This window comes from Meriones unguiculatus, chromosome 3, assembly GCF_030254825.1.
Source record: "Meriones unguiculatus strain TT.TT164.6M chromosome 3, Bangor_MerUng_6.1, whole genome shotgun sequence".
Taxonomy (NCBI): Eukaryota; Metazoa; Chordata; class Mammalia; order Rodentia; family Muridae; genus Meriones; species Meriones unguiculatus.
In genome coordinates this window covers 135,566,271-135,793,327 of record NC_083351.1, presented here as the reverse complement: position 1 = coordinate 135,793,327, position 227,057 = coordinate 135,566,271, and the positions used below count along the sequence as shown (strand labels likewise).

Genomic DNA, 227,057 nt, shown 5'->3' with positions numbered 1-227,057 from the left:
TATCCGTGGTTCTGCTTAAAGTTCCTGCCCTGGCTCCCCTCCATAACAGACTGTAGCCTATAAGATGAACTAAACCCTTTCCTCCCTCCATTTTGTATATGCCTGTGCTTTATCACAGCAACAAAAACAAATTAGGACACAACTGCTCTACTTCCATGGTAACCCATCTCAGATATTTCATTGTAGTAGAATAATGGACTAGTACCTCATGGCAAGGTCACTGTGGGAAGTAGGTGTTTGCCCTTTCTGTTCTGGGTCCACAGCCTAGGGCTGTGTTGATGTTTTCAATTGTTCACTTCACTTCACAGAACCTAAAGAAAGAACAAAGGAAAGACAGACAGACAGAAAGGAAAGAAAAATAAAGAGAAAAAAAAGCAGATAGAAAGAAAGCAGGACCCTAACCTTAATGTAACTGAATCCCAAAAAGGGGTTCTCCTGTTCGCTTTGTGTTCTAAACAAGGACTTAATTGAAAGTGGTAATGAGAGAGAAAAGCTGGCAATTACAAACCAAGGGCCATGGGCAGTTCAGGCTCTGGGCAGCGGGTCAGAGGCGGCTCCCTAAAGCCAAGCAAGATGCCCATAGATTTGGAAAATAATTGCCCGGGGATCCAAGCTGCTGGCAGGGTCTGAACTGCTCTGCAGCTCCATCGCTGCACCCGGGAAGCAGCAGGTGTGTCAAGCCTTGGGAAAACCCTCTGGTTTTAGGACATTCCTGAAACCTAAGGACGTCCCTCTGGGATGGACACTCAGCTGGGAGGAGAGGGGAAGGTCATGTGAAGATGCCATAGCCAGGTATCACTTTACATTTTTGTCGGCTCCTGTCCCGTGGGGATGGGTCTACTGAGTCAGTCCATTAGTTCTGTTTCCCAGCTTCCAACCTTGCTTTGTTTGAGCACTGGGTGAGACAGACGATTTACTGTGGAATGTTTTGTGAATGAACTCAGACATTTTTTTTTCTAACCATGTCCGGCCACCTAGACCCAATACACATTCTGCCCACAATAGTCTTGCATCGTGCCGATAGACACAGACTAGGGAGGTGGAGAAGTGGGAGTTTTAAACATTTTCGACACAATCTGAGTTCTAACCCGTGGAGACTGCATTTCCAGCGGACCCCACAATCACATTGCATCAGGGGCTCACTGTAGGGATGCTCAGCCATCTGAAGGGCCAAGGAGGGGTGTAAATGGTACCTCCAGCGAGCCTTCCATCTTTACATCTTCACAATTGCTGGTGCCCCTGATATGGGAGGCTGTAGAGGGCACGTTGTGTGCCCTGAGGAATGTGTGTGCTGGAGAAGGGGTATGGACTCTCTACTCAGAAAACTAAAAAGATGCCGCGCTCCTTCGTAAAGGAGAAAGAAGTGCTTGGTATGGGAGCTCCCCAGCTCTCTCTCTGCCCTCCTCTCTCCTGCTTCTGCCGGTCTCTTGAGGTTTCTTAAAACAATAATTTAAAAAAAAAAAAAAAAAAGAAAACTAAATCCTCCCCCCGCCCCCGTTAGCTTTATTTATTTATTTATTTATTTATTTATTTATTTATTGTGGGACATTCTGTCTAACATCACATGCAGAAGTCCACGGCCAGGGCAGGAACGGAGTTTTCTCTGTGTCTAAAGATGCCCCTTAGCAATAGACAACCCAACACCAGCGGGCAACTGAGGGGTTCAGCTCCCGCCGGTAGGAATGGAATCTGGCTCAACCTTTTTAGTGTTGGCAGGATTTCTCAAAACTGAAGATGCACCCGTCCCTTAGCTCACATCTCCCCTCTGTCCCGTGGGGGCTTGCACATGCTTGCATGGAGGCACAGGTACAAAAACAAGCCTGTTCTTCACGTCATGCCAGCGATGGGGAGGACCAGAGACAGCGTGCGGGAGCTCAGCCCGAGCCACACAGACGCACGCATGCTCACTGTGTCAACTCCGGAAAAGCAGCACCAAGCAAGACGGAGGCAAAAGCGCCTGGTTGGAGCTGTTTAATGGCACACCGAGGTAGGGTATAGAGTACTTGGAGGAGAAAAGCTGCAGATATATGTTTAGAGGAAAATACCGCAAAAAGTTACGTGGAGTGAATTTGGGGGAGGGACCGTAGAGGATGCTTAGAAACAGGATCTGCACGGATAGACACGAACTGTTCATTGCTGCCATCTAGGTAGAGGGCTAATGAAGTCAGCAGGGCTCTTGCGCGTTCTGCACTATCTGCTCCTATGATAAACATAGATTCGCTTAGAGTTTTGGTTCTTGCTCTTGTTCATGTTTTGTTTTAGTTTTTTGAGACAGGGTTTCCCCTTGTAGCCCTGACTGCCTGGAACTTGCTCCGTAGACCAGGCTGGCCTCGAACTCACAGAATCCCTCCTGCATGTGGCCTAATTTAAAGTTTTAAATTTAAAAACCAGGAAGAACAATTAAGGACGAACACATGAACAAAACTGAGCAAATAGCCCTGTGTGGCACATACGCACTCTGCAGGCTGTACAGACGGGCTGATTTATGCTCTTCGGCAGAATCTTTGGTGGGCAGTAGGCATGTTTTGCCAGGACACAAGCAGCCGAAGGGTCTGTTTTTGATGAGGACTACAGCGCCAAGTACTGGCATGTTCTGCGTTGCTCAGTGATATATGAGTTCTGAGCAGAGTGCAGTGAAGCAAGCATCTAGATGCAGGACCAGCCCCTGCCTGTCTCTTCCCATGGATCTCTGGGCCAAGCCTGGCTCTTGTTTGTGAACGGATGTGGGTCAGGGCCAACAGGAAGAGGGGCTTCCATAGGAGCCCATCTCTCACCCAGGCCAGTTACTCTGGACATTCCCTGGCTTCCGAGAGAAGCTTTCATGCTTTTTTTTTTTTGGGGGGGGGGAGTACAGAAAAACTCTTGAGCCACGGCCCAACTTGTGGGCACTGATCCTGAGCCTGGCAGTTGAGTGCCATGACCTAAGCCCTGCCCCCACCCCCAAGAGGCACCACTTCTTCATAACACTTTGGAGTGGGGGCCGGAGGCAGTATGTGGCCTTTGAGGGGTGCAAACATTCTCCCCACAGCAGCTGGCTCTCGGGGATGGATGGGCCGCAGCTGCAGAGCCTGGAAGCACAGCGCCTCAGAGGCCGCTGAGTCACCTGGACTCGTGAGAAGAGTGGGAACTGTTGGTTTCCTAATTCTAACTAAACTGAGAATGTCTGCCAACTGCAAACTGCAGTGCTGTGTCTGAAGGAAGGCTCTAGCAACTGGCAAGTGCACTCTGCGGTGTCTGTCTCTCTGTCTTTGTGAGTGTGTACGTCTGTCTGTCTTTGGTTTCTGACATACAGACGATTCACTGGGTATCAGGTGGCACATTTCTTTGTATTTGGAAAGCTACCTTACACAGCTGGGCCTGGTAGAGCACACCTTTAACCCCAGCATTCAACTCAGGAGGCAGGGGCAGGCAGATAATGTTGAGTTCGAGGCCAGACTGGTTTACGAAGTGAGTCCAGGACTGCGCTGTTGCACAGAGAAAACAAACAAACAAACAAACAGAAAACAAAACAAAAAAACTCACAACTAATCCTTGAACTCCAGAATAGATGCATCCTTGTCAACCATGAGCATGCATTATGAGGAAGAGGTGCTATTTTTCCCACTGTGAGGGTTGTTTTCCTACCTAGTGAAGGAAGTAGCAGCAGGCCATGATGGGCACTGATGGAGTGATGCTCGCTCCCAGCACCACACAGGAGTGCAGCCTTCATGAGGGCTGGGACCCCAGCTGCTGACAGTCACATGACAAATACCTGGCCAGGGCTGTGCAGAGGGTGTTCACTGCATATTTTCTTTTCAAACAGGATAATAAGGAAAGAAGGAAGGAAACTAGAGCTCTGTGTCGTCCTGGGCCAATACACATCCCATTACAGAGAAGTGAAAATGCTTCATAGGGTGTTTCCTAGGACTCTCAGAATTCTTTTCTTCCCCATAAGTTCAGGCTAACCTTTTTTATCACCTAAAAAGCCAGATCCTCTGCACGATTCTCAGAGCCGATAGCCACACAGTAGGGCATTAAAATCTGGGGTTTGGATTCTGACAGTTGACTCAAAATAACTTTTAAAAAAATGTGACTTTGATCAGGGTGTGGTGGTACACCCCTATAATACCAACTACTCCAGACATGAAGACACCAGAACCTGAGTTTGTGGAAAAGCTGGGCTACACAGTGAGACCTTGGCTAAACAAGAAAATCTTAAGGGTCACCTCAGGCTGCTGTTGCTCGCAACCTCAGTTAGCTCACCAACATTGGGTAACAACAAAATACTCAACAGTTCATTCAAATTCTAGCTAAAAGTTCTGTATTGTCTGCTTGTCTCATGGATTCTTTTGAAGCTTTCCGCCACCCCTGAGCTGCTGGTCTTGAGCTTGGCAGCTACTTCCATTGATTGCCAGAAAGGCAAGGGTTAGTTAGTGACAGGGACTATGGCTGTCACTCACAGACAAACATTTTAGGAGTGCTACGCATATTCAAAAGTCCTTTATAGACCGCACAGTCAAGAGCAAAGGCCGTCATGGTAGAAAGTCACGTAAAGCCAGGCTAATGGAGCATGTTCCTCTATGAGGGAAGGTGCTGGAGATACTGTCGGCATGGGGACCCATCCTTGGACTCAGCTCCACAGCTGCCAAGCAGGGAGAGGTGGACAGCCATGGCCTTTGTAAGCACATCAGGGAGGGGGAACCCTCCTGCATAGTAGCAGTCTGTTAGGATCAGGGGGCCTGCTTGGAGAATGGAGCTTCCAGGAAGGAGAGAGCTCTGAGCCCCAGTTCTCAGCATTCGGTTTCTGCTCTCACGCTCTGTGTTCAAGGCTCAGGGTGGTTAGTGGAGACCTAGCACTGTGTGTTCCCTCCTGACCTGTCCCCTGGGAAAGGTCCCTGGAAGCTCTGGGGTGCTCTGTGATGGGAGCCTGTTCATCTCATTCTAGACACATCTACTGTTACCCACTCAGTGGCAAGCCCGGTGTTAGATTTGAGGGATGCCGTGAGCAGCAGAGAACCTCATTAGTCGACTTGCTCAGCAAACGTTGGCTGGCTAGTTGGACTCGGATTCCACTTTATGGGCACCAATCACGAGCGCACCTTGAGAAGACCAGATTGGTATCAACGGGGGACACATTCAAAAGGTCAGGGAGGGATGAAGGAGAAGTTGTGGACTTCTAGGCAGATGCCGGTGCTGGGGGTGGGGCAGCAAGGGAGATGGAGAGACGGGCATACAGGTGAGAAGGAAGATGACGAGGAAGAGAAAAGAATCATGACCATAAACACTACTACTCCCACCCATGCACATGTATGTATATATACATACATCTCATGTATGCACATGTACACACACACAATCTCTGCTCATCTTACTTGGAACAGAGAGAGGGGAGCTTATCCAGGTTAGAGAATTCTTCACAGAGCTGGGCCCCTTTCTTTATTAACTAGTTAGTCCTAGTCAATAAAGAAACAGTGGGGTTGGCTCAAGTGCCTGCTAGTTAAGAAACAATGAAACTTAGGATGAGAGCCTGAAAAAGCACACTCAAAGTGTACAGTGGACAGTCATGCTCAGTCTTTGTCATTTCCACTGGCCAGACTGTCTGGTTCAATACTGTGCATATTTTGTCCCAGACTCTCTCACTGTCTTCCTTCCTCAGGAAACCCTGAGGCTGCTGGACACAGCTCAGGCTCCCACACCTTTCCCCTCTTCAACCCAAAGAATGTTGACTCAAAGCATTGAGCTCCCATCTCTGCCAAATAACCCAACCCTCTGTCACTTTCACAGACCCCAAGTCCTCCCCTGGCAGTGACGCTGAAACCCCCACCCCATTCCCACATGCCCTGAACTCTTGGCTATCAGGAGGAGTCCTCCTCCTGTGTTTCCTTACACTCAGGCCTCACCTTCCTCCTCTCCCTTCTCCTTGGCTGGATGAATCCATCACTCCGGCCATTTTATTTTGTCTTGGGTCAAACCCAGAGCTTCTCTTGACAGATTCCATAGGCTGCATACGTGGGAAGAGAATGAGAAAGAATCAAGACACTCAGCCTCTGGGAAGAGGAGCAGTGGGCCCCACTGCCCAGCCCTGGCTCTGTCCCCTTCTCCTCACTCCCCCGTCTCTAACCTCCCATTAGGAGCAATAGCTGAGAGCTTTTTGATCTAAAGAGCTGAACAGAGATGGAGGCTTAACTGGCTGCCAGGATTGGAAGCTTGCAGTAGTGAGTTCCACTTCAAAACAAGCGAGCCTTCTCCTAGGCAGGCAGCCTTCTCAACCCCAAGGACATTTCCTAGTCACTTCCACTGCAGGTGTGTGATGCCAGGTCCTGGGTGCCAGGTGTGTGTGTGTGTGTGTGTGTGTAAATGCTGAGACTGAGTCAGGTTCAGTGGAAAGTTTAGGAAGGTAAAATAAAATGAAAAAATTCCCGTTATAGGGCTGGAAAGATGGCTCAGAGGTTAAGAGCCCTGGCTGCTCTCCCAAAGGTCCTCAGTTCATTTCCCAGAAACCACGTGGTGGCTCACAGCCATCTATAATGACATCTGGTGCCCTCTTCTGGCGTGCAGGCACACGTGTAGGCAGAATACTGTATAACATAGTAAATAAATAAATCTTTTTTAAATTTTCTTTATAAGAGATCCTTAGATTTGGGGAGTAATCATAAACTCTGAAAACAGGTAAAGGGTCCTCTCAATAAAAAACATTATTTACATATGTAAAAGTGTACCTAGCTTGGTGTGTCATTTCAGGTCTCCACTGTGGGAGGGCCAGATTTTGACTCCAAGTGGCAGGCAGGTATGTACCTAAGCCTTTCTCCATGCCAGAAGGTGAGAGAATCCTGGTCTTGTCCTTCATACAGTACAGTCTCAGGGCCCAGCCTGGGGAAGGCTCAGACCATGGAGGATATTTTCTGCCTTTCCCCCAGGCAGTCCCATCAAGCAGGAGCCCTTTCTCACTCTTTGAAGTTGAACTCTCTGGGATTTCCCTCCAGGCCACGGGTGAGTAACTGCTGTTCACAGCATTGCCCAAGGGAAAAGTTTCTCCCAGCTCCAGCTCCCATGGGCTGACTCCTCACCCAGCAACCTTCCCAAGTCATCCTCAGGAGTTCCTTTAGGGCACTGTGGATCGCTTCCCAGGAAAGACACCAAGGGTCAGCTTATCTCGACTCCATCCAGCCATATTGAAACACTGACCTGAGTTCAATAACTAAAGCCCCCATGACTGAAATAAAAAGCAAACAAACAAATCGGTGTGCTGTAAGTAGGAACAGATTGTGTGGGAGTGGGGTTAGTTCAGGGCATATCATTTAGCATGCGTGGTTAACTCATACAGTCCTCACCCTGGGCACAGAAGCTGCTGTGCTGTGTGTGAACTTTGGAGGTGTTCTCCCGGACTTTGCCTTCAAGGTTATTCTTTCCAAAGGCTGAAAACGGCCACATGTGCCTCCCTGGAGGCCTCCCTCCATCTGCCTGCCCTGTTCCTCTCTCCTGTCATCCATGCTCTGTTCCCCAGTGGGTGTGCAAGTAGGGGGTCACAGCCCAGCAGAGGAGCTTTGTAAGAATTCAGGAAGGTCGTCTGGGTGATCGGGAGGTGACATGGGGGTCTTGAGAGGGCTCTGAGTAGAAGTCCACAGGTAAGATAGTGGTGTTTCCCTGAAAGGTTGGAATGCGCTTTATTTTTAAGTAACCCTACCTTCCTGCCACCTCCCCCTCTGTCACCACTTTCTCTGGCACCTCCTCCTCACGGTGGAAGTAACTCCCTAAGGCCCAGAAAGATTTGGTGACCACAGCTGACACATGGTTCAACTGGGACAATTCTGAAACCCTCCAATGGCCCCCCAAGCCCTGACTGACTTACCCTGCCCACTTTGCAAGCTTCCTTGCCCTGCTTTCTCCTGCTAGACACCGTGAATTTCCTTTGGTTTCTCATAGTCACCACCGTGCTCGGTCATGTTGCTGGGGTCTTTGTCCATAGTGAGCACTCTGCTTAGAAGGCTCCTTCCTACGCCATTCAAACAACCTCCTTACTTAATTTACTCTCATTCATTTCTGCTCTTCCCCTTGACCAGAGGGGCCTACCTGCCCCTGGCCCTGTCACATCATTGTCCTAGGCTCTTTTTTATATGGTGTGGCTATTTGGTCATTGCCTCTTTCCTCCAACTGGGTTAGACAGTCTACTGGAGCAGGTCTAGCATCACTTGTCACTGTGTCTGGCACATCACAGTACCACATAGTAGAGTATGGACAAAAGTATGTCCGGTATGTAGATCATAAGTCCGTGCGTGTCCTGTGTGGGGAAAGCTGTCTTTATGAAGCAGATCCCTGGACTTGGTGTGCTGCTCTGGCATTGGTGAGGTTCATGGTGTCTGCCATGCTCACAGCTACCTCGTCAGCAAAATGACCCGAACCACTTCTTTTCTGCATCAGGGGTCGGCTCGAGCCATGTGACTGAAACAGAAGCACCTCTGGCCACAGCCTCCCAAGTGAGGAGCTGATGTGTTCCATCTGCCAAACTGCAGGTGACGGAGGGTGGCAGAGGCCACTTCTGTCTTGAGATGCTTGGCATGAACTTCTACCAAATAGAGAGCTTCATTTTGGGTGGTAATGGGCTATGGAGTTTCTCTTTAGAGCTCTAACTACCAAGAAATCTACAGATAAAAGAACGGGAAGGCCATTTGGGGGCTGTCATTGTTCTAGAAGCCTGGTGGCAATGTCAACCCAGGGACCAGAAGGACTTCATACCCAAGCAAGCTCACATATTGGCACATCGCACGCCCAGATATCCTTATGGTATACCTCATTTGCTACTAGAAGCTCATACTTTCCCTTCTCTCTTAGTCTTAAGGAGTAAAAAGAGTCTAGTGTGAAAGCAAAAGATGTTTTCTATTGATGTTGCCTCAAAGCTTCTCTGAGTCTCTAAATGTAGCATGCAGGAGCCATTCAGCTTGCAAGTCTGCATATAGAAACTGCTCTCACTGTTTGTTCAGCTGGAGAGTATCAGCTTCCCAATGAAATGGTTCACGATGAGCTCGTGGGCCCCGCACTGCTGGTGTTCTCAAGTCGAAACATCATATCATTGTGAATATGTGACTTGTTTGTTGGTGATGCCAATTCTCACCCATGCTAAGTACATAGGAAGTCAATGAATGTGTGTGTGTGTGTGTGTGTGTGTGTGTGCACTTCTAGTTATCCCAGTGTATCTGTTTGTTAGCTCAGTTATGATGAGATGAGTAGAGAGAAGGGGAAAATTCTATATTTGAAAAGTTTCATACAGCCAAAGATGATCAGAATAAGCGGGGTGTTGGGGGGGGTTGGGAAGAACTAGATGTAGAAAGATTGGCATCTGCTTTTCGTTGGAGTCTGTGCTAATGGGGCTCCTGATTATCTTGTTTTCTAAGCCATTCCAAGCGTCCAGCCTAGAACCTGGTAATTGGTGAATGTTTTAGAGGGAATAAGTGAATCAGAAAGGAAGTTGCAATACTACAGATCAGAATAGAATCTTATCCAGCAATCATAACTAAATAAAGTGAGCATTTTATGATTTGTGAGAAACACTTTTTCTCCTGTGGTCCTGAAGGCAGAAGCAGACCTGGGTTGGCTTTTGTCCTGACTTTAGGGAGATTAGAGCCAGGACCATGTTGATCTTCTGAATTCACACAGATTCTTCATTCTGACAAAACAACTTGGCAGGGGATTCTTCTACTCCATCACAGCACATAGGAGTAGAGACATTTTATGGCCTTCTTACTTTGTTTTGTGTTGTGGATATAAACATGTTTTTGCGTTGGTCCCAGGTGTGGGATGTGGGACTGATTCAGATGGTCCACAGAGCCTCATGCTGGCTCTGAGAGGAGCTCTTTGCCAGCTGCAGATAGTTTGAATCCAAGAACTTTGGAGAGAGAATAAACGCTGGAGCACAGAGACTATGGAGTTGGGAGAAAGAACAAAGCTGCTCCTGCTTCCCTATGCTGCTCCTGGTTGCTGTTGTGAGACAAGAACTTGGAGATCTCCTGAAATGAGGATTAGACTGGCTCCAAGGAACTGGAATGACCCTAAAAAAGAACTGTGCCCCCTCTCCCACTAGCCCTTTCTCTCTCCTACCTGGTAATGGGGTGTTGGAAGGGATTGGGGTGTCGAGGGGAGAAAAAGATATATGGAACATAAATGAAAGTTTTGTTTTGTTTTTTAAGTACACCAACAGATTTTCAATCAGTGGCAGCGCTGTGTAGAGTTGAGTCTGTGGAAGCCACACAGACCACAGCCTGGCCTGAGCCTGCATGTGGCCCCTCTTTGCTATGGAGATGTTATACCACCCACCGCCTGTGAGTCAAGGAGCCAGGGCTAACTTTGAAGAGTTTCCCTGATTTGATTCATCAGTCCAAACCACCTCTCATGTGGCTTGATAGTAACACCCTCATGTTGTCGATGACACACTCACAGAGCATTAGCCGCTGAGCAAAGAGAATGAATAGCTTTCACTCTCCCTCCAGATAAACGTGTTGGAACATGAACTCCATTCAGTTAGGGCCTTTAAAGCTTGTTCTGAGCCCTTGCCTGGCTGTTAGAATGAAGTTTTATGGCCTACTTGCTCTGTATGACTTTGTCACCACCAAATGACATGGATTCTGGTTACAAATTGCAATGATGTGCACTAACACATTTATTTATTTATTCTTTTGCCTAGTAACCTATTATTTTCCCAGGTCAGTTTGCAGAGTATTGTGACTCCCTAACATTTGTCATTCCACGCATAAATAGCATTTGCTGGAGTGGAAAGTTGAGTATGGTTCTGTGTTTCATTGAGCCAAAAGGGTAGACAGTGTTGTGAAGTGGTTAGGCTCAATGGAACGTGGATTCTCACTCCATTGCTGACTGCCCGGATAATCTGGAGAACTGGCTTTGCTGAGCTCCCATTTCTGTGCCTATGAAATGGCCCTGTCATCCCTCACTGCCTTACACGTCATGCTTCTTTATCTTCTTGTTTCCAAGAACGCCCAGTACCCAGAAAAAGATTTCTAAAAACCAATTTGTCCTCCCAGAGAAGGAAGAGAAATATAAGACCAGGAATGAAATAGGTCAAGAGACAGGACAGGCGTCGAGTCCCCTGGTACTCCAGTTACTGGCAGTTGTGAGACTTAAGTCTTCTGGCAGAGGAGAGTGCTCTTCACCCCTGAGAAATCGCTCCAGCCCTGAAAAGACATCCTGTGAGGCAGGGCCAAACACACCCTGTGGAGCTCTGAACCTACACAGAAATGTGCTGACACTGGCAGTTTCTTAATGGTTTGTGCTATAGTTTCTTAATTCCAAAAAATAAAGATGATAATGTTAGTAATTGTAAGTGAGCTGTCAGTTTCCTGTGGTGGTTTGTGAAGAGTGACAGGTAGGAAGGGGATGCTCTGCTCAGTCAGTGTGGGTTATCACTCACACATGCAGAGCACATGGCTGCGAGGGATGCTGCTTTATCTGTTAGCCATAGCTAGTTTTCTTCACAGGAATTCAAGTAATCGTACCTTTTCCTGTGATTTAAAGTTTCCAGTTCATATACATTCATCTAAATAAATACTAAACTACTAAACTGTAAATTTGGGGTGATTGTTGTCTTTCTTCCTTTCTTTTTTCTTTCCTTCCTTCCTCCTTCCTTTCCTTCTTTCTTCCTTTCCTTCCTTCCTTCCTTTCCTTTTTCCTTTCTTCCTTTCCTTTTTCCTTCCTTTCCTTTTCTTCTTTCCTTTCCTTCCTTCCTTCCTTCCTTCCTTCCTTCCTTCCTTCTTTCTTTCTTTCTTTCTTTCTTTCTTTCTTTCTTTCTTCCTTTCTTTCCAGGGTTGCCTTATGAACCAAGACTGGCTTTGAACTCATGGATCTCCTGTTTCTGCCTCTAGAATTACAAGTTTGCAGCATCACACCAGGTCCTGAAGTCCTCTTTTTAAAAACCTGTATTTGAGGAAGCATCGTCTACAGTAAATCTGCTGATACTTAGCTTTCAAATGACTAAGTAGTTTCATGGTTGAGGGTTAAAGTCTTCACCTCAGGAAAAGTTTATTACTTCCCATTTTCACCACTGAATGGTCCATATTCATAGCCAATCTTTGCCAAACAAGGAGCTTCAGAAAAATCCAATGCTCCTTAATGGCACCTCTGCCACAGTGAGCAGGTGGGTTGGCAGATTTCCTCATTTCTAGCTCTTATGTGAAATATTTGAGAAATCTGAAGCTAAAACACAAGCAAGCACACCCAGGAGGCCGGCAACTGAGAGCATCACCAGGGCTAGAAAAGCACCTCATGTTCCACACCTCAGCACAATCCCCATTGCTTAACACAAGGCCTGGCACAAGGGAGGCACTGCCTGTGTGAGTGAGTGAGTGAGTGTGTGTGTGTGTGTGTGTGTGTGTGTGTGTGCGCGCATCAGCATTGCTGTATGTCCACATATGGGAAGGAGTGGAGGGTGGAAGCTGATGTGGGGTATCTGTCTTCCTTAATCACTCTCCACCTTCTTTCTTTCTTTCTTTCTTTCTTTCTTTCTTTCTTTCTTTCTTTCTTTCTTTCGAGTTGAGGTCGCTCACTGAGCATGCAGCTCCTGATTCTGTTAGAGTGCCTGGCCGGAAAGCCTGAGGGATCTTCCTGTCTTAGTGCTCGGATGCCAGGCATGAACGGATATGCCTCCCTCTTTACGTGGGTGCTGGGTCTTAATGATTGTGTGGAAAGTACATTATGGACCAGGCCATCTCTCTAGCCCCCAAGCGTTTGTACTTTTATATTGCATGAAGGAGTGAAGGAGTGAACAAATGAAAGCGAAGTCTAAAGGTTGAATTTCCGTCACAGGAAGAAGGGCGTCACTCCTTAGTACATAGTAATTGAGGGCCTGCGTTCAGTTGTGAACTGCAACTTAATTACAGTGGGGTATGCAGGCTTTGATCAAGTCTTGACCTGTGAGATGTGAATCCTGGCACGGCCAGAACTGCATGTTCCCTGGGTACGGAAGAGAGAGCCCCAGCCTGTGAGTGGTAGATAGGGAGGGAAGGAACGCACGTCTGGCAGAGAAAGGCCTTTGTAAGAAATACACATTTCAGCTGAGATGAGTAACAAGACAGTTTCGTAGTACTAGGTACAGCGATCCAGAAGTTTCCGAGGTGGAGAGACGGAGGATCACGTGCTCAAAGGCTCTGATTTGCATACGCGCTGGTGGCACCTGAGGGTGTTAGAAACGGTGAGATGGTGCCCCTCTGGTGGGCTGTGGGGGCGGTGTCTGGATTTGATCTTAAATGCAGTGAGAAGGCCACGAAGGGCTGACGTTCTCAGTTAAATTTTCAGCACTGGAAGCAGCAGACAGTCCAGGAGGTTCAGGATAGTGACATGGGCTTGGGGCTGGTGCTGATTGTCTGTGACAGCTGACCTCACAACAGCCACAGCACTCTGTGTCGCTGCGCTTCTCTCCCGGCCTCCCTCTGAGGCTCTGCTTTCCTGCCTCTTATTACATCTTAACACTTATACCTCCTTTCCTATTAAAAAAAATAATAACCTGGAGATGGCTAATGGGTTAGAGTTCTTCCTGCTCTTCCCACTACCCATACTGGGCAACTCACAACCTCCTGCAACTCTACTGTGCATCTAGCCTCTTTGGGCAACTATACTTAAGTGCACAAAACCATCCACCCCACCGCAATTGTTAAAAAACAATAATTCATCTTTACATGTGACCTATTTACAGCCGAATAGCTTAGATTTTATCTAATAGTTTATCCTTGATGCCTAAAGCATGCTTGATACCTGGTAGGTGTTTAGTAAATGTTTATCATCTTGCTGAATTTATGAACAAATAAATAAGTAAACAAACAAAGGCAGAAGGCTTGGCTGCCACCACCACAGGGCAAACCGCAGCCTCTGTGCCGTAGAACAAGACACTGATGTTGCCCATAGGAGGGTCTGTGACTCCGCCTGTGCTGCATTGAGTGGCTCTGCACAAGGAGCTGTGGGAATCACCCACCACTCTGGGTTTTGTTTGAAGTCAGGGCCTAATGATGGGGCCCAGGCTGGCCTCAAACCTGAGATTTCCCTGCTTCAGCCTCCTGAGTGGTGGGACTCCGAGTGCCACTATGCCTGGCTCCGGGGATGATATAAAGACAGGCAGCAAAAGACCCTTCGGAAGCATCAAATGCTTTGCATGATTCTGTCCCTTTGTGCTCCTTGCCAAAGCCATCAGCGCAAATTCCACTCCAAAAAGGCAAGGAAGCAAATCCCTTCATCGCCAGTGTAAGATGGCACGTGACATCCATAGCAAAGACAGAGTGAAGACTTAGGAGCATCAGTGCATCCTAACATCGTTGCAGGACGTGGCTCGAGTGACTGTGTGACAGAATGCCATCTCTTGAGGTAGGGAAGACTGGATGTCAAATATCAGAAGGTCAGATCTGCGCCTAGATCTGACAGATCCAGTGAGACTGCCAAGGTAGGCAGAAGTATAGTTATGGGAAACTAAGGCAGACTGTAGGGGCTGGGTGGCTCCGTGGGCCACAGTGCTTGCCGCCCAAAGCTGATGGCCTAAGCTCAGAGCCCCAGAGAACACAGAGCTGTACAACCGCAGCAAACAAGGGACCCTGCCTCAAAGCAAGGCAGGAAGCAACTTCCAAGAATTGTTCTTCACACACACACACACACACACACACACACACACACGCATGCGTGCACTCACACAGGCTTGCACACACACACACACACACACACACGGAAACACACATGAAATAATTGGAAAGTCTAAGGAGGATCTCAGAAGCCTCAGGTGAAGCTGGATCCAGAAACTCAAAGAGTCTGACAAGGGATTTGTTGTCTCAGCTCTGACTCTCTCTGTTGGCTTTGTTTCCAAACAGATCTCCTCCATATGTTGTCAAGATGGTTTCAGTGAGCCTCAGAGCCAGCACTAACAGTAAGAGGAAAGACTGTTTTTTTCTCTCGGCAGCCTGATGGCTCTAATCTACCTAAGGGATGATATGTGTCCGTTAGCTTACTGTCCATGTTTGAGCTCATCACAGTGACCTAGATGACTAAGGTACCATCCTGACTCCCCAGCCTTGCCTCTTGGATAGGCAGCTTGCAGTGTAGTTAAAGTAAGAAAGGAATGATGTCACAAAGGCGGGCAGGAGAAGGAGCATCAGGAGGTAAGAAGGCAGAAAATAACCCTGAAACAGTTTGGAAGCTGTGAGGGGAAGGTGGATTCAAGGGTGTAGGGTTCTTTAGCCTCCTTCAAATCAGACCCACCAGTTTGGGAATTGTGTCGCTTATTGGTAGAGCACTCGTCTAGCATGTCCTAAGAATTCACACTTGACACCCCCTTCCACTCTGTGTGTGTGTGTGTGTGTGTGTGTGTGTTCGTGTTCATATTTCCGGGATTCTTTGCAACAGATGGTACCAAAGGCCCTTCAGATGAATGGGATTACCTGTTACAGTGTAGAGAAAAAACAATTTATTACCCTATAGAGTGAATACGTTTCATGTAACTAATGCCTTTGCTGAGAATACTTTGGAACTTTCTAGCCTATCAGCAGGAAATGTTTCACATCAGTAGGTGTTTCAAAACAAACAGCACTTAGTGTTCGCTATGCGTCAGGCACTATTCTGGGTGCCTTGAAGGCTCTAGGTGTTTAATCCTCAGGATAATTCTATTGTGTTGATTTGCCTGTTATCTCCATTTTATGAGGGAAGGGAACAAAGTAGGAGCTGGCTAAGAAACTTGATCAAGGTCACACAGGTAGAAGTGTGTGTCTGGCGGCCCTGTTTCAAGCCAGAATTTTGGCTTCAGAGCTCCTGTTACTGATATTACACACAGTCAAAGGCCTTCCTGGAGACATGAATCTTTTGTCTCTTTCCTCCCACTCTGCAATTCCATCACCATCCCAGATTTTCACCTGCTGTTCTGGATTTGAAGTGAGGTCCACATGTGGTTTGGGTCCCCTGAGATGGAGTCTCAGAGGATGTAAACCGAGAAAGCAGAACCATGGGGTTAGTGGAGTTAACTCGGGGGTGTTTGCCAGCAGGAGAGAACAGATGCCGCTAAACCAGAAAGAGACGAATGTTCACTCCAAGCCCTGCTGCCGAGAGCCTCTTTGTTTTATGACTCTGGGTGCAAGCAGCCCTTTTAATTTTGTGTTTTGGATTCCAGCCATAGGAAGTCTTCTTTAATGTAGCAGATGGCTGGAGACAGGCGAGCCAGGTTCTTACATTCTACATTAAGCTGCCTTCCCCAGAGAGGAGTCTCCTAATTATGCTGATGTAAAAAAGAAGAGAGCATGTAACGTAACATAGACACACTAGTTGTTTACCATGTGTAAAGCAACTGCTGTCTTAAGTGTCTAAAAGCATGTGGAAATCAGGAAGTCATTTGGGAAGCTCGTGAAAGTCATGGGCTTTTTCTTTAGAAAATTTGTGCATAGGTATACACACACACAAATGTTTTCAGTAATTGAAGGAGCTCATGATTCTCTGCTGTCATTCCTGAAGCTTCAAAGAGTCCGAGGTTGATAGTTTCCTGGGCTTTGAGGGGACACAGCTGTTATTCTCTTCATTTTCCTCCTCCTTTTCCTCATCCTCTTTCTCCTCCTCCTCTTCTTATTTGTTAGTGTTTCAGCTTCTAAGTTATGAAAATAGACTCAGCTACATGTTCTTTCTGATTTTTGAAACAACTCACTATACAGTCCAGGCTGGCCTTGAACTCACTATCCTCCCATCTCTGCCTAGCCAGTGTGACATTACAGGTGTGTGCTGCCACACTTGGCTTAATGATCAGTGTGAAAGCCTTCCATACCAGAACACTAGAATTTTACTTGGAAATACTTTCAGTTATTCTACAAAGATCACTCTAGGGTAATCTCCAATTGGTATGGTCCTTTGGTTTATTCTCTTGCCTTTTTTTAAGATTTATTTTTATATTTAATTATGTGTATGTATATGTGCACATTTTTTTTGGGTGCACGCATGCAAGCACAATTGCACAGAGAGCCCAGAAGAGGGCGTTGGTTCTCCTGGAGCTGCAGTTACAGGTTGCTAAGCACCCCAACTGGGTTCTGGAATCTAACTCCAACCTCTGGAAAAACACTTTGCGCTCTTAGCTGCTGGCCTCCTCTCCAGCCCTCGTTTATTCTCCTGAAAGACAAACATGAAACATCTGACCAGTTGTGCTATCGACCTCACCCTGGCTGGTGAAGCATCTTCTCCTGTGGTTTCTTTGGAGCATCACTGGTTTTGAAACTCTGCTTGGCTTAGCTGTGCTTGCCACATTGTTTCTCAGGATAGAGCGTGGGGGTGGCCTGACAGTGGAAGAGCTTATAGAGAACTCTCAGAGTTTGAAAGGAGGTTTTGTTCTTCCTGTACACTTGGAACTTCTTCCTCTGGTGTCTGCTTTCCATAACTTTGAGGAAGGGAGGTGTCTCATGGGGCTATGCAGCTATGGATGCTTGTGATGATGCTTCTGCTGGGTGATATCCCCAAACACTGAGTTCCACCGGTTGTGCAGGTATATTAGCAAAAGGTGGACTTGAAATACTTAATAATTTTCAACCGAACCCCAACTTGCCTCAATTATTTTATATTTAAAAATAAACTCAAGAGATTATGATCCATGTGTTTTCCCAATTTTCCTGAAAATTGCTTACTTCTTGGATCAGGAAAAATTTAAGGTGGTAAGTAGGACATGGATAAATAAACCCTTTAGGCTAATTCTATTTATCAAATAACTAATTTAGTTAGTTACTGAAAAGAACTAGAAAGAAGGGGTCCAATTTCTTCTTAAAGTGAATTTAATCAAATACAAACCATTTGGTGTTTGAGGCTTTTTGCCTCTGCCCTTTAACCCTGAGGCTAGGTAATTCTTACCTGAAGGAGGACATTCCATACATTTAGAGCAGCGCTTCTCAACCTGTGGGCCAGGATCCCATTGTGGGTTGAATGACCCTTTCACAGGAGCTTCCTAAGACCATCAGAAAACAGATATTTGCATTACAGTTCATAGAAATAGCGAAATTCTAGTCACGAAGTAGCAATGGAAATAATTTTATGGTTGCTGGTCATCAGAATATGAGGAGCGGTATTAAAGGGTCACAGGGTTAGGAAGGTTGAGACCTGCTGATTTAGAGTATTTATATCATCGCTGGCCTCTACCTGCTAGGTTCCCATGACCATCCTGCCTGGGACAACAGAGGGAGTCTTCAAACTGCTAGGAGGGTCGTCCTTCTTGGTTGACAACTGCAGGCCTTAATGATGTAGAAACAGATTTCTCTACCAGTAAGGAAAATCAAGCACGGAAGCTAGTGTAAGGTGAGCTCCCTGATCAAGTGACAGTCTAACCTTGGAAATGTTTTCTTTCTTTTTTACCAACCTTGATGTCCCACTGCCTATAGCATCTGTTCAGATCACCTGTCTGTCCTATGTCTGTTCTTAGACGCAGTTGTTTACCCAAAGCAAGGCTTCCTTATGCCTCTGGCAAGCTTGAGGATTAGACTTGACTGTGTAATTCGTGACCCCTCTGATTTCTACACCCTGTGAAGTTTAGATTACTTCTCCGGAAGAGTTCTACTGGCCGCTACAGTTTCCATCCTCCTTTCTCTGTTATTACCTGTTGCAGCTGAAGGCCTGGCCTGAGCATACAAAGCCACCCAAAAGTCTGGGGTCTCTAGTTGATTTGATCAGTATGCAGCTGCACAGTTGAGGAAGTGAAACAGTTGATTCTAGGGCTATAGCCATGATTCTGGGCAGGACCCCAGGGCTCACAAAGCGTCCTTACAAATATGCACACAGTTTGTTTGTGGAAGGATTTTTACTAGTTGTTTGAAGTGAGGAATGGTGCTGATACACTTAATATTCAACAAAGCCCTATGCAAACATGAATTCTTAAAAAAGGGCATTCTTTTGGTAGGGTTAGAGGTACTTCTGGGAGTCGTAAATCCATGCCAGGCTCCAGAACCCATGCCTTCCAGAACCCATGCCTTCCAAGGACTGGAAACATTAGAGCTAAACAACAGAATCAGTAAGCACAGCAGAGTCAATGCACACAGAGCACTCGTTCAAAAGTTTATGATGTAGTAAAGACATTTAAGACGGAGACCTAAGATTGTGAATTGATAGCCATTACCCTTAATTGAGACCATGGGTTTATTTTGTTTGGCTTGGCTTGTGCCTGGGTGAGTCTTCTCTATGTCTAAAAACAGAAGGGCAGGGAGCCGAGGAAAGAGACAAACAGGCAGCTGATCAGATAAATGTGATTTTCTTTTTGTGTAAAAAAGATACATTTTCACCTTCTTTGCAAAGCCAGAAGATCTGTCTGTCAATACTGGGCCCATATTCCCCCACTTCTTGCTGCTGATAGTTGGCTACTGTCAAAAGCCGCTACCTTTCTTGCTAGGAGTCGATGGTCTATAGTTGTTCAGCTCTGACCCGGCTCTCTTCTGTCACCATTTGAGAGGGGCCGCTTCGATGAAGCATCTTTGCGGCATTTATTTAATCTCTTCCAAATGGAATAACGTGGAAACTCCCCATTTGTGTATCAAGTGAGGTGACCTCAGCGCAAGCCACGGAGGTGTCAATAAAGGTAATGAGGAATTGCCAGAATTAAGGCATACCGAATTGGTATTAGAGGATGCCCAGAAATGGTTAAAAATAGTTCCAATTTGTTTAAAAAGAACACGATAGACATTTTTGAACACGTTTAAAAATAAACACAAAATTATTTAAAAGCTTTCCCTTGCTGTCCAAATCAGGTGCCCTTGTACAGATATCATAGTTCTTAGAATGCTGACCCTTTGGGGAATTCGGAAGATAAGAGAAGCAAGACAGCTCGATTAGGATGGAGCTGGCCTGTGGACAGCATTTGCACCTCCATGCCTTCACTTGCTGAAGCTTGAGTGCCCAAGGCCCTCCTTGATTCTAGAAGTGGGGCAGTGTTCCCTGAACAACTGGGGTTGTGTCCGGTGAAACGGACAGTCCTCCTGAGCTTCTGGTCCAGCCTTGTCTTCATCTGCATCTGCGGAGGAGGATTTTTCTTTGGGCGTGATGTTATGGCTGCACCTAGTGAGCTGTATATATGATGCGCAGAAATGTCTCTATCTATTCGGATTTATACCACAAATCAACGAAAACGGCGAAGTTGTAGCTGAAGATACTTTTTAAGGCTTTATATAGGCTAGAAAGGTCTCCAGCGGTCCACAGCGAGGATAGTCGTTTCGTTCGAAGGCGGGTTAGTTCAGCTAGCGCAGCGCCTGCAGCCAGCGCCATCGGCAGGCCCGCCGGGGGACGCAAAGGAGCCAGGCCTCGGCCATTCCCGACGCGCATGCGCAGCCGCAGCGGCCCTCCGCCGGCCCCCTCCCCCTCGTCATCCGGGTCCCGGCCGAGCGGGCGCCGAGCGCTTGTCCCGCGGCCGAGCTGCTAATAAAGTTGCGGCGCGTGCACGGCGCAGCGACGGCTTGAGGAGAGCGCGCCCGGGCGGCGGGGAGGTGAGCGAGGGGCTCCCGGGGCGGGCGCTCGGGACCCGACGGGGGGACCCGCGCGGCGGAAGCGTCCTGCGGCCCGGGCGGAGGCCTAGCGGGTCCCCGCGCGGGACCGGACGGGACGCCGCGCGGCCTGGGGGAGCTGGGAGGCCTGGGTGCCGAGGAGGCCCCGCGCGGTCCCCCGGAGCGGACGAGGCCCGTGCCGCCCCGGCGCGCCGAGCGGTGCAGACGGCCTAGGCCGAGCCCGCGGCCCGCCGCTTTGTGTGTGCGAGATAAGGATCCGCGCTTATCGGTGGGAATTACACTCCGGCCCGCGGCGACCCGCCCCTGCGCCCGCCCGTCACTCCTGGGGACGTCGCAGAGGTTCTCGCGCTTCTCTCAACTTGGTGTGAGCAACCCGAGCAGCTTTTGTCTGTCGCCCGGTCCCGGTGGTTAATTTGGGCATGCGTGCCCAAGTTCACACTCTACCCCCCTCCCCCTGCCCTGGCTCCTTTTCGCCTCTCCGAGGCGCTGGCTGCGCCGAGGTGGGAGCCCCAGTTTTGAGAGGTGGCGGCGACCGTCCCAAGTCGGAGTATGTCCAGTAGCCACGGCGTTTTGGTTGCAGAAGGAGCTGGGGAGGATGGATAGTCGATGTATTTGGAGGTGTGCCAGCTTGCCGAAGCGTGTGTCCGGACTCCGGTTTTGGTGGCACCGGCGAATGGAGCCCAGGCCAACCTGGAAGCCGGGAATGGCCGAATACTCTAGGCTAGATCTTTATCTTGATTGTAAAGACAGTGTTTCCTGAGCAGCTGGAGGTGGTTGGGGGGGTGGGGGTGTGCTCCTGGCTGCTTTTGCGTTTAAATGGGTGTGGTGCTAAGTATATCTTGTTTATCTTTCTGTGGAAAAAAGGTTTAGAAGTCTGGTGGTTTGTCACATCGTGTCTGTTGCCTAGTGCCATCAAGGGTGTTCCTATCTAGCAACAGAGGCTGGGTGATCGGTGGAGTTTGTTGGTTGGCTCCAAGGAAGCTGAGAGAAAAGTGTACCCGTGATTTTCTTTTCTTTCTGACACGTTTGCTTTGCAGACCTTGGAACTCGGGCCAATCCTCCTGCCTCAGCTTCCAAGTGCTGGGATTACAGGGGCGAGCCATCACCAGTCTGGCTGTGTTCTTCGTTTTTAAACGAACAGGGCTTGGATTTTCTTAGTGTATGGGAGTTACCATTAAAGTTGAAAACCCAACAGGTTTCGTAACACTCAGTTAACTAACGTTTTTGCTAGATGCCAGCCCATAGTGCCTGTTGTAGGAAAACGGTTCCTACCTGCAGCAGGACAGTTTCACTCTCTGGTGCTTTATCAGGAGATTATGTCCCACATTTTGTAAGGAAAGAGTTAGTGGGTTCAGTAGTAACAAACTACATTTTTTTTTATCCCCTTTGATAATGTCCTTTCCCTCTAAAATGAACCCTGTTATTATAAAAATCCAAAACAACTCAGAAGAATCAGTCAATCAGAATCTAACCTATATAAAGTTTGTACATATTTAGAAAAAAAAAAAGTAATTTTGTAGCCAGGCATGGTGTCCCACACCTTTAATCCCAGCATTTGGGAGGCAGAGGCAGAGGCAGGTAGGTATGTGTAGAGTTCCAGGTCATCCAGGGCTGTGTAGGGAGGCCTTGTGTGAAGAGACATCTCATTTTGTTTACAATTGCTTAAACGGTGGTCTCCGTGGCACCTCCCCTTCCCACCGATGCTTCCTCACTCAGTCTTTTTAAGGGCTTAAGCATCTAGTATCTTTGTTGCAAATGCCTTTAATCATTTTGTCACTTGTTTTAGGTCATAGGTGAACCTTCTCAACTGACTTTTTCCCTCCTTCCTTCCCCAGGTAGGAGCTCAGGTACCCCCAGGCTGGCCTCAAACTTGCTGTGTAGTCCAGGTGACCTTGAACTCCGGCCTCTGCCTCCCAAATGCTAGAGTTACAGACTGTACCTTCACATCAGGTTGTTTATTGGTGGTTGGTTGGCTTGCTCTTAGCTAGCTGGAGCATCCATAACTTACTGCAACAAACAGTAAGTTTTCCATGCAGCCATATGATAAGATATGATATTGTTAAAAGAAGGGAAAAAAGCAATGAGTAAAATGTTTTTGTGTGTTCTATACAGTCTAGCAGTTGCTGCTTATCTGGCTCACTGTATTGGTTGCCATAGAAGTGGGTAGATGGGTATGTTGCCTTTCTTTTCCCTCTGGCAGAGTCAGCCATCTATTGCAGTGTGAGACAGTGGCAAAATGTTGTTAATGAGGTTTGAATCAGATTGCTGTGTGCTGCTGTTGTGTGTAACATGTTGTAGTATTATTAAAAGTTGTGTTGTGAGGCAAGAGAGAGAGGTATGTAAATTCTTCTGACCCTCTTCCTTGGGCTTTAAATCCTGGCTGAACCCTCAGCACATTAGACTACAACTGTAATTATACCTGGGCAGCCTGTTTCCTGTTTTCGTGATGGACCCAAACATCATGATTTGCAGCGATGATCTCTTGCCCTTTGTGTTAGAGGCAGCATGCTTTGCCTACTGAAAACAGATTTGTAGCTCAGTTGTACAAATTTCTTTCCAATGTTTTGAAGATTAGATAGTAAAATTATACTGTTTTACTACTTAGTAACTTGTATTGAAATTTAATTTAAAAATCTTTTTCATATGCATACTCTTCAATGGCTTCTTGTGTAGATTTTAATTTACCAATGACTTGTGCAGTGTGAATCAGGAAATCTCTTGTTTGTAACTTCTCAGTGTTTACTATTACCAGATGTATATGCTGGTTTAGGCAGTGAGAACCACATCAGGGCTAAATCAGATCCTTCCTTCCTCCAGTTCATCTGTCTCTGCATCACGTTTATTTCTAGTCAAATGTTATAAGTGCTTTGTATTGAGAACATTGTGTTTCTTTAGGTGTTGTAGGCACCTTAGGTCCTCTGGTTTGCCAGTGCTGCCTGGGGTCAGGCCCTGGAGCCGGTTCCCTAGTTGTAGTCTGAGGAGTGATTCTTATCTTCACTAGGTGACAGTCTGGAGAAAAACAGGGAAAGTAGGTTCTAAGAAAGCTGTGCTGCACTGGTTGTTTCTCATCAAAAAAGATGATGAAGACCTTTCCCCTCAAGCCCTGTTGACCTGTATCCTTTTACACCTTGTTTTTCTACTTCTGAACTTACAGTACTAGCAATTGGATTTTCAGGGCAGGGTCATCTAGCTTATTGCCACTACCATATATCTTTTACCTGCAGCCAAAAATTTGACTGTGACATGTATGTTTACATTTAAGTCTTTCAGAAGAATTGCCAAAAGCTTGGTGGTTGCTAGGATTCTCTAATTTCCCAGTCTTTTATTTTATCTTATTTTTTTTTAAGACAGGATCTCACTATGTAGGTCTGGCTGTCTGTGCCTGGATCTCACTATGTAGATCAAGCTGGCCTCAAACTCACAGAGACCCACCTGCCTGTGCCTCCCTAGTGCTGGGATTAAAGGCGTGTGCCACTGTCTAATTTCCAAATCTCATAGGTTCACATATTTCACAACTTGGAAAGATTTAATTACAGAACAATAATATTTTTCATACTTACTCAGCTAGTTCTGGGTTCTTTGTGCTGCTCTCCTTTATGCTGTTTTGTGTCACATTGCAAGTAATGAAAGCAGTAAGAGCCACAAACACCCAGTGTCCTTCCCACCTTCTCATAACCAGTGCTTCAGGAGGCTGACATTTTGCAATTTTAACTTTGGTCTCAGAAGATTTGTGCTTTCATGGTGGATTTTGTTTTTCCTGAAGTGGGGTCTGCTTTTTTTCCTGGGTGGTGGCTGCATAACGTGAGGTCTGATTATCCTGATTTGTATTCCTGGGTAGAAGGGACACTGCAGAAATACTTGAAAGCTGTCTGATTTTGCCCCGTATTTGCATCTTTCTGTTCTCTTGGCTGAGAGTCTAGTTAACTCATTGACAGTTCCACTCTTAAGAGTTGGGTGCAAATTAATGACGACCAGAACTTGTGCGCTGAGGTGCACAAGATGTGGATGACGTCATCAGGATTTTAGAATGGATACTGTAGAGTGACAACAGCTAGCTTCTCTGCCGCAGAAGTACATGAAGAGCAACAGTGATTCTGTTGTAATGGAAAGGAGAGCACTGAAAAGTAGACTGGCCAGCTGTTCCTGGCCTTGTGCCTACAAGCCTGTACAAGCCCCAGTCTACTTCTGGTGGCAAGGCAGGGAATCTGGCAGGCTCTGTGGGGTGAGTGATACATCTAGACCAGGCTCTGCTTAATTAGAGGACTTACAGAAGCAGCTGAAGCTTAAAGGGTGGTGAAAAACGTGAAAACAGAACTCTGAATGTGAGAGGTGAAAAGTAGAGACAACTGTGGGCCCAAAAAGAGTGAGCAAAAATTGTGCTCCTAGAAATGTCAGGACCCCATGCTCATCATCCATAGGGCTTCGAGAGCTTTTCAGAACCTTGTATGTCCGTTTAAATTTAATTTTTATATATGTAAGTGTTTTTCCTTCACGTACATGCCTAGTGCCAAAGGAGCCCAGGGGGGATGTTAGAACTGGAGTTACAGTTGGCTGTGAGCTGCCTTCTGGGTGCTGGGACTTGAACCTAGTTCTCTGCAAGAGCAGCAACCAACTGCTGAACTATTTTGCCATCACATTTTGGTGTTTTTGAAATTGGTAGTCAGAGTTGGGGAAAATGGTGATTTTTTTTTTTTAATCCTTTCTCTAGGAAAACAGTGAGGTGTTCATGTGATTGTAACTTTTCTCCCTTCTTAGATTTTTTTTTAAGAGTTAGATTTATGAATCTAGAGGAGCCATGGGTGCCTATTTTCTGTTTTGTAGATGCAATCTACAAGTTCTGAGGTAACTGAATACCTAGGTTTACTATCTTAGGCAGTGGTGGTAGGTGTCTCTCCCTGTGAGCATTGGTAGCCACTGACTGTTTATATTAGAACAGAAGGGTAAGAGCTTTTAAAGCTTCATCCTGACTAACCTAGAAAATTAACTTGGTTGTGAATTTTCAGGTGGCTTGCTTCTAGTAACCTGATTCTGAGCTTCTTGGTTCCTGGACTTGCTACCTAATCTGGGATTCCTGTTTAAAATGTGGGAAAGTTTTATTTTGTTTTTGAGATGGATCTCCCTATGTGGCCCTGGTTGGCATGGAACTCAGTGTAGACGAGCCTGGCCTCAAGCTCACCAAGATCACCCTGCCTCTGCCTTAAAGGTATGGGCTTTTTTTTAAGATTGATTTTTAATTCTCTCTCTCTTTCTGTGTGAATGCACATGATTATAGGTGCCTGTGGAGGACAGAAGAGACCGCCCCGTCTTTTAGAGCTGGAGTAGTTGCAGGTGTTTGTGAACCCCCCGATTTGGATGTTGGGATCCTCTTCAAGAACAACTTTGAGCCATCTTTAACCTCTGAGCCATCTCTCCCACCCCAAGATGCCTATAAAGAATTTTGGGAAAAAAATGGTATTGTAATGCTGTCTCTTGTAAGAGAATCCATACATGTGGAAAGTGTGTGTGTGTGTGTGTGTTTAAGGAATGTAGAAAAGCTTTGTTAACCTTAACTGACATCTACCAATATGTGTAGGTGAGTAACTAAATGTAAAGAATCCAGGAAAGTGTTGTCACATGATGAGTCATCACTTCACGTCTGTAAACACAAGCAGTTGCAGAAATGTATGACAGGGAGTTGCATAGAAAACCTTGGAATACAAGTCCGGCCTCCTCTGCATTGGAAGTAGTGTCTACTACCTGTGAGACACTGTACAACAAAGTAGCCAGGGTCACATGCTTTCATTCCCAGCCCATTTGTGCCGTGATGATAACTGTTCTCTGAGACATGGGTTGAAGGCTAGCCTGACAGCACCGTTGCTTATCCAGAAAACTGAAAGCAACTTTACTTGATGTAGACCCCATGTAACATCCTGACTCAAATCTGTGAAAGTCAGATGGCATCAGAAGCCCAGTGAAGATGGTTAAGCAGAAGAGTACTGAGGGAGATAATCTGGCTTTCTGTCAGACGAGTCAGGAAATCCTATGAGCACAGGGCTAAGGAAAAGGCATCAACCCCACTTCCTCAGTAGCACTATGGAAGTGAAAACCCAGATGTTAAAAGAATTTGTCTTGGGATGTGGCTTACTGTCTGTGTGCTTATGAAACTTGTTTTATATGTTTAAAATTTAAAAATTATTAGATGTTTTTATCATGCATATTTACATTCGTGGGTCAATTGATGGGAACTTGTGGGTCCTTGTGGAGCATTGGTTTGATGGAATAATATTGTCAAGAGTTTGCTGAAAGCATTGGGGGAAATTTGAGGAATGTTTTTTGCTTGCCTTTTATTTTGGGTTGAAGCGGGAAGAGATGTTTGAGCAGAGAGTGAGGGAACTGCTGAGCTGTGTGCATCAGTCTGGAAAGAATGTTGGAGAGTGGGTTCTGTGTTGGTTAGGATGAGGGACGAGCTTGAGTTACTAACACTAATCTGTGTTAATATGACTTTATATGATATTGAAGTGCTCTGCAGCCTAGCAACATTTTATCCTTATATTTAATATGTATGTCATTAAAGTCCTGACCTTTGTTTAGGCTCCTTATCAGCCTTTCCAAGTCAGCTGGTGACAAGCCCCATTCTTCAGTTGCTCAGGCTGACGCCTTGGAATTATATTGACTTCTGTTCTCATGAAGCCGTATCTCTCCGTTAAGAATCCTGTTGTCTCTGTCTGCGTCTTGCCACACCAGTACTGGCACTCAGGTGCTAGTCACCTCCTCCTCTCTATTAGATCATTTCAACTGTAAGCACACTAATGGAGCAAATCTTCGTATGGGTTTGAGGCGGGCCTCACTCTGTAGCTTTAGGGGGCCTGGAATTGTTATGTAGACCAGATGCACCTGCTTCTGCCTCCTGAGTGTCAGTCAGAGGTGTGGGCTGCCATGTCTGGCACCAGAGTACTTCTCAACAAATCAGTCAGTAATTGTGCCTTCTCAGCTGTCTTCCATGTTTGACCTACAGTAGAAACTGAATCTCTTACTGCTGCCATGACTGTTCTGCTTCTCTTTACTCTTTGGTTCCCATTCTTACTTTCTCTCCTACTCACTTTATTTCCAGGGAACAATGAGTTCCTTGAATGTACCTTTCCCCTTAGGGTCTCTGCATTGCTTTATAATGGTTTTCACTTATTTTCTTTGAAGTTTTGGTTCATTTGGTACCTTCTCAATGAGGCTCAGCCTAGCCATCTTATTTGAAACAGTACCTCTCTCCACACTCCCATTAACCTTTCTCTGCACCCCCTGATTTTTTCCTTCTTAACATTTTTGGATTTTTGATACAAGGTCTTGTTATATAGCCCTGAATATTCTGGAACTCACTATGTAGATCTGACCCATTTTGAATTTGTTGGGAATACAAGCCTGCCACCACACTCTGCTAGCTGTTGCCTAACAAGCATTTTGTATGCTCTCCACTGCAGTCAAAGTTACAGGAAGAAAAGGGTTTTTGTCCTTGCTCCCTTTACCCCAGACAGGGTTTCTCTGTATAGCCCTGGCTGTCCTGGAACTCCCTCTGTAGACCAGACTTGCCATGAACTCAGAGATTCACCTGCCTCTGCCTCTAACACTTCATCTCACAAGTGTTAGAATTAAAGGTTGTGCCATCACACCCCTTTCACCTGTGTTCCCAGCTCATAAATAGTGACTATGAAATGAGTGACTTAAAGCATTTACTTTTAAATATTAATTTCATTTTAAATTATCTGCCTTGGGATGATAGCCAAAGCTGAAATCTGTGATAAGGGTTGGAATTTAATGGTTGGTTCTTGAGTAGAATGTTACAGACAGAAAACTGCATTTGTAAAATCAGAGAACAAAAGATAGTCAGTCTAGAAAGAAATACATATTTTTAAGAATTGAGATCACGGGTGTTGCTTCTGGAGTTTCGCTGTCTCAAGGGTAGCACCTCATTTGCAGCAGTGACACACTGGGAAGTCCTGTGTGCCTGATTGAGATGCTCTTTTTTGGTCCCTTTTTGTCTCTTGATACCTCAAGTATATCTAATTACAGCTTAAATTTATATATAGTTTTTATAAAAACTGGTGTCTTTTATGCTAAATTATTCTGAAAGGAGATTGTGGACCATCTGCACTGTTCTCTTTTATAGTACCTGTGCAAATGATGTAGGAAAAGGCACCCTCATTTTCTCTTTCAACCTTGCATAATGAACAGACCGCATAGCCTGGCATCATACTCCTGCTAATTCTTTGAATGCTGAATGGTAGCTCAGAGCTAAGACAGTCAAGGCTCAGAGTTGACCTCTGACACTTTCAGAAGTAGTTTGCTGCATATTGTTTCTATTTTCCTGCTGACTTGGGATGCAGTGTTTACAGAAATATTTTTTAGTCTCGTTTGATTGATTTGTCTTAAATTAATTTTAATCTAGAAATGTATGTATCCCTAAATAAATTAGAGGAAATAATTTTGAAATATGAATGTTTTCTGATTATATGTCTTCTTAGTGAGGTTTGTAATATGGTTGAGGCAGGTCTATACTTAGGTTTTAAAAAGTTGGATTTTTCCTTCTGTTCAACAAGTTATTTACTTACTTTTTTGTGGTGCTTAGGATTGAGCCAAGTGCCTTGTACAAATGCTCAGCTATATCTTCAGCCCAGCAGTAGTTCTTTGTTTTCTTTTTTTTAAGTGTGTGTGTGTGTGTGTGTGTGCGCAGTGTACATTTGTTGCTGACTAAATGAAAACAGATACTGTTTTTCCTCAGGAATTTACATTCTCTTGTTGCAGATTGAACAGATAATGTGAACATAGGTATGGAAGTGCTGTGTTTGAGGCAGTGGATACCTTAAGTCTGTAATAGAGAGGTTTCTTAGGCCGATGATTCAGAGACTTCTTGGAAAAGAGGTATTCGAGTTGCAAGTGATGTATATGGGAACTTTTGTAACATGTCTGTAATGTAATGAATTGTTTTATATAATGCATGAATACATGGCTTCTCTCTACCCCGCCCCTGTTTTTTCTTGTGCTAGAGATCAAACCCACATATTCATGCTTTATCTATCACTAGCCCTGTGGTGGCTCTTAGTTTTAGAAGGCTTTCACTTGTGGCTTAGGGTCCAGTGCATGTCTGTGGGCTTATATATATCTTCATAAGCCACACACAACATATACAATGCCTATATCAGGTCATGGTTTTGTAATTGAAGTAGCACATGTTTCTGTCTGCTCAGTCGTTGGCTTTCTGGGCTTTCTGGGGTAAATGCTCAAGTATTGGTGAGACCTCTTGTGGTGCTGTGAATAAAAATGGCCCTTTTAGGCCCATATATTTGAAGGCTTAGTCACCAGGAAGTAGCACCATTTAAAAGGATGAGAAGGACTAGGAGGTATGGCCTTGTTGGAGGAAGTGTGTCACTGGAGGTGGGCTTTTAGATTTCAAAAGCCCATGCCAGGTCCAGAGACTCGCTCTCTGCTTAGGGATAAAATGTAGCTCTCAGTTACTACTCCAGCACCGTGTCTGCCTGCATGCCGCCATAGTCTCTTGTCGTGATGACAATGAACTAAATCTCTGAAACTGTCAGCAAGCCCCAATTAAAGGTTTTCTCTTATAATAGTTGCCTTGGTCATGGTGTCTCTTCACAGCAAAAGAACACTGACTAAGACAGAAATTGGCACCAGGAATATTGGGGAATATTGGTGTGATAGGTCTGACCATGCTGTTTGTTGTTGGAACATGGACTTTGGGTTAGGAAAACAGTTGACTACTTTAAGCAAGGTTTAATGAGCCACACTCTCAGGGACATGGAAGACAGTGGTGCTGAGAGCAATGTAGATCATGATGGCCCAGCTCAAGAGGTTTCAGAGGAGAAGAATATTTGTAAGTTGCCTAGAGACCATCCTTGTCATATTTTGGCAAGGAATGTGGCTGATTTTTGCCTTTGTCTTAATAAAATGCCTGAAGCTATTTGAAGAGCTCTGGCAGAAGAGGTTTCAAGACAACCTAGTATTGACTGTGTCCTGTGGTTATCAGTAATCACTCTTAGGCAGATCTATAATGAAAAGGAGAAGCTGGGCAAAGAGAAATATAATGAAACTTTTGGTTTCTTTAAAAACTCAGTTATGCTATGTAAACATGTTTTTGTTTTAATCCCAAGTGTGGGATTTTAGTTTGTCCTTTACTTTGTCCACAGCTGGTAATTGCCTCGTGTAGGGCCGTGGTCTTTGCTGGCTGGAGTTAGTTTAATTGTGAGGACTCTGAAGAGTATAAATTTGAGAGCCCAGAGAGAGAATGTGTGGTGGCTTGGAGGAGACAGATGGAGAAAGAAGGTGTCTGATTACTTCGACTGCTGGTTATCCTGGCTATGAGATTGGTATTGCCCCAAAGAACCCAATGGCCCTAATCAGTAGGAACCAAGTCTAAAGAGATCTATGTCCCCTCTCCCCACTAACCTTCTGTCTCTCTTGCCTGGAGTTGGAGGGTTAGTGGAAAGGAGTTAGAGGCATTAAGGGACCCCAAATAAAGTAGAGTTTAAAAAACTATCATCTACAGAGAACTATACAGTTTGAGGAGAAAAGGAATAACAGAAAGTGTATTGGAGCTCAGTGAGATAAAAAGCCTAAAGAAAATCCTTTTGCTAAATGAAATAAAGGGAGTAGCCACTTCAGGACAAGACCCTACCCAACTAAGCTTCCACCTTGTGAAAAGGAATTCAAGAAAAGAAAACCATTGAAAACAGAAAGCTAATGAAATGTATTTGAACTAAGGGGCCATGTTCTATCCCCAGCAAGCAGCAGAACTTGGTAGCGGTGGCCACATAGTTCTAGGTTTAGAGTCAAGGATACAAGGAAGGGGTTGTGGAATCTTCCTCCTTAGCTAAGGAAAGCTGCTGAGGCCAGGTTTGTGTAGGGGTGTCCCTGCATGGAGTCCTAGAAAGGTCAATGTGTGAAGGTATAGCCTGTATTGTGTTGGAGATACCAAGATTTTGGAGGTGCCAGAGTTGTTTTCTACTTCCAAGGAGAGCTACAGGGTATAGAATCAGCTTAAGAGAAAAAAAGTGTGTTGCAGGCAACAAGACTAAAAGGATTGCTTTGACGTCTGACATGGAGATGCAGAGTTTGGAGTGTGTCCTACTGGCTTTTGGTCTTGCTTAGTCCAGCATTTCCTCACTATGCTTCCTTTCCTCCTTTTTGGAATGGTAATGTATATTTTGTGTCATTGTATGTTAGAAGTATATGATCTGATTTTGATTTTATAGGGGTTAAGAGATTGCCGTGAGTTTTATGAGAGACTTTGAACTTTGGACTTTTAAACAAGGTCGAGAATGTTATAGTCTATGTTTTGAAGTTGGACTGGATGCAGTTTTGTATTATGATATGGCTATAAGCCTATGGGGTACCAGGGAGTGGAATGTGGTGGTTTGAATAAGAATGGCCCTCATAGGCTCATATATTTGAATGCTTAGACACAAAGCATTCAAATTAAAGGATTAAAAGGATTAGAAGCATTAAAAGGATTAGAAGGATTAGGAGGTGTGGCCTTGTTTGAAGAAATGTGTCAAACCCAAGCCCATTGAGGTGGGCTTTGAGGTTTCAAAAGCCCATGCTAGCCCAGAGGCTTTCTCTCTGTCTGTGGGTCAGGATATAGCTCTCAACTAATGCCCCATACTACCTGCATACTGCCATGCTCCCCATCATGATGATGATGGACTAATCCTCTGAAACTGTCAGCAAGCCCCAATTAAATGTTTTCTCTTACAATAGTTGCCTTGGCCATAGCGTTTCTTCACAACAATAGAACCAGTTAAGATACTTACAGTCTTGATATAGAAGGACATACTGCAAAAAAACTAAGTATAACAAAACGTCAATGAAACAGTCTCAGATGCAGATGAAAGACGGTATTTATTATAACAACCCTTTTCTGATGTACCTGAGGCTAAGTAACTAACTTCCTGCCATGATCTATGTTCAATCACATGTTCTCAGGATTGGATCTGTCAGCTCTACTTCCCAGACTGCTGGTAGGAGAGAAGAGGCTAATGGCTAACAATGTAATTATGTATGCAGACATAATGGTTCTCTAGGCTTTCAGGTAGCCAGGCACATGGAGTTTTAGGAAGACAGACAGTAGACCATGTGCCTCTGGGACGATGGTATATCCCAAAGATCAAGAACCCCCTGTCCTTTCTACCTTACTTACCTTTCATAGGCCTGTCCTATGTGTGTCCATTTCTATATAGTAAATTTACATATGTGTTTGAGTTCTTTGAGTCAGTCTCACAAATTAGTGTAGTATCAGCAACATTACGAAAATCAATCCCTCTGAGATTTTAGCTGGCCTCAGAGGGGACAGGGAAATCTGGTGATTGTGATCCTTCAGCCTGTGAGATCTGGCTATTTTCCAGTACTTAGTGTAATGGTGACTTCTGCAGCATTGCTTCTTGAATTGTGCAGAAACCCTGTCCTGTGCTTGGCAACCCCAGTGTTCTGGGTTGTAGGATTACAGAGGAACTTGATGGCTTTTCTCTTCACACAGGGAAAGCTTTCATTTCCTGCTGACCGAGCTCAAATGAGGGAAGACTGGGTTAAAGCTGATAAGATAATGAGAGATTGTGCTAAATGTTGTAAAAACTAGTTTGAAAGTATATGGAACTATAATTCTTGGTTTAAACTATACAATCATTTTTAAAGCAATGAACAATATTTTGGAAAAGTCAAAGGAATATAAAAAGTAATAAAGGAAATCCACCGAAATGGAGACCTGGCATTTGAGTTGTGCTGCAACATGAGCGATCTTAAAGGTATAAACAACTTGCTGAGGTATAATTCATGTTTCATACATTTCATCATTTATAGAGTACAGTTAATGAAGCAGCTTGTATTGTTTAGGAATTACAACAAGGAATTTTAGACTATGCAATCATCGTTTAGAGTATTTTAGTTTCTGACAAGACTGTGCATTAGCAGTCATTCCCAACTGCCCCTTTCTTCAGACCCTGGTGACCTCTGATCTGCATTGTTTGTGGATTTACCCATTTGTTTCATAGAGGTAGCCTCATGTGACTGGCTTTTTTCGTTCAGCAGTATGTTTCAAAGTTTATTCCTGGCATAGATTCTTTAAATAATTCACTTAACTTTCTTAATATCTATATTTCACTCAAAAAGATAAATCCAAAAACCCATCCTCTTAGATTATCTAGGTAACTAAGTATGAGTGAAGTCAGTGGTGTGCCCCAGTAGCATGCTACAGTGAATGCAGTAAAATACACTCTCCTGTGCAACCTGGCTGTTGGCAAACAGAGAAATGATTGTGCGCTGTCGTGATACTGTTAGGTGAGAACTTTGCTTCATGTAGTCACTGCCTCAGAAGTTTCCACCCAAACGGTGTAGCTCCAAGTCCATCAGCAGTAGTGGCTCTTTGTATCAGCTTTGCTCCTTCCACAGCAGCAGGTGAATATTACGGTCAGGTGTGCTGGTGGCAAAGACCAAGTCATTGTACCCATCAGGTTACAGGCAGTTGTGAGCCGTTAGATGTGCTAGGAACGAAACGAGGGTTCCTGCAAAACCAGCAGGTACTTCTAAATGTGCCATCTCTCCAGCCCCAGCAATTACCTTTATAGAAAGGAAGTTATTAAGGTTCTTTTTCAAAAGTGCAAACTCTTAACCTTTGTGAGTAACCAAGATCCCTTTGTTGCCGACAGTGCCATACTCCAGGCCTTCTGACAGACGGTAGCAGTGACAGCAGTGGGCAGAAGCGCTGCCACATGGCTTGGTCACTCTGTGGCACTATAGTGGTCAGGGAAGTGCTCATTTAAAGTAAAAGCACTTACTGGATTTTTTTTTTTTTTTTTTAAGAATTAGGAAATATTCCTTCAGTGGATCATTTTTTAAAATTTATTTTTATTTTATGTGCATTGGTGTTTGCCTGCATGTATGAGAAGTATGTCTGTGTGAGGGTGTCTGGTCCTCTAGAACAGGAGTTACAGACAGTTGTGAGCCGCCTTATAGATGCTGAGAATCGAACCTAAGTCCTCTGGAAGAGCTGCCAATGCTTTTAATTGTTGCCATCTTTTCCTATCCCTACTTCTTGGATTTTACTGTGAAAAGAAAATACTCAATTTTGGGGGGAAATACTACTTTATAAACATGCATTAATTGTTAAGATAAACAGTGAATGAATCAGTGTGAATGAATAGATGTAATTTTCCTCATAGAATAGTTAGCAAAACATCCTTCAACATAGCATTTACAGCATTAGCATTAAGTTTTTATATTTCAAAAATATGTGTGAAATATGTATCAAGAGTCAAGTGTGTTGGCTCATACCTGTAATCTCAGTGCTCAGGGCAAAGGCAGGAGAATCAAGACTTCAGGGCCAGTTTGGGTTATATAGTGAGACCCTGTATCAAAAACATCCTAAATATCTATATCTTGAATCTTTCTGTCATCTTTGTGTACATATGTGTATATATTTGTATGTGTGTCTGTATTTCCACCAAGGGTTTCTGTTAATCTTTTCATAGTCAAATTACTCTTGAGTTGTTTTCATATGAGTATAAAAGTAGTAGATTAAAAAAAAAAAACTCAGCATTCATATAGATGGACCCATGGGGATAAAGCCATCCATTGGGCCTGTTGCATCACTTGTGCATTTGGAGGCAAAGGAGACCTCAAATCTTGTTGATGTTTATGTTGCTTCTTTGCCATGAATGATCATGTCTTTTATTTCTGATCTGAGACACTTAGCCTCCTTAGCATGCAAAGGGTGAACTTGGACTAATCTGACTGACAGTAAATAGGACATTGAGTTTGTCGTGAGATGAAGCTTACAGATCTTATAGTTACCTATCTGTAGCCTCATGTCATCACCTACATTTAAGATACAGTTTCAAATTCCATGAAAGGCTTTTAGAACTCTTAGGACCAGTAGAAATCTCTAAAGCACCCTGTTAGTTTTGCATATTTTTGATTATCATATAAATGGGATGATATGCTATGATATGTAATTTTTTCTTCATTTTTTTATCTGAAGTGCAGTAATATTTTGTGTCTGGAGTGATATATTACATTGTGTGAATTCATTTCCATGATTTAGGCTTTTACATACTGTGGACATGTTCTTTTTTCCTTGGGTTCATAGCATTCGTTTATGTCAGACATATACCCGGAAATAGAATTGTTGGACTGTAGGCATCATTGTTTAGCATTCCTGGATGCTGTCAGACATTTTCCAAAGTGGCCGAACTGCAGTGTATGAGAGTTCTGCTTGGTCTGTATTATGAATCCCTCCCTCCAACCTCTGTGGCATAAGAGCCCTTTGTAGCTAGGTCACATGGTAGTTTAATGTTTAGTTCTTTGGGAACCTTCGTAGTAATTTCCATGTGGCTGTAGCAGTTCACAGTCCCACCTGCAGTGAGCAAGAGTTCTGTCATCCCCAGTGTTTGTTGTTTCCTTGATGACAGCCATTCTGTCTGAGTAAGACAGAACCTCCAAGTAATTTTAGTTTGTATTTCCCTGAGGTCAAGGATGTTGAACACTAAAACAAACACTTAATGGGCATTTGTAGTTCTTCTTTCGAAAACTGTCTTACCATTTCATTAGCCCACCTCTTGATTGGGGGTGATGCATTTGGTGTTCATATTTGCAGGTCTTTATTTCAGGTATCAGTACCCTGTCTGCTGTGTACTTGCTGAGGAGTTCTTCCCCGGCTTGTAGTCTCTCTTCACTGTGCTAATTGTACCTTTGCTGTGCAGAGCCTTTTGATTTCACATCAGCCCAATTGTCAATTCCTGGAGTATTTCCTGTGTTGTTGGAGTCATTTAAAGAAAGTGCTTGCCTGTATCTATATCTTAATGAGTTTTATCTATGGTTTCCTCTAGCAGTTTTAAGAGTTTCAGGTCTTGATCCATTTTGAATGTTAATATGTAAATTTCATGTGTCATTTGATGGCTGTAGCTGTGTGGGCTTATTTCTGGGTCCTGTATTCTACTGCATTGGTTTACATGTCTGTTTCCTGCTAGTAGCTAGTAGCATAGAGATTTAGTTCTTTGGCTCTGTGGTATAATGTGATGTTGAGTGTTGTGATGCTTACAGCATCCTCCCCCCCCCCTTTTTTTTTTCCCTTTATGGTTGCTTTGGTTATTTTGAGTCTTTGGCACTTTGGTGAATTTCAGGATCTTTTTTAATTTTTTTATTATTATTTTTTTTTAATTTCTGTGAAGAGCGTGATTAGAATTTTTATGGAGATTGTGTTGCATCTGTAGGATTTTTAGGGCGATAGGGCCATTTTTACAGTATTAATCCCGAGACTATGAACATGTATCTAGTTTCTTCAGTGTCTTTATAGTTGTATTTTTAGAGATCTTTTTCCACCTTTAGTAGATTTCTTCCTCACTTTTTAAAAGCTATTCTGAATGGCTTCTTTCTTGGCATGTTTGTTATTGGTACAAAGAAAAGCTATTATTTTGTGTTTTGATTTTGATCCTACTTCTTTACTGATTGTTCAGCAGATACAAGGATTTTTCTTTTGGAACACTTAGAGTTTTTTAAATATGGGACTGCTGTCTGGAAATTGGGACAGTTTGGTTCCTTTTTATTTGTATCTTTTTCATCTCTTTGTCTTGGCTTATACTCTGGCTAAGACTTTGAGCACTGTGTTTAGGAGTATGGAGAGTCTTGTCTTGTCTCATGCTCTAGACATTGAGCACTGTGTTTAGGAGTGTGGAATGCACCCTCTTGTCTTGATCTCAGCTTCAGAGGGTGCTCTCAAATTTTTAAAATTTTCAATTGGCTTTTATTGAAAGATGACTGCCATCTGTAGTCATCATTATGTTGACATATGTTCAGGCTTCAATTCTGCAGTAATGTTGTACATTATCAGAGGTCTTTTCTTCACCTCTTGAGATGATGGCATGATTTTGTCTTTAAGTTTGTTTGTATGCTGTGTTACATTTAACACTTAAAAATATGTATATGCTGTTGAGTTATGCATTCTTGGCATGATACCAACATGGTATGGTGTGTTATCTTTTTAATGTATTCTTGAATTAGGCCTGGAAGAAAATTTTATTTTTTATACAATTTTATTTTATTATTATTTTAATATTTTTATTTATTACAATTTATTCATTTTGTATCCCAGCTGTAGCCCCACCCTGATCCCCATCCAATTACCCTACCTTCCTCCCTCATCTCCTCCCATGCCCCTTCCCCAGTCTACTGATAGGAGAGGTCCTCCTCCCCTTCCATCTGACCCTAGCCTGTCAGGTCTCATCAGGAATGGCTGCATTGTCTTCCTCTGTGGCCTGGTAAGGCTGCCCACCCTCAGGGGAAGGTGATCAAAGAGCCAGCCACTGAGTTCATGTCAGAGACAGTCTCTGTTCCCCTAACTAGGGAACCCACTTGGACACTGAGCTGCCATGGACTACATCTGTGTAGGGGTTCTAGGTTATCTCCATGAATGGTCCTTGGTTGGAGTATCATACCCCTGGGCCCAGATATTTTGGTTCTGTTGTTATTGGTGATTTTTGTCTAATGTTTAAGGAAATTAGTCTATATGGTTTACTTGTTAAGCTTTCACCTGGTTTCAGTATCAGGTAATGCTTCATACAATGAATTTGGTAGTATTTCTTCCCTTTCTTGATTAAACATTCTTTAGTTGACGTTCTTTTTCTAAACATTGTCTTGCTGTTCAGTCTTATTATTTGTAGTTGACGCCACAATGATCGACAGGTAATTGTACCCACTCTCAGCACTAGAGCACCATGGTATATAGCTTCCTCTTGTAGGAACCTCTTCCTTAAGAATTGTGCTTAAATTTAGAAGCCAGTAGTCATTGTAAAGTATAAACTAACATTTTGAGGAATTGCGTAACATTTATTTTCTGAATAGCTTCAATATTCTTTGTTCTAAAAATATATAGTTGACCCTTTCCTGGTAATGCTATGTGTTCGGCTGTGTTGGGCAGTTGGTACAGCTTATGGCAACTCTTCTTCAGAGTCTTCCCACCTTAGACGCTCTTTCAACCTCTGATTTGCAGTTGAATTATTTGTGTTCTGAAAAGAGTGGCTAGAGGAACTTTTGAAATATTTTTGTTTTCTGGTTTTATGCTTTTTGTTTTACTTTGAATGCTTTTCTACTTTAATTTACAATAACAAACTTTTCACGTCTGTTGACTAGTTTCTTAGGTTGAATTAGGCTCCTTTCACCCTCTCTTTCAGGACTCTTACCAATGAAAGAAGCATATGGCTCTCGTAAAGTTAAATGTCGCTCTCCACCCTCCACGTGGATCTTCTGCTTGAGACCTGCATGTGATTTTCCACCTGTGCGCGACACTTTTCATACCTGCTGACTTTGATTGCAGACAAGTCTCTGAAGAGTTGTATCAAATGACGTCAATGGCCAGCTTGTTTTCTTTCACTAGTCCAGCCGTGAAGCGATTGTTGGGCTGGAAACAAGGTGATGAGGAAGAAAAATGGGCAGAAAAGGCAGTCGATGCTTTAGTGAAAAAGCTGAAGAAGAAGAAGGGTGCCATGGAGGAACTGGAGAAAGCTCTGAGTAGCCCAGGACAGCCAAGCAAGTGTGTCACTATCCCCAGGTCCTTGGATGGACGCCTGCAGGTGTCTCACAGAAAAGGCTTACCCCATGTTATATATTGTCGTGTTTGGCGCTGGCCTGACTTGCAGAGCCATCATGAGCTAAAGCCATTGGATATTTGTGAATTTCCTTTTGGCTCTAAGCAAAAGGAAGTTTGTATCAACCCGTACCACTATAAGAGAGTGGAGAGTCCAGGTAAGTTTCAGCCTACTGAGAATTAAAAACAAACACCAGCATGTGTCTCACCGATTTGCATATAACTAGGCTTATTAGCTAAAAGATTACGTTAACCTTTATATTTAGTTTTTGTGGAGTTTACTTTCTCTGATAGCACCCATTTCTTTTCTTCTCTGTCATGCTAAACACGTTTCCTGTTCACACCAGATTCTGCTCCCTCTACTTTGTTGTCACACATCATCTGTTTTTCTGTTTTTCATTAAATTATGTTTACTTTGTGCATTCTGTGTGTGTGTGTGTGTGTGTGTGTGTGTGTGTTATGGCACGTGTGGAGATCAGAGGACAACTCTTGGGAGTCGGGAGGTCTTTCCTTCATCTTAATCATTCTTCACTGTCTAGGATAATACTCTTTACTAGCTGTTTGTAGGTACAGTGGTCAGTATTTTTTTCTTTTTCTTTTTTTTTAGTGAATTGATTGTATAAGCTGATATCTTTGTCCTTTTATTGCTACTGTAGCAGAATGCCTCAGACTGGATAAATTCAGTCTACTGAAAAGAATTACAAAACCAACATGTATCTCCCCAATTTACATATAACTATTATTAACCTTTGTTAAAGGTTAACCATAGAAATTCTAGAGGGTAGAAAGTCCAGGATTAAGTGACTGTAATGTGAGGGTCTTATTAGCTGTACCCTAGAACAGCAGAATAGCACATGAGTGTGAGTGAAACAGAGTGAAAGAAGAAGATGTATAAAGAAATGTGTTTTCTTTTTCCTTTGGTGCTGGCATTAAAACCACAGTCTTGTACTGTTAGGCAAGTGCCATGCTATGGAGCTGCACGCCAGCCCAGGCAACCCAGTTGACTAACAGGGAGTCCACTCCACAATGACAGTCTTTTTACCTTTTGTTAGGCCCTACCTCCCAGCTCTGTCATGTCGGGAGTTAAGTTTCCAGCCCAGGAACTTGTCAGTATAGATTCACCACGCCAGCTAAGACACTCGTTGGATTCATTAGCTAACTGTTGCTACATAATAAATAAATATGTAATACATAAGTAAATACATAATAAATAAATCTGTTGCTGCATAATAAATAAATACGTGTGGTAGTTTCAACACAGTGCTCATTTATTACCTTAGTTTCTGTGGGTCAGCCATCTAGTCACTCTTAGTAACATCTTTTGTGAGTTTCTAATTTAGGTGTTGCTCACAGCTGGCTTTATCTTGGGAGTTCAGATAGGTAGGGGGCTACTTTCAAGCTCACTGTGATATTGACAACATTTAGTTCCTGTACAGGCCATTGGACACTTGCTTTCTTTTAGCTGGAGACTGCCTTTATTTGCTTTAGTATGTGACCTTCTTTAGTAGTTTACCTTTATATTTGTTCTTAAACTGCTATTCTTATAATATTAGATTTTTCTCTTTCCTAGACTGTTTCTAATAGCCTGCATGCTATGATGTTGTGTCTTTTAGAGAGCTTTCTGCAAGAGGGCATGAATTCTTACATACTATGACCACACCTCCCCATTACTTTGCCCATAATTATGTTGGTTAGAAGCAAATCATAGGTCATATGGTTAAGGGAGAGAAATTATCCAATTACACCAGTACCCAGAGTGTCATCCATAGTGGAAGAATTGTGAGCCTGGTGTGATTGAATGTGGAGACTAATAAAAAACTAGCGGTGACTTGTGTTGTTAGTTGCAGTTCAACTATGAACTTTAGAGTTGCTGCTTTATCTTTGAGGTGGGTCTCAGTTTCTTGTGAAACCCAAGGAGAGATAGTGTGAGAGAATTGAGGAAGAAAGATCAAGGCAGATTGAATGGAAGAATATTGTCTGAAAAATTCTCAAGCTAGGTATTTGCCAGCAGTACATCTTAAGATTTCTGTCTGTCCCTTCTCACGGCCAGGGTGTAATGACAGTGGCCAGTAGAATCATCTTTCTTTTAGTCCACCTTCTCATTCCATTCAGCTAAGTCTTAACTTATAGCGCACAAGGAATATATAGTGGAACAAGAAAATGTTGCAGGAAACAAAAAACCCACAACAAGATGGGTGGCATAATGAGCATAGAAAAACAAGGCCAGCCTAGGTGGTCCAGTATTTAATTGACTAGAAAGTACTATCTGATCGTTAGGACTGTGGGTCCTAGAGTCAAGATTTTACTATGTAGTTATTACCTGTAACCTCAGCAGGTTACAAATCTTTCTGTGACAGGGATAGTGCTCTATAAGATAATTAACGACCTTATAGAGTTGTCAGTGAGATTGGGTGAGTCACTATGTATGTAAGTGCTTAAATATCATGTTGCCCAAGCTAGTTTCAAATCAAGGTTCATTTCTCCGGAGGGATCCAAATAGAGCATATGGGGAGTGGGCAGAGAGGAAATTTTCAAGCAAGTAGCTACTTAGAATTGAAAACTGCAAGAGTGCAATGGCCAAGTGATTAGAATAAAAGATTGCAAAGATCTACTGATGAAGTTTTAGTTTAGCATGGATAAAGGTATTCTGAAAGTTTTCGGAAAGAAAGAATAGGGCACATTTAAAAAAAAAAACCTTAAAAATCTAGATTATTGAATTTTTTAGTGCAATTCTGGATTTTAGAAGTGAAGCATTGTCTTCAATAATCCAGAAGGAAAATAATGAGGTGGATTTCTGTATACAGAGAAATGAAGGGAAGCTAACTTTGTACATAGTATCTCCATTCCTTCCTTAGGTAGCAAGCAGAGGGCAAAGTCAAGGAAAGGGGACCTAGCCAAGAAACAGTCCTAGCAGCAGCTAGGCCAGATTAGAGCAGAGGACTGAGTAATCCAAAGGAACACAGGAATTCCATAGTCATTGGATTCATAACATCTGAAAAAGTGCTATTGACAGGCTCTGACAAGTGTGCTAGAATACTGGAAATATTAATGGTATATACTTTAAATTAAAGATATAGTACTGTTTAGGAGGAAAATACACAATATACTTGACTGCACAATGACTTTTCTATGTATTTTTAGATATAGATAGCATATGGATGGGTATGAGTTTATGTAGTACCTCTATATGTAATAAACACTAGGTATTGATTGAACCCAAATTTAAAAAATATGTATTTGTGTTTTTATGTCTATGAGTATTGTATTTTGCCTACATGTCATGTGTATGCCTGGTGCCTGAAGAAGCCAGAAGAGGGCATCAGGTCCTCTTAAAAGTGGAGCTTTAGACTTTTATGCTCTGTTTCGTGGGTGATGGGAATCAAACCTGGGTTCTGATGAACAAGCAGTGCTCTTAACTGCTGCATTATCTCTCCAGCCTCTTCACCAATTTTTAATAGATTAAGGAAAGAGGGAGGGTTAGACTAATATAAGAAATCTGCTTCAGCCAATAATAATAGCACTCTGAAGGGTGAGGCAGGAGGCCTACCGTGTTTGATGCTAGCCTGGGCAACAAAAGACCCTGTTTCACCACCCGCACACACTGACAAAAACAGTTGACTCATTTGCCATAAAAGTAAGTCTATAAATGATGTCATAGAATTAGTAATATCAGTATAGCATACTGTTCAGCAGTGCACAAAGTAAACAAGGGCTGTGGGAGTTACAATGGGCTAGGCTCGAAAATGCGTTTTGTTGTTATCTCTCACTGCATATGCTTAGAGTCTCCTCTCTTAACTCTCCACATAGCATTTTGTTATCTCTCACTGCATATGCTTAGAGTCTCCTCTCTTAACTCTCCACATAGCATTTTATATGAAAATAAAGTTTTATAATCATTTGCAGAATTCTCTTACAAATGTAAGAGAATTCATAATTTCACTAAGTTTTTCAGATTGCTAAACAGCTAAACATAAATTCTTACTACTTTCTGTTCTGCTCTCCATTGGCAGCTGCCTCATCTTTCACAATAGCAGTTGTTAACACACAATAGAGCAAAATATTTGTGGGAGTTATGTACATATTTACCATATAGTTCAGTAAAATTTAAAATAGCAGCCCAAACACTGACCACAGGATCCTCTGGTTTTCTTACGTGTTTCCTTCAGAGAAGGGAAATGTGACCTGGTCAACATATATATTTGATTTTGTTGATACTGTATACTGAATCAAATTGAGTTCTTTCTGTTTTTCCTGAAATGGAGGCACATTGTCAACTAAAAGTTGTAAAAGAGATGAATTGCTATTTTTTATTAGTTTCCTGCAGGGGAAGACAATCAGTTACTGTGATGATAGTCCGGATCTTTAGAGAAAGTAGTCATTTGTATAAAGGAAAACACACTTGTTTAAATGCTGAGAGACTTTTATGCATGTCCTCATGATTGTGGTTAGAGGACTGATTTTGAGTGAAAAGCTTTTCACTCTGGAGGATTGTTGTTTCATTGTTGCTTACCAGTTCTCTAGGTGCTAAACAGCCCTCTGACTTCACTATGAAAGTGCTCCAAGTTCTCAGGGTGCAGCATGCTGATCTCAGCTTCCCTCCCTCATCTTAGCATCTATGTAGATCAGTGCTGAGACCAACTGACTCTTTGCTCCCCTCCTGTCTACCTCTTTGCTTACTCCTACCATTCTCATAGGAAACCCTCTTGGTCCAGTCGGGTGCTGTCATTTCTACAATACTTGTTTGATACTGCACTGGCTGGACATGCGCATTTCTTGAATTCTCACTTAGTTGTATTAAATGCTTCCCACTAAGGCTGTTGTTAAAATGGCTTATGAGCTACAGATGGAAAATGGGATCCCTTTTGAATTTTCATACAGGCTGAATGCTAAAGGGTTTTGGTTGACTATGATGTAAATACAAACCCAGATTCTACAAAATAGCCCCTCCTAACAGTACAGTTTAATCAGAGCTTACCTGAGTCTTTCCCACTAGCCCCTTAAGGGTTCCTGACTATCTGATAATCCATTTTTGTTTTTCTTTCAGTCTTACCTCCAGTGTTAGTGCCTCGTCACAACGAATTCAACCCACAGCACAGCCTTCTGGTTCAGTTCAGGAACCTGAGCCACAATGAACCCCACATGCCACAGAACGCCACGTTTCCAGATTCTTTTCACCAGCCCAACAGCACTCCTTTCCCCTTATCTCCTAACAGTCCCTACCCCCCTTCCCCTGCCAGCAGCACGTACCCCAACTCCCCAGCAAGTTCTGGACCAGGAAGTCCATTTCAGCTCCCAGGTAAGATGATAACATAGAAAGCATCATCTCTGAGAATGGGCAGCTGTTTTAAGTGCTGGTCTTCTGAATAACTGTTGGTGACATATGCTTTAAGACTTTATATCCACAAGAAGTAGATTTTATTTTTCAAGTCTCAGATGTTTAAACATCTGAAAATAGGGGAATTAAATACAGATGTGTAATTGGCTGTCAGGAGTTGTCTCCAAAACAAATTTAATACTTCATTTTAGATTCAGTGTTGTATGTAGCTGTCTCAAGATATCCCATTTAAACCCTGAGGCAAAAGACAACTATTCAGCTTTATAGTTATTGGGGGAAAAAAGGTTTAGTTGTAGCTTTTTCAAAAATTCACAACTGTGAGTGCTGGAAGCCCAAAGATTTTGTTAACACTTATTTTCCTAAGCTAATTACCCAGCCATGTAATGGGCATGCCAGTTACTTGGGAACATTGCAAAAGAGTGGAATAACTGTTGTTACTGTTACAGCAAACTTAATGATACTGCAGTATGTGATGCTGATGGTAATTGAAAATGCGCCTGTACTGTGTGAAACAGGTGATTGCTGACCTCAGATTGCTGTGCAGTAGCTGTAGTTTCTCTGAACATAGATTACTTTAAAGGAAAACTTCTTGACCTTGGCTTCCATTTTATTGTCAGTCTTGGTATCCTAGCTTCCTAAGGGTCTAAGTTAATGTGGCTTGTAGTAGGTCTTCAGGAGATGTTGTGTGTGTTCTTGCCTGTTCTTGTACAGTGGCCTACATCTGTGTGTGTGCAGTGGTCAGTGAGGAGTCCTGTTGATAACCTTGTAATTTTAAAATGTTTTTAGAGTATGTCTTTGAGGAACTGATGTGTCTCCTTGTCTTCCTCTTAGCTGATACTCCACCTCCTGCCTACATGCCACCTGATGATCAGCTGGGTCAAGATAACTCCCAGCCTATGGACACAAGCAATAACATGATCCCTCAGGTCATGCCCAGCATATCCAGCAGAGGTGAGAAGAGTGTTCACTGTTCTTTTGTTGGTGCTGTTTTTAGTTCTTTTAACTTCTTGGCTACTTTACATTTTTGCAGTGCTAGGAATCCAACCCAGGGCCTCATACTCTAGGTACATAATCTCTCTCTGAGTTAATTTTCAAATCTTGGTCACTTATGAAAACTTCATGAGTGAGGTATGACTGTAAAGTCAACCTGAGTTAATCCGGTGGTTTTGGCAAATATATAGAGAGTTTTGGATCAAAATGTCTGGTTTTTTGTTTGTTTGTTTGTTTGTTTTGTTTACTTTTTACTGGTTCTTTGTGAATTTCACATCATGTACCCCAATCCCACTCATTTCCCCCTCTTCTCGTACCTGCCCTCCAACCTTGCAACATTCCCCGAACAGAGAAAAAAAATCCCATGTGGAAGCTGCAGTGTGTCACAGTGTATCCTTTTGTCCACACTTCTTTGCTTGCGAATGTGCACTGCAGTGAGTCCTTGGTCTGGGACAGGACTTTTTCTTTTAGCATGATACCACTGAGGCCCAAGTATGTCTGTGTTTGTCGGAATTTAATCCCGTAGGTGAGCAGTGTCCCCTTGGATGTGCCACCTTTGTGTGCCTGCTCTCCACTGAGGAGCTGCCGTTTTGTTCCCACTTTCACTGCTGTGTGTAAGTTGCAGCAGCTCTACCTAGAGGCCGCTGCAGTTCTGCTGCTGTGTGTTGTGGTGGGTCTCGCTCCTGAGCTGCACCAGGCTGCTGGGCTACAGTGCTCGCATTTGCTGTGTCCTTGCCTGTTTCTATTCAGTTGTTCTTTCCAAAATTGAGAGTCAAAGGTTGAAGTCTCCCTCAGTTAGGATAGAATTATGTCTATTTCTGCTGTCAGTTCTGATGCTTGCTTCATGTACTTGGTGCTCTGTTGCCAGAATATACAGTTGAGTAAAATTAAATACGTTCACCATTGTGCAGCCGTTGCCCCTTTTGTTTCCAGAACTTGTCATCCTCCTAAGCAGACTGGTTGCCATTACAATCTCCCCATTTTCCTCCCCACAGGCACTGGTCAGTAGTAGTCTGAGTCCTGTCTGAATTGTTCAGTTCTGGGCATCTGGTCTAGGTGCACTCGGCTAGTACCTGCATGTCCTTGTGGATCTGCTGCTTACTGTCGCCGAGCTTACCAGGCTTTATCCATGTCACAGTATATGTTCAGTCTCATTCCTTATTAGGGCTGATTCATTTATCTTCTTATGAATACTTGGCTGCATTCCACTTTTTTGGCTGTTGCACTGTAGGCTATTATTTGAGACTCTTTGTACAATTCATCTGTCTTGAGTGCTACATGTATTTGGGAGTAGAATTGCTGTGTTACATGCTAATCATGTTTAACATTTGACACCGCCAAACTCTGCAGCAGCAACATCACCACGTTCCCGGCTCTACATAAGCATTTTGAGTTCTCCACATCCTTGCCATCTGGCTCTCTGTTGTTTGTGTCATTGTCCGTGCTCTCCTCACCTTCTTACTAAGGCTGTGAAGTGATGGGTATATTACTAAAGGATGTTTTAACTGATGAGTAAGAAATGAGGGTGATGTTTGTTTTTTTTTCTCCATATGTCACCATTGTGGTAATGCCTTACACTGTTTTCCAGATCAGATGCTGACATTTCAGGTGCTAGGGAGATGTCTGTGAGTAAAGTCTTGATGTGCAAGTATGAGGACCTGAGTTCAGATCCACAGCATTCACATAAAAGCCAGGCACATAGCACACCTTTACCCCCACCGCTCCTACAGAGGAAAGAGAAGTGGAGACAGAGGAAGTTACAGGGCCAGCTAGTCTTCCAAACCAAATAGCAAACAGCTCCTGCCTCAAAAAAGGTAGAAATTGGGGCTTTGGGGAGATAATTGGGTATAAATGAGATTATAAGGATGGTATTGTACTGGTGAGGTAAGTGTCCTTATAAGAGGAGTTCCCTTGTTCTCTCTTCATCCTTGAGCACAAACCAAGGAAAAGCTGTGCTAGAAAAAACCAGAAGGTAGCTGTCTACCAATCAGGAAGTGGCACTTTATTAAACACTGACACCTTGATGTTGGGCTCCCTTCCACCTGGACTGAGAAGACAGTTCTGTTGCTTGCATGCCATCAGCTGTATCTTCTAGAGCATCCTAAGCCACCTGAGACAGAAGTTGGTACCTAGAATGGGGTGCTGCTGTAACAGATATCTAAAAATATCAGTGTGGTTTTGGAGCCAGTAGAGGCGAGAAAGGGCTAGTGAATGACTGGTAAAAAGGAATAAAGAATCCCTGCATTTCCTCAAGGAACATGTTAGTATTTAGAATGTTAGTGTGAATGGTGCTGAGGTTGATGCTTTTGTGCTTTGAGGCCTAACTGAGGAACACACTGGAAGATGGGTGAAAGGACACCTTTGTTACATGTGACACCTTGGCTGGATTGTGTTTTATGTTCTGGTTGTGAAGGGTGGAGCTTTAGAGATACAAAGTCGGTTCTTTAGTAGAAGAGACTCTTATACAAAATATTGACTGGTTTCTCCTGATTACTACTACTAATATAAAAAAAAAAGATTAAAGGGGAAGTGTATTTTTAAAAGAACTTAAGATTTAAGAGATTTTTCATGTCATACACATTGTAAATAAGAGTGTGTCTGGCGAGAAACTTAAGAATTTTGTTTACATTTGATAATGGGGTCTTGTGGGTGTGAAAAATGGACCTCATTAGCTCTGGAACAGTTAATTTGGGTGAGGGGTAAGGAAGACTGTGAGACTTTTATAGGACAGGGCATTTAAGCTACTGGTTGTCAGCTCAAAAGAGCTGGTCCTTAGGGTGATCATTTCATCAAGTAGGATGAAGCCATGGGTGGGAGTGCTTAGAGCATCTGTCTCTACGATGCATAACTTATTGCAGTTCAGCTGTGTTATAGTGGAAGAGGTTTTCCTTGAGAATTTTTTCCTCTGGCTTACCTGTGGACCTTACAGTTTTTGCTGGTGTGAACTAAGACTCTGGAGACTTGGGAGATGGGGTTTATGTGAGACAGGGGTGAAATAGTTGTTAGTCCCTCTGATTATGTTGAAACCTTAGCCCTCAGTGTAATGCTGTCTAGAGATAGGGCCATTTAAGAGGCAATTAGGTTTAAATAAATTCCTGAGATTAGGGTCCTTGAGCTAGAATTACTTGTCCTTACATGATTAGATACAGAGGCCGGGGAGATGGCGCCATGGGTAAAAGCACTTGCTTGGACAAGCCTGATGACCTGATTTCAGAGCCCTGGAACCACCATACAAAAGCCTGTAGTGTGACTCTGTAATCCCAGTACTTCTACAGTGACATGGGACGTGGATGCAGGAGGATTTCTTGAATTTCAGGGGTTAACTAGCCTGGAATATTTGGCAGAGCAGAAACAAGAGAGACCCTTTCTCCAAACAAAGTGGAAGGCAAGAACCAACATCTAGAGGTTGTCTGCTGATCTCTACTCCACACTCGTACACACTTGTGTTCACACATGCGCACATACAACACATACGCACACACGCGCGCACACACGCTGTATGCATGTATGTGCAATTGTGGAGTGCACACAAACTCCACTAGACACCTGCTGATACCTTGATATCTGAGCCTCTAGAACAAACTGTAAGAAATAATTGGGGTAGTTTTATTATTATTTGTTGAATTTGGCATTCAATCTGTGGTATTTTATTATAGCTGTCTTACTAGGGCAAGATAAGTTGCCTTAGACTGTAAGCCAGGAATGTCAGTGAAATTTAAACGAAGGAATTTTTTTTTTTCATATAATGCTTGGTTAGACAAATGGCGAATTTACACAGAACTTGGTGTTTCGGATAATCAGTTATCTTTTCTGTTTACAGATGTTCAGCCTGTTGCCTATGAAGAGCCCAAACACTGGTGTTCAATTGTCTACTATGAGTTAAACAACCGTGTTGGGGAAGCCTTTCATGCATCTTCTACTAGCGTGTTAGTAGATGGATTCACAGACCCTTCAAATAACAAAAGTAGATTCTGCTTGGGATTGTTGTCAAATGTTAATCGTAATTCAACTATTGAAAACACTAGGCGACATATTGGAAAAGGTAATCTTTTCATTCAGTTGGATTAAGTAATTTTTTTGTACTGGGTGCAATTCATTGCAGAAGGTTCTGGAAACTCTGAAAAATCTTAAGGCATGGCTTTTGCCCCAAGTTACAGATATTAAAGAATGTGATCAAATAAAGACACGACCAGTCCTTTCTTCCTTATCCTGCTTAGTTTATGTTTCTAGTCTAAAGATCTGAAATCCTATTGTTCAATTCTTGAGTATTCATCCTAACAGTTAGGAAATTAAGTTAGGAACCAACTGGACTGTTAAGGGCTATAAGACTGCCTTGTTGCCAGCAGCATCCTCAGTGGCTAGAACATTGCCTGCCTCATAACATTCTACATCTTTGCAAAATATGTGCGCGTTATGAGGGATTAGAAATTTGAAATTAATGTCCTTGGAGTGGTGTTTTTTTTTTGTTGTTGTTGTTTTCGTTTTTTATTGTAAGATTAACACAGTATTGGGGAAATGGGATTTGAGATGGAAAATAGTGAGAACATCAAGACACTGCATGCGTCAGAGCTCACCTATAAGCTCAGTTGCTAGAGCCAGAGTGGTACTTTGCACACCGCATGGGACACCAGTGTCACATTAGAGGAAACCACCTCAGCAGAGTGTGTGGCTGTCTCTGGAGCGGTTCTGCTCTCACATCCCAGCTGCTCTGTGCTTCCTTGACGCGAGTCTTAGTCAAGAGATGGTAACCATGGCAGGTAATGATAATTGTGATAGATTTTCATAGAGAAGGGATTCAGGAAAATAACCTGAAGCCAGGGGAAGTGGCTCACACCTGTAATCCCAGCACTTGGGAGGCTAAGGCCAGCCTGGGCTACATAGCAAGACTGACTTGAAGAAACAAACAACAACAAAAACCCAGAGAAATAATTTTTATTAATTTTATTGTCAAACTTGTCCTGACCTTTTTTGTGAAATGTGTGTCTTCTGTCTATTCATCTGTCTGTCCTTTCCCACTTCAGTGGAGATAATTTAAGGGATGCCTCTTTGGTGAATGCTAGGATCACTTTCTACTTATTTGCCAGTAACCCCATTCTGCAATCTTTTGAATTGGTCCATTTCTGTTCAGAAAGAAAACCAGAGTTTTTAATACTCTATCCTGACACAATTCTGTGACAGAGATTTGCACCTCTGGAGGTCCTGCTAAAATAGGTACTGTGTATGGTCATGGACAGTCATGGAAACTTGTTCATTGAGGGTTGACATCTAGACTATGGCGATGGGCAGGCATGCTGTTCTGTGAATGAGGCACAACTGTGTGCTTCTGCACCAACAGACTGTAATGCCAGTTTCATTTAAAAAAAGAAAAAGCAAAGCCCCTTCCCAAGAAGCACACAAAGATATACTGAAAAAGTATTTCATGAATCAGCTTTTTATCAATGTAGCTTAAATTTTACTATTAGAACTGCTTTCTCATACTGTTTATATTTTTAGAAAACTTTTAAAAGTTGTATTTTATTATTTTGTGTATATTGGTATTTTACCTACAGGTATCTCTGTACACCACATACATGCAGTGTCCTGAGACGCCAGAAGAGGGCCATCTTCTGGGACTGGAATTGCAGGTTTTGTGAGCCTCTGTGTGGGTGCTGGGAATCCAACGCACCCTCTGCAAGAGCAGCAGCCCTTTTAACTTTTGAGCCATTGCTCCAGTTCCATTAAAAATAATAATAAAAATGAAAGCGTGCTATTTAAATGAAAGTGAGCCTGCCATTTCAAAGCTCTTTCTATAATCTGAAGTCATGTATGTGTGTTCGGGTTCCTGTGGGTAATGCTTGAAATGCTGTGCTCTTTTCTGTCAGCAAGCAGGGTGGAAAGTATCACAAAATAACTTACAAGGATTTTCTTTGAAAGTACTCATAAAATGAAATTTTTAAAGAGCATCTTTCCCTTTGAAGAGAAACAAATGATGGTTGGAAAAGGAAACCAACCCTGGGGTCAGACAGCTTAATAACCCTGCTCACTCCAGTCCCAAGGCTTGGCCTTTGAGGAGCTTTCAGAGTTAGGCAGATTAGTTTTGGCTGCCGCAGGCCACCTGGTGGTAGTTGTGATCTGAACACTGTTAAGTTTACTGAGTGTTTCTGGGTGCTTTGATTGCTTCCTACATTGTCTGTGGCTTCTTACAGTGCTTTGCTAAGGCAGCTTTCTTGTTTTCTTCTCTTTAAGGTGTTCATCTGTACTACGTTGGTGGGGAGGTGTATGCCGAGTGTCTTAGTGACAGCAGCATCTTTGTTCAGAGTAGGAACTGCAACTTTCACCATGGCTTCCATCCCACCACTGTCTGTAAGATTCCCAGCAGCTGCAGCCTCAAAATCTTCAACAATCAGGAGTTTGCTCAGCTTCTGGCTCAGTCCGTCAACCATGGGTTTGAGGCTGTGTATGAGCTCACCAAGATGTGCACCATTCGAATGAGCTTTGTCAAGGTGAGTGCTGTGGTCTATACTGTGACTTTAGTTGCTGTAAACATGCATGCATTATAAAAAGAATTAGGTGAAGAGAGCAGTACTTTGGACTCAGTTTGATACATTTAAGTGAAATTCTTGCATTTATCATTTTAACTATATGACAAGTTACTTCATTTTGTAATCTACATACAAAAATCCATGATTAATTTTGATATTGGGTAAGGATTGGGCTTACAAAGTAACCCAATTGTAGTCAGGAGACTAAATTATTGGAAAGCGTTTAATATTAAAATTGCATTTTGAGTGCGTCAGATTCTATTACAGTGACTTGGGAGATTTATAGAACTAAATCTCAGGCCTGTTGCAAAGGATTTCTAAAGCTTGTCCTGCACTCTCATGCCCTGATTTTTCTGAACATTCCCAAGACTGTCTTGTTAACAAAATGTTGAGAGAATCATAGTGGTGGATTTCTTCTGGCAGAGCCACTGCCTTCCGGTCCAGGAGGAACAGCAACATATTCCTCCTCTTCCTCCTCTTTCTACTTCTTCACCTCCTTCTCCTTCACCTCTTTCTTCTCCTCCTTCTCCTCCTCCTTCTTCTTCACCTTCTTCTTCTTCACCTCTTCCTCCTCCTCCTCCTTCTGTTTTTTTTGTTTGTTTGTTTGTTTTTTGTTTTTGTGTGTGTGTGTGTGTTCTCTTGGTATTAATCACAGTCCTTGCTGCCTATTGATCATCTGAACTTACTTTCGCTTTCCTCTTTTAAATGTGGCTTTTGTCTATTTTTTTTTTTTCTTCTCCAGTTTCTCTGTCTGCCCCATTTCTCTTCCCTCTAGTCCCCCTAGTTTCCTTGGGGGCAGAACTACTATAATCAGAAAGACAGAGAACTTGCTAAATTAAAAAAAAAATAAATAAAAGTAAAAAATTTCCACATATTTTAGTTTCTACCTGGAGCTTACTTTATCTCATTAAGCTCTCACCTGTAAGGATAATGGCTTGATGTAATGAATACAGCAAACTGTATCCCTGCACGCACTGATTAATGGCCACATTGTCTCATCTGATAAAAACTAACAGCCACAGGAGCCCCCAACTCTAAAAACCTTAATTTTTGTATAAAAAAACTGTTTGGACTTTATTTCTGTAGTGAGATTATAAAACAGTTTAATCGTGAAATACCACATTTTGTAGCCTTTGTAAGTTTAAAAACATTTTGAAACATACTTGTTTCCATGGTCTATATCAGTGAAATTCTGCTACTTATTAAATTTTGTAGCTTTGAATAATGCAACCATGTCTTTTAATACCATATCAAATGCTTATTTGGTTTCTGTATGTGTTCAGTTTAGGTACATTTTGTATATTTTTATAGTTGAGCTTTTTATTGTTCAAGTTGGTGTAGATTCTTGACTGTTCAAGAGGGATTTGCTCTGCTGTCTGTTCGTTTTCAGGGCTGGGGAGCGGAGTACCATCGACAGGACGTTACCAGTACTCCATGCTGGATTGAGATCCACCTCCATGGGCCTCTGCAGTGGCTGGATAAAGTCCTCACTCAGATGGGCTCTCCACTGAACCCCATTTCTTCTGTTTCGTAGTGCAGAAGTATTCTTTTCAACTCTATTTTTAGTGGACTTGTTTTAATTTTAGAGGAATTTCCAGATACTGTGAGCTGACATGGAAAAACAGATATTGTGGCTTATTTTTTCTACTTAATTGTGACCAACACATTTGTATTTTGTGATGAATTTACATTTGTTTGTATTCGTGTTCATTGTGATTTAACTTTCAGAAGTATTGTAAACCATGTAGAGTATTGGGCCCCATTGAGAAGTTTAGCGTTGATCTTAAACTGGAACATGCTTTTTGCTTGTTGTCCCAACAGTTTTTAATTTGTTAACTTTTTGACAAAGTAGTGCGTCACATAATGAAAATTTACCCCGTAAGAGGGCATATATCGTGAAAAGTGCTACATGATACTCTTCTGGTAATTTCTTTGTCCCACACCTTTGAAAAGGCAGAGTACATTGTTTTGCAAAAACATATGGTAGGGGCTTAAAGGACATTGTTGAATCTCCTCTTTGAAGGACACTGCACTGCTAATGTAGTGTTCAGTGAAAGCAAGGTAGTAGGTTTGTAGCCGTCATACATTTACATTTAGTATAGCTAAGCATCTGTCAGTGTATTGCGACTTCATGCTGTAGACCTTCTGTAAAGCATTTTCTTTTTAAAAGTCTCTAGTATATGTCATTTACTCACATTTCCCATAAGTTTTACTACCAGTTAGTTTTAATGTGTGCACGGCCTTGTTCAGCTGTGTTTGCTGCTTTGGGCCAATGTTTCAAGAACTCTAATTTTACTGTGTATTAATCTTTACATTTTGCACTTTTTTTTAAAATTTGAAATACAACTTTATTCTGATCTAAACAAAAAGAAGGGGAATGACAGTAACCAACAAGGTTTACCACTGAGTATTGTGATGCGACTGTAGCAGTCTTATCTTTGAAATTCAGGAAGGAAACAACTCTGTTCCAAACAGCTAAATTCACTCCGAAGCCCATTCTCCCCTTCAGCATCCCAGTGAAGTACACGATCTGTTAGTAAGGTGTCACACAGGCTGCACCGCTGACATCACAAGACAGTTGCTATCAAACTTCTGCTGCAGGCGCCAGCTTCACTCTCACAGGTCGTCATCCTCATCCGGGAGGGCAGTCATCCGAGCAACCTCTAAATCATGATCATACTGCTGTGCTGCCAAAGCCGGGTCCATGACCACCTCAGGTGGGGCAAGATAGGCAAGTTAGGATCTCCAGTGAGCTTTCTGGCAAGCCAGAGGAAAGGCTTTTCAAAGTTGTAGTTACTTTTGGCGGAAATGTCACACATAGTACTGGAGATTCTTCTTTTGGTAGAAGACTATAGATTTTGCCTTCACTTTCCTGTCCTTAATATCCACCTTGTTGCCACACAATACAATGGGGATGTTTTCACACACTTGTACCAGATCTCTATGCCAGTTAGGTACGTTTTTGTAAGTAACTCGTGGATGTTACAGTAGACATTATAATGGCACACTGGGCTTGGATGTAGTGGCCATCGTGCACTACTACTCCCCGAACTACTCCAGGCCGGCTGTGTCCCACATGTTGAACTAGATGGGTCCCCTGTTGGTATGGAAGACGAGCAGGTGCACCTCCACGCCCAGGGTGGCTACATACTTCTCGAACTCACCCGTCAAGTGGCGCTTCACGAACGTCTTCCCGGTGCCGCCATCGCCCATCAGGATGAGCTTGAGCTGGACCTGCGGCTCTCCCTGGGCGGCCATCACGGCGATCCTGCTACATTTTGCACTTTTATGGGTGACAGTTTCTAGGGTAACCTCTGGTAAAACAGTCAAGTGACCTGGTCGTAGATCTTCCCTTTACCTCCTTGGCACTCCTTTGTACCAACACTACCATGGAGAGATTACAGTTGTGGGCTGTGGTGCTTTTTCTAGCTTTTAATTTTCAGTGTAGTTTATAAAATCGTTATTCTATAGCTCCAGCTAAGGTGCCTGTTAATTTCTACAGTTTTATGAGTGTTATTAATGTTGAAAGATTATGTACTTAATACCATTGCTCTTCTACCAGACTTCTCATACAAGGACCTATGCAATATAGCCATCAGAAGCTCTTTGGCTGGGCCCCAAGAGTGAGGCTGCTGGTGTGACAGTAAATAAATCGTCAGTGGGGGTTGGGATAGCTCATTCCCAGTGTCATATAACAAAGAGTGTAGACTTGTCTCTCTTGGTGTCAGTGCTCTGTCTTTTTCTTTTTATTCTTTTAGAACCTACGTGGATGCTAGTCTTCAGAACACCGTCTTCTAAGAGAAAGGATGTGAACACTCTTAGGACACCTATTTAGTTCACTGTGCCTTTGGCCTTAGGACTTGTAACCAGTAACCACTTTCTAGGGAGCAGTCAAATGGACATTTACAGCCTGAGAATGAAGACATTACTTTGATAAAGAAAAAAAAAAAGGCCTAATTTGCCTATTGGTGTGAGAAGCTTTATTTTTCTGGTGCCTTTTGAAAATATACAGAGCCACTCTGTTCTGCTGAAATGTTACTTTGGTTTGACTTTTTACAGTGCTCATCCTGCCTTTATGAGTAAAACAGAGGGTTTTTTTTTGGGGGGGGGAATGAGGGATGAGGGGGTATGATTCCTTTTGTTTTCTATGTTATTATTTATTGCCTTTCAGAGTGCAGCCATTTGGGTAGCCTTACTCCTTCCAAGGAAGTGCTTTGCTAGGCTTCAGCAGCTTGAGTTTTAATTCCATAGCAGGAGTGTGTCAACCACATGAAAGAGAACTGTCTGCTTGACAGTGTAATACAGGACCTGCTAATAATTCCTTTCCTTAGCAGGCTCATGGCTGAGTCTCTAAGAACAAGTTTGTAGGAGTGTATCTTGAGTTGAATGCAGGCTCATGTCAGCGAGCTCTGCTCAAGTCTGAAAACATGTGCCTTGCTTGCTTTGTTTCACAAGAGGGTTATATGTTTCTCTATGTGACATTATCCTGTCCCAGCCCTCAGGGTTGCAGGGTTCCATGTGATTTGCCTTCTGTGGAATGGCAGGGCTGACACTGTTAGCTGTTCAGAGTGTCATGGAGAAATCCAAGCCTGTTCTGTGGTCTGTGAATGAAAACCATGCAGTCTAGCTGCTCGTGTCTGAGGATATATATGTGTCTGTGGGTAGGAAAAAAGTGCTTATAAGATGAAAGCAAAACAAATGCAGAACTCTGGCCCACAAAGAACAGTGCCCCTAAAGAAGCCATCTCAGAACACTGTGGCATTAATTTTGTATTCCTGTAAGGCATGGTTGCCATCAGACCTAGAACAGCAGTGCTGGTTCAGTCTCTATGTCTGAGACTCGTGTAGCTCAGGCTGGTTCTGAATGTGCTAAGTTGCTGAGGCTGACCTTGAGATCCCATCCTCTAGTTTGCACCTCCCAAGTGCTCCCAGACATCATCAGCATATCCAGGTTCTGTGGTGTTGAGGATCAGTCGGACTTTATGTATACTAGACAAGTGCCCTGCCAGCTGAGCAGCAACCCTAGTTCAGCATCACAGTGTTAGCATCAAAATTTGTTAGTATATGCCAAGTAAAAAGATAAGATTCATAAATAGTAAAGACCGCATCAGTTTGATAGATCCTGCAAATGGCAGAATCAAAATCTCAGTCACCAATTACAACAACAAGATATTGGGTAGAAAAAGCAGGACCAGCTGGGCATGGTGGCACATGCCTGTGGTCCCAGCACTTGGGGAGGCAGAGGCAGGCGGATCTCTATGAGTTCAAGGCCAGCCTGGTCTACAGAGTGAATCCAGGACAGTGAGGGCTACACAGAGAAACCCTGTCTCAAAAAAACAAAATTAATTATTATTATTTTTTTAATTTTTAAAGAAAAAGCAGGATCAAGAGGTGCATTTGACCAGTGTGTCTACAGCATACCATGATGGCCTGGTTGATGTTACTGAGCTGAATTTATGTTGTTGGCCTTCCAGAATTGCTCCTTTGCTTTCAAGAAAACTGGAGGAAGAAGTCAGCTTTAAAATAGCAAACAGCCTGGGTGGTAGTGGTGCACACCTTTGCTCCCAGCACCCCGGAGGCAGAGGCAGGCAGAGCTCTGAGTGTGAGGCCAGCCTGCTCTACAGAGCGAGTTCTACATAGAAACTCTGTTGGTGGGGGGGAGTAAAATAGCAAACAAATAGAACAGAATATGAATTCTTTTGTGTGTGTGTGTCATGGTTGCTGGTATAAGAAAGGTGGTTGTAGAAGTGGCTGAGTTGCTGAGGTAAAACTCGTGCTAAGATTGCTAAATCCAACACTTTAAGCTACACTAATGATGCAGATAGGAAATGTGCCATTTCTATAGCATGTGAAAGTTAGACACCCTCTGAGGATGTAAATGACAGTAACATTGCAATATAAAATACACTGTCAAAAGTAAAAATTGTGGCTTACTTTACATAGTCTCCCTATTGTCCAAGAGGACCCATGGGAAACATTTTCTTCCCCCACCAGAAGTGCCCTTGAGATGAGAGAGTTGATAAATCTTAACTGATGCAGGACACAGTGTGTCACGGTGTTGCTTCCTGCTCGTGCTGCAGAGAGCACCAAGGTGCCTCAGGTCTGCATCTTCTCAGGTTTTCTAGTCATTTCCCGGGTAGGACTTGAACCATTGTCACTGCTGTCTCCTTTTGCTTCCTGAATATGAAAGACTCAAAAGTTATTCTCTTATTTTTTAAATTTGTTATTGTTTCGAGACACAGTCTCTCTATATACTCCTAATTAACCTAGAAATTACTGTGTACGCTAGCCTCAGACTTGAAGTAATTTTCTTGCCTCTGCCTCTGAAGTTCTGGGATTGCAGGCATGTGCTTCTGGGTACAGTGACCTCTGATGGTTTTTAAAATTCAGCTCCTGGTGATGGTTTGCATTTAGATCTTAGTTTTGTCTGAAGCCTTCTTTGTCTTACCGAGTAACTCCTGCTCTCTGGAGTCTCAATAAAAATGTGTGTTCTCAATATAAACACAGATAAGTAAGCTGGCAGCTTTTACGTAGGTAACTGGTGGTTTCAGAAGTGGTTGGTGATTTTGGGATGTGGGGCATTTTTCTAAGTGGTGGTTTATGGGTGGCTTCAGATATTAGCTAGGGCCACTTTTTTGAAAGTTCTCTCTAGTTAGGTGGCTATTGCCCTCACAGCAGTAAGATCTTACCTTTGGAAGATACTGGTTCTGAGTTTTTCTTGTTAAAATGATACATGTTGGGAAGTGAAAATTCAAGGCATTTGTTGTACACTAACAGAATTCTAGCTGATGGACAGTCATTTGGACAGTTCTGTGGACCTGGCTGGATTGCAATGGAATGTGTGTTGATAACAAAACTAACAGTATCATCAGGCCTCTTGTCACTGGATTGCTCATTTCCCTGTGTGTCAGTGGTACAGCACTTACCTAGCAGGTAAAGCCCTGCGATCAGCCCCAACACTGCACAGAACGCTCAGGACACACCTGTACTGAACTGAAGTGACAACCTACAGCTGGATGGTGTGTGGGAATTGTGGAAAGGAAATTCATTGACGCGTTTAAAAAGTCAGAATACTTGTTAAACCATTGAGTTGGTGATGGCTGCTGTTCAGTGTTTGCTGAGTCCTAGAGCAGACGCTGCCCTCAGGAGAGAGAGAGGTTGCTGCATTCCTTGTCCACATAACCTAGTTCTAAGTCAGCACAGTTACTGTTTAAGGTTTTGTGGGACGTTGCTCTTTCTAAAAAGTTGAGAATTTTGTGGGCAGATAGGACACCTGTGTGCCCCCGCCCCCACCGTAGGTCACGCCTTTCTTACTGTCAACTTATGTCAGCCATAACAACACTACAGTTAGGCCAGAGTCCTGAGTTCTTTTGAAAGAAGGCTGTCTAGAGTTGGCCGTGTTCTTCTGGTACCATCGGTGATATGGATGCTTTGGCATTCCCACAAAGGAGCCAAAGAGTAGGGAGTCTTAGCACGGAAGCTGGGCAGTGATACTCCTTAACATGGCTGCTTAAACTTGAAGTTTTTTAAATTTGGCTAAGAGAGTAACCATGGAGAGTGAATACTTGTCTTCACCTGTCCACCTTCTCTGAGGAAGATGCCTCACATGTGGATGGTGAAGAGCAGACAGATGGCAGCACCGTAGGTCCGCTTATGAGTATGGCTCTGCTTCTGTTCGTGCTGTAGAAAACAGCCCGCAGCATGCTTCAGCTCTGTTGCCTTTCGATGCCTATAAAAATGTATTAGGTTTTACTATATTGTGCTTCTCAAAGCCATAACTCTTAAAAATTTTTTTTGCATATTGTTTGCTAATACTTTGTTTTAATAAACCTCAAAATCTTACAAGGTCTCATTTTGTGTGTTTTCTTGCACTTTGCCCTGATTCGTGATTCACAGCTTGATGACCTGAGGAGAGGGAGGGGGATGAGGAGGGTCGAGTGTCGGCAGGAGGTGCATAGACCATGCATGCACACCCTTGCGCGGTGCCCACAAGCTGTGCTGAGAGAGTTTTGTCCATTCCGTTTGTATGTGAGTTGCTGTCTTTCTTGTGTTCTGCTTTGAAGGGTTGAGGCCTATTCTGGGGTGTTTAACTTTTAATCAGGAACTGTTTCTACAACTCACTTCTAATGAGGGGCCTTTCTTAAAGCCGGTTGTAGGTTCTGTGGTATAGTGTGCCTGCTGCTGGTACTTGAATCCTACGCCTTATGGCTCCGTGCCGGATGCTTAATCACTCTGGGCCTCAGTGTTTGCATCTATGAAATAAAATCTCCTTCATAGCAGAATTAAACGAAACAATACAAAGTATTTAGACTACTGCCTAATATAAAATAATTCTTAAAATTATTTATTAAATTTTGTTATTTTGATTTAAGGCAGTTATTTCTAATACTAGTTGACCTTGTCCTTGGTTGATAAACTATTAGTTAATGATCTACTTTTTTTAACGTCTTTATTTTGTATATTCGTGTGTATTGGCAGTCATGTCATAATGTGCTTGTCTAGGTCAGAAAATGACAAGGGGTTTTCTTCTCCCACCATGTGGATCCATGGATCAAGCTCGGATCTTCAGACTTGGCAAATGTGCCCTAACCCTCTGGCCCAGCTAGCTTTAGCTTCTGTGAACCCGCCTCTGCTGTGCACCTCCCCTGGCTGCCATATAGGCAGGCGCCATTACCAGAAGGAGGAAAGAAACTTTGATTAAAGTCGTTATTCCCAAGAGAATAAATAAAAAACAAAGTATTCTTTTTTTAAAAAAAATAATTTATTTTATTTTGTGTGCATTAGTGTGAAGGTGTCAGATCCCTTGGAATTGGTGGTATAGACAGTTGTTAGCTGCCATATGGGTGCTGAGAATTGAACCCGGGTCCTTTGGAAGAGCAGACAGTGCTCTTAACCACCGAGCCATCTCTCCAGCCCCAAAGTATTCTTTTCTTTAGAGAAAATGCTTTCTTAGAGGAATTCTGCAAGCCAGTCCGGAGTGTTTTATTTAGAGGCCAGTTGGTGGGGTGTTTTGTAGCAATCCTTTGGTTACTGTGCACCTCAATGCCAGCTTTTCTAGGCCTGACATTAGTTTCAGGTTGCTGGGACCCAAACAGGGATGCTGCCAGTCTACGAGACAGCGCTTTTCGTGATGCGTATGTGTCAGAAGTGTGTCTGAGAAGACCGCTGGCAAGCTGGCAGTCTTCTTCAAGTTTTATTTAAAACTCTGTGAATATATGGAGGAAAGAGGATTTTTCAAAATGTCCTCCCCGTTTAAACTACAACTAGTTTTGTTGAGTCTGTAATTCTAATTTTTAAAAAAATCTCTCAGCCTAAGTCTTTCCTCTTCCATTTTGCTGCCTTAAAGGTATTGGGGTGGTAGGGAGATCTTAAAGATGAGCTGTTAGCATCTTGAACTCTCTCAAACTTAAAAGTGTTTAGATCGGAAAGGGTGAGAGGGTTTTGCCTAGTGTTTAGGACTCTTCATTATCCATGTTATATTGAGAGGGAAATTTGTGTGATTCCTGGTGAGAGCTATGGCCTGGGGCAGTTCATTCATATTTGGGTGGATTTTTTTTTTTCTTGAGCCTGAGTTCTGCCCTCTTGCCTCCAGCTTCTGAGTGCTGGGATCACAGACATGGCCCACCAGGCTGTGCCCATCAAACCTGTGACCTTGTGCATCTTAGGCAGACAATACTCAGATGAGCTATAGCGCCCCCTGGCTGATTTTGAAAATTCCTTTTGCTTTGTCTTAATCTCCGGCACCTTCTTCATTCAATAAACTCTATTTGTCTTATTTTAAGGAGTGTTTTGCCCAAAGTAAATTCGGAGAACTTTAGCAGCACAGAAAAGCATACACTCCCAAACCGGCAGCTAAGCACTTAGACGTTTCAGCCTGTGCCCTTCTGCTCTGTTCACTCACTGTTGGGATCTGTGCCTCACTATTGGTCCTCTGCTTCCTTTGACGACTTTGTAGCTGGTTCTGGGTGACACTGTGTGTGTGACAGGGTATGTGTGGGCAAATGTGCTCACCTCCATAGGCCACAGGTTATCTTGGCTGTCGTCTCTGGCACTCCCCAGCGTATTGTTTGAGGCGGGAGCGCTTACCGAACCTGTTGCTCACTGTTTGGCTAGACTGGCTGGCAGCCCTGGGATCATTCTGTGTCTGCCCACTGTCACCACACAAACACACACACACACACACACACACACACACGCACACACACGGCTCTACATGGGTTCTTGGGATCTGAGCTTAGGCCCTCATAGTTGCGTAGCACATAATCACTGTGGCTTCTTCCCAGCTCCAGATTATGAGTGGTACTCCCCCCCCCCCTTGGGTTCTCAGGAAAATTGGTTTGATGCCAATTTCTTTTTTTTTCTTTTTCTTTTTTTGTTAGTATTGAGATTACAATATAATTATATCCCTTCCCACTTCTCCCCCTCCAAGTCCCCCCACAACCTCATTCTGCCCTCCTGCAGACCGTGGCCTCTTTCTCGTTAGCAGTTGTTACTATATGCTCATCGGTGTATACCCATACATGTATACTCCCAGACATAACCTGCTCAGGCCACCTGCCACTGGGCAACCGCTAAGATCCCACTGTCACTCAGTATCGCCCCGTTTCCTGTAGCTCTGTGTGAAAAGCTAGGGTCTCATGGTTTCTCATCTGTCCACGTGGGCATGTCTGCTGTCCTCGTTCAGCTCATGTTCAGGCAGTCATTTTGGTGATAGTTTATGAGTGTAGTGCATCAAGTGCAGAAATAGTGTGGAGAATTCTCAAGTGAAAAATAAATTACCATATAACCCAGCCTATGCCCCCAAGACTCAACCTACAGTTGTTCTGCCATGTTCACTGCTACTCTATTTGCAATAGTAGGTTATGGAAGTAGCCTAAATGACGATCTTCAGCTGATGGACTGGATGGTAAAAATGTTGAACATAGACACTGGAATACTATTTGGCTGTGAAGAAAAGGAAACCCTGAGTTTTCCAGGTAAATGGGTGGAGCTAGAAAAGGTTATATTGAGTGAGGCAACTTCAGACCTAGAAATAGAAACATCTCATTTTTTCTCTTATTGGAGGCTCTTGGCTCCAAATCTTCAGGTGGAACTTATCCTGGAGTAACTGCAGAAACCAGGAAAGTACAGGGAGGACCGCTGCCAGAGTTAGGGGAGCAAAGGGAAAGAAAGAGGTACCAGTGATCTGACTGTGGGTGGTGCTGTAAGTGGGGAGGGAGGAGGGAGATTAAACACAGGAGAGAGGAAGGAAAAATAACAGCAAAGATGTCTGAAAACAAGGAATCGTACTACTAACTAAGAAAACCTGTAACAGGTGTAAGCCTGGGTTTAAATATGTAGTTTAAATAAAATGTTCTCATCTGGGATGCTAGTGCCCCCTCCATGAGCCAAAGACCATCTGATGGACCCCTAGCACCAAGCATGAGGTCGCTTTGAGTTGTTGCTCAGGGTTGTCCCAGACTCCCCAAGCATCACAGACAGGCTTCTGCCAGTACCCAGGTTGCTGTGTCAACATGAAAGTCTCTGCAGACAGACCTGCACCGCCTGCTGGAGCAGCCCCCGAGTGTGTAGTCTGCTGTCGCTGACAGAATACTGAAGCTGGGTGTCATTTCAATATTAGAGTTCACCTGTTAGGTAACGTAATGAGGCAATTTTTAGTTAAGTTGACTCCAGTTCACCATATCTCCAAAGAAATTCAGGTAAGAAATTTCATCCCTTCTTCCTCTGTGAACCCTTGGACCTTTGCCCTGAGGTAATCAGGAGTTTGCAGCTGCTGCATAGCCGACCTGTACAATTAATAGTGCTGCTGGTGCTTTCGCCTTTTGGCATTTGCTGTTCTCTCAGAGGAAGTAAAAGGGCAGTTTCCCTGAAGTGTTTGACAACAGAAAACCAGAAGAGACACGTGAACTTGTTAGAGCCTGGAGGTGAATGCGCTCTGATCTTTGCACTCTGGCTCAGACCATGAGGATTCTCCTGACTGTTGCAGGCAGGGGAGGCATTTCATGGCACTTCATTGGCATGCTACAGAGAACGCCTCCAAGAGCTACGAAGTTTTGGTGGAGGTGATGTGGATGATAAAGGCCGGGAGGACCCGGGCAGCATTTGGGCCAATTGTAGTTGTGTCAACATTAGTTCAGAAGGTGTCATTAACAGCAAGCATCTCACAATTAATCTCCTCAGTCTTCTGTGAAATTTTTCATTAACCTTGGAATTGGTTAGGCCAACTGAGTGATGCCAGCGAATGTGGAGGTAAATGGCAAACGAAAATGAATGACTCCAGAGGAAAGGCTTGAGTGAAATCAACCTGCTTTGCCCGCTTGAACCACAGCGGGGGGGGGGGGGGGCTTCACCTCTTCTCCCTGTGTGCACCTGTGCTCCCTTTGCCCAGCCAATCTTTTTCTGACCTTGAGAACCGTTACGTGTGTTACTGTGGATATATGATAAAAGATTCTTTTTCTGTACGTCTTTATTCTTGTTGATGGAGACAGCAGACAAGGTAAGTGATAGGCGTGTTTACTGGCAAGTTCTAAGGAGAAGATGTTGGGAAGGGATGGTGGGGAATAATGACTGTAGATTTAGTAGCCGGGAAAGATCTCAGTGAAAAGCTAATTCTGGGTTGAAATCCAGGAAGTCAGTTGATCATTGCTGTTCCAGGCAGTTGAGAAGGACTGGGAGCAGCAATGCTAAGATCTGTTCTTTCCTTCAGGAAGTGGAGTTGAAAGCAAAAATAGGCCATGTACTACCGTCTGAAACCCGTACTCAGTCTCCGAGGGAGGTAATAATGAGAACTGAAGTGTTACATACACAGAGACTGGAAATGCTAGTTGCTAACACTGCTACCACCTTCGGGAAACAAGCTGCTTTGAGGCCCAGTCACTGTGGAACAATTCAGCTTAGTATTTTGTCAGATCCAGGTTTAGGTTAAGGTGAAAACCCACAGGTAAGACTCACCTCAATCCCTAGCTGTTTCCTCCCCAGAAAAATTAACAAATGCCTACCTGAGTGCCTGTTTTGTGATTTAAAAAAATGCTAGGCATCTAGAGAAAATGGTGAGCAAGGCAGATGTCTTGATCTCGTATGACTGCATGCAATTGTGGGGAAGAGACAGGCTAATTACAGTCATGTCATAGCTCTCATTAGGTTCATAAAGGGGAAAACACTTGAGTCTGGAGTCAAGGTCAAAATACAGTGAGTTTGAAATGCCCACACTTTCAGAATGTGGAATGAGGTAATAAGCCAGGAGCAGACAGTGGGGAAATGGGCAATCTGTGCTTTCTGCAATCTGTCCTGTTCAGCTGAGTTCATACCCTTGTAAGTCATCTCCCTGATGGCTGGGCTAGCCGAGAATATAACTTATCAGTTTGGGAAGCTCAGGCGAGTTTTGACAAAGATTAGAAATGAGAAGGCATTAGCCGGAGGGAAAAGAAAGCAGCTTAATACAGGAAGGTCTTAGGGATTTAAAGGCTGCAAGTTCAAGAACATGGGAACGTGGGGCTGGCTGTGGGCTGGAAGGTTCTAGGCCATGTAGGCAAAGTTGAGGGTTTTGTTTTGAATCAGGAGAGAAAGGAGAAGCCATTAGCATGTAAGCTGGCACTGGAGGCAGATGTTGCAGTCTGACTGGAGGCAGATGAAAGGCTGTAGGGCCCTGACGCTGTGGCGCCCTGACTGCTGAGCGGCAATGGTGGAGGGGTTTGATGAGGTAGAACTGTGTCTAGCAGATCACCTCTGCGCATGAGCAGATGAAATGACCACCGTGGTTTTGCTTTTTTTTTTTTTTTAAACCTTGGGCATTCATATGCTGATGTAGTTAATATGTAGTTGAAAATATTGAAAATGCTGAAGAAACCTGTAAAGGTGATGGTCTTAGCCTTGAGTTTTTCTGTGGGATGCCCAGGTGGGTCACACAGCCCCTCAGGTACGCTGGAGAAGGCCCTCTGAGCAGCACTGGAAGCTATGAGAATAGATGAAGTCCAGCTGCCCCTGCCCTGGGCAGGCATGCTGGGACATGCAGACCTCCACCACCTTGCTCCACATGGGTGAGGAGACTGCAGGTCTCTCATGGGAAGCGGTCTGTCCTGCTGTAAGCACTTCTGGAACCAGCATCCTGATTGACTGCATAGCCCACGTTCAGGCACATCCGACATCCAATAGGAGCTGAGTGCTTGGCCTGAAATGCCTGTGATGAAAGTCTCACAGGGCAGTGCTCTCACCTCCATTTTATAGCCAAGGAAATAGGCACCAGGGATTCTTAGGTATGATTCAGGTGTAGCATGTAGGAGCAAACTCAGGTCAGCTCTGGACCTCAGGCTCTTGGTCCACATTGTTATCTCTCCCTGGACCCTCTCTGCTATACCCACCCTCCCACTTGTGTTGGAATGCCTTCATGCTAACACGCTTCTGCTTCCAGCGGCTGTTTCTGTGGGGAAGCACAAACACCATGACAGGGTCCCTTCCTATTTTTAGGCTGCCACACCTAGCGCTCTTAAAGTGTTTCCATTGCAGTTTGGGATTAGGGTCGCAAAAGCAGAAAGGGACATGTAATTGTATCTAGCGTCTGGATAGCCATCTGCCTTAAACTTGGGCTGCCGAAACAAAATACCATACATTTGATAGATTAGACAACAAAAATTTATTTCCCCATGGTTCTGGAAGCTGGAAGTCCAGTTTCAGTTTTGGATGAGGGTTTGTAGATGGCCAGCATCTCTGTATGTGCTCCCAGAGCCTTCTCAGCAACAGGGAGCAAGGGGGAGTGCCAGGGCTTCACCCATGACTTCATGAAGCTCCAGTTCCATACTGCAAAGGCAGCCATTCTGGGAGTCAGGACCTCAACATATATGGGGAGAACATACATATTCAGTCCATAGTACTGCCTAAACTGTAATCACACTGGGATGTGGGGAGAACATACATTTTCAGTCCACAGTACCACCTCAACTGTAATCACACTGTGGTCCACTCGCTTACACATTAGCAGAGGGACAGCTAGGTCACATTCTGTTGCTTGGGGCTGGGAGGTGGGGAGGGATCCAGGTCCAACAGGAGGAAGAAACATTACTGCTCAGCCAGCGTGACGCCACCCTAGAAAATGGAATGGAGTTTTCAGGCATACAGTGCTCTTACTGACTCAGCTTGCTTTCTAGATTCCAGTTATCTGCGAGTTTATGACTGAGGCAAGCACCCTTTGACACCCATCCATATTTCAGAAATGAATCTCAGTGCTACTGGGTCCCTGTGGCTATAGCTGATAGTGTAGGAGCCACAGGAGACTTTGTAGCAAGTTACTCAGTCATGTTCTGAGGGGACCGCCCCTTGCTTTTTCTTGTGGTCATGGAAGACTGGGCTGTAAGTGAGCACATCCTGTCCGGGAGTCAGCTTCTTCCCTCAGTGGCACTGCCTCACGTCTATGTCTCAATCACAAGAATAGTTAATGTTTGAGAACCCACTTGTACCTGTGTTGTTCAGGCTGTGACACTGGCTCAATGCTACCTGGCAGAGCTAGGGGTCATGATACCCGTTTCACAAGAGAGGACAGATCATAGGTTAAGCAGTGCATGCAAGGTCATAGGGCTTCTGACGGAGAAGTTGGCATTCAAGGCCAAAGGGTTAGAACAGAGCCCGAAACTCTTGACCTCTCATTACAGCACCCCTGAAGCTGACCTCCAGGATGTAGTAGAGGAATATCCATCTCCCATACCATCCCGGTGCCTCCCAGCCCCCAGCCCTGAGCATGTGATCTTGGTAAGGCCCCCTAGGGCCTCATGCTCTTCTCTGCAACCAAGGTGCCTGTGGGTCAGCGGGGACCTTGACCCTTATAGCCTTATGGGAGACTTGAAGATGTTTGGCTCCATTTCCGAATAGCCACCTGAGATGCTAAGAGGAGATAGGACAGAGGAGGCATCCAGACAAGGACGAGCCTGGCTGTGTGAGTAACCAAGTCTGGGAGCTTACCTAGTTTCTCCCGCTACCTCCCCGGCTTCCTAGCCTTGCCTGGCCCTCCGAACACGCCTGAAAGCCCTTATGCACGCTGCAGAATTCTCTCCGCGTGCATTTGAGTGGGGGCAAATGTGTTTTTCCTCCTTCAGATTCACAAGGCTCTCAAGACTCCAGCCTGGCTTAGAATTAACTGGCTCAATGTGTCAATTTTTTTTTTCCAGTAAAAACATCTCTTAAGCTCAAGCGAAGTGAACTTCTTCAAGCCAGGAAGTATTTTACAGCCCCATCCAAATAACTGGCCGGGCATGGTAGCCCATGCTACCATACAGTCAAGAAGCAGAGGCAGGCAGACTTACCTGAGTTCCTCTCCTGGCCAGCCAGGCATATAAACAAACCACCTCCCTGGAATTAGGCTAACTTAGAAAACAGCCAAGGTCGTCACAGACCTGTCTCCTCAGACATGTCTCCTCCCCCTCTAGTTCTCTGCCCCCATCCCCAAGCTCTGGATCCTGTGGGGTTCTCTGGACTGGCTTCTGTCTGCTTGGGAGGTTGTGCTGCCCCGTCCTTTCAGGACCTACCTTGGCCAAGCTCTAGCTCTGGTTCAGAAAGCTTCAGGGATGAGAAAGCTCTGTGAGCAAAGGTGTGAAGGAAGGACTTGGCCCGCAGAGAGGGTCTCCATGGGGTCCTGATAGCAGGAATTTATTCAACAGATCAGGGGGCGGTTATCCCTGGAGTCTGCCAGAAAACAGAAAACAAAACCAAACACTCTCCAGAGCGGGGGAAAGCCTAGGGAAAACCAGAAAGGAGATACACCCAGACTGAGCTGGCCTTCGCAGGGGAGCCGGGTCTACCTTGAGTCTTTTCCTGCTGGGTATGGACTAGCTCATACTCCCCTTCCAAAACGGTGCAACCAATGATCCGTGTTCTCAGTGCTGGATCTAATTTGTTGAGTTTTTAACCATAGAAATGTGGTCCACGGGGGCATGAGACGCAGCCGCTGTGATCACTTGCCCCTCCACCGGCCCCCTTAGTCCCTGCTCTCAGAGAACCCGAACGGGACACACTGAAACCTCTCGTCATTTCTTCAGCGTATCCCCAGTGTCACGGAGCAAGAGAGATGCAGCTGCAGAGGGCAGCCATAGGGCAGAGGAGTTCAGCCCGGACAGTCAGCCCCCTGATTAGTCCCGCGCTAGCTCGCAGTGCCTGCTGCCCCTCTGCGAGCCAAAAGTCAGGAACTCACCAGGCAGGCAAGGCTCCTGGGCTCCGGTGGGTACGCATCTTTCCGGAGGGTGGTTCCCCGGCGGAACCGCTGGAGGGGCTGGAGGGAGGACGCGCCTGGGGAGTACTTCCAGGCACTGGGGCCAGGACCCCGCGCAACCTCTAACACGTCCTCCTCCAGCCCTTATTCTCCAGGTCCGAAAGGGTCTTTGGGTCCAGGCGAAGTGTTCCAGGGTCCAGCGACTCCAGAGCCACCCTGCCCTGCTCCTGCTGGAGGCTCTCCAGGAGGCTAAGACCAAGAGCCCCGCGGCCCAGACTCCGTCCACCCTATACCGGCCGCGTCTTCCAGGGCGCACGGGCGTCGCGCAGCGAGCGGTCGTGGGGCAGCGCGGCGAAGGCCGAGTGGCGCAGCTGGCAGCCGATGAAGAGGACGACGAGCGCCACGGACAGCAGCAGCAGGAAGAAGAGCAGCAGGTAGGTGGGCAGGTCGGGTTTGGTGGCCGAGCCGTCCCGCACTCCACGCGCGGTGGCCAGCTCCAGCGGCAAAGCGCCCTCTGCCTTGACCGTGGCTCCGGGGGCCAGCGCACCGCTTCCCGCCGCCTCCGGGCCGCTGGTGGCGTTGAACACGTCGCCGTACATGATCCGCGGGTCCCGCCACCCCAGCCGGACCACCTCACTTCTGTTGCTGCAGACCGGTGCTGCTCAGAGCCTCCATGGCGCTCCCCTCCCGCCCAGCTGTGCGCATCGGAGGGGAAATCGGTGCCCGGCGGGCGGCGAGGTCGCTGAGACCACAGGGGGCGTCCTCCGCTTCAGATGCTCCGCCGAGGCGGACCTCCGGCGTTCCCGCGTCTAGCTGTTGCTACCAGGGCAGTATCCCTAGCTCCTGGCGGTTCTCAGGGCTTTACAGCCGCTCGTGAGCTCCGGAGCACCCCTGGGCTGCAGCTGCGAAGGGTGCAGGTGAGCGCAAGCAGCAGCTCTGTGGGGTTCTGCGCTGGGCGCCGGGTCCTCGGGGATTCTCCGCCTCCCTGGGTGCGGTGGCCTTTTGGAGCGGTCCCGCAGCCTCGGGTCCTTGTCAAGATGCCTGGTGTGTTGTGAGCCTGTCCTCACGTGCTCCCACCGCTGAGCTGAGCTCCTGCCGGAGCTACCGAGCGCCTTCTGTCCTGGGCAGGAGGCGGGAGGTGGCAGGATTTGCAGCACTGCCCCAGAGAGGCTGCGAACCAATGGATGAGGATCAGAAAGGAAGAGGACAGTACTGTGACCTGCCTGCCTTTCATCACTAGCCAAGGAGGATACCGCGGAGAGGAGAGGGAAGAAGAGAAAAAGAAACAGGGCAGGATGCTAGGGTAGTGGGGTTCTCACTCCTTCTCCCATCTGCTTCCCCTCCCCACCTGCAAAGCCCAAGCCCGGGATTGAAGGAGCTGGGATTTGAACCTGGGCTGCCACAGCCGGGCATCCATGCATGTGGTGTCCACAGTGAGTTGCCTCTCAGGGCAGAGTGGTTGAGGATGTCACTTCCAAGGCTGCACAAACTCCGCAGCCTGGGCTCAGTCCCAGTTTGTGGGGTGTGTGTGTGGGGTGTGTGTGTGTGGAGTGTAGACTGATTCATGACCAACCACAGGCCATCGGGTAGAACATTCGCTCACGGGTGGGGGATGGGGGGTGTCCTGATTATTGTTGTTATTATTGATATTTTATTATTATTGTTGTTGTTGTCGATTTGACACAAGTTAGAGTCATCTGGTAATCTCACAAGGAAACCTCAACTGAGAAACTGACTCTGGGCATGTCTGCCGGGCATTTTCTTGAATAATGATTTTGTGGGAGGTGTGCTGTGCCATCCCTGGGCAGGCGGTCCTGGTTTGCACAAGAAAGCAGGCTGAGCAGGGGTAACGGAAGCAAGCCAGGAAGCCGAGTTCCTCCATGGCTTCTGCTTCAGTTCCTGCCTCCAGGCTGAGCTCCTGGCCTAACTTCCCTAGGTGATACACTGTGACAAGAAGTGAGCTGAAATAGACCCTTTCCTTCTCTAAGATGGTCTCCGTCAGAAAGCACACACCTGTCTCTTCTCCTCTCTTTTATGCTCTCCCCACCCTCCAGTTTGCATAGAGCCCCAGTGGCCGCCCATTGCTCAGGGCCGGGGCAAAATGGCCTGAAGAACCATTCATCACTGGTCTGTGAGTGCTCAGCTCCCACATGAGTTGGCCCCTTGCTCAGCAGCCCTTGCCTGCTCTGCTCTCCCATGAAGAGGAAAGAAGAGACCATGAGCTGGCCATCGCCTCCTCAGATTGAAAGTCATTGAAAGGCTGTGGTCTGCTCAGGATGGAAGGGGGCAGTCGATGGGACTGGGGGTGGGTGGCGGCAAGGGTTTGCTTCATGCAAGAGGTGAACACCCAGCTGCCACACCCCACAGGCATGGGCCAGACCCAGGGCCTGCCGGCTGGAAGACCAAGGCACAGGACCGGAGCAGACAGTGGCTATCACGGTGTACAAGGGCAGGTGCTATGTTCAGCTTCACATTCTAGATGTCTCTCTCAGTCCAGCACCAACTCTGTTTCTTCACCAGTTGTGGGAGACAGAGGGGGAGCTAGCTCTTCCTCTGTCCCCACCGAATTTGGACTTGGCCACAGGCAATATTACAGAACTGGCCACGGTGTGCCCAGCCAGAGGCCATCCTCACGAGCCCTTCCCTGTGCTGCAGACATGCCTCTGAACAATCTCTGTCTGACCCAAAATGGCGGTCCCAAGTCCCTCATAGTGTACCTTAAAGTGCTCCAGGGGTCTCTGCAGTCCCTTGGAGGGGATTCTGCCGAGCCTCTGTGGGTCAGGAGGGGGCTCTGTGAACTTTAGGGGATAACAGGAATCAGATTGCCCACCTCAGCTCGGTTGCCATCTTAGACAGTCTTGGTCCTGGCAAACAACCCTTGTGCTCGAAGGACACAAGTCCCTGGGCCTCTACATTTGGCTACTGTCTAGACCAACAACTCACTTTTCAGGTGGGAAATCTGCCTCTGAGAGGTGCCAGAATGTATCCCTGACAGCACAGGACACTCTCACAGGCCCAGGGCTACAGTAGCTGGAGTAGGACTCCCTTTCTCTGTAGTCCTGACTATTTATTACAGAGTTTGCATGGGAGGTGGGATCTGACAGACAGTCAAGCTACAACAGGCCTCACTGGTCCCTTAGCTACATGGTAGCCAGCATAGGGGCTGGATGGAAGCTTTATTCTGGGTCCTGTGTGGCTTGCATGAAAGGCTTGGGTAGCTTGGTTTGGGGCTTAGCCTGGAACTCGCTCCTGAGCATAGGAAGTGGCAAAGCCTGCTGTGCCCATTTCTGGTGAGTACCAGCCTGGCTGGATAAAAGCGCTGGCAGTAGGCCTCCTACAGCTGCATGGGCAGCTCAGGTGGGAGGTCCTAGTGCCATTCTGGGCAGGACAAGGCCTTTAGGTTGTAAAGGGAGGCTTGATAGCAGACAGATTTCCCTGCTCTGGAAGCAGGTTGTGTCTCAAGGACGTGGCTCTGGAACAGGGGTATAGAAAGATGGCTTGGTGTGGAAGGAGGGTCCCTGCATCACTACAGGCCCATGTGGAGACAAAGGTCAACTCTGACCCTAGGTCCCCTGGACCACTCACTCCTCCCACCTGGCACGGAGAGAGCTGGCTACCAAAGCCGTGCCGTTGACTTCACCTGAGTCATCACTCAAGGCAGAGTGGTGCTGGAAGCTGCTGTTCATGCCTCTGTCCACAAACTGAACACACGGCACAGGTTCGTCTCCCACACTGCAGTCTGGGCCGGCACTGCCATACCCCTGTGTACCCCAGGCAAGAGGTGGAACCCAGTGTCACAGGGCCGGGTCATGGTGGAAGGGGGCCTCAAGTTCCACAGCCTGGGAGTGTGTAACCCATCTCTACAGGAGCAGGCTGTCAAGCTGCCTTTCCTTCTCACAGAGTTGGAGGGGGGTGTATTTCCCTCTATGGGAGGTCCTCTGGTATTGATGGGGAAGCCGCAGTTTATTTTCTGAAAGATACTTAGAGCCCTGAGAGGGTTGATCACGTTCCCTGCACATCCCCGGGCAGGAAATTAAACAAGGCTGGTGCTGAGTAAATGCGGAGATGAAGTTTACACAGCTTTTTACACAAGGCAGAGCGACCTTCCATTAAGGGCGCTTTGTGTACTCCCACGGTTAAGTCTTTGGAAAGATTATAAAAGGGGGCTCCAAGGCCGCCTATGACAGGCAGAGGTCACAGAGCTGTGGACTCACGGAGCCCTCTCTCCCATTACAGAGATGTTGCTCGCCTTGCCTGGTGCTTGTCTGCAGAGACCCGAGGGAGGGGAGGTGAGGACATGTACCTGCCCTGTTGGCCATTGGTAACTGTTGAGTGGGAACCTAGGAGATGGGGAGCGCTGGGCCCCAGGACTTTGTAAACTGCTGAAAACGGTGTGGTGCTTGGTGAAGCCGTTTCTGTTTCTTCCAAATGTTTGGGGAGCCATTATGAAATCACTTAGTGTCAAACACAGATAAAGAGATTTGCTGTCCCCTTGGTGAATGCTGAAGATACCCTTGTTGCAGAACAGTTTTTTTGGTTTGGGGGTTGTTTTTGTTGTTGTTGTTATTTTGTTTTGTTTTTTTAAACCGCTCCTGCTCCAGCACCTGATTCAACCAGGGACCCGTGGATTGGTGGGGCCCGAGGACTAAGAGGAGGTACCGTTTCTGGTGTAGTAAATTCCACCTCATATCCGGCTTGTTCCTTCTTCAAGCCTCTTGCCTGTTCTCCTTTGGAAAATTGTTTCATTCTGGAGTCTAGTCTTGGGGGTATTTGCAGTGTGTTTCTTAAAATGACCGCTCTAAATCACAGCTGGGTCACCAACCTCTACCATTGCTGAGATTATCTGTAAAACACCAACTGTGGCTAGAGATGAGGGTTTTGTTCTTCCGGGGACCGCTTCAACAATGTCTCACAACTGACAGCATATTGCCATTCCTTCTTCAGTCTCCTGGTTTCGTTGTCTCCTGATTTTGTTTGATTCTGCTGAGGAAAAGCTAATGTGATGCTGTTCGGGGGAGTGGGGAGCTGGGGGGGGGGAGCTCAGAGAAGCACATGGAAACGCCCCCAATGAATGGGATGTATGTGTAGGTGTAAGAAGCCACTGGGCAGTCACAGCGCTGGTGTGACTCTGGAAACGGGGACCTGATGGGAAGAGCTTCGGACTAAAACGCTGTCAGCCAGGCCTGTGAGGGGTTCCCAGGCAGATGTCATCCCACTGGGGTCTCTTTGAGGCAAGATGTAGGACACAGTGGCCATTGTGAGCTTTGCTTGGGCTGGGGCTGGAGACCCTTGTGGCAGGGTCCCCCTTCCTCGGAAGCCTTCTCTCTTGGCGCTGGCGCCAGTCAGCCTGGCCTTCCTCCCTTCTGAATTTTCCCAGCTTTGGAGGGAACCATAGATTTTTGCCTGTGGCTGGGCTGGGGTGGGCGCCCCCTTGTGGTCAGTGTCTTCTCCCCCTTTTCTTTCCTGTTTTGAGTTGTTTTTCAAGGTGTGGTCTCACTCCCTGTAGCCAAGCTGTCTTAGAACCTGTGAGTGCGGGGAGGTGACAGCGGTGAGTGCCTCACCTGGATAAGTGTGTCACTTCTGTGGTCAGTTTCAGCCCCACGTGAATCCCAGGTCTCGGGTCCTTGTCGGGCTGACCATCTCTGCCGCATGCTTGCAGGTCTGCTGGTGTTCCTTCTGCGCAGGCGCAGCCTCTGTTGCCTGGCTGGATATCACATCAGCTTCCTGCCTTTGCTCTTCCCGAGGTCTGTTCTCAGGTCCAGGAGGAGGGAAATGTCTGTCTGTACATTTTAGGGTCCTTCTCTGAGAATAAATCTCAGGACTGAGTATTGAAGTGAGTGTTTACTTAGTATGGGAAATAGAATCAAAATAAACATTTTTTTAAAATCTGACAAAGGCTCCAAATGTGAAAAGAAAACCAAAATAGCCAACTTAGCTTTAGGAGCCTAAGGTGGTTTGAAGGAAAATTGCCCCCGTAGGCTCATAGAGACTGGTACTGGTAAGAGGCACTATTGGGGGGTGGGTTCTTGTTGGAGTAGGCGTGGCCTTTGGAGGAAGTAAGGGGTGCGGGGGGGGGGGGAGGGGGCAGGCTTTGAGGTTTCCAAGATGCAAGCAAGGCCAGTGGTTCACTCGCTCTTCCTGCCATGATATTAACAGACTAAACCTCTGAAATATAAGCCAGCCCCAGTCATTATTATTATTATTATTATTTTCCTTTTTAAGAGTTACTGTGGTCATGGTGTCTCTTCACAGGAATGAAACCCAAACTAAGCAGAGCCCCAGAAGACCTGGAGGGATGCTTCTTTAGGCTGTGTAGCCAACCTGATGAGCCATGCTGGGATGGTGCCTACAGCCTCACCACCCTGTAGCTGGGGGAGCATCAGCTGGAAAGATGGCGGTCGCTCAGCAGGGGGCTGCTCCACACTGCCCTTGGGCCAGGCAGTAGGAGGACAGGCTGGGCTGCCAGCAATCCCCTCAGGGATCAGTCCTGGTGATACAATGATCCGCCTCGCCACTCCCAGAAGACAAGCCAAACCTCCAACCCCTGGCTTCTAGAGGAACCTGTTCGGTAGGCAGCTGGCCTGGCCTCTGCAGAACCTGAGTCTGTACACACCAGACTCTGATAGCATCCACCTTTGATACCAGCCCCTCCCACACCAATCAAACACAGAGCTGGCAAAAAGAGAAGAGAGCAGGATGGTATTCATTTAAGATTTGAAACTATGGTTTCCCCAGGATTTTGGTCTGCTCTCCAGAAAACTACAGTCAGCTCTCTGTGTCTGTATGGGTAGGTTCAGCTGGCTGTGAGTAGAAAATATTCAAAAAACCAAAGTGCTGTTTCTGTGTTGAACAAGAGCAGCCTTTGGCTGTTGTTGTTCTTTGAACAATACGGAATAATAGCTAGTTAGGTAGCATTGACATTGAATTAGGATTATAAATAAACTACAGGGCAGTGTGCTGTATACAAGGATTTGGGCATTGAAGAATTTAGGTGCCTAAGGAGTTTTGGAGCTGGTTACTCTGGGGCACTGTGGGTGCTTGTACAAAGATTTATTCTGTTTCAGAAGTCTCTCCCTGTGGCCAGTGACCCTCTGCACCAACTCTTTCTTTTTGCTGTAATCTTAAAGCCAGCTCTCCTTTCCTTCCTTCCTTCCTTCCTTCCTTCCTTCCTTCCTTCCTTCCTTCCTTCCTTCCCCCTCCTTCCTTTTTTCTGTTCCCTTCTGTCATGGGGACAGTACTATCCTTTCCCAAGGAGAAGCTGCAGCTGTAGAGAGCTTCTGTGGGGACTGGGCCATGGGTAGGGGCAGAAAAAGGCCCCCTGACCAAGGCCGCCATGCAGGAGATTTGAGGAATGCTGTTTCTGTTAGCCTTGTCAGGGAGGGAGAGAAGGACACATGGGCACATGGCCTGACTCGTGATAAAATGTGAGGAGATGTGAGTGAGAAGCTGTCCTTTAAGTGGCATTTTCCGAATCTAAATCCAAAACTCCATCCACATTGCCATTTTGTGATGAAGGGATCTTGTCCTTCTCTCAGCTCTCAGCGAGGACACTCGGGCATCTCCATCCAGGGAGCTCTTCCCTGGGAGTCATTTGTAGCTTCCTGTTCTGCTAGGGAAAGGGCTTCTCCCACCCCTGCCCAGAGGAGGTTGGCCAGCCTTGTCTGGGGCATGGGAGATGGCAGTTACATCACACAGTCACACTCCCTCGAAGATGATTTCAGCAGTGACCCGTGGAACCTAAGCAGACACTCTGGGGAGCAAGGGCCATTTGGGATATTCCAAGCCATCGTGCAGGAGCTCTTGTTCCTGCTCACCCACTCAGGTGAAAAGAACAGTGTTCTGCAGGTCCCCAGAGCAAGTGTCAGCTGTAGTGTCAGTGCCTCCCCCTGGAATCTCCTCTTTCTCCTCAGAATCACTTGTGTTTCTAAAAGCTAACGATCTCTTGGTTTGCGTCCTGTTGCTGTGATGGCACACCGACCAGAACCAGGAAAGGCTTTATTTGGCTTATGGATCACAATTCACAGAGGGAAGCTAAAGCAGGGACTGAAGCAGAGACCTTGGAGGAGTGCTCCTTACTAGCTGGCTCCCCACGGCTTGCTCAGCCTGCTCTATTATAAGGCACAGGCTCACCTGCCAAGGTGTGACACTGCCTAGAGTGGGCTGAGCCTGCCCACATTAACATTAATTAAAAAAAAAATGCCCCACAGAGAAGCACACAGGCCAGTCCTACAGAGTGTGGGGCTCTTTGGATTAAGGATGAAGTCAGACATCTCCGGAGAGCCATTTGTTTGTGCTTGGTCTATGATGGTGGACTCCCTTTCCTCAGCAGCCTTCTAAAAGTCCTTCCCCCACCCACCCTGACCTGGGTGATGCCAGATTATGTAAGGAGCACATGGCCCTCAGGGCAGATTACAGGCCTTTCCAGAAATAAAACTGGTCCAGCCAGCATCTGGGAATTCCTAGAAATGCCCCACCCTGCTAAGGAGAGCTTAGTTTTAGGCAGTGACCTTCAATTGTACTTGGAGATTCTCCCACCCATAGGATAATTAAGTACTCTGTTCTGCTTGTGATAGGACCCTGTTACTGCATGGAAAATGAGGCACTGTACCACTACTTGTAAATCAAGCATTCCTGACCCGCTGACCCCAGCAAATCAAACACATTCACCCTCCCACTGCCCAAAGGTTTATAAATCCCTGATTTCAAATAAGCTGGTTTGGTTGCATGCTTTGTGATACTATCAGACTTCCACCACGGCCTTCTGAGATTTCTCCCGAGGGAGGGAGGGAGGGCTCCCTGTGGATTTGCCTCCTGACAACTGCTTCCGTACCTTCTGGGGTCTCACTGGGCCTGCATCTCACCAGACCTGTCCTCCAGCCTGCCGGGCCTGGGCCTCGCCAGGCCTGTGTCTCTCGGCCGCAAGCCAACCAGGCATGGGCTTTTGCTGGCTCCTCTGCCTTGCTCAGCACAGCAGCTTAACCAAGAGCTGTAACAATTCGGTATCATCATCAGCTTTGGAACACAGGGTTTCCACTGCCCCTGGCGATCTCATTCTAAAAGAGCTAAATCATAACACTCAGTGGAAAACTTTCCATATCCCAGCCTATAGCATGGGCCTTGCCCTAAAGCACTCTAGTTGCTCCTGAGCGAAATGGAACATCCATTCTCCATCTGGAATCCGAGTTCAGGGGCCCCTCCAAAATCCAGGCACCTGCTGAAGGAAGGGACAATGACAATGGAGGCAGTCCCTTAACTGAGGCTTCCTCTTTCCAGGTAACTCTGATTTGTGTGAAGTGGACAAAAACTATCCTGCTCGGTGCTAGTCCTCAAGATTCAAACCCAGTGTTTGAAGCTGTGCATATGGTATGTGCATGCATGAATATGTGCATGCCTTCATGCATGTATTCATGTGTGCATTGCAGGGGGCAGGCATATCATGTGTGGTGCTGTTTGGGTATGAATCAGGACAGCTGCTGCATTTGCTGACACCCAAGATCTTTCTTTCCAGTAGACTTCTCAGCCTCAACTGCCCAGGGGCAGAAGAGATGCTATGGTAACACTCAGCTGACAGAGAAGATAAAATGTTGGCTTTTGTGTTTCAGCTGTCTAGGGGAGGCTTACAGTCTGACAGCAAGGAAGGGCAGGGCTGTGGCCAACAGCCTTTCTCAAAAAGGTTGGCTTGTTCCAACCACACCTTTTTGCAGGTTGCTTTGCATGGTACACACACTGCTTAACCCAACAGGATAGGCTGAAGGACAACAAAATTTTCCATCCCTGAATTAGGGATTACCCCCAAGGTATGTATCCTCAGAATAAGGCTGGCACCACCCCCCAGCCCTGCCAGGTGTGAGGTGTTGGGGTAATCCCATAGCTTTACCCACTCACTCAAAGACATCAGATACAGCCTCTGGCTGCCAGTGGATGGAGCCTTCCAGGTCAGTGCTTGGAAAAGAGTGGGAAAGAGGCCAGCAGGGTTTGGGGGTATGTTTCCCATGGGGCTGAGGGTCCATTTGGCAGTGGCTAGCAGGAGGGACTTATAGGGAGCCACTGGACAAGGAGCAGCATGGTGGATGCCGGTACAGTTGGGGGAGAGATCCTTGAGCAGATGGACCTATGCCTGGTGTCTCAGACCCTGGCAGTACCAGGGCAGTGGGTGTGGGCATGCTGAGCTGGGCTTCGATGTCTGCTCCTCAGAAATGGAGTAGGGATTGGGCTCCTGCCAGGGATGGGCTAATAGAGAGAAAGGAACCTTACATCCAGTAGCCAAATGTTGCATGGATTAAGATTTATATAAACATGTGAAGACAGCCGTAAGCAAATGCCTCCCAGAAATTACCTCCGAGTGGGTGGATTCAGAGAGTGTTCCCTTTTCTTTGAGTGCTAGGGATCTTGGAAATTTCTCCAGTGACTGTGGCTTGCTTTCTGATGAAAATAGTATTTTTAAGAAAACAGCACACACCAGGACAGCTAAAGCAATTTGCTTTGCCACTTCCCTCCCATCTCTGGGGTCCCCATTCCTTAAGTGGCCCCCATCTGTGCCTCTTCCTCCTGCCAACCTGCAGAAGGCAAAGGCTGGCATGGGCTGGGGCTGCAGGCAACCAGTCTCGCTGATGATGCCAGAGACAGTTCATCATGAACAACAGTCCTTTATCCTCTGTGCCTGCTGGAGAGGATGGAGGGTGGATGGAACCTTGTCCTTTAGGGTTTGGGGAGAAGTTCTCTCTTATCTGGCCCAGAGGATGGAGACCTTTCACACTTAGCCACACTACCAAATAACTTCTCTCTGGCCCTGTGGAACCTTTGCTCAAAGCGATCCTTCCAGATAGGGAAGACAACAGAAGCCCACCTTCAGCCCCCAGGCCTACTTGGAAAGAGGGAAAATGATGACAAAAGCTGTAGGGTTGCTTTAAGGAATTCCTACCAGGGAGGGGCAGGGATGAAAATAGAAGTGGGGCTGGGAGGGGGAGGTTTAGTGGGCTGGAGGGAGAAAGAGGCTGATTATTAAAGAGCGAATTACCTGGTCTAATTATGAATGCTCTTTAACAACACGGCTCTTGACGCAGTTTGGAAGTGGCTGAATTTCAGCCCCAGAGAGGAGGAGAGAGAACAGGCAGGTCGCCAGTCTGAGGAACCAGCCCTCCTTCTCACCTCTGTCCCCTATTAGTTGTGGTGGGGAGAAGTGTAGACTCCACTCCAGCCAGCCTGCCGGGGTCTTCCAAACACCTCAGTGTGTTAGGATGGAGGCCACCTCCCCCTGCTGGTAGATGCCCAGCCATCTCCGAAGTTTGTTCTTTTACCTTGGCACCTTGTCTGCCTTGGTTTAGCGGCCCTCATCCTAGCCCGAAGGTCATATGGATCCTCTCATCTCCTAGAGTTGGCATCTCGCAAATGCCAAGAAAAAGGAGAGGAAATGCACATACAGCCACTCTACCCCCACGCTCATGTCCACTGCTCCTTTCTCATGACACCAGCATGAAGGGTGGCAGGCTGAACTAGCCAGCCCTGGCTCTTTCCTTGTCGTTTCCAGAGTTTCATCCCGTCTTTCCTTCATGCTCACAACCTAAACCTCTTTCTAATACTAGATCAATCCTACCCCTGTCTGCCTACCGCACTGGGCCAGGATCCAGATCCATCCCCTTCATTACCACCCTCTGCCCAGGCAACCTGATCACCATGGCATCTAATGAACCTTCAGTTTATAAGTGGTCTCACTCAAAGGGACACCTGCCCTACTTAAGCTCCTTCTATGAGACAGGAGCAGCAAATCCTGCCCTGCCTACTCTACTGGGTCATGGTCTCGGTCAAATAAGACAGATGATAGGATGCTTTAGACCGGAAATCTAAGAAGGCATCACTTTTGTCTCTTGGACTTCACGTTATCCAGGTTTCCATTCAGTCTAACCAGATTGCTTGAGATGATTCTCTTATTTTAATAAGTGTGGCTTACAGTTCAAAGAGTTCCAGCCCACAAATTTGCATTTAGGGAGTGAGTCAAGGCAGCTAATGGTGGGAGCATGTGTCAGAGAAAGGCATTTACAGGATGAGCTAGGAGGCAGAAGCAGCCAGGGTCCTACGGGAACATACTTCCATCACCTGGGGACTTCAGATAGACTCCAGGCTCCTCAAACAGACCCCAATATTACCAGTCTGGAAACCAACCCTTTTAAACACGGGTCTTTGTTGGGGGCATTCAGTAAACTACAACAAATGGCAATTCTTGTTTCCTTGTGCTCTGTTCTGTGGTGGCCACCACTCTTGTTAACATCTAAGTGCTCTTCATGCCTGTCTCCAGGCTTGCTCTTCTCTCCCTAGTGACACAGAGCAGGAATGTACACACTTCTGTTGCTCTTCCACACGGCACATGAGAGCTGAGGTGTAGACAGAGCGGATGCCTGTACCATCCTGTTCGATGAAGCGTGCCTCCTCTCATCTGCCAGCCAAAGCCGCTTGGGGCAAGCGGGCAGACTCATGCACCTGGTAAGTTGGAAGCCTACAGTTTTAACAGCACCCGTTGAAGTAAACTCTTTGGGTAACGCTGGTGGAGGCAGGTAAGGTTCACGAGTATATCATTATTTGGGGATTTAGTAATGAGATTGCTTTTCCACAGATGAGCTGAGTATCATCATGGAGACTGAGGATACAGCTCGGAGGCAGAGTATTTGCCTAGCACACAGGAGGCCCTGGGTTCAGTCTGCAGCACTGAAAAAAAGATTTCTAGAGCAGCCTTCAGCCTCTGCACTAATTGTCTGTTACTGAGTACCATCTACCTTAAACAAGAATTTTTAAATAAAGAAACTCTAAAGATGTATTTATTATATGTATGATTGTGTGCCTGCCTGAGTTTATGCGTATCACCTGTGTGCAGGAGGTCAGAGGCCATCGAGTTCCCTGGAAGTGGAGTTACAAGGGGTTGTAAGCCTTCTGATGTAGGGACTGGAAACTCAAGCCCTCTGCAAGAACAGGAGCATTCTTAAACACTCTCCCACCTCTCCAGCCTCCTGTTACTTCTTAGGATCCTGTAGCTAGCAAGGCTTGACTGGGTGGTTCATCCGTGCTTTGGGGCTGAATCATTTGTGGGGCTGCTCTTGGCTGAGCGTCCCACTAGACCAGGGAATGCAAGAAGCCTCCTGTCCTCTGAATTTTCTCCCTATGTGGTCATTCTCCATGAAGTATGTGGACTTATTTACAACACAGCACTGGCCCTGCTGTAAGGCAAGCCCCGGGGACCGTGCAGCCATCATACTATGGCTTGTGTTGTATGGCTACTGTCTTACCGGCTCTTACAGGTCACATGGCTAGGCCAGGCATGAATGTGCCAAGGCATTCACGGGATTTGAGAAATGGGAGACGGGCAGCTTTGGAGCTATATGTGCAGCAGCCTTGCACAGCCTTTTTCCTCTTTCCTTCTGGAGAAATGACCCAAGTGCTTCATGGGACAGGTAGAGCAGCAGCCACGGGAGGCTGCTCTGCCTCAGGACAGTCGAACCATTCAACTGGGACTCAGGAGGACCTTGCCAGGGGTCACACAAACTCATGCCTCTGTCTTGTGCCAGTGTGCCTCTCTCCCCTGGCATGGGTGCTTAGACTCTGTCTGTGTGAGTGTGTGATGCTCTCTTGCTCACTGGTTTTGGATGTGACCTCAAGTGAAGGCCAACATGAAGATGAAGCCCAGCATCCCCTCCGAATGCCCTTGGGCTGACCGTGGGTCTCTGTCACAAGGCCAGGGTCTGTGGAAGCACTTGGTCCTACCTCTCCTCTTCCCTCTGGTTAAGTACACTGGGGCTCAATGGTCACATTCTCACCTTCAGTTATCCCTCCTGGTCTCTGCTGTGGTGGAGAAGCTTGGTGCCAGTTACATGTTATGGGAGTGGTTATGCTTCTTGTCTCTTCCAGGAGACAAGAGCCGAGGGCAGATTGACAATGCTTGCTGTTGTAGTTTGATGAGGAAGTTTCTGGTAGAAGCTCATATATTAGATCACTTGATTCTCTGAAAGAGCTTTGCGGGGCAGGGGTAGGAAAGCTTTAGGAGGTGCAGCCTTGCTGGAGGAAGTAAATCCTAGAGGCAGGCCTTGTGGGTTCATAGCCATGGGCCTCACTTCCTATTCGCTGGACCAGCCAGCTTCCTGCTCCTGCCATCAGGCCACACCTTCCCTGCTCTTATGGACTCTCTAGCCCTCTGGAACCAGAAGCCAAAGGAAACCACACCTTGAGCAGTTTTGGTCAGGATGTTTTATCACAGCAACCAAAACACGATTCATTTGGTACCCTCACACATCTGTGCTCCTCTTCTGTTTCCAGGAGGTGTCCCTGCGTTTCACCTCAGCACAAGTTCCTCTATAGCCCATGTCTGGGCAGGAGGCAGGCTGCAAGGTTGGCATTTGTTTCTGAGGGGCACTGAGAATCTCTGCTGGGTGGCTGGAACCTCCGTCCTCCCCTCCCTCTCTCTGCAGCCTCTGCATGTGCGATCATACCCCTCCTCACTGCACTCGAGGACAGACAGGCTCAGGAGTCCCAGGACATCAAACTCCCTTGCATCTCTGAAGAGCTACAGTGGGATGCGTGGCCTTTTCTGAAGCATGGAATATTTCTTGTATTCACACTGCTGGTGACAGCCGATGGCAGTGCTGAGTGTTTGCAGGTGACACTGAGAAGCCAGTGAGGTTCCAAGAGAATGCTGGCCCTCGGCACACGACACTGGCAGCAGGGCCGGGCAGCAGGGCTCCAGGGCTCGGGGCTAGCTAATTCTGTGCAGATTGGGAAGGCGTTAGGGGAGCTACATTGCTGGTACTTTGTGATTGATCGTTGGTGCAGAGCTGAAACCCTGGGGCTCCGTTCCCTTGCTGTCGTTAAAGGATCCATGGAGCCACTTCTGCCGCTCACTCAGGTCTGGGCGTGTGACAAGTGGTGAGTCAGGGGGACAGTGGCTATAGGTCTGCTCCCCATGGTCTGCACACGGAGAGCTACCCATGTCCCCAGAATCCAATACTCAGTTGTATTTATGTAACTCCAGTGCTGACTCCACCAGCCTGTACTTACAAAACGAGGCTACAGAGGTCCTATTTATAGCAATAGCATTACCAGCCAGAAATTGATCATCCACTGAGTGTCTACTGGCTATTTGTGGAATATCTGAGGACTGACCCCACAAACAAGGGTGAGAATGTGGTCGCCATATTGACAGCATCTCTGACCTCCCTGCTTTGCCTCCTCCAATTCCCTCCACAGGGGCCAGAGCCAGGGGGCTGGACAGGGCAGAACAACTCTTCTGATTCTGAGAGGCCCACTGTCTGGGCCACAGAGCAGCCCTGCCAGGCCACAGGCCGTTCATGTCCTCCTTGAGCAGCTTAACTTGGCTCCTCTTGTCTTCTCACTAGTGGTGAGCCCTCAAGAGAAACAGTGTGTGTGTGTGTGTGTGTGTGTGTGTGTGTGTGCGCGCGCACGCGCGCATGCATGTGTGCATGTGAAGTTTCTGGCCATCACATTAACTGTTGACACTTGAGATGTAACCCAGGGAAGGGTAGAAAAGAGTTAGGGTGTTAATGTCTGCGTTCAGCCAGATTCTGAGGACATAGCTGGCGGAAGCTTGCTGCAAATTGAAGGGTAGTGACCGTTCAATTTGTCTGGCAGTGAGCTAAGAAGCCGTATGTGACAGGTCACTGGGAAGGAAGCTCTGTGGAAAGCAGGGGTGGGCCTCACCTGGGAACCTCTACCGCTCCACACCCACCCCTGCCTCCCTTCATTCCCCTCCTATGGCTCCCTTTCCTCTAGTTCATTTGCAGGCGGCCCCTCTCCACATTCCCAGGGAACCTGATGCACCCCCTCTTGTTCAGCATCACAGAAGTGTGAAGCTCCAAGTTGCTTTGCTTCATTCAGCCGTTGATGGTGTGGGGAGGGACTGTGTCTTTGCTCTCCTGTGCTGGGGTCAAGTGCCGGTTTCTGTCCTCTGGGGTGAGAGCGGCTTGGTATCCCATCCCCAGTGTCTGCACCTGCCACATCTCTGCCTGATTCCAGCATGGGAGTGACATGGCTAGACCTGCTTCCCCACTTCCCTGCCTGTCAGGAGAAAGTGGAAGCCATTGACACAGGCTGGTGGCCCAGCAGGTAGCGTCTGTCAATTGCTGGAAGGGCACCGGGCCTTTGACTGTCAGTGTGGCTGTTTGCCCCGCCCCTTTCTGATTCAGACACACTGAGGACCTGGGATCAACAAGTTTCAATTTATCTTCATAAGAGAACACAGAGAGCTGGAGGAGGCCCTTGCTCTTCCTCTTCATCCCTGATAGGTGCAGTGCAGGGGCTAGGTCCCCACAGGAGTGGCGGAGGTGCCTCTGCTGCTTCCAGAGCTGGGGACATCCCTCTGCCAGCTGGGCCTCCCTGCCTTGGCCTCTCCCTGCTCCTCCGTGGCCTCCAAGTGTCTCCCAGGCTGATGGAAGGAGCTGGGGAAGGGGTTCGAGAGCCCAGAGATATCCGGTCATACTCTTATTCTTCACTGAGCCTCTCTTTTCTCTAAAGACTCAAGCCTTTTGAAGCCCCAGCCACGGGCCTTCAGCTTTCAGCTTCCCAAGCCATCCTTCTGTGAAGCAAAGAGACAGGATCTCCTGGAAGCTTGCTAGGGGGAGGGGAGGAGAACAGCCAGAGGGCGGGTGGTTGTCCCATGGTGTGGTCAAGCCCCTGGGGCTCTTTCCTGGGACCAGAGCCGGTGGGTTAGCTTCAGGATCTTGCTGAGCCAGGGAGCCAGCTGGAAGCGGTTTCACTGAGTGTCAGGATGGAGCAAGTCGGTTTAACCCTCTGCCTCTCCTGGGCTTCCTTCTCTCTAGTTCTCTCTCCCTGTAGGAGGTGAAGGGTTGGGGTGAGGCTCCTTAGTGCCATCTCTGCTGGCCATCCCCACTTCACTGCAACCCACACGGCAGTAATGTGCCCTGGAGGATTGACAGTCCAGGAAGCGACTTGCTTTCAGGGTGTCACAGCCTTCCGGGCCTGTCACCTCCATGCGTGGTGGAATGTCCCTCAAGTTAAACCTGTCAGGGACCTCTCTGGGAGAGGAGGTAATCTCCCAGAAGCAGAGGAGCACTGCCTGCTCAAGCAACTTTGTGCTCACCTGTCAGCAGTGACCTACCGCTAACGAGGGGGCAGGGTTGTCTGGGAAGTGTCAGTAGGACTTGTTGAGTCCCATTAGGCGCCATCTGAAAGTAACAAATGACTGAAGACGTCCATGCCTAATCTCTGCTTATCACAGAGGCCTGATCAGGAGCCTCCCCCACACCCGGGGAGGGGGCGGTGCTGTGCCCTGGATTGCAGCAGGGCCTCCCTCCAGACTAAAGGGACCGGCCATATAGCTCAGCCACACCTGGGCCCAAGGATAGCGGTGGACAGCTTGCATCTTCTGCAAACGCATGGAGCTTTTCAGGGCCGGATTGTTTGTTCATGAATCTTGACGCAGTAGGCCCACTCCCAGGTTGCTTAGGCACCTGTGATGTCATCCTCAGTTGCCACCCACAGGGGCCCAGGATAAAAGGACCCCTGCCTCTTACCTCTCTCTCTTGCTCTCTTGCTCCTCTCTTGTTCTTTCCCCTCTCTAGGTCGAGATGCCCCTCCCACATCTCTCTGTCTCTGTCTCTCTCTGCTCTCATGGCCCACTTAGGCAGGCCCTGACTCTCTTCTGCTCTCCTCCCCGTGAATAAGCTCTTTCGAGCGAGACCTGTTGGGTGCATGTGGCATTTTTATGGAGATGCTAGCACCAATGGCACTGTCTGCAGGAACTACAGAAATCTGGGGCCTTGGGCTGCACTGGGTGCCCACTCTTGGTCCCCGGTTCAACATGTAGTGGAGGCTAGTCCCGGGTCCCTCCTGGGTCCCTCCTTTCCGGTAGTAGCAACAGACACCAAATGCACACATTAAAGTTACATGAGGCGGCGTGGGGACAAGTGGGCAGAGATGGATGCACTTCCACAAGTGGCTCCTGTCCCTTTGCCCTTGGACTACACTTCCTTTTCTCTCTTCAGCGTTTCCATGAACTGCTTCCTCCACTGGCGCTGGCTAATTCAGTGGGGGTCGCAGGCGTGGAGGGTCCCATCAGGGAGGGTCTCGACAAGGGGCAGAAGAGGGAGCTTACCCTGAGCTCCAGGCTGGTGAGCTCTGCCAGGCTCCCGGGCTTGAGACCGCACCTCCCCCTCCTCCTCTCGCCCATCTGGCAGCCACTCCTGGATGGCCCTGAAAACCTAATGGATGGTGCCAGTCTCCGTCCCAGCTCTAATTACACAGTGGGCTTGTTTTCCTTTATCTCTCCGAGGAGCAGATCTGGAAGCGCGGGTTTTTTAGGAAAAGGGTTTCACACAGTTTGAAAACAGGGCTGCCAAGTGCCTCCGGCTGAAGGCAGATAGGGAAAGGGAACGCCGAGTCTCAGGTGTTTATCAGCATGCTGAGGGAGATAAGTGGGAGGTCTGAGAGGAAATCTTCTGGAAACACTGGTAATTTGTCCTCTCTGGTCAGATTATTTGCTTTCCCTACCAAGCATGTATGTGGCCATTCAGAGTCCGGGGCTGGGACAGGGGACCGCTGGGTCCTAGCCAAACACTGAGGAAAGCCCGCCGCATGCATTCATTTATCTTGTGCTGGCCTGGAGCTTGAAGGATGGCCTGAGAAATGGGAATGCACGCTCTCCAGGGCCAGCACACAGCCTCAAAGGCACCCGTAGGTTTGACAGTTCTCTCTTTTAAAAACACTTTTCATTTATTGTTATGTGTTTGGGTGTTTTGCCTGCATGTAGGCAAAACACCATGTGCTTGCAGTGCCCACAGAGGCCAGAAGAGGGCGTCAGATTCCCCTGCATTGGAGTTACAGAAGGTTGTGAACTGCCATGCCGGTGCTGGGATTTGAACTTGGGCCGTCTGGAAGAGCAGCCAGCGCTTTTAAGCACGGAGCCAGCTCTCCAGTCCCTGGGGTTCTTTGACAGGTGCCTACCATCCCTCCACTGAGCCCAGGTTAAAGACAGGACTTTGTGAAGCACCTTGTTCATGTACCCAAGGTGCCCACAAACACAGAGTTTGTGTTTTGTACAATCCCCGGCTGTGGTAGAGGTGGGACTGGGAAGGCCCAGATATGGAATCACGGCAATATCTTCTCTAAGTGCCTTTCCCAACGTGGAGTTGCCCAACAGTGTTGACTTCCCCTGCTCTTTGAAACGGGGTGGACTTGGCAAAACGGCTGTATTAATTAGCGAAAAGCAGGGATGAGTTAATAGTCACTTGTTTGTATTCATCCTATCTGCTGCTTTTCCATGGCAGAGTTAAGCAAGCAGCTTAAGCAAGTCTGCTCTTTCTGCATGTATGTAAACGCACATTCCTGGACTTATTGGGAGAACATGCCAATCCATCGTGAGCTGAAAATATTCTAAGACAAAACTGCATTTCTTGCACTTACTGACTTGTGCTTGGCAGTCTTAACACGAGATACACCTGCCAGTGACCTGACAGAACAGCTCATGGGGTACCTGTTCTAAAAACACTAGCCACCAGGTCCCCTGTAGCGTGTTGCCAACCGGTACATATAACCACAAGACTGCCTGGGAACAGCTGCCAGCTAGCACACCATATGTCATTGGCCCAGCCAAACCCAAATGGAGAGTTCCATGGACTGCAGAGCGTTGATGCTATTGCAAAGTTGAACTGTCCCCATCACACACACTGGCTACCATCTATACGTATGTGCACGCTCAGGAATACGTGTGTGTGTGTGTGTGTGTGTGTGTGTGTATGTGTGTGTGTCTGTGTGTATGTGTGTGTGCATATACATGTCTGCATGCATATAGACCCATTCTTTTTCTCCTTTCCTTCCAGAGTATTTTCTCAGGTGTGTGAATCTGGAACCCTGACCCCCCTGCCTGAGTCGCTGTGAAGATTTGGGGAACTGATGGGCAAGGGAAATCCTAGCGTGACACACAGTATGTGCTCAGTCACGCGCTGGTGTGCTAACACCAGCTGTGTCCTCTCCACCCCCACCCCCACCCAGCGCCTCACCTTCAGTCGCAGGGCGCTTTCTCTGCCCTGCCGTGAGGTGCATTGTTTGGGGCTGGGCGCCATCTGGTGGCCGCTCTTCCTACTTGCTGAGGCCCCTGCGGATGTGAGGCTTCACTCCTGGCCCCCTTGCCCCCTCTTCTACCCCCACAGGGCAGGAATTCGCCAGGGGAGGGCTGGCAGCGAACGCGCTACTTCCTGCACTACTGCCTTCATGGCCCTGCTGACCTCAGAGAGGCTGCGGTCAGGTCTGGAAGTGAGGCTCAGCAGTGAGGGCAGAAGCCGGGAACGTCTTAGGGCTGTGGACCCGCAGGGCTTGGTCCTGGCATCCCAGACACCCCTCATGGCCCGGCAGCACATCCACAGAGACCCCCAGGCTCTTATGAGGTAAATTTATTTCTTCTCAGTTTAGGTAAAAATAGTAAATACAAGAAGATAATAAAGGTAAAAATACATTATTTGGATTTTGTTGTTCTCTAAACAAGGACAACGTTTCTCTACAGTACAATTTTTGATTTCGTGTTTTTAAACTTTTTTTTATAAACAAATAGAACTATTTCGCTATTAGGATACCTGGGTTCTCACCTGGCACTTGAGAGTAGGTCACAGGTCACCTCCCCAGTTCTGGTTTCGTGTGTGTGGCAGGGAGGAATGAGAAGGGACTCACAGGATGGGGAGGCTTGGCTTCCCAGGACAAGGCTGGAGTCCTGAGTGGAGGGGGCGGGCGCACGTGTGCATCCAAGATGGCCTTTTCCTGCCTCGGCCACGGAGGCAGGACAGGAGGGCTTGTGTGTGTGATGGCACTTCTTCCTCCTCGGGGTGGCTTTTCTCTCCCAACAGCCGGCGTTCACAATCCTGGGTCAGGCAGGTCCCGGTCAGCCACGTGCCTGGGACAGATCCGGCGGTTCCCACTGCACCCCAGGGGCGTGGAATGGTGCCCCCTCCCCGTCGGGGCGGGGACATCTAGCCCGGCTTTGGAATGCTGGTAGAAGTCACGGGTGCCAGTCAGGCCCCTAAATGTCCTTGCCCTTGTTCACCCTCAGGTGGTCCTTGTTTAAATTCTTCCCGAACTTCTCACTGAGCTGCTGGATCAGGTCTGCCAGCTCGCCCGTCGCTTGCGACTTCTCTTCCAGGAGCTCATAGCGGAGGCTTGAGATGTCCTGCTTTATCTCTTTGAGTTCGCCTGCAAGGACAGAAGAGGGCTTGCTGAGGAGGAGCCTGCTCTGCTGGGGGTGCAGCTCCAGCCCTGGGTGGATGAGCTGCGAGGCTGGGAGGATCCTGAAGGTCCGCACGCCCACAGCTCTCCACCCAGTGCCACCCCACATTCACTCAGGGCCCCTCCCCCATTCCTGGAAAGCCTCTCCCTTCACAGCCTGGAGTGGTGGCAATCAGGGTTGTGACATTCCTGGCACCTGCTTCACACACTGCTGGCTCCAGCGCTGGCCTCAGAGCCAGTGCATGTGGACGTCAAGTGAGAGCAGGATGTTCACCATTGGAATGCTCATTTTCATCATGTTCTGCTTGGTTCTGTGAGTGTGCCCAGAGAGAAACCCCCAGCTCCGGGAGCAGGGCTCTGCTCCAGGCTGCTCCAGGACACAGCCCCAGGACCAGCCAGCTGCTAGAAGCGTCTTCAGCTGGGCCTTAGAAGCAGCTTGACCTCCCCAGTGCCAGCTTCCCTGAGCCTGCAGCTGCCTCCTCCCTTAACAGGAACCACCAAGCAGTCACTTTTATTTTCTGTTTCCATAGTGACCCGCATGGTTAGAAGCCCAAGGGGTCTGGCCCTGTGGGAACCTCTTATTAAGCACAAAGGAGAAGAGAAAGGTTCTTCTGTCATATTTTAGACACCAGATTTAATTCTGGCAGGACTCTACTGCTCCTGGCTGTATCACTCCTATCTCTTATGCAGTGTGCTTAAATATATAAAGAGCAGAGCTCCTACGCCCAGAATTATACCTCCTGTTTTTATTAGGGTGCTTCACCAAGCCCCAGGCTCATGGTATCATTCAAGTTAAAATGACAGCTGGGTACGTGCCCCCAAATTCTGTATCAGCTACCTTCACGTCCATCACAGCCATACACCGCTTGGGGCTGGCTGATGTGGCACCCCGTGGTCTCATAATTGGGGCCCACAAGGAGAGGTGGGGCTGCTGCTCAGCCTCGAAGCACTGTCTGCTCAACAGCTAAGCTCTCACATTGCCATTTTGCAGCCTGTATGCTGGGTACCCCAAGATAAGGGAAAGGGTCACTCAGTGGCCCACATGAGGGGAGGCAGGGTCGTGGACAAGGGTCTTCCAAATCTTCATCCTGGGTGCGTGCGGCATGGCTAATGAACTGATCTAAGGCACCTACTTAAATTAGACTGAAATAGAACTCAAACAGTGAGCATTGTATGAATAGGAGGTCCAGTGTGATGCAAAACACCTGATGCTCTTATCTAATGTGTAGACCCCAGGCTCTGCCACAGATGTGGGGTACGCTAGGCTGGGCTCTGCGCTTTAACCAGCTGACACCGAAGAGGAAGGTCCTTGGAGAAACACTGCTGTTGTCAAAGAACTTGGGACAGGGACACAACAGGCAGCTGGGACTGGGCCGGTGGCAGGTTCTGAAAATGGGGTACAGGCCGACCCTTTTGCATATAGGCCCACACAAGAAGGTATGAATGATGGGATGCTAGGCTACCCAGAATTCAAAGAGCTTGAAGCCAACTGCCATCACTGAGAAGCAGAACCACACCTCCATGATGTCCACAGGGTCATTGCTAGTGGCTGGCCTGAGAGTAAGTTATGTCACACAGCAAACAGAAGCTTGGGTGATGTGGAAGCGGTGCCAATCAGCTGGCTTAGGGTGATCTCCTGGATGATCCAGAAGCCACTCTAATCATATACATCCTCATGAGGGGAGGTAGGAAGGAGACTGGGCAGGGTGGAGATGACAGACAGAGAGGGGGTGGTAAGGGAGGGTGGAGGCTCAGAGGTGGATCAAGTACAGAAAGCCCAGGGTGGACCAACTGCTGCTGCGGTGAGGAGATGTAAGCCTTGGTCTCCCCACCTCACAGCAACACATCTGCTCGCACCAAAGAGCAAGGAGTTCTCCAGAAGGAACACAGAACCCAAACTAAGCCACAGTCTCAGCCTAAGGGGACCACGGATGACCCCTGACCTGTGAGTAAAACTACTTTCGGGCCCTCACATACCTTCATTGACTTCATCATTTTCTCTGTCCACCTGGGCCTTCAGCACATATCTTTTTATGAGCCGTTTCATGATTTTCTGAAATGAGAAACAGAAGGATTTGGAGTCAATGCGGCCAACAAGGTCTCATTCTCTCATGAGACCCAAGGGTCAGCACTGGGCACTAGCAGGCTCCTGTGCTCCCAGGGTGCTCTGTGGAGTGGAGGCACCTGGCAGAGCTATGCTTAGCCTTCCTACCTCCCTGGAGGTAAGAACAGGACACTACCCACTGACAGGAAGCCAACTGAAGGAGAGACGGAAGGAGAACCAACTTAGATTCATGGCTCTGCTTGAGGTCCTAGGCCCAATGTTGCTCTGGCCAGACAGAATTCTGGGAAGTCTTATCAGGTCAGTCAGGCAACTGCAGCCCTGAGTGACAGTGGCCATGATTGTGTGCTGCTCATGACAGCAGCCAGGGTCAGGCTGGAGGAAGTCCTCTGTGCCTTGGAATGCTGCTGCCAGTATCAGCTGCACTCTCAGCTGGGCCTTGATGGAGAGACCACTTCCCCAGATGCCCACAGGCCTGCTGCTGTACCCCCAACTGGGGGTACAGTGGAGGTAGGCTTTGGCCCCTAGCTTCCAGATAGCTTTCAGGTAAGTATTCCTTAAGTGAACCACATTTAAGGGACACCCAGAATAGTGCTGACTGTCAGGAAGCCCGGAGAAGCTGAACTTTGGATTTTGTCAGCTAGTTGTTCCAGGGATCCTGTGAAATCACAGAGGTTAAAAATATTTCAAATGCTGATTTCTGACTCTTAAGAGACGAGCAGCATGGAAGAGAGGGGCCAAGATCCCAGCTCTCCGGTGCTGCCCTCTCCAGTAGTCGGTTCACTGACCACGCCTAGAATCAGGAGGACACGCAGCGTCTCCTGGAGTCCAGAAGCCTGGAGTGGACCTGGACTCGGTCCCGAATTCTCTGCGGTCAGGAGGAAAGAGGAGCTGAGTTGCACGTGAAGTGCTGGAGGCACCAGCTCATCTTCCTGGCCGTTGATGGGTCTCTCCATGCCCTCAGCTGGGATCACCCTGCCAGGGAGATGTCTCCAGATTGTGGTCCCAAGGTTTTACTTGTAATGGGCTTAGTTTCTTTCACCCATGGCCTGGGTGCACTGAGTCAGGCCAGTGAGCCTGCTTCTGCCTGTACCTGTGGGTTCACCTCCCCATGGCTCTATGGTGAGGACAGTGGGAGCTGCTCATCCCCATGAGGTGGGTATTAGCACAGCAGTGTCTGAAGCATCTGGTACATTCTTCCAGTCCTTGAACTAGGTTATCTACATTACAGAAATGTGTACCTACCCCTTGGTACCTTCAGTAAAAAATAAACCAAACAAACACAAAATTAAAAACTGTCCTTAAATGGGTCTCACTGAAGAAAATGGCAGTTATCTATGTGTCTGCTATTCTAAGAAATGCTGAACATTTGTGTACTGCACATTTTTAGGTTGGCCCAAGTGAAAGCTAGTTAGCTGCCTTTGAAGGCAACCCTCAATAATTAAGTGTCCCTGGTGGCTTCACGATAAGCCTGAGGAGTTTGAGACAGGAGGACAGTGAGTTACTAGGCCAGGTCCAGGTCTGGGCCACACAGGGAGAGCCTGTTCTCAGTGAAGCAAGCAAATGGCTTCTCCACTTCTGGACTCAGGAGTGATGGAGTCTTGCTGTTCATGATGGAAGACGACAAGGCAGAGCCTGGGGTGAATGATACATTTTGTGTGGGTGCAGAAGTTACCACAGTCCTTCTGAGTTAGTAGTTAGTATCTGTTTTTTTCTGGATTGAGTCATACTGTTAAACTCAGTCTCTAAAATCATCCCAAGGGCTATGCTTAGGATCACTCCAAAACGTGCCTGCTAAGCTCCGTTTCAAATTGGTGAGCTCCAGCTCACAAGCCTCTTCCTTGATGATGAGGAGGAGAAGGAAGAGGAGGAGGAGCAGGAGGAAGAACACAGACAAGGAAGAGAACACATACTGTGTATTGAAAGGGGAGAATGAGGCAGAGCCAGACGGAAGTGGTGTTGTCCCCCCAGGGAACACGGTGGATAACACAGTGCTCAGCAGAAACCCCGTATGACAGTCGCGGCTGTGAGACACTGTCACCAGAAGCTTGCCTGTAACATCTGCTAGTTTTGTCTCACAGCAAAGGCCGGCTACAAGGCGAACAGAAAGATGCCACCTGCCCTACTGGAGCCAGGTGTTGTAATACATGCCACATGCCAGGTGGTGGGCCCAGCACTTGGAAAGTGGAGGCAGGATGGATAGGCGTTCAAGGCTAGCCTCAGCTGCAAAGCAAGCTCAAAGCCAGCTTGGGTTACATGAGACCCTGTCTCAACAAAACAAAACAAAACAAAACAAAACAAAACAAAACAAACAAAAAAAAAACCAAACCAGTCAAACCACTGCCCCAAACAACAACAAAATTAACCCCCTTCCTCCCACACAACCCATTGGAAGGAGACACAGTGTCATGAAGACTAAGGTCTGTTTGGATGGTGGACTGTGCCTGGATTTTGCAGTGTATGTAGGGTGAGGCTTTTATGCTGTATCATAGAGAAATGCTCCAGTTAGAGAGTATGTATTTGGGGTCTTTACCCCTAACAGACTCTTGGAACAGGACACAAGACAACTCTGAGAGGAGGTGCACTTAGGCCATCTCACCAACAGCATGGTTCATCCATTGTTTGGTCTCTAAGGCCTGAGAGCCCGGGATGGAAAAGACCTAACCAAAGCAAGCAGCCAGTGTGAGGGAAACTAGCAAGTCATACTGCCTGGCGGCCCCTGCAGTCTGCAGGAGCTGTCTTTCTTGACCACACAGAGAAGAAGGACTGAAAAGCTTAAAACAGAGAATACCACCCACCAGGGAACTCTCAAGGTGTCAGGCTCAGGGACTCCGGCGATAGACCAATGTGTGCTGTTTTCCTGAGCTTCTACAGGATTTCTGCCACAACCACCATGTAAGGCTGACAGAAAGTGCTCTCAGTGAGCTGGCCACCATGGGGAGAGACACTGAGGGCTGCAGGGTCTCTGCACACATGCAAACTGCTGCAGGGCAGAAGCCTGTGGCCTTCAAGGATCCAGTGAGCTCAGAACACCCTCAAATCCATCCTCTGCCTTTGCCCATTGCTGCTGGCAACAGGACACTGCTCAAGGGCCCTCCAGCTCCTTGTTCTCATGCTGGCTTGAAGGTTCAGACAGTTTCCGCTCAAGAGACTGCCAAGCTCCAGCATGGCAGGGGCTGAGGGAACCCTGGGGAAGCACCAGGAGGAGGAATGACAGGCTTGTGCCTGGACGGTGTGTGGTGAGAGAGACGTGTATGGGGACTCAGCTCTCGTCTCTGTAAAATTTGTCAGAGTCTGGGGATAAGGACACTATGAGTGACCAGCGTGCTTCCAGATGTCCTTTGATGTCATCGAAAAATTAATTTAGATCCTCAATAGATGACTGCAGCTCAAAAAGATGCCTAGACATACAGCCCAGCTGGTCCAGAGGGCCCAGGTGCAGAAAGCAGGATTTCCTCAGAGGCCCTGCTGTCCCTCAGCCCCTTTCCCAGGGCCTTTGAGCTTTTCTGTGCTGACTACTTGAATAAGTAGTCTGGGGCTTTTTCTCTCCAATCTGACAAAATACAAGAGAGCAAAGCTTCCCAAGGTCATCCCTAGCCTGAGGCTGAGCACCAGCCAACCTGTCACCGCAGCAGGGGTTCTTGGGAGATTTAAGGCTGGGCAGCCTGAGCTGTGATGCTGGTGGGCAGGCAGATGAGGGGAGGAGGCAGACTTGGCTTCCTCTGGGTGCAGGACGTTCACATGGGGTCCTTCTTCATCTCGGCAGCTGCTCAGCCCAAGACCCAAGTTTCTGTTCGGAGCTTAGACCTCCTCAGCAACACAGCAAATCTACTCTCTTCTCTGGGAAGCTGACCAGTGGGAGCCTTCCCCTGGTCAGAGGAGTTAGCCTGTAAAAGCGCTCAGAACAGATCAAGCTGGGCGGTCTCCAGTCTACACACGATTACATTTCGAGATTTGCCCATTGCCAATTTTGAGCTCATGTCATCTGATAAAACTGTAAGTGCTTTGAAGGCTGAGCTGTTTCTTAATTGTACAATTAAGTCCTCTTCACTGCACAGCTGGCTTCTGAAACCCGGACGAGGCGATCCAACTAGAGACCTGTGTCTGGAAGACGCCAGGCCTGAAAGAGCTCCTTGTGGGAAGGTGGCACCAGGGACATGTCACCTTCTCACCTCAGCCCAAGGGGATCACATTACAGCCAGGAGAAATTATGCTGGCAGGGAGTGGAAGGCAGGGAAGAAGGCCCGCAGGTTCTAACAGCCAGCCTGTGGTTGCTATTCATTAGTGCTCGCTCAGGAAACTGGACAAAGATTTAGCCCTGGCTTCCAAAAGGGACACGAGGATTGCAAGCCTGGAGGGCTTGTTCAGGATTCTGCAGCAGCATCTGTATCTGCAGGCTGGCAGTCTAAGGACAGGTGTTCAGGGATGCTCCCATGATCCACGTGGCCACTTAGGACGTTGGGAGTCAGTGGTGCTATTCCTTCCCTGTGCCACCCCCACCAGGTCCTACTATATGCCCAGAAAGTACCTAGTGTGTGTTTGCTTTTCCTCACTGCCCACTCACACCCCATCCCTGAAACCACCATCCCTTGTATCTGAACACCAGGCACAGGCATCCTCCTCACTGTGTCCTGCCTGATGGCTAAAGCCGTGTCAGCATCTCCATCCCCCGCACAGTTGGCCTCTCTCCTGGTCCTTCTTAGAGAACATGTGGTACTGTCCCCATCCTGGGTGGCGGGTCTTTGCCTTCCTTCCGGCCCATCAGCAGCTCGAGACCTTGGTGGATACACCCCTTTTTCCTAGAAGGTCCCATGGTTGTCTCCTTTTCCTGGCTGAGGAGTTGGCCAACTCTCCTCTCCATGAGGATGCCCCTCCAGCCAGGCCTTCCTGGTTTTCTCCCATTTTAACCTCATTCTTTGTTTCATGAGGCTTCTATCAGTTTGATGCCATATGTTATCCGTGTGTGTGTGTGTGTGTGTGTGTGTGTGTGTGTGTGTGATTTGTCTCTCCCTCTAAGTGGCCTGGAGGTGCCACTAAGGTAATGAGCCCTGTCTGCATCCTGTCATACAGTATAGCACCTGCCACACAGCAGTTGCTCTAAAGGCAGCTGTGCTCTGTGTCCACACAGTCATGTGACTGAACCCGTTGCTGCCATCTACTTCTGCCCACACCTAGGTGAGGGTGCTTACCTGGTATCTGGTGGGCTTGCTGAAAGTGCTGTTTGCTGTCAGGTTTTCAGAATTCCTCATGCCAGCCTGGTAGCGGGTCTTCTGGAGCGAAGAGAGAAAAACACATATATGCATACATACATACATACATATAAGCATACATATGCACATACAAACATACAAACATACATTCATACAGGACTTGAATAAGGTCCACACACACGGCCAGTGTGCAGGGACCTTCTGGAAATGGACTTGGAAGTGGCTTCCTACAGTGTTGCTCCTGGGAACTGAGTTTTTGTAGGATTGTCATAGAAACAGACTGTTGTTGGCCCGTGTGGTCAAGGAAGCCCTGAGCTTTGTGTCTTTCCTCGAGAACCCCTCAGAGGTTCTGCTGCGCAGTGAACACTGAGGTGGCAGAAGTGGGAGAGAGTGGGCAGGGAGTTCTGTTCTCAGAGCGGCCTCTGGTCACTTTCTGCAAAAAGCTGCTCTACCTCCACAGGCCCTAGGGCAGTGGTTCTCAACCTGTGGGTCACAACCCCTTTCCAGGTCAAACAGCCTTTCACACGGGTTGCCCAAGACCATCTGCCTATCATATATTTACCTTACAATTCATTACAGTGGCAAAATTACAGCTATAGAGTAGCAACAGAAACAATTTTATGGTTGGGGTCACCATGACGTGAGAAATTGTATTACAGGGTCGCAGTGTTAGGGAGGTTAAGAACTACCCGCTGGGGTCATATCTTTCCAGACGGCAGGCAGCCTGAACTCAAAGCATCTCTCTAGAGGATTTGGGGGCATTCTCCTGGGGCCCAGGAGACTGTGCATGGCAATAGCCCCTCAGAGCTGGCTTGCTTTTTTCCAGGGGCAGCTGTCAGAGGAATCAAACACTCCTCCCCAAGCCCCAAGTCCCCCTGTCTTTTCTCATCCCATAAACCAGAGCCTACCTACCCTGAATTTGGAGTTCAGCATGCCCATTTCAAGGTCATTTTCACAGCTTTTGGCCTTAGATTTACAGAGCTTTATGAGGCACATCTTGATTTTCATGATGAGATAATAAAAAGATTTAGGACTTGGCACTAGGTTAAAAGGAGCAGGTAGAGTTCTTCCTTCATCAAAGTAGGAAAGCCAGAGCTTTGCTCGAGCAAATTTCCACTCCACGTCAGCGTCTTCCTGTGGAACAAGGGATGAGTCACACATGTTAAAGGCTGCGATGACATCTGAGCCCAGGGAGAGCATGGTGGACCGATCTACAGTGTTAGAGCAGATCAGCAGATCACAGGACAGGACTCATGGCTGTGTTTACCCGTTGGCAGTGGGTACACACCAAAGCACTGTGAGCCTGTGAAGGATGTGCCTATGTGAGCTGCTGGGGTGGACCGCTAGGGTACAAGCTCACAGCCAATAGGCTGTCCTTTGCTTTCTGTTGCTGAGGCTCTGCATTTGACCTGTCTACGCTGGGACTTGACACATGGATCTTGTACACTAGAAGCTCTGTGAGAACGGGGGTCACTCCTGGTATAACAGGGAGACTGGAACCAAGAGGAGGGGTGCTATATTGCTAAGAATACTGAAACCCGCGTGGGTTCAAGTCCTCACCATGGCCCTGACTAGTCGTGAAGCTGTGGCATTTGACTTAGCCATTCTGGACCTCAGTTGCCTTATTTATGAAATGGGAATAGCATAATAGTTACTTGCTTCATAGGTGGCTCACAGAACTAAAGGGAGTGTGCGTGAAGGACATTCAGCCACGCCAGACCCTGACTACAGAGATCTTTCATCTCCATAGCTGGACACGAACCTTGCTGTCAGCTTTCGGCCACAGAGAAAATATTCTACCCTGTGCTCTCCGGCCTGCTGAACAGTTCTCAGCCAGCTTGGGGGATGGAGGCAGAGTGGAGAATGGGTGCGGGGCAGTAGTGGGAGACATGCTGGTAAGTGTGACCCACGGGTGGCGAGAGCTGTGAGAGGGTCCAGTGGACACAGGCCTTTCTCATCTTTAAAAACTTCTTTGTGATCAAGGTGGGAACTCATTTAAATGCTGACACAAAAGATTAGGTGGAGAGCAGGACGGTGAGGATGCAGACAGGGTGGCTCCTCAGAGAGCCAGGACTGGCCTAGATGGAGGAAGTGGATGGATGGAGGATGGGCAGGGGCAGGGGAGCCTGTGGATTCTCAGAAGGATGCTCAGGATCTCACATGAATCAAAGTGTCCTCGAAGAAGGATATTCATTCACCACAGCCAGATGTGGTCTTGAGTACCCCAGGAATTGCCCCAGGGTTCATGGCTCACTGAGGCAGGTGGGCACAGTAGCTCTGAGCTGGCCCACAGAGGAGGGTTAGGCCACAGTGTGCTTCCCACCTCAGATAGCAGCCTGTTGACACCATAAGCTATGAGTTTGCCTAGTCTGCACCCAGTGGGCATCGCTCTGCTAACCATCTGAGGCCACAGCTATGAGGACCACAGCTTGATATGTGTGTTAGAAATCTCTGGGCAGGAAATATAAAGACTCCAGAATTTTGTTCAAGCACCATTTGCCTTTTCTTACACTGAGGGAAACTGAGGCCCAGAAAGATGGGAGGACTAGTTGGCTACAGCTCAGTTGCATAGGAAACCAAACATAAAACTTCTTAAAAAGACGTCACTGGTCCATCCTGACAGTGGGTGTGGCATTTCCCAGGGAGTGGGGTGGGTGAGGTGCTGAGGAGATGGGCAGCTGAAGCTTCAGGGCCAGCCCCCTACTTCCTGCAGCCTCCCTTGTCCAGTGTGCTCCGGTGGCACTGAACATACCACACTGTCTGACCCTCTCTGTCCTAAAACATGCAGATCCTGTAGTCTGGAATGATCTTTCCGAGAGAGTATGTTATTTATGGTAGGAATGAGCAGAATCCTTTGAAATCTCATCTGCTGCAGCCCTAACCCCTCCACTCTGGGATATGAACATATTTGTAGACAGAACCTTTTTAAAAGGTGCTGGAGGTTAAATGAGGTTGTAAGGGCAGGATTGATCAAGCAGGATTGGTAGAAAACCCCATGCCAGGACACAGCTGGAAGGCTGCTGTTCACATGCCAGGGAGGGCAGCCTCACAGGAAACCATCTGCCTGGACATCTCGCTCTTCTAGAACTATGAGGAAATAAACACCTCATGTTTAAGCCACACAGTCTGATTTTACCTTTTTTTTCGTGTAAAATCCACAATAAATTAAGTTCTTTATTTTCCTATATGAAAAATATGGAAGATTCTTATTGTTTACGCATAGGGTTTGACAGCAAATGTCAAAGGCCCTGACTGAGCCTCCTCTCTGCTTCCTATCTCTGCCCCACAGGATGACTGTGGCCCCATCCTTGGCAGTCCTTTTCCATCTTTTCCCCTTGAATATCTGTATTTGTATCATCATGTAAACGGGAGATTTGACTGTTTGTATTCAGAGAAATACAACTTGCATTTTTCATTTAATAATATCTGAGGATTTTCTCCCTAACTTACAAAGCATAAGAAGGTATACAATGAAAGGGACCCTGACAATTACCAGCTCCCCCTATTCTATCAGTTAACAGACAGGCAGCCCAATGGGCTAATTCTTTTTATTTTTTCTTCTTCTTCTTCTCCTTCTCCTCCTCTTCTTCTTCTTAAAAGTGTGTGTGTGTGTGTGTGTGTGTGTGTGTGGCATGAGAGCCCCTGGGTGCTGGGGACTGAACTCCAGTGTCTGCACACACTCCTATTCACTGAGCTGGCCCAGTGAGTTGGAGTGTTCCAGGCCCAGTCACACCTTTCCTATGGTCTTCTTGAGAAGGTTTTTTTTTTCCCCTCTCCAAACCAAACACATGTACAATCACACAGGGGCATGAGTGTGCACTCCCCTCCGACCACTCCCCCACAGCACCGAGCACTGTTTACATTGTTCTGAACCTGAGCTGGCTTTTCTGAGTTGGCTTTTCTGTTAATGGAGGTCTTCACCACCATCATGTAGCTAAAGTCTTCATGGCTTCTGTTTGCTTGTTTTTGAGACACAGTCTTGCTGTGCAGCACAGGCCTCATCTTCCGGCCTTAGCGTCCGAGTGCTGAGTGCACACTCATCTTTTAAGAACGGTATTGCATTTGCTTGTTATTATTTTGTGTGCATACGTGTGCGGGTGTGCGCATGCCATGTGGATGTGTGGAAATCAGAGAAGAATTCTCAGAAGTCAGTTCTCTTTTTGCCCCATGGGTGCTGGGACTGAACTCAGGTCATCAGGCTTGGCCACAAGCTCCTTTATCCACTGAGCCAAACTCGTGCCCATCCCACCATGCTTTCCTTTCTTTGTAACTAAGCGGTACAATACCCCCTTTTCAGATTCATCGCCATCAACGTAACCTGGCTCCTGTTATCACTCATTTGTGTTACTTTTCATTTCTTGATGTTCTAAAGAAGACTGTGACCAATTGCTCCTGGTTTGTGTATTTTAGATCCTAATAAAGCATCCATTGATACTTCTTGTTTTCTGGCAGTGCTGGGGATTGGGCTATGGCTGTGAAAATGCTGCCACTGAGCTGTATCTCCAATTTCTTTCTTTCTTTCTTTCTTTCTTTCTTTCTTTCTTTCTTTCTTTCTTTCTTTCTTTCTTTCTTTTTTTTAAAGTATCTTCTTTCTCCTGCCTTTCCACCTCCCCCTTTTCCCACCACTACTGGGGATCACACCCAAGGCCTGGTGCATACTGGGCGGGTGCTCTGGGCCTCAACCACGGCCTTGATGCTTTCTTTTGGCCTCTGTTATCTTTCCCGAAAAGCGGTTTTCATCTGTAAATGGCCCCAGGTTTCCCAGCCAGTTTCTGCCTTTGCTTTGCCTCTTCTAGGCCTGACTGCATTGACCCCTGAGCACGGTGACTTGATGACTGGCTTAGCTGGCTTCTTAACACTAAAAACTTGTTTATTACTGTATTGTGTGTGACGTGGAGATGCATGTGCTATGGAACACGTGTGGAGGACAAAGGACGACTCTGTGCAGTTAGTTGTTTCTTTCCACCTTTACATGAGTTCTGGGGATTGAACTCAGGTTGCCAGGACTGCACAGCCAGCACCTTTACGTGCTGAGCTGTCTCACCAGCCCTTACCTGTTTTTATTTGTTTTTGCATGTGCATATGTGTAGGGGAGATGTGTATGCATGGATATATGAGTGTACGAATATATATATATATATATATATATATATATATATATATATATATATATATGGTGTCTCACTGACTGCCTAGGCTGGCTGACCTGAGAGCTCCCAAGATCCTGTTGCTTTTGCTTCCCAGAGCTGGGATTACAGACATATGGCACCATGCCTGGCTTTTTACATAGGTTCTGGGGATCTAGATTCAGGTCCAGCACTGTATCTGCTAAGCCATTTCCCCATTGCCCCACCCCCTCCAGTCTGTTTTTCCCATTGGCTTATGAGCTCCTTGGGGGCGGGGACTTGTCTGCATCATCACTGTGGCGCTGATGCTCAGTAAAGGCTTGGCACACAGCAGGCTCTTCACAGGAAGCACAGGACAGGCAGACGGGGAAAGGGCACACAGCCATTCTGATGTGCCAGGACTGCCCGCATGCTATCTGAATGATGAACGGTCCTGCTTCCTTCTGCTCTCACTGGGCCCTTCCGTGTGCTGGTGACAGCAGAGCCATGTGGCAGACAGTCAGAATCTGTTCAGTGTGCTCTGGGAAGGCTATCTGTTACTGTCCCAGCTTCACATGTGACACATTTGGGTCCGCTGCCACCACCCTCTTTTCGGAAGCCATGCTGAGCCAAGGGTGGGCGAGCGCTGGGCTGGCTTACCTCGATTTCCTGGTAGGAGTTGTTGATCATGGCTATCAGCATGTTTAGCAGCACAACCACCATGGTTACGTTGTAAACGCCGTACAGCACATAGCCAATGTTCTCGATGAACTTGTGGTCGTACTTCAGCACCACCGAGATCACCTCAGAGAGGCCAAATATGGACCAAAACAAGGTTTTAAAGCTTTCTTCAACTCTACAAGGAAACACACAGTCCTTTCATGCAGCTTGAACTGGTTCCCATCCTTCAAATGAAAGCTGCCCCTTCATTACCAGGCATTCACGGTCCCCTCCACCCCCCGGCCCAGAATTTTGCTGGGCTGCACTGCTGATGCCTACATTGTGAAATGAGACACTCAGACTTCCAAGAAGACTTGGAAAGACTCTTACAGGGCAATGTCTTCCTTTTAAAATTCAATTTTGCTGGGGCTCCTGGCTTGATATATCGTTTTTATCCTGCTATAATTAATCAGACAGCTAAAATTAAACACAGGACAAATGTTTGCTCATCATCCTCAGAAAGCACGTTGTTTCTTCAGTGGACTCACAGCAACTTTTCTCAGGCTGCAGAGCCTGCCCATGACCCATGTCCAACGCACCGAGCTGGCATTGCTATCTGGCCCTTGGGGGCCTCATGACACCTGGTGGCAGGCTTGTGTTTATCCTAAATCATTACCTGAGGCCAGTCACATAAATGAAGACCAGGGTGGGTTGGTCAGGAAAAAGGCTGGGGGAAATGTCCACAGGGTTCTAAATCTGCAGGTCCACCTCTGGTAGGTGCCTCACACGTGCCAAGAGTGGTCCAGGGAGACCTGGCCTTCAGCACACTGCTCTTTGACCTTTTGAAGATAGTGCTTTCAACCCCAAAGCACATCTCAGTCCTAACCTTCCGGCTGTGACTTCATATCAGGCTTATTACATAAAATCCAATAAAAAAGCTGGCTTGTGTTTGGATGGCTTGGAATACGCTTGTGTATTACGGACATAAAGTTCAGCTTTCTAGACTGCATCCAAATTTTCAGTGCCATTATAAGACAGGACTTTTCTTTTTCCTCCCCTTAACATTTCAGATTTTCAACACTCACCCACAAACAGCCAGGATTAACTAGAGCTCACCCCACCATCTATCAGTGTTTTTAAAGCGCTGAAATTTATTTGAGAAAATGTACAAAAATGCTAGTCTCTCAACTTGGGTTAAAAATCCACTGTTGACTTGCATGAATTTACAGTTCTCCTGCATGTGAGAATGCGGGGGTGGGGCTAGTGTGCACAGCCTTCTGTGTGGCTCCTTCCCTGTGCACCTCAGAGTCTGAGAAGCTGGTGTTTGGTCCCATTGCTACTGCTTGTCTAGTACTTCCTTTGAAGCTGTGAGTTTAAAACAGTCAGAAACTCACTAGCAGGGTTTCTGTTTGTTTGTTTGATTTGAGACAGGGTCTCAGTATGTAGCCTTGGCTGGCCTGGATCTCACTACATAGATGAGGCTGCCTTCAGACCCCAACAGATCTGCCTGTGCCTGCCTGTGCCTCTGCCTTCAGACAGCTGGGATTGAAGGCATACATCACCAGAGCTGGCTCAGCAGCAGGGCTTGAAGTGAAGACTGGGTACGCAGCCGTGACTGCAGAGCTCTGGCTCCCACTGCTGTTCCAGAAAGGGAAAATGGTCTCCTTATACAAGATGTTGAATCCATTTTATGTGAAAACGTGGCATTCGTTGTGTTGAAGATTTACCAAGGTACCATCTCCAGCATGAAGGAATTAATCTGTTATCTCCTCGTGGAAAGGAACAGTGCCATAGCATCCAAAGCCCCCGATGAGCCCCAGATCCTAAACTGGAAGGAGGCAGCCTTGCCCCATGTCTTCCACAGCTGTTCCCTCCCCATGGGAGCCCGTGACAAGCGCCAAGCACTTGTCCTGAACAATAAAAGCAGTGGCTAGTACTTGTGACAGGGAGATGTTTCACCCAAACTCACTTTCCCTTCCTTACCCTGGATCTCCCCTCAGGTCTCTCTGGCTGATACCAATGAGGTCATATGGAATAAAAGCAGGCCCATCCCTGTCCAGTGGCTTCAGTTAGGGAAGATGGGCTCAGATCTACATGTATGGTTTCTCATCCTGAGGTTTTCCTCTGAGCCCTTCTCTATTGTTCCTAGTCCCTTCATGGAAGCATTCTGTCTGTAACCAGAAAAAGGCCGAGCAGGCCCGTTTAGCAGATGATGTTCTGGTAAAAGCATGTTTACAATGTGGTCTCTAAAGTGTCTCCTCAGTTTCACTCAGACCCCAGCCCAGGGAAGCTCTGAGTGCATGCTTACTTGACAGCCCTTCTACCATGGAAGGACTGACCTTTGAATTTCCACTTAGGCCCCACAAGGGATAGACATCCAGGACTGACTGGCCAGGAAGGGGTCTTAAGCCAGATTGCAATAGCTTCTTCCAGGCTCCTGAGGAAAAGTTGTGGCTCTGTCTCCTCTTTGCAGGAGGCAGGGTGGGCTGAAGCAATAGCCCCTCTTTCAGAGAAAAGGTGGGCTGACTGACCAAGTCAGGGCAGCTAGAGCCCCAGTAGTCACTGGGCTTTGTTGTGGACCCAGCCCAGCCCACTAGAATGCCCAGTGTACTAACTGTAAATAGACTGGGGTTTGCTACTCTTACAGGCAGGGAGGGCCTTACTGGCTAATGTATGCCAGACTATCCAGGCTAAGCTGTGAGTTATGATACCATGCTTTGTCTAGACCGACTCAATATGAATAGATAAGTTCTGAGTGGAATTGAAGAGTTAAAATGGTCTATGACCAAAACGAGCATATGATGTTGCTGAGAATTTACTAGATGATCTTGGCTTGGGGAAAGCTTCATTAATACAAACATGCAAACACCAAGAGATCCAACCACACAGAAATTTGCTCCTGAATGTTGAAAAGCACAGTAAGCCAAAGGAAAAGAGCATGATTCGGTGAACCTTAGTGGACGCACTAAGAACCTTCCTTGTCCATTTGATCAGATTCCCAACAAGAAGCAGCTTAAGGGATGGAAGTTGCATTTTGACTCATGACTTGAGGAGTTATCCGGTGGACACATCATGGCAGCAGGCGAATGAGGCTGTTTGCTCCAGTCTCAGTGGTCAGGGAGCAGACAGGGGCTCAGAGAAGCCCAGGCCTGCCTTCAGTGACCCACTTTCTCCAACTAGGCTCCATTTCCTAAAGACCCCCATAGCACAGCTCCACAGACACATGAGTCTGCAGGTGGGGCACATTCAAGTTCAAACCATACCGCCAACAAGAAATAATAACCTGGGGACAGTCTCGAGTAGTCCAGGCTGGCTTTGAACTCAATATGTAGCCAGATCTGGTGGCTCGAACCTGATTCTATTGCCTCCACCTTCCAAGTGCTGGGATCACAGACTTGTGACAACACTGCTGAGGGCTCAGGCCTTGGAGCTACCCCAGTGTCCTGTGTCCTGCAATGATATCTCAATAGCCATTCATTATGTATGTATGTATGTATGTATGTATGTATTTATTTATTTATTTAATTACTAGAGACAGGGTCTCTCACAGTAGCCTAGCCTGGCCTTGAATTCATGGCCATCCTTTTGCCTCAGCCTCTTAAGCACTGGGATTGCAGGTTTGAGCCCAGGTGCCCAGACCACTGCCTAGAATTTGCAGAAGTCACAAGACGAAGGTCAGGGGGCAAAAGGTCTACCCTCCTTCTCATCATCGGTTGGAGCTGCCTTGCAGGAAGAAAGACCTTGAGCTGATTTGTTGGTATCTACGGCAAAGCTAATCACAAAAGCCCCCACTGGCAACTGACAGCTCTAGGGCCACATCTGAGGTTCCTTGTTGCCAAGGGTGGTGGCCACTGGCTCTCCAGCCTCCTCTCACCCCCCTGGCTGCACAGGTTGCCAGCGTTCCTCAGCTGTGACAATCACAGAAGGCTTGTAGGAGATAGGTGGAGAAAGCAGAGATGCGAATCAGGCTCCAAGTCTCTCTAACACACACACTACATATGTGTGTGTTTAAACAGGTTGCAGAGCCTGGTGGGGGCCTCAGTTTGCTCAACTACGAGATGGACACACTGGTGCTTTGCTGCTCAGCTGCTAGGAAGATGAACAAGAAGGTGCTTTGGAGAATGCTGTCAGGCTGTAAGCCAGCTGCTGCTGTGTGCTCTGTGTTGGCTGGGAGCATACAGAGCCCTAGCAGCTCCAAAGGCCTCCGCCCACTGAATGAAGGTATTTATCGATTTCCCTGAACAAGCCTCGTTTGCCCTGTTGGTCTGCTTGATCATCACAGAAGCTTGATTTCAGGCAAACTGTCCTCTGGTTCCTGCAGCCCAGGCTGCCTCTTTTCTTTGTCTTCCCTTTTGGCTCTTAGCTCACAGGGGGAAGGGACTGGAGTTAGTCAATCAGCCACGCTAGCATGAGAAGTACTCTTCACAGAGTGGAAGCAGCGGAGAGCCATGAGTGATACTGAATAGGCCATGATTCACCCTTGTCTCTCTGGGCGGGGTGTGTGTGGGAAGGCTGGGGCTGATCTGTCATGCGGAAAGCTGGGGCAAGGTAATCAGTTCTCTACCAGGTCTGTCTCGCCTGGATAATGAGACTTTAATAACAGGTTTCCTGAAGAGGCAGCCTGCACGCGCCACAGAGAACAAACTGATCAACAAAGACAGTTTGGGCCGATTGTTAGGAAAATTGCTGCTTCTTCAGAACACCACAAACCCTCCCCACAGGCATTCAGTTCGGGTGAGTTACCTACCCAATGTGCAGCTAGCAAGCTAAAATTAACCAGGAGAATCAGAGCTCAGGGGGCTGCTCTTCATAAGACAATAGCTGGGCCCTGCTAGCGCTCTGCCACAGGAGATCAACACTTGCTTGCCATCCATGTAGGGTGGTGGGGGAAGGTGCCTGGAGTGGAGAATGATCTTGTTGGAAGGCCATTTCTCTAACGCTCAGATGTCAGGCACCAAAAATGATCACCAGGCCTGAGGAGGGTGAGGGTAGATAGTCAAATGTCCAAGGGAGTCTACTTCTGCCAAGTTTTTTTACCGCAGCATTCCCGCCTCTGCCTCTGAATCACCTTGTGGTTCTATCTTGGGCCCTAAGTGAGGAACGGGGATTACAAACTCCAGGACAAAGGAATCTGGCTTGGGGTGGGTGAGATCCATCCAGCCTAGCAGACAGATGGAACTCAACAAACCCAATGTGTGCTCACAAGTGCATGGAGGAGCCTGTGCCATCCGCATTGACTCCTGTTTTCTGGCCTTCCTGTTGACAGCCGTCAGAGAGCAGCTTCCGGAATGACTCAAGCCTGGGATTGCCTGTTAAGTTTTTGCCCAGATAACAGGCTCTTTAGGTCTCTTTCTTCTCTAGGTATAAGATGGGGAAACAAGTCTCTATGTTGTGAGATTGTTGTGAAGGCCAAGCGAATTGACATAGTGCTTGTGAGGTGCACAAACAGTTTAATATGTATCAACTCTTCAGTCTGCTATGTATCAACTCTTCAGTCTGCTTTGTATCAAGTCTTCTGTAAGCTGTACTTTTTAGGACTAGCATTTTTTTTTCTTTCATTGTTTCCTCAACAGCAGTAAGTTGTGGCCTCAGGAGGAAGTCTTTGGAACCTTACAATGAGCTGGCAATAGAAATGGATCCAGGCCTTCTCCTTTGGTAGCTTTACGGCTGTCAAAGCCCATCACTTGGCCAAGGTCTTCAAGGCATTGGGGATTTAGCCCTTCCCACGTGGAAAGATGCCCTGCTAGAGTTCAGTTTCTTCTTACGCTGTCACTTTGCCAACAAGAGTTTCAATTCAACTTCTACAGCCAGGATGAAATTTTAGTGACTGAAAAGGTCGGCATTTCTTCCCTGGCGCTCACCTCAGGTGAGGGCCTGAAGTGCTTGAGACACTATGTCACAGAGATAGTCATCAGCGCCTGTGGCCAAAACACCCAGAAATGTGACCTTGGATGCCCAGCAGGGTAAGGCCTGGGTGGTATGTGGATGGTACGACATCAGCTACTGGAGCATACCATGACTGGGTTTCTTCCTGTAAAACTCAGTCTAGGAATAAACCGAAGTACCAGAGTGCTTGCCTAGGAGTCTCCAGTGTAGCCAAATGACAACATCGACAATCTCCCAGATCCTTGTCACCTTTTAGTCTGCTGTGGAGGCGTTAGCTTTTCATGCCATGAATAAACATGAGTGGAACGTTCCAAACAAACACTGCACGGTAAGAGAATATCTGTCCTAAAAAGCTTTTACAACAGTCTTTTAAAATAGCCCAGATAAAACACTGTCTCTCATATATTAGTGAGCCATGCAAAGACAAGATCTTTTTTTTTTTTTTCTTCACCTTAATGTTAACTGTTGTTGCCCAGACTCTCTGGGTCTGAGCAGGATCCCATGGCTGACTATATGACACCCTGTCAGGTGTCAGATCTTATCCGACAAAGTCCCTTATGCATCCAAACACCTGCTGCCTGCTGTGAATTTACAAAGTAAAGGGTGATGATGATAACCTCAGAAATATAATAAAGTGTGATTTTAAAACTCAGTCCACGGAGCTGCTAGATCAGACACATCGTGTTCCAGTGCTGTCCAGGACCCTGGGAAACCTGTGGGGCCTGCCCCTGAGGCCTGCCTGTGCAGCCAGGTAGGTTGATCCTCTCTCATGCTCTTCACCTACAAGTACATGCAGCACATACTGCACAGACAAGATGGCGGCAGCCAAGGACCTGCGTGCCACAGGGGACCTTTCCCTGGCTTCTTGTGATAGGCCTCTGACTGACATAATCCAGCCTTGCTGCCCCACAGGTCCTACGCATGGCCGGATCCTTGCATCCGTCCTCCACCCACCCCCACTACTGCAGTCTCTGTCTCTGTCTCTCTTCCCTCTCTCCACCTCCCAGCACATCTGGCCTGCTTCCCTCTGGAGCTGCTTCTGTCACAGTCCTTTCTAGAAGAACGTTTCTACGTTCCCACTTTACTCATCATCCAATCTTCAGCAGCAGCCTCAGGCCAAGCCTGTCTCCATGCTCACCCCTCCATCCTTCACTGCCAAAACATACTTCCTGAAGCACATCTTCATCTTTAAAGAGACCTCAGTAGAGATTCTCACCCTCTATCAGGATTTAGAAGACCCTTCACAGCTTGGTTTCTTCCGGACTCCCTGTGTAACCTTCTTCCATCTCTCATAGGCCCTTGGCTATTTGCAGTTCTTTGACGATGTCCTGTGTGGGCTAAGGTTTCCTTCCAGGTTTCTACCAACCCTCCACGGGGCTATCTCTTCTAGAGTGCCTTTCCTGACCTTGACAAGCAGCAGCCCACTCCTCCTCCAGGCTGCTGCCCAATATTATTTGCAATTGGTCACATAGTGTCCTAGTTGCGGCATCCACCTGTCCCAGCCCCACCTGCTTAAGAGTCCTGGGGAGCAAAGGGAGTCTCTCCTTACCCTCAGGGCCGCAGGGCTATCCTAGAACCTGATGTGCAGTGGTTGTCCCGCCACTGTCTGTTATGACAGAGATTCCTGTGTTATACACGAAGGGCCACAGGCTGTTTTCTGAGAGCTGAGACAAGCAGAACTGTTCTCACTGACGACGTCTTGTACAGTATGCTAGTCTGAAGAAATAGCGCCACAGGAGAGACAGCGAAGAGACGACCTCCACCTCAGAGCTTCCGGATGTAGGGTTCTGCTTGCAGGTGGAAGTTGTGAATAATGAGAGGTTCATATCCACTTTCTAGCTCTGTGATCTTGGTCAAGGCCAGGGTCTCCTTTTCTTTAGTGGCATCTGTCTTTCCACGATGTGGATTAAATATAAAGTCTGGGATAAACTGCTTAATTATAACTTCTTATAATTCCTATCTCTTATTGTCGTGAGGCACAGGCTCAGGCAGGGTGGGCAGTGGACTCCAGGTGGGGTGTGAAATTGTGGTGGTCTGCAGGGTCCCCTCCCTCTGCCCCAGTGCCCCTCAGGACTGCAGGATGGTCATACTAGGAGGCAGTGTGTCAGTCCCTCCTGCTGCTGGGTGAGGTGGGACATTTGAATCCTCCCAGTGCGTGGTGTGGAAATTTCCCATAGCTATGGGAAACAAGAGCTTCTAATTTTGCCCAGCACTTCTAAAATTCCTTCCATTAAAAGTAATTCCTGGGGAGATGATAGAACAATCTTAACAGGCACCGTTTCTGATTAGATGACTATGGCGCTCCTTCCACGGCAGCCTATAGAAAATGACATCTCAGACATCTCTGGCGATTTATAGAAAAGGTTGGCTAGGGTCACTGTTATTTTTTCTTTTTTGGGGGGCAGATCCCCCCTTTAATCTCCAATCAGGGTTAAGTGGAGGGAACATAGCTTACCTACTGGGGAGTTCTGTGAGAGAGCCCTTGAGTTTGCTCTGAGGCACTCGTGGTTCTGGCCCCACCTATTTGTGCGTCTGTCTGGTCAAACGCTACATAATGAGGAAACTGCTGGTGACATCCAGCCCAGGCAAGCAGGAGGTGATGCTGTCTGTCTGGGTTAGTACATTCTGTGATGCTCCTACAGTGAATAAAGAGCCTAGTGCTCAGGATGTCTTCATTAATCCATGTGTCACTATATAAGTGGTATGAGTATCTCCTCTGCAGTCTCTCCCAGCAGAATTTCATGCCAAGACCTTTCATCTCTATTTTTCTTTTCTTTTTAAAGATTTTATTATTTATACAGTATTCTGCCTGCATACTAGATCTCACACTAGATGGTTTTGAGCCACCATGGGTAGCTGGGAATTGAACTCAAGACCTTTGGAAGAACAGCTAGTGATCTTAACCTCTGGGCCAGCTCTCCAGCCCCTCGTATCTATTTTTCTAGCTCCATAACAACGGTGCTAGGATGCCAGCATTTCCATATAATCTCTAAGCAGAATGTCTTTGTTTTGTGAAATACATGAAGTTGACTATAAAACAAATGTTCCCCAAACAAGCCTAACTTCATTGACTTCCATGATGTAACAAAAATATGTGTCTCCAGTGAGGGCAAATCCCGACCATTTTCAACTGAGTTTTCTTAAAGAGATATTTCCTCAGGTTATCCTTTTTCATTCTTCCTCATTCAGGACTTGGATATTTTGAGACTCAGGGAGCATAAGCCTGGTCTAGAAGTCCCCTTTCCCCCCTTTTGGTCATTTGTAGTTTTTAGCGGAGTTGGTTGTAGATAACCAACTGCCAGCAGGTAAGTTACCTGTCATGCCTAACAGGTCCCAGCTGGGCATACACAACCCTGCTCCTCCTTCCTAAGCTCCTGACACAGAAGCGCTTCTGTGAAACCACCCAGACGTGTCTGAGAGAACTTTTGGTTGTGGATTAGAAAGCCGAGAGATTGCAAGCTTCCATAGGATCTGACTCCAGGACTCACTCCTGCTGCATCTGCGCCGATCTGATGGCCTATGCTGAGAAAAATTGCCTGCCTGGTCTGAAATGCCACCAACCAAATATTCAGCCCACCAAACTCCTTGCTTTGGGAGTGCAGAGCACGGAATGGCATCTGTGATAGCGTTTGAGGTAATCCACACTGTGTGAATGCATGTCTTTGTACACATGCTCCTAGGTGTCTGTATGTGCACATGCCCATGTGTGCAGGTACATAAGTGTGTGCGTTTGCATGGATATGGAGGCCAGAGGATAACCTTGGGCGTTAGTTCTCAGGATTTGTTGACCTTGGCCGTGGAGGCAGGGTCTTTCACCAACCTGGGCTCGAGGATTGGTTTGGGATGGCTGTGGGGGTCAGGGATCAATCCTGCCTGTTCCTCTCCAGCTCTGGGTTTGTAAGTTTGTTCCCTCACTCAGCTCTTTTGTGTGGGTTCAGGGATTTGCACACAGGTCCCCACAAGCCACCGCCAGCCCTAGATCCACATAAAAAACAAAACAAAACAAAACAGAAACCCGAGAGCCTAATCCTGATACCTCACATACGTGCACATCCGACTCTCACCTCCCTCACCTCAATTAACTCCCATTCCTCCCTATAAAAAGACTCTTCCGTATCTTTTCTCCTGTGGCCACAGTCCACAGGAGACACCACTTCACCTTTTCTTCCCAGGCACCTGAGGATATCTGCCACACCCCTCCGCTTAGGACAGAACTGAACTCGGTGGGCAGCAGCTGGGGGATGCCTGCTTTGGAGCAGAGTACACTCCAGTGTGGTTTTCTAACTTCATCACAGCATAGTGACACTCAGTGCAACTCTGAGTCCCCAAAAACACACACCTCCTTTATTCTCTCATGGCAATTTTAGTGCCAAGGCTGATCTCTCGGGGGTGTCATGCTTCAGCAAACAGTCAAGAGGGAAGAGATGACATTTACAAGAATCCACTTTTTCCTCTTTCTGCCTCACCACTCTATCGACTTCCCATTCAATCAAACACACTCACGGCTGCACCGCCCACTCAGGACCTGCTAAGGAGCTCCTCTCTTCACTGTCTCCTGTGCCCCTCACTTCTCATGTCCACATGGGAAGGTTGGGGGTCACTGTTGGTTTGGTCTCTGATGTCCCCTGGCACATAGGAGCAGATGTGGATAAACCTCTTTTTTTCCAATTCGGCCTTTCACCCTGATTCCATGACCCGTGGACTCCAGGCTCAGGCAACCCACCTTCATGCCCTCTATAGACTGGCTGTGCTGTACCTGGCTGGGAACTGCTGCTCCACCAACCCCACTCAGAGGCCCAGCCTTTTAAATGTTTCTGTGGGCTTGTTCGGGGAAGGGGAGAGGGCCTGTCAGAATAGCCAGTGTGAGAAAGAAAATTCAGATGCCCAAACTGCAGTCAGCAGCTTACTAGGCTGTCCTGAAAGGGGCTTCATTCTCCTGTTTAGTCCCCATTCTTGTTTGTAAAGCATTTGATGGGTAAAGGTTCCAAGCACAGCCCTGTGCTGGCTGGAAACACAAGGCCCTTTCCTTTTTGGCTGACATCTTCCTCACATTTGTTGACAAAGTGGCTCCTGATCATTGGATGCCTGTAGGTTCTGCCCTGTTGTCCCCCAATCCTGCCCAACACCCCTCCCCCTCCCAGCACATTCAAAGCAAATTTGGTTTTGGGTGATCGAAGCTTATTCCACTCCTTCAATGGGCATTGGGGAAATAAAAAGTAGTCTGATTGACCACATAATGTGCTGGTGGCCAGTCTGTCAGCTAGCCCACTGCCCAGAGGTGGGTCCTACAGTGCCAGCTCAGTGCCCACACCCATCAACATCACTGCCAATTACTTCATGCACTTTGAAGCTTCTGCTTCAGGCTGGATCCTAACAGTCCTGTGAGGCTCTCCTTCTTCCTACTTCTCTTGTCAAGAGCTGCAGCAATCCAAGGCCAGGGGATTGAAAAACTTGCCCAAGGCTGCACAGTCAGTCCCAGCTAAGGTGAGATGGAAATCTAGTCCGACCCCTGAGGTGCTGAAACTCCAACATAGCCTGCAGCACTTAGGCTTCCAGTGTCCCTCAGCTCTGGGCCTGACACCTGCTCTCTGTGGACACCTCCTCCCCATGAGTCAGCAGCATGCAGGGCTGCCCAGCTGAGCAGGCAGTGCAACCACAGTGCTGAGGCAGCAGCATGGAGGTCAAACCTCTTTGTCCTTAGATCCTGCTATCTGCCCTTGATGAGTGATTTCTCCAGAAGCAGGGCTAGCTGAGGCCTTGTTACAGGGTGGGGGCTGCAAAGCTGGGGTGCCAGGTTACTCAGGCCTTCCTGTGGTCCCAGCTGCCACCCCGGTGGGCGGGCACCCGACTTCTAAGATTCTGACCAGAGTTTGATTAAAACAAATTCTAGAACTGATGGGTCTGGAGAAAGACTGTGACAGGAGACACTGCACTTGGACTTGGCATAAAATGCGAAGCTGTAGTGGAGGGTTGGAGGTACTTAGGAATAAGAGGGCCAATCCCATTTCCCTCCTTACCGAGGTGAACGAGCACTCCTGGGATGATGCTGTGTCAGCAGAGACGATTGGCATTTAGAATTTCAGTTCTGTGGAGTGTCTGAAATGCTGCAGACTCAAGGCTGGCTACCTCATCTTGGGTTAGTTCTAGCTCTCCAGAGAAGCCATTCTTTGCCTACTTCTCTGTCAGAACCAACATCTTATGACAACAGATAGAAGCTTTTTAATATCTATTAACTTAGCAGATCACCAGCCTCTGCCAACCCAGGAGCTTAGACAGCATCTTGAGCCCAGAGAAAAGCTTCCCCCATCTCCCTGTTCCTGCCTCTGTGATACTCACCAACATATTTTAAACTTGTTTCAATTGTTCTGTAAAACTATACAGCTTCATGAAACTGCCTCCATGTTGGAACATGGAGTTTGAGGTAACCTAAATCTGTGTTTCTGGGGCCATGATTACTCAAAATGTCTCTGGAACAAAACTACCTCTTATCCCCTTTAAGATGAGAGCTGTGGTTTTTGGGTTGAGACAGCTGTGGACACAAAGGCTCACATACATCCAGTGACTTGGCTAATGGTCATTAGCTAGTAATGTCTGTCAGGGTATACATTTGGCTCCGCTATATCCATTTACTAGACTCAGCTCAGTGCTACTGCTGGATCCTAGTGACTCCACTGTTCCTCACAGGGAGGAGGAGTTTTGTCTTTTGCACACAGGCTAAATGAGATCTGGGATGGGGCATAGCATCATTGTGCTATCCTGCCTCTGGCTAGCTGGAGCCCCCCTAGCAGCAACTTGCCTCCTGCTTCTTGCCTCCCTTGCCTGGGACTCCACTCCGGCTGCAGAGATGCACGGAGCTGTAGAAACTGCTCCGTGCTCAGCCAGGTGTGGGCTGCCACAGACCTGGTCCTCCAGCAGTTAGCTGTGGCAGCCCCAGGGATTCCCCAGGAGTGAGGGAGAGTTAGTGAATCTGCCTCATGAGAGACCACAGACAAGGGAGAGATCTGACTGATGACTTCTCTTTGTCTCTCCAATAAGCTATTCTGAGAGGTGATGGTCCCACCTAGTCTCCTTGGAGAAGTCTGTCGTGCCAGGGTTCAGGTCAGGCTAGCAACTTATGCTTCACCTTTCCCAACCCTCATTTCTTACTCACCCTGCTTGGGTGCCTCACATTCTGTCTTATTTCCCCTGGATTACAGCTCTCTGGACCTAACAGCATGTTGGCACGTGGGGTTTGTCAGGTCCTGTCCCTAAGTACCACAGGCTAAGTATATTGCTGTAATAATCACGGCGGTAACGCACCTCAGGTATTGCATATTTCCTGGGTCACCCTGTCCCACGGAATCCTCACACTGTTGTTGTGAGGCAGACATTATTATTATTGCCTCTTGTGGTTTGAATGAGAACCGTCCCTCAGAGGCTCAACTGGTCCCCGGCTGGTGGCACTGTGTGTGGGGTGGTGCAGCCTCGCTGAAGGAAGTACATCATTGAGGATGGGCCTGGAGAGCTCAACTCCACCCTACTTCCAGTTCTCTCTCTCTCCACCTCCTGTTTGTGACTGAAGATGTGACCTCTTGGTTTCCTGATTCATCTGGCTGCTGCTAGGCCTCTCCTGCCCCTGCTCCTGCCCCTGCCCCTGCAACTTGGAACTATAAACTTAGATAAACTCATTGTTTCTTCCATAAGTTGCTTTTGGTCATGGTATTTTATCATAGCGACAGAGAAGGAACTAATATATCCCCATTTAAAAAATGATGAAATGGCTGAGTATGGCGGCGTTTACCTTTAATGTCATCACTCAGGACGCAGAGGCAGGTAGAGCTCTGTGAGTTCAAAGCCAACCTCATCTACACCAGCAGTTCTAAGCCAGTCAGAGCTACACAGTGGCAAAGTGAGAATTTAACTACTTTGTTCTTCCAATTTCAGAACCTAAACCTTAAACCGTTAGAACAAAACTCACATCGACCTCACAGAAGCCTGAGTTCTGCAAGAAACCACCTGCAAGAGGTTCCCCAGGATTCCCAGGAAGCTGGGAAAGGCCCATGGGGAGGGAGCACGCCGGGACACTCACGTTGTAAACGCTGGGTTGTACTTTGCACCTCGGTAGTAGGAGTACAGGTTGAACATTCCGATCATGAAGGCCACAAACACCATGATAAAAATGACCATGAACTTGAAGATGTCTTTCACAGTCCTCCCCAGGGAGATCTGCAGAGGCCCGAAGCTCTCGTTAGCTGGCAGGATGTAGGCAATTCGAGAGAAGCTGAGCACGACCGCAATGGCGTACAGCCCTTCTGAGATGATCTGGGGGTCCGAAGGCCACCACTTGTCCCTGGCTGAAAGAAAACAGTCTGTGTTACTCACTGGGGCACGGGGTCTTCTCTGGAAGAGCAGTCAGTGAGGCATCTTTAAAGGCTTGTTTTTATTATTTTGTCTGTGTGTAGATACCCAAGAAGGGCAGAGGGGCTTCAGAACCCTTCAGGCTAGAGTTACAGGTGCTTGCCAAGCACCTGAATGGGTGCTGGAAGTTGAACTCAGTCCCCTTCAAAGATCAGCAAGTGCGTTTTACCACTGAGCCATCTCTCCAGCCCCAGTCAGGCACCTTCAGCATCCTCCATTCTCCTGTCACTCTGCCCCCAGGTAGTCCCAGCACACAGAAGATGCCACACTTTTGGAATGAGCTGTCTCCCCTGCCTGGAGCTTTACTTCATGTCTGAGTCAATCTCAATCATCCTTCAAGATTCTGTTTAGGAATGATGTCTTTCCAGAAGCTGCCTGTACCCCCAGGCTGGGTGGAGTTTCCTCCTGGGAGTTCCCGTGGGGCCCCATGCATGCCCATTACAGCAAGTGCTGCACTGCTCACCATTACATTCCTCTCCTCCACACACAGGAGCCCAGCCTCTCCCTGGGGGAGCATGAGGAGGCAGTACAGACCAGCACAGGCTGGAGTCAGTCAACTGGCTTTCCTGAGCCACACTGTCCCCATGCGATCATGACAGACAGTCTCAACAGCCTTAAAGAACTGTGGCCACACATGCAAAGAGCTTGGAATGGGACCTGGTACAGCAGCCACTGAGAACTTCCCGTGAGGTAACTAAACGAACTTCTAACCACAAGTTCAGAGAGCCACAATTCAGAACAGATCAGCCTGTGGGGCCCGGGAGTCTGAAGGGTTTGCCCCAGAACACAATCGTGCTCTCCCTGCCTCCCCCAGAAGGTGTGTACTGGCAACTTTCCTCCCAGACTGAGTGAGGGCCTCAAAGGTGGTGACCAGTCACACAGGTTTGCCACAATAGTACTAGAGGGACTCCGCTGGTGTGTTCTGTTGAGTCCCAGTGAGTCCCGGGGCCCAAGCTGCCTCGAGGGCATCCCTGTAGCCCGGGGGAACCCGCACAGGGGCCCTGCTGCAGGGACAACATTCTGGCTGCCCACTCCATGCCAGACAGTGAGTCTCAGGGGAAGGCTCCCGTACCCTCATCCGGGGATGGTGCCTGCTTCTCTTGGCGACTGGGTAGGAGTACTGAACCTCCTATAGCACCCCACACTGCACCTCGGCAAAAACTGCCCTGCTATCAAAGCCAACAGCACCCCTGTTGAGAACTGCTGAATGAAGCTTAAATGAGAAACATCGAGAAACTTAAATTAGCCCTCACACTAAATTAGCTGTGATTTTCACAACAGCCCCGTAGAGCAGACATTACTATTGCCATTTTTAAGATTGGATTTGGGGGTATGGGGTCCTTTTCAGAGCCAGTAAGTGCAAATAGAAAGCACATTACACGGCAATTCTTGGGACCCCAAGGGAGATGGAGGGGGAGGAATTTTATTCTTTATTTTCAAAGCTAGGCTCTGTTAAATAATTATAATGGAGAGAAACCTTTCGTAAGGGAAACTGTGCCGCCAGTTTCATGTAGCGTATTCCAAATTATATTTGGAATACATGAACACAGACTCTGTGTTCTTACCAAGGACAGAATTCAGAAGCCTGGGAAAGAAGGTCAGAACGAAGTATGTGTTTTCTAAAATATCTGCTGCCCTCTGTGGATAAATAACACATTTGAATGTTATGAAATAAGAAGTGGATTCTAATGTTAAACAGACACCAAAATGAATTCCTTTATAAAAGCCACCTACAATTCATCATCTTCAACCTCAGCTAGAACAGTGAAAACTGCTGGGGGCCGAGGCTGGACTTCCGGTGTACCTGGTTCTCCCAGAATGGGCTTGTCACTGCTGCAGTGCTGGGTGGGCATATGACAAACTGTACCGTGTGATTCACATAAAGGGACTTTCATCCTGGAGCCGTTTCCAGCAGAAAAACATCTTTTCACAACCATGAAAAAGCTGGAGTCTACTTTTTGATACGGAAATGGTTGAAAGGCTTGACTGCACGTCTCGCCACAAGAGGGTGCTCGGCCCCTGTAGCTAGAGCACATATGTGCAAGAAGAGCTTGGGAATATTTCCAAGGACCCAAGGTGAACCAGAAAAAGCAAGGACAAGTGTGTTATGGGCTCCTCTGGACTTAACACAACCCACAAAGGAATAGATGTTAACACAGAGACAACACTGCAGCCTGCATCGTGACATTAACAAGAGTAAGCCCATCCTTCCTTGAGGAACCTAGGCAGCACACAGCAGAAAACATACACCATTCAAGAAGACTCAGAATTTGTTACACCAACAAATGCCGAGAAGCGAGGCCAGGGAGCAATGGCTGTAACACAAGCTTGCTCATTTTTCCCCACATTTGCATTATGTTAGAGTTCCATCAAGATCATGGCTATACCTGACCATAGATGTTCCATGGCTGGAAGAGCCACTGTTTTCACTACTAGCGGGGACAGTTGACATTCAAACCCTTTAAACACATTCCACTGATTAATATTTACTAAGTACCAGCAGCCTTGCCACCACCACCACAACTACCACGACCATGACAACCACTAACACCACCATGATCACCACCATCACCACCACCACAGCTACCACCACCACCACCACCTTCACCACAACGACCACCACCATCACCATCACCACCACCTCCACCACCATCACCACCACCTCTATCACCTCTACCACCACCTCCACCATTGGCACCACCACCAACACCATCACTACCACCACGACTACCACTTCTACCACCATCACCGTCACTACCACTATCACCATCACCACCATCACCACCACCATAACTACCACCACCACGCTACTCCTCACCCTGTCACCATTCTCTTTTACAACATGGAGTACAGTGTTTGAGATTTTAAAAAACAGCCAAAGAGGTAGTATTGATAATAACTATTATCACCTAGTGAGCTTTTACTATCTTCATGGATAATGCAAACATCTTCAATCTGATTATTTTATTTAACAAACCTTTTTCACATGGGGTTTTTATGCTTGTTTTTACACATGAGGCAGTGGAGACACAAAAGTTAAAAAAAAACAAAAAACAGACAGTAATCTATGGAACTAGGATTTGACCCCAGCTCTTTCTAATTTTAAAGACCACTGCTCTTCCAGAGGACACAGGTTAATTCCATCACTCACACAATCCCTCATAACTTCCGGTGACTCTAGTTCAAGGGGTCCAATGGCCTCTTCTGGCCTCTGCTGGCAGCAAGTATTCATGTCGGTGCACAGGCATATATGTACACAAAGCATCCACATACATAAAAAAAAAATAAACAGGCTATGATTTCTAATTAATCGAAGGCCAACATTTTCTCTTATACAAACCAGTATTGTACTTCTGGTAACATCATAAGAGCCATACTGAGGTAGGATAGAAAGACAAGAACTTTAAAAGGACAAAGGAAGGGAAAAGAACTCCCCACTGTGGGTCTAGTCTGAATCAAGAATTCCAGCACAATAAAACATTAGGTATGCCAACATAAGGCCAAATACCCAGAATCTAATAGAAGAGAAACTGAGGAATAGTCTTGAACTCACTGACACAGAAAAAGACCCTCTGGACAGTAAACTGTTAGTGCAGCCGCTGATATCAACAATTCATTAATGGGGCCTCAGGAAGGTGAAAAGCTTCTGTATGGCAAAGGACACGGTTATTTTGTCAAAACAGCAGACTGCACAATGGGAAAAGATGACGCATCTGATAGAGGATTAATATTTAAAATATACTAGGAAATAAAGACAACTGGACATTGAGAAAACAACCCAATTAAAAATGGGGTACCCAACTGTGTGGAGAGTTCTCAAAAGATGAAACACAAACATCTGGGAACACTTTAACAACCTTCTTCGTCATCAGGAAAAAGCAAATCAGAACTACTTTGAGATTTCATCTTACACCTGTCAGAATTGCCAAGATCAATGAAACAAATGACAGGTCATGCTGACAAGGATGTGGGGTAAGGAAAACACTCATCCATTGCTGCTGGGAGTGCAAACTTTTACAACCAGTATGGGAATCGGTGTGGCAGCTCTGCAGTAATCTTGGAATTGATCTACCACTCTGGGGCATATACCCAAAGGATGCTTCATTCCACCAGAGATGCTTGCCCAACCATGCTACTGTTGCTCTAGTCATAACAGACAGAAATTGGAAACAACACCCCTTGCAGAAAAATCGATAAAGAAAATGTGATGCATTTACACAATGGAGTATTACTCAGCTGTTAAAAGAACAGGATGATAAAATCTGCAAATAAAGGGATGGGGCTAGGGAAAAAAATCATCCTGAGCGAGGTAACCCAGGTCCAAAAAGAAAAATATGGGATGTAGTGTCTTATATCCGGATGCTATCTTTTAACCTTCGGCAGAGACTGTAGCAGTGTGCACAGGGCCTGCACAGGTCTAAATCAGTTAGAGTCCCAGCGTTGAAGGGGAACTAGATAAGAAGCCCTACCTAACCCAGAAGCTTCTCCAATTGACAAGGGAAATGTCAGTTTCTCCCGGTGGAGGCTCAGTGGTATACAGACAACACAAAGGGCAGGCCCTGTGCCCAGCAGTAGATGGTCAACACAAAACAAACTCAGTGGTAATTTTGGAGATGTATTGTCTTATAATGCTCTGGTGTTGGACTGGTGGGGAGGATCTGGGAGGAGACCAGGGGTGATCAGAATATACTGCATGGAAAAACAGTACAAGCTCAAGCCAGTTAACATTCTAGCATGGATGGGGAAGCATTCATGAGGCCCCAACCCTAGCTCAGGAGCTACACACAGCTGATGGCTTCTAGGAAGGAGACTCCTTTTTCTTTATGGATGTGGCTTCCATTGGTTGACCATCTCCAGTGGATGGGCGCCCTGCCCCTCCCCCATCTCAGGAATCTATGGGGAGCACAAACTGGAGTAGATGGATTATTTTAAAAAGCAAAGGACACAAATATGGTGGAGGCTTCACGTGAATATGATCAAAATATATTGTTAAAATTCTCAAAGAATTAACACAGTGTTTTAAAAATTAGCTGTGGAGGCTATCTATATTCTTTCTAAACAAATGTATTTCTAAATACTAAGTGTTAAAATAGCAATGATGCATGGGGTCTTTGGGTACTGCTTTACAGCTTTCCAAAATATAAACCTGGAAATTTCTGGGACTCTCACAAATAAGACCCTAAAGTAAGAGTAAAAAAACCACCCCCCCACACACATTTTAATTCCATTACGTGACTCTTGTGACCAATCGTTCTACCTCAGCAACTGTGTTCCCATCCCACGCATCCCAGAAGCCAGCCTGTGACCTTTTTCATACTCATCAGCAACCCTTCCAGATACAACTTTAGAAGCCACCATAATTGTGGGTGTGGGTATCCCATGTGCACACACACGTACACAAAACCACTGTAAAGAAAAGCAACTCTTTTGAGACTCTCACACTCACACTTGGGTGCCTTTATTTTTTTCCTAAATATCGCCTTCCCTTAATGCCCATACTCAAAACTGTATCATAGTTTCTTCTTTAAATATTAATTACATATTAATTATACATGATAATGGTCTCATCCTGGTATTTTACACATCTATGTTATGTACTTTGTTCACCCTGTCACCCTCTCTTGATCTCCTCCTCCCACTCCTGACTTCTCCGCCTTCCAAAATGCCCCTACTCTACTTTCATGTTGTTTGGGGGGTTGGGGGGAGGGTGATCCAATGAGCTTCACTAGGGTTGCTTACAAAAATCTCTTCTTAATGAACTTCAACTCTCTCATTCATAATGACTCCTTCTGAAATAATTTTCTGCGGGGCAGTCAAGAATCCCAGAGTCACCTGAGTCTACCTCTGTAGACCCCGTCAGACTTCTTGGAGGCAGCAGCCTTGAGCTGTATCCCCAGCTCTCGTGAAACCCGGGGGGGGGGGAGAAAAGAATTATTCTTCAAAAACAAAACCAAAAAAATCTAGAGAAATGCTCCGAGTCCTTCTCCCAAACAGACTCATGCTTCCAGACATCAAAGACCATATCTAAATCACGAATTCACCCCACATTCTGAGAGTTCTGCAGGCACAGACAGTCTTGAGGCACCGGGGGCTCTGCCCTATCAGGTTCCCGTTACTCACCGTAGGTGAAGTAGGCCACTTCCGGCGGAAGGGAGACGTTGTGCAGCGTTCCGTCCCGCACGTACTGGTCCACGTAGAGCTGGGCCTCGCTGGCCTTGAGGAAGGCCATGAACCTCGCGGTGAAGGAGGCCACGAAGATGGACAGCATGCCGAAGTCCAGGAGGTTCCACAGGTGCAGCACATACTCCCGCGGCCCCTCCTCCCAGATCTCCTTGCACTCGGACCAGATCATTCCTGCGGGAGAGGGCCAGGCCGACCTTGAGGTTTCCCTGGCACACGCCAGAGGAACGAGGTAGACACGACAGGGCCAGCTCTGTGGGGATAGCTACAGACACGCGGGTGGAAACGCCTTCAAAAACATACTAGTGGGTTCCCGCGACTCCCAGAAGACAGGCCTTGGTCCCTGGCCCTCTGAACTAGGTGAAGCATCTCTGAAAGTGGACAGAGGCTTCCCACCCGCCGACAGAACTCACACACGTTAGTATGGAGCAGTTATAAATGAGGAATGAAAGGAGCCGAGGCTGAGGAATTTCTGAAGGCCTCGTATGCGATGTGGGAATTTGGTTTCCCCAAGTTACAGATGCAGTGAGTTCAAGCTCAGCGTTACTGCATTTCCTCCGCTTTTCCTTTGAATAACCGATCGGGTTTTGAGGAGCTTTACACTCGTTGTTACACAATGAGCAATGTAGAGGTGGAGGTAGATAATCAGATGTTACAGGTTCCTCCACTCCTCGTCCAAGACGGGTTGGAAAACCACTATCCTTGACTCATATTTTGCTGTAGAGACTAGACCTGTCACTGTCTCGTACTGCGGCCACCTTGCAAGCATTCACAGCATTTACAATTCTTATTTTTAATTAAGAGTTTTAAAATGAAATTCCCACTATGCAGAGAGATCGCAGCAAGTGAATATTCTGCCAGTGCCACAAATGTCACTTACCCGAAGCTGGCATCCCCATCCCTGCCACCCAGACTGGCTCCCATTGTCCAGCATCCCTTCTTGCATTCCCGACTCCTCTGGCTGCCAATCTCACCAGGTCGTCACCTGTCTTTGTGACCTTCAGTGTCATAGCGTCCTTTAGAATTTCAACTCTTTCTCCCTCAGCGTGTAAATAGGTCACATGGTGGTGTGCATTCGCTTCTATCCTTGACCCCCCGCAGTGTGCGCATCATGACCCAAGGTAAAGCCACACACCGGAGACAGACTCTTAGAACTCCCGTGGTCCTCTAACGCCTCCATACACCCAGCAGAGCAGGCCACACAGCAGCTACCCTCGTAATTCTGGCCTCTAGAGTGTGTTGCTGTGCCCTAGGCCCCTCCTTCAGAGCACATGAGAGTGAGGGGCTGGTTGTCTTCAGTCTTCAGGGACCCTGCCCAGGGACTGATCCGATCAGCATTTAGTGGTGAAAAATTAATCTCAGCACTCAGGGAGGCAGAGCCAGGCAGATCTCTGTGAGTTTGAGGTCAGCCTGGTCTATGAAGCAAGTCCAGGGCAGCCAAGGCTACACAGAGAAACCCTGTCTCGAAAACCAAAACAAACAAAAATATTTTTCCAAGGCAAACACAGTCCAAGAGCAGCTATCTGTGAAAGGATGCTGGCTTTGTTGACCACTGAAGTAGAGTTCCTGAAGTGAGAAAGCTTTTCAACTCCTGCAGGTCTGTTTACATGGCTTCTCACAGCCTCTGCTTATTTTTCTCCTAACAAAGCCATGTCTTGTGTATACCCTATCAAACTTTGTGCACTATTTCTGTGCTCCATATGTTTCTTAACACTGAAATACACTTTTTTTCCAACTTAAAAGTCCTATTAGAAAACCATTTACAGACTGGAGAAAATGTGGATTTTTTTTTAAATTTATTTTTATTTTCTCTTCCCCCCAGATTAAAATTACTAATGTCATAGTGGACTTGCTTCTCACTGGACATAAGGAGAATGGCAGGCTACTGCCTTCGAATAATCACTTTTAATCCGGCAAGTGCTGGGCTCAGGTTCTAGCCTGCCCATTCACTGGCAGTGGGAAAATTGGTAAGTCCCTTGATTTTGAGCGTGTTTTGGAGGAACTTCAAACATTCAAAGCTCTATGAATCTGAAATGCAAATTATTTTCATTAGGCACTGAAAATGACTCCATGGTCAGATGTCCTTGTCAGTCTTCCTAGATTTAAATATTAATCAACTAGGTTAATTTAGAGCATTCCAAGGCCATAAGTAAAGGTAACAGGGGTGGAGGGGTTGAGCATCGGGAATGCCTAATGAAAACAGAAGTGTGTGAAATTAAGTACTTCAGTGAGGGAAATTAGGCCTCCTGCTTCCAAGATGCTAGGGCAGTATATGGAACTGTGTTGTAGCTCCGCCTTAGGTCTTTTGCCCCAGCCTGCCAGTTAGATGTTTAGGGCCTGAGGGCCCAAGGGGTGAAGGATGCTCGGTACTCTTGATTCCTCTAGGCAAAGTTCCCATTCCTCAAGAATGTCTGGAGCTCAGAGAACAAGGTCACCAATAACTAAGAAAGGTGCCTGCCAGAGAAGGAGGCTAAGGCACCTCAGAGGGAAACCGTGTCTTGATGGTTTGTAACTTCTGAGTAAAGCCGCAGTCTGTGGAGAGAGGGCTTGACAGACAGAAAGGCACTCTCTTCCAGTCTGGCCTCCGGGGTACTCAGAAGGGCTTCTTTTTTGTTCTGAGATGGAAATAGGTACATCTCTTAAATAGTAAGAGGCTCCTTCTACTGTAACCCAGGGTCCCACATTTACCTATCTCCTTAAGTTAATTCCTCACCATTGGATCAGCACACGGTGGTCCATGAACTCACAGGAGGGAAAATATACCCAGAAGCGCTGTACCTACCCGTAATGTCCCGTAATGTCCCAACCCTGTCTGGGTGTTGGCACTTTCAGAGTTTATTTGCTTGTCAGGCAGAAAGATGATATTACTAGTTTCCTAAGAAGTCATCTGTGTCTCTTTGTCTCCTCTATTCTGATTACGGCAACAGCAATTGTTTCCTTCTCGGTGCTCAGCCCTCGGCTAAGCATTTTACATATACCACCTGACTCTTCATAATATGCTGACTGACAGCTAGGATAGTTATCTCCACTTTGAAAAGGAAACTCCAAAGGCACACAAGCAGCCCAGGCTCTTTGCTGTCCACCATGCCATCTCCACCACACCCTGCCTGAGGCACAAGCTTAGGCTGTCGAGTCAGAAATCATGCATTGACCAGATGTTGAGATCCAGGCACCAAGCTGGGTTAATCAGGATAATGAGATCCCTTTGCTATAGATATCTGCTTGCGACTTGGCAATACAGCTGCAGTCATAAAAATGGCACAGGGGCCGGCGTATGGAGACGCAGGGATTGAGGAGCCAACATGATAGCCAGGGGACCAAGCAGAATGACTGCATGCTGTGTGTTTGTAGTCACGGGAAAGGGTGAATTTATGGAAGTGGGGAGACTAGGTTAAGGAATGGGAAACCAGCTAGGTGAAAGGGGGAGGGTGTTCCAAGTGACATGTGGGAGAGTAGGGCAGTATAGGGCAGTGGTTCTCGGCCTTCCCAATGCTGAGACCCTTTCATAATAAAGTTCGTCATGTTGTGGTGACCCCCCCAAAAAATAAAATTAGTTTTGTTGCTACTTCATAATTTAATTTTGCTACTGTTACGAATCATAATGTAAATAGTTTTGGAGATAGAGGTTTTCCAAAGGGTCTCAACCCACAGGTGGGAACCCTGCTCTGGGAAACTGTAAGGTCCTCAAGTACCTGAGGGGGTTCAGGGTGAGGAGAGTCTTTCATAATCTAATGGGCTCTCCTCCAGGCCTTGCTGAGAAGAATGAAGTCTATACCAAGCCCTTGGGCAGTCTCAGAACATGATGAACATGGCAGTAACGTGCCTGACTTGCTTGAAGAACCTTTGGTAAATTATTGTGGTGAGTATGTTCGGGCATCCTGTCTAAATATGCAAAGGCTCCATTAAAAGAGTGAATTTGTTAGGAACCGGGAGGAAATCATGGAAACAAGAGTGTTTGTTTTTCCTCTTGACTAACTGTGGAGGTGAGATTCCAGAGCTCAGACTCAGCTGTGCCTCAGAGGTTATAGTCCGGGTGGGTTGAAATGAGAGAGCTGGTGTGAGAACAGAAGCCAGCCAGGAGAGAGCTTAAAGGTGAATGGGCTAGCCATGCCGGTTTCCTGACATGCGGTCCTGCTCCGTTCCTTGTTTTGGTATTTACATGTATTTTGCTGCAGTCTTGGCATTTGCATCTTGTCCCATCAATGGAGTTTTCAGTGCTGCTTGTAAGTATGGAAGAAGTGACAAGCCTGAAAACTTCTTTGGTCCTCAGGACCTACACATGGTAGAAGGAGAGAAATGACTCTTGCAAGCTGTCCTCTGACCCTCACATGTGCACGTGTCTGCCCTGCCATGAAAAAAATGAATAATAACTGTTCTGGAAAAAAAAAGGCAATGCCAGGTTTATCTGAGAGAAAGTCTTTCACAAAAAGATTCCTAGATGGGAGGCCCACGTATTAGGAGAGTTTCTGGTCTTCATGCCTCGTAGGGCTGGTTCTCTGAGGGGTATCTCTAGAGACATGCTCTTCAGCAGAATATACTCCTAGCTCCCAGCTGCCCACAGTCCCTGCTTTCATGTGAAGCCAGGCAACAGCTGTTGACTATCCTCCGGCCTGGTCTGTGGTTCACTCTCCAGAGCTTCTGTTTGGCAGCTTTCTGGAGTTCATGGCCTACCAGCAAGTTTGGCCCTCCTTTTCAGGTGTGCCCCCCATGTTGTTTTCTCTTGGGTGCTACCCTCTCTCTCTCTGATGCTGTCTCCTTAGTCTCTATGGCTTTGACTCCCCCCAAAGCAGCTTGGCATGGCTTTCTGAGTGACAGGAGAATGTCTTTCTGTCCACAGGACATCTTGTGGAAGAGGATTACTTTGCCCAGTAGGAGAAGCGTGGCGGGGAAGTAAGTTAGAGGACTGCTATGCCATGTGACCACTGAAAGAAATCACCGAGGAAACCAGATGGCCCTGTGGAGAGGAGGAGTCAGTGCACATTTATGTAGCTGCAGAAACACCGAGTCAGACAGATGGTTTGGTCAATGTTTGGTCAATGTTTGGTATTAGGGAGAAGGAGAAGGGGCTAGGAGGAGGAGGAAGGCTTGGGTTTCAGAGTAGGTCGATTTATAAAGGCCTCACTTGAAGGCCACCTTTGAGAGCCTGGGGGTCTGAGCCCATGGTAAACTGCTGGCCTTGTGGATCCTTCTCACACAAAGACCTGAACAGAAACTGACATGTATGAGCACTAACCACCTAGATCCCTGCTGGAAGAACAGCCTGGGAAAAGGCTCAGAGGCAGAAGCATCCAGGAGAGCGGTGGGGCTGACATGGTGAGTGAGGGGGAAGATGGTGGCAGAGGAGCAAGAGAGAGGGATTGGAGAGTTGAGCGCAGCGTAGGCTGTTGTAACAGCACTGGCTGTCACTGTTAGGGAGATGGATAACTATGAGAGTTTTGAGGCAGAGTGATAAGACATGATTACAGGCTAAGTGGATTATAATCTCACTCCTGTGTTGATGTGTGGGAAGGGGGATGGGCAGAAGCAGGAGATCTGAATAAGACCCTTCACCTCTCCGTGATTAAGACCTCCGTCCCTGAAAAAAGCAGGCAGACTGGGCTTGTTCAAGCCCCAAGGTTCCCGTCACCTCTTGAGCTCTGTTTGGTGACGGGGAGTGATGGCTTGTGTCATTTTATAACCAGCTTATCCGATACTACAGTTAACGCATCTGGTGTGTTGCTAGACAGGAGATTCGTGCATCTGTGTTGGCTGCTAGTTAAAGGCCTTCTTAGCTGTGACAGGGAACAGAAGTCTAAGGCCAGCAGCAGGAGATAATGCTACTTCATGCTCTTCTGCATGGCTGAGATGTTGGATTCAAGGCATGACAGTGCAAAGAACTTTCTGTAGACAATTCCATCTGTCAAAGGCATTACTTCTGCAATAATTAAAGAGCTCCAGCAGGTACTTAGGACAAGATTACACTAGTCATATTTATTGGTTTCTTTCCCCCTAATACCTGGCAAAGTGCCTGATACTTGATAAAATGCTTGACATTTAGATGTATCTATTGAGAAGAAGTGATGGATTAGAAAATACCCACCAAGACCATCAACACACTTCCATCACTGTACCAGCCACATGATTGCCTCACGCCCTCAGCCTGACCTTTGCTCCTATTACAATGATGAGAACGCCCAGGCCCTGGACACAAACACCAGAGCCCAGCCCTTGTCATCTGCTTAGGAGCTTTGCTTCCAGATGGCCAGAACATTTCATGCTCTGCCAGCGGTGCTCCCCAGCTCCTTACTCTGCCTGGTGGCTCACCACTCTCTAGGTTTTCCTCTTCCTTTGCTAGACAGTGCCAAGCTTCCCAGATGATTGCCGGGACCATGGCTTGATCCTTAGCTCATGTGTCCACTTTCAAACCCAGAGTGATACAATAATTTGCTTAAATATGCTGACGTGCTCAGATTTGTTTCCAGCCCCCTACCCCCACTTCTCCTGCAACGTTCAGAGGCACACAGCCATTTACTACTTGACCTTTCCTCTTGTCTAATATACTCTGGGTCTCTCCAGATGGTATAAATCTCTGCCCGCTGGAGAAGATCTATACTATATATCTCCAACTGGAGTCCTCATTTACCTCCCCTTATCCCTCCATAGGCTCCTTCCAGGTCTTTCCCATTCCTAGTGAAGGACTCTCTTTCATGCCATTTGTGCAAGTGATGTCACTGGACATTGTCCCCGACAGTTCTTTTTCCCCACACCTCACATGTAGTACAGTAGTAAATATTGATTTTTACCTTCAAAGCATGACCTACTGTCTGTTCTCACTAACCCTTTGATATCCGACTTACAGCAGTGGCTTTGTAACTGGCACCCCGCTTCTGCTGTTGTCCTTTGGCCATCCATCCTGAGCTCACCACTCTTGGGAAAGCAGAAGCCATGTAATGTCACCTCCGTTAAAACCTGCAAAGGCTCTGCCCCATCGCTATCTCTCTTCTCTCTGAAAGGGAAGATCTCAGAAACGCTAGTTTGGAACATGTCCAGTTTGCTATCAGTTTAGGCTTTGGGGGACACCATCCCTTCTGCTTAAATGTTTTCAGGTGACACAGTAGGGGATAAGATGCCCTAGCTGCTTGGCTGCTCTGGTGGAGTCTGAAGACCTGAAAGGGAGAGGGAAGCCACCTGCCTCCCTCTTAGAGAAGGTTGATTACTGCTCAGCTGTAGGAAGATCTAAAGGCATTAGTTTCCTTTTTTCTGTTGCCCTCACATGGGAGGAGAGCTGGCCACGTGGCTGAGGAAGAAGATGGCTCTGAGCATGTGGCTGTAGGAACAGACTGATGGAGCAGAAGCTGCCCCAGGAGTCAACAGATTGGCAAGCGATTGGCTTTATGTGGGTCTTAAAGGTACTAGAATTAGGGTAGCTCAGAATCTGCCCTGCACACTGCTCACAGCTTAAAAATAAGTTATAGCCTCTCTGTGTCAACCATTGGGTAACTAGCTGGTTAAAGAAAACTGCTGTTGTGATAATTTCCTATATTAATTAATATAGAAAGAATAATTTTTCTTTCTGTCCATCTCTCTTAGTCTGTCTCCTCACTCCGCTCTCTCCCTCTCCCTTTTCCTCTTTGTCCCTCAGACAGATTCTTCCTCCATAGCCCAAGAGGACCTCACATTGGTGAGCCTCGTGCCTCAGCCTTCCAAGCTGCAAATATTACAAGCCTATGCTACCATGCCTGGCCTCTTTAGCTTTGATAAAGGTTTCTGGTTCTGCTTTAGAGACTCTGTCTTGATTTCTGTTCTCAGAATCTAAATAAAATGAAGAAACATTTAGGCCTATCCCCCATCTTCAGTGCTCAGGAGGGAGTTCAGAGCATGGCCACAGGTCATTGGCTGAAGAGGGAGGAGTGATAAGATATCATGTGGCTGAGCAACAGGGGGAAGGGGGCTGTGCAAGCCTGAAAGCATACCCTCAAGCACAGATGTGTAAAAGGAACAAAGCCACAAACACATGGAGTGGAATTCCACGTACAACAGTCACAGAACTGGGTGGGGAGACATTTGAGCTGTGATCCCCAGAACTGAAAGGTATTGTTGACACCTGAGTCCTCCAGTAAAGACCCCACTCCCTTAGTGAGTTCTACAGCACAGAAATAGAGTCCTTATAAGTAAACAGTTCTTATGGGAAAGCTTTCTAGAGAAGCACTCAAAAAAAAAAAAAAACTATGCAAAAGCTTAATACTCTATCTGCATAAGGCCACTCTTTAAAAGGAAGGCCACTGCTATGGTTTGATGATGGCCTGTCCCTATCAAAACTGAGGGGCAGCTGTGTGCCACTGTTGGGAGTTTGGGCCCATCAGAGGCGGTTGAGTTATGGGTGTGGATTAGCATTTCCCTTGCGCCAGTGGCTCCTTGCTCCTGTGGAGGAACAGGAAGAGAGCTCTCTTGTGAGGTGAAGCAGCCTCTAGTGTCTTCTTTCAAGCTCTTGGCTTTGTCCTCCCACATTAGGGAGTCACGGCCAGTTTCATGCACTGCACTCTCCCTTTCCCTCTTCCTGTGTTGTTTTGAAGCAAGGTCAGGGATCATAAAGTCACATGCTTGGCTTTGTCCCCCACATTCCACCACAAGGTCCTTGTCAGATGCAGCTGCGCTATCTTAGGGATACCCTGCACAACCTAGAGTCAAAATAACCCTCTTTGCTTCATGGGTCACCCAGCGTTCGTTTTTCTGTTACAGCAACAGGAATGGACTCAGACAACAGAACTCAGGTGTTCTTTACATAATATGTGAAATATTCATCGATCCGTATTGATAAATGTCAGTTTATAGGAGAAAGATTAGCCACTGGAAATCACACAAAAATGACAGGATTTATAAAGCACCATAAATACATAAAATAAATGCAAGGATTTACAGGAAAATGCAAGCACATTGAGGAAGGAAATGAGAGAGATAAAATATAAAAAGAATTGAGAAATATGAAAAGGATATAAATTTCATGAGTTGAAAAGTATATCTAAAATGAGAAAATTCAGTGGGATTAAAATTCACAGACATGGCAAACAAAACTGTAATATGAAGCAGAGACTGTGAGGAATTGAAAAGAAGACAACAAGACTTTACTGTTTTGCAATTCTCTACATCGCCCTGGCTGGACTGCCACTCATTCTGTAGACCAGGAATTTACCTGCTTATGCCTCTCCAGTGCTGGGACCAAGGTGTGCACCACCATACCTGGCAACAATGCAGAGCTGTGTTTTTTGTTTTGTTTTGTTTTGTTTTGTTTACAGATGAAATGTTTGTGTTTCCCTGACCTTGCTTCAAAATAACACAGGGCGAAGAAAGAGGGGAAGGGGCCAGACTGGCCATGGATCCCTAATAATTGAAGGCGAGAGACAGACGCATGGGGTTCGTTCTGTTCCTCCCTTGAGTTTTGTATTTTTAAAAGCTGTAATAAGCATGTTTACCACCCCCCCCATAGTAAGAAATCGATGCCTTTTCCCCCTGTATTAAACTAGGCAAGAAAGAGGCTGCAGTGAGTGGCTTCTGATCTCTCGAGCACTTCAGATGCACAAGTCCTGATGCCAGATGCGCAGAAAGGGGAACCAGGTTGTGTGAGTTAGAGACACGCTGTCTGGAGCCGAATCTCTCCTATCAGGGTATTGCTGCGACACCTAGGATGAGCCGTGAGAGGCCCAGGAGGAAGTCGTGGCTTAGGGAGCTTGGCTTATAGTAACTGTATTCATTGAAGGGAAGGGATCTTGTACTCACTGTAGCCTGGGGTACAGGCAGGAAAGTGGGGCGAGTGAAAGACTTGCACTGTAAACAGTTTAAATTCTTACTCACAAACTCGGTGTGTGAATATTTAAAAGTGCCTGGTGTTAAAGTGTTTGATTTTGTTAAACCAAAGGAATGACTGGGGGAGACCTGGGGTAGACTCTGAACCTCGAAAGGCCATAGACCTAACCCATACCGGGGGTCAGTGTCTCTTCCCAGCTTTAGTGGCACTGACCTGACTAAGCAGTTCTTTGGCCACAGATGGCGTTCTGTCCTGACTGCCCCAGGTCAAAACATTCTCATGATCACCACTTGGCTACTTTGTGGTCCAGTGTAGGGTCCATTTTTCTGCTAGTCCTCAGCTTGGGCACCCATGATGCTCTCTGGTGGTTTGTCTCTTGTAACTTTCTTGGGCTGCATGTCAGTACAGGCTGTGCTGAGTATTATACATACATACATATATATATATATATATATATATATATATATATATATATATATATTGTGTATGTGTGTGTGTGTGTGTGTGTGTGTGTATCTGGTTGTGATTTTGCTGTTTAATGGCACAAACACTTTGATCTTGAATACTTTTTTGACTTAATGCTTCTAAATATAACAATTATACTAATACTGACTATTTGCCAAGAAAGGAAAAATCTCGGTGAATACGGTTAAACTAATTTACTTAATTGATCAACTATTGTTACTGCATATGCTTAAATTTCAGGTCTTTTAAAAATTCTATTTCACTGAAAATATCCCCATTAAATCCAGATCTCTGCAGTGTAAAGTTTACAGTTTATTCATAAGGTTTTGCTTCTTATAGTTTTGGTGACAGATTTGGCTAGTTTTCATTTTTTTTTTCCTGAGGGTTTTTTTTTTCCTATTGATCAATTTGCAGTTTTCAGTGTTAGAAAAAGAAATCAATAGCATTTTCTACACTAAATTTTAGCCATTTCCATTTTTGTTTTATTTTTCTTCTGAGCTAATCAGTGGGGGAGGGGACATCATGAGTCATTTCCTAGGAAACTGTGACAAACCTTGGCAGCGCAAAAGATCACAGATACGAATTCGCAACCCTTTGCCACACTGACTTAAACAAATGACACACCTTACTCTCTGTATTGTTTTGTTTTTCGGGGGAGGGGTCAACTTGACATCAGCTAGAGTCCTCTGGGAAGAGAGGACCTCAGCTGAGAAAATGTCTGCACTGGACCGGGGGCAAATCTGTGGAGCATTTTCTTGATTAGTGACTGATGCGGGAGGTGCCAGCACACTGTGGCAGTGCTACCCCTGGGCAGACGGCCCTGCCTTGTATAAGCCAACCAGGCTAGTAATGCAGGAAGCGGCGCTCCTCCAAGGCCCTTGCTTCAGTTTCTGCCTCCAGCTTCCTGCCATTCTTTCCCACGTTGACTTTCCTCAGGATACTTTCCTCCCTGCTTTTGGTCAAGATCTTTATCAGGGCAACAGAAATTTAACCAAGACACTCCCCAAATTTCAGGTAATATTTGCTATACAAATCCTACTTATCTGGATTAACACAAGTGGCCTTTAAGCTATGAAAATTTACCCTCCTGAGAATAGGCCTGCATTAAGGCTTGTAGGGAACTAAGTGATGGTCAGTTTGGCAGGCAAAACCACTTTATAGTCACATTTAGAACATCTGTATGGAAGAGTACCTAGTGGCTATCCACCCCCCAAACATTTCCTTTTAAAATTGGGGTTTATATTGCCTCTTGTCCACCGTCTTGACTTTTGTGTTGCTCATTGCATCAGCCAAGAGTTTACACAGAGGCAGAGGGGGAGTGTGGAAGTCGGTGTTGGGGGAGGGGAAAGACAGAGCATCTAACTTACCGAGCACCCACTTCATGATGAGCATCTCCGTCCAGGAGAACTGTGTGGTTTTCACTCGGAAGATCTGTTTCGGGTAGTCTGTGAAGGTCTCATTGGGCAGAGTCTTAACACCTTCGAACCGGTCAGACGCATTCACAACCAACAGTCCCAGAAATATGGTGAAAGACACTGCGTGGGCTACAAATTTCATGAATGGGCTCCGCAGGGTTCGTCCTAGCTGGAGACAAAGTGTGTACAAGATGTGTCAAAACCACAGCCCGGGTAGGTACAGGGGCTCTGTAGCACACTGCTTTATCTCATAAAACCACAGTTTAACCAGAGAATCTCCCATCTCAAACAGAGACTGGAAAGAACACAGACATTTTCTCTTGTACTTAAATGTGTGTGGCTCTTTAACCAAATCTCTGTTCTACTGACTTCAAAGGTTTTTTTCCTTTTGTGTTTATAAGCCCTGGGGAGAGGCTAATGGAATAGAACAGACATATAATCAAGTTTCATCTGTTGATATCGGTACTCTCAGCCTCGTGGACGTGATTTGACAGCCTTCCAATGTGAGGAAATAGTAGCCCAGTAGAACTTAGAGCTTTAAGGCACACACGGGGCTTTACCCACTGCTTGAACTTGTGTGTTACCATCTTTCTTGTGTCTTGATAAGCTTACACAGAGCCATATGATCCCTGCTGTTACTTTAGCTGCACTTCCAGAAAATTCGACATGTCTTGATATTTATATGTTTGCATTGTTTCTTATTGTTTCTTTTTGATTCCTTTCAACTCAGGGATTACTTGCTTTGCAGTTACATGGGACTTTTTTTTTTTTTCCTTCCTTTTAAAAAAATTCTAGGGTAGTGCATTAGAGTCACCATTTCAAGGCTAGTGAAAACCTGTCTCAAAAATATAATTTTACAGCAACATGCTTTCAGAACACAGACTTCGTGCTACTGTTTTAAAATTCACTGGTTTCTCTGTATGGCCTTTTAATTGGTGTGGTGGCTCCCAGTGAGTCTAGAATGACCCAGAATTCACCTGCCTTCCTGGGGAGCAAGCATTAATGGCATCTTCTTTGTCCAATAATGCTGTAGCTAAAGGTGGTTATGCTGATGAGATCACATGTGTCCCTGTTTTCACTTTCATCATGTCTGACCCTCCTCCCCCCTTCCCAGGAATACTGAGAAGAAGGGGAAGCAACCCAGATCCTTCTCCAGGTGGATTCAGTTAGGACTAGTGCTGATTAACTGATGTTCATGTGACCTCACTCAGGAGCCCCAAAGGGCAGTGTCACCTGGGGGACTGAGTATTGGCCTGACTGAACACCGGCCACTGGGCGAGGCTCCCTGGGTTAGAGCTGTGTTCAGCACGTTTGCACGTCAGACAGCCTGATGATGTTCTTTCTCAGGTGTCTCAGTTACTCACCACCCCCTTGTTCTAGCTGTCAGAGTAACATGATTCATGGTTGTTGTGATGTCATGGAAAACGTTTATCAGAATTTTATGCACAGCTGGGAGGAGTCCCTGACCACGTTGAAAGCTAGTGGCGTGCCCATATGTAGTACTGTAAGACACAGTAGGAGCAACTTCAGAGGTATGAGGAGATGTTTGTCTGGCCATCATAGGCTCACAAACATCTTACAAATAACATTTCTTTATACTTTAATGCTTTAAGTTATTTTAAATATAACTGCATTTATTGACTTTATGGTATGTTTGATAATAGGTAAATATACTAATTTGATAATGCAGATTAGAAGGAATAACAAAACATCTCACTTGAATTCAGTCAAGCTGTATCTGAATTAAGCCATGTTGCATTTTGATTTGTTACATATCAGGCATCCAGTTTGAATTTTTCAACATTGTAGCTAATGAGAATTCCCACCTTGGAGACTCATTTTCCAACCATCTGACCTTGGACGTTTTTTCTGTATCCAAGGGACATCCTTAAGCAGCCATCGCATTGTTCTTAAGGAGCCATGATATTGTGTCTTGTCGCTCTCTGAGTTTCCATAAGCAACAAGGGAAGGTAGTGACTTCTGAGAGAGCAGGCATTGGGGAGCAGACATGGGGTACCAGATCTGTGTCTCCCAGAAGGTCCATCAAAGAAAGACACAGCTCTTAGAGGACTGCTGGCCAGTTTTCCTGTGGGTTCTATATGGGCTCGCCCCCTGACGAGCCCTGTTGATAATATGGGTTAGGGTTGTCTCCATCGTCTCACCCAGGCAAGGCACCTGACTCTCATTGTGTGTGTGTGTGTGTGTGTGTGTGTGTGTGTGTGTGTGTGTGACTAGACCCTGCTGGCTGTGGAGTCCCTCAAGACCTTCCTGTAGGAGACTGATGTTCTCTGTTACCTTTTTCAGAGTATTATATTCTAGCAGAAGATGAGCCTGTTAAAACGATTGTCTACTGCAAAATGCAACAAGAATAAACCTCTGACAACACCCTGCACTGATTTGGAAGGTGACCCTCATGTCTATATTTCCTTGATATAGGCAGGAGGGAGGGGAGAGGAGGTGAGGGATTGGTGGTTCATCTTCTGAACTTGAAAGCTTCCCTGTGGATAAATCACTGGCAGATGAGACCCAGACATTCAGTGGCCCTTTTCCTTCTTCCTCCTCCTCTTCTACCTGCTTCTCCCACCTCTTTTCTCTTTTTCCTCAACTCTCTCTTTTTTTGACAGGCTGGCCTCAACCTCATGACAGTCTTCTGCCTCAAGTACTGGGATTATAAGTGTTTGCCACTGCACAGTTCCAGGAAGGGAGAGAGAGAATGTGTGTGAGAGTATGTATGAGAGTGAGTTTACATGTTTGTGAGTATGCATGTGTTTAATTGTGATTGTGAATGTGTGTGTATGTGTTCCTGTGCATTACAGTGTGTTTGAGTGTGTGTGTTAGTGAGTGTGTGAGTTTGTGAGAGAGTGTGTGTATGTGTTTATATGTGTGTCAGTATGTGTTTATCTGTGTGTGAGTGTGTGTGTTGGAAATTTTCTGTTTTACCCACAAAGACAATTTCTGAAGCAGATTACCCCAGGGAAGGACTGTTTTCCACAAGGCTACTCCATGAGCCAAGACAAGACAAAAGACCAAGCAGTAAGATCTCTCAGTCTAGAATTGCTAGAGCCCAGTCAAGATTACAGCTTCAGGCCTGAAGCTGCTGGAGCTCGGGAGGTGTGCCACAGTCTGCTCTGCCTGCTGTGCACAGCCTGAGTCTGGAAATGCACATCACTACTGAGGCCTTGTGACAGGGAACCTAGGCAGTTGTGAGCCTGTTCTGGTACTTGGGAGGATGAGACAGGAACATTGGGAGTTTGGGAACTCCATAGGAGTTCCAGGCAAGATCTGGAGTAGACCTTGATCTAAGACACAATCAAGGGTTGGAGAGGTGGCTCGGTGGCTTAGAGCTCTTGCTGCTCCTACAGGGGACCTGAGCTTGGCTCTCGGCACCCACGCTTACAACCAACCTGTAGCCCTAGCTGCAGGGGAAACAGTGCCCTCTGCCGGCTCTTGCGCCCACATGGTGGTCACTCACAGGGACATACACATGAACACATTTAAAAACAATGTAAAAGCAACAAAATTCCAACAGAAAAAGCCTAACCTAAGGCTCAGGTAGTTTTCTTATGGTAGTGGATTATTTTAGGAGTGTGAAGTCAGGACCAAGGAACTAGGTAAGAACTAGGTAATGGTGGCTGTTACAAGGCTGGGATAATATGCAAGGGAACAGGCAGTGTTTGGCCTGTGGAAGGTTTGATTTCTCTTTTCTAGAAAAGTCTTGCAGCCTCTAGATACCTGATTTAAGTCCATTTCAAGTTTATTTGGCGCCTAAGATGTGCACAGGAGGCACTGGGGATTGGCATGTAGCTGGACCTGGGACTATGTGGAGACACAGATGCTGATGCCATAACTCTGGGAAAATCTCTTGACCTACAGACACTCATTTTTAATCACCATGCCACAGATTTTTGGCAATTGACTTGATTAATGTCTCTGCTTCTCTAAAATGGGAATGAAAAGATGACCATCGGTCTGTGGTTAACATAAGCGATGATTGATGTCACATCCACAAAATAGCACCTGGTCTGTAGGCAATTCTCTGTCTATGGCACTGGGGGTCAGGTATGTGCCTTAGTGGGAAGCCTAAGAAATGGGGCTGATTCTTTAGAAAAATAGCTTTAGATTTGTTTATTTTTAATACACGAGTGTTTGCCTCCATGTATGTCTGTACAGCGTGCGAGCCTGGAGCTCTCAGAGGTCAGAAGAGAGTGTTGTACCCCTTGGAGCTGGACCTGCCATGTGGAACTGGGACCTGAACTCTAGTCCTCTACAATAGTGACCAGTGCTCTTAACACATCTCTCCAGCCCCTTGGCAGGCATGCATGCAAGGGTTCACAAGGACCCACACAGGGTCTTTGCATCTGCCACATGCCTGTTTGGTGTGCGAGTCTTGTGGACATGTGAGGAGAGAGACCAAACAGCCCTCAAGTTGAGCCTTCTGCTAAGGGCTGCTCATTTCCTAGTGGGGAGAGACACCAGTTAAAAATGATGGTAAAAATAAGTAAAGAGTTAATAGTGCGGGGTTCACACTGTCCTCAGCAACAGTATGACCAGCCTCTTGTCACACTGTCCCAGCAGGGTGCCTACTGCCCTGGGACTTGGTGGCAGAAGTCTAAGAGGAACACTGGTCAGTGGACACAAATGTTCCTTCCATTGCTGTGACTGGAAAATTGCATTATAATTTTCCATAGTCTAGGCTTGCTCTCTGGTAGAAGCTAAAGCAGGAGAGAAGAGCCCTTTGGACTTTCTGTTCTCTTCTGCTTGGTGCCTGGACTGTGTGTTTATAATCACAAGCTTTGGTTCAGCAAAGCTGAACTCCTTCAAAGCTGCTGACTCACCCACACCATTCTCACTAGATGTGGGTTTGGGGTGGGAGAGGGGAGGGCGACAAAGGCTTGGCTATTCTTCCCAACAGGAGTTATGTGGCAGGAAGGATTGGTAAACTGTACACTGCAAAGAAAGCAGGTTGGATTCTACACTTGTTTACCTTTCCCTGTCTGGGTTTCTGCAGTAACTGACCAGTGAAGATTAATGGATGATGGAAGAAGCGGTTTCTCCTGTCATACTTTTAACTGTTCTGCGCAGCTCCTTGACATTGCCACAATGCTGACTTCTGCTTGATTCTACCTGCTGATGACACACTGCCTGAGATTTTAGCAGGCTTACACCTAGCTTAGCACAAAGGACGAAAGCTGGCTAATCAGCCACGAAGGCCTTGGGCACAGGAGCCCTTGCTGAGAGGATAAAGATGCTAAGAAATGATTTAAACCAAAGCCTCCATTTTTAAGAACGCACTGGCTTCACGCTGGCCTTCCTGGCCCTGCCTGTGTTCGTGATGGCAGTGAGGAATGATGAACAAAATCTGTATTATTTTTTCTTGATCCAGGAAAGCGTGTCCCAAGCCCGTCTGCACTTGCCCTCAGCTGTACACACTTGTTGCTTGCTAATGCTCTTTAGATGACAACTTAGTGAGCTGAGCTTCTCTTCATGAGCCTGGCTGTGTAATCGCTTTATGTAACTCTCTTTCTCAGAAACCCCCAAACTTAGAATAGTAGAAAAACAGGCTTAAGAGTTCAACAGGAAGGTAGTAATGAGTTCATCTTAGAAGGCCAATCTATCAGGCCATTCTCAGTGTTAGTGACTGTCTCCCTCTTAGGACAGCTGGTAGCCGATGTAGGAGGAAGAGGTACCATTAGGCTGGGAAAAGAACCTCCTGACAGTCACTAGATGCTGATGGACAGGGGCCCATTGATGAGGTCTAGCAGTGACAGCTTACAAGTCTGTTTACAAACAAACATGTCGGTCTGATGTCTCATCTGGGCATTTGATAATGTCGTTGGAACATGAAATTCCTGGAATGGCACTGTGCTCTTCACGAGACTGCAGGGACAACCCTCAAGGCACTGACCTCACTAGAAGGTCAGCCTTCTGCATTCCTCCTCAGCGCCCTCCTCCTGGGAGCTTCAGGAGCCCCCAGAGAGGGCTGGCTTTGTCACATGCAAGATTTGACCTCTCCATAATACCCAGCAACATCTCTGCCAAACTTGAAAAGATTTTTTTTTTCTGAGTGGTTAAAGGAAAGACTAAAAATATCTCAACTCTTTTATCTGTCCCTTTGCTGCCTCAAAGCAAGTTTGACAAGCTCTTTAATGAGGGTCTCTTCCTTGTAATGGGTGGCATCGCTTACAGTCATCCCCTGAAACCGGCTCAGCCTGACAATCATCTGCTCCTCGTGCTCCCTGGTTGCTCACCATGCTCCCCGAGTTGCATTCAGGCTTGGAGTCCAATAACGTGCTGGCGACAAGTGGCTTAAGGATCAGCTTCTGTTTAGCTTGCGCGCTTTACTTCTTTTTCTTGCTGAAAAAGCGTGGAGCTTCAAATGCCAATCACGTTTTTGAAAAGACTAAAGGAAGCCCCACTCAAGGAATAAATCATCCTGCAATAATTTCCTTCACATGTTCCAGAAGGTTACTATAGCTCTGACCTCTATACCTATGTGGTAGCTTTCTGGATTCACTGGGCCAAGCAATCCCAGAATGCCCTCCCCATTTTTTCATTACAGCTTTTTTTTTGGGGGGGGGGCAGGGTTGAGCATGTATGTTATTTGCTGGTACCTACCACAAGTTTAAGAAGTAGACTCTTTCCCAAGGCACTGGGGAGACAGAGGTGCACTGGTTTGCTGATATTGGCTAGACCTGGGCTAGCCTGGGCTATTACAGCCTCCTGGAAGCTGTCGTAGTATGTGTGTGTGTGTGTGTGTGTGTGTGTGTGTGTGTGTGTGTGTGGTGGGTGTGTTGGGTGTGTGGCTGGCTTCAGTTCCTTCATCATGCTGTTATTCTAATGACTGAATTCCCTAGAGTGTGCTTCAAGGCCCAGAAAAAGTAAAGGCAAATATTCCTGGCCACACAGGTTCTCTATCTCTCTGTTTCTGTCTCTGTCTCTGCGTTTCTGTCTCTGTCTCTGTCTCCTTCTCTCTCTCTCTCTCTCTCTCTCTCTCTGTGTGTGTGTGTGTGTGTGTGTGTGTGGTTCAATTCCACAACAAACTACTTGGTTGAAGCCTCAAGATATGTTTCTGAAGCCTACGGGCAGCATCAATCAAGCTTGAGTCTAATTACTTTATCTGTGACATTTTAAACTCATTAAAAAAGAAAAAAGGAAAGAAAACAAAACAAACCCACTTGGCCTTGCTTACATATAGATTATCTGGAGAATTTTGACTTAAAAGTCCATAGAAACAGAACTCTCAAGAGATGCTAAGGCCAGGTGCAGCAAACACAGGGTCTTGGGGTTCTTTATCCACAGCGGAGTGTGCTCCCTCTCTGGGACCGCTTACCTATGCTGAGACACTGGGTTGCTTGCCTGGCTGCTTTGGTGGCTATGGCCACCTGAGTTTGTGGACCTCCCCACTAGTGGAATTGACATGAGGTTGGTCTCAATGGCAAGCAGCCCTGTGTTAACTGATCAAATGGCCCGTGCAGCCAGTCTTCCTGCAGACATGCTCTTCTCCAGTGAACACCACTCTCCCACGCTTAATTCCTTTCAAATGTGTCACTAGATAAATGTAGTTTGAGCCTAAAGTCAGTCTTAACTCCATGGGATCATTTCAAGGCCTCCGAATGATTTGGTCTTTGGGGCACCAACTCTTCCTGGAGGAGGGGTACTGGCGCTTTCTGGTCCTAATGGCTGGGCATGAGGAAGGTGGAACCCACAGCAGCGCAGGTGCCAGGGTGCCTCAGGTCTACTCTTCTCTCCATCCCTGACCTTCTGGTATTCTTCCTTAGGCAACAATTCAGTCCTATACCTTCTGGATGCTTCTTCTTTCTCCCCTTTCTTCTTGATGCCTATTCAGTTGGCCACATGGACCATAACCTATTGATGGAGGCTAGGATGTTGTAAGGAGTCATCTGCAGGGCCTAGCCTGAGCTGTGTTCAACACACCCTCTGGTTCTTGTCTCTGAACTGCTTCCTGAAGCACATGAGTTACAGTGTAATCAGGAGTGATATGAGCTATCCTAAGAAGAAGCTGAGAAAGTTCTCCGGGAGCAATGACTGTTTCTACACCATGATGAAAATTAGTGTACCTTGAGCTTGGAGGTCACTCCACACACTCTAGATCCTAGAGGAGGGCGCCTGTATTTTCTGCTCTGTTTATCCATTCAGAGATGCCTCACATGTTTAAATTCTCATCACCCTCATTTCTCTTTAAAAATTGGTAATTAAAAACAGAACTTGAGGTTTCCCCCCTTTTTGTGGATCTTCTATGTTTGCTTGGTGTACCAAAACTTTGCTCCCTCCCTTCCCTCCTCCCTCCCTCCCTACCTCCCTCCCTTCCTCCCTTCTTTTCTTTTCATTTTTCTTTGTGATGCTGGGGCTCAAACCCAGAGCCTTATGGGTGTGCCAGGCAAGTGCCTCAGCCAGCTCCAGCTCCAATGTAATACTTGAACAACACAGAAAAAAATCCTCTGCTGACCTGAAGGAGACACTAAGAGAGGAGAAAAGATAACTGCAAATGACATGCACCTTAAGCAGTCTGTACCTTGCTGCACGGAGCAATCCAATAGGCTATGGCGAGAAAAGGGAGGCCTATGGAGACTCCAAACACAGCCAGGAATTTCACAGCGATAGACTGTTGACGTAAGCCTGAGAGATTTTCATACCACATGGTAAGCAATTGCTGCTGACAGTTAGGGTGAGCAACGAACTGTAAAAACAAAACAAAAACAAAAACAAAATGCAAACAGGAAAATGGTGTCATAGCACTTGAACAGTACACATCCCCAGAGGAGCGTTGGAGCCAGAGAAGCTGTGGCAAGTACCAGAGGGCAGGAGCAGGGATGGGCTGGACTTCTGACCCAGGGATGCTGAGGCTGAAGCCAGAGCCTCCCCAGAAGGTCTCAATTGTTGCTTCAACCAGAAGGCCCAGAGAAGCCCCAGATTTAGGAAGGCACAGCTTGAGGGTAAATCCAGGTTGGTCAGGTGGTCAGGGAGAATTATCTCTGCAGAGAGCTCATCAGGAAGCAACACAGAAGAACACATAAATCACTAATAGGGTTTGGGAGCAAGAATTTTGAGTTTGAATTGTATTTTATTATTTGTTAGCGAGGTGCCTCACTGTTCTCACAGGCAAAACTGAGTTTATCATACTGTTTGTGGGGATTAAGTTAGGGATTATGTTTCCTATGCTGCTGAGGAAAATGCTTGCCTCTTCTCCAGAAATGTTAGTGGAACTGTACAATGCTTCCTCGCTGGTCTCTGTGTTGGGTGGGGACCTGTAGAGTGCTTTTGGGCCGGAACACGGACACAGTGTGCCTGTATGCGGGGCCTTTGGGGACATCAATCACCTCTCTCAACATGACTTCCTTGTCCTCCTCCTCCTCCTGGAACTGTAAGTTCTAATAGTTAAGTCACAAAAGAACCTCTCGTGGCCATTTTCTCCCCACTTGGCGAAGCTATTGGACCCTGGGGTTTTTGTCTCAGCAGGTGAGACACTGCTGAGAGGCAGTGCACTTAGCAGGAAGTTCTTGTAACCAGGGCTACATCAACTACTCTCTTCTGTATAAACGCGTTCTCCACATAAGGCAGTTGAAAAGAGAAAAACCAGAGTGAAGATGTGCAGAAAGGGGCTGTCATGGCACCTGTCCCTGTCTGTGGCCTTCTTGCACCCTGACCACATGTGCAGAGAGACATTTTTGTAGACAAAATTATTCTGCTTGATCTGCCACATTGGCCTGAGTGACTGTAACCAAAACCATCCTTTTTCTGTGGACAGTTGTTGCTACCTGGCCATCTATTTAGATGATCCTGGTCCTTCCCAGAAGAAACTGATAATAAGCAATATTTAAGCTAAGAAAATTGTGGGAATAAAGTTTAAATTTGAGAAAATTTGATGCACTCATCTATTTTTCTCCATGGCAGAAGGAAGGTGTTATTAGCTTTTGGCAGGCCTGTCCTTTGGCCCTGCTGAGGATTTGCAAGGGCTAGAGAGGACAGACTGGCCATCATTCACAAGCTTTCCCACTGCTCAGTCCAAGCATTTTGTGCCCATTTCCCTCCCATTGGCCTCACTGGGTACTGAGGGAACATGTACTCTTAGAGATGCAAAACATCCCCTTTTCATTATGAGAGCAATATAAATAAAGCCATTGGGAATTCTCAGTGCAGATGGCAGCATGCTCACATCTCCATCACTGGGAGCTTACAGTATCAACAGATCATCTGTGAGGACACTGTCGATGATTGATTGACCCCCATGCTACTGCTACGTGGATAATAGATGCAGCAAGGCTTTCTTGTAGTGTGATTAGATTCTGCAACTATTGTGGTAGGGGTTCTCCTTGGCAGAGGGAGGAACCCCTGAGCCAGCAGGTGCTATGGTACCCTGGCCCCTTCCCTCACTGCTGAGGGCAACAAGTGACATGAAATCGCACAGTGCTTGCTGGAATTCCTGGTGTAGAATCGGACTAGCATGGGTCTAGAGTGGAAATGGTTGAACACAGGACTCCACCTTTGAAGGGGGCTGAAATGGTGCTGCTCTGGAGATTCAGGCTGAACAGAAGGTGGGATTTAAGGCCATGAACGTGTAGAGGTGGCCATCTTGACTCCCCTATGGATTTCTGTGCTGTTGCTGCCCTGGAAGGCTCCCACTATGGTCACAGTGTTGGCTTGTGGAGAGAGTCTACTCCAAGGTTCCTGTGATTGCAGCAGGGTTCTGAGAGAGAATGAGTGGGAACCATTTCTCTCTATGCTCCCTTGCTCACCTAAGAGGAAGACAGTTGGCCTCAACTAAAAGCTACCCTGGGACTGTTTGTCCTTGATTAGACCTTTGCTGATTTTTCACAGGCACATTAATTTTCCCATGCTAAAGCAACCTTGCTTCAGATTTGCTATTTATTTGTAGATAGGCTTTATAATCTGCCCCCAATAATTTGACAGCAGCTAACAGCTGAAGCCAAATTAATTTTGCCTGTCTGTGGGCACTTTTCTATAGTCGTGGCAGGCCTCAGAAGACAACTTGATGACATACAGGTCAGTGCGTATCAATGAATTTTTCTTCTGTTATTCAAAAGCACAGAAAAATATCATCCCTGATCCAAGGAAAGTAAGAGTAAGAAGTGGCATTCACCTTCAGGACACAGAGAGAATCCGTGCCAGGACACATAACCAAGGAACGAAGGCAGGAAGGGTTTGGGTTGGGAGGAGACGCTTCAAAAGCAAGGTCGGAGAGGAGCCATGAAGCAAAGCCCACAGCTAGAACAGGATGGAACTCAGAAAATTAGTGGTGTCTTGGGCTTGCTTCCTCTGTCATCTAGTTCATAGCTGAAGGGATGATCAAAAGATGTTAGTCCTAAGAGCTTTGCCTGAGCCATTCCTGCCCCCAAGCCATTCTGGCCTAGAGCATAGCTTGCTCTTAGGAAAACCCTTCAGGGGAAGAGCTGATGGGATTGCCTTGACTTTTCTAGCGATGTGATTTCCATTCTACAGAATGGTGAGCCTCTAATGAGCTGGTGTTGAGTGTGAGTGTGTTAAGGTGGGTTTATGTGAGGCCAAGCAGTGGAATCCAGCCAGATCTGTAACTGGAGTTCAGCGAGCGGAGGAAGCAAACTTAGACTGCAGGAAGGTTAGGTGTGACACTGAGACCAAGCTCTCTACAATGGACAGGAGACTGGGGTTCACCAGCCTGGGCCACAGGACCCCAAGATTGCAAAAGACCAGATGTGATGGTTCTAGTTCTCAGCTCCATCCTGAGCCAATTATCCTGTTGGAAGGCACGCAACCAAACCCACCTGCACCACATTCAGGGTTAATGTAACGTTTGCATCCAAAGGTAGAGTCTGCTAAACGCCTCATTTAAACTCCATCCCTCAGGTGCTGCTGACGTGAGTAGACTGTGTGGGTAGCTCGCAGGGACTCCTGGCATACTGGCTAAACCTTGACCCTTGCTCTGGTTTTAATTATTCCGTGGGCTACTTTTCATTTACACCTCAAAGGAAAATCCTTTCCCTCCTTTGTTTCCCTGCTTTAAATTCACCTATGAGGAAATGTCTGGTATTTAAAAATAATAGTTGTAGAGGAGCTGGAGGAATTCCTTCACTGCCTATTAAATATTTAGGGGGCTCGTGGGGGACTTCTGGGATCTTGACTCCAATGGTCCAGATAAAAGGCAGGCTGAACAAGCCATAAGGTTTTCCTGGTGATATTTGGGAAACAGAGGGCTTGTGGCCAGGCTGACTGGGCTCTAGGCCTTGCCAGATGCCAGTGGGTTGGTCTTGGTTCTTTCCGTGCTTAGCTGTGTTCTCTAAAGCGGGGACTAGTGAGTACTTAAGGAGTTCTGGAAATAGGACCGAGTGTTACATTAAAATGCAGGAAGTCAAAACAAGCCAGTGGCTCTTTCTCCCCACTCCTCTACCTCATTTCCTTTGTTCCTTCTTGGAATACAGTCCTCCAGTCTGTATTTCTGACCTCTGTCTTTGTCTCAGCAGATGTTTTCTTGAGGTGTTAATGCCCCTGGTCAGTCCATGCAGCCTAGGTGTGTTATGGTAGGCCCCTCCCCTCTCCTTCCTGTTATGCTCCCCCAAAAGTGGAGATAATGCGCCAGCTGTGCCCTGGTGGGACAGGCAGGAGCGAAATGGAGTCTGGTTATCTGACACATAGGCATTTAATGCTACAGGTCATGAAGCCCTTCGGTTGTAAGCAGACTCTCTCTTCCTCCTTTCTCCACACCCAACTCTATCCCACCTAAAAGCCTGGTGTGTTGCAGGGAAGGGAGAGGCTATGGTGAGGCTCTGTGAGTTCCACATCCTTTGTGGATGGCTTTTTCTCTCAGATCCCCTGCCTCATCTACACAGTAAAGAGGCATGGCTATACACGCTGTGATGAGCTGGAGAGTGGCATATCTGGAGAAGAACTTTATGAATTCGGGCTTGTGAGGAAAATGCTGTCCTTTTATACATATATGCCATCAAGGTCTCCACTTTAATAAAGTCTGATATGACTGGGAAAGATGTTCTCTTTTCTCATCAGCAGCATTTGATAACAAAAGTCTGTTCTGGAAACCGAGAGGACAGACCCGGTACCCAGCCACCAAGCTCTGGGCTCAGCGTGGCCATCTGATGTGACTTAGACTCATTCTGCCGGGCTGCTTCCTACTCGGATCATGCAGTCTGAAACAAGTTTTTTTTCCCACTTCTGAGTCATGAAAGTTGTGAGGGAATGAGAGAAAAAGAGAGAAGGAGAGGGAGGGAGGGAGAGAGAGAGAGAGAGAGAGAGAGAGAGAGAGAGAGAGAGAGAGAGAAAGGTCCATGATTCACTATTGTTGGGCTCCTCTCACTGGGCATTGTACTCAACAGTTGGAGCAAAGAAGGGAGAACTGGTCTCCAATCAGGACCACCCAGTTCTGTGGCTAGGAGGTAGAGCGAGGTTCAGGGAGAGGTGGGGGACTAGGGTTGGGGGCAGGGTCTCCACTGGTTCCTGAGCAGGCTGCCTGTGAGGCTGTGATGGATGAGTTATTTCAGACCATGGCATGGATGCTCCTAATACCAGCTGTCTTTCTCCCTCCCTCTCTCCTTCTCCCTCTCTCTGTTCTCTCTCTCTCTTACTATCTTGTACCTCACCTCCTCTGAAATCCAACCAGAATCTAGTTGCTCTGCTTCCGTCCACATGTACCCTGCAGACTGCTGTCTTCGCCAGTAGTGTGGTTAGGCAGGCAGATTCCAGGGTGGAGCACCCAGGAACAAAGTCTAGATCTCACCTCTCCTAGATACGGGCTCCCAAGTAGCCCGCTTTTAGCCTTGTGGTCTGAGAGAGATGAAAATGCTTGTAGGTGCTCAGCAGGACCCATTGCACAGCGGTGTTGAAGGTAGACATGGCTCCAGGGCTGCTCCTGAGCCCCCAGGGCTGTTTACGTAGTTCATTTACCTCTCCACTCTCAGCTCATGCCAGGCAGGATGCTTGTGCTGAGTTTGGCATGGGGAGCCCAAACAATCGGTTCTTGCATGGAGCCTGTAAGCATGGGTGGGCACTGGGCAACATGAGGCCTGAACAGCACAGACCGTTCCTACTGCTGTTTATTGGAGATCCACTCTAGACAGTGTGCTGCTGTCACACAGAGCCGTCACAGTAACCCTGAGGCACCATGAATGTGCTTATGCTCCAGGATTTCACTTGGGGAAACTAAGGCTGGGCCATCACAAGTGGCTCCCCAGCCTGAGAGAGTGTTCAGGTCCCAGCCCCTGTCTGACTCCAAGGTGAGCTATTTCCATTGCACTATACACTTTGAATTCCCTTCTTCTTTTTGATTTGGACATTAACCTCTTCTGATCTTAGTTCCTGGTCATAAAACAGTAAGAAGCAAACATTTGCTGAGAACTTGCAATGGCTCAGACCCTGTGATGTGCACATTACACATGTATTTCTCAATTTCTCCTTGCCATCCAGTGTTGGAACAGGGATGCTCCTTCAAAGCTGGCAGTATTGAAACAGTTACGAGAATGTTGAGTCAGGGCTGAAATTTACCCCCGATGCTGGTATAGCTAATCATGACCACGCTCTTATGTCCTTATTCTGCCTCTCCCAGAAGAAGCTTCCTGCATCTCCCCTGTGTCAGGCCACTGTCCCATTCATCCTGCCAAGCTTGGCCTCTGACTGTGAGCTGTGGATTTAGTGTGTGTTACAGAAAGAGCTACACTCTTTTCTATCCAGAGAGTCTCCTTTGTATTTCTCAAGAACATGGGCTCTTCCCTCACAGGGGTGAGAGGCAGTTCCTGCCCTTCTCCTCCTGAGGAGCAGAAGGAGGGGTGCTAATTTCATTTATCACTGACACTGTTTGGGTGGAGGGAAGGGACAGTGTAGAAGTGAGCTGGCTGGTGAGGAAGGAAACAGCTGACCGGATGGAAAGAAAAAAGGGAGGGGAAAACAAGGCAAGGCAGGGGAGTGCTGCTTGGACAAATGATGGCAAAGCCCCTGCTTCGCGGCGAAAGCCTGGCTCCACTGTAGTGCTGTGGCAGATGCTCAGCCCTCCATGGCATGGCATCACATCTAGAAGAGGCACGCGTGTGCACGAGGCTGCAGGTTTGCTTGCTTCTCAGATGTGATGAGCAGGCAAACGTCTGAATTCATGTGTCCACTGAATTCACTTTTACTGTAGAAGCACCAGCAGATTGCAAAGCTACAGTAACAGCAACCTCCTTAAACCACAAAGGCTTCCTAGTAGGCAATTCATACTGCCTAAGAAATGGAGTTTGAAGAGATGGCCTAAGAAAATTGAAGCAGTGGGGGAGATGGGTTAGCACTCAGCTCAAGCGGACTTCTGGCTATAATCCGGGGCTCTTAATTTCATGTCCGTAAGCCGTCCCCTTTGTTTTTTATAGTTCTGTTTTAAAATGGTTTTTCATTTCTTGAATGTCTGTATATCTATGGGACATCTTTTTTATGGTTGGGCAGTCCTTCTCCTACGCATGTACACACACACTCCACTCTACTGCAGCCCCCCCCCACTCCTCACCTCTTCCACTTCTGCACTCCCCCAAATCTGGCATGCTTCTTGGTTATTTCCAGATCTAGAGGGTCCTACCATGTAGCTTCTCCCTGAACCTTCTGGAATTCTATCAGGCAGCAGAGGTGATAGCTACCTCTGATGGCCAGTAACCTCTACAAGGATTTCATCTCACCCATTCAGTTAGGTGGCTTGCTCTGTCCCTATTTCCCAGCTCTAGTGGAGCATAATGCCTGTATCCTACATCTCTTTAACTCCCAGGTTTTTAAGTCAACTAGAATCATTTACACAGATTGCATAGATTGGTAGGTTTCTATGAAGGCTCATCATTGTCTCTCACCAAGAGCTGGTTTTCTGATGAAGACTACCATTCATGAGTCAACCTATGCCTCAGCCTCAGAGCTGTAGAGACCAAAACAAATGGCATCTCACTTGCTCCAGAGGAGGGAGTGAGCTATTTACTGACCCCAGGTGTCAAGGCAGGAGATATGGCTAGCCTTGGAGGTGAGCAGAGTGCTGAGATTTCTCAGTGGTGCACCATGGCAATGAGCCTAGAGGCTGGTGATCATGTGACATGGTCTCCAGTTAGGTTAAGTTGCCATGGCCATCATCTTCCTAAAGGCTCTAGAGGACCACGTCTGTGTTTCCAGTGTATTTCACAGCAGCAATCACAGTGCATAGTTCTCAGTGTGGATAGTTACTCTTGTGTATACACCTGATTTTCCCTCTGTGATCTTCAAGAACCTACTGTTTGTTTTTCCGCAAGAGTGTGTCACCTTAGTGACAGGTGTGTTGAGTGATCAGTGAATGAAACACTCTTCTGTGGCCTCCTAGGACTGACTCATTAGCCAAGAACAATTTCTAAATATAATAGTCCTTTGATTCTCATGGATTGGTGAACACTGATGTCTTCACATCTCTACTAAAAGTCAGATATGGAGACTTGACGGAGACAAGCCAGGCTTGTATATAGTTATGCAAGGAAAGTTGAAATGTGAATCTAACATAGGGTTTGATTATTAATCTCTGAAATTGGATGAGAACTGCTTAGCTTCTCTTTATGTGGTAGTTACTACCCTAATTGGCATCAATTCAATATTTTATCATTAATTCACATACTTATATAATCATAACTACAATGGTTAGAAAATAGTATTCATTGAACATTTTTCTGTCAGGCCTTGCACTTAAAAGTCATTATATTGTTTAAGCTTGTGCTAATCTATTTTCAGTTGCTATAGCAAAAGGCTTGAAGCTGCATACTTAAAAAGAAATGCGTATTTATTGTACAGATTTAGAGGCTGTGAGTTTAAGACCCAGCTGTCAGTTCTGCCTCTAGTGAGGAATTTCTGGCTATATCACAACATGGAGGATGGCCTTATGTGGGAGATGGAGGTGGAGAGTATGATACGGCCAAAAGCCAGAGGGCCGAGGGTGCAGTTTCTTTAGCCATAACTCACTCTGGCTAGATCTTCTGGATCAAAACCCTTCTGAGGGTGATGCTACGAAGACCTAATTCAGTTGGCCTGGGCATTTCCACTCAATGCTATCACACTGACAACCAAGGTTCCACCTATGAAACCTGAAGGGAACTCTCAAGTCATCTCCATGCCATAGAAAACCCTTATGCCAGAGCCTTGAGGAGTGACCTGTTACATTCTCACTGGGCCAGAGTGATTTTTGCAACTAATTGTTTATGATAAGAGCTGCCCTTAGCTCAGGCTAATTTGACTTTAAATATACTATTTTGAACTGTTTCCCTATATTTTTAAAAGGTAGATTTAAAACAAGACAGACATGCCAAAGCAGAGGGTGGTGACTCTCCAGGCCTGCATGGGCAGGGCCTCATGTCTGATCATGACGTTGAACTCTTGTTTCTCTGAACCTACTCATTCATTGGTCAGCTGACTCCCAGCACAGACAGAAGCCAAGGACATGTAAGGGGAAGGCTCAAATCTGGTCATTCCAACTCCGTCCTCTTAGAGGGAGCAAATCGTCATGCCACAGACAAAAACCCTGGGCTCTTCCTTCCCTTTATACAGAAGAGTATCAGGAACTGATATCCTGATGACTCCAGTGTCCAATCCAGCTCTGCTTGGAGCCTCATGGAAGATCATGCACATTTGCAGCCTCAGCTAACATGACTCAACCCTCCTGGGCTTGGTGAGGGACCTGATTAGGATCTCAGACCCCTAGCCAGTCACCTGACACAGAGCTGTAGTTCCAGACAGTTCCCTGGATCTCAGTTGTGGCTGGATAATGTGTCAGGTGCTGTAACACTCTGTAGCTGTGCTGTCCTTTGGGTACAAAGATTCATGCGGTTAGGGACATGCATTGGCACTGCCCATGTGCCAGTCTTGGTCTCACCACAGATTGTGAGTAGAACAAGAGGTGTCTTTTTTCCATAAAATAGCCATAATCAGGGATAATTCATAGAAGTTCTCACTGGCTTAGAGAACACCAATCTAGTTTTTGATTTATGGGACAATTCTTAATATTTGTGATATATTTTGTTTCATAATTATTAAACACTTCTGTCACGCATTAAAGTTTTAACTACACAAAGCTGTCTTTCCTTAACAGAGCAATTTTGTCTGGTAGTTGTTAATTACAGAAAGAGTTTAATCATCAATAAAAGCAACATTTTTTTTTTTCATGAAAGCATAATTCTTGACTCTGATTCAAACACTTTATCGACAGGAACACATATGCCCAAAGTCATTAATAGCAATACGGGAAATCTGCATGGAATTTGTACCTGTGTTTAGTGAAATGCAAGAAGACACAGACAGACTGGAAATGCTTTCATCAAATATAAACCATAGCTGCAACCAGCATAGAAAGTCCAACCTAGGCTGATGGTGTTCGGGTGGGGTAGGTGGACGCCCTGTTTTCAGAGCCTTCTTCCTGTATCAGATAAAATGTTATCTTGGTTGCAGTAGATGAGAGTGCTCATGAGAAATCATTTAGGGTTGCCTCTTACTATTTCTCGGTTTTTCCAGATTTCTCTAGTCAGCTGGTATGTGCGTGGCTCAGAAGTGATGCATTCCATCAGCTTCAATTTTTAAAAAAATTGTTTCATTTTATGTAATTATTTCAACATTATACTTTGAAATTAACCTCATCTCCTATGAATTTATACAATAATGCTGACTTCTGCATATCATATTTGCCCATATTTAGTTCTCTTGACACTTATTTCTATGTATGGTTTTACATTCGGCATGTCCTTGGGACTTAGTGCCACCAGTTTTTAAATTTAAAATTTTGGGTTTCTCAAACCTACGAAATGTGACTGTTGCCAGTGTTTTGATATTTTGAGATGTAAATGTTTAAATAATAGAATAGACATTGCTTAAGAATTAGAAAGGATATGTGTGTGACCTTGACACCCTAGGTCTTGGCTGCTGCTGAATATAGACAGGGTCGCGTTGGTAGGAGGTCGTCCATGCATCCACCAGATGTATGGGAAATGGTTCTGTTGGCAGGGAGTTGTCTGTGTACGCAGCAGATGTGTGGTAAATGCCCTTTGATACTGGGCACACACCTCTAGGCCCACAAGACAGAGTGGATGAGATGGTCCAGGCCCTGCCTTTGGGGGTTCATTAGCTTCTCAGTCTTTATGGTAATAAGTCCTTTCAGACTGGGCAACAGTCTGATAGACTCCTATGTATTCTCATTTTATTTATTTATTCATCTACTACTTATTCATTCATTTGGTTTTTTTTTTTTTTTTTTTTTTTTTTTTTTTTTTTTTTTTTTTTTTTTTTGTGGTACTGGAGATCAATCGTGGGCCTTCACACGTGCTACCTAAGTACTGTGCTGAGAAGCTACACTTTTTCAGGTTATTCCACCTGCCCCTAGATATATGGGTGCTGTCCACCAGCTCTTCCTTGTTTAGAAGAACCTCAGGTAGGCTGCTCTGACCCCCAGGCAAGCCACTGCTGCTAACTTATGCAGCTCTTCAATCATGCTCTGCCTGTTCTCCCATCAGCCCTCAGGCCTGTGCTGATGGCAGGTGTGGCCAGCCCTCTTTCCAGTGCGCCTCAGGAGCTGATTTTCATGGGATGCTGGGCCTTCTTCTGGACTACACTGCTTCTGGGCATGCAGACTCTATTGTACCAAAGACAGCCACCCACTCACCCCTGTTCTTCTCTCTAGATCGCTTTTATCAACCATTTCTCCTATGTCCATCTGTCCTAAAGGGCAGTCTATGAACAGAGCTGTTTAGAATGGTGTTGCAGGCAAAGAGATAGCTTCCACCGCTTCTTAGCCTCTCTTTGCCAAAGGTTGGGTTTCCATGGCTCTGCTTCTGCTTCCATTCACTGCAGGGATTGGTGATTTCTCTTCCCCTGTCAGACTATGTCAACTATCCTTTCACTGAAGCTGGAGAGTCAGTTCTCTTGTCTCCCAGCATGCAGCTCTTGTGGCTTGTTGGAAGGGAGCCTGAGGAGCGCCTGAGGGGTCTAACTTTCCAACCACCACTCATCTTCCCCAATAGCTTCTTGGCCAGATTTGGTATTTCTGGGAGTTTATTTTATTTTATTTTTTTCAAATTTTCATGGCCTTTTGCCTCTTGACACCCACCATTCTGGCCAATAAAGATAGATCCAGTGTAGGCAGAGATCAAGTGCTTTTTCACGTGGCTTTGGGCCCTATGCAAACAACAGTGTGCACTGTCAATGAATTCCTCTTTTCCAAATGTCTTCTTGCATATGAGGCTCATGTTTTGAAGGCATTTTTAAAGAGTGTTTCAAAATTCCATACATTATACTGTCTTTTCATATTCCAGTATCTTAATGGACTTTATTGCTTACCAGTGGTTATCAATCTTTCTAGTGTTGTGACCCTTTAACACCGTTCCTCATCTTGTGGTGACCCCGACCATAAAATTATTTCATTGCTACTTCATAACTGCAACTTCCCTACTGTTATGAATTGCAATGTAAATATTTGATATGCAGGCTATCTGATATGTGACCTCTGTGAAAGGGTCATTTGACCCCAAAAAGGGTCATGGTCCACAGATTGATAACCACTGGCTTCGACCAAGAACCTGGTTCAAATTCATGAGTGACACTTAGTCAGTGTTCATTTAGTCTTGGTCATACATACCATGGTTACTCTGCTACCCAACTCTTCCATTTTGCACAATTTTAATTGTTCTTTGAAAAATGTCAAAATTCCTTCCACCCCAAGCACTGGGAATGTTTCTGGCCAAGGCATATTATGGTCTGCAGATTCCCTCTGGCTTAGTTGTTCTTAGACGCCGAATCAGGACACAAATATTCCATATTCAAAGCAAAGGTCTCAAGGGCACTTGGGTTTGCTATTTGAAGAGTAAGTTCACACCTTTGCCATGCAGGGATTAACAATGACATGGGTCAGTCTTTGTCATGCTTTCAGTGGTGTGTTTTTGCCAGTCTATGGTGAATATAATTTCTTTCTCACTCAGCATAGTCATGCTCTTCAGATGGAGAAACTGGGTCTAACTGCATGCAGATTTGTCTAACCATTAAATCCATTCAGTCAATTGAGCCAGGCTAGGAGCATGCAAATTTACAACATCTTGGCTCTTAGGGTCCTCTAAGTGTAAACAAGGGCACATCTAGTGTAGCTCAATCAGTGCTGGGCCAGGACGCAGTGTCATGGAGTCCCGTAGAAGGGGCATCTCATGCAAACTAGGATGTGGCTTGCTGAAGGGGGTCATTTTGTTCTGAGCTGAGATGCCTGTAGACTCATATCACCAAAAGAGTTGAGAAGGGTGTGCCTAAGAGAAAAGGCAGCAACACACTCGGGCCCCAGATTCAAGCACATCTTAGCCTGAGTCTTGCCTTTTCATGTGACCGGCTGTGTGATCCTGGTAAGTCTTGTCACCTCAGAGCTATGTCTATTTCACTTGACAAGTGGATGCCACGTTGAGTAATCAGATGATTCTATTTAGATCAGCCAGCATGACAAAGGCAATGGATTGAGCACTTAATAAGTTGCTGTTGCTGCTGTTATTATTACTGAAGCTAAGAGCTTGATATGTCACGTAGCCCAGGAGATTGGTGCCCCAGCAGGACTTATGAGCCATGATAAGATGGAGACTGAACGTGCGTCAGAAAGCTGGTTGCCTTGGATGCTAGGAGAAGCTATGGTAGACTTGTTTTCAAGGGATAGACTAGATATCCAGAAATGAAGTTTTTATGTGTGCAGACTTGCCCCCACTGCTACCCCTATTGTACCCCATGCACTAAAGAGTAGGGCACCATCCTCTAAATGACAGCAGCAGACAGTCTCAGAAGGCTCCAGGAGCACCTGATTCATTGAGCTTGCCCAGTGAACAATGATAATTTATTGCAGTGCCCAGTGTTCTGTTTGCAGCCTCTTTAAATGTTAATGACCAATAATATAATTATGATGGGGAAGGTTCCTGGGCTAGTTGTAGGTTTAATTCAATTTTCGAAGCCATCTGGAGCTATGCAGAACTGTTTTCTGTTTCTTCCCAGACATGGCTTGGGTGACCTCTAGTCTCACAATATGGAGCCTATAGCACACATTGCCTCTAGTTTCATACACCCAGAAGGGAAGAACAGAGGCCTGGAGATACACTGGCTGATGGGAGATTTTTGTCACCTTCAGACTTTCTGCTACCCTAAGGCAGGCAGGATGAGTATTTGTCTGGCAAGGAAGCATCTATCTTAAGAAATGAGCCTCATAGAGCTGGACAAGGGGTCAGACCAATGGTTGCTTTCCATGATTAGAAAAAAAAAAAAAAAACTGCCTATCGGTTCCCGTTCTGTGAGACTGTTGATAATTTGGTTTTTACCTGCATTGTACTCTGCCACTTTCTCCTCCTATCCTGCCACCTGGACCTACTGACCTCCGCCCTAAATCTGACATGTTCCACAGCCTTCTTCAATGCTCTATCCAAAATGGGATCTTTCTTCTTTTTCTATACTGTATGTATGTATGTATGTATGTATGCATGTATGTATGTATTGGGTATGTGTGTAAATTTCTATGCATCACATTTGGGCCTGGTGCTCATGGAAGGCAGACGAGGGCATCAGATCCCATGGAACTGGAGTTACAGAAGATTATGAGCCATCATGTGGGTGCTGGGATCAGAATCTGGTCCTCTGCAGGAACAATATGATTTTCACTGTTGAGTCATCTCTCCAGCCCTGTTTTTCCACTTTATCTTTCATCACTTGGCTACTATTAGAATTGGTTATGCATTTATTATATATCATCATGCTAAAATACAAGATCTTTAAGAGTGAGGGTTGTTCATTAAATTCTATCTATAAACACATAGCAGATATAATAGCTTCTCAGCAAATATTTGTTAAATGCTTAACTTATGGATGGATTTTTGAGGGTGTGGATCTGGAATAGGGCAATTGGCCTCATGAATGATTTTTTTTTTTTTTTTTTTGGTTCATTCTACTGATCTTTGGGCCCACTCCACAGGTAAGAGCTCCTAACTTGCCTCTCCTGCTCAGATAGATGGAATTTCACCAAAGATGGCAATATAAGTATCTCCCATTCTGATTATCCTGGAGCACCATCCTGACAGCTGTCCATTAAGGTCTGGTCCAGCTCTCAGTGACCTATTTTGACCAATGGGATGGGGCTGCATTTTTTTTTTTATGATGCTGCAAACTCCCAAGGAAGGGTCATAGAAGTTCCTAGCATCTGCCTTCAGTCCTGTAGAATATTGCTGAGCAAAATGATCCTGGCCTGAGAACTTCCCAGCTGGGCCTGCTTGACTTCCTTCATAACTGTGAGCAGATCATATGATTGTTTTCCAAGCCATTAAAACCTCACATCCTCACACCTTCCTCAGTTTCTATACCCAGCAGTTCACACCGTTATCTCTGGGCAGCTTGGGCAAGAGATCCTTCCCCACTTCTCATGTCTTCTCTGTGTTCAGGCTTATCTGTGTCCTCTCCCTCCCCCACACCCTCCTCATCTCAGCACCTCTCCATGTTTTTTCTCTTCACCACCCTCTCATTGTCTGAAATCACATGCCTGCAATCATTCTCTTAAAGTCTTGCTCATTTCTTCCTAGTCTCCCTTCTGTCACTGACTGTACCCTGAGCCACAAATGTACTCCTCCTTTGGTCCCGTATATGTGGTTGGTGTCTGAAAGAACCTGACTGGGAGATGAGCTTGCTTTGTTTTGTCAGCAGGATACACATCCTGGAAGATAGGGTTTCCCAAGGCAAGGCCAGGAGTGCTCTGTGTGCTGGTATATGTAGAACAGGAGGCAGCTCACAGATCACAGGGTGCTTGGGAGATGCAAGCCTCCCCGGAGGACCTGCAGGAGAGTGATTGTTTCAAAACGATGCTTCCTGAGATCATGAGAGGAAAGAAGGATTTGGGAGTGTAGACCAGGATGGATGGTGTACGGCAGGTTTCATCTGAACTCTCTTTTGAAGACAAGGGCCAAGGGTGTTCTTTGTGGAAGTTTCAGGTCTCAGAACCATCTTACCCAGAGGTGTTTTCACTGGAATATATGGGAGAGAAGGGATTCTTGTCTGCTTTGTACCCATCCCTGGTACCTGCTATTTTGGAATACCATGGATGTTCTAAAAAATATGTTGAATGATAACAGGGAGCCACAGCTAGTCCAAATGGTGATGATGAGGATTTGTAGTGGCTAAGGTGGCCACAGGAGAAGGGCACAGGTTAGCCTCTTCCTATGGGTATACAGGTGAATCCTTGGACCCAAGAAATGGATACCCAATCCAGATTGAGACAGGATTTCTTGGTAAGCTTGGTGGGACACACTGAATCAGATTCACATAATTAAGGGAAAGCAAAGCCTATAAGATGCTCTGAATGACTTTGATGTATTCATTACTTTAATCCTTGTAAGAGACTTGTGTCATAAACATAATTTTAGCTCTTTTGTTTTCAAATGAAGAAACTGATGCTCAGAAACCAAGATTATATAGCCCAGATCCGAGAGCAGATGTGCCTGCCTACATGGGATCTATGCCAGTAGTCCCTGGCTGCAAACTTCCTCACCTTCCACATTCTTACTGCTTATGCCTGCATCTCAAGCCATTGTCTATTAAACCTTATATATAAACATATATAATATTGCATGCTTAACCTTACATATAAACATATTCAGGTACTATATCAAAGTGTATGGCGTAATAAAATAATTCTGACAACAGGCTTACATAGACCTCCTTTTTTGTTGGTAGAATCACAGAGTGGGGCTGTGCCTTGCCTGCCACTCAGGTAATGAGCACTGGATGGTCCCTGAATTATGAAATTTGCAAGGCATTAAGTGTCATGTTTGTCTGGAACATACTGCAAACTAGAAATGTAGGAGCCAAGTATTGCTGTCCCTGCACTGGAGGTGAGAAAAGCAGCATGGAATGGTTCACTTGAGGTGACTGTGAGGCGTCACACCAGGGCCACACATGCTTGTCATGACTACCTCATGTGGTAGTTTTCTCCATGTTAAAAGGATTTTTTTTTTTTTCAGAAACATGCAGTTCTTGGGGGAAATAGAAATCTCTTATTAGTTTTGTAAGGAGGTTTGGGGATAACCGTGCACTATCTGCCAACGTGATATTTGAGAACTATGAAGTGCTCTGCGAGTCTGCATGTGTTCTCTGTTTCTACAGTGAACCATCAGCTTCCTCAGGCTGGTATTTATTAACAGCTCAGGAGCTAGAATGGATGCTAATAGATTTGTATGTTGAAATCTGTCTTTGCAAACCCTTTCTACAGGATCTTAATTTCGGTAAATTTCAGCTTGGTGGTCACCAAAAGCAGCTTCCAAATCAGCCAACACTTAACACTTTCCTCTGGCCCACAGAATGAAGATCCTTATTAGGAAACCATGTACCATGTATGGAGCTGGAGAGACAGCTCAGCGGTTAAACGACCTCTTACTGCTCTTGCAGAGAAACCAGGTTCAATTCCCAGCACCGCATGACAGCTCAGTGTCTGTGACTGTAGTCCAATGGGGTATGATATCCTGCTCTGGCCTCTGAAGCCACCAGGCACACATGCGGCACACGGACATACACTGGAATAAAACACTCTTACACACCAACCAACCAACCAACCAACCAACCAACCAAACAAACAAACAAACAATACGTTTTTAAAAGATGAAAGATAACCTTGTGTGATCCTACTTTTAGTGAAGGTGACCTGGGGTAGTTGGATGAGGAAGGTAAGGAGAGGATCTCAGGAGAGGTGAGGTGTCCCTGAGTGATGGTCCCAGCCTGCCACCACCACAGGGACTCCTCTGTCTGCTTTCTAGGCAGGAAGGCTTTCCTAGTTCCCTGGTGCCATCACACTGTGGCAATGTTTTATGGTGGCAAAGGACAGATTCAGAATAGAGGCTTTGGGCCCAGGTGTGTGTAAGTTTGCATCTCTGCATGGCCTCCTCCCAGCTGTATGACCCTAGGTGATGCGCCCCCTGCTCTGTTAGAACATAGAAAGGGTGCAGCTTGCATATGAAGAGGATCGTGGTGGCCTCTGCTACCTGTCTGAGAACGCCTCCATGTCCCTTCTTCCTGAGCATCTTTTCCAAGTTCTGCTCCTTTCTTTTGTCTTCTGCCCAGTCATGTGAGGGCCATAAGGCCTCCTTTAGTGCCACCCACTTTTACCAATAAGACCTCCATGCTTGTAAAATGGCTTCCCCCTGAATCACAGTTCTGTTGGGGTGATTTAGGGATCTGAGCAATTTATCCTATGATTGGTAGACCAGAATCTACCTAAAGTTTCTGACTTTGTACCTTGACTTGCAAACTCATATTTTCTATCTCCAAACACACGTTTCTTCTCCTGGACACAGCATTGTCTGTAGACTCCCTCACCGGCTGTTTTGTCTCATAGCATCCTAGTTCATTTTCTGTCATTGTGATAAATACCACGGCCAAGAGCAAATTCGGGAGGAAAGGGCTTATTTCATCTTACACACTTTCAGCTCATCGCCCATCTGTGAGGGAGACTGGGCAGGAACTCAAGGCTGAAGCTGTGGAGGAATGCTGCTTGCTGGCTCTCTCCTAGACCCAGACTTAGCTGTCTGATATAGTCTAGGGCCACCTGCATAGGGAATGGTGCCTCCTATAACAAGCTGGGCCCTTTTGTACAATAAGCAGTCAAGATAATGCCCCGTGCCTACAGCAATCTGATCTGGGAACTCCTTCCTAGCTGACTCTAGGCTGGGTCAAGTTTCCGGTTAAAGCTGGAGTTATAGAGCCATCCTGCTTGGGTGCTGGGAACCAAACCTGGGTCCTGTGCAAGACCAGTAAGTACTCTTAACTGCTGAGTCATCTCTCCAGCCCCTTGTTAGGTGCTGTGTCACAGTAATGAGAAATGTAATTGATAATGTATTGCAATCTATTTTAAGTGTGAACATTTAGCAATAAAGCAAATGTATACAATGGCATATTGGTCATCTGCTAATGTAGCAAGCGTAATTACAGAAAATACAGAAAAACATTTTCATTCTAATAATGAAGCAAATCACAAGATATTTTACTCTAAATTTAAATGTATGTTAATATATGTCTTCACAGGGGAAGAATGAGGAGACTGAAACAAATTAAAACAGCTGACATCTGAGATATAGGATCCTATGTTATTTTCTTACTTTTAATTGTCTTTCTTATTTTTGTCATGTCATGTAATGAACAAAATAAGTGAGAGGAAATCTCCTGTCCACCTGGCCAGCCTGCCTGTTCCTGGCCAGACCTTGTCAGTTTCCCCGGCCCCCAGCCCTGTTTCTTCCTACCTTCATCTTCTGTTGCCTCCTGCTCTCAGCTCTTGGAAGCCAATGCTCGCTTCTCTACCTCATCCTACTTGTGCAGGTTTCTCCTCACATCACCCTGTGACCAGTTGTGAGCATGTGAACACGGCCTCCGGCTCTGCTCCTAGTGATGTGCGTGCGTGTGTGTGTGTGTGTGTGTGTGTGTGTGTGTGTGTGTAAGGAAGAGAGAAGATGCAGGGAGACCAGTTAGATGATAACACTGTCAAGGCGTGATATCACTGTGGCTTACATTAACTAAAGGATTCATACTAAACAAACCTTTTCATCTGCAATATACTTACAAAAACCCCCTTTCATGAAGAAAATTTGCAAGTGTCTTTAGACAGATGAATGGTCAAAAAGAATGATGCATTGTGGGACATAATGGAAGGACTCTGTGAATATCAATTCCTCTCATGTAAATCTGAGAATTTACAAGCAAATACTAAGACTGATTTGTGCATTTGGCCTTTAGCTTAGTTGTTAGAGCTAGCCAGAAGTCCTTACGGGAGACTTCCAAGATCCTCTTGATTTATGGGGTAAAAACAACAATTTAAAAATGGTTTTTGTTTTTGCATGTTGTGAGATAGTAATTGTGTTTGGTTTGCATCTGTTCTTGGTGATGATGATGAGTTTGCGTTCCTGCTGAAAATGTTCCTCAGATTCTTTCCTACTTGCTGACCTTCAAATCAAAAAGTAATCCTGATCCTGCTCTACCTAGCTCAACAAGCACAGCACCCAGTGGGTAGAGTTGTACACACGCAAATTATGTGGCTTGGGAAATATGATTGATCACCAAAGAGAAAAATGCTTCGAAGAATTCTCCCTTCACACAATTGTTTATGTAGAGCAAAAAAGCTTTGCAGCCTGCCTGTAGAAGGTCAGGTCAACAGGTGTTTCAGTGGACTGTGTGTTCCCCTCACCCTGTTATTTTTGCTGAGCTGGGCAGGATGGACTGTGGGGATACAGTAATAATGCAGATTAATGAGGTAGGAGTGCGCAGAGACCAACTATAAGCCCTTGGTGATTTCTGCTGTGATCCAAACCCTCACACAAAGTCCCCACTTCTCTGACTGGTGGATCCACTGGGCCTCACCTTTCTGGTTCATCTATGTTACTAGCAGGCCAGAGTCAGGGGCAGGGTTTCCCTAGATAGCCAGATGCTTTTTCTGTGACCCAAAGGGACACAGTTGGTAGTAGAGGGATTGGAGATGATGAGGCTGTACTCTGGGGCCAGCTTTGAGCATCATCTAGATTCTTCTAGATGTGTGTGTGTGTGTGTGTGTGTGTGTGTGAATTTTAAGTCACAAATGGCAATTACAGATACTGGAGTTGCAGCAAAGTCTCTGGCTTCCCCCTGAACACTATTCTGCTCAGCATATCGCATGTAGGATGTGCACCATTTCGAGAGGCTCTGTGAGTTCATGCTCCAAAACTGAGAAGCTCTTGAGAGCTTTAGGAACCTAACTGATGTGTTCCCCTTGAGATTAGCTGGGCTGGGAAACTAGGGACCCTCTGTCGCAAAGCTCGCCGCAGTTGGCTCTGCGAGGGAAGAGCTGTACGACGTCTTTGGATAACTACAGGCTTAGAATTCAGGGCTTTGGGTGGCCCAGAGTCTGAAAACTAGCCCAGAAATTTTCAACAAGGGGTGGTTTTGCCCCATTGTTCCCAGAAAGGTATTGGAAACAGGCAATGTAGTTTTGGTTGGTACAGTTAGGGAGGCAAGTGACACTGGGTCGAGGTCAGGGCTGCCACTCTGGACAGTCCTTACAGCAAAAGATGATCTGCCCCAAGTATTATAAATAGTAGTGAGGAACCAAGCCAACAGGCTAAGCAGCTTCCACTGGCTAATCTATTGTGTTTGCTCCATTCTCTGAGAGTATGTGTGCTGGTAAATATTGAATGCCATTTCTTAGGTTACATGCCCTTATGTATGGACAGGAAAACTGAGGTCCTGAGATGAAATCACACATCTAAAGTCACATATCTTGAAACCAGGGCCCTGAGACTTCAACACAGAGAGGCAGGCTTCTGCCAGGTGCTTTCCTACCACATTTCTTGGGAGTTTTCTCCCAGCAGGAAAGGGTTCATGATTATTCCTTCTTTCATTGACATTTCCTGCTCGGGAAAACCATCCTTCCTTGTATAAAAGCCAGCGCTTCTAAGCTGGGTGATTAATGGATACTGGTCACTTTTGTGCCACGTGGCTAGGCCAGAGACACAGAAGTGAGGAGAGAAACCCCCGAAGAGGTTGGTGAGCCGCGCTTTGGTACCGACATGGGTTGGCAGAGAGCGGCTTCATGCAGAGCAGTTTGCGTAGTGGCTGACCGGCCAGGCTGCTTGCTCTCATCTCAGCACTGAGCATCTGTTAGGACAATGTGCTGCAGGGCAGCACTATGGGACAATGGCTGCTTGATCCTGTGTGTGTGTGACTGGCCCCTCAGATGTCCTCTAAAAAAGCCTGCTGTCCCCAGGTCCCCTTTGTTTGCTGGCCTTGCCTGTGCTTTGTGCAGACAGAGGAAATGAAATGGGATCCAACAGAGGTCATATGCCCTCTCCCCAGTGCCTTATCCATGGAGGCTGCAAAAGGAGACAATAGGTCTCGTTTGTCTTTTTTTCTTTTTCTTTTAGAGGCTCTAGAAGGTTAGAACAGCATGTCATGTACCTGAGAAGCCCCCGAGCTAGTACGTGAAGTAGTATGTCTGTATTCATATACCTGGTAAGCAAGAAGCGTGCGGTCATGTTCCTGGCCACAACACAGCACCACCCTCCAGCGAGTTCCATTTCCTTCTAGCAGCTTTTTCACTAGAAAAAAATGGATCTGTTTATGCCATGTTTATAAAAGGAGCACAAGGTGTTCGTTTGGCCCAAGTCTAGGTAGAATGATGTAGATGGAACTGTTCCCTGACCCCACCACCAATTGAGTCTTCCCTGTAGCCAGTCCTCCCACTGAGCTGTTCTCCCCTCAGCGCTCCCCTCTGAGGAGAGCCTTCCATGGCGTTGAGCACCGTGGATGCATTTTATAAGTTTCTGTCCTCGTGCTTCTAAAAGTGTCTTGCAATGAGGGCAGCATCAGAGAAGCTGCTGGCTTGGTGTGTGTGACGGTTACTATGGACTGTCTGGAAAACAAGCCTCTGGGAATACTCCTGGGTTCCACTGACTGAGGTGAGGCTCCACCCTGTGTGCTACAACCATTCCACCGGATGGGGCCCTGGGCTGAACAAACACAAGCAGGCGAGCTGAGCACCCACTCACCTCCCTGCTTCCTGAATGGGAATGCAGAGGGGCGTCTGCCTCACTCCCTGCTCCTGTGCCTGCCTGTAACGCACAGACACTCAGAGTATGAGCCAAGACAAACTCTGCCTCTCTGAGGTTGCTTCTGTCAGGTGTCTCGTCCCAGCATGAGAAAAGTAATGAAGACAGAAAACCTGGTACTGGGAGTGGGGTTGTTGGTGTATTAAAGACGGTAATGTGGTCTCTAGGCCTGTGAGCTGGTCTTTCGGGATGAATTCTGGTGCATGTGTAACTTAGAGTTAGAAAAACCCTAAAATGTTGTAGGCAGAGCTTGATGGACCATTCTTGTGGGAGTTTACAAAGACAGGATGGACAGCACAGGCCCAGCTCATGAGCTTCTAGAGGGCAACAAGGATTTGTATCAGGCGTGGGGATAAACCCATTCATTTTTCTTCTGGCAAAGAACTTGGGTATATCCTGCCTGTGCTCTGACAGAGAATTATGGTTTTGCTGTTTGGCAGAAGAAGTTTCAAGAGGTGAGTTTGTAGGCTGGGTGAGGGCTACCTCTCACCACTTTTATTCAAGTGTGTGATGAGAGAGAGAAAAAGAGAGAGAGAGAGAGAGTGCGCTGTAAATGGAGCAAAAAGATATGACAAATGTGGGAACTGGAAGGGAAAAGTGAAAGTTTAGACAAAATGGGTAGCTGTAATCGTTGACAATATTAACATCAGTAAGAGAAACCTCCTGCTGTAGGTGCCCTGAGGATAAGACTGAAGGTTCCATCTTGAGAAAAATCTAATAAGTTCATTTGAGAGGAGAAAGCCCAAACTGAAAATGCCACCAAGTCTTCTGCTAAAAACCTAGGGAAATGTTTACCCAGGCTCACCACAGAAAGGCTGATACAGTTATGGTCCAAGGGAACCAGGTAACTTCCTTAGCTGCCAGCAGAATTTGGTAATATCATGCATGTGGTATACTTGTTTTACATGTGTAAAAGAGGCAAGAATAGGGGCCATGGAGGCTTAGGCAATGGTAACAAAGGCCATTGTCCTAGGCACTGGCATGAAACTGTGAAAATGAAGCCCAGTTTGTGATAGAGATTCTGGATGTCGGACAGATCCGGATTTTGGGACATCTGCCAAGGAATGTTGTATGTATTGAGTGGTGCTGGCTCAGGCTATCTGTACAGTAACAGGCTTGAAGGGCAGGGCTACTGAAGCCCTTGGAGCCCAGATGATTCTGTTATGAGCCCTAGATGCCTAACATGGAACATTGGGATTTCATGCTTGCCCTGCTGGGTGTTGGTCTTGCTTTTGTCTGACCTTTCCTTACTGTGCTCCTATTTTTCATTTTAGGAATGGGAATGTTTACTTCATACCTTTATATAGCAGAATGATGTTATTTTTTGATATTCTAGACACTCATAGCTAACGGAATGCTTGAGTCTCAGAACACACTCTGCACATATGCTTTTGAAAAGTATTAACTGTTGACACAAGAGGTTGCTGCTTCTGCAGTCACAGGACCTTTCCCATCTTATTCTCCAACTTGTTGGAAGGAAGACTGTATCCTGTTCTAACTGGTTCTGTAACAGGCCAAGCTGTGTCTGTAGAGCTCAGAGGTGCTGGGAAGAGACACTCTTCTTCTATGGAAGTAATACATTTAGCAAAAATAGTCATTTTGTCTCCCTTCTATTTCTGCCACCTCCTTCTGTCTGTGTGTATTTCTCCCCCAGTAGGGGGCCTTTACTTGATTATGTCCAAGAAGCTCTACCCAGTTCAAAGGTAGGGTTAAAACTTCTATTATGCAAAACAGCACATTCTGGGTCCCCTTGCCCTACTCTCCTTTAAACACTAGAGGACTAGAGGCATTCTCTTGCTGTGTCCAGGAGAGCCATCTGGTCCTTGTTCTGGAAGATAGGAGGAAGGGTGATGATGAGACCATCTAGCATAAAGGGAAGGAAGACCTCACCCTTCAAGTCCACAGATGATGAGGCAGTGAAGAGGAGGAAGAGGAGAGAGACCATGTTCATCATTAAACAAGCTGTACATGTTATCAAGGGCAGACCCTGGGTCTTTGTGACAGTCACCAAGCAGTCACCACGTGCCATTCCTGGGTTTGCCTTATGGATCAAGCTTGCGCTCAGCTGAGCTGAAATTGAGATTAGGGTAATTGGATCTTTCCAGAGTGTGAGCCTAGAAATGCCCTAAGATTATTTAGGATCAGTGGTTGTGGGAGAGGAATGCCTTTGAGAAGGATATTTGAGACAGACATAGACAGCAAGCTGGCTAGTTCAGCTGGCTTTTGGCCCAAGAAGACGATAAAATGTTTTGAGCAGCTACAAGCCAAAGCTGGAGATGGTTTTGAGTAGCTGTAGGGTACAGGCTACACTGTCACTTCAGAGTTTTGGTGTGAGGCAGCATGAAGGACAGGCTCCCATCTGTGATGTCTGATAAGGTGAAGATGCTCTCTGAGGTGGGTAGCGTGTATGTTCTCAAGTGAGCCATTAGCACATGCCCCTTGCCCTGCCTGTAAGCTACTGCAGTGAGCGTATGGACACCGCCACCTGTATCCCCACAGGTGGCTGAGGTCTGGCCATATTTGAGGTACACACATTTTATCCCACTTGCGTCTCAGCAGAGCCTGTGGAGTTAAGCCTCATTATTCTATTAGTGATGAGAGAAGTAAGGCAAAGTCTAAGCGTCTGCTCAGGAGACTCCATGAACAGTTAGATCCAGAATTGACCTGGCTGGGCTCACTCCTAGCCGCACCTCCAACGCTGTCACTCAACTGATGCACTCAACTGCATTACTGAAGGCGAGTCACCCTCTGGCTGGTCAGCTCTGGCTGACCTGGAACTCACTCTGTAAACCAGGCTCCCTTCAAATTCTTAGAGCCCCACCTGCCTCTACCTTCCTAGTTCTGGGATTAAAGGTATGCACCACCACGCCTGGCTGGAGCGACCCCCCCCCCCCCAGAGCAGAGGGTCATAGAGGATATTCACAGCGTTCATAGAGGATATTCACAGTTGAGCACTCCAAGAGGACTCTGATGCTAGATGATGTCCTTGTCATGGCACGGCTTTTAACATTCTTGGGGAGATAACACAGGGCAACTTAGAGAATGTCTTAGGGGACAGTAGGACACTTAGGGTCTTAAAAGGTAGTCATCTCTCAGTGAAAACACTGTGCTTCCCCTTTGATTAGAGGGTTTCATAATTCCTGGACTGTTACCTCTACAGCCATCTGTAAATTTGCAAAAACTTACAACGAGAGAAAAAAAAAAAAAAACTTCAAATGAGAAAAAGCTTGTTCATCCACCTGTGCAGATGGAACATGACATCACTTCAGTGACTTGGCCGAGACCACAAGGCTATAGTACATGTGTCAGGCGAGGCGTCTGACTCCTGACACTGGCTCAGGGTTGTCCTCGTTATCAGGGACTCCTGTCTTCATCTGATGGAGACTGGCAGAGGGGAGGATGTTAGTAAGTCCTGAAAAGAGTCAACTATTCAGATGAGTGTCACCATTCCTGTGTGTGAGCAGGCACAGGGTAGTCCACACCAATCATTTGTAAGCATTTCCTAGAGAGAGAGGCTGAGCTTTTGTTTCAGACTGACACATGGATGTTTCACTACAAGGAAGAGCTCTGTAAGGCAGGCCTTGTTCTCTGTGACAGCAGTGACACATGGTAAAGGCTTGATGGTGTCCTGAAGCAAAGGCACCTGTCTGATTATGCTGAACTCAAGGTATCCACATGCATTGAAAAAAAAATATTTTTTTTTCTGTCTCTCTCTTTTTAATGGTCACACCTGATTAGATGTTTGCAAAAATGCTAAGAGTAGCTAGTCTGACTTCATCTCTATATTAATGGGCTGATATGATAATACCTGGGCAGGATCTTAGGCTTTATATTCTTTTATCTATCTATCAGTCTATCTATCTATCTATCTATCTATCTATCTATCTATCTATCTATCTATCTATCATCTACCTATCTCTAACATCTATCTATCTATCTATCTATCTATCTATCTATCTATCTATCTATCATCTACCTATCTCTAACATCTATCTATCTATCTATCTATCTATCTATCTATCTATCATCTACCTATCTCTAACATCTATCTATCTATCTATCTATCTATCTATCTGTCTCAGATACAAAAGACAATATATTTGTACACTGGCCTTGACATTTGAGTTGTCATTTGCAACTCAAATGTCCAGGGTAAGACTGTATTTTTTAAAATATGCTGCAGTTCCTAAGGTAAAACTGGAAGTGCATTCTATGACTCGTAAGCCTTTCTACTATTAGGCATCTTCATTATGATTCACAATAGAATAAATGTCAAGAAAAGCCACAGGGCTGTCTGCCTTTGCATGATGGCATGCATGGTTAGAGAGAATTTGCACATTGGAGGTCTTTGGAATCAGCAAGGTTGGCATTCCACACAGGTCATTTATCATCTTCCCACCTATGGAGGCAGCAAACACTTGACATTCATGATAGCTATTTCCTGAGACCTTTATGACTCCCTTAATTGGAAAATTCCACTAGGGCAAATAATTTCGCTCATGAAACCTTTTTATTCTGACCTCGACCAGCGTGACCATGGAGGGATTGGGTTTTATATCTCATTCATTATCAGATCATTTGTACCTTAAGCTGGCAATGGAGGGTTGTGGCTGTGAGGAAGTGGCCAGATGGCCAGGCTTACTGAGTGGCTCTGCCTTCAATGACGGTTTTGCTAGAAGATTTAAATTTATATTTTAGGGGGAAATGGGCAGTGTCTACAAGGTAGACACTATTGTGATTGCTTCTAGTAGTCAAATTCTGTGAACATGAACCACAGACCTCCAGTGTCTCCTGTTTCCTGGATGTTTCAGACATCACTGTCTTGCCCTGTGAAGTGCAGGAAGCTATTCTGGCAGGTGAAGTTGGAGAGTAGAAGTGCTGGGGGTTGGTGCTTAGAAGCTTAGAGCCACCTCAAGCTTATATTGACCGATGTCACATGGCCCCCACAGAAGGGCTTGTTTGAACCCGGGGGTTTGGGGAGTCTCAGCAGTTCCAGAATGAGACCCCTGTGCTTTGGTTGAAAGCCAAGCAAAACAAAAACCCTGGTAAGATCTGAGGTTGGGTTAAACAATGCATTTCCATAAGCTAAGAAAACAGATGGGAACTTGAAGCTTGACTCCCCCAGCTCCTGGCAAAAGTGCTTTGTCTTTAGTTGCTCAGAGCCTCGGGGACTCCATTTCTCCCAGGATTTGTGATAATTATCGAAGTAAGAGTGACGAACACCTTAGGAAACATGGAAGCTCCCTAGATGAGTCTCACAGGTACCTGCCACCTTTGATGGCTGCTTCATGCCCTTGCCTGCCCCCGTTTGGATAATCAAGGCAGGAGAAATGCCAGAGCCCAAACTGGGCCATTTAAAACCATTTAGTTAAGAAACTCTTTTGAGACAGGGGCTTGCAGGGTAGCTGTGGCTGGGATATGAGGGATACGGAGGGACAGTGGCCACTGAAGGACTTTGGTGTGTATTGGCAAGGGGATGAGCTTACCCTTGGACATCTACATGAGCTCTCTACTAAGAACTTGTGAGACGTTGGAGTGACCTGTCTATAAGCCTCAGAGATGCATGGCTCACACCTGGCCCTCTCTCCAAGCTGCTTTCTACACAGAGAGTTGCTGGGTGCACAGAGAAAGCTCAGTGGATGCTGCTGAGATATAAACTACAGTCTTTAGAGCAAGTCATGGGACAGGCTTGCTGGCCCATGGGAATACTCCCCGGAGTGTGTTCTGATTGCTCTCCAGGCTCAAGCCCTGCCCATGGACGGATTGTGAGTCCTCTCTGTTGGAGATTGGGAGCCGAGTAGGAAGGGCTGGTGAGATCTGAGCAGCTCTGTAAGACTGGCAGTTCCCCGTCTGGGCAGAATTTAGGTGTCACAGTTACTTTGTGGGACCGTGAATATGCACGAGCATGAAGCTGGGCCAGCAGCCCCGCAAAGCCAGGCAAGAAGGCAGGAAAGGCGAGGGAGCTTACCTTCTTGACTTCGTATTTAATGGCGAGTTTGATCCGGCTCAGACTTGGACGGTGGTGGTCGGACCAGACTTGGAAGTTCACATCGCCATTTAAAATCGCTTCCACCTCTTCTGTGTCTCGGCACAGGTCCAGCACACCCACCACAAAGTCCTTGCATTGCATAGATAACTTCCTGTAATCGTTCTAACAGAATAAAAAGAAATCAGGCTGCGTCACACTGAGCCCCGCGGGTTGGCTTGCTCAGCACAGCAGTGAGGCGCTGCACTGGCCAACAACCGTGAGCCCCTGGAGGGCCTTGGAGCCAGAGGCATGCGCTGGATCCAGAGGGCAAGGCTGAGGCTCTCCACTGGGCCTGTCTTCCCTAAGCTTGCCTTTGCTGAGGGGTCCACGGGCCACTTGCATCGGTTACCTCAGGTGTGTGCTAAAGACATAGACTCCCACACTCCACCCTACTCGCTGAGCCAGGATTCCCAGGGACGGGGGTCAGGACTCTGTCTTCCAGGTTAGCCCCTGAGTGATCTGTGAGTCTGCCATGCCTTCCCAGGCTCTTTCAAAGCAGCAGGTCCTTGTGCCCAAGGCTGAGACGATTCTAAGACTGTAGAAAAACATCATTCCTGTCAGCACTGGGGACTATTTTAAGAGTCTTTACTGGAAAGCCATGGCTGGTAGGATAAACTGGAGACATAATATACACAGGTGCGCCTTTTCATGTTTCGGAAAAGTGGCTTATACATTTTAAAATGAACTGCCATTCATTTAAAATTTTTACCGTACACACGTTTGTTTGGCAAATTGTGGGCCCTATGCTTCCCACCTGATGAATGCCAAGAGAAACATGCATGGAGCCTACCCTGCCCCAAATCATTCAGAAGTCATGTCCCTGGAAGCTGAGGTTTCTCCCAATGCCAACGAGGTACCCTCTTAGTACTCATTGTGCCCTACAAAGGAAGGATTGTCGCAGTTTCCAGCCAGAAGTCAAGGAAGCTGAGACTCTGAGCCCAGGCAGCACACGTCTGCCTGCTCCCTCTCAGCTCTCAAAGGGGCTTGTCTGCTGTCAGGAGAGAAGTTCTCCACGCACACAGCATCATACGGAGTGTCCCTCGTGCCTCTGCACTCATCAAGTCTGGGACTGGCTACCTCTGCTCTTTCCCTAAGCCAGTTCCTCTGATTACTGCTAGACAGCTGCTCAAGGACACTCCTGGTCTTCCTCCCCTCCCCTGCACTGCCAGATTTCCTGCCTCCTACTGGCTCAGCAGACACACATGCTGTTATTTCTTTGTCTTAAAAATAAATCTCTCTTGCCTCCCGTTACTGCTCCAAGTTTTTGTACTATTTGACAGCCAAACTCTGAACAGGTTTGTCTACATCCATTGCCTCTGAATGTCCTCCTGTATATTTCATTGTCCTGTTGAATAATGTTTTCACAGCATGGACTCTGCTGTGGCTGCCCTGGTCAGAGCCACAGATGCCGCTCATGTCGCTGAGTCAGCGGCTGGTGCTCAGTCCTCATCTCACCGGACCCAGTGACTGCTTTGACACAGCTGATTGCTTCCACCTTCTCCATACACATTTCCCCTTGGTTTCTAGCCTATTTTACCACTCTGTGTTGCTTTTAGTACTTTGAGCTCTGCACCATGAGGACCCAGGAGCCACAACGAACTCTTTTTCTGTTAAACTTCTTTTGCCATGTTAGTATCACTGTTATAGGACAAGAAACTAAGCCAGTTTAACCTTGGTGCCACAGGGTAGATGAAGTTCTACAAGCATGGACCTTGAGGCAATCTTAGTGGGCTGCTACATAGGCCTGGACCTTCTTTGCTTCTTTTCCTTTTAGGGTACACTCATGCCTGCTCTTTAGAATAGTGATGAGGGAAGGTGTTTGTGTCTTGTGGGACTGACTGGTGGATGATGGAGGCCCTGGCACTCATGCTTTGGACTGCTGCATGCTGCTGTGTTTCTTTAGACCATGAACTGTGTTTGTGGCAGAAAAGGAAGGGGGCCCTAGAGTTTTGCCTTTTGTAGAATGATATAGAAATGGCTATAGTAACAACCCTGTGAGGTCTGACTCTTTGTCTCAGCATAATCTCTTCAGTTCAACATTGTCAAGTGCATGAAAAGTTTATTTCTTTCTGTTTTGGATCCACTCTATGGTGGTACCATAGTTTGTCTATCCACTCAACCAGTGAAGCCACTGTTTGTTTCTAGCCTTTGGCAAATAAGAACAATGCCACTATAAATGTCAGTGTACGAGTTTTTGGGTGAGCTCAAGTTCTCACGTGTTAAAGCAAGTACGAAAAGAACTGTGTGGCTCAGCATATGGTAAATGAATGTTGGGTTTGATAACTTACTTCTGGAATAAGCATACCATTGTATATGACCTGTCCTTTCATGGGTTCTCTGTCTTTATTTTTGTAGCTTTACATTAAATGCTAAGACTTGGCACTCCAAATACCTCAGCTTTGTCATACATTTAAATAGTGCTTCTGTTTTAAAAATTATTTTTCATTTTTCTATAAACTTAATAGCAAACTTATTCATATCTGTAGAAATTATGTTGGGATTTTTTTTTAGTGATATTGGGCTAGATCTATAGATCAATTTCTGGTTTCAACAGACAGCAAACTGAAACTAACCAGCAAAGTGTATTGGTATCTTGAACTTTTGGTGCTAAGATTGTTTTACCAGCATCAGTTTTAGTAAGTCATTAGTTTTCTTGGTTTTGGTGAAGAACTCCAACTTGTCAGTTTTATCAAAGTGATTGACAGATAAAAATTAGGAGAGAGAGAAGCTCATTACCCAGATGGGACAAAATTGAAGTGACTTTCTCAGGTCGATGCTATTGAGACACCCACACAATTCAGGATAATTAACACTCATTCCTCAATGGAGACCCTAGAAATTAAATTTCAAAAGAGTGAGGACTTCAAACCTACTCCCACATGCTTCCCTTCAGGGACCTAGTTATGGGAGGAAGTTTTTATTGAAATCTTCCACTAGAGCAAAGGGAGATAAGGTAGCAGAGGGAAGCTGCTGACCTAAGCTTAAAACCAAAGCCTAGAAGGAGCTTTTGTTTCCCACATGCTTGGTGGCATTAAGAGATGGTTGTGGTAACAGGTACAGTGAAGAGCTTTGAATATGATATGTCAGCAGCCACAACTCTCCCACATAGGTTCGTTATCTCTAAGTAAGAGGATTGAGATTTCCTTGCTGAAGTTAGTGAACCTGCCATCATGGGGTCATGGGTCAGCAGCTCCAGACCTGTGAGGTACTGCAGCCAGGGGGCAGATGGCTCTTTAGAACTGGGCTGTGAAGGAGAGAAGGGCAATGAATAAATAGGGTCAAGAGAATCTTTTCTGTTTCTTCTTATTCTCCATCCCTGCCTTCATCCCTCCTTGTTGTGGTTTGGATGTGAACTGTCCCCCAGAGGCTTCTTTGAATACTTGGTCCTCAGCTGGTGGTACTCCTTGGTGTGTGTGTGTGTGTGTGTGTGTGTGTTTGAAACTTTTAGGATACAGAGATCACTGGAGAAGAAGTTGGTCAGCCTTGCAGCCCAAGCCCCGTGTCCTGTTCACATTCCACTTCTGAGTGCGGTTGCAGAATGGTACAGCAGCCTCTTGCCACTGCCTGTGTGCCTTCCCTGCCTGCTACTGTGACTTCCCTGTGTCACTCACTCTGTCCCTCTGGAACCCTAAGCCACAATCAGCCCTTCTCCCTGAAGCTGTTAAGATGTTTTTTGTCACAGCAAAGTAATGTCCTTCCTTCCTCTGTCCTTCCTTCCTTCTTTCCTTCCTGTCTTCCTTGTTTTGTTTTGAGTTAAACATAAATAAAAGTGATTAGCTGAGAGCTAATAATAATAAGGGAGATGGAACCGATCTGAAGAAAGGTCAGATATAGTTTGGGGGAGACTATTGGAATGAACGGCACTTGTGGGTGCAGGTAGGAGGCAGCAGGGTTTAAGACCAGCCTGGGGCTGCAGAGGGAGATAGAGAACAGCTTAAAAATCAAAAAGGCTTAAGGACCTATCCAAACAAATAACTAAAACAAAACAGAAAAACAAACCACAGAAGAGCTCATTTGAGGTTTATGGTAACAAATTTAAGATGAGGTCAGCTAATGGGATTCTGTTTTTTTCTAAATACATTCACCTTCTCTGGTGCCCACACAGAGTAGGCAGGAACTTGGTTTTTTCCAAAGAGAAATCCAGACGGGCAAAGGGATTGAGGAATAGCTGAAGGAACAGTTTTAATGGTGGCTAAGGAAACTGAAGCCGGCACAAGGAGAAAGCAGACTTTGGAGGGAGAGGGAAAGTGGAAAGATAACTCCAGTGAGCCCGGAGGAAGACAGGAGGGAGGGGGAGAGGGGAAATGTGGCTTCATCTGTGTGTCCTGGGTTCCGGAGGAAGACAGTAGTAGAGTTGGAGATTTAAGGGAGATGGGAACACTGGAGGTCACGGACAGAGCATGGTGCTCCATGCTTTGATTGTGAAGGGTTTGTGTTTGCTGATGGTGACAGATGTATAGCACAGATTGGCTCAGGTGACAAGGAGAGAATAAAGATAAGATTACTGGGAGAAGAGTGTCTGCAGACCCAGTCAGAGTGCTACAAGGGTGCAAACAGCCAGACTGTGAACAGCAGTAACAGAAAGCATGAGGAAGTGACTGTGGGTTCTCGTCAGAGAAAGGATAGAGGTAGTTCATCCCCTAGAGACAGAGCCAACGACAGGGGTGTGAGGATGGAGTGGAGTACTTGGGAGGATTCTGAAGTGCAGGCTGTAAGTGACTGTGCATAGCCCGTTTCCCCTGGTGATGGCATGGTGGTGTGAGGATTCTGTGAGCCGAGGCAGGTGAAACAGGCAGCATGGCACTGGGCATACAGTACACTTGGAGGACCCTACAGCTAAGCCAGGACTCCAAGCTGCACCCATCCTAGTGCACGTCCTTCTACATACTTCTCGCTTGATGGACAAGTAGGCCAAGATTTAACATACATGGCTGAGTTCTTATTAATTATAAGTGGAATCAACTGTTGGATGTGCAATGCTAGGTGAGAACCTCAGCCTGGCACTCATTATTATAATGAAAATTGAAGAGCCTTAAGCCATGTTTTTGCTTTCATTCCTATAATTGTTTCATTCACCTTCACCTTATCAGTAAGTCCACATTGCTACAAGGCTCATCAATGTAGAGATCTTTTCATACTTTTACTTTCTTGTTTTTCTTTCTTTCTTTTTTTTTTTTTTTTTTTTTTTGAGACAGGGTTTCTCTGTGTAGCCTCAGCTGTCTTGGACTGGATTTGTAGACCAGGCCAGCCTTGAACTCACAGCAATCCATCTGCTTCTGCCTTCCTGAGTGCTGGGATTAAAGGCTTGATATTTTTGTTTTGTTTTTACAAAGAGAAAACTGGAGTAGGGATTCTGAGTAATCACTACAGCAAGTGACAAGAACTGGTTAACCCTGTAGTGATCTGGAGCCTGCAGTTCACAGAGAACCTTGCAAGGAATCTAGTCTCTCTTGGTTTCACTCTCCCAGCACCTCTTTGAGTAAAGCTGACAAATACCCGTGTGGATCCACTCCTGTGGCTTCACTCTGTGATGCCCTTGGGCACATGGTACAAGCAGAGGGCAGAAGCTTGGAGCAAGGGGATGGGTCAGCATTCTGAGGACTCACAACTGTGATGCCAGACCCTGGCCATGTCAGGCAGTGCTGATGGGCCTCCCTGGGTACTTAATTTACCACCTGAACTTTGCTTCACTCAATCGGCAGCTACTGACATTGCGAGGTGGTCTTAGCACAGCAACACACCTGTGTAATTCCAGAACTAACAGGCTACCGAGCTCACTGATTTTGACAGGTCCCCTGCTGGATTCAGAGACTTGCCTATAAACAGAGCTTTATTTTGAGAAAACAGTTCCGGTTCTGTTTGGGAAACCCGAGTATCACACCCACTAATTCTGCAAGCTTATTTCGGCAGCCATTATGTGCCGGACCTAAATCAAATATTGCCCTGCCATGCAGGCTACAAGCAAGCAAACGAAGACCACAAGGTGCTGGGAGTGCCCTGGGGCAGAGCTGGGCTTTTCCACTGGCATGAAGACATCGGGGCTTCTGAAGGGGGAGGGGGTGGAGTAGGAACTGAGACCTGGGGATGAGCAGAAGCTAGTGAGGCTGAGGCAGGTGCCAGACAGCAGGGTGAACCTTCTAGGAAGAAGGCCTTGCACAGGCGCTGGTGGGAGAGGGCATGCAGGCTGTGCAGGCTGTTGGTGGCTCTGACCAGGACTCTTGTCCCTTAAATTTTCTTGTACTTCCACCTCCCACCATGGACGAAAGCAGGAAGAGGCTGTCACCGGATGCAGACACCTGAACACTGGTCTTTCTAGCCTTCAGTTAATTTTCCTTTGTGATTCATCCAATCCGTAATATTATAAACTAGACTAAGAGAGACACAATATTAAGAGGCACAGTTATTCCAAGGGGCATTACTATTTGTTATCATTTATTGAATGCTTGCCCTGTGCCAAGTCTTGGGCTGCCGTACATCAAATTGTCATGGGAAACCTAGGGTATAGATACTATTGATATTCCTGTTTCCTGGGTGGGGACTGAGGTCCAGAGACTTGTTGGCAGCCAGAATTCAAACTCAGGTATCCATATCCTAGTGCAGGTAAGTTCTCATTTGATAGTAACACCAACTGCCCCAGCACACGCTCTAAACCCATCACAGGCAGGAGGAAGGAGAATGTTCAGGGTCCTTGACATGAAAGATGAGGGCCTGATGCTAGAGGGCCTCCTGTTAACACAGCCAGGGGTGGGTGGGGAGAGACTGGGTGAGCTGATGGGTGGGTTGATGTCATTCTTGGTGTAGTGGGATGTGCATTGACCTGTATGTCAGCTGTCCCTAAGGGAAAGGGATGTTTTTGTTTTCCCCAAGGCCACAAGTCTTCCACAGACCTGTCATGTATACTCCACAATCCCTGCACACCATCTGAAAGGCAGGTGACAGGTGGAGCACCGTATGGTGTTCTTCCCAGCCTGTGCACTCCCTACTCGAGTTTTGACCTCATGACTCACCTTTCTCTGCAATGAGTCTCCCGCCCACTCACATCCTTGTCTGCATGGTGACAGTTACGAGCCAAAGGTCTGCAGAGCCCCCTCGTATCGGATCCCTTTAGAGGACCATGCAGCTTGTTCCTTGGGCACAAAGAGAAACAGCCTGGCAGGGTGTGGCAAAACTGACAGTGTCGGCTCAGTCCCCGAGGGTCAGACAGTCACAGCTGGGTGGCTTTCAGCAAGCATGTTTTGGGTCTCTTTGACCTGTTGTAGCTGAAGCAGACGGCTGCAGATGCTGCCAAACCAAAAGAGCCCTCCCTGGTTCCTTCCAAAGCTTCCGCCCATGAGGCATACCCAAGCCACTTCCAGGCACGGGAGGCTCACAGAAGACCCTGGGTTCTCTCAGTCAGTCATTCTGACATCAAGGACCAGCCAAGCATCTGCGCTGCAGGCGCTAGCTGAGGTCCTGGAGACATGTGAGAGAACTAGGCCTGACCTCCCAGCCCAAAAAGCCACCAGTCCCAGGAATGAGGCCATAAAATTCCCTACCCAAGGAAGGCTTGGAGGTAACCACAAGAATGGGAAGGTGGGCCATCTCAGGGTGGGGCATCTGTGCTGGGCAGCCCACCTAGAGGCACAGATACCTAACATTCCTGAGGTCTATAGATAGTTTGCTTAAAGTTAGCCACAATCACTTTGTAACAAGCCTGCCCTTGCTGAATATCACCCAGTTGTGTACCCACTAAGCTGAAATCTCCCAAGCCTCACGGTAATCCTAATACAAACCCCTCCCTTCCTGAGCTCAGGGCTCTACACTCAAGAACTGCTGTGTTGGTGATGGTGTGGGCCAGAGCTTGAGCTTGTAATAAAAGACCCTACTGTGTTTGCATTGGAATCGGCCTGTTGGTGGTCTTTGGGGCCCTTGAGACTTGGGCATAACACATGGAAAGTGGTGTAGGCATGTCTTACAATCCTGAGGCTGGTGGCCGAAAGGGAATGATGCCAGCAGAAGCCCTATGGAAAGTCAGACCATGGCCTCTCCTACTTGCTAAATTGGAGTTCATTCTTCCAGAGTCAGCCTGTCACCAATTCCTGGAAAAACATTTTCCTTCAGACAAACACTACTGGTAAGATGCAGAAACCGGGTAAGAACTCACTAACCCAAAGCCTGCATGAGTAACTTCCAGGAACCTCTCCTTGGAAAGAGGCTTCGACCCAGCCTGGTGTGTGCTTACTGAGCTGTTTTGCACTGGAGCTACAAGGAATAACAGTGTTCTCCTTGCCCATGGAGACCTTGTTATACTGGTAGATGAGTTTAATACATGTGATGAGTGTTAACTAGCCATGGAGCAAAGGTCCATCAGGTACCCACTGCATGCCAGGGGCTGTGCTAAGTCTTTGAGGTGCAACCATAAACAAAGCAAGTAGCTGCTCCTCTCATGGACCTTGCCTTTCACTGGGGAGGGAAGGCTGCCTAGAGAAGTTGCTGCTTTATACAGATGGTGAGGCAGGAGCTCCCTGAGGAGGTGATTTTGAATTGAGAGTAGAAGGTGATGGAGATAGCTATGCAAATCTGTGATATGTTCCAGATAGGGTCTTCAGAGAAAGAAGACTGAAGCAAAAAGGGAGAATGTCAGGGGTTGATGAGGAAGAGCTAGAGGGGCAGGGCCTGGGGCAAAGTGAGCAAAGGAGAGAACAGGAAGAGTCAAGGCCAGGGGAGTTAACAATGAACAGATGGTAGATGTCCAAACAGCACTTCTGAGAACTGTCCTTCTTTTCCTCCAGGGAGATGGGGAGTCATTGGAAGACCTCAGAGCAGAGCCGGCACCATCTGATTCATGCTCTGAAAGATCAGGCTGGCTGCTAGGATGGAATGAATTGCAAGGAGCAAGAGCAGACACAAAAGAGCCAATTAGGATGCTGTTTAAGTTACCTAGAGGAGAGATGAAGGTGGCCAGGAACAGGAAGTCAGTGGTCCAGGAGCTAAGGGATATGGGGCCATGGAAGCCTTTGCAAGGTGGAGCTGAGAGTTTGTTGATGGATTGGATATGACGTACAGGAAAAGGAAGAGAAGAGTCAAGATGAATCAAAGGTTTGGGGCTTCAACACCAGGCTGGACTGGATATCACTTAGCAAGCCTGGCTTGCTTCCAGTCTCAGGAGAAGAAGCGCCCTCCTTTCCCACTGACACCGACTGTGGTCAGTGGAGATGGCATGAGGGTGAGAATGACAGTTTTCAACCTAGGCCTGAGGACATCAGGCGTCCTCTGCTGTCCCCTGAGTGACTGCTATCAAGAAAAGACTATGCTCTGGGTCTTGAGGCAGGATAGAAGATGGGGAAATCTGGGGAACATGGTAAGAGAGAAAGAAGGCCCCCTCCACTCTGGAATTCAGATGAGGCCTTTGCCAACAGCAGGACAGAATCTTGAATCTTAATCTGTATAGTTAACAACTGAGGCTTTTTCCTCTGTCTACTCACAAAGCTGCTCTCATCTCTATCTCCTCAGAGACCCTGTTTACAGGGAAGGTCATATAACCTCTCATATGTTACTTTACTAAATTATAACGCCACCCAAGGCATTTCTGAAACCACCTTACCCATTTCTCCTGTCAAGAAGTGTGTGTGTGTGTGTGTGGGGGGTGCGGTTCTTGGGAACCTTTTGCAGTGTACTCCAGGAGTTCCCAAAAGTGAATATTGGCTAGTGCTAGGACAATGAATTACTTAATCTTTCCCATAGGAGCCTGTACCCAAACTTGCACAGTCTTGATTTTGCCTGCGCTCTCTCAGCAAGGGAACAGCTTTGCTGAGCTGTCTTCCTTTCCCTTAATGTTCATGCTTAACCCTGAATTGAACAATCTTTGATAAAACTGCCATTCCCGCTTCACCAAACTCACTAATTCTGCTATTCTTTACAATGTTGATGAAATAAACCCCAGTTTAGGCCGAGTCAAGGTCCCCCCAAATCTAAGCAGACCTCTCAGCAATGTGGAGCTGTATCATGGTCCCTCAACACTGCCACCCACTACTATCCACCACGGGCCCAGAAGACTCTCCCCCCGACTTGGAAATGTGGGGGTACATGTTCGTTTGCAGAGGGCTGAGTTTGGAGGTGGCTGTGACACAGTCTTATGTGCCAATAGCTGACAGACAAAAATAGGCTGGGTGATTTGGCACATCATCATCAAAGATGGCTTCTCACCATGTTTGGGTAGTCAGAGAAGTCTCCCCGGATGAAATAAGGGTAGAAGGCTGAGCCTAGAAGGCTATATCAGTCACTGGCTTTCGAGGTGGAGGACACCGGGGGGAGGGGGCATGGAGTAAACAGATGCAGAGAGGCATAGGATACGGGAATCTGCTGCAATCATGCTAGGCAGAGCCGAGAGACAGAGGGTGATGTGGAGAAGTAAGCAGGAGTTGGCCCACGGAGAGGTCTTGTTTCCTGCTGAGTCTGGGCGTTACCAGACTGTGCTGCCACCAAAGCCTTCTCAGTGGGGTGTGTCTCAGCTCCCACTGATTTGCACCTATGGGTGACTGACTGTCTAAACAATATGGTGTGGAGGCAGAAGGAGCACCAGGTCACAGTGTGGTGAGGATTCAGGAAAGTGACTCTGGAAACATTCGTGTTCTAAAACTTAAAGAGCAGAAAAGGAGAGCACTGTGTGTGACACGCGTGGCACGTCAGACTGGGGAAGCAATTTCCTAGCCATGCTGACATCTGATATGATTATAAATGATTTATTTTTTCTTCCGCACAAATGCATTTTAATATTAATAATACATCAGCAGCATAACCAGAAAAAAAAAAACACTTTGGGGTGTTATGGTTTTTAAACCTGGCCTGTTTGGCTTTGAAATATGTGTACTGAACACAAAAAGTCCCCGTGGTGAGGGGAACCTGGCCTTGTTGCTTTCTTAGCCAGGGTTGTAGTTGTTTGTTCCGTGAATTTGACAATTTTGAGATTTTTTTTTCAGATAAATTGAAAGAAAATCCAAAATTTCAGAGCAACTGTGGCCTGTGCACCACGTACTGTGTCTTGTGAAAATGGCTCAGGCAGGTGCTCACTTGAAGTTGTACATTGCCAGGTAACAGCCTTGGAGAGTGTTATGCTGTAGCTCACCTGATTATAAATTCAGAATAAGAAATGTGCGTGAGATTCCTTGTGAAGTCATTAAGGTGCAGTATATGTATAGAAGCGCATCTGAAAATTGCCTGTGATTGCTGCAAATGTTATTGATTAAGAAGGACTAACGGCTGTATGGCAAAGTAGCAATTACAAAATCTGGAGCCCTCTGATGATAAAACAAAGAGCAGAAATCAAGTTAGGCAAATCAGGGCTTGTGATTTCCCTGATGAAGGGTGATGTCCTGCCTCCTACCTCCTACCTCACTGTCTGCTCATTGTGTCCAGAATGCCTCCTGGGCACTTGTAAGGACCCTAGCCTTCTCACAGCTACCTAAAAGATACCTCCAGGGTGTCTGTCCTGTCCTGGGAGAAGCCTACTGTTTGGTGTCCTGGGCTCCTCCAGCACTCTCTCCTTTGCATTCAAATAACTCTGTCCTAGTGCTCTGCATTTTGTTTAGCATGCTGTCCCTTAACAACTTGCTCATTTGTAGATTCCAGCCCTATAGGACTTATAAAATGTATGAACTTATTTAACATATGCAATCTGGTTTAAGAATCTTGTTTGGGGATGGGTGCTGGAGGGATGGTTCAAAGGTGGGGAAAACTGGATTCTCTTGCAAAGGACCTGGGTTCAATTTCCAGCACCCATATGACCAAAGCTGTCTGTAATTCCTGTCCATAGTGTGTGACTTGGTGCCCAGGCTTTATGAAGGCAAAACATTCATACACATGAAAGAGATTGAGAGAAGTGGGTTGGGGTTCAGGAGAAGAGACAGGGAGAGAGGGAGAGAGAGAGAGAGAGAGAGAGAGAGAGAGAGAGAGAAGCAAGATGGGGAAAGAGAAAGAGAATATCCTGTGAGGACCTGGGGGCTAGTAAACGTTAATGTGTGGACTTGACTTGATCTGAGAGCAGTCAGAGAATACTTGTGTAGGCCTGGAAATATACCTGTCTATTTCTAAATAAAGGCAATTAATTATTCTGGGCTTAGATAGATGTAGTGACTTTCTAAAAGTTCTGGAATATATAGGGGTGTGTGTGTGTGTGTGTGTGTGTGTGTGTGTGTGTGTGTTTATATGTATGTGCATGCGCGCTGACTCAGCATCATGCAGTGGTGAGAACATATTTGGTGAAAAGCCCACACAGCTTCCACTCTCACTGTGAGCTTTTATTCCCAGGCTTTACCTCCAGGCTCAGCTTGTGGTACAAGGATCTGACTGAAATATTCATGCAAAAACTGACCACACAGATACCTCAAAGTCTGCACTCCCTAAACTGAACACCTATGGACCCCTCAAACCTGATCTGTCCCTTGCCCCCACCACTCAACCTCCAGAACATCTTTATCTCTGCCAGTTCATTACCAAGACCCATGGATCCAAGTCCCAAATGTCTCTTCCATGTGACTCCTGTGCCCATTCCTGTCATGGTCCTGTGTGTAGCCTCTGTGTTAACCTACAGATTGGTTAGTTTATCTACCACAGTCTTGTCTACCCAGATGCCAGAATCTAGGAGGGAAAGCTCAAAGTGTCCCAATTATGCCTCAGCATCCTTGATAACATTAACCTCCTCAGAATCCAAACTCTCCTCCAGGCACACCTGTGCACAGGCCCTCTGAGCCCACTCTGCCTCCACTCACACTCACTCTTCACTCTCTCCTTGCTGTTGCCATTTGTCAAACTCCTCCGGAATAGCAACACTCTGGGAAGCCTTTGCTCACACTGCCAAGCCCTTCACTGTGTGCTCCTGTGTTTTCTTGGTTTTTCTTTTCTTACACATATTATCCTGTGAGGATCTCCTTACTCTCTAGCCTCTTCCCTTGCTTTGAACCTGGAGCTCAGATTTCATGTCCTCTGAATCTTTAGTCCCCAGTACAGGACTTGGGACAAAGAGGGAAACTACCCTGTACAGATAAGTTTTAACTCTTTAGTCTGCTTGCTTATCTGTAAAATAGGAATAATAGTTCCCTCTTACATTTCAATTAAGACAATGTTTCCAGCTGGGGAGTATTCTTGTTTTTATCCTCTATAGTTTAAAAACTGTGCATGTACATGTATTCTACATAGTATTCTACAAAAACCGAGCAGAAATGGCTCGGAAGCATTGGGGCTTGTTGGGGGATTATGCACTTCAAGAACCTGGTCTTCAGAATGAGGAGGGTGAAATGCTGAGCAATGGAAGGCTCAGCCAAAGTCATGTGACAGAGCCTGGATCTTTTCTGCTGTTCTTCTCCTGGAATTGTCTCCCCCGTCTCTGCCTTATTCTTGTTTTTAAAACTTTATCACATGATATCACTGACATGTGACATAGCTTGGGAGAGTCTGACCATAAGATTCCAAGCTGTTTAATTCCCTGGAGTAATGTCTAAAGTGTATCTACCACGTGAGCACTCGGCAAAACTTGTACGGCATATGTGTGTGAGGATCAGACCCAACACTCTGCTTCAAGTCTGATTTCCAAATCCGTCTGCATAGGGCAGATACTATTTAAAGGAATCAGTTCTGGCTCCTGATGTTTTCAGCCTAATTTGAATTTTTTTTCTATTCTTGCACAGTTTCTGCAGCTCATTTCCATGTTTATGCTGAAGTATCTGTTTTAAGCCCATAAAACATCAAGTTTCTAATGTGCCTTGCCAAAGTGTTGAGTGGACTCTTTGGAGAACGAACTTCAAACACCATAATCACCTGAGAAGAGATGTTGTTTGCAGAAAGTCTAGCAGTCTTAAGTGTGACAGGAAAAGGCCCAAACAAGCATTGTCACATAATATGCAGGAGAAGGTTCAGGGTGCTCTGGGAACCTCATCATGAAGAGAGAAGGCTGGTGGCTATAAGCTGATACACCCAGGGAGGGACTGCAGGCTCCCACCTGTCACATTCAAGCAAGCGAGTGCTTTGGGTAAAGAGATGAGAAGGTGAGGTAGAAAAGAGAGCAGAAGGAGACAGAGGAGGGGCAGGAAAGGAATGGTGTAGAGGGAAGAAAAAGGGAGAGAAAGGTAGAGAAGAAGGAAGAAGGTAGGAGAGGAAAAGAGAGTAGGCAAGAGGGAGGCTCTTCAAACCATTTGTTATTAGCAATTAGCAATCTTTCTCCAGAGCCTGAGAGGCAGCTGCTTATTGTTAATTTCATAGTACGTAGGTGGTGGTGGAAAGTTCAGGGTAAGGTGGTACACGGTCCACCGTCCAGCATTCGAGCAGCCCCTTTTCTGTTTGGACCACCATCACTCTTCGATCACTGTGATTTTAGAGGAATAGAAACACTGTCAGTTTTTAATTAGTTTTCTTCATCTTCCAGATAGAGTGGATGGAGGCACTGCAGCTGCAGTGGGGAGGAGAGTGAGGATGGAGGCACTGCATGTGCAATGGGAGGAGAGTGAGGATGGAGGCACTGCACGTGCAGTGGGAGGAGAGTGAGGATGGAGGCACTGCACGTGCAGTGGGAGGAGAGTGAGGATGGAGGCACTGCATGTGCAGTGGGAGGAGAGTGAGGATGGAGGCAGTGCATGTGCAGTGGGAGGAGAGCGCAGGGGGAGGTAACTGCTCAGTTTTGTTCAGTAGAAGAGAACGTGTACTCCCTTTGCTCGGGCTGTGAAGGGCACCCATGCTAGGATTTTGAGGAGCACTTCTTTTAGGGTACCTTGTCTCTGTACTATGTTTGAGTGCATGGCATGTACAGTAGGTCCTAATCACAGGGTTTATAAATAAAGAGGATAAAAAGGAAAGGCATTTAGTTCATCAATGTCAAAGAGATTTCTGGCTCATTACATCTGAGTGACAGAGAATTTTCACTTTTCAGCCAACTGTAGTTCTCGGATTTCTTGATTGGCATTAAATGGACTCATTTGTACCCAGGGGCTGCAGTGGCATTTACCAGCTTTTCATAACTCATGAGTTACACAAGAGCATGACTTCTCTGCACGTAGCTCAAAAATCCACAAAACACAGTAACACTGAAAACAAAGCTAGGGAAAATGAACTGAACGTGGTTTCATTTAAGGTTTAAATTTTGCCCCTGAGAGCCGCCTAGCTGGAGGTAGATAGACAGGTGAGTGATCTCCCCCCCCCCTTTTCCACCTTGGATATTTCCTCAGGTGGCCATTCTCAGAGACTTGACCCTGCCTCAGTCCCTTGACTCACATTGATGTGCTCTATGTTGAGAAGCTATTGGATGCTTACAGATTTGATTTTGTTGAAGGTGATGGCAAAACTCTGGAGGAGATGATGTTTATTGAATCACCCACCTAACAGGAGCATGTGTGTGTGCTGAAGTTATAATACTCAGAGAAAAGGACAGGATTACAGATTTTTATGCATTCATATCCCAATTGTACACAACAAATGTATCCATAAACAAACTAGCACTATCAAAACACTACCACCATAACCAGCACCACCACCATTATCGCCACCATGATAACCACCATCTCCACCATCTCCACCGCCATCACCACCATCATCACTAAGCCACCACCAGCACCATCATTATCATCACCATCATCATCACCAGCACCATCATCACTACCACCACCCTCTCCACTGGATTCCCAACTTGGTACTGGTCAAATCCCAAGTTTCTAAGAGTGAAATTGTGAAGGATTGCACAGAACAGCAGGTAGAGGGAGTACTGGAATGTGCTAAACAGCATGAAAACAGAACCATGTGCAACTTGAGAACTGGTGTGTGATGATGGTGGCCATGAAGCTGGAAAGGCAGACTCTTTAAGGGATGACGCTAGGACACCATTTGTATAGAAAAAGTAAACTCTATTAGAAACTCACTCTGCATAGAAAAGGAAGCTTCAGTTGGACTGAAGACTTAAATGTGACTGCTGAGTCTATGCACTTAGCAGAAGGGAAACAAACAGGAAGAGAGAATATTTAGGACTGGAGGAGGAGGGAAAAGGTGTCTTTTCGAGCAGGAGTACACCTTCACATTATTTAAAAACCAAGAGTTTTTAAAAGTGCCACAGACAGATTTAACAGATTTTAGAACCTCAGAAAGCATTACCCTGAAGTATTCGTGATCAGAGAGGTTGCTCTTACATTTTCCTCCTTGTCTCTGTTGAAAGCTGGTTATAAGGAAACTCTCTGACTGAACTTCCCTGCCTTGGAGCCAAGAGAAGAATGGTGGTATACAGGGAGGCCAAAGGATTCTGGACAAACCTTGCCAGGTTGAGTCCTCAGCCTGTTGCCAACAGGCCATGGCCATATGGCCACATTTGCTTCTTTACACGCTACCAAACCTAAACAAAGAAATGATTTTCCTATTTCCATGTTAGGTCCCTAGTTGATAAACAGCAGTCCTTAGGAAACTTAAGCGACACGGTCACCAAAACCAAATCTATGATAGTCCAACGGCTTCCCAACCTAAGCAATTCTGTGGGAGTCAGGGATGGAGGCAGGGTCAGTCTATGAGAGAGGAGTCACCTGAGGAAACATGAAGGGAGGAGGTGGTAAAAACGATTACTCGTCTGCTCATCAAACCCCAGGTAGGGACTTTTTATACACAGACTTTCAACAGCAAATCACTGCCATGTTCACTTCATTTTTTTCCAGGTATATACAAAGGACACAGTTCTTAAGTGAATGACTGAATAACTGTCCTGTACACTGAAATGTTCTGGTGTGATGGTCCTACAGGAGGAGGAAGGAGTGTGAGCTCATTTCAGAAGGCTCCTGTGTCCATGAAATGTTTAAAACTAACTTTACCATGCTTTTCTTTTGTTAATCTGGCTTCTATTATGAGAATGTCACCCAAAGGCCTTGTGGTAGACCAAATGGCACACACCATTCTCATCTCTGCAGAGACAGCTGCCAAGCTGGGAGAAGGTATTTTTGGGAGCTGCCTTCCTAGCGTGGGTATGGACAAAGGACAGACAGGACCCAGAGACCATTATACTAGACAGTGGGCAGACATAATAAATGAAGTTTACCCATAGGAACATTGATCTCTCCATCTGTGTTCTCAATAGATCACACAGGATTGAGTGCGAGAGTAAGAGAGGCCCCAGTTCTAGTCCATAGTCCCTTGCATATAATACTGGAGACATTATGTTTTTCTGTAGTCTTCATAAACTCCACAATGGCGGATAGTAGGATATTTTGATGATTTTTTTTCTGCCTCTAGAACTTTGGGAACACAGTAACTACAAGAGATGCGTTTTACAAATGAATGGGGCTGTACATGCCTTCTCTCTGTAAGCAAAGAAGTAGGGTTCTATGGGGAAGAAGAAAGAAAAGGACTCGGAATCGAGTAGGAGCAACAGGAACATCAGAGGTGCTTTTCAGTGGGGGTCATTGTAATCATTTAGATTTTTGCACTTGGGGTGTGGAGGAAGTCTAGAAAGAAAAATATCAAAATATGTATTATCATTATCTTTATATGTAGGTTAATTTTGACGCTGTGTTTCAGCTACTTTTCTATATTTTAAAAAAGTTCTGTGATGAAAAGTGTTTCGTTTTTATTATCTCAAAGCAGAAAATGGCTTCCTCACACTTGCGAGGCTTAATGCCTTTGGCCAAGTTTCTTTTTACTGCTTCTGTGAGCTGCTCTCTTACCTTTACCATCCTCCCTCCCCTAAACACCACACACACACACACACACACACACACACACACATATGCATGCACGAGCACACTTATGCTCACATATGCGTTACTCATGCACACATGTGCACACACACACTGACAGACACATCCACATACACATGCACAGACACGTGCCTAGATAGGCACACAGATGCACATACATGGCCACACACACAGAGACACACATGTGTATGAACACACACAACGAATACACACAAACACCCAGACACACGCACATACACACGCTCATGGCTTTAGGCTTCCCAGAAATCCCGATGACCTGCCTCTCTCTGCCCCCCCCCCCCGTGAAGCTCTGCCTGGATTCTAGGTTTTCACCTCTAGTTCATCTTAGCCCACTGTTTCCCGTACTGTATGAAGCTGAACTATGCACTCCCCTAATCCAAGTCCTCTCTGGACCACGAGCATGTGGCCTTATTTTCTAACGGGGTAGTTGCTGGTACAATTAATTACAAGGAAGCCCTGCTTCAGAAGGGTGAGCCCTTAGCCCCAAATTATTCATACGCTTCTAAGAAGAAAAGAGACACAGAAACAGACAAGGAAGTTTCTCCATCAGAAGGAGCGGCGATGGGAGCAATGCACAGACAAGCCAAGTCATAGTAGCAGCTACCGGAAAAAGATGACAGGAAAAAGAGTGACAGGAAAAAGATGCTCCTTAGTCCTTCAGAGACAGTGAGCTTCCATTCACACTGTGGTCCTGGACTGCCCGCCTCAGTAGCAGAGTCTAATAAACTTGTCTGTAAACCACAGCATTTGAGACTAGGTCAGAGCAGCAGTGGAAGATGCAGGCTCAGCTGAATGTCCAAGGAGGGTGTTAGGCCTTATTCCTACTCAGTTCCCAGTTGCTTTGTAAGCCTCAATACCCTCCACAAGAAGCAAGGAAGGAAGCAAGGAAGGAAGAAAGGAAGGAACAGATGTCTACCCTAGCCTTTATTTGTGCTGGTACAAGCTGCAGTTCAACACAAATCAGAGATTGAGGTCCAATTGTTTTTTAACGAAAAACCTTATTGCTCCAGGCAACCAACAGGGAAAAAGTGTCCTGAGAGTTTGAAAACTGCACTGGGTTAAAATCCAGTAGCCTCTGTGGAACTGACTCTCCTCTGCCTCCCCTCCCTGTGCCTCTCCCAGCAGTGAGGGATCCCAGGGACAGGATCACAGTCCTGGGAAACACATGACGAGAAAGATGTCCAGGTAGTTTTGCCCTCTGTTGTGTTTTTGATGCCTTACTTGCTCACGGAGGTGAGCTGGTCATGCCTTACTCATGTGCCCTCTCCACCCCCTTCCAGGGAGGAGATGTCTATCAACAGTAGCCTCCTAGCGCCTTTCAGTCTGTCCTTTCACATCCGTTTTCCACATCAAGAGAATTGGATCCTCTCTGAAGGTGTCCAATGGCTCACTCCCCACCTGACAGCAAGATCAGCTTTGGACCACAGGCCCCAGTGGAAAGGCTGAGGTCCTCACCAGCTTCCCTATTGCCTGCCTCACCTCCCTTGGCTGTTACAGCAGACCCATTCCAAGATGCTCACATTCTTGGAATGAGCGTCTTCCTTCTCTGTAGCGGATAGCTCATGTACCTTTTCTGGGCTGGGAACCCTTTTCCTCTTCCAATGTCCCTCTCTTTCATGGCCTTGGGTTTCAGTAAGCATTACCTTGTGGGAGACATCCTCAAGCATGCACCATCTCCCGACAGTCAGCTGCCTCACCAAGTTAACGGTGAGGAAGGTTCACTTAGGGGTTTGGGATGCTGTGCTTATCTCTGCGACTCTTGAAGAATGCTGTCTCTCCCAGCAGACACTGCCACCACTGCATCTTTACCCCAAGCCTACTGCCTGTGCGTCAGACTCCAGCCTCAGTGGTGGCATAGAGGCTAAGGTTTCAAAGAGCTTGGGAACTGCAGGTCATCCATGAGTCTATATCCTGTCTCGTTCCCACCAAGCACTTAGTTTCATGTTTAATGTAAACGTGATTTTACTGTTGATAAAGCAAGTGCCTACATGCTCATAGTTGGGCAGCTGAGATGATCAGTTCGTAATGCATTGTGACCTTTCCTTTTCAGAGAAAACTCCTTCTGCATGTATCCATTTGATTCAATTTGTCCTAACTCTCAGTTAGCTAATTTCTTTGAACAACTGTCGCCATTTTCTGATATTTCAGACTGACAGTTATACTTCGGTAGGAAATGATTTGTGTGTGTGTGTGTGTGTGTGTGTTTGTGTGTGCACGTGGGGGCGCTAAAGAATCTTTTCATGGAGATATTTTTCAACAGATAATCTGTGTGTGTTTGGTAGGGGTGCTGCCTGCCTGCTTCCGCCTCCCTCCTCCTCTTTGCCGTCTCTTTCCAGCCCACATAATTTCTTTTCACAGTAATATTTTAGCTTATCCAATTTCAGTGGTCTGCATTTTTTCAATTGAAAATACTCCCTTGGCTCATTTCTAATCATGGAGCTCACATGTACAGCCTAGATGCTTTTCCCCCCCTTGTTCTGCAAAGAGCTGGTAAGGGGTTGGGAAACTTAGCTAAAATCGAGGACAGAGACCCTCCCCAAAGAGCTAAAATGGAAGCTGTGTTCACTGGAGGGAAAAGCTGTGGTGCTGGTCCCACAGGAAAGCAAAGGGAACCTCTGTCAGCTGTACCCACAGTGCATCAGGCTCTCTGCAGATGGCTTTCTGTGTATATTCCCCATCTCACCTAACCGTCCTCCACACTGGGAGATCGTTAGGGGTAAAGCCCCTCAGCTTGTTTTCCCAACACTGAGGTCACCTTTGGACAGCAACTTAGAGGTGTCAGAATTTTCTGGACATCAAGTGGCATGAGGTGTATGAAGTTCTTGCAGATCACGTGGTGGACATCTGAGGCAGAGGAATGGGCTAGGTAGGGAAGCAAGCATCCGCTGGACAAGTTGCGAGTGTCCAGTCCTTCCTACCCTCCACTCTTGAAGTAAGAAAAAGAACTTTGGGATGATGCTGAAACTGCATGATTAGCAGATGAAACTGAGGTCGGTCGGTCTTGGATCTTCCTCTCTGCACCGAGGAAATGAAGCATGGCATTTTGGGGTGCTCACTGGAGCCTGTGCCCTTCCCACACCCTCCTTTGACCTACTCAAGTACCTGTCACCCAACCTACACTCTCTCCCTGTACACTGAAGCTCTCGACAGCACAAACCTGGAAGAGCAGGAGCTTCTAATTTTAGGCACCGTTTGTGATCCAGTGAGTGCACAACTGTCATGAAAGACACGCCGTGTAGCTGATTTCCTGTGATGTCACCTCATCAGCGCATGCTTTGTTGAGCTGCTCCTCTAGACACCCAGAGAGTAAAACGGGGGAAGTCCAGGACCTAGGGCACAGTTGTCTTTTTCTTATTTCCCAGCAATCACTCTCGAGCCCAGGGGCCTTCGAGCACTGCCCCAGGGTGGACTGGCCACAGACAAGCACATTCAGCCTGCAGTGCTGACCAACCTGAGACTTCTCTGTCCTCTGCCCAGGTTGTGCATCATTGGCTGTCCCCACACGGGGCTGGCGTGTCACACCAGATCTCCAGGGGCGTGGGGGATGGTATAAAAGTGAGTGCTTGGAGGACTTTTCTGCCAGATTCTCCTCCACACATACCCCAGTCACAAAACACCTTCCCTTTAACACCTGCAGCCTTCACAGCTTTAGGAAAACATTTTCTCAATGGAAAACGGAATAGTTTTCAAGCTGCTCCCTGCATATTAAACAGACATCTGTTTATACTACCAGCCAGCATCAAGGAAACTCTGTTTTCCTAGGGTGTTGGTTTTACAATTTAGAAACCCAAAGCATATGAGGAATTGATCCAAACACTGGAGCACACTGGGCTTTTCTCACTGCCTCAGGCCCAGGCTGGGCCTTTCCTTCGCTTCCAGGCTTTATGGCTCCAGTTTCCACAGTTCAGATGTCCTGTGAGCTCCCAGCATCAGGAGATAAAGACACTTCCTCCCTCTTCTTTGTTCCCTTTGAGAGGTTTTCCAGTGGAGTGCAGAGGACCATCTTTACCTTCCACAGTGGGTGTGCCCTGAACCACAGCAGGTGTTAAATCGGTCTGATTTATCATTATTTGCATTTTTAATTTGAGGTATTTTAGTCCCAGAGAGTTTTTTTATGGGTCTTAAACTGACAGCACAAACATCGATACATAATTCATCATCTGCTTTTCATAATACGTGTGGTTAAGAATCCATCGATGCTCAGAAAGGTCAGTAATGCGCTAAAAAAGATGAGGTTGCAGTTTGATCTCTTCCCCTTCTGAGCTCTAGGCTGAAGCACAGTCGCTTCCGTGCTGGCGCTATACCTACAGGAGATGCCTCCTGGGTCATACCTTTGCCCATCTTCAGAATAGCCAAACGTTAAGTAACAGATACACTGTTACTAAGTCAGGGAAGGAAGAAGCAATGTTAAGTAACAATGTATCTTATTAAGTAACAGTGAAACAGATACAGTGTAACAGATACACTTTACTTAACTGTTACTTAACGTTGCTTCTTCCTTCCCTGATTTAGGAACACAGATACTCCTCAATGGTAGCAGAATGTAAAGGAGCTAGAAGGCATCCACACTGCTGCCCTCTCTCTCAGTAGTGGTCCCTCCTCATTGCTCTCCACCCATCAGTCAACACTGTCTCCAAGCCCCACTTTAAGTAAAGCCAGAAACACACACACACACACACACACACACACACACACTACAGAGTGCAGAATATACTCAATCCCCAGTTATTTAGTGTGGACTTTTTTCCCTCTGTCATACTGGCGGGTTCGTTTTTATTAGCTTGACACAAATTAGAGTAGCTGGGAAGAGGGAACCTCAGCTGAATAACTGTCCTTCAGATTGACATGTGGGCGTGTCTGTAGGGTATTTTCTTGATCAATGGTTGCTGTGGGAAGGGTCCAGCCTGTGGTGAGTGGCATCATCCATCCTGGACTATATAAGAAAGGTAGCTAAGGGAAAGCCAGGGAGAGCAAGCCAGAAGCAGCATCTCCTGTGGTCTCTGCTTCAGTCACTAACCCCGGTTCCTGCCTGGAGTTCCTGTCTTGGCTTCCCTTGAGGCTGGACTGTGACCAGAAAGCCTTCACTAGCCCTTTTCTCCTCAGATTGCTTTGGCCATAGTGGTTATTACGGCAACAGAAAGTGAGCGAGAATACCCACCAAGGGTGTAACCTTCTTTAGAACTTTCCCAGCTTCCCAAAGGATGCATATCAAATGCCTCCGTTAAATAAATGTACATGTATGAGAAGGTTAAATTAGATACCAAGTAATCACTTGCCTCAGCAGCTGGAATGATTTTCTTTTGGGGAATTCCCTCACCCTCTTCATCAAGTATTTTCAGAGTGCCTACTAATTTACTAGGCTCCATTTGCAGCACTAGCAAGGCTGCAGCGACCACATCAAAGTTTAATACCTTTCTAGATCCAAGACAGTCCTTGAGTGGCTATTTAATTTCCTCACCAAAATAATGGCTTGCTGCATCTCACCTCAGCTACAATTTACCTGAGACCTTGATATCAGTTATACCTCTTATTAACGACGATACTAGAAACTTCTAATAAATTATAATAATTCCCAAACTAACAGCCCAGGTAATGGAATTCAGGATTATTATGTATAATGTTTCCTGCCCAGAAAAAGTCACTCTAGAACATGAAGGATGACATGGAGGGTGACTTATGGCATATTTCTAGTGAGCCTCTGACATCTCTCTGTAATTGACAATATCCGGTCATATCCATAACGTGGCTACCTAAACAGTAACACATAGTCCCTTGAAAATGGAACAGACTCATGGAGGGATTTGAAGAACACACCCACGTGTTCTTTAGTCTCTTGTTGCAAGCTGACTTCCTGCAGTGCTGCTCTCTGAGAAGATTTATAATACTGGGATGGCACATACAGAGACAGCTGAACAAGTAGTAAGTTCCAAAGATCAGTTAAATTAGCTTATAATGGACCATTTATCCACATTCTGAAATACGTTCTTTCACACGAGTCACCTAGGAAGGTGTTAATAGTCAGCAAATGCTCTTAAGCTAGTTTTAACTCTGAGCGAATCACTGCCTCGCAGCGAATATTTCTCACCGTGTTTGTAGCCTTCTCAATTGTCCACAATTTTCACTATTTGCCTTTGAAATCAAATATCGTATTTGATTTCAGAATATGCTCTCAAATATCTTCCAGATTTAGAGATCGTATTTATTAGTATGACAGACCCTCAGATTTTACTCATGGAAACAGACGCCTCAGATGGGCTTCCAAATGTTACTCTAGCATTGTTTTATTTAGGCTGGCATACTTCCAGGAGTGAGGTAAGTAGAGAGCCATGCAATTACCCAGGTACCCTTTTCCAGTAACTATTTTTTTTTCGCCTGCTTTAGTCCTTTGGCCAGAACTGGTCCCTGAATCAACTGGCTTGGCCATTACTGCCACACAGCCTTGCAGGGTCCACCTGAACACTGGGCAACAGGCAAAGCTCCACGGACATTTGCTGGGACGTCCTTGGCCTCAGGAGACCGAGGTTGGTAGACAGACAAGGAAAGAGGCAATGGCTGTGTCCCGAGAGCTCCCACAGGCTGGCCTGCACCTCTGTCTAAATGAGGCCAAGAGCAGTGCAGGGATCTTGGAAGTAGCTGCGGTTCAGTAGGCAGGGCTTAGTTGGAGCAGATGGAATAAAATAAGCACAATTACAGGACTCCCTTTTTTCACAGCCTGTGGCCTTGTTCCCTCCTGTTAGCCAAGCTCAGCTACCCCAGGCTTGTGGGACAAGCTTCTCTCAACAGACCGGAGTCTTTGGTCTCACATCGCATAACCAAATTGCCTCTGTATCTCGTTACAGTTTGCATCCTCTAATTCATCTTACTTTCCTGTCAAACCAACTTCCACATCTCTGTCTGTCACCGCTGTAGTCCCTTACCTGTGCATTGTGTGTGTGTGTGTGTGTGTGTTTTCATTTCCTACAGGATAACATGCAAAGTGCTCAGACTGATAGATGGCATCCTCTGGGCTCACCCCCCCTCCCAGCACTGGAAGCTGTGTTGCAGTCAGTCACACAGAGCTTCTTCTCTGTCCCCTCCCTCCCTTGGGCTGTTGTGGGTCTCACTCTCTGCTGTCTCATCCAGGCCCAACCCTATTCTAGCTCTTCCTCCGACTCCTGCCTGAGCAGCTTGGCCAAAGGCCTCCTTGCTCCTTGGGATTCATCCTTGACCAGCTGAGTGTCCCCATGCAGGGACACTTCCTACACTGACGTCTCTTGGACAAGGGCCGGTTCTGGGTGTGACACCTTTCTGTATTCCCAGGGCCTCAGGACATGCAGTTCCTTAGCAAGTGAGGAGAGGTCAGAAAGTCTAGCTGTGGGTCCCCCGCCTGGCCACGCCCAGCCCACCATTTTGATAAAGGCCGGCAAAACTGTGAAGCTGAGCCTGTGAGAAAGGCCTCAGTACCTGTCAGCTGGAGTGATTAAGAATGGGCTGTGGAGCCTGGCTGCTTTCTTAGCTCTCAGCTCTGCGCTGTCATGCAAAATGGGGGTGTCATTCCCTCCACACTTGGTTGTTGGTGTTAAATAAGAGGCCATAGGTGAGCCAGATGGGCAGTCGACGCCCCAAGAACCTAATCAACGTTTGCTTTTCTTAGTAAACATCCCGTCAGAAGAGACTCTTAGACCCGGGCCCAGCCTTCCCCTTCAGAGTAAATGTCGGTTGGCAGTGAAAGCAAAAGCCCATGCTTCAGTAATAGCCCTTGGGGGTGGTCTCCAGCCATCGGAGCTGGCCCGTAGGCTGAGGTATTCTCAAGATGGCTGATTCCAGGACAGCCCTGGGCCGTATTCACTGGAGTGACCGCTGAACCCTTCTCTAAGAAGGGTTTCAATTCCCTCTTTCCTGTGCCTCTGCGGCAGCCAAGGGACGGAACAACAGCAGCAGGCCGCTGGGTCTGGGAAAGGCTGGCCCTGCAGTGGTGTCACACCACACGCTTGCAACTTTAGGCCTAGAGAGAGGGAGGCAGGAGAACTAAGAGTGTGAGTCAAGCTGGGTTTACACAGCAAGACCCTAGCTCAAAAGTTTTTGAGAAGCCAAAATTCTTTTCAGGGTCATTCTGAAGCGGACTGAAGGACCAGCAGTTCAGGTAGGGTAGCAATGTGAATGCGACGGTCAGAAGCACCGGATGAAGCAGTGGCGCTAAGTCTGAGGCCCAGGCCTGGAGGTAACCTCAGATGGCTGGGTGTTGGGTCTTTCTGAGCTTCTAGGGCCAGAGCTGATTCTCTGACAGGTCACCTCTGTCTGCCTGCCCTTTTCACTAACTTTGTGTAGTTTAAAACATCCTTCTTCCGGGCTGCTTTTCCCCAGGCCTGCACCTGCAGACCAACCTGACAACACTCTTCTCCCGCTTTGAGCCCCAAACATAAGAACCCGAAGCCTTTCGCCCGGCCTTAGGGGTGTGTGTGTGTGTGTGTGTGTGTGTGCACAACCCGTTTTGCTATTAGGTACACACGGAAGGGCCCCTGGGCCACCTGCCCGAAGGATGGCCAGGACGGAGGGTTACCTTGAATTCAGTCTCAATGTTGGCCAACCTGGCTAGCTCGTTGCTGAGCTCCAGCGCAGTGAGGACAGGGTCCTCGCTGGACAGGGACAGGTAGGCGGCGCTGGCCAGCCCCTTGTAGGCGTTCATGCGCGAGCGCGAGTGGCTGAAGGAGTCCTTACGCTGCTTCTCCGTGCACTCGGAGCACTTGCAGAAGTAGTCGTGGGGCCGCTCGATGCGCGCCCCCTTGAGCAGCAGGATGTGCACAATCTCATACTCCTGGCAGTGCGCCGCCAGGATGATGGGCGTGATGTCGTGGGAGAAGCGTGTGCCGTCCTCGTCGTAGGCGTAGAAGTCGTCATCCCGCAGCTCCTGCTCCAGAGGGCTGAGCGTCAGGCGCTGGCCCTGCGCGAAGGCCGGGTGGTTGAGGATGGCCTCCACGATGCGCACGTAGCCCTTGCTGATGGCCAGCAGCAGCGCGTCGCCCACTCGCGCCAGGTTCTCCTTCTTGAGCAGCAGCTCCGTGACCTCCAGGTGCTCATTGCCCACGGCCAGCTGCAGCGCGTTCTGCCCCATGTAGTCCACACAGTTGAAATTGAGGGTCTTGGACTCCTCCAGCATCTTCCTGACCACCGGGATGTTGCCATACTCGGCCGAGTCCAGGAAGCGCTCCTCCTCGGGGGTCAGGCTGGTCCCCTTCTCGTTGAACATGTAGGCGGGACCCCGGATGGCCTGGCGGCGCCCCTTCTCCCTCAGGGTGGTGTGCCGGCGCTGCATGTTTTTGAAGGTGTTACTCCCCAACCTGAAGGATAAGCGCAAAGGTGCCTGGTTACTTTTCCGGGACCCTGGGGACTACTCAGAATACCGTCATTGGAATCCTGCTGAACATTGTCTTAAACAGACATCAACAGTAGCTGGGCTGCCTGATGTACAGTTTTTGTTTGTTTTGTTGTTATTTGTTCTGATTTTTGTTTTTTGTTTTGTTTTGTTTTGTTTTCATCTGGAATACTGATTTGCTTGCTGTGTGTCCCTGAGGTTAGAGGGCTGGGGCAGATCCTAAAAGCAGATTGAGGTGCTCTGCTCCCTGCAACAAGAAATAGAGGGTATGAGGTAGGACTGTGGGGAAACAGGCAAAGGTGTCCATTTTATTCCCTCCTGTACAAAGCTGGGCAGGTCACCCCGGCTCCCTGCATTCTTGTTTTCTTAGCTGTACAATGTGCACAGTTTTGTTTGTTTGTTTGTCTGTTTGTTTTGTTATTTGTGTGTGTGTGTGTGTGTGTGTGTGTGTACCACAGTGTGGGTTTAAGGTGAAGGTAGAGCCTAGAGCCTACTCAATGTTGGTTTCATCCCGTCCCTTCCTGGCTCTTGTTGTACCCAGTCTCCATGGGTGGCACAGTGGAGCCTTCAGTTCCCATGTCTTGCCCTCTACTGGCTTCTGACACTATGGTCCAGTTGCATTAGGCTGCAAGCATGGCCACGGTGGACTGTTCCTACAGTTGTTGCCTCTGTCTCTGTGAGCCATGTCCACTGGCCTGGGGCAAATCGGGCACCTACTCATGGCCAGATGTGGCCAGGAACAGGACTGGAGGCCTGCCCCTTAGGGAAGACCAGGACCAGTCTCCTGGGGACTGAGCTAAGTCCCCTAAGTCTGGATTCAGTTCAAAAAAGATCCAGTCCTACCAGTAGAAGAAATAGCTCAGCTTACCTGCCGTGCTCACCTCTAACTTTTTGCTCTTTCTTAATACTTAATACTCTTTTTTTGCTCTAACTTAATACTGATAAATATTAGTATTAATATTAGTTAATACCAAGAGCTGCAGTTAGCATTTACTGAGACCCTGTAGCATTGCAGGATCAGTGCTAAGTGCTTTATGTTCATCAGATTGTGCATTCCTCCATGAAACCAACAGAATAGATATTTTTACCTCTCAGAAGTGCTGACAAAAGAGGGCTTGCACATCAGTCTTTGAAAGCCACACAGCGCCTTGGCAGCCTTGAGGTTTCTTGGCTTTGCCAAGTGACTCGAGAGTTTGCCAAGGGTTTGTTGGTGTTGGTTTTCCCCTCCTTTTCCTTGTATCTATTTATTCTCAAGTGTATGTGTTCAAGAGAGCACATGTGGAGGTCAGAACGTGACTTGCAGTTGGTTTTTTTCTCCCCTCGCCATATGGAGCCCAGGTATCAAACTCTTAGCCAGGCTCGTTGATAAAAGCCTGAACTGCTGAGCCTTCTCACTGGCCCTTGACAAAAACTTAAGATATAAAACTAGAAAGATGTAGCCATAATGTAACTTGAGCTCAAATCAGAACTTTCCAGCTAACCTCAAGACCTCATGGGCACCTAGTTTCTAGGTCCCAGATTACTGCTGTAAAATAGTGGGGCTAGACCACACATACCCCAGGATAGCACCAACTTGGACATCTTAAATTTTTCTGGTCCCCCAGTTGTTACTGCCTGAATTTTTCCTTTTCCTGACTTTTCTCAGTCACACTGTCTAAATGATTATGGATGACATAGCCTTATCCGGGAGAGTGTCTGATGCACAGTAAGTACTCAGAAGCTCATTTGAAGTATTTCCCATGGTCCCAGAAAACTATCTTCAGTTCCTGATTATGTCTGCAGCCTGTGGGATGCTTGGTACTTCACTGGGCTGACTGAAGAAATAAACAGCACAGGTAATCACACAGTAGAGCTTTGAAATCAAACCTGGTGTTTTATGGTTGTGTAGACTTTGAAACTCTGGACTCTGTTGTTTTCATGCTCCTGTAACCTTTGACCTGATCCAACTTCTTCGGGGCCCACCTCTGCTGTGGAGCACTGGGGGTCAGAGCAGGTTACTCTAAATCCTGCCTGGAGCTGAGTCTCCCTCCCCTGGGAAAGCCCTGTATGGTAATGTGGGCAGCTCCTTCATCTGCAAAAACTGAGGAGCCTTCATGGGAAACCCCCTCCAAGACAGCTCCAGGTAATAAATCCTGAGAGCGAGCCCTGCTGATTTAGGAAGAGGATCCAAACTGCCGCCCTTGGCAGAGTGTGCTTTGATGAAAGACTGAAGGGGAAAGAGCTTCAGTGTTCAAGTTCACACACTTTTGAGGCCTTTCTCCCCACAGTGCTGTCATTTCACAGAGGGAAGCTGCTTCCTCACATGCAAGGCAGGTCCTAGAAGGGGATTCCATAGCAAGTGAGGGAGACACAAGTGCTGCAGGTTTATCATCAGGGACTTCAGAAGGGGGGGGGGAAGAAGCCGTCACCACATTTGTCTCCCCTGACCCTCATTCCAGGGCTTGAATGAACGTACTTTCATGTGTGTCATCTGGAGACACAAACACAACAGAAATTGTGGAAGCTGGAACCACAGAAGAATAATTTCCCTCATAGAATTACTCAGCCTGCTCTAAGATTCATTGCTGACCCTCTCGGGAGCCTCTCTCAGGACTTATTCATCAGAACTCAGCCCTGGGAAGAGCAGTATCCCTCAAGAGCGAGTGAGCTCTGTGTCAGGTACGAAGCAGCAGCTGTCTGCAAAGAAGCAGGCTCCACAGCTTCATTCTCTCCCCTTTCCATTAGATATCTGTCCAAGAGGGATAGTAGTTCAGACTACAAGGTCAAGGGTACCAAGCTATTACATAGCAGGAAGCCTTGGGGAGTAAATTCAAAGGAAATAGAATAACCACTGAACCAAGTCAGAGCAGAGAACATTTTGCAGGGAACACAGAAATACCCAACCGAAATTCAAACTCTATGTGAATTTCATAGACACTGAAGCCTATGAACTTAAATAACTCTCATACATCATTTGTTAATTTTTCTCATTACCAAAACAAAAACAAAGAAATAAAAACATTAGCGTGCTCATTTTTTAAGAGAACAAACTGAAATAGATGAAATGAAAAGTCTAAATCTTAGGGCAACAAGGAATGGTATCATATGATATTTCTGTAGTAATTATACAATGTGTGTGTGTGTGTGTGTGTGTGTGTGTGTGTGTGAGGTAGGGGCAGAGCATGCACGTGTGCATATATGTGGCAATGCATGGTTGTGAGCTGTCAGAGGGAAGGCGTTCTCACTAGCTGTGTATTATTTTCTGAATGACCTTGAAAGCAGATGTAAGAGGAAATAAACATGACTGTCTTCCACAGCCTTTAAAGTCTCAGCTTTGGGATACATTTGGATGTTCAAAAATGATCAGCTCCCCTTCTTGTCTGGTTGAACTTGGAATTAAAAATGAACTTGTGTAGGGCTTCAGGTCCTGCGTGGCTGGCGGCATATAAAACGGGAAGCGTCCCTCAGTGTAGTCACTTCCCACAGCCGGGCTCCCAGCAGACCTGGAGAGGGCTGAGCTGTAAACCTCACTGTGGGGTTCTCGGTAGGCCTGCCCAGCCCCAGCCCTGGCATCCTTTTAACATATGTCCTTATGAATATATTTTATTATCATATCTTTGCCATTTCACCCTGATGCAGCATTACTCATGCTCTGGGACATGCACATCACAGGGCCTGGACAGACTCCACAGAAGACACCCTGTCACAAAATCGTGGAGCCCACAGGAGCTGGTCAGGCTCATACTTGGGAGCTCAATGTGTGGTCCTGCTGGGCCCCACCCCAGTTGGAAGGCCACTGAGGGAAGCATTGTACCTAAATGCAGCAGGCATTTGATTGCCTTTGATATTTTCCTCAAAATGAACTTTGCTCACGGATGCCTTTTGTCTCCACATATTATTGAGATGAGCGATCAGACTCACCGAGCACCTCAGTTAAGGTACCGTCATTTTCCAGAATGCACTGTGTCACTGAGAAGAACTCCAGTGGAGACAAAACCATCTGAGCGGCGGAGTGGTTAGAGAACTCCCTCTCAGTCCCTGTGGGTGCTGTTCTGATCAAGCTGCTCTCACCAGTGCAGCCAGTCTGCAGGAAGCCAGACGTGAGCAAGCCAGGAAACAGAGGCCTTGCATCCCAAGGCCAGCTGCACATGTGTGTGAATTTGGAGTTTGTGCTTAATTACTGATGAAGAAAAGACCACTTAGGAATGTCTTTTGAGAGATATATTCTCCCTCTGTCTCCCTTTTTCTTCTAAAATTGCTTCTTGCATTGAAGGTCTCTATGGAGATCACCCAAGCCTGAAATCAATTCAGTCCGTAACATTCCCCAGCTGGACATGGAACCAAAAATCCAGAATTCAGATCAGGTGCCCATGAAAACACAGCTCTGTTCTGTGCTTTATCTCCCATGGGAACACATTCCGAGTTTTAGTCCACAAAGCGAGAAAAGAGTCTAAAGATCTGTAGTCTTCCCCGAAGCCCCAGCGCTTTTGTCAATATTCACCGAAGATTAAGTAACATTTGTGCCAAGTGTCCTAGGCGGTTTAGATATGGTGATGGCCATGACTTTCTAGACAGGGACACTTAACTACATCGTTGGCTCAGATTGTAGTCTATACTGATCTCTCAGCTACTGCTTCAGAAGACCGTGACGACAGAGATGGCTAACACACGTGCATTTACCGTGTGCCAGTTGCCATGTGAAGTGCTTCATGTGAATTACTTGTTATCACGTGACAAGCTTAGCTAACTTCCGAAACAACTGTTCAGTTACAACAATTAATATATATCACACAGAAAGCGTGTGTCAGCCTTCAGGATGAGCACTGTACCGGCATCAACAGCTTAAGTTGTAGGCAAGTATGACGTCATGTGGTTGCTATTTCCATTCCCATTTAGCTGGCAAGGAAATGAGGCTCCAATCTATTAGCCACATTTCCCAAGATATTCAAGGCATGGTCAGGGCACCCTCTGTTAGGCTTGTGCTCTGCTGGATTTCATAGCTCTTGCATTTGGCTGGTATGCTGTTGCCATCCATGTCACTCTCGCATTTTTTTTTCCACGTTTACTTAGTCCACAGACATTCCCATCAGAGTACCGGATCTTGTAGCCAAAGGGACTGCTTGTTTACCTTGCAGCTATCCCTCGCGTCCAGAGCTCCTGATGGTTAGGGCATGTGGTATGTAGTCAAATAGGTCAATTCTCAAGTACTCGATCTGGATTGGTCATTTTTTTTAAAATGATAAAACTCTGATATTGATGGTTACCAGTATCCACCTTCTTACAAATACAGGACCGATAGCTATTATTTCTTGCTTCTGATGGACCACTTCAAAAAATAAGGTATCAGTTCTGAAGTATAATCAGCTCCAAGGGACTAGCTGTGCTGCGAGCAACACTCAGGATTTGCTAGAGGGAGCAGCTACTAGAGGCTCTGTTAAGTCCCCGAATGATTAGAACAGAAAACTGAAACATTTCCATTTTTTTATCATACTCCTGAATTTTTTTCCCTGTGGATTCCCAAAGGTATCCCATTTATTTCTGAGTTTTATCTTCCCAGTCTGTTGAAGTTGAGGTGAAATAATGCATATATGTTCCTTCGTAGCTAGTAAGTACTCCTGTGTCATTAACATCATCACAATTACTGTTTTTAATTGTGGACCTAGAGCATGTAGGTTTTGACCTGAGTGAGAGAATGTTTGTATACTGAGTAAAAGAAAACAGATAGCTGGCTAGTTACCCCGCTGTGAATGTGAGGCCCACGAGAAGCAAGCACAGCACCCTGAGCTGTCCACCCTGCTTTCAGTAGGGCGTACTCCTCAGGCAGCTAGAGAGGGGTGGGCTTCCATTTTATGTTGGGCTGGAAAACACCATCTATTATTCCTCAGTGTTAAATGCTTCTATTAGTAATTCATTTTCACAAAAATAACAACCCTTAGGGAAGAAGGTGGTCCTCGTGTTTACAAGGGTTGCATGGTTTAACAATCCAAATGAACTCATACTTTGCCTGCTGACTTGGTTTTTTCTTTTTAATCTTCATTTGCTTATTTAGATGACAGAAGACATGAAGGCGGGTGTCTATATTTCATATTTTATATAGTTCCAGATAGGGCTGAAATAACCAGCCCAAATAGTTATGTTAGGATTAGTCTTGGACTAACATAAATGTGCACAGTCCTGTGAGGGTTCCTCTGCCTGTGGTGGGAGCCTGCAATGAACTGAGCGAGAACCCGTGACTCGCTGCGTGTTTACAGGAGGGGGGAGGATTGCTTGTCCTAAGCAACAGTTCCTGGTAGTTCTCATTCAGGATGCCACATGGGCTCCACAATTAGCCACAGTGAGGCACCACATAGTTCTGATGTTTTCTGGGTTAATTACTGCCTAAAGGAGTTGGCTAGACTACATACTTTTAAGCTAAAGAGCCAATGTTTGGGGAAGTCAGCATGAAATTACACTTGTGACACAGATGCTTAGGAAGCTGCTAAACAGTCGGTTTTAGGGAGCAGATTTGATATCCATAATGGGTATTCTGGATTAAATGTGAATTCATTCATAAATTTGCTGTGTGCCCAGTGCTTTAGAAAGGGGATCCACCAGCAGGTGGCAATCCGAGGCAAAAATTTACTGAGTGTGACCAGACAGGGTCAATCATTATTGCCTTTTTCAAATCTACCTAGAATCCATTAAATGGCAATTAATGGCACAGCTTCTTGGTTTTATCTACTCGGCCTTACATAAGTGAATTTACAGCTTGAATGTGAACGAGAGACTCTGGGATCTGTAGTGATCCAAGCTCATGCCCAAAGCCCTGCCAGTACATCTCTTATTAAAAGCATATGTGTCATTTTTAAGTGAATCGCCTAAAGAAAACACACAGCCAGAACCTTATTTTCAACAAGAAAAAAAGAAAAGAAAGAAAGGAAAGAAAATAGAAAAGAATTGCCTTTTATCGCCACCTGTAGTTCTTTAATGGTGATAATCTCTTATAATGTAGCCATGGTTCTCCTCCCAACTCCATATTTATATTAAAATCAAACCGAAGACGCTCTCAGCAGAGCAGAAGCCGAGAAAACACACATGCTCTCTTCTAGGAATAAAACTGTACTACTCCAGCCTGAAAGGACCAGGATAGCAGGCTGAGTTTCCTATTTCTAGATGGCTGGTAAACTTAGACATTCAACAAAAGGGGGGGGGGATGAGGGATGCTACCAACTCAGTAGATAGGATTTCAGCTCCAGACTTAGGTCTCCAAACCTAAGCAATGCCTGTAGAAGGGCTAATAAATAAAAGTTGGATTCCGCATTTCAGGGAAGAGACAGCCTCCACTGGGAAAACCGCTAGAAGCCAACCATCACGGCTGCTTACTTACATTGAGAGTGGAGTACGCAGGCTTGTGCCTCCTCTAGACGACCCGAATCCTGCGCGGCTTTGCTGGGCTCTGGCTCCCCATGGGTGGCCGAGGAGGAGGTGCCGCTCTCCGTGGTGCTGAAGTAGAGAGCTGCTCGGGAGAGCGGACTTGCTGCTCTGTGGGTGGTGCGCTCTGCCCTCCTTTGTGGGTAAAGGTGAAACTCGCCCTTGGTGGCCGACTTGCTTCCCTGTCCTTTTCCTAATCTGGGGGAAATTTCCCAGAGAACGTGAAGGAGAAGCATCCGTGTGTGAGACGGGCTTGCAGCGTGACGATGGGCTGGTATAGTCCCCACCCCTCTTTCAGACGTAGCTTTGAAAGGGAGAGAGCAACTCTTGTTTTTCTACCACAGCCCCTCAGGATTTCTTCCTGCTCCTCCTCCTCGAAGAGTTCACAACACACACACACACACACACACACACACACACACACACACTCATACAAACACCCTTCAGTTATGTAAAGCAAAATGAAGAGTCTTCACGGGCTTAAACAAGTGAAAAGTGGGGAATGGGCTGATTTCCTACCTGTTGGTTTGTAGGTGTCTAGGGGAGCAGGAGGAGCGGGGGCGGGGGGTTTTAAGAAGAAACTAAAACCAGAAGAGACTGAGCAACATTTATAAACTCCGTTTGTGAGCCTAAAGCCACACCCACCTTCTCTTTAGAGAGTGGCATGTTTTCTAACTTGACCTTTGTTTTACGCTCTTTTGCTATTGCATCTGTCAGGATCATCCGACATTGGTAAAGGAGACTTTATGGTGATTAACTTTATATGTAACTTTTCATAATTTGGAAGGAAATTCCCTGTGTACACATTCATTTCTCCAACAGTCCCCATCCCCCCCCCATTGGTATGTTACTAAATGGGCTCTGTTTCTTACACACCAAGGTTTCTTGATGACATCATGGTGGAGAAATATTCTTTTAAAAGAATGATCTGTTTACTTTTATTTTATGTGCATTGGTGTGAGAGTGTCAGATCCCCCAGAACTGGAGGGATTTGAATCTGAGTCCTCTGGAAGAACAGTCAGTATTCTTAACCACTGAGCCATCTCTCCAACTCCAGAGAGAAATATTCTTTTCTAAAATTTTATTTATTTACTTATTAATTACAGTTCATTCACTTTGTATCCCAACTGTAGCCCCCTGCCTCATCCCCGACCAATCCCACCCTCCTTCCCTCTTCTCCACTCATGCCCCTCCCCAAGTCCAATGATAGGGAGGTCCTCCTCCCCTTCTATCTGATCCTAGTCTATCAGGTTTCATCAGGAGTGGCAGCATTGTCTTCCTCTGTGGCCTGGTAAGGCTGCACCCCTCTCAGGAGGAGGTGGTCAAAGAGCAGGCCAATCAGTTCCTGTCAGAGACAGTCCCTATCCCCATTACTATGGAACCAATTTGGACCACTGAGCTTCCATGGGCTACATGAGAAATATTCTTAAGTGAAATACTGACTAGCTATGAAAAGCCATGATGGTTTCCAGGATCTACTTGAGCTGCTGAATAGAACACTTACTCTCTGAGACTAACTCAAGGATCAATGGTAACTGACACTCTATAAAAACTGCCTTTCTGGGCAAATGCAGCACATAAGATTAAAAAAAAATGGCTTCTAATGGATTTTGCCCACTTCCATTCTAGTATTCTATGCAAATAAGATTGCATTGACTCATCAATATGCTAGTAGCATTTTCTTTGGAGATGTGTGTGTGGAGAAAGACCCTTGGATGTTAATTTACTTATTAACTATGTGACCTTGAAAATAATAAATAGTTAACTTTTCTGAATCTCAGCTTCTTTATATGCAAATGGTGGGTAAGAGTGGGGTTAATGGTGCCCTTTATCAATTGTTATGGTGATAATTAACTGAAATAACATATGCAAAGCTCCCAAGAGGGTTGGCATTTTCTGCAGTAGTAGATAGATTTAAATATCTTCTCTCCTTTGTTCAAAAGAAGTTAGGGAATTCCTCTAGTTATAACCTTTTGAGATTGATGTCAACTTAATTTTATTCCATAATCTTCCAATACAAGCTTTCCAATATTAATAATTGCCTTTTGTTGAATAAAATACTTTTCCAAAAAGAAATTTTTCTTAAAATTAAGCTTTTTTTTCTTTAAAATATTTATGGTTCTAAAGGATATAGGATTTTAATTTTTCATTAGACTCAAACAAATAGGTTTAATCATTTGAATAAAATGCTAATTTTTATGAACTCTTTAGTATTACTGAAGCCTAGAACAATATATATGAAGCTAGCAGAAATATCTAATACAATCATAAAGTGAGACACTTCCCTCTGATACTGAAAATGCCTGGTAATTATATCATCATCCCTTCATAGTAGTGAATCAATATAGAATAAAACTTTTTTTTTTCCAGAGCTGAGGACTGAACCTAGGGCCTTGTACTTACTAGGCAAGTGCTCTACCACTGAGCTAAATCCCCAACCCCATAGAATATGACTTAAAATGTACCAATGATGAATAAAGTTATATATGTGTGCATATGTGCACATATATCCACCTATGAAAGGAAGCAGAGGAGGAGGAGCAGAGCGGAGGAAGGGGAATGAACTGAGCAGTTAATAGAACTATTAACTGAAGCAAGGTCAGGATCAATCCAGATTATCGGTAGCACTTGATGAAGGATCCAGTCTTTGGAGGCCTTGTTATCAGAGTGCCTCACTATGCACAGAGGTTATTTATTATACATGGAGAGGCATTTATTCAATGGGTTGCTACTTATCATCTGGAAAATGTCACACCCATGTGAGAGCACGAGTTTTAATAAGCAGAACACTGAAGTAATAGGCACACTTAAGAACTGAGGAGGCAATCAGCTCTTGGATTGGAGGGTGTCCTAGTTGCCTAAGGCCTTCCTGTCCACTCAGCATGCGGATTCGTAGAAGAGTGCATGACTTTTCAGCAAACATCTTCTGTATCTTTCAGTCCCTGGGTGCATCTTTTAGTCTCAGCACCTGGAAAATGAAAATGACAACCGAGGCATGTTTACAGAGTTGTGGTGATGCTAAAGCAGAGCAGGTTAAGCACCATGTGGCAAAATCCCGTGTTATAGACTGCTCTCAAGTCACAAAAGAGTATGCCTTTATTCATAAACAATTATAAAGGTAACTGGAAATAGCTGTGTCTTAGTGATCACAGGATGGCGCTAAATTAATTGTATTTATATTCAGGTTTTATAAAAAACTGTGGCTTCTATAATTTTGCATGTGTATTGAGGTTTCAAAGGTTGTACTCTAATTGTATAAGGTATATAACCAGCCCATAAATTATTAAAGGATTTTTTAAAAAGAAAACAAACTAATATGAAGTACTTTCTAAAAATCAACACCTAAAATAATAGGTTTTATTGTGAATTTATCATAAACATAAATAATGTACTTTCCTCAAAATTGATGTCTCTCATCACCTTCTGGTATTTTTTCCTTTTCTCTCTTGATTGTCTTCTTTCTTCTTCCAAATAATATGAAATATTTATTCATGTTCTACCGTGAAGGAGATTTAAGATTCTGTGGTAGACATGGATTCCCCTTTAGCAAAGGATTTGTTCGAGGATAGCATTCAGTGTTCATGCCCTTCAGTATTAGCTGTAACTGGAAAGAGCTCACGCCTTTTTGAGAGTAGATTTTATCCATGAATTATCAAAGAGGGATAACACAAGCTACTTTGGGGACCCTCTTGTCAGCACTTCTCACTCCAGGGCTTACTGATTGCTACAGTGGACAAACTATCGTAGTTTGATTTCTCCTCTGCCATTTACTCTCTCCTCTCTTCCTAGACACTGAGCTCTAATGAATACTTTCACTTAAGATTCCATACCAACACTGGCTCCTGGAGAACAGATCCTGCTCTAATTGGTACCAGGAATAAATTAAGAAAGCAGACAAAGGGGATTTGGACTAGATCACTACTATACAGTTCTATACAGTTGCTAATATGGACTCCACTGCTAGTCATAGATGACATACAGATTGCTCTTGGAACAAGGTGCTGCTCCAGTGGGTGAATGTTTTGCTTGCAGTAAACCAGGAGGTAGAAGAATAGACAGTAGTTAGATATACCGTGGATTAAAATATAGTATAAGTAATGGCTGCTAGAAGAGTATCAGATAGCTGCTGTTAAATACTGCTGGTATCTGGTGGAAAGAGAATGATGAGGGTATATAATAGAACACTGAAATCTGGGTGTAAAAGGCAAAGTGTTTCCTATACACAAGTGCCTTTTCAGTGCAGGGAAAGTCAGTGTGTGAGTCACAGACTCTGTATTCAGAGTAATGGAATTTCACAGATGACTAAAGGCTCAGCCAAGGCAGACCTGCCAGAGTTAGCATCTAGGCCTCTGGTGGGATGTGGGTATGCAGATCGTGGAATGACTTTCATTTCCCTGTCACCTCGGGACGCTCTGAGACATGAGGCTAAGACCCACCCATATTTACTTAGCGCTATCACCAGGCTGTGGGCGTAGCTCAGCAATATAACACTCTTCTGACATCCTGAGTGCATGGGTTTGATTCACAGAGTGGAAAGAAAAAAAGAGCTAGAGCCTGGCATCTCACACTGGCAGAGTTAAATGCTATATAGGCCTCATCCATGTCAGAACACTAGTACATGAGTACCCACACTGCCATCCGTCTTCCCTCTAGGCCCATAGTTAAGGTTAAGTTGTACACAGTGTCCAAGTTGATATTAATATCAATAGATTCATAATGTAATAGAGGAGACTTTGAGTCAAAGGCTGGAAAAATAAATTCCCCAAAGGAGCCACAAGAACTAGGTAGTATGTATCAGAAAGAGCTAAGAGAATATAGGAAGAACTGAAGTCTCAAACTTCTGGATCAAGGCAGCCTAAAGGAAAGATTGAATAGCTAAGAATTGATTAATTTCATTTTTTTTTTAAATCTTGAATTATAGTGTTTGGCAGTGATAGGATCCTATGAATTGACTACTAAAATGGCTCCTGAAAACATTAAGAAACAATGGCCTACATTGTACAAAGTTGAAATGACATTTGACCATTTTAGAGGGTGGAGGATGTAAATAAAAGTCTCATAAGTATGGAGATCCTAAGTCAGAATGTCTTTTTTAACTAGCAATGATCATTTGTGATGCAGAATTGTGGCTTTTTATTTTATTAAATATTCTCAGTATACCAGTCACACACTAAAAAGTTTTTAAAAGATTCATTTTACTTATTACACAGATAGTGTATGTCTGTGTGTGAGTATATGCATATGCATGCAGGTGCCTGTGGAAGCCAGAAGAGGGCGGTGGATCCCAGCGCTGGAGTTATAGGCAGCTGTGAACTACCTTACATGGGTGATAGAAATCAAACTGAAATGTTCTTGAAAAACGGTGTGTACTCTTAACTACTGAATCACTTTCCAGGCCCTCATTCACTTTTCTTTTAACAAACGAGAGCCCCGAAGGCATAAGAAATGTGCTGCTGGCCTGGAGCTGCACCAGGTTCACACAGCCTTTCAGCAGTGGGACATCTTTGCAGAGCAGTGTCAACAGGAGCACCGTTTGTCACAGAACTTGGCTCACGGATGGCAATATGTGGGGTGGAACTGTGAAGCACTAGAGGCCAGGTGGCCATGCTTAAATGTCCTGAACAAGATTTTTACAATTACTGTAATGACCAGAAAAATTGGAGAGGCAGTCAGTCAAAGTGTCATAAGCCACAGAAATATAAAAAAAGCTACCAGAACATAACCTTCCTGCAGACAAAACAGATAGGCAGCTTCCTAGGGTATTATTTTGTTTGTGACTATAGAAATGGTTTTTCAAAAGATAACTGTTACTATCTTAAAGGGCTATGATTCTAGATCACGAATGTGTATTATGCAGTGAAGGAAGCCTGTGTGGGAAAGTAACATATTGTATTCCAGCTACAAGGCATTTCTGGAGAAGGCAAAACTATGACTTTGGTAACAAGACCAGTGTTTGCCAGAGCTTAGGAGGAGGGAGAATCAGTGGGCAGAACACAGACTATTTACAGGGCTGTGAAAACAATTCCATAATAAGGTAAAGGAAGATGCTACACATTTTCAAATGTTGGGATATGAACAAGCCCAAGAGCAAACCCTAATGTAAACTGTGGCCTTTACTCCCAGTGATAATCCAAATAGGGCCATTTGTTGTAATACATTTGTATGCTGTTGATAATGGGGGAATGTGTGCATGTATAGGGGAAGGGGGCATGTGAAAACAGTGTCTACTTTCCACATGATTTTACTGTGGACCCAAATTACTCTGAGACTTTGAGATTTCTTGTTATTGCTTGGTTTTTTATGATGATTTCTCTTCCATCATCTGGATCTAATCTAGAGTGTAGACCAGAAATGGAAGGGATGAACCCAAACTTGAAGAAAAAAAATAACCCTAGGTTCTTTTCAGAGTAGTGATCCTGTCACTTCTCCTCCAGACCTCTGGCAACTTTGTCTTCTGGCTATTTACTTGATTTATTCTGCACTGAGGAAAAAGAGGAAGGAGACTATGTAGATATTGGAAACACTTTTAGATACAAAATATGTATTGAAATTAATATTCAGATGCTCAAAGACTTGTCATGGTCCTCTTGGTAGGACAAATAGTGTGTGGGTAATAAGCATAATTCTGGCAGAAAGAAGCATACAGGAAGTCCATAGAACCTGGGAATTCTCCTGTGGGCCGTTGCCTGTGAGTGAGTCTGAAGTCCTTGGCATTTAGACCATCACATTGAGACCTTGTCACAGCAAAGGCAATGGAGTAGCTCTCACATGTCCTGCACCATGATGCTAAATGAAAAACTTCATAGCATCCTAGAGAAGGGTGCAGTGGAGATGAGTGAACAAGCAGATTCGGGAATCTTTCATTTATCCCTGCACAGGGAGGTGATGGTCCCCATCATCCCTTCATTTAACGGGCCAGCCTGACACCTTTGGAGACAATGGGCCTAGGATGGTAACTGCAGGCGGCTGCAGGTTAGTAGTTCTTGATCACAGTCATTATACTAGGTGTGATATCTTTGTTTGGACATGTTAACAGGCCTGAGGTAATTTCCATTGTTTTAAACAGTGTTTTTGTATTCTAAATTATAAAAGTGACTCAGGTATAATTTACCTTTACGTGAAATCAGTACTGATATATGTGTATGCTCTTGCCAAAGGGCTTATGTTCAGTTCCCACACTGTCATGAGAGTATGAAGACACGTGGATTACCTGAGCACACTTAAGAATGCTGCAGTGGTTCGGTACATTGATGATATTATAGCATGTCGACTGGCCAGATGAACAAGTGGTGGTTGGCGTGTCAGAAGTCTTACTGAGCTGCTCTTGCTCCAGAGGTCACCGTACAAAACTTCTCATGGGAGAAGGTGATGGTTTGGCCAGCAATAACCTTTTTAAGAGTTCAGAAATCAAAATACTCAGTGTATTTCCTCCAAAGCAGAAGACAGATCACTGAGTCTTTCAGCCTCCCACCTAGAGAAAGAAACAAAGACTGGTAATCCTCTATGGGTTCTGGAGGCAACAAATTCTACAACCATGAAGGCTGTTCCAGCCCATATTCTGGGAAATATAAAAGGCTGGCTGTAGTTCAGAACAGGAAGTGACTCCAAGCAGATCCAAACTCTGCCACATGAGTCACACAATCTGACGAACCAAAACCAACTGCAGGTCATCAGCACTCAACACGGTAGACAGCATCCACCTTTCAGTGACTTCAGTGGCTGCTCCACCCTCCCCTCACCTGAGGTAGCATCCTTGGCGAAGGCTGGCATTTTGGCTTGAAAGAGGACCTGTCAGTGACAGTAGTTACTCCAGAATACACTGCCACCCTGACAAGGTTTAGATCAAGCCTGTGTTGTCCCTCTACCAAGTCTCGCTCTGTCCTACTGCCTATCAGCACTGATGAACCATCCTCCTTTCTGACTGCTCCTCTGTGTCTTCTCCCAGACCTCTCGGGCTGTAGGAGAAGGCTTTACAGGGATAGACACAGCAACTTTAAAGTAGGCCAAATGGAAAGGGCTCTAATAAAAGAGATGGTAGAACCCCTTGGTCTAGCAATTGTGTGTCTCTGAGCCCTACCCAATGCCTGTGCTTTCTAGAATCCAGAGCAAAATAAAGGCAAGCAGAGCAAGCAATGAAAATCATGTGAGTGAGGAAAGGACAATTCCTCATTTTAAGGCAGAAAATAACTTTTCAAAGAAAGGGCACGAACAAAACGAACACCCCTCACAATTACCCTAGTGATGCTGATGCTGTGGTGATTGAGGCTTGCCGTTTGCTACACTTACTTCAAAAGGAGTTCTATGCAGTCCCATTTCTTTAAACAGCTTTGTGGCTTGTCGATCAGTCCTCAGCTCTGGATCAGTGGGCATCAGTTAGTGGAGCCAACTGTCTAAAGGTGCTCGGATGAGATGGTGTGATTGGGTATGGAATAAGCAGAACGGTGATGATCAGCTCTGCTCCCCCAACAGAAGTGTTCTTAATTTTGCTCCCCTGTGGACCAAGTGTTTGTGTTTGCCCTGAGCTTGGACCCAGATTTTGCCTCTCCTTATCTATCATGATGGCTAGCACAGAGGGTGACATTACAAGGAGAAAAGGGGGGAAGAAGGGAAGGACAGTGCCTGGGGACTCTTACTGGGACACCTTTTCCGAATGATCGGCTGTGAACTAGGAGGTGCTGGCTTTGGCCTCCTTAGGAGATTGAGAGCAGGCATTAAGTGCTCTGCACAGGAGAAGGGCCTTGTCGTATTGGACTGATTGAGAACAAAGAATTTCTTGCAAAAAAATTAATAATAATTGAACTATTTCTTTTATATCCTTTTTATCAGCTAGCAATTCTTCAAAACTGAAATTATCGTTGGAACTTTTCTAGATTAACATATATTGATTAACGAATGGATTTCTTATGGTTCAAATTTATATGCTAGATATATTAAATGTTCATGTTTATGAAAGCATTGCATAAAACCACAGCATATAGAGAAAGATAAAGGATAAAAGGGAATCCTTTTGCTGGGCACGTGTCTCTTGCCTATAGTCCCAGCCCCCAGGAGGCTGATACAAGAAGATCAAACATTTCAGGCCAGCCTGAAGACAGACTCTATCTCAAAAGAATTAAGATAGGAGAGGAAGGAAGAGAAATGGTAGAGGGAGAGAAGGAAAGAGAAGGGAGAGAAAAGAGAGAAAGGGAGGGAAGGGAGGAGAGGGGAGGGAAGGAGAGATGGGAGAAGAGAGAGGGGAGTATATCTGCTTTCTCCAAGGTTCTAAATCCCTAAAATCATTGTGCAGACTCATTATTTCCAATTGACAGAGTTTTCTCCAGTTTACTTTTTATGAATAAATTTGTCTTTTTACTTAATCTCTTCCAGTTTGATACTACTTTCTAATTCTGGCCCTATGTTATTGATTCCCGTCCTTCATTCAATAATACATATGATTTAAAAATCTTATTGACTCAAATTATTTCCAGGAAAGGTGATTTGAACCAATAAGAACGCTATTGCTACAGACTGTCTATAAACAAGTATCTACCTCTTCAGTTAACGTGTAGAGATTTGCTTCCTAGCGTATTACTAAGTTGCATGATACCTTTTGGGGACTTGTTTTAACAGAGATACATTTTATACTTTGTGGTCAGCACACACAACTCTCACCGCTTTCCTCTCTAGCTCTGTTCTGCTTTGCAAAACTGCTAACAATCACAGGATCCATCTCCCAGCCTCCCTAGAACTTAGTTTCTATCTGGGTTTGACCCTTGGGAATCACTGATAAGAGATCAATGAGCAGGAAGAAAAGAAGCTCTGGGTCCTCTAGAAGAGCAGCCAATATTCTTAACCACTGAGCCATCTCTCCAGGCTCACTGCGGATAGTTTAAATGTTCAAAATCACAGTAAGATAAAGAGGCAGGTACTAAGTTTGAATTACAATCTGCAAAACAAAGCACACACACACACACACACACACACACAAAAAACAACAACACAGTTGCATGTCAAGCTCAAATAGTTACATAGAGAAAAGTAACTTTTAACAGGGTTTTGACCACACCAGAGAGAAAATACATTGTAAATGGGAAGGAACCTCAGGAACGGGAGCAGCTCCTTGGAGAGAACTTGCCCAGCCTTGTCTTTCCAAGGCTGTGGCAATCCTCTTCACCAAGATCAACACAGGACAAACAGAACAAGACCCTGCTCTTTACTTTGCGGATCTGTTTAGTTCTTTTGTTTTGTTTTGCTTTGCTTTTGAGGCAGCCTCGTGGAGCTTAGGCTAGCCTGCCCTCCCAGTATAGCTGAGGATGGCTCTATCAACTGACCTGTATTCCCAGTTCCAGGTTTGTTCTTGTCAATCATATTGTTTGTTGGTATAATTTAGAAACTATTTTGTGTGTTTAATAAGATAAATGAATGTGTAAATGGACACATTGATATTTTTGGGAAGCAGAGCTTTTCTGGCATTTTTTTTTCTTTTTGCTTGTTTGTTTATTTTTAAGGTGGACAAACTGCACAGAAATAGATTTTAGCCAGAATTGTCAGCATAGAGGACAGATCCTGGATTCATAGACAGAAGACTTTGCCTGGCTCTGCCTGCTAGAAGGACTTATGAGATTTCCCCCTCCCCCGCCCAAGTAACAGCAAGGAGTATTCCAGCTCTGGGTGTGGATTATACATTCTCATCACCACTAAGCAGCTCCTTAGAGAAATGACCGTTGCCAGACCCAGAGCAGGGGACTTAAGACGGTAAACCCCAGAAACCTGTTCTCCAGTGCCAAGCAGCTTCACAGAGACAAAAGCTGGCCTGGGACAAATTACACATCAAAAAGAATGATTGTAATTGACCATAATGTGCACAGTAAAAACTGAATTCATGGGTTCCTAATGATGATGAGAAGAGGGTGAAGTTCTTTGTAATAATGAGCTGAAATGATACAACCAGACAATTAGCATCCCAATTCAGTGTAACAGTTGATTCAAGCAAGGATGAGCAGGGCATGCTGGGACCACTGGGTGAAAAACAGCCTGGGAACAAGTTAGTCAGGCAGTCTCCAAGAATCACCTCAGAGATAGGGAGGGTGATGGGACATTGCCTGTGTAGAGCAGATGGCTCTGGTGCCCTGCACCTTAGTCAAGTAGCCAGCCTCATGTCTCTAGAGCAGTATTTCGCAACCTGGGAGTTGTGACCCTTTTGGGGGGTGGACTCCAGTGACCCTTTCACAGGGGTTGGTTGCCTAAGACCAGTAGAAAATGCACATATTTATACTACAATTCCTGACAGTAGCTAAATTACAGTTATGAAGTAGCAACACAAATAATTTCATGGTTGGGAGTCACCACACCATGAGGAACTGTATTAAAGGTTGCAGCATAAGGATGGTTGAGAACCACTGCTCTAGGGTGAAGAAATTTAACTCATGAAGGAACACGATTAAGTCAGACATCAGCTACCTGTGTTGGCTGAAAATACTTCTCATCTCAATCGTAAGTCAGTTATGGTAAATTGTGTTTTATGAGGAAGTTTTCCATCTATGTCGTCAAACTTCCTGATTTGTGTTCTGTGATACTCTGTTATCCTGTAACATAGGTGGTAAAGTCGATTTTTATTCTTGCTATAGTTGTGTCTTTATTCTCTTCCTTGACCAGTTGAAATGATCATTTACTAATTTCATTAATATTTTTTTCAAGGAATTTGTGATTGCTGATTTTTCTGTCTTGTTTGACTTCAGTTTGGGCCAAAGGAAAAAAGAAATATTGTTTTTCAGCTCACGGCTCCAGGGGCCCACGCCTTAGCCAATCACACCAATTTAACACATAGTCACTTCTTGCCTCTGTTTACATTGTGTTTATGTTGTAGTTTAGGATGATGATTTGGATCTTTTCTTGTTTTTATTATAAAACTTGATGAAGTTATAAATTTATCCTTAGGCAGTGCTTATGCACCTGTCATAGACTCTGCGGTTGCTGTGTTCTCATTATCTTTCAATAAAATTCCCATTTTTCTTTTTTCTTTTCTTTATTATTATTTTTTTCCATTACAATTTATTCACCCATTTCTTTTATAGTTGCTTCTTTGACTCAAACATATTAGAAGATTTTCTAAATACGGTATTGCTGTTAATTTGCAGTTAAATTTTGGTGTGGTTAAAGGACACCTCTGTAATGTCTCAGTCATGTGACTCAAAATATTATTCTTTTATGTGTGTGAGTGTGCATATGCCATTGGATGAATGTGGAGGCCAGAGAACCTTTGGGACTTGGTTGTTCCCTTACACAGTATGGCTTGTGGGGAGTCAACTCAGGTCCTCAGGCTGTGTGGCAAGCGCTTTTATCCATCCAGCCATTTTCGGCGTCCTCTGTCACTGGAATATTTGGCAAGCTCCATGTTGGCTACCATATGCTATCAGGAGAATTGGGCTTCTCCTTCTGGAGAATCTTGTTTTGTTAACAGGAGTCAGTCTTTTTACTAAAATAATTTAAACATAGATTGGGAGGGAAGTTCCAGGATAATCTTATTAGACTTTGAAAGAGAAACCAAAGGGCAGTCAAGCTGTGAATCTTGGCAGCTGCCCCAAGGACGAAGATGGAGGAGAGGAAGAGAGAAACCCATGCCATCTGCAAGCAGCCATGGGACAAAAAAAGGAGATGGTTAAGAGTAGGAAATTCATTGGAGGCCCATTAAGAAAAAGCTGTTTCTTTCTAGTCAGAAGAAAGGACACTAATATCATTGTGTCCTCCCTCTAGAGCTAATCCAGCTGAACCTGTCAATCACCTGGCTAAGGGCTAAGGCTCCGCCCATCAGGGCAGCAGATTCACAAGAGGAATAATTATCCCTGTAATGAGATAATGCAATCTTCCTCTTCAGAAGGTGCAGCTCCACTACAGAGCTACAGAGCTGCCCTGGCGCTCTTACATCTGCGCAGCTTTCTAACTGTTGTTTTCTTTTCCTTCTCTTCTGTCTCTTTGTTTTGGCCACAAGCCAGAACCTATGCTTTCTTTGCTGCTTTGGGCCTTTACACACACTCTCTCAAGCCCCCTCTGACATGTGGCTACTTATCAAGGGCATGATCCTCTCTCATCCTCTTCTCCATCTCCTTCCTCAGGGAAACTGGTGAGATTTGCCATTTGGTTGCCCTGGGTTTTTCTTTTAAACTCTAATAAAATTTTCCTTGATCTTTTTTTTTCTGAATTCTTTTTAAATTCTTTTATTAATGAGACTAAGAATGCCTAGAAGAAACCCCTCTTTCCTGGCATTTTGGTACCACAGGTTAGTTTCTACCAAATTTCTGGTAGCAAGAGTTAAGCTCTGTTCATCTAAGACTCTGACACCACTTGATTCTCAACATAGCCAGCACCTTTATTACCTCCTTTAGGCATGTCCTAGAGAAAAAGGAAGTTAAATACTATTCCCTGAGTGACATGAATCATAGTGACATGAGACCAGCTCTTAAGTTGGAGTCTGTTTAACCGGAAGGCCTGCGCCTACATATTTGTGCTATCTTTCTATTTAGCCCTCTAAACGCCTGCACTCCTGATCTTCTGTTACTCGACACTCATGTCTTTCTTTGCAGACTAAATGTTTTCTCCATAGGCATACCAGCTAAACACCCACCCTTTCCATATTGGGCTGGCGACTGCTGGAGCTGCACTGTGCAAAGCGTAGACAAGAAAGTCCTGGTTCAAGGCTATCACGATAAGGAAGACAGGTGAGAACTCCTCATTAGACGGAGATCTGACATCACTGTGTGGAAGCAGGGGATTGGAAAGCTGAGAGTTGGGACAGAGGCTCAGAGAGGCACCCGTGTTTGCTAATTGGCTCTCCCCAAAAGAAAAATAAACTTAATGAATTTTTGAGCAAGGTGTCCATGAAATTGAAGCTCCCATCCTTCCAGGGAAACTAGAGGGCAAGTCCTGTATTCCTTGGCGTTTACACTTCAAAGAGGATGGCTTTCCTGGAGAAATTGTAAGACTCAGTTTGTCCTGGTTAGCTTCTTGTTTGCCTGTTTATCCGTTTGACACTTGCTAGAGTCGTTTAAGAAGAGCGATCTTCAATTAAGAAAACACCCACATCAGATTGGCCAGTAGGCAAGTCTGTAGGGGCAAGGACTTTGGAACATTCAGCCCTGAAAGGGATGCCTCATCCAAGTCAGGGCTCTAGGAACTCTGCAGAAGAGGAGGCAGAAAGAGTGTAAGAGCCAGAGAGGTGGAGGACAACAGTGAAACAGCAAAACAAGGCTCTCTAAATCAGTATAGGCAGAGGCCATGTGAACCCACAGAGACTGAAGCAGCAGGCCCGGGGCCTGCTGTGTTCCACAGGTTCTCTACATACAGAATGTGGCTTTCAGTGTAGTGTTTTCTATGGGATTCTTCCCTGGGATGCTTCAGACACGATCCACTGGCTCTGCTTATCACCCAAGGTTTTTAACTCAGGTGACTTTTGACATAGCTAATCTTCCTTCCTGGGTTTTTTCATCTCTGATCCAGTCTAGTATCCCTTATATAAATGGGTTTGATGGAAACACTATCCGTGATGCAAGCTTCATCTCTCTTATTGGGATAACTTAGTAAAAGACTATTTCCTACTGAAAAAGGTTCAGCCCCGTGCCTGGGTCTTCAAGTTCTCCGTCTTGGGAAGCATCTATCTATCTATCTATCTATCTATCTATCTATCTATCTATCTATCTATCTATCCTTTTCCTTATTTCTAGCTTCTTTGAGTCAGGCTCATTGTAGAATGGTATATCCACTCCATCACACATTCTATTGCCTTTGCTGGTGTGATGACAGAATATAACAGAACTCTGGTAATTTCTATACAGGCATTAATGATTTACAGGATCAGCATGCCAATTTTGAGATTTTGGAACATAACATGCAAAGCAGGACCAAGCTGCCTGGAGTACTGGGGAAGCAGCTGTGACTCAAGGGCTCTCTCGGTCTCTCCGAGCCTCGCAGTCACTCCTACTGTGTTCCTGGGCCGTGGTCAGGTGTTTGTAGTAATGAGGCAGCAAATACAAACTGTGTGTGTGGGACATAGGCAAAAACTTTGCTTTGGTTGGACTGAATCTCCTTTAGCAAGAGACTTATTTCCCTACTTTGTGAGTTGTGACCTTGTCCATCTGCCACTAGACGCCTGTCTCAGCTTACTTTCAGTCCCTGCCATCAAAACACTCTACCAAAAACAACATGGGGAGGAAAGGGTTTATTTGGTTTACATTTCTTGGTCACAGTCTATCACCGAGAGGAGTCAGGGCGGGACTCTAACAGGAACTGGACTGGAGACTGTGGCTGCTGCTGCTTACCAGCTTGCTGCTTGACTAGCTCTCTGGCTCACGCCGGTGGCTGCCTTCTTACACAGCCCAGGCCACAGTCCTGTGTGACTGAGGCTGTGTCAGTTGATGAATCTAGCCAGTATGGTCCTTTGACCCTGGAGGAGAATGCTCCAGCTCTGTCCTTAAGGAGGCTGCTTATCCTAGAGTCCCTAGGGTTGCCTACTGGGGCTCACAGCTGAGTCCTGCCCTAAACCCTCCTTGGCCAACAGACTCTGCCAATATGAGGTCCACACATCAATATCCAGAGGACTGGTAGATGTGGGAGTCCCAAGGCTGGGTTTCCTGTCTCAGTGCATGACAGATCTGAAAAGCAGTGATTCAGGGCTTCAGCTGGGGGCCTCTGTTCTGTATGCACCCCAAGACCTTTCCTCTTGCTATTTTATTTTTATTTTTAAATTTTTTGGTACCGTGCAGGTCATGTACTTCATGCAGGGCATGTATGAGTGTGCTCAGAGACACTGCCACACTTCTGCCCCACATAGCTTGTGTGGAGGTACATAAGGTAACCACAGTGGCATGATAGATACATCCCCATTGTTGGTGATGGTGGAGGCATGATAGGCTCCATCAAAACTCATCACATTTCTTGTTTGAATAATCGTAGTTTATTCTAAATTAATTATACTTCAATAGTGCTGTTAAGCAAAAGGATAGAAGCAAAGGTCACAGCTCACTGTGATGTGCCTTACAGTGTGCTGACGACTCTTCTCTTCACAGCATTCTCTTGCCCATGAATTCTGCTGCTCACCAAAATAAAACTCCTCATGGCTTCTCCATGTACTGGTGTTTTCATCCCCTCCTGCATTCCCTCTGACAGACATCCTGTGCGTGCCCTTTAAAGCCAGATCCTATTCTAGGGTCTTTGAATGAAAAGAAAAATTAGTTGCATCCCCTTAGGCCTGTGAGTTTGTGGCCCTAGAGGCAAGAGTGAACCACACAGAGTTTTAGGGTTTAGCCTTGACATTCACAGCGGGGCCTCAGCCTATGACACTGTAAGTAGCACGCAGGGTAGCACAAATGAGATGGAAAACGAGACATCAGTGTCTACTCCTAAAGTTTAACATTTATCACACTACCACAGCTTTTCAAATCCTGCAAGACATAATTTGTAACAGCGAAGCTACAGTTTATTCCACGCATGCCATGTGTGTTGAGTTTTAACAGTTTTTTCCATGCGGTGTCTCCTCTGGCCTTTTTCCCATGTCACTTTGGCATTATTGGTAGAGATGCCTGAGCGAATTGAGCAGGACATTTGGGGACCCAGTTCCTCAAACCTTCTCTGTTCTCTGTATCTACGACTATTTGGACTTTTAATACTGCCTACATCTTCTTGACCTCCAAAAAATACGCCCTGCTTTCTCTATTCATTCCCACTTGTATGATGCAGTGTGAAGAAAGCGTGGATAGCTTCAAGGGCCTAAGGGCAGAGGCAAGAGCAGCTATATCCATTAGCCAGTTCAGTTTTTCCCCGGGGGATGGATTTCTTCAGGGTTACGGTGTGACTAAGTTACATACTGCAGGTGCTCATTTTTCAAACACTACTTTACTTGGGGTTCCTTAAAACTTATACCTCCCTTCCAATCCCTATCCCCAGGTAGGGGGAAAAGCTGTTAGGGAAAGGGGGCATAACCCTCTTTACTTCTTCCTGCTGCATAGGGTCATAGGATTTTTTTTGCGGGGGGGGGGAGGGGGGGAATACCAATATCCTTCATCATTAAATCTAGAAGTCCATGTAACCAGCAAGCCAGCAAGAGCAGCAAGCAGTCCTCCTCCACCTCCTCCAAGCCACCTTCCCTTCTTTCTCTGGGCTATCATATTTATACCCCTCAAAGTCCTCAGACTTCAGCTAATTGCAGATGTCAAAGAACCTCCTCTCTGAGCTGTGGACAATCTGAATCAGTCCCACACCTGGGACCAAAACAAAAACATGTTCATGGACACAACAACATACTACTGGGTTTCTAACCAACCCACTTTATTCCCGACTAGTGGTTCTTAACCTTCCTAACGCTTCGACCCTTTAGGACACTTCCTCATGTTACACTGACCACCAACCAAAACATTATTTTGTTACTACTTTATGACTGTGATTTTATTGCTGTTATGAATCATACCTGTTATGCAGGATATCACGCCCCACAGGTTGAGAATCACTGTTCTAGATCATCAGTGCTCCAAGGATTAATGGTACCACACAGGACAATACAGGATAATAGAGAGAAAAACAAAAACCAAGCCAAAATAACAATAACAACAAACATTAGTCCATCTCTTCAGTCAGGTATGAACAATATGTTTGGATATTTTAAATAGGGAGATTGGAAACGAGTCCCCCTGTACCCCGGTACACAGAGAACCAAGTCTCAGACTTTGATGAGAATAACATCTTTGATGTTAAGTCAGCAATTCAGATTTGGAAAAGCGCCTGTACTGGGCTAATATGCCAAAGAGAAACTCTTATTGCAATACTGTAAATCAAATGTCAGTACAATAACAAAAGCAAATTAAAGGGCCAAACCAAAATCCTGAAGACAAACAAGGGATGTACCCATAGAGCCTTGCTTGATGCGCTCTGCTGTGTGTTGCCTCACTTAACATTCCCACAGCCTCGTTTTCCAGATGTCGTTGAAAGGCTTTGAGGTCACAGGCAGTGAGCACTGACTGGGCTCCCCTGGGGTCTCCCTCACTCTGTAGCCTCTTCCTTCTTCTCAGCGGAGGGGCTGTATGACTTCTCCCTTCCAGAGCTCAGCAAGATGTGAAGCACCCAGTAAGCGCTGTTTCTAGGGGCATCTGAAAGCCGCCATTTTGCTATTGATTTCTAAGTTATTGCCTTCTAGTTACAGGACTCGGTGTTTGGTATCGATCTCCTGGCAGGAGCTTCTTTTGTGGCCCAGAACACTGTCATGTTTTGCAAATGAGCCACAAGTACCCGAGAAGAATGTGTTTGCTCTCTCTGAAGGATGTATCTGTCAGATCAATACTTATCTTCTTGTTGAATATTTTTTATTGTCCATATTTTTTGTTCACTTGATCTAGTGGTTCTGAGAGGCATGTGTAGAAACACCCCATGGTGATGGCTCAATCAATTTCTCTTCTCAATTCTCTTTTCTTTATGCATTTGGAGGTGGCCGTGGTGGCGTTTATTGCTGAATTGAGGCGGCTATGATTTTCTGCTGAAATTTTCTTTTATCAAGTCTTCATTTTATTCTCAAAGATGTAATTTGCGGTGGAATAATTTATTAATACTATCACACCCCTTTTCCATGACCATGCTCTCTTCCTTTATCTGTCTTTACTAAACTTAAAAAAACAAACAAAACCACTGTGTGGCTGGAGAGAGACTCAGTGGTCAAGGTTCTTTTTATCGAAGTATACAGTTGTTAGTTAAAACTTCGCATGCGGTGTAGGGCGACTGGGCAAGCCATTTTTGTTTTTCTGTGTTGGGATAAATTCCACTTCCCATTCTGTTTGCTAGCGCCTCCCCATTTTTCTATGCCAATACGTTTCTTCTTGTCTATTTGTTTTCTTTTTTTCCATGGAGCACATAAAAATCTTCCTGAAATGTCTCCTGTTAACATAAGTGTGTACTCAAATGACCCAAGCCAAAGGTCTGACTCTGCCCACAAGGTCCATTTGCCCAAATCTGCCTCTGATTCAAGCCACTGGGCAAGGATGGCTAACAGGGACATTTCCAGTTTGGCTGTTATAAGTCAAGAGCTGCTTTATGTTTGGCATTTGGGGTTGGGCAAACCAGTCCTTCACGTGAAACTCCATGGAACTCATAAGCATTCTTAGTTAGGAGCATGTGATAGCCAGAAATCCAACAAACTGATTGCAAGTACAAGAAATAGAAATTCAATGATAGCAAGAAACACGCTAATCAAAGTTCTTAAAGCCAGTAATAAAAGGAAAACTTTAAAATGGAGATAAGACCTCAAATATGAGGACATAAATGTGATTGACTGTAGAGTAATAACATTTAGTGCCAGCCGAGATTGCCGTGACCGCCAAAAGCAGTTTTCTAAAATGAGGGCAAAAATAGCGACATTTTTCAGTCACGTGGAAACTACGAGAATTTATCACCAGCAGACCTGCATGGTGAGAAATGTTGAAGGAAACCCCCTCAGATGGAAGGGCAGCAATGCCGACACAAGTCCTAGCCTCACCCAGTCCTAGCATCTTTAAATAGAAAAAAAAAAAAAAAAAAACAACAACAACAAAAAAAACAACACAACAATGTAGTCCAGAATTGAACATATATGGAAGTTGTTGCTGTTTTGTGCAGATGTGGAAGTGAGATAGGTGAGAGGTGAGAAACAGGTGCCATTTTCCCCGTGTTCTGCAGGGAGAGGAACAGGGGCCCTTGAAACTAAAGTACAAGCTAGTGATGCTGCAAGCCAGAGCAACCACTGAAACAGACTCCAACAAAGGAAACAGGATGACACCACAAAAACCCACACAGGGCACACGAGAAGAAAGGGGAGAAGAAATGGGACACATAGGAAGCAAAGACAGCATGACAAATTAAACCGGGAATGTCAGTTATCATAAGAAATGCGGCTGCCTCAATTAAAAGCAGTGATTGTGAGACAAGATAAAGAAGTAAGACCCAACAAGATGCTGCTTCCAACACAGTACAAAAACACAGATGAGCTAAAGTTAAAAACGAGGGAAACATTTATCTTGGCAGCACTCTTTAGAGATTGGGGCTGCATTGTTGACATCAGAGAAAAATGTGTTTCATACCAAAGAGTACCAGCAGAAAGAAAGAAGGTACTTTCATAATGACCAGGAGGTGAGCATCTGCCTTAGTTAGAGTTTCCACTGCTGTGATAAACTCTATGACCAAAAACAACTTGAGGGCTGTTGTTTCATTTCAGGGCTTGTAGTCCATCTTTCAGGGAGGTTAAGGCAGGAGCATGGAGGCTGGAACCGATGCAGAAGCCACGGAAGGGTGCTGCTTAATGGCTTACTCCTCCTGCCATCCTCAGCCTGCTTTCTTATAGAACCCAGGATCCCCTGTCCTGGGGTGGCTCTACCTACAATGAGCTGGGCCCTCCCCCATCAATCAGTAGTTAAGAAAAATGCACCAGACTTACCTCTAGGCCAGTCTCATGGAGGTGTTTTCTCAAATGACATTCCTGCCTCTCAAATGACTGTAGCTGTGTCAAGTTGATGTAAGGCT

The 227,057-nt window shown here is 46.2% G+C and overlaps 3 protein-coding genes, 1 long non-coding RNA gene and 1 pseudogene across 12 annotated transcripts; 2 read left to right on the top strand and 3 right to left on the bottom strand.

The window, feature by feature from the left end:
- The first annotated feature begins 13,008 nt into the window (after positions 1-13,008).
- Smad5 (SMAD family member 5) lies at positions 13,009-59,759 on the top strand. Of its 5 annotated transcripts, none has more exons than XM_060380592.1 (8): positions 13,009-13,171; positions 25,729-25,907; positions 38,657-39,227; positions 44,114-44,365; positions 45,236-45,355; positions 49,215-49,436; positions 51,620-51,876; positions 53,306-59,759. In XM_060380592.1, the coding sequence occupies exons 3-8, from the start codon at positions 38,825-38,827 to the stop codon at positions 53,447-53,449; spliced, it is 1,398 nt and encodes a 465-aa protein (XP_060236575.1). In that variant the 5' UTR covers positions 13,009-13,171; positions 25,729-25,907; positions 38,657-38,824; the 3' UTR covers positions 53,450-59,759. The 5 variants fall into 5 exon arrangements, with proteins under 5 accessions (XP_060236575.1, XP_021506503.1, XP_021506504.1 ...); XM_021650828.2 differs by lacking the exon at positions 13,009-13,171 and adding an exon at positions 20,288-20,438; XM_060380594.1 differs by lacking the exon at positions 13,009-13,171 and adding an exon at positions 20,491-20,820.
- Positions 54,532-55,191, bottom strand: LOC110556862 (GTP-binding nuclear protein Ran-like; annotated as a pseudogene).
- Positions 59,760-66,519: 6,760 nt separating the features above from the next.
- Positions 66,520-69,764, bottom strand: Smim32 (small integral membrane protein 32). Of its 3 annotated transcripts, none has more exons than XM_060380591.1 (3): positions 68,699-69,764; positions 68,426-68,582; positions 66,520-66,992 (listed from the first exon to the last, which is right to left on the bottom strand). In XM_060380591.1, the coding sequence occupies exon 1, from the start codon at positions 69,702-69,704 to the stop codon at positions 69,393-69,395; it is 312 nt and encodes a 103-aa protein (XP_060236574.1). In that variant the 5' UTR covers positions 69,705-69,764; the 3' UTR covers positions 66,520-66,992; positions 68,426-68,582; positions 68,699-69,392. The 3 variants fall into 3 exon arrangements, with proteins under 3 accessions (XP_060236574.1, XP_060236573.1, XP_060236572.1); XM_060380590.1 differs by having other exon boundaries at positions 69,088-69,764; XM_060380589.1 differs by having other exon boundaries at positions 68,426-69,764.
- Positions 69,765-69,885: 121 nt separating this feature from the next.
- LOC132653145 (uncharacterized) lies at positions 69,886-81,913 on the top strand. Its single transcript, XR_009590879.1, has 9 exons — positions 69,886-70,022; positions 72,673-72,823; positions 73,342-73,394; positions 73,707-73,760; positions 74,194-74,849; positions 75,358-75,673; positions 78,379-78,468; positions 81,398-81,582; positions 81,713-81,913. It is a non-coding gene; the product is annotated as an uncharacterized LOC132653145 (long non-coding RNA).
- Positions 81,914-89,483: 7,570 nt separating this feature from the next.
- Positions 89,484-206,892, bottom strand: Trpc7 (transient receptor potential cation channel subfamily C member 7). Of its 3 annotated transcripts, none has more exons than XM_021650831.2 (12): positions 206,509-206,892; positions 198,351-199,128; positions 172,041-172,223; positions 144,025-144,189; positions 135,444-135,660; positions 123,771-124,004; positions 117,322-117,586; positions 103,368-103,563; positions 98,515-98,736; positions 97,582-97,659; positions 92,308-92,383; positions 89,484-90,297 (listed from the first exon to the last, which is right to left on the bottom strand). In XM_021650831.2, coding segments are annotated over exons 1-12 (2,586 nt in total). In that variant the 5' UTR covers positions 206,511-206,892; the 3' UTR covers positions 89,484-90,127. The 3 variants fall into 3 exon arrangements, with proteins under 3 accessions (XP_021506506.1, XP_021506505.1, XP_060236571.1); XM_021650830.2 differs by having other exon boundaries at positions 97,582-97,662; positions 206,509-206,891; XM_060380588.1 differs by lacking the exon at positions 144,025-144,189 and having other exon boundaries at positions 89,510-90,297; positions 97,582-97,662; positions 206,509-206,890.
- Positions 206,893-227,057: the final 20,165 nt, after the last annotated feature.

What these genes read in the sequence shown, in the direction of transcription:
- Smad5 (XM_060380592.1), top strand. Translation starts at nt 38,825, where the DNA reads ATGACGTCAATGGCCAGCTTGTTTTCTTTCACTAGTCCAGCCGTGAAG. An exon ending in GCCCAGCATATCCAGCAGAG is followed by an intron (nt 45,356 to 49,214) that starts GTGAGAAGAGTG and finishes TTCTGTTTACAG; the next exon opens with ATGTTCAGCCTGTTGCCTAT. An exon ending in TTCGAATGAGCTTTGTCAAG is followed by an intron (nt 51,877 to 53,305) that starts GTGAGTGCTGTG and finishes GTTCGTTTTCAG; the next exon opens with GGCTGGGGAGCGGAGTACCA.
- Smim32 (XM_060380589.1), bottom strand. Translation starts at nt 69,704, where the DNA reads ATGTACGGCGACGTGTTCAACGCCACCAGCGGCCCGGAGGCGGCGGGA.
- Trpc7 (XM_021650830.2), bottom strand. An exon ending in TACAACCCAGCGTTTACAAC is followed by an intron (nt 103,564 to 117,321) that starts GTGAGTGTCCCG and finishes GTTTCCTTGTAG; the next exon opens with AGTTGAAGAAAGCTTTAAAA. An exon ending in ACTCCTACCAGGAAATCGAG is followed by an intron (nt 98,737 to 103,367) that starts GTAAGCCAGCCC and finishes CTTGTTCCACAG; the next exon opens with GAAGACGCTGACGTGGAGTG.